The sequence below is a fragment of the Peromyscus maniculatus genome, chromosome 10 (assembly GCF_049852395.1).
Source record: "Peromyscus maniculatus bairdii isolate BWxNUB_F1_BW_parent chromosome 10, HU_Pman_BW_mat_3.1, whole genome shotgun sequence".
Lineage (NCBI taxonomy): Eukaryota > Metazoa > Chordata > Mammalia > Rodentia > Cricetidae > Peromyscus > Peromyscus maniculatus.
The window spans coordinates 57,982,105-58,255,646 of NC_134861.1; the positions used below are offsets into that span (position 1 = coordinate 57,982,105).

The 273,542-nt window shown below is 37.6% G+C and overlaps 1 protein-coding gene and 1 pseudogene across 2 annotated transcripts; one reads left to right on the forward strand and one right to left on the reverse strand.

Moving 5' to 3' along the window:
* Positions 1 to 51,321: 51,321 nt before the first annotated feature.
* Positions 51,322 to 234,387, reverse strand: Arap2 (ArfGAP with RhoGAP domain, ankyrin repeat and PH domain 2). Of its 2 annotated transcripts, XM_076546320.1 has the most exons (33): positions 234,099 to 234,387; positions 217,875 to 218,790; positions 203,533 to 203,591; positions 202,229 to 202,305; positions 201,283 to 201,374; positions 199,353 to 199,703; positions 181,590 to 181,659; positions 173,020 to 173,140; positions 161,706 to 161,884; positions 147,305 to 147,420; positions 145,074 to 145,273; positions 141,399 to 141,484; positions 139,855 to 140,037; positions 139,213 to 139,387; positions 138,653 to 138,787; positions 130,467 to 130,611; positions 128,068 to 128,170; positions 127,225 to 127,423; positions 126,987 to 127,050; positions 113,560 to 113,723; positions 109,792 to 110,004; positions 105,868 to 105,973; positions 102,547 to 102,694; positions 99,622 to 99,690; positions 97,180 to 97,254; positions 94,263 to 94,380; positions 87,429 to 87,557; positions 76,693 to 76,820; positions 69,481 to 69,563; positions 68,494 to 68,529; positions 66,743 to 66,806; positions 60,575 to 60,709; positions 51,322 to 53,606 (listed from the first exon to the last, which is right to left on the reverse strand). In XM_076546320.1, exons 2-33 carry the CDS (start codon positions 218,768 to 218,770, stop codon positions 53,223 to 53,225), a joined length of 5,103 nt encoding a protein of 1,700 aa, XP_076402435.1. In that variant the 5' UTR covers positions 218,771 to 218,790; positions 234,099 to 234,387; the 3' UTR covers positions 51,322 to 53,222. The 2 variants fall into 2 exon arrangements, with proteins under 2 accessions (XP_076402435.1, XP_076402436.1); XM_076546321.1 differs by lacking the exon at positions 99,622 to 99,690 and having other exon boundaries at positions 234,099 to 234,386.
* Positions 206,799 to 207,166, forward strand: LOC102916584 (protein transport protein Sec61 subunit gamma pseudogene; annotated as a pseudogene).
* Positions 234,388 to 273,542: the final 39,155 nt, after the last annotated feature.

Sequence of the window (273,542 nt, forward strand, 5' to 3'; positions counted from 1 at the left end):
GCGCGGTACATGACCACTACATAGTTCAACTACAGTCAGACTGCTGCCTCTTCCAAAGCCGCCCCATAGTCATGAATCCATCCCTTCCGTGGGGCTGAAAGAGGACTATGAAGCTGGTGCTGCTTATCTCATTGGTGAAAATATCAAGAAATAGGAAGAGAATCATGAGGTTTTAAATCATAACACTAATTTTAAGATAAAAAATGAAAGCTGGTAGGCTTTTATTTTCTGTTGTTCTGTTAGCCTGTTCTTTTATGGCATTTGCATTTTCCCTCATTCTAATAATCCTTCCATTAAGAAATTTGACTTATCGCTTTCTAATAACAAGCTTAATTTTCCAGTTAGACTTTAGGTGAATAATATTTTGTCCAATATGGTACTGTCTCTTTATTCTTTTAAATGTAGCTTTCTATCTGCCTAAAGTACAGAGTAGACAGCAGAGCAAGAGCTAAGATTTGTACATACAAAGGGCTAGAGTTTTTATAAGTGTACTAGGAACTGTGACAGTTAATATTGGTTGCCAGCTTTATAAGAACTAGAGTCACTTTTGAAACATACTCTGGGATATCTGTGAGGACTTGCCTAAATTAAATTACCTGAAATGAGAAATGTGCACTTGAAGTATGTGGAGTACCATTCCACGAACGGTCCTGAACTCTATCACAAGAAGCAAGTGGGCCAAGCAGAGCCATCCATACTTCTAAGGTTCATCATTGCCTATGCAACGGGAACAGCTAGCCTTCTGTTCATGCCACCATGCTTTCCCTGCCATGATAGAATATAACTGTAAGCCAGAATAAACCCTTCCTTCCTTAAAAATAAATAAACATACAAATAAATTAAAAAGGCAAATATCAGCAAGATCTGTTGAAAATCTAATTTAAATCTAAAGATCAAATAACTGTCTGAAGAGATGATATTTTAATTGGTTGTAACATTGAAAGAGGCAAGTGAGATACAGAATCTCAATGTAGAACATTCTAGACAGGAAGAACAGCTTATACAAAGGCATAAAAACTGAGACTTGGCATATTAGAGAAATATGAATAGGTCCAGCATGCCTTGAACTAGGCTAAGAAGCTTTGGAGAGAGAAGACTGAATGGGTGGTGACTAGGAGATAATGGCAGGGGAGATATCCTTATTACTAATGTGGCCTCTATTCTGAAAGAATCTTTCAATGCTATATAACAATGAATTACATAATGGAATCTCAATCATTTTTATGTTTTAAAGTTTAAAAATCATTTGAACATATAATCCCTACCAATGTACCACATTTGGATAAATTATTACAAGTATCCACATTTTGCCACATGTTCTCAGAGGGCATTATGTCAGGACACTAAGGTATGGCAATGAATAGTTCTCAAAAAATCTCTTGGATATTCACAATAGGCAACTGTTGTCTCATATTTGTTTGTTCTAGAATACCTATGCCTGGGGGTCTTACATATTTTTCTTAGAATGAGTTTTCACACCAAGTTGATTACCATTACAATACTTGTGTTTGGCAAAACAGTGGTGAAATCCATAGACTATTAGAATTATAAAGAATTGCACCTTGTGATTTTGTTATTACTATTTTGCATCATTATAAATAGTGACTATAAGGGCTATTGAGAAAAAGAAATTGAGAATATAGTTAACAGAAGAATAAGAAATTCAAAAACTGTAAGCAGACAAACCCCAAAAGAAAAACATATGTTCATTGAATTTGCATTGATTATTTTATCCTTAATGGTAACAATTTAATAAAGTTTTTTTTTCAAAATGGGAAAGAGCAAACCAAATAATTTCTATTAATTGGGCTTTACTGTCATCATGAAAGATTTAGTGATTAATTTTAAAGGGTGAATTTTTGCAGAAGAAATTCAATCCACAGGATAGATGAAATACTATGTGTTTCAGACTCATGGTTTAACTGGTAAATTAATAAAATGAAGATGCAGAAACCCTGTTAGATTGCTCCACTGCACAGGGACCTGGATTCCAGGAGAAGGGGAAAGCTAGACCATGCATCTTGTGTAATATTCCCTCTCGGGTAAGATTTGCTGATAACACAAGAGAATTTTCCCTGGCTTTACCTGACAGGAACTTGATCCATCTTTCAGCCACAGCAATTTTTCTACCATATTCAGCAATAGTGGCTTCGGAGGGGCTTTCTTAGCTCATTTCTTATTCATCAATCTCGAAAAGACATGTTGGAAACAGCAAAATGCAAATCTCTTTATAACGGAATTAATCCAGTTCTTTCCATTTGTCTTTTACAAAACGCACCTTCGTTGTCGACAGAACATGGGTAACAAATGCTTGTCATTTTGGAGTGCTCAAAGGGCAAGATCTACAAGAGAGATGGTTTCTTTTGACAAAAATATATCAACATAAGAAACTACATCTTTCTCTCACTTGCTTGTCATAATTTTTAAAAATTAATACTTTCCCATAACATAAAGAGGAAGATTGTATCATTATTTCAGGTAAATGTTGTTTTGAAGGGGCATATATCTTTGAATTTCTTAATTTAGTGTTTTGTCAAAATGGGTAAGAAATGTTATACAATTGTATAGTCTCAGTTTTCCCATAAAATCTCCCTATTAATATGCAAATTTTAGCCTTTCACCTGATATTAACTCAAAATCCTGTACCATAAAATTTAATTAAAGAAACATACTTTATGAAAGAAGAGCAGTTTTCTAGTAGATTATGTTTGATTTGCCTCACCTATTTTTATCATTTGACATTTAGAATTTTTCCTAAGAAAACTATAGGAAAAAATATGTTCAGCTGTATGTTTAAAGTGTATGTAGCCTGAAGAAACAAAATTTTATCAAAGTAAAATTCCAGTGTGATTAATATATGTTTTCTTTCCCCCTATATTCCAAAGCATTTTAACATGTTTATTCAAAATTTTTATCATTCAGTGCATATTAAAATTATCATGATAATAAAAAAGTGTTATGTTTATATTTTATGATATAACTAATGAGTTAGAATTGCATTATTCCCCAACATCCCTTAAAATTTCTCTCTCTCGTCAGCTTAATACTTTTATGTGAGTCATTAACTATTTTTCTGTCTTATATGATGGTGTTTAATGACTATTACAACACTATAAATCGGTCTTATTCTTGGCTATCAATAGCACATAGTTATTCATTAATAAGTGAATTGGTCATCCCAAAATTTCAAATAATTTTCAAAAAATATAGTAAAATATAAAATATAAGTTGAACAAAATGATTACAAGACATGTATAAATACCAAAATCAAGTAAAAAATTAAGTCAATAAAAATATCACCCCATAGAGTTACAGAAATTTGCCACAGTTTGAATATAATGTCAACTACCAACTCTTTAATATAGAACAAAGGCAGGAATCCCAGGCAATCTATATTTGAAATCTCCATTAAGATAGACACCAAGCCAACTACCTAGAAAAATAAAAAATAATTTTAAATATTATCAGTATAATAATATCTCCTAAGATTCTCCAGGAAAAGCAACAACAAGAAGTATGTGTGCAAGCCAGGCGGTGGTGGCACACGCCTTTAATCCCAGCACTCGGAGGCTGAGGCAGGAGGATCTTTGTGAGTTTGAGGCCAGCCTGGTCTATAGAGCAAGATCCAGGAAAGGCGCAAAGCTACACAGAGAAACCCTGTCTTGAAAAACCAAAAAAAAAAAAAAAAAGTGTGTGTGTGCTAGAATGGGCACATTCAGTTCTCCAGGATTTCTTTCCTCCTGTTACATAAGAGCATTTATAAAAACAAATCAAAGTCCAAGCAAACGAAAGAGCCAACATTGGCAGAGCAGACTTCCCTGCAACAGGTGACACTTGCTGAGTTGTTCTGATGACCTTTTGAGGACAAGAATATACCAGGAAGTAAAAATGCATTCCCAAGTGAAATTTAGAAACAAAACACTCCTGTTGGCTGTTAAGAGCAAATGTTAGCTGACAGATGAAAAGAGTTAGCGAGCCGAGGAGCAAGTGTGGGTGTGATCTGAGGGGAGGACCGTACTCATCCACCTGACAGGGTGATTTACCTTACATTGGGATTCAGATTCATTACACAAGAACTTGAATCTAACTTAACAGAGAAATGGACTGTCTGAACTCTAAACTATAGATGAAAAGAGGAAGTTTATACTGTCTTGCTTCTTATGAAATACCATCTTTAATAACAGTGATGGTCATTATGATGACATTTAATGAGAAACTTTTAGCATGTCACACCTTCCTGAACACATGAGGGGCACCTACTCTTGGATTGACAGTGTTATGGAATTTTACAGGTTGAAGATGAAGATATTGGCCAGACATTGTGTTGCACACTGTTAACTCTGGAGTTCAGGAGACAGGGCAGGTGGATCTCTGTGCATTTGAGGCCAGTCTGGTTCACATAGTAAAGTTGAGGCCAGCCAAGGTTATATAGTCTTGCCAAAGGAAAACAAAGAAAGGAGTCCAAAGTCATATGGCTAGTAAGTACTGAGACCAACAATGAAATTCAGAATTCTTGGCTGCAAATTCTGAATGGGATTCAGAGTCCAGTGCTCTCTGTATAAAAATAGAGTATTGTAAAGTGATTCTTAGAATTCACAAAATGAACATATTTGCAAATGCATAAAAAAAGGATAATTTAGAATTATTTTTATATGCCTGAGAAAAGTTGACCTATATAGAGGAGAATATTTGAGCAGTCATATAACCTATCACTTGCAAGGAAACAGAATTCTTTAGCAAGTAGAAAAGAAAGTGGCTTTGACTATTTAACAATAACAAAATATAGTAAGCATACAGATGTACTCTATTAACTGATTTTTACATGTATATCATAATGTTCATTATTAAAATTCAGAGTCATAAAAATTTAAATTATTGAATAATATAAAAATAAAATTGGTGTTATGTGGTAATATTTTATTTGTGCTCTAACAAATAAAGCTTGCCTGAAAATCAGAAGGAGGAGCTAGCCACTAATTAACCATAGAGATCTGGAGGTCTGTACAGACAGACAGGAAGTGATAGAGCTGGGTGGTGAGAGGAAGTGATAAGGTGGAGTGGAGAGAGGAGCTTGCTCTCTTTTGGTGGAGGATTTCGTAGGGATAAGAATTAGTGGCTTGCTGCTCCGCTTCTCTGATCTTTCAGCTTTTACCCCAATGTCTGGCTCTGAGTTTTTTATTAATGAGATCATTTAGCAATTCATGTTACAGTGTTATATCAATAGGAATTGAATAAACTATCTAAATATAAAGGGACAATGTCAAAGTACAGTGGAGATAATTGGTGTCTATAGTGGCAATAGTTGGGCTCCAAGTGAATAAATAGTCCACTTCGAACACAGTTATACGTGACTTGACTCAAGCAAAGAGATGTTAAGAATATCGATTTAGAATTACTTACTTTGAGTAACTTGAGACTCAATTATCCTGGATTGTGTAGATGGTCCTTTAATCCAAAGAAAATTGTCCTCCTAGGAAAAGAAGGCAAGACAGGAAGAGCGAAAGTTCCCACACAATGAGGTCAGAAATCAGCATTTTATTCATCTCCACAAGCTAATCCTGTCAACTACTAGAAAATGAGAAGAACAATGAAAAATGTCTCTTGGTTCCTTGGAGAGAGGGGGCAAAGTCTTGCCAATTTTGACTTAGGGCCTCTGGCCTCCAGAAGCATGATAGAATGAATTTCTGTTGTTTAAAACTATCAAGTTTAAGGTTAATTTGTTTGAGCAGCCCTAGGCTAACATAGTACTTGTCTACACAGATATTTCAATATTCTGATAAAAGGTCAATTTCAACTCACAAGTGAATCTCAATAAAAAATGAAATTGTATTAGAGGTCAGAAATACTCTGTTCACTTAGTAAGCAGGAAAAAAAAGGCTGAAATGAGAAAAAGTAATGTTTGTATGTAAGAACATTATGGATAAAGTACTATCATTATTTAATTGAAAATGTAATAATGAAAGTATAGAAGTTAACTTACTGGGAATAATAACTTTAAAGAGGATTATCTTAAGGCAGATAATTTTCTACTTACTGAGAGTATCGCACAATACTCTCATGGATCCAAAAGAGAGATGGCATATTAGGAACAGAATCAATACAAGAAGCTAGATATCTCAGCCATGAAGTTAAGTGCTGAAGATCTACCAGAACCCTAGGAAGCAATGGCAATGGTCACAGACATGAAAAGAAAATGGAGCTTTCATGCATGTGCACACTGTCTTCCTTCAACTTTCTTAAATCCCAGCATTCCATTGGAAGTATCAGCCACATTCAGGCCAGGTCCCTCCAGCTACACATATCACCTTCCCTGAGGTCAGTCTTTCCTAGAGATACTTCATGGACACAACAGTACCCATCAGCCGTCCTGCACATCTCTTAGCACAATCAAATAGAGAACCAAAATGTGCAATAGTAGCTGTAGTGACCCTGTAGAGGTAATAACATACAAAAGTTCTATTATTATCATTATTGTTAATTACTGTTATTATCATTGCTATTATTTTTATTCATAAATGGTTCTGGATTGTCCCTTTACTATATTTTTATACTTTGAGACTTGTTTATCCTTTTCTATCAACTTGACATCTGTCATCCAATCAGTTTTCTTGTGTGCATCATCCTTAAGTCTCCTTGCTCCCTTTCCAAAGGTTGACAGGGTCTTATATCTTAGCTTTAAAGAAGGGACACTTTTCAGAGAAAAAAATTTTCTCTATGTAATGTGGATTTGTCAAATATACATGGTGTACATTATACACAAATAACACATTTTAATAACTGAGCTATGTTATCACTTTCCAGAGGAAATGTTATATACAATAATGTATGTTATATATACACCTCATACATATTGTATGTACATTTTACATGTGTTGTATATATATTTATATAAACATGTGTTGTATATATATTTATATAAACATGCATTATATGGAATCTTAACATAAAAAATAAAGTATAAGATTTTATAGAAATATCAAGATGTTCATAATACAGTGGTCTATCCCTACTGTTACTTAGGATTCTTGTCAGAAATGTCCTGTTGAGACAGCCAATTTTAAAAACACATTGTTCTAGCCGGGCGGTGGTGGCGCACGCCTTTAATCCCAGCACTCGGGAGGCAGAGCCAGGCGGATCTCTGTGAGTTCGAGGCCAGCCTGGGCTACCAAGTGAGCTCCAGGAAAGGCGCAAAGCTACGCAGAGAAACCCTGTCTCGAAAAACCAAAAAAAAAAAAAAAAACATTGTTCTTACCCTGTTGCTATCTTGGTTTTCTCTCATTGGATTCATGGGAGACTTAAGACTCTTTCATCTTGAACAATGTAATGATTGCTCTTAAATTTCAAGGAAACCCATTCCCTTATATAGACTAGTAGCTTGTCTTTCAGCTTCTGAAAATAATCTTTAATTCCATTCTCCAAATGTTTCCAGCTTGCTGTTTACTAGGGTACACAATACACTTTTTTTTTGTAAAGGCAGAACCATTACACAATTTCTACCATGTGACTAGAATATAACAGACTCCTGATAGGCAATTATGACAGAAATGGCTCAGAGTGAGGGACACTCAGAGCTAAGGCAATGCAGTAGGGTCTAAAGCAAAGGTGAGTCACGACTTCTGATGTGTCCTGCACAGGTGATATTTACATTATGATTCATAACAGTAGCAAACTTACACTTATTAAGTAGTGATGAAATAATTTTGTGGTTGGGGTCACCACAATATGGGAAACTACTAAGGGGTTGCAGCATTAGGAAAGTTGAGAACCATTGGTCTAGAGGGTTCTCTAGAGGAACAAAACTGATAGAATGAATATATATATATATTCATTCTATCAGTTTTGTTCCTCAGTAGATGCTGGAATCCAGAGGAAACAGACTCTAATACCAGTAAAGGAATGAACTTGCCGGTGAGAGTGAGCACAAGCAAACAAGAGGGAAAGCTCCCTTCTTCCATGTTCTTTGCATAGGCTGCCACCAGAATGTGTGGCCCAGATTAAAGGTGGATCTTCCCACTTCAAATAATTCAATTAAGAAAATCCCTCACAGGTGCATCCAGAAGCTTGAATTTTAGTTAATTCCAGATGTAGTCAAGTTGACAACCAAGAAAAGCCATTACAATTAATTAGCAAACCTATGATGGACATATATTATATGTAGAAATGAATGTATGTTTCTGCTTGTTACTTAGATTTAATTTGTTAGTGAGACATCACCTTGCTCTTATACCTATGCTCAGTCAACACTAAAGATCCCTCATGCCCTATGCAGATACCTGTGTTCATCTGATTTTTGGTTCATTATCAGTTATGCGAAAATTTGATAAATTACCTAGTTCAATATTCCTAAAATGTGTTTCATTGTATGATTATTGAAAATAAGATTGCATGTAGACACAAATGCCTGCACAGCAAAACTCTGTGAATTGCCTCAGCAAGTAGTCTCTGCCTTAAAACCTAGTTTCCAAATTCAGTTTCCCAGTCCCATCTTACCATGGAACACACTTAGACACATCCACAGAGCCCCCTATTGTTAGGATCTTAATGTCAGGTGCCAGGAATCATTTCAGGAAGGGAGGGAATGTAGTACAATTAGGAAGATATGGGATCTTCAACTATATAGTTACTGTCTGTCTTATACTGGGAACTACTGAACAGATATTACTATAATATACTTTGAACTGTATCATAACTTCACACATCTTTTAGACTGAATGACATTGTTTCAGAGTTTTAAAAAATTATAACTATGATACGTTGGTGGAATGGGACAATATTAAGTAAGCATAAGGGAACTGAATTTCTCCATTTCTAAGAGAAAAAGAAATGGGCAGCAAGTTTATAATATCTCCCAAAATAAACTAAACAAATGAAATTTAATACACTGTTGATTTTATCAATTAAACAAATATATTATATTTTCCATGACTTACAGAAATTCTATATTATGTGTCTCAGTCACTCTGAAATATCCAAATGATGGTAGAGTGATTCTATGTGAAATATGCCTGGAGTAAATTTTCAGGATACTTATCATTATTGAACAGTTTATGTACAGGGCATGAGTTTCCAACTTTAGAATGTAGGAATTACAATTATATGGTTCAAATATTGGGAATTGCTCTATTTAAGGTTATTTTTTAGTAGAAACTGTCGATGTTTTTATTTGAGAATTTTCTGCAGATTGAGAGGTAAAATGGTACTAATCATATGATCTCAAGGAATTCCATTTTTAGCAGGTGAAACTTGTGTCTTGGACTGCTGCGATCCTTTTTTCCATAGCTAAGTCTGTTGTCTCAAGCACACCATTTACACAGCTGTCTTCATTGCTGTCTTTCTGAAGCTGATCATTTTTCATCTTTTACTGGTGTTTAATAACCCTTGCTTTGTCCATATGCAATTAAATGAGCCTATATATTTCCGTTTGAACATACGGGACAAACTTTCTGCCTGGTTTTTCCCGTGTACCTTGATTAGACGGATATGAACCCACAAAATTTGTAGTTCAAGGACAGGAGGTCCACACTAAGTTCTCTCTCTTTTTAATTTTTTAAATTTTATAATTTAATTTAATTTTACCTATCAGCCACGGATTCCCCTGTCTTCCCTCCTCCTGCCCTCCCCCCACCTTCCCCCACAATCCACCCCCCATTCCCATCTCTTCCAGGGCAAGGACTCCCCTGGGGATTCAGCTCAGCCTGGTAGATTCAGTCCAGACAGGTCCAATTCTCTTTAACTCATTTTTTTTTTCAAAGTACCCAGCTCCAGAGATCAGAGACCCATTTCAAAGGATGTCTTCCCCTGTACCCTTATCAGTTTCAACGGGTATGCTTCCTTATGCTACTCACCCGGTGCCCTCCAGATAGAGGAGATTCCAGGCCTGCATAACAGAGAAGGTGCCAAATAACTCATGTCTGAGATGCTCACAGCTCTTTGGAGATTTTCTTTTTCTCATTACGATCTTAGCACTGTGTTGTGGGGAACACAGAGAGTTCTGTCATGTTATATATACCAAGCTTTGATATATCACTAGTGCGCTACAGTAATGCCTTGCTTTACCAAATTTTATGCAAGATCTCTGTAAAAAATTAAAATATAGAATAAATATATACTATAGTTTTGTGAGTATAAAGCATTTTAAAGCAATGAAATGTGTAGATCCATGTTAGAATTGAAAAGTATCAGTACCTATATATTGTATTATGCATTAGAAACATTTGTGGTTTAATGACACTTTCTCCACAAATGATATTATTAGTTCTTTTTTTTCTGAGATTATTATATCATCACAGCATTTCTTTTTTCTCTCTCCTCCCTCCAAACCATATTATTTTAATTACCTACCAGTATTAGACTTTGAAGGGACCGAAAAATATTTTAAGTGGAAATTATCTGTGACAGTTTTCTTAAGCCAAAATTAACATTTTTGTAATAAAAATTCACTCAAAATAATAATTCTATATATGAAAATGCTGGAGAAATCAGTTCATCAGTTCATTTTTACAGATCTTGAAAGGATTGCCATGAAATATTTCCTAGGGCCTCTATACTTCACTTTTTTTTGTTTTGTTTTTTTTTGTTTTTTTTTTTGTTTTGTTTTTGTTTTTCAAGACAGGGTTTCTTTGTGTAGCTTTGCGCCTTTCCTGGAACTCACTTGGTAGACCAGGCTGGCCTCGAACTCACAGAGATCCGCCTGCCTCTGCCTCCCGAGTGCTGGGATTAAAGGCGTGCGCCACCACCGCCCGGCTCTATACTTCACATTTTAAAGGGGGGAAATTGTGTGTGTGTGTGTGTTTAAGGTTATAATGGCATTATTAGCTATGCTAGCTCCATTTGTATACATATATCAAAAATGCTTGATGAAATGCTTCAATGTGCGGATTGAAGTTCATGATTTCAGAAGGTTCAGTCCATGATCAGTTGGTCCCACTGTTTCTGAGCCTATATGTGGCAGTAGATCATGACAGTAGGAGCGGATAGTAGAGGGTGCTGGCTCATGGCACACAAGTAGCAGAAGAAAGCTGTCATAGTAAAAGATTTAAAAATAAATAAATAAAAGACATAGACCTCAAGGACACATTCCTAGTAACATACTCCTTTCGCATCAGACTGATCTTCTATAGTTCCACCACTTCCTATTAGTGTGTTCTATTTAGTCCATCAATAAAACATATTATTAATTTGATAGAAAAATCCCATTTATATATATGAATGATAAGAACTAACCAAAATGAGCCAAAACTATATTTATTAGATTTACTGATTAACCTTTGTAAACTCAATAATTCAAATATTAGTAAACTGAATAATAAAAGGTACCTTGTGCTTTGGAGAAATTGCTGTTTATTTTTCTATCTTTTTTCTTCTTTTACAATTTTATTTCCATACAATATATTTTGATATGTTTTCCCTGTCCCCAACTCCTCCCAAATCTCCCCACCTCCCTTCCTTTGAATATTTATATTTTCTCTATCTCATTTTCAAAATAAGTAAAACCCACAAAAATGAAAATCAAAACAAACAAAAAGTAAATAAGCCAAAATTCCCAGCCAAAATAAAATACACCCCAACAAAAAAAATACAAAAAAATCCTCTAAAAACAATATATATATATATATATATATATATATATATATATATATATACCCTAAACAAACAAAAGGCAACAAGAAACAAAGACATAAAACATGGTGTTCGTTTGTGCTGGCTAACTACTCCTGGGCATGAGGCCTGCCTTGGTGTGTGAGTGATATATCCAATGTTACTTCATTGGAGAAACTAATTTCCCATTACGGCAGATATCAGTTACGAATAGATTCTTGTTTAGGGGTGGGACCCCGTGTCTAACTGCCCCTCTCGGTGCACTGATTGGTTCTGGTTTGAACCCAATGTACCCAAGGAATTTTGTTCAAATATTAACCATATTCATCAAATACATAAATTTCATCCATAGTTCTATTGTAATTCTTACTGACTTGAAATTCTTTGCCATTATAAAAAGTTAAATGAAATATTACTCAGATTATATCTGTATTGACTATCTCTGGAAGTGTATAAAATCTAATTAATTTCAAGTGATAATTTTGAGAAAGGGAATTAGAGAGTTAAGGAGAATACACGATAAAGAATTTTGTTTTTGTCCTGCCATTTGATATCTTTTGAATTTTTATAAGATGATCACGTGTTGCCTTTCAAAATATATTATTTCTACTTAATGATCATGCCTTGCTTAAAATGTGCGATAAATCAGATAACCTCTTGGTCACTGTTCAGTTTGAATGACTTAGATGATCCTCATTATGTATTCTCTGAGAGACCTCTGCCTGTCACCCTCATTCAATAAAAAACTTTCAGCTGCCTCTTCATTCCATTTATGGTACACTTTTTTTGACCTTCTCTGGGGCTGCTAGAAATTTCTATTCTCATAAGAGTCTGACAAGGCCACATCCATTCTGCCATTTCGCTCTCATTGTCATTTAAAGGTCAGGCTGTGTCAATGCCATGCTCATTTGTTTTACCATGTGTGATTCGAAATCACAGAAGTCTGAAATGCCTTAAGCCCAGGACAGAAAGCAACAGTTGAAAACTTGGAGGAAAAAAATTGCATAATTTTATGAAACTTATGTTCTAATATATATTTAATGTCATGTTGCAGTTAGCAAGAAAACTTGATGCTTATTTCTTATGGAATCCTTGGTGCATCTTAAATGAGATGAATCATTCATTTACACAGCTAACAAATACTACAGGAACTTCCTGTTTGCCAAGTGCACTTCTTGGCATTTGTGAGCCTTGGTTGAACAAAACAAAGATCTTTCCTTTATTTCTGCATCTTATACACTATTAGCAGAGACAGTCACTACAGCATACGATGTGTCAGATTGTGATGAACAATACAGAGAACATGAAGCCAGGATGGGGAAGGTGAGGGCATTAGGGGGTGTACTGCCTTGCAGAGAGTGGGTCTTGGGATGTCTAATTTATATGCTTACATTTAAACAGAGGTCTAAGAAACAAAAAGTGTATTCTACTCAGTGTTCCAGGTACAATAATATGCATAGTGATCTTCAGGGGAAATATGCCTTGCTGTACCCAAGGAATAGTGAATCACATAATTATAGAGTATTAAGTTAAGGAAGAATTTGAACAAGAAGTCATATACTGGGACTTTGAGAAATGTTTTTTTAAGATCAGTGTTTTACACTTTGAATAGTATGGAAAGTTTGAGTGTGATCATACAAACATTCAGTTTATCTTAAGACATTTGGCTTTCTTTTATTTAAGAAAATGTGAAGACATTTTTTGTTCATTAGATGTTTAAAGGAGATGTCTCATTGTGTAGCCCAGGCTGGCCTGTAATTTGCTATGCAGAACAGGCTATCTTTGAGCTGGCTGTGATCCCCCTGTCTCCATCTCGCTTGTGCTAAGATTTCAGGGCGCACTACTTAACCCTTTAAGGGATTTGATGATCATTTTGAGTAAGACTTTCAGAGACAAAGTAAGTAAAAGGTCAAATGAAAACATTATTGATGAGGCAACAGATGATAAAGCTGGGGAAAAAAAGGGAGTTGGAGGTAGAAGAAAAGGTAAAAACAATAATAAGCAAACAAAAAAGTGCTGTGGGACGGTCTGTATGTCAAATTACTCTGATTGGTCAATAAATAAAACACTGATTGACCAGTGGCCAGGCAGGAAGTATAGGCGGGACTAACAGAGAGGAGAAAAGAAAGAACAGGAAGGCAGAAGGAGTCACTGCCAGCCGTTATGACAAGCAGCATGTGAAGATGCTGGTAAGCCACAAGCCACATGGCAAGGTATAGATTTATGGAAATGGATTAATTTAAGCTATAAGAACAGTTAGCAAGAAGCCTGCCATGGCCATACAGTTTGTAAGCAATATAAGTCTCTGTGTTTATTTGATTGGGTCTGAGTGGCTGTGGGACTGGTGGGTGACAAAGATTTGTCCTGACTGTGGGCAAGGCAGGAAAACTCTAGTTACAAAAAAAGTATAATAACTTTTCTAATATGATGTTTTAAATAAAGTCACTTTTGATAAAACTAATGGTTTTGGGCCAGAATCCACAGTTGAGAGAACATGTGGTATATGTCTTTCAGGACTTCAGTTGTCTCACACAGTATAAGATTTTCCAGTTCCATTCATTTACTTTTCAAATTTCATGATTACATTTTAAAGCTAAATATTGTGCTAAATTTTCATTATTCATCTGTTGATGGGTATCTAGGTAGGTTCCATTTCCTAGCTACTAGGGATAGAACAGCAATGAACATTGATAAGCACCTATCTCTGTGGTAGGTTATAGAGTCCTTTTGGTATATGCCCATGACTGGTATATATAGCTCAGTCATATTCCATCCTATTTCTAGCTTTTTGAAGAGCCGCCACATTGATTCCATCATGACTGCACAAGTTTATACTCCCACTAACAATGAGAAAGAATTCCTCTTTTCCCAAAATCATGCTAATATCTATTTTATTGGATCATTTTTATAACAAGAAATCTGATTGGGTGAGAAGGATTCTCAAGTGGTTTTACTTTGCTTTTGGATGAAGGTTAAGGATGTCAAACAGGTTTTTAAAAAGTGTTTATTAGCAATTAATATATTTTGTTTTGAGAAATCTCTGTTCAGTTTCACACACATATAATGTACACATATACATACATGCATGCATATATATGTGTGTGTGTATTAGTATTTTAGTGAGGTGACAAAATCCCAGGGAGATAAACGCAGCACATTTGCAGCCTTCAAAGCTTTAGTTTTATGTATTTACTTTGAGCATCTGTAGAAGCTTGGAAACCAGAAAGGGACCAATGCTAGGGGATGTCTTAAGGGAAGGGACATAGTACAACACTGGTAAATAGAAGTAGAAATAGGGAACATTCGGGATAGAAAGGTTCAAGCAGGGATGATGAAAAAAGGGATGAAAGAGAAGGGGAAAGGAAAAAGTGAACCAAAATGAAGCATATATGAAAAAGCTATATCAAAACTCATTATTTTGCAAGCTCATAAAAATATATGTTTAAAAATTAAAAGGAAGATATCTTGCATGACTGAATAATGGTACTCCTGGAAGACACTGTTTATCAAACAAAACTCCCAATACAAGATGAGGAGTACTTCCTTGTGAGTGTTTGGTCAGGGAAGCCCCATAGGCCCTCCAAAGGGCAGCCACTATTTTTTCTTGGTCATTCTGGAACTAGACGATGAAGCGCTATTTGTGAAGGTACCAAATATCATGTCTTCAAGACAGAGAATGAAAGTTAGAATGATAAGGAAGCCATCTCCCCACTAGCTAGCTTTGTAATGACAAAAGGTGCTACACAAGCTGCTGGGAAGATACAACATCAATAATCTCAACCAGCTGGAACCTTGGAAACTACAATGCCAGCCTGTCGGGCAGAGAGTGCCCACTGCTAAAATAGTGGTACGACTGTTATGGAAGTAACTGACTGCTCTGTGATTGAAATTCAGGCCTGATATACATCAGAGAATATGTGATTGGTTCTGTAAACATGGTCAAAACCCCATGAATGGGAGGTTATAGACCCTTGCAGGGACATCACTACTATGATTTAGCTAAATCGGTATGGCACCAAATTACATCCTCATTGCTTATGTTTATACTCACAAACAAAAGCTACTCTTGGTGTTTAGTAGAGAAATTTCTTTTTGCAGTGAAAAGTAGTGATTGCAGAAACTTACAGATACTCAGAGACTCATGAGCACTCTGCCATCAGCAAGACATTTATAATATCACCTCTAATGCTTGAGGAACACTGCAAAAAAATTCAATGAAATTTGAGAGTCAAAAAATATGGAGAAGGGGTGTTGAATGCTATGTCCAGAGAATGACATTGCCATTGAAAACATAATCTCAAAGCAACTGCAGTTGTTTCTTTTTGACTTGTGAAGGAGTGGACCTGTCAACAGCCAATCACAGATCAGAGAGGTGATTTAAGGGAATCATTTCTCCTTGCTGAACTACTGGCAACTGATGGACTGCTTTCAGTAGTATACCAGATAGTGAGCCTGCCAGATCCGGTGGATAGTTCTGAACTCAAAGCTACATGGATGGTTCTGATTAAAAGGAGAGGAGCATAACATGAAACAAAAAAGCATGAATGCATGAAAGGGAACCTGATATGGACTCAAAGCAACAAATACACTCACAAGAAAGTAGAGGCAACACAATTTAGATTAAATATGAGAATCACAAAGCCACCTAGTAAACATCCCAAAATGTACTGTAGAAAGATGCCATTTCTCAAGAAAGCTGTAGAAAGAACTATCTCCCAAGGAGAGTCACTACCTTCTTCCCTGCTAGGCCTCTTTTTTCACAGTTGTTTTGGATTGCATTTAACACAGTGCCCTAGGTTCCGGTACTCCCTGATTTTTTCTGGAGAGTTCCTATAGTACTCCCCTTTTTTGTTTATAGTTTCTTCTTAATCTGCTCAAATGCAATGTCACTCATTGACTAGACAAAAGAAAAAGTTAAGTATCATAGTTAAGTCATCCATGATCAAGCCAAGGAGTTTTCCATCTGTCATGAAATGCTGAAAAGCAAGGCCAGGGAAAATAAAATGTCATTGGGGTACCCTTCTGTGTTATGAAATGGGTGAGCAGAATCATTTATTTAGTTAGCAGTGGTAATTACAGATATTTGTTAACAGTGTATAACAATGAGGATTTCTATCATGCCCTATCAACTGCTGGGTCTTGCAAAGAAAAAATATCATCAGCATCTTGTTCGTATACAGGGGGTTGATGCTCACGCAGCTCCTCAGATGTTGAGAGCATCTGTAGCAAAAGCAGCCGGCAAGATAGAAGACCATAGAGAAGTGCACTAGAATTTATTTCTACCCATGTGAAAGAGAGATTCCAACCAAATGTTTGTTATGAATATATATTAGCTGATTTGCATCTTACTATACCACATGCTAGTGTTTTTCTCAAATGACAATGCCTGATCAGGATAATTTTATATTTACATAATATTGACAGTAAATATTACAATGTGCAAAACATAATGATGTATTGTAGAGTTCATCAGCACAGACCTTAGTGTCCAAAATTAAGCAGGACAGTATGACAAAGGTGAATGTAGAAATTAATTATAAAGTATTATTTTATTATCCTAAGATGAATTCTCAGAACCAATATTAAAACATGGAAATATAACAATTTAATGTAGTTAAAGTTTAAAAATAAATAGTCAAGGCTGAGAGGTCTTAGTTGAACCTGGATTCAATCCTCAGAACCCATGTAAAAAGCCAGTCATCATGTCACATGCTCAAAACTCAGTGCCTGGGAAATGGAGACAAGCAGATTCTCAGGTTCCCACTGCTTAATCAATAGGAGGTAGTAAACACTGTCTCAAGAGAGTAGGTGAAGAGCACATGACTCCTTGCATCCACACTACAAATGTATAAGCATATGTATATGTATGTACAAATCAATAAGCATACATAGTCATACCTGCATATACATGAATATATATGAATACACATGTACACTTACACACACCTAAATAATAAACAAGTTTCTAATTCTTTCAGGAGAGAAGGCATGCTGTCCTAAGGAAGTCACATAAGTAGTGGGGATAGGTATGACTACTATTCTTTTCATGAAATACCTATACAGCAACACAGTATAAAGGGAAAGACTTAGATAGAAATGCATGTAAGAATGCTTTCTCTTTATGGAATTAGAATCATTGGAAGAATATTGGGTAAGTAACTATCCTATTGAAAAATTCATTTATGTAAGTATCTCACTTAAAGGTAAATATCATAGACATTAGATAGTCATTACTTCAAACAATTGTCCAAGTCTCCAGGATTCATGAACAAATAACATATTTGTTTATTTATTAAGAATAGTGATGTATGCGAGCATTAGTTATTAATACTATGCTATAAAGGCACAATATATAATCAATAGCTGATTTTCCCAGACAAACTACATCACTGACAGTCTACTGAAATAGGTATAAAAAGCAAATACTGAATTAGTGACTCACTGAAGAAGTCATACTGGTTGTTTTTCAGCACTCACAACAACATTCATGTGTTGGATTTTATTGTTATTATCTAATAAAAGAAAGCATTGAACAAAAGTGAGTTAAAGCATATTAGGCTAGTAAAAACAGAGCTTTTATTTGGCTTCTATCCTGCTAACACCAAAACTCATGCATTTTCTACCACTCCCAAATCAAAACATGGAGAAGTAAATGCTTCTTAGAATGGTTTTGGATCTATGGGGCACTAGCTTTTTCACGTGGGAGGTATACCTCTATATATCCATGTCTACACGGATATGGATATATCTCTATAATTTGCTCACTCTCCTCTCTATATGTATCTATCATTTATCTCTATTTAGAATTTCGTGGCCTATTTCATGTATCGACTTGTTTACCACAATAAGATGTATCAAAAATTTATAAAACTTTATCTTAAACTCATTCATGGCAAAATGGATTTCCTGAAATTACAGATAAAATTAACTTCTTGCTACTCTTTAAAAGGAGATAATGTACAAGGGCAATTTTCCTCTCATCTGCAAGGTAACAGATATTCTCAGTAGTGTCTTTGTATTTATGACAAATCAAGTCAGAGAATTCGGTAAGCCTTTCAATAATGAAGTCTGTTGAAAGACTTACTTAGCAATCACATATTCTGTCTGGAGGGGGTATTAGAGATCATTTCATAATCAAAAATTATTAAATGGCAAGTAGGTTCTTGTTTTTCACTATTGCATTCTGGGAATATTTTGAGATTTTTACATTTGCATGTGTTATATTTTTAAATATAAGTGGTATAGGAATATTTTAAAACTTATTAGGCAAACAGCTATTGACAAGTGAGGATAAGCTCTCACCATATGGATTCTAACATTTTAATTATTTTGTTCTTTTTCTTTTTAAAGCAACTCTTAGTGGTAATAATTTTTCAACTAATTAAAGACCAGCTGCTACTTAGCAAGCTAGACACCCAATTAGGAATCTGAAACCTGTTAAGCAACCTTTACTGCCAGCCAGCTAACTGAATCACCTCCTGTCACTGGAATGGATCTGATTAATTTTTGTTTTGTTAAATGCATGTTGTTGACACACAAACTGGATCTTCAAAATGTTTTTCTTTCTGAGGAGTCAAATAAGCTGACACTTCGTTCAATTTAGTTCTTGGATGGCGCTGGGATTCTAGCAGGACCCTTCATCTATCTTTTGTAAACATAAAGTAGCTACGGAGAATTATATTTTACAGAAAAAAAAATAAAACTCAAGATGCAGAAGGTAACCACCCACAACAGCTCAGTATTATTTAGTAACTGACAGTAAGAAAATGATACATGAAATGGCTTTGAGAGACACAGGGAAAATTACAATAAAGATAATGGTGAAGATTGTTTCTAAGTGTTTAGGACATTTATTTCTTTTTTTCCTCTAAATATAACTTAAATGATGAAAAAGAGGTTCCAAGAAAATTATATTAAAATAAACTTTCCAACTGTACTTTTATGCTACACATGCTTTTATAATTTTTCCCTCTGTGAAAATTCAAAATGGTTTCTGTTCAGAACACAAGCAAAATAGTTCAAGCTTCTGGAGAAAATAATATATTATGCATTGATTCTTTTTTTTTTTTTTTTTTTTTTTTTGGTTTTTCAAGACAGGGTTTCTCTGTGTAGCTTTGCGCCTTTCCTGGAGCTCACTTGGTAGCCCAGGCTGGCCTCGAACTCACAGAGATCCGCCTGCCTCCGCCTCCCGAGTGCTGGGATTAAAGGCGTGCGCCACCAACGCCCGGCTATGCATTGATTCTTAAATGAAGTATAATACCTGAGAAACTATTTCTCAAGTATTTTAAGTAGTATTTGCCTTGACACTGACTCCAGTGAGTAAATTAATATAATTGATCATGCATGAAAAATTAAGAGTTTATTTACAAAGACAATTCAAAATTTTCTGATAGAGTTGTTCAATGCCTAGGGAGTTCTTGTCTCTCAGACACTCTAGAAACTAGCAGAGAGGAAAACTGTCACATTTCTGGTGGTATTGAGCAATCTGTAATGGCCTGGAAAAGCTGATGTTATTGACAGGAATGTCAGGTACTACATAAGAAGTGTGTACACATTCTCCTATCCCTTTGCTTGTCATGGAAGTTTTCTATAGCCTTATTCATGTGCTCCGAGCACAGTAGGGTTTCAATAAACATTGTTGATTGACTGTTATTACATCTGCTGTGAATGACAATGAGTCTGACAGGTCTGCATCCAGAGACACCCTGGCGGGTCTCAGAAAGGATAAGGGCATCACTGTGAGTGAGCTCCTTGGGAGATTAGCTGTGGCTTCACAAGACTGGAGTTTGTTTGGGAAAGAAATGATGAAAGGTGTCAGTCTAGAGTATATGTCCACTGTTAGTGCATGTGGAAGCCCTGTTTGTGATGGGAATTATGCCCAAGCCTCACTGGAGTACAGTTCTGGGAAAGAGGCTCTGACCAGAAGGTGCTTTCTTGAGCTAAATATTATCTGCTTTGCGCTGAGTACTGCTCACAGTGGAAACTGAAATTGTCTTGTCAGGTGTGCCATGGGGTAGATGACAGCAATGGGAAGTCAGCCTTTAGTTCACAATTCTTCATGTCTCTCTAACACTGTCATAATAATTTTCTAGAAAGCAGGTCATATTGTGTCACAATTCTGCCTGAATACTTTTAATGGTCTTCCACTGGGCATCATGGGCAGGGCTTTCAGCACAGGAGATTCAGAGGATGGATCCCTGTCCACTTTTTATAAATCTTTATCTGACATGGTTTTACAGAAAATAATATATCACTTATTTGTCATTTGCATTCTGTTAAGTAGTTTTCCATATACTTCATGCACATGAATTTATTTTGCAGCTAAAGTAACTATGTAGGAGGTAGGCACAGTTGGTGCATTCTCAAAACTTCAAACAGTCAAACTTTATGAGTACCAATGACACCATATACAGACCCCCCACACACACACACACAACCTCATGTGAGGGCTTGCCATGAAAACACAGGTGCACAATAACTGTGTAAAATTATTCTCATGCTACACATTTGTGTATATATGAAACACAAATTAGCTTCATATCTAGACTTAGGTCCCATCCCCATAATTTGCTCATTATATATAGGCAAATATTTCAAAAGCATAAAAAAAATTGAAATCTGAATCACTAGTAAAGATACACAAACTTTTTAACATATCACCATGTCTGGTTGTGTTGTTGGTTAGTTTTGTTTTTAGACAGGGTCTCTTCTATCTCAGGCTGACCTCAGTCTCACTATGTAGGCACATATAACATTAAAATTCTTATCTTCCTGTCTCTAACTCCTGAGAATTGAGTTTATCTTACCCGATGATTCAGTCTTTGACATCAGACACAGGGCTTTGCACAAGATAGTCAAGCATTCTACCAACCAACACACCCCAGCACATTTCAACTTTTTAAAGATGAAAAATTTTTAAAAGAAGAATCATAACAATGGGAGAAGACTGTTTTGTTGTTGTTGTTTTGTTCAGAATTTTTTTTTTGGGGGGGGGGGCACTATGTAGCTCTTGATGTGAGACTCTAACTGGAGCCCATCTGAACTACTGCATCTGACCTCCATGCTTGCTCCTGAAAATCCACAGGCAACTGCAGGTCTCCCTCCATGTCTCTTCATCTGCCATTTCTTCCACCCTCAAGATACTTCTTCACAGTTAACTGGACTCAGACTTCAAGATTTCATTGAAAATAGTATTTTCTTACAAAGCAACCTCTAACAGTAAAAAAGTCAGACTTGCCCAATCCTCCTTTCCACAAATACCATACCATAAATACCATAGCTATGGGGAAAAAATAGCAGATATGCACTCTACCAACAACATCACTACAGCAGTAATGATAGACACCTTATTTAATTATTTACCATGTCACATAAAATGTGTTTGGCCTTGTCACAGGCTAATTTCAACCTCCGGAGTGTGCTTCACAAATCCCAGCATAGTACTTTCAGAGGATTCTATTGTACATACGTTGAGTCCAACTTACCTACTTGTTCACTAACAGCAATTTTTATTTTCTCTGTCTATATGATAATAATGTTCTTAATATGTCCTGTAGTTTTATCACTTATATTTACAGAGACTTACTAAGATTGTGGGGATGGGGTGGACAGTTTGACTCAAACCACCTATCAACCATCCTTTTCTAATACTATTAATATTGGTTTTATTACATCAGATGACAAACCTTTGGAAGTCCAGTTTTGAACTGTGCACTCCATTTGTTTGTTATTCTTCTCAGGTTAGAATACCACATTACCTTAAGCACACTATCTTTATAAGTCCTTCATCTTTAGGCTTATCTTTAAAATTGAACTATTAAATTTTGCTTTTTGAGATTCCAAAAGTTCAAGAACTTGACCCGACCATACACATGCACATTGGTCCATAATTAATCGTCAGATAAGGGGGTCTTATGTACAGTTCAAGGGACGCTCAGTAATTTTGAGAAAATTGGTGTCTTCACTATTTTGACTTTTGCAATCTATGAAACTGGTATATTCTTTTCTTATTTCACTCCTCACTAATTTCCTAGGTTTTATTGTTTTCTATGTGATAGTGTTATTTTTTCTATAATTTCCTGTAGATTTATTCCCAGCTACCTGGAGGTTTTTTTTTTTCATGTTATGGTTGCAGCTTATTCAAATTCATCAGTTCATATAAAATATTTAAAACTAATTCTCATGAATAATATATTAAATATTCTAATTATTTAAAATTTAATTTATCAGTTTTATTTATAAGAATAGAAGTGAGCAATTGTGAGATTGTAGGAAACAAAATTTTTTAAATTTATTATTCATTTATTTATTTTACATTCCAACCACAGTTTCCCCTCCCTCCTCTCCCCCTACTCCCTTCCCCAACTCCACCCCTGCCTCCTCTGCCACAGATTCACTCCTACCCTGTTTCTATTCAAAAAAGGGCAGGCCTCCCATGATGTAAAGAAAACATAGCATATCAAGTTGTAGTAAGACTAAGCACCTTGTCTTGTATTAAAGCTGGGCAAGGCAAGCCAGTATGAGGGATAGGGTCCCAAAAGCCAGCAAAAGAGTCAGAGACAGCCCCTGCTCCCACTGTTGAGTCCCACAAGAAGACCAAGCTACACAACTGTCACAAACATGCAGAGTGCCTAGGTCAGTTCCATGCAGGCTCCCTGGTTGTCAGTTCAGTCTCTGCAAGCCCCTATGAGCCCAGGTTAGTTGATTCTGTGAGTTTTCTTGTGGTGTCCTTGACACTTCTGGCCCCTGCAATCCCTCCTCCCTCTCTTCAGCAAGATTCCCTGAGCTCAGCCTAATAAACAGTTTTAAAGTAAGAAGAATATTATTTTTTATGTATCTAAATATTCTTAACAATATCTTTTCAATATCTATAACAAGTTGTTGAAACGTAGCTTGGCTAGAATGACAAAAATCCAGAAAATTAATTTGCTCTTGTACAGACCAAAGAGAAGCACTCTCTGTTAAAGATTAATAATGATCCACAAATTTCTCTCCGTCGATAACTGGTACTTTGACTTTTATTTTTAGCTAATACCCATACAGAACCGATTCATATCTTTCCTATATGATAAGTACATGGATTATAAAAGCAGATCTATTGTCCTTATTTACTTCTACCTCTTGTCTCTGGGTTCAGTGTCTTCCCCTGTGTTCCATTAAAAGTGGTTCCTGGCCATTCAGCATATAGATCACATCCCCTAAATGTGCACCAAGAGTTTCACATGCAGTTCACAACCAATAAGGTACTTCCTGTGGTTTGGGGTTCAGGTTGGTTTTATTTTCCTACCCCCATCAATACAAAGGGGGAGCCTCAGTTAGTCATCATCATTTATGTGCTGGGTCGGCATAGAGCAGCTTTCCAACTGTTGTTTGCCTTGTTGATTTCACCACTGTAATTCTTTAATTTTTTTCCAGGATTGTGGCTTGACTTTGGCAGCAATGGAGACACACAATTTTAGGTGTGTAATCAGACTAACTAAGCTTGAAGGAGAAGATTAGCCCTACATGCTCTCTACCTGGTTTGATTTCCCTGAAGGAAAGCTTACTCTAGCAAATTAAAATTAGTCTCATAAAATTGAATGGTTAGCATAGAATTAGGAAAAGGAGAATTAGTTCAGCATTTTAATATTTAATTCATTCTGGATTTTAACAGATACTTTGCCAACAAGTATATATATATATATATATATATATATATATATATATCATAAGAAATAAACAGACAAAATCTCTCTACTAATGCACATACTCTTTCCCTAGAAATGTATGGAGGAAGGAAGTTTCTCACTGGTTGCCTAATAGTCGATGCTGTTTCCCTCCCACGTTGTATTATATGATTCTCAATTTCTTAATCTTACAAACCATTCTGGTTAGATTCACAAATATTGTGCTCTAAAAAGAGATCTTTGTTCAACTTTTAGAGAATAATCATATCTATTTGGTTTGCAAACTTTGAGAGAGCTTCTCTTTACCACCCCATGAATTTATGTGGCCAGTGACAATGAAACTTGGGACAATATGATCATATTCATATGCTCCACCTTTGCAGTGAACTTTCTTACTTCGTTCTCTGTCATCATTTAAGGAAGACATGATAGATTCTAGAAACTTGGATAGTAGGAGTCAAGTGGATTACTTTAACCTTTTGGCTGACCTGGCATTCCACAGAGAGCCACTGAGATCTCAGATGGGACCCTTCCTGCCCACAAATCTTTATAGCTAAGACAAAATGGTCTTATCTCTCTAAATTCCTATTTTCTAAGATATAATCCATTATAATTAAAGCATTTGTCTCTAAAGACTATGAAGAACCAAGGATTAATGGAGGGCAGAGCAGTACTTTAAAAGTCTCATATTTTCTGCAAATATTGAAAGAAAAATTTCTCTGAACATTCTCCATTGGTGTAAACTAACACCTACATTTCTAAAGTTTCTTTGGAAACTTAAAATAATGACAATATGACTTGACCTTACATAGTGGTTAAATTGTGCCTTCCATAACTCACTTGGGCAACAGTTATGTGTATTATAACGTCTCTACAGATTTTCTTGATAGAACAATATAAGGAGATACAGAAGGAGCAATCTTTTTAATGCAGCCATTTTCAATATATGAATACAAATTGTAGAGGAAGGTGAAGATGAGTAGCAACACTATAAGGAAAATGTGTATCATTTTAAAAGCTAATTGTGATGATAATTACATTCTGCTTTGGAAGTACAGGGATGATGTTGGCTCTTACAATGGGTTTGTTCAAAGAAATAAAGTAGATTGGGCTATTCAACAGTGACTGAATTGTTCATTATGTTAAGAATGGAAAGCAATCTTGTAAAATGTCATCTTTTGCATTTATTTTAATTTTCTGGGAACATTTATGCCAACTAAATGTAAAATTTCCCTGATATCACTCCTACCTCATTAAAGAGGAAAATTACTATGTGTAAATGCCTTTGACAAATAGTCATGTTATTTAAATAATTATCACTCTGTCTTTTTCAGTAGAGATACAAAAAAGGAAACATCAAGTATAGAAGAAAAAGAGTGATTCAAGACATTTGTCAAGGACAGAGAAATAAGGGAGAAAAAAATTCTGAAGATTCCCTTCACTGTTGCAAAAAGTTCAACTACGTTCACAGCACTGCCTTCTCCTGGAAGAATCATGACCTACCATGTGTTACTCACACACTTAATAGACAAAACAAAACACAACCTGGTTGTGATGACAAGAATGAGTACATCCCTGCTGCAGAGTTTCTGTCCCATGTAGTTTGTGTAACTCCACACATTGCCTCCATATTCTGTTCATCTATTATAGTCATCTGGATAACAGCTACCTGCATTGTAGGCATATCTTGAACACTGGATTAGTTCCCATGGACTTGGCAAGTCCCTGCCGAGAACTTCATTTTCAGTTGGGCTACTGGTGCAACCATGGTCTACATAGTCCTCCCCTGCTACTGCTTGCATGCCCTGTTTGGCTTGGGCTTTTGGAAGTCATCTCTGGCCTGAACACTGAGCCTGAAAAAAAAAATCTTACTCATGTTTCCAAGCTGGACTCTCAACACACTTTCTTCTGCTTCATTCCATGCTTCATAATAACCTCCTTTTCTTGAGCCGGTGTATAATGAATCTATGCCTGGGGCCTTTAGACTAAAGTTATGCTAAGCATGCTTAACTTGGCTGCTCATGACCATGAAGAAAACTATCAAGCTCATATGAGGAATCTTCTTCAAGAAAGGCAGCAAGTCTAAGTCCAGATAAGAATGGAGGAGACCAGAGGAGAAATAGCACATTCTAAAATTCACTCATTTCCTAGTTTAACAGGAGAAGTCTGTGTAGGAGGAATAATACCTAGCCAGGAGATGAAAGCCAGGAGAGAAAATGAAGTTATGAAGGAAATTTTCTTCAGTTTATGGTAAGTTGTTTAAAAAGAAAGCCATTTTCAAAGACATTATAGATAACAGAGGTATTTCATTTGAGAAGGAAGATATTTCATTTGAGAAGGAAGATAAGAATATATGTATATATGTCATACACACACACACACACACACACACACACACACACATATATAATATTTCTGTGATTACCCAGTACAAAGAAAAAATAATGTTATATAGGTAACCCTGGTGATTTTTAACATTTTCAAGTTAAAATATATTATTTTCATAGATTGGATTTTCATTCTGTTTGCTTTGTTTATCCTTTCAATGATATAAATGAACAACAGGCTTGGATGTGGATTGAGATACCCAGGAGAAAATAATTAGAATTTGAAAATCTGTCGATGCAGATAGAGAACACATATGTTACCCATATCAATAAAATAAAACACCAAATGAGTTCTTGGGTGATTCCAAATAATGGTGCTTTTATTTCCAACATATAGTACATAAAAATAAACCATTTAAAGGCCTCCTTACATACATATTAATTATGTATAATTGAATGCACTAAGAGTGGGTTATTAAGTGATGATTAGACTACGATATTTGGTGTTCTAGTAGCACTGGTAAGAGGGAACTACATTTCCTTCCAAAGGGAGAAAAGATCATTAAAATTTTAATTTGTTTCTCAACAGTTCAATTATAACATGTTTAATCTACTGGACATTAACCTTGAGGGATTTAACACAATTATGGGACTGCTCCAATCTACTTTGTACTTTTGCATTCATTTTCTTATGAGATTGGGTGTTTGAACTGCTTTAAGTTCGTTCTGGCTTATTAAACGCACTGCAATGTCTTGTTATCACTCCTTACATTCTTTCTGTTGCTCAGATGCTTGGTGAAAGTACTTAAAATTAAACAGAACTGTTTTTCTTGCTAGAGTACTTTTCCCACACAGTTTAGTAGACACCTACTTACTCATTTTGGCTTATTCTAGTCTACAGTGTGTTGGCCATTCATGTGTACAGTCACGGATGCATTGCCTTCAGTGAAACCTTTCGATCACAATGTTTTATGGATTCCCAGATGCTGATATCTCCTTTCTGATCTTGAAATCTAACCAGACAAAGAGATATGCAGCCCCTTTATGTTGACATGTCCCAAAGGGATCTCTGCATATCAATGAAATAATCATTATTGGGATCTACTTCTTGTTGCTAATATGAAACATGTAAAAGAACACTTAGAAAATTTCATTTTCAACTGCACATTTCATTTTTTATTTATCTTTTTATTTTATAATTTAATTTAATTTTGCATATCAGCCACGGATTCCCTTGTTCTTCCTCCCTCCCGCCCCCCCACCGGCCTTCCCCCAAGCCCACCACCCATTCCCATCTCCTCCAAGGTAAAGACTCCCCTGGGGATTGAGTTCAACCTGGTAGATTCAGTCCAGGCAGGTCCTGTCCCCTTCTTCTAGGCTGAGCCAAGTGTCCCTGGTTCCAAACATCCAGCTCATGCACTGAGGACAGGTCCCAGTCCCACTGTCTGGATGCCTCCCAAACAGATCAAGCTAATCAACTGTCTCACTTATCCAGAGGGCCTGATCCAGTTGGGGGCTCCTCAGCTATTGGTTCATAGTTCATGTGTTTCCATTCGTTTGGCTAATTGTCCTTGTGCTTTTTCCAATCTTGGTCTCAACAATTCTTGCTCATACAAACCCTCCCCTTTCTCACCAATTGAATTCCTGGAGCTCCACTTGGGGCCTGGCCGTGGATCTCTGCATCTGGGTTCCCACTGTTGTTGGATGACAATTAGGGTGTTTGGCCATCCTATCACCAGAGTAGGTCAGTTCGGGCTTGCAGGCAAATGGATAGATCTAGAAAAAATTATCCTGAGTGAGGTAACCCAGACTCAGAAAGACAAACATGGTATGTACTCACTCATAGGAGGATACTAGATGTAAAACAAAGATGACTAGACTGCTACTCACAACACCAGGGAGGCTACCTAGAAAACAGAACCCCAAGAAAGACACAGGGATCATCCAATGACAGAGAAATGGATGAGATCTACATGAACAACCTGGACGTGAGTTGGGGAAATGAAGGGCAAGGGTTGAGGGAAAGAGAGCTTAGGGGATTAGGAGATCCCCGCTGGATCAAGAACAGAGAGGGAGAACAAGGAATAAGAGACCATGATAAATGAAGACCGCATGAGAATAGGAAGAAGCAAAGTGCTAGAGAGGTCCACAGAAATCCACAAAAATATCTCCACAATAGACTACTGGCAATGGTCGCACATTTCATTTATACATATTAATTATTGGGTTTTCATTAAAACTGATTTTTTTATGTTTCAATACTCTATTAAAGCCCATTAGGCCAGCATGCTTGGACTTTGAAGTTTACACTAACAGAAACTATCTTATAAAGCAAAAATGTGGGTAGATATAATGTTCTTAGAAGCTAAATAAAAATTATATTTGAAGATGAATAAACATAGGAGATACAACAATGGACTAATTAGCAAATAAGCAGTATGGTTAAGGTATTTATACTGGATGAAATAACTCAAGAAATTCATATAAGAGTCTAGAAGAGTGATCAAATATGCATTTATTGGTTAATGTTTACATTTAAGTAGCATACAAGGCCTCATTTAGTAAGAGGGACAGAGTTCGGAAAGGAAATAATCATATGCTACATTGACAAATTTATGTCCAGCCAATTTGTTATCAGAGGTGTGTAATTCCTGACCTTGCTTAGACTCAGTTAAGTTATGTGTGGAAAATCTGACTGAAGTCAATCCAAGGGAAAGTTCAGTAAACAGGGTACAGAAAAGCAAAGTTTCTGAAGACTTTGCTCTTGCTACATCGGGAGAACAAGAGGACTGTGAAGTATTAATAGTGTGCTTTCAATATTTGACTATTAGTTTGTAAAGACAGAAGCTTCCATAACATATCTGTACTGTGGCGACAACTGACTGTCCTCTTACAGAAGACTATATAGACATTATTCATAATCCACATAAAAAGTTGACATAAAATGTATTGAATCTTTACCTTAAACATCAAAAACTAAAATTACTTGATGACAACAGAGGGAAAGGCTTATAAATATTTCACAGTAATGACTCCAAAGCCACAGGCAACAAAACCAAAAATAGATAATTGAGTTTTCACCAGACTAGAAAGTTTCACACATAAGAAATGGTTAATAGCTGACTAGAAGAAAATATTTGGAATTAAATTAAAATATTAGGAATTAAAACTTCTCAATAAAAAATTCTCCTACTTTTAAAATTGGGCAAAGGAACTGAATAGCCATTTCTCAAAAGAAGACATAGAAACCACCAACTGTTCCATGATAAAAAAAAAATACCCATCACTGCCAATCACTCAAGAAATGCAAATCAATTCCATAATAAGATGATGCATCTTATGAATTCTGAAGGGTGTTATGGAAAAGATGAAAGATGGAAGACATTGACAAGGATATAGAGAAAAGGGGCACCTTGTTATCTAATAGTTAGAACAGAAATTACTGAAGCTATAATGGGATGGAGTGTACAGGCTCCTCAGAAAAGTTGCCAAAGAATTACAAAATGTTCCAGAAACACCCCAAAAGGATATTGAAATCTCTATTTTGAAGAGTAATTTGCATGTTTATAGTTATTGCAACAATTTGACATTAGCCAACATATGGAAGTGATATAAAAGGTTTCCACCATATATATACACTGTCATTTATTTAATCACTGAAATCAGCCAGGCACAGAAAGACAAATAGTGCAAAACATTACTTATATACAAAGCATAAAAAAGTGTCATTACAGAAATACAGAACAGATTTTATCTAGGAGAGTCTGGCAGCCAGAAGAAGAACAAGGGAAGGAGAGATGTTAGCAATGTTTGCAGGAAAATATGTTTCAGTTGGTGAGAGAAGTAAATTCTAGCCACTTGGTACACAAAATAGTGACTATTTTCAATAACAATGCAGTATATATTTTGAATTGCTAAATAACAAATTTTAAATATTCCCTCTCAAAAGGGGAGATAAGCATACAAAGACTGACCTAGCAATCAGTCTAATTGAAGCATTCTAATTAAAATAAAAAAATATATGAAAGTAACATATAATCTAGTGTACATTAGGAACTCAATAAACATAGAACAAAAAAAATTTTGTTGTAGAAAAGTACACTAAAAGCCTAAGAATAGAGAATATAATTATTGATATTTCATTTGAGTATATACAAACATATGAATATCCTGATTTCAATTATTTCATGGTTATCTTGCTCTTGTTAAAATTCATTATGCATTATTAAAACATTATTAATGGAAAGCAAATTATAGCACATTGAGCTCGCAATTGAATATATGAAATATTTGTGCATTAATGTAACTTATTCAGTGCATATTTTAAAAGTGACTCTACAGAAAATTTTCTAGCTGTATGGAAGTAAACCTATATATACACAGGAAGGAGTCTCTTATGCTTAGCTCTTTATACTAATAAACCTTTTTTATTTTAGAGATCCTTTATATAAAACCTTTAACTACCACAAAGATGTACTTATGCAACCATTGGCTTTGAGCTCTGAACACAGAATTGATGTTCTCATACTGACTGAAGCCAGAATCTAGGTAAAGGACTGAAACCCAAACCTCAAGACCTTCATCTCCTGACACTCTCAACCGGTGATGCTTACCTTTCACCCTCACGATAGGTGTACAGTCTATATTATGTAACTCTTTAGTAATGTCTTTGATATCTTCAACGAAAGAAGAACTTTTGTCAATGAAGCTAATCTGGGGAAATCCTGACCCTGAATGTCAACAAAATGACTCCACAGAGTCAGCTCTAAAACTAGAACTCTCTCTCTGCTTCTGTCAAATCAGAATTCAAGAGCGGTTGATTTAAACAAGTCTGAAGTCAATGCTGATTTTGTTGAAGAAGTTATTGAAAATCTACTTTCTCCTAACATTTTTATGAGACACATCAAGATAGCTCTGATATGGAAGTAAGAAAATGTCATAAATTGGGACTTGCTTAGGTACTCTCATCAGATGGATATGACACTTTCTGCAAAGCACTTCATCCTTCACACTTTTTCCAGCAGTACCTTGTGTCTTTCTGAGAAATTCAGTCTTCTTATACATTTTATGCAAGAATAAGCCTTTACACAATTTTTTTTATTTTCATGACTGTAACTCAAAATTAATTTTTAAGTACTATTTATTTGGGTTAAAATTGCATGGATTAGAATATTATCTATAAGTTTAGGTTTTTACTTTCACATGGAAGATATGTCTTAATTTCTTGATGCTTTTAAAATTTATCATTGGCCATGAAGAATTTATTTTCACCACTATGAGAAAAGGCTAATGAATAAAATTTCAATTAATTTTGATGAGTCTGATTTTAGGTGAGTATTTTGAGAGCATCATTTCAGAAAATCATTGTTTTGAAGAGACAACAAGACTCAAAGGCTTTAAACTTTTGTGATCAGGAGTAAATCCTATTTTGTAATTTCCTTGTTCTCTATGTTCCCATCCTTATGACTCATTGAACTCTGTCTGTCTTTCTTTTTTTTTTTTTTTTGGTTTTTCAAGACAGGGTTTCTCTGTGTAGCTTTGCACCTCTCCTGGCCTCGAACTCACAGAGATCTGCCTGGCTCTGCCTCCCAAGTGCTGGGATTAAAGGCGTGCGCCACTACTGCCCGGCCTTTCTTTTTTTCTTCCTTCTCTTCTTCCTTCATTTTGTTCTCCTTTCTCTTCTTGTCTAATCTTTGAACCTCTTTTAAATGAAGTACTTTTTTGAGAGTTAATTAAAATAAATATTTATAAATCTATGTCTCAAGACATGAACTTAGAAGCATAAAACTAAATCAAATAGTTTCATTTTCTAGGAGTTAAAACTCAAAACTACCTATAAATCTTAGTCAAGAAAATAATATATTTATTATAATAGAACATAGTGTAATATAAAATAATGTATAGGATATTTTTTAACACAATACCACTGCAAAACTACCACTATTACTTTCAGAAAGTCAATTGTCTGTGTAAAATATGACTAATAAAAACTACCTGATGAGGCCTGCCTGGTCTACAGAGTGAGTTCCAGAAAAGGCTCCAAAGCTACACAGAGAAACCCTGTCTCAAAGTAGGAAATAGTCTTGAACGCCTTGGCATAGGAGATCACTTCCTAAATATAACACCAGTAGCGCAGACACTGAGACAAACAATCAATCAATGGGACCTCTTGAAACTGAGAAGCTTTTGTAGAGCAAAGGATACGGTCAACAAGGCAAAGCGACAGCCTACAGAATGGGAAAAGATCTTCACCAACCCCACATCTGACAGAGGACTGATATCCAGAATATATAAGGAACTCAAGAAATTAGACATCAAAAGGACCAACAGTCCAATTGAGAAATGGGCTCTAGAACTAAACAGAGAATTCTCAACAGAGGAATCCCAAATGGCTGAAAGACATTTAAGGAATTGCTCAACTTCCCTAATCATCAGGGAAATGCAAATCAAGACAACTCTGAGATACCACCTTACGCCTGTCAGAGTGGCTAAGATCAAAAACACTGAAGACACTTTATGCTGGAGAGGATGTGGAACTAGGGGAACTCTCCTCCACTGCTGGTGGGAATGCAAGCTTGTACAACCACTTTGGAAATCAATATGGCGCTTTCTTAGAAAATTGGGAATCAATCTCCCCCAAGATCCAGCTATACCACTCCTGGGCATATACCCAAGAAATGCTCAATCATACCACAAGAGCACTTGCTCAGCTATGTTCATATCAGCATTGTTTGTAATAGCCAAAACCTGGAAACAACCTAGATGCCCTTCAACTGAAGAATGGATAAATAAATTGTGGCACATATACACAATGGAATACTACTCAGCAGAGAAAAACAACGACATCACACGGTTTGCAGGCAAATGGATGGATCTAGAAAAAATCATCCTGAGTGAGGTAACCCAGACTCAGAAAGACAAATATGGTATGTACTCACTCATAGGAAGATGCTAGATGTGGAACAAGGATGACTAGACTGCTACTCACATCACCAGTGAGGCTACCTGGAAAACGGGACCCCAAAAAAAGACACGGAGAAATGGACGAGATCTACATGAATAGCCTGGTCATGAGTGGGAACAATGAAGGGCGACAGTCAAGGGAAAGAGTGGGAGATCCTAGCTGGATCAAGAAAAGAGAGGGAGAACAAGGAATAGGAGACCATGGTAAATGAAGACCACATGAGAAGGTGAGAAGGGGAGGAAGCAGAGAGCTAGGGAGGCCCACGGAGATCCACAAAGATACCCCCTCAAAAGACTGCTGGCAATGGTTGCGAGACGGCAGGAACTGACCTACTCTGGTGATGGGATGGCCAGACACCCAGATAGTGGTGCCATAAACCCCATCCAAGGACTGAGGAATCTGAAGGCAGACATCCACGGCTGGGCCCCTGGTGGAGCACTGGGAGTCTAATTAGTGAGTAAGAAGAGGGTTTATATGAGCGAGAATTGTTGAAGCCAAGGTTGGATAAAGCACCGGGACAAATAACCAAATGAATGGAAGCACAGGATCTATGAACCAAAGGCTGAGGGGCCCCCAACTGGATCAGGCCACCTGAACGGGTGAGACAGTCATTTGGCTTGATCTGTTTGGGAGGCAGCTGTGCATTGGTGCCAGGTCCTGGGCTCGTTGCATGAGTTGGCTGTTTGAATCCTGGGACTTATGCAGGGACACTTGGCTCGGTCTGGGAGGGGGGAATGGACCTGCCTGGACTGAGTCTACCAGGTCAACCCCGGTCCTCGGGGGAGACCTTGATCTGGAGGAGGTGGGAATGGGGGGTGGGCTGGGGGGAGGGGTGGGCGAGAGGGGGAGAACAGGGGATTCTGTGGCTATTATGTTGAACTGAATGGTGTTGTAAAATAATAATAATAATAATAATAATAATAATAATAAAAACCAAAAAAAATAAATAAAATAATAATAATAATAATAATAATAAAACAAACATTAAATAATAAAAAAATACTACCCAAAAATGTTTTCATAAATCTGTGCTAAATATTTATAAAAATAAAGTATATGTAGATAGTATTTATTTATCCTTATGATATTTTTGTTGAATCCGAGCAGTTTCTGGACCCCTACTCCGCTGTTTACCACTAAAGTACTGAAAAGAGTGCATGTTAAATGTGTGAAGCATAATAAAATTTTTTGGAAGTTAAATGTTGTACATCCAAGCATGGTCATTAAACTCTTAAACAGAAATAACAAACAATAAAATGTGACATTTATTAGGAAAAAATATGCATATCAGTAATGTAGTAATTTAAATATGAATATTGAAACAATATTGCCAGGAAACACAGACATTAATAGCTTTTAATTAGAGCACATCAACAAGAAAAAAGAATCGAAGACAGCAAGTTATTGAACTTATTCAAAAAGAGCAAACACTAATTTATTCTACGTTGTTACTGTTAATGCAATTTGCAGCAGTGGACAAATCAAGTTAATTGAATTATAAAAGAAACACACGGAAAAAACAACTTGTCCTGTTATGAACAGTGAGGACATGTGAAAAGGCAGCTGTAAAGTACATAATGTAATTTAGTGCCGAATACATCTACTGACACAAAATAGAATAAATTAGGCATGCCCTTAATGCTTTATTCTTCTTCCCCAATTTTTATTCTGTAAACAATTCAAGATGCAGCCAAGTTGAATGAAACTTTTAGTTAATCAGCCAGAGTCCACCACTCAGATTCTAGCAATGTCATTTTACTGTGCTAGCTCCATCATGCTCTTCCTCCTATCCTGTCTCTCTGTCAGCGAATTCACTTTGTTTCTACCCATTTAAGGTGCAATGCAAATATCCTCAAAATGTCCCCAATACTTCAGAATGCAGTTCTTTGGAAATAAAATTTACATAAAATGAAATATATACATCATGGTCGTGTCCACCTCAAATTATCATATATTCATATGTCTGTACAGCATAAAATTTGATCAAAGTACTGAATACAAATATCCACTCCAGAGACCTATGTCATTATCCTACCAGTTAATATCCTTGTTTTACTTAGGGTTACTATTGTTGTAATAAATACGAGGACCATAAGCAGCTTGAGGATGAAAGGATTTATTTTACTTATGGTTCCACATGATAGTCCATCACTGTGAGAGGCCAGGTCAGGCCATTGGTGATGGTGCAGTCTCGAAGGCAGTGTAAGTCCCAAAATGGAAGGAGTTAAGAAGAGAGGCTGAGCCTTGGCATCATGCTTCAGGGTCAGTGAAGGGAGCCCAGGAGAGGCTAAGGTTCAAGTTGCAGTAGAGATATGAGCATTTTGGAGGTTCCAGTCCTATGTGCTGATTTCCAAGGGCATCTGTGGACTAAAGTTGGCCTGACTCTAGGAGAAAAGCTACATTTGCTGTGGGTGACTATCCAAGCACTTTGGTGGAACCCAGAAAATTGTGGGTGAACCCTAAATAGTAGACACTGAGTTATTTACACTGTTGAATTTTGGTTTTGCTTTGATTTGATTGTGACTTTGTACTGGTTTTTCCCTCTTGGAATAAAAAAGGACTTAATAATTTTGATTTTATAGGATCACACAGATAAGAGACTTTGCATAGTTTAGAGAGCCTGAAAGATGTTAAAGAGACTGAACTTTTGAGGTGTTTGAATTTTTGAAGACTATAGGACTTTTAAAGTTTGTAAGATATTGTATATTCTGCCACATTCTTTATTAGTCAGGTTTCTCTATAGAATCAGAACTGATTAAATGAATCTACATACATTAAAATGGATTCATTAAAGTAGCTTACAGACTGTGGCCTGGCTAGTTCAACAATAGCTGTTTCCTCACAGAAAAGGCAAGATGGATGTTTTAGCCGGTCTTTAGTCTAGGTTGGAATCCCAAAGCAGTAGGATAATGCTTCAGCAGCAACATGCATGAACTTGGCAAAGAGAGCAAAGGCAAGCAGGCAGAAAGCAAAAGTTTCCTTCAGAAGCTCCCCATTGTTTGCACTGATCTCAGTGTTATATTCTAAGATCCCACAGAACAGCCTGCTGATCTCTGGATTGTCTATGGATTTCCAGCCCAAAGTTCAAAAGTACATTCACAATTTCTCCCAAAACATGGCCTGGTCGGTCAGGGCAATAGCCCACCCCTGGTGCCAATTTCTACGTTAGAGTTTCTAATTCTGTGTTAATATTGTGTCCATTAACAGCACAGGGAGCAAGGGTATTATTTTACTTACACTTCCACATCACATTCTACCACTGAACTTAGAGTAGTAACTCATGTCAAGAACCCGGAGAGAGCAGCTGATGCAGAGACTATGAAGGAATGCTGCTTATGGGCTTGCTCCCCAGGGCTTGTTCAGCCTCCTTTCTTGTTGTGCCCAGGACCTATGGGAGTCCTCACCCACAAGGGGCTGGGCCATTTCACATCACTCACCAGTCAAAAATATGTGGTAAGGCTTGCCTGCCTATAGCCGAATCTTATGGAGGCATTGTCTCAATAGAGATTCCCTTCCCTGCTCTGTGTCAAGTTGATATGAAATCTGAGCAGCACATCTCATCTTCACTAGAAAATTTCTCTTTTGATGTTTCCAGTCACAATGCTGCACTTCTCCAAAACTGGTGATTTAAGGAAAAGGCATTCCTTGCATATTCAGCTACTAGGCATACTAGTTTCCAAAGACATTCATAATGATATGTTAATCATTAAAGAAAAAAAATATTTCAAATTGTCCATGAAAAGTACTTATACACCTTTGAAACAGCTGAATAAGATCTGAGCACTTTTAAAATAAAAATTTATTAAAAGGAAGGTCTATTTACTTGGGCACTGGATTATGAAACTTTTAATCAGAACTACATGTTGGCAAATTATTTACATTTTGAATGTAATCTTGAATTGGTCGATAATCCTACAAATTTAGATACAATTATAAAATATCTTAGTAGATCAATACCAGCTATATAGTAGATACACAACAAAAGATGTGTTACTTGGAATAAAGAGAAAATGAAAGAACAATAGAGGGAAGAAAGAAATTAACATTTTCTATGTACTTAGAACCCAATAATACTATTAAAATTCTATATGTTACATTAATTATCTTTTCCAATGTATTGCATTCTTTGGTAAAAACTGAACACTGTAAGTGTTCAATACATTATTACAACCACTGAAGTGTATTATGCACTGTAAATATCAAGCTTTAATATTTTCATCATCAGGCACAGTACAACAAAAATTGGCTTAATCACCTGACATAGGCTTAGGCATCTTACATCCTCCAATTGTATCAGCCTTTTCTACAAAGGAATAGCTTAAGAAAACTCTAGCCATCCTATTCTTACACACACACACACACACCCACACCCACACACACACACACACACACACGAGAGAGAGAGAGAGAGAGAGAGAGAGAGAGAGAGAGAGAGAGAGAGAGAGAGAGAGAGATGGAAACAGAGAGAGAGATGAAACAGGGACAGAGAGATAGGAACAGAGAAACAGGGACAGAGGCAGACAGTGTGTGTGTGTGTGTGTGTGTGTGTGTGTGTGTGTGTGTGTGTGTGTGTGTGTGAGAGAGAGAGAGAGAGAGAGAGAGAGAAAGAGAGAGAGAGAGAAAGGGAGGGAAAGATGAAGGGAGGGGGGAGAAAGAAGATCTCAACATCCTAGATTGGCTTTGAGCACATTATGTAGCTGAGGAATACTTTGAACTGCCTCTACTTCTTGAGCATTGATTTACAGATATGAATCACCACACCTGCAATATGTGGTTCTAAGGGTTGAACTTAGGCCCTCAAATATGCTAGGCAAGCATTGTATCAACTGAGTCACATCTATGGTTTAGCATTTCTTTCTTTCTTTTTTTGAAAATAGTTTTGTTCTTCATACAATATATTCTGATTAAGGTTTCTCCTTCCAACTTGTCGCAAATCTTCCCCAACCACCAGAATTTATATCTTTTTTTGCCCTCTCCCTTTAGAAAACAGGTAGAAAATGAAGAAACAAAATAAAATAAAATAAAACAACCCTGAATAAGACTAAACAAACAAATGTACAGAAAAAAACAAGTAAAGGAATGAACCAAAGCAGAAGAAACACATACAGATGTAGAAACAGACACATTTGCACACACAGAAAACCACAAAAAACAAAGTTTGAATCCATAACATACAAGTAAAAAGAAACTGTAGGTGGAAAAACAAACAAAAGTGTCCAGACAAAGCATTATGAGACCAAATAAATAAATAATAAATAAACTCCCCAAATAGCACTGAGTTTGTTTATTTATGCCCATTTACTGCTGTGCATGTTGCCCTTAAATATGATTGGTATAATCAGTGGGACTCCTTCAGAATAACTAATTTTCCTTCATCAGAATTCATCAATTGGAGATAGCTTCTAGATTATGGATGGGGCCTTGTGTCCACATCCACTCTCAACACTGGGACCCTGTCTGACTTAGACCTATGCAAACCCTGTGCATGTTACCATAGCCTCTATATGAGTTCAAATGTACATCAGCTCTGCTGTGTCTTAAAGATTTTTTTTCTTGCTGTTTTATATCCCCATTGGCTTTTTGCAATATTTTTACCTTCTCTCCCAAAGAGTTCCCTGAGTCTAGAGTGGTAGGGTTGGTGGGGATTGATGGAGACATCCCATTTAAGATTTAGTTTTCCAAGATCTCTCATTTTTTTTTATATAGTCCAGTTGTGGGTCCCTGTATTTCCCATTTACTGCAGGAAGAAACTTCTCTGTGTTTTCACAGAAACTTCTTAAGTGTTTTCAGAAGAAAAAAAATTTAGTATGTTACCTAAAGATCATTCTTGAGATATTTTGGTGAAGAATATAGCTTCTTTTTTGCCATTGTCAGAAGAGTCTGCTTGAGGATAAGTGAAGAGATTTGGATTAATTCTATTGGTAGAGAAAATCTCAAAAAGCCTAGTCTGTTTTGTCATGTGGTTTTTAGTGTTAACACTAATAAGCATATATATTGAAAAGGAGCAAGCCACAGAGAAAAATATATAATGTATAATTTGAGGGAAAAAGGAGCACCAGGAAATTGAATGGAGTTAAGTCCTGTGTTCAAGGAAATTATGAATTGAAATAGAGGGACTAGTGAATTCAGGGCAAGATCACACCCATCTAAGTTTCCAAATTGTGAAAAGTAATTAAAGAAAAGCTTAGAGCCAAACAGAGACAGGCAGATCTCTAAATTTGAAGACATCCTGGTATTCAGATCCAGTTTCAGGACAGTCAAGCTTAGGCAGTGAAGGAAACCATGGAAAACAGAAAGCTGGTGAAGATGTCATTGAATGAGGGGGTCATGTTCTAGCCCCAGCAAGCCACAGAACTTGGCATCTTTGGCCAGGTAGTTCTAGCCTTATGGTCAAAGATAGAAGAAAGGGCATATGGAATCTCCCTTCATGACTAAGGAAAGTCATTGAAGCCAGGCAAGTGTCAAAGGTGTTTCTGAATGGAGGCTTAGAAAGGCCACTATGTGAAGTTGGGAAGATGAAGCCTTGATTGCCTTGGAAATCCCAGGATGTTGGATATGCCAGAGTCATGAGATACCTGCCAATAGAGAGCTGCCAACAGGGAGTGGAACCAGCCCAAGACTAAGAAGCATGTTGCATCCAACAAAGCTGAAAGGAGTTGGAGATCTGAAATGCACTTTTGACATCAGACATGGAGATAGAGTTTGGGGTTCGTCCAGCTAATTTTCAGTCTTGCCTTGGTCCAGTATTTCCTCACTATGCTCTCTTCCCTTTGTTTTAGAATGGTAATGTATATCCTGTGCCATTATATATTGAAAGTATGTGATCTACTTTTTGATTTTACGGGAGATTACAGTTAACATATCACATGATTCCTAGAAGAGACTTTGAACTTTTTAGACTTTTAAATAAGTTTGAGACTGCTATAGATTATGGAGACTTTTGAAATTATACTGAATGCATTTTTTTCATTATGATATGGCTACAAGCCTGTGTGTGTTGGTTTGAAAGAAAATGGCCCCCATAGGGAGTGGCACTATTAAGAGTTGTGGCTTTGTTGGAGTAGATATGGCCTTGTTAGAGGAAGTGTGTTACTGTGGAGTTGGGCTTTGAGGTCTCCTACAGTCAGGCAATGCCCAGTGACACATTCACTTCCTGTTGCCTACAGATCAAGATGTAGAACTCTCAGCTCCTTCTCCAGCACTATGTCTGTCTGCATGTCACCATGTCCCACCATGATGGTAAGGGACTAAATCTTGAAACTGTAAGCCACCCCATATAATTGTTTCCCTTTTTAAGAGTTGTTGTGTCATGGTGTCGCTTCACAACAATAGAAATCCTAAGACAGGACCTTAAATCCAATCAGATAGTCATTGGTTATTTCCACAACTTTTGGGGCACTTATTGCACTTGTGTGTCTTATAGGCAGGTCACATCATTGATCAAAGTTTTTTTTCTGGATTAGTGTCATCTTTCTCCTCTGGTAGTAAGCAGAGAATCTTCTAATACCATGAACACTATTCTGTAGGGGTGACAGCTCTATGTAGGCACCAGCTCACTTTCTCTATTTTTAATGAATTATGTAGATGTTGTCTTCAGATATAAGGAGATACCTGAAGATGTCAGAAGCTGTCTTCATTAGCTTGTAAAGAGCAACTAATAGCCTGGCTTATTTGGGGGTTTCCATTGGGCCCCTCTGTTCAACCACTCAAATAGATGCAACGCATTCCCAGTAGTGAAGATTTCTTTTGGTGTTGAGAGATGTCTAGTTGTAGCTATATCTGCTCAATTATTTGGTGTTTCTATTTAGATTTCTATCATATGTGTATATATTTTAAGACTCTTCTGTAAGAGGTTTATACATGACCCCTCAAATGTCCTCAAATTAAGCCGTCCCTCCCTTTGTTCACTCCCTTATCCCCTCATCCCTCCATGTCCTTATTTCATCCTCCCATTTCAGTTCCTCACCTACTCCATACATCTATAAAAATCTATTCTAATTCCCTTCCTAAGAGGTTCTTTCCTCCATACTAGTCCCTTCTTTATATCTAGCTTTCATAGCTATATGTAGTCTTCTTATCAAAGACTTAACAGCTAACATTCACATACAAGTAAATGCGTACTACATTTGTCTTTTTGAGGTCTGGTTTACCTCGCTCAGGATGGATTTTTCTAGCTTTATCCATTTACCTGCAAATTTTATATTTCTTAATAACTAGAGTATTTATGCTTTTGAGTATAAACAGCTAGTTCTTGACATTGTTTTGCAAGTTTTTCTAAAGTTATTTAGTGCCTCGCTTGAGGTTTTTCTTTTTTTTTTTTTTACTAATTGGTGCTGTCCTTTCTTGTTAGAATGGACCCAAAGATCCTCTAAAGTCTAGTACCACATGAAAACAGAGTTGCCTCTTTCTTATGTAATATAGTTACTTTGTTATAGTATAGTTTCTCAATTCACAACTAAATCAGTTTTATATTTAAAACTTATATGAGATGGTGAGAGCAATAAGACTTCAATACATTCCTGTATGAAAATGAGAAAGAAAAATAGTCATTAAAATGTCCATACTAAAGTAACTTTATTGATATTAAATGGAGGAAGGAAATATGAAAAAAAGCACAAAGCTGTAAAATTTAAAAGTAAACCATTAAAATGTATTTTATAACTGTATACCATTGTGGTTTGCTGGTCAGTTAGTACCAAATGAGTTCTCAACTACAAATATTCCAACTTTATTTCAGGATGATTTTTTTTCTACCAATATTGGTAAGTAGAAAGGCGACCAGTACTCCTAAGTGAAATATAGGTATTTCTAGTGCTGCTCATTAAGGCATTTGTATTTAATCAATTTCAGAAATGACATGTAGAATTTATAAAAAATACACATCTCCAAAATCAAGCTGAAAAAGTGAGTACCAGTCTGAATGGAAAGATACCAGATCTGGAATCCAGGATAAAACGACATATACATAGAGAAACTAAGAAAGACTTTCCCAATCTTTTACTTAAATATTATGGGAAAAGGGAACAAAAAAAAAGCCACACCAAGAACATAAAAACACATACAACAACATCTGGACAAGAGGTGAGTGCCTGGGCTCAGCCTAGATCCCATCCCTGGGCACCAGCCATTCCAGGGAAGACCTGCCCAACTTGGCCCCAGGTTCTGGCCATCGGGCAGGATCCCTTCTACCCCCACTGGGAAGGCTCCCCTTCTTCAAGACCCCCGGCAGACCCTGCAATCTCCACACCCTGCCCCCACGCCCATCCACCTGAGACCCCAGCCATTTCCTGAGACTTAGAGACCGGCCCCCAGCTCACATCCTGCCCAGACTTCCCATCTGGATAAAAGGTGAGTGCCTGGGCTCAGCCTAGATCCCATCCCAGGGCACCAGCCACTCAGGGGAAGACCTGTCCAATTAGGCTCCAGGTTCTGGCCATCGGGCAGGATCTCTTCTACCCCCACCCCCACTGGGAAGGCTCCCCTTCTCCAAGACCCCCGGCAGACCCTGCAATCTCCAAGCCCTACCACCACACCCATCATTGCCCAAGACCCCAGCCACTTCCTGAGACTTAGAGACCGGCCGAAAATGAAGACACCACATACCCAAACTTATGGGACACTATGAAAGCAGTGCTAAGAAGGAAATTCATAGCACTAAATGCTCACATAAAGAAGTTGGAGAAATCTCATACTAGTAACTTAACAGTACACCTGAAAGCTCTAGAACAAGAAGAAGCAAAGTCTCCCAGGAAGAATAGATGCCAGAAAATTATCAAAGTGAGAGCTGAAAACAATAAAATAGAAACAAAGAGAACAATACAAAAAATTAATGAAACAAAGAGTTGGTTCTTTGAGAAAATCAACAAGATAGACAAGCCCTTATCCAAACTAACCAAAAGACAGAGAGAGAGAGCATCCAAATTAACAAAATCAGAAATGAAAAGGGGGACATAACAACAGACATTGAGGAAATCCAGAGAATCATCAGGTCATACTTCAAAAATCTCTACTCCACAAAACTGGAAAATCTAAAAGAAATGGATATTTTTCTGGATAGGTACCACATACCTAAGTTAAATCAAGACCAGATAAACTATTTAAATAGTCCAATAAATCCTAAGGAAATAAAAACAGTCATTAAAAGTCTCCCAACCAAAAAAAGCCCAGGACCAGATGGTTTCAGGGCAGAATTCTACCAGATCTTCAAAGAAGAGTTAATACCAATACTCTTTAAATTGTTCCACACAATAGAAACAGAAGGAACATTACCAAAATCCTTCTATGAGGCTACAATTACCCTGATTTCTAAACCAAACAAAAATACAACAAAGAAAGAGAACTACAGACCGATCTCCCTCATGAACATTGATGCAAAAATGCTCAATAAAATACTGACAAACAGACTCCAAGAACACATCAAAACAATTATCCACCATGATCAAGTAGGCTTCATCCCAGGGATGCAAGGGTGGTTCAACATACGAAAGTCCATCAATGTAATATACCATAAAACAAACTCAAAGAAAAAAAACACATGATCATCTCACTAGATGCAGAAAAGGCATTTGACAAAATCCAACACCCCTTCATGATAAAGGTCCTGGAGTGATCAGGAATACAGGGAATATACCTAAACATAATAAAGGCAATTTACAGCAAGCCAACAGCCAACATCAAATTAAATGGAGAGAAACTCAAAGCAATTCCACTAAAATCAGGAACGAGGCAAGGCTGTCCGCTCTCCCCATACTTATTCAATATAGTACTTGAAGTTCTAGCCAAAGCAATAAGACAATGTAAGGAGATTAAGGGGATAAAATTTGGAAAGGAAGAAGTCAAGCTTTCCCTATTTGCAGATGACATGATAGTATACTTGAGTGACCCCAAAGATTCAACCAAGGAACTGATACAGCTTATAAACACCTTCAGCAACATAGCAGGATACAAGATCAACTCAAAAAAATCAGTAGCCCTCCTATATACAATTGACAAAAAAGCTGAGAAGGCAATCAGAGATACATCACCCTTTACAATAGCCACAAATGATATAAAATACCTTGGGGTAACACTAACCAAGCAAGTGAAGGACCTATATGACAAGAACTTTAAGTCCCTGAAAAAAGAAATTGAAGAAGATGTCAAAAAATGGAAAGATCTCCCATGCTCATGGATAGGCAGGATTAACATAGTAAAAATGGCAATTTTACAAAAAGCAATCTACAGATTCAATGAAATCCCCATCAAAATACCAACACAATTCTTCACAGACCTGGAAAGAACAATACTCAACTTCATATGGAAAAACAAAAAACCCAGGATAACCAAAAGAATCCTGTACAATAAAACAACCTCTGGAGGCATCACGATCCCTGACTTCAAGCTCTACTATAGAGCTACAGTAATAAAAACAGCTTGGTACTGGCATAAAAACTGACACGTGGACAAATGGAATCGAATTGAAGGCCCTGACATTAATCCGCACACCTATGAACATATAATTTTTGACAAAGAAACCAAAAGTGTACAATGGAAAAAAGAAAGCATTTTCAACAAATGGTGCTGGCATAACTGGATATCAACGTGTAGAAGGCTGCAAATAGATCCATATCTGTCACCGTGCACAAAACTTAAGTCCAAGTAGATCAAAGACCTCAACGTAAATCCAGCTACTCTGAACCTGCTAGAAGAGAAAGTAGGAAGTAGTCTTGAACACATTGGCATGGGAGATCACTTCCTAAATATAACACCAGTAGCTCAGATACTGAAAGAAATAATCAATCAATGGGACCTCGTGAAACTGAGAAGCTTTTGTAGAGCAAAGGATACGGTCAACAAGGCAAAGTGACAGCCTATAGGAAGGGGAAAAGATCTTCACCAACCCCACATCTGACAGAGGACTGATATCCAGAATATATAAGGAACTCAAGAAATTAGACATCAAAATGCCCAACAGTCCAATTAAGAAATGGGATATAGAACTAAACAGAGAATTCTCAACAGGGGAAACTCAAATGCCTGAAAGATATTTAAGGAATTGCTCAACATCCCTAATTATCAGGGAAATGCAAATCAAAACAACTCTGAGATACCACCTTATGCCTGTCAGAATGGCTAAGATCAAAAACACTGATGACATCTTATGCTGGAGAAGATGTGAAACTAGGGGAACTCTCCTCCACTGCTGGTGGGAATGCAAGCTGTACAACCACTTTGGAAATCAATATAGCGCTTTCTTAGAAAACTGGGAATCAATCTCCCCCAGGATCCAGCTATAGCACTCTCGGGCATATACCCAAGGAATGCTCAATCATACCACAAGAGCACTTGCTAAGCTATGTTCATATCAGCATTGTTTGTAATAGCCAGAACCTAGAAACAACCTAGATGTCCTTCAACTGAAGAATGGATAAATAAATTGTGGCACATATACACAATAGAATACTACTCAGAAGAGAAAAACAATGACATCATGAGGTTTGCAGGCAAATGGATGGGTCTAGAAAAAATCATCCTGAGTGAGGTAACCCAGACTAAGAAAAACAAATATGGTATGTACTCACTCATAGGAGGATACTAGAGGTAGAACAAGGATGACTGGACTGCTACTCACAACACCAGGGAGGCTACCTGGAAAACAGGACCCCAGAAAGACACGAATATCGCCCAATGACAGAGAAATGGCTGAGATCTACATGAACAGCCTGGACATGAGTGGGAGTAATGAAGGGCGAGGGTCGAAGGAAAGAGAGCCTGTGGGAGCGGGAGATCCCAGCTGGATCAAGAACAGAGAGGGAGAACAAGGAATAGGAGATCATGGTAAATGAAGACCACATGAGAAAAGGAAGAAACAACGTGCTAAAGAGGCCCACAGAAATCCACAAAGATACCTCCACAATAGACTGCTGGCAATGGTCAAGAGACAGCGAGAACTGACCTACTCTGGTGATGGGATGGCCAAACACCCTAATAGTGCCACAAACCCCATCCAAGGACTGAGGAATCTGGATGCAGAGATCCACGGCCAGTCCCCGGGTGGAGCTCCAGGAGTCCAATTAGCGAGAAAGAGGAGTGTTTATATGAGCGAGAATTGTTGAAACTAAGGTTTGATAAAGCACAGGGACAAATAAATAGCCAAATGAATGGAAACACATGAACTATGAACCAATGGCTGAGGACCCCCCAACTGGATCAGGCCCTCTGAATAGGTGAGACAGTTGATTGGCTTGATCTGTTTGGGAGGCATCCAGGCAGTGGGACCGGGTCCTGTGCTCAGTGCATGAGTTGGCTATTTGAAACCTGGGGCTTATGCAGGGATGCTTGGCTCAGCCTGGGAGGAGGGCACTGGACCTGCCTGGACTGAGTCTACCAGGTTGATCTCAATCCTCGGGGGAGTCTTTGCCCTGGAGGAGATGGGAAAGAGGGGTGGGCTGGGGGGAAGGTGAGGGGTGGCAGGAGGGGGAAGAACAAGGGAATCTGTGACTGATATGTAGAATTAAATTATATTGTAAAATAAAATAAGCCGGGCAGTGGTGGCACACGCCTTTAATCCCAGCACTCGGGAGGCAGAGCCAGGCGGATATCTGTGAGTTCGAGGCCAGCCTGGGCTACCAAGTGAATTCCAGGAAAGGCACAAAGCTACACAGAGAAACCCTGTCTCGAAAAACCAAAATAAATAAATAAATAAATAAATAAATAAATAAATAAAATAAAGAAAACACATACAACATTAAACAAAAGTGCCATTCTACTACCACAGAGTAGCATATAAACAAGCATTTATGAAAATATAGAAGTATTATCCCACTATGTGTAAAACTGGTAGTTGCTTATGTCTATACTGTTACGGAAGAAATATTTATGTACTATATCCCGAGACCAAAAAAAAAAAAAAAAAAAAAAAAAAAAAAAAAAACAAGAACAACCAAAAAAAAAAACCAAAACAAAACAAAAAAACCCCACAAAACTCTGAAGGCCTGTAGCCTGCCTATAACACATTTAAAATGACTAAATGACTGGTTACAGGAGTTGGTTTGCAGTAGTAATTTGAAATATATATTAATAGAAATAGACTGTTTCGGTTTATAGAAATTAAGTGATTATAGATCACATTTTTAACATGTAATAACTCCTGGTTTTGAATGTCATTTGAACAGTTAACTATACTAAAAATTATTTAAGCATTTCTAGTGTTTGAATTATATTGTTTGAAATATTTTATAATATTTTTAATATTACTGAAGCCTTCTGGAGTCATGGGCACCTCATGTATCACTGACTGAGGCTTAGTCTAATATGTAATGATTTAAAAATCTGGAATAATTTCTTATTTACCTGTCGGGTGTATGTGACATGAATTGTTAAATGGTCTTATTAATAAAAAGCCCAGAGCCAGATATTGGGGTTAAAGCTGAAAGATTAGAGAGAGAGAACAAGCCATGGCCAATCTCACCTCACCAACTCCTCAGCTGATTCTGTTTCCTCAGACTGAAAGCCTCTGAATCCTCACCTGGAAGGGATCTCAGCTGAACTGCTTAAAAGCTTCTAGTTTTTTAAAAGCTAGATAAATTTATTAGGGTACACAATATTTTGGGGAACACAATACCACCACATTTCCCCTTTTTGTCTAAAATTTAAAAAACACTTATAACTAATACAAGAAAAATTATATCCAATAAGTATATACAATATACAGTCAAGATTACATTAACGATGTCTAGTCCATCAACATTTGACAGATTCAGATAAAAACTCCATTACATATATATATATATATATATATATATATATATATATATATATATATATATATATATTTACAATGCCCAGTCCAGTAATGTCTGATAAACTCAGATCAAAAATTTTTCATTACTTATCTTATTTAAAACAAGTAGTTCCTTTTTAAAAGTAGATTCCCGGTCCTCAGCCTTATATACCTTTTTGCTTCCTGCTATTACTTCCTGGGGTTAAAGGCCTGTGTCCTTCCCAAGAAAAGACATGAGATTAAAGTGCTGGGATTAATATATGTGCCACCATGTCTGGCTCTGTTACCACTGTGGCCTTGAACTCACAGAGATCCAGACAGGTCTCTGCCTCCTGAGTGATAGGATTAAAGGTGTGTGCCACCACTGTCTAGCCTCAAAGTCTAATGGACTGGCTGGCTCTTTCCTGATCCCCAGATAAGTTTTATTTGTTAGAGCACAGATAAAATATAACCACGGGTGTGTATACATTGCTTTTAAATATATGCAACTTTCATGGTTATGTATAACCTATACCAACACATTCTGCAAAACCATATTGTAATTCCACACTTTTATTTCAGAGAAAGAGAAAAGTTTTTAATTTAGCACACGATTCCTTGAGACCAGAGCCTAAATACACTAATTAGAGAAGAAATATTTCTTTAAAGGTAGCTCACTGTTTTTATATGGCAATAGAGTAGCTGGGAAAAAAAAAAAAACTTTAAGAAACAGGATTGATTCAAACTTATTCAAGTATAGTGGTTATGTCCATTGTCCTTGTAGGATTATGTACATGAATATAAAAACCATTTCATCAGGATAGTCATTTATAAAAACTGTCGGGTGGTCCATAGTGTGCTGTGGCATATTTGTAAATTTGGTTTATGTTTTTCAGCATCTCCACCTGTCCAGGGTGACATTTTCCCCTATGATTGCAAACTTGGGTTTGGCATCATGAAGCTTATAATTATTTATATTGGAGATAAAAGAGCTTATTCATTTATATCTCCCTGCAGGACTGACCTCTCTCATAGAAAAAAAAAATGTGTTTGTCTGAAATAAAGCTTCTGGCTGTACAGAGTGTTGTATTATGGGAGTTTGGTGATACCAGCTTTGTTGTGAATTAGTGTCTCGATAGCATGCGTATATTCACTTCAAGTCCTTAAACCCCCATTTTAAACTAAAAGCATATGTCTAAAGTGCAGAAAAATCGGTGTTGAACTCAGTGTTTATTTTATACTTGAAGGGGTTACTGATATATTGGGCCTTTTATTTACCACCTTACTGTTGTTTACACTTTCATCTGTTTTAATGTTTATTTTATATAAATATATAACATGTTAATATGCTAACATGTAATATGTATATATAATACTAACATAACATATGTATGTATATAATATATACATATACACACACGACATATATATATATATATGTATATGTATTTTTATAAGCAGGTGCTGTGTAGATAATATATGCATCCTTGCTTTACAACAGTGTCTTACAAGTTTTACACTGATTTTTTTCCTCTGCTAATTGCAACTTCAGAAGCGATAGCATTCTTGTGATAGAATGAAAGGATGAAGAAAGTATGTCACTCATGAGCTAACTGACTCTCTTAATCTTTCTCCCCTAAGTTTTTGACATGGTAAGCAATAAGAAGAGGTGGCGTGAAAAGAACAAGAAACAGGGTGTTTGAGATCTACTGGAGTTGTCAATGGGGCATGGATGGGAGGGAGACACAGTGGTCCTCCGTTGGCCATGAATCCACACTATTTTTTTGTATGCCCTAGTGTCCTCCTAGGGCACTTCTCAGAACAGCTCACTCTCATGGTCTCCTATTAACACAAACAACCCTTAAAAGGACATATCTCAGAGTAAGCCACTTTTTGAAAATTTGAAGGTTAAAGCTAAGTGTGAGCTGTTAGGACAAATCAATCAATACAGTGTGGAAACTGATTTCATTAGTATGTAATTTAGCATAAAAGGAAAGAAAACTGCTAAAAGCACTTTGAAAGCCAGCAATATCTATTTAGATTAAATGAGAACTACACAAACACATTAATAACTAATATTGATTTATCCACATTCTATTAATATTATTTACCAATTTGTCTCATATACTTGACTCATAATGCCTGTATATGCATGGATAAATTTTATATGTATAGAATAGCAATCACAAAATGACTATGTACAAAGTAGTTATTACTGTGACTTAAATAAAGATATTTTAATCAAATAATTTTAAAGTTTTTAACTTGGAGACAACCATGAGCTATTAAAAGTTGACATTCTACATATGCAGTCATTGTAGAGAATATGAAGGCAATGTAGTTATGATCACTTTAAAGTTTACTAAACTAAAATAACCGTATGCTTTAAAAAGACACACTTTAGTAATCTGTAGGACTCATTAGTGTGTGGTTTCCAATTAGAGATAAATATAGATGCACGTGATGGTAAAATCTTCACATTTTAAGCCTAAGTCTCACTTCTGTTGAGTGATCTATCCTGAGGGAAATTCGGATAAGCTGGTAAGAGTATGAGTCATCTCCGTACATGATAATCAGATGTTAAAGAGCAACCCCCATTTTCCAAAGCATCCCCTTCTGCAATATGCAATTTTGGAGTACTTTAGAATTAAAATTTGTCTTCGGAGCAGTGCCAATCAGCAGCCAATCTGTACACAAGTCAGAGCTTTGCCTCCACTGCTCGTGCTTGTTGTTCTTAGAACCATTTTGATGAACCACCAGGTAATGTTGTTATAGATGGTGGATGATAACTGAGTTTATGGGAGCAGAGGTGAAACTGAGTGCCGTCAGTCCTTTTAGGAAATACCTGCCTGTATTCAGCCTTTGGCATAAGGTAAGATTTATTTTGATGTGATTTTACCGAAAGGACAGTTAGATGCATCGTATTTGATTTTTTTAAACAGAAAAAAAAAATAACTAAAGCACCTGATCCATTTCACAGGAATAACTTTAAACTTCTGAGAGTCATGAAAAAAGAAAAGAGTCATGTTCTGGTGGACTTGTAAAACTATTTTAATTTTTACTGAAAATCGGTGAGATGTAACCATTAGCCCTTATGTTACATTTTAAAAATGGAGACAATTATTCATGAAAAAAAAAAAAGAAGAAAAACAGAAGTGATCAGATTTAATTTCAACTTTCAGGGGAAATTCCAGTAAGGAAGGTCCAACAGCGTGACACTTCCTCAACAAGGCCATATATCTCTTTATTTCATAAAAAATATAAATATCATTACTTATCAGAAATAAGTTTACTAAAATTAATTTTTTCTTCTGAAACAACACAATATCTTGCTTTGAAGGGAGCGTCTTCAATAGTGCCACCAACTCATAAAACTGCCCTGCAGTTTTACTTATTATTTCAGTTAACATTTTACTTGGATTTAAAGACTAAATGCCACTTACTCCTAATCAACTCTGCTCTCTTCAGCAAATGTAACTAGTTAGCATATCTGAGTGAAGACAGCCCTCGTATTTCACAGCATGTTGCTTACCTGTGAAAGAGTGATTGGAACAAGGGTTTTAGTACATGGACTTGTCTTAAATAGAAAAGACCCCAAATACAGGAGAGGACAAAAAAACATTGGGAATAAAGATCTGCTATATAATTTCCAGTTGTAAGACACATCAACCCAACTTATCTTGGAAAACAATTAATAAAAAGCACTGTCCTTGACACGAACGATTTATAAGCTAGTCTAGTCTGACTAATGAAAAACTGTCAAATCTGTACGTGATCCTTATGTGGCAACAAAAATACAGAGATATGTCACTTCGACAGGTAGAAAGAAAGATTAAATGGAATGTGACGTGCCCGCTTGCAAATGTGTTGTACAAGGAGCCATTGGCTCCTTCAAGTGGCCACATATTGCATACTTCCAGTTGATAATGATGATACAGAAGTAATCATTACAATGTTACATTAGTAATCATTATAATGTTACATTAAAAATGGAAACAACAACAGCAACAAAAACAGAATAAAGGGAAAAAATAGCAAAAGATCCCGTGGTGTTGAATTTTGTTCGTACCAGAAATACAGTTGGGAGCCCTAAAGAATTGCCTGCTTACAGTAACAGTGCAAATGACATCCATGCTGGGTCCATGCACACACTCTTCAGTGCAATGTAAGTTCCTCTGAGCAGACACTGACAGACAGTTCTGGTGTACTAATATGTCTTGGGGCTTGTCTACTGACACCATAAATGACAGTGGCCAGTGCCACCACTGACGTGGGCTGGCTGTATATAGTTATTGGAAACACTCCAGACACCGACAACTTTTTCAAAACAGGCAGTTTCTCCATAACACGCTTTGTTTCTTGGTGAATTAGAATGAATGCTGGGTCACCTCCATGAGTAGTGGAATATTTTTTAACTTCTTGCCTTTCTTCCCAATGTTGGTTGAACAGCTACTGCAATGTCTTTCCCCTTTTGAACTCACTTCCCTTTCTTTTCCTTAAGATGGACCTTATGTAAACCTAAAAACACATGGCAACTTAATATACAAGCCTTCTCAAAGTGCAAAATATGATACAATTTCATAGGTTTCATGTACACACAGCATTTTATACAATACAGTACAGATTTCTGCTCATAAATTACCCCCACTTATACATCTACTTTCAAAGATCTGGCCACTTATAGTAACCCAAAAATTTATTACAGTTAATACAATTGAACTTTACAAGTTTCCAGACCAAAATAAAGTTGATCTTACACTTAATCACATATATACATATTTTAAAATGTTCTTAAATGCTTAGATATAGATAAACAAATTTCTTAAATACAGACAAATTTGTCTAGATAGAGGAACTCAAGAATTACAGCTTGATTTCTGGTTTGCACACATTGTATACAATGTTAAAAAAATAACTTGTGGGATGATTTATTTTATTTCTTTCTGTAATGTCTGTTCATCCTGTAACTCTTTGGGAAGGGTTCTTGACCTCTGGAGAACCACACTAAGTTCCTCGATGACTTTTGATGGCAGCTTGTGATCAGGGTCTAATGTAGTCTTGCTGTTCCTTTCTTCAGTCTTCTTCAGTGTCTTTGGACCTTTAAAGCCCTTGGGTAGGCTGTGTGGGACCTCTGCTTCCGTGTCCTCCAAGCAGTTGAAACTGCGATGTTTTCTGGCACGGTTTCGAAGTTTATCATCTTTGTGCTCCAAGCAGTGGGCTATGATGGAGGCTCTGTCTTTTAAGCTGGAATCCATGAAGTCTCGATCCTGCTTTTCACCCAGCCGCAGCCTTTCAAGTTCTGCTCTTGCACTCTAAAAGTAGTGGAAAACAGAATATGTCAGAGTAAAACAATACTTAAGACAATTGATATTTAGAAAATACACTAAGCAAACAGTTGATGCTTCCTATTCTATAGTTCACTTTTTATCTATGATGCATGCTCTAATTTTACTTTGCATTAAGCAGCTTGCATGTCTGAATTTTTCTTTTTAACACTCTTTGTAATTTTTATTATATAAAACCATTTTTAAAATTTAAACATATTTTATTCATATTCTTCTCCTTCCCCAAGTTCATGCAGATTAAATTTTAAGTTTTTTCTCAAAAAGCAAACCAAAAATACAATATAACAATAAAACATCCAAAACCTAGAAAACTAAGTACATTACCCAATGATTAAAAACAAACACCATATTATAAACAAATAACCACACATATATAAAAACTGTGTAGTCTATCATTTGTTGGTCAACTACTCCTGAGCATGAGATCTGCCCCAGAGTGGTTGATATACACAGTGCCATTCTATTGGAGAAAAGAGATTTCTCCCTCTCCTAGCAGGTAGAAATGGCAGTCCCATTGTTGACCTTTGCATGCCTGGATGTATGTCCATGTCTCAGAGCTATAGCCCCTGATTTTAGAGTCACAGTGTAAGTCAGTATAATCAAGAAATTGAGAGGAAGTATTGCACAAAAATCTGTTAAACTTGTTTTCCTGGTTGACTTTTCTCCCAGCATATTTAACCAGTGGAAGTTTTCCCCATATAATACTTGCTCTGATTTCCTAGTCAACTTTTAAAGTCACTGGACTATGGTGTATGTGTGTGTATTAATACCCACTTTTGTATCAATGGGTTAGAGTATACATTTCTTAGTGTACAGAAAGGTCTGACAGGTCCTGAAAGCAGACTGTAAATCACCTGCAATGAATAAAGGATGGATTCCTAAAGGTGGACTTCATGATCTCTATTGGCTGGCAATATCTATCTGACGGAAACTGCCTCAGATTCTCAGAGTATTGCAACTCAATAAGTATAGGATACAGCTCTATCTATCTATCTATCTATCTATCTATCTATCTATCTATCTATCTATCTATCTATCTATCTCCATCTATATCACTATCATCTATCTCTCTATCATCTATATCTCTGTCATCTATATCTCTATCATCTATCCTTTATTATCTATCCATCTATCGCTCCATCTATCATCTATATCTCTATTATCGATCTTCTATCATCTATCTTTTTCTATTATCTACCCATCTATCATCTCTCTATCATCAATCAATAAATCAATCTATCTATCTCTCCACCTATCTCTCCATCTATCATCTATATCTCTATTATCTATCTTCTATCATCTATCTCTTTTGCTATTATCTATCCATCATCTTTCTATCATCTATCTATCAATATCTATTGTCTAATATTTATCTATCCATCCAACCATCATCTATCTTACAGTGATCATTCATACTACCTTTCAACTATCAAACAGTAAAAACACCAAAACAAAATAAACAGACAAAAACTTTGGCTCTCTTAGATGCATAATTTAAGGGCAAAGTATTCAAACCTGTGACAGCATTAGTGATTTATCATTGTTTATGAAGACAGGAACATGGGGTGGAAGGAACATGTTCAAAGTCAAAGAAAGGGAAAGCAAGAACAGTAGCTCACATGTGCTTTACATAACTCATAGGGCATGTACTATATGCCCTGCATGCTGCATGCTGTGAAGAAAGAAAGACATGAGGAAAAGGGGGGTGGTGTGCTGGTGGTAAATGATGAGGTCATTATTTCAAAAAAGAGACAAAGGAGGCAAAGGTAAACAGGAGGTAGCGTGTCACCGGCAGGGCAGTCTGTGTCACCTTAGCTTAACAGAAATGGAGCTCTTCCCCCAGCTTCAGACAGCAGCTCCGACTGTCACAGCCAGAGCAACAGATGGGGAACAGATTCTCAGAGCAAATCTTTAACCTGGTGCTCATAGATTTCACCCTGAAGTAAAACATGGGGGTTCTAGACATGGGGCTCACTGACATGGTCTAATGATGCCAAAAAAATCAAGTGATCAACACGTACAAATAGGATTGTGGGAAACTTCTAAGTGACTTCCCTGCTGAACCCCCACATTAATGAATACTATCCACATTATAAAATGGATAGTCACACCATGAAGTTTAAGTCCTGAAATAATGTTTGAGCTTCTATGATTGAGTTTCTGTGATTACTCACTGTTTATTTTCTAAGGTACACAAACAAAAACTTAAGAATCAAGTGACTTGCACAGGAACACTTAGGTGAGGGGAACAGGATGTTAGGATGGCCTGTGTGTTCTCTTCCATCACATCAAAGGACTACAGGGTAACTACAGGGAGACAGTCTGGGATTCTAATTTACCACTCATTTTGCTGTTTACTATTTGTCTAAATAATAAAAGAAGCTTATAACTAGTATAAAGTATATACAATAAAAATATACAATATATACAGTCAAGAATTACATTAACAATGTCTATTCCATTAACATTTGACAGATTCAGACAAAAAAAAAACCCCTCCTGCTGTGGGATGTTCTGTAGGTCCTGTGGGAGCCCATTCTCAGGTTCTTTGTGGCGTTACCCAGCAGGTCCGTATAGAGGATGATTAGGACCATGGGCCTGAGTGCAGGTGTTTGAGATGGTCTGCACTTGGCTGTGCTGGGGGATGGTCTGTATGTCAAGTTGCTCTGATTGGTTAATAAATAAAACCTGATCGGCCGTGGCTAGGCAGGATAAAAGGACAGAAAGGCAGAAGGAGACGCTGCAGCCGTCGCCATGACCAGAGAGGCTGCAGCCGTCGCCATGACCAGAGAGGCTGCAGCCGCCGCCATGACCAGCAGCATGTGAAGACGCCAGTAAGCCACCAGCCACATGGCAAGGTATAGATGTATGGAAATGGATCAATTTAAGATAAAAGCACAGTTAGCAAGATAAGGACAGTTGGCAAGAGGCCTGCCACGGCCATACAGTTTGCAAGCAATATAAGTGTCTGTGTTTATTTGGTTGGGTCTGAGCAGCTGTGGGACTGGCGGGTGACAGAGATTTGTCCTGACTGTGGGCAAGGCGGAAAAATCAAGCTACATTTGGCGCCCGAACTTGGGGCTAAAGAAAAAAAGGGTTAAAGAAAAAAAGGGAAGAAAAAAAAAAGGGACTAAAGAAAAAGGACAAATGAACAGGGATAAAGGCCGGTGTTATGAAAAAAAAAAAAATACTAAAGACAAAGTCCCTTAACCAAGAGGCGCTCCAATAAAGTGTGATCTGAGAAGAATCCTCGTGTGGTGGTAAAGAGGATTCAGAACTCAACACACGGAGCGGTGACGTCGGTAAGTTCTCCAGGAACGGTGACGTCGGTAAACGCCCCACAGTTCCTAATTCTCTCTCTCAAATGAGTGGCAGCCGCCGGTTTGAGTTACTGGCGGGTTCCTGGTGTGTGTGCTTAACCTGCAGTAAGGCGGAAATGAGGCCTCTGCAAATGGAACATTAAGCTGCGTGGTGGATTTAGCCTTTGCTAGTAAAAAAAATAAATAAATAAATAAATAAAAGAGGTTTCTGGGCTACACGCTGCTTGGATAAAAGTGTAGACCCACTATTTCTGAGACTTGATAAGCCATGTAAAAATGGATATCACACAGAGAGTTTGGATTATATTGTCTTTGGGATTTTTAACTGCAGAAAAACATTTGATCGTAAAAGATGTTGAGTTAAACCAATATGTATATATTAAAGATATCTTGACTTTAAAATTTGGATATAAGGATGTGTTACTTTGGAAAGGAAACTCTGCTTTTGTCTCTACAGAAAGCCAGAGGCTATGGATTTGTTCCAGATTAAGATACATCAGGTTTGACCAGCCAAGACCACCTGAAAGGTCTCCGATGACAACATGGCCCAGATGATCCAACATCCAGAATCGTTTCAAGGCAACTGGCTCAGACGATACGGTCTCACGGACTACTCCATGATCCTAAAATTTTCTTTGCATCCCCATAAGATACAGCGCCCCCCTCCAGCAGGAAGTAGTTAAGAGAAGCTACGCCCAAATTCCCAAATATACCAAGCTGGCTTTGGAGATGTGTAAAAGTTAAAACCTTCCTTTTTTAAAAAAAAACAGAAAGGGGAAGTGCTGTGGGATGTTCTGTAGGTCCTGTGGGAGCCCATTCTCAGGTTCTTTGTGGCGTTACCCAGCAGGTCCGTATAGAGGATGATTAGGACCATGGGCCTGAGTGCAGGTGTTTGAGATGGTCTGCACTTGGCTGTGCTGGGGGATGGTCTGTATGTCAAGTTGCTCTGATTGGTTAATAAATAAAACCTGATCGGCCGTGGCTAGGCAGGATAAAAGGACAGAAAGGCAGAAGGAGACGCTGCAGCCGCCGCAATGACCAGAGAGGCTGCAGCCGCCGCCATGACTAGCAGCATGTGAAGACGCCAGTAAGCCACCAGCCACATGGCAAGGTATAGATGTATGGAAATGGATCAATTTAAGATAAAAGCACAGTTAGCAAGATAAGGACAGTTGGCAAGAGGCCTGCCACGGCCATACAGTTTGCAAGCAATATAAGTGTCTGTGTTTATTTGGTTGGGTCTGAGCGGCTGTGGGACTGGCGGGTGACAGAGATTTGTCCTGACTGTGGGCAAGGCGAAAAAATTCAATCTACACCCTCCATTATAAGTGAGTAATTTTTCTTTGTTATTTTTATTTTACAGATGTGATTCAAAGATCTTTTTTTCTTTTGAGACAAGATCTTGCTAAGCTGCCCAGATTGGCCTATACGTCTTGGCTCAAGTCTCCTCCTATACACCCCTTTGAATAGCTGGAAATACAGGTCTACACTACCATGCCCAGCTATGAATGCAATATTGGGAATGAATGAATTGTCTCACTGTGCTCTCCACACTCCTTGTGACATTGTCTTCATGTGTATTAGCTGCAAGGCAGACATCACCCTAATAAATTCTGATGTGCAGTAGAACTTAGTCACCATTGATAACCCTGCAAAGAAGGGACTACTAGTTCCATACAGGGAAAGGAATTGAGGACACAATGTTGAGAAAGGAGTTCACAATCTATTGGAAGTGGGTGTGCCACAGGTAGTATTGAGCTTATAAAATCCTAAGTATTACATGTGCCTCTTCCTGGGAAGTTTCCATTGCCAACAATTTTCATTTCTAGGTTTCTTCAGTTGTCTTACCACTAATTTACCAATTTAACATTAGAAGGTTCCTGGAAGCCTTCCCTGCCCAGATCAGGCACTCATACAGCTTCCTTCCAAGAGAACATAAAAAAAATCAAGTCAGCATATCCCAGAATGCCAACTACTTTGCAAAGCAATGTTTCCTGACCATGTGTCATGGTATGATTGCATTATTTCTCAACAAAACATCCTACATGGTAATTTTAAATTGTTTTCATTTTTAAACCAAAAGTAAGAAATGTTTAGGCATTTTATAATTATTCTCTTATATAATTAGGTTACTCTAATTCTATAGTAAAATTCTTAATGATGTATATGAAAAACTTTATTTTTAATTATTATTGCCTTTTTTACCCTTTAAAGTCAGTTTTAGTATTCTTTAAAGCATTGGAACATTTAAAAATCCCTTTGCCAAATTTATTGAATGGTATTATCTTTACAAAAAATGTTTGGTTTATTTTAATTACTCATATATTTTCTAGCAATTAATATTTCTTAGAATCATGATAAGAGCCTTTAACACTTCTTCCCAGTTTTAGTTCATCTGGTTTTTGTTTGCTTGTTTACTTTTTATCTTAGGCATGTTAAAAATCATATTAAAATTGTGGTTTGGGGACTAGGAAACATATTGTAGGTTTATTTATCTATAGCTGATATGGGTTAATGTATTTTATCTTCAAATTTTATCTTTTGTTGTTCCTCTGTTGGTACAAGGCAGTGTTAGGGGATGCTGTGGTCACTGAAAGGCAAATGTTCACTCTAGAATTAGTTCATTGGATCAAGCTGTAATTTCCTGGCCCAAGTGCCTATGAGATACAACTTTGGAATTTTAACATTCTTGATTGGCTAAGTTATCCACAGCCCTACAAAGTGGGCTTCTGTCAAAAGCTATAGGGGCAGAATGAACAGAGTTGGGGTGATAGTTTCTTAGAGACTTAACTTTTCCTCTTATTACATCAGTTAGGCAATATCATGTAGGCCAATATTCAAGTACACTCTAACACAAGAAAAATGTTATATAAGATATGCTCACTACAATGTTTATAAAGAATGATTCTAACATCTTAGTCCAAATTAAAGTCCAAAGAATATGTAATCTATATCATCTTTTATGAAGGTTTTATTTTCTTTTAATTTTTGTTTTTGAAAAATTCAGTTAAGGTACTATGCCAAGGGTCATTCCAAAGTGAGTTTTGAGAGTAAGCCGCCATATTTTTTCCTAAGAGACTCAACTTCATGTCAAGATTGATGGCAAAGGGAAAAAAAAAAAAACAGTCATTTTTTTGAAAAATGTCAAATCACTCATATTAATATTCAGAGGTTACCTTGTGGTTCCTCTAAAATCTCTCAGGTTTCGAAGCCTGGATTGTGATTGTGACACTAGAGGTGGGTATCTGTGACATGATCTGGGCATTTATTTTTTATTCCATATTCACTCAGAGGACATTATGAGTAACCTTGTGAAATTGATTTGAGACCAGCTTTGCAACCAGGGTGTCTATATAAATAACGTAAAATTGCTTGGCTCCTTGAGAGACTGTGAATGGTGTCGTGCATATGTAACATGTGGTCAATGGTTCTCACACTAGCAACAAAGGGCTACAGACATGGTTCTCTTCATGTATTATGGGCATCATTGAGCTGTGTGAAGTAATTACTGCTATGCAGTTGAAGCCAGTGAGGTAATTCATTTACTCAGCCATGTTAAGTGGTAGGAAAATAAATGGTGGAGGTTACCATAAGAACAATGAAATCATAACCAACCTCAATATTCTTCCGGGCCAGGGTTGCATTTCTCTCGTGTTGGATGGGAATCAGAGGTAAACCCCCAATCTTGGGATTCTTGGTTATTGAACGTTTTCTTTCTTTTCCAGCTGGTGGCCATATATCATTCTCATGCTGAGGAAACACAGTTTAGTGCCATTGGTGTGTGATTTCATTATGCGCTACACCACATTAGTCACTTGGCTCCCCCACATATCCACACCAAATAAGCTACTTTCTGTGAGAATGCCATTTGTAATTACTTAGACATTGACTCTGGCAGGCACATGGCTCCAGGATGTGAAATGCTTAAGTGAACCGAGCTTTGAGGTCTCAGTTCAATTTCTAAGTTTGAAACACATGCCTTCTGTACTGCTTATCAAACCAAATGGTAGAAAATATTGGAGGAAAATGGCAAGTCTCTCTGTAAAACAAAAATAATGTACTTGTCTATATTTTCTAGGCTCTGTAATCATGGTAACTAAACATTTATTTCTTGTTTATATTGAAGGTGATTTTTAATATGAAAATAATTTAATCATATATATATTTCCCAAATTGGCCTAAGGCATGGATATCTGGAAAAAAAAAAAGCCCTATTTTGTGACCTTTTGAAAAATAAAACTTTTTCATCTAATTTAATTTCAAAGACATGTTACCCTTTTACACACACATTTATAGTGAAAATGACTCTATAACAGAAAGAGTGGTGCATTTTCCGTCAAATTATTGGCTGAATTCTAGTCCACCAAACCATCATAGCCATGCCCAGAAAAAAAAAAGAAAAGGAACAAGTTAATTTTGCAATGGGGGATAAGTGCCCACAGGTAAAAATGTAAGCTCTAAGTGCTTAATCCTCGGAATACACATATATAAAAGTTATTTAAAGAATTCTATTTCCTAGGGTAGATTAACATTTTAGAAGTAGGGAAAGGCAAATTGATTTTCAGACGGCAATCTATCAAAGAAACAAACAGTGAATACCAAACTAAAATGAGTTCACATATGTTGGATGAAATAAAAACAAATGGTAATTATATATAACTAAAACACCACTCTTTATTTTGTTCAAATTTTAAGATACATCAGCAAAATTTTATGGGTAGTTAGTATTTTAATATATTGTTTTATTGCAAATAATTCATTTCCAGAAGTATTGACCCTGTGACTATAATGTACTGCTAATTTATAATGAGGGGCATATTTTGTTTTTACTAATATATACATATATATATGTATGTATACATATATATATATATATATACTCACTTAATCCTCAAGAATTCTACAGTAAAAGTGCAGTTATTATCAGATTTGATAAATATCCCTTAAAATTATAGAAGGATTTATCTCAATTAATAAAAGCTGTAATGATAAATTACATAATATTTAAACACTGAAAAAGTTCCAAACACAGTCAAAGTACCTTTGATGTTTTATAATTGGAATATTCTCAACAAGTAAAGTCGAGAGAAAACAGGCTGAGCAGGAACTCAGTAATTTTTGTAAATTATGCTTGCAAATTCTTGAGATAAATGGATATATATATATATATATATATATATATATATATATATATATATATAATACAAGGTTATAAGTGAGAGGTGTTTGAGTTCTAAGTGAGTGTTTTCATTTACCATTGATAAGGTATTGGTAAGTGATTTCAGAAATCATATAACAGGGATTATCTAACTGGGCATTGTACTATGGGCATCATGGCCAATGATCACACTGCCAATCTTCAATTCTGCCTCTCACTTTCTTATCTAATCCATTCTATCTTTTCTGCTGACTTCATTTCACCTACTGTAGATATGTTTTTGACTTTTGAATCTTGAGTTATTCACCCTCATCATTCTTCTAAGTTTTCCTTTTTCCTGTTCTTCAAACCCTGGCTTAGATTTCATGGTGAATTAGCAAATTTACTTCCTTATAATTCTCAAGACCTGTGCTTCTTTTCCTTCTATTACATTTTTTTTTCTTCGAGGCCCTGGACTTCATTATAATTTGCCTGTTTCAATAGACCCTACTAATTGGTGGATTAAAAATACAGAGGATTTTTCTGTAGATCCATTTCACTTTAAAGTTAACTTTAAACTTAATAGTGATTAGCAAACACTGCCGCAGGACAACTTGTTTCCTCATTATTTGAGTATTATTTCTCACTTACTTCTTCATCCTAAAACTTCTAACAGCCTTTCCTGCCTCACAAGTGCTAAACCCACTGATTTAAATCACTAATCACTTAAATACATAATTTTACATAGTAAGAGATACTAATTTCCCTATATCCATAGCCATGTAACTGCATTTTTCTTTTTCTTTGCTATCAGCATTTGTTCTGATTGCAAGCAACCGTTCTCCATGATATCTTAAATTGCCCAGCAGGCTGCAGCCAATCATCTGAGGAAAAGAAAAATGTACAACTCTCTCTGATGTATCATGACTTCAAGCAATGATGAACAACAGTGCTTCCTTGTGTCTGGCCATGACCTCGGTTATCTCCATTGGCATATTTGAAAAAAAAATATATGCTATCCTGCCTTACAGTCAATCCAACTGAAACCACAAAATCTGTGTTGGCCTCATACCCCTAACTAATCACACTAGTCACAAACTCATTATCTCTACCTGTGTTTTCTCCTGTCATTCCTTCTTACATCTTCTATTTTTTCAAGTCTGCTTGACCTCAAAATATAGAACACCTTAGTGATACTACACAGTTCTCTGTTTCTCTCTGTTTTTATTTTAACATCCCATACACTTCTACAGCATTCAATGATATCCAAATGCCAACTTGTACCACATACACATTTGAACCTCAAACTTTTACCTTAATTTTTAAAGTCTGATTTGCAACTCAGAATGTTCACTTATCTATATCATAGATCTAACAGAACTCCTGGCTTCCTTCTATAGCTCTGGTAACATTCTGTACAATCATTCATTGCCTAGGTCTTTAACATTAATTTAAATAAAGGTTAAAAAAAGAGAAAAAACCCAAAAGAAACACACACTGAAAAACAGGTTATCTGCAAAAGGCACACCTAATCTTGTGTTTATTTACACCCTCAAGTTTTGTAGGAAGTGTTAAAATATCACTTACTTAAAAATATGAACCTATAATATCACTATTCCAAATGCAGCAAATTTTTGTAATTATTGAAACTGAAACCATGAAGTATTCAGATTTTAAAATATAACAAAATTATAATTTACTAATATTGGACTTAAAGATTGAGCTATTCTGACCCACTAGGAGGCTCTCCAGTGAACTTAATAGAAGGTAGACAGACATCTCTATGGACATACATCAAAGAGAAGCCAATTTCATGGACATGGTACCTCATACACAATACTTATCTTTAGTATAAAACAAGACATCTCAGAAAATGAGAAGTTTGCTTCAGATATATGCTTTAGAAAGAAACTCAAATGAAAATGAAAAAAAAAAACAATAAAGCCTACTTCAACAGAAGAAATAAAATTCTTGTTACAAACAAACACAAGAATCGGGGTCTTCTTTAATTTCTACTCCCTCTTTCAAACTAAATAGCCCATGAATTAAAAAAAAAAAAACCCTTCATTTTATCTCAAAAATATTCCTCAGTCTTTCTGTTCTGCACATTGCCTCTGCCCAAGCCTGGGTAGATATCTGCCACACAGCTGTTCTTCCTGCTTCCTCCTTTGACTCTATAGTGCTGTCTCCATAATTGTTTTCCAGTTAAAAACACTACAGTTATATCCTTCCTTGTTCCAAGCTCTCAACAGGGCTCTCACACCTTGTCTCCTATCTTCCCACTGAGAGCTTTAGGATACTTGGGAAATTAATGGATTGTGGTGCCCCCTCAAGTCTTGGAACTGTGGGTCCCATCCACAGAACCCCACCCTCGAATACCTGGAACATCCCCGTCCCCTCTTCACACAGACTTCAGCTCACCTATCACCTTCTCAGAAATCCATTCCCTGAGAACTACTCTCAACCTATGTCCTCCCTTGCCTCCTGTATTCCACCTCCTTTCCCAATTCCTGACATTTGCTTCATTTTTATCACACTTTTCATTTCAGCTCTGATCCAATTACCTGTTTATTTTAGTCATTGTTTTCATATTTTGGAAACACTCAGTACATATTTTGGGAAGCACAATAGCCTCCAGGAGGCAGATGTACATGAGAGCCAAATAAGGAAAAGTCGTTCATACTGAGTTTACACTATAGCAGAAAAGGCACAAACAAAACAACTAATTATACATATGCTTTTAATTAGTGCTACAATGGAGAAGTGCTATTCATTCCCTGACTGTCAACATGAAGGTCTATTGACTCCAAATCTGAAAATAAAAACATCAGTTTAATTGAGCTGTAAACAGATATTGTAGTAGCTTTTGACCGTATGCTCCCAACTATAAACAAAGCACTTCATGTCTAGAGTTTTGGTTTTTAAGTACAGTATGGGTATCTGATTTTTCAAAATGAAGAAAGGACTCAAATGTTAGCAATTCACCATTTTTTCCCTCCCTACAATGTATTACAGAGCAAGAGACTGGTGATAAAGTGAAAGAGGTTAAAAGTTGCATCTATGTTTATCTGTGGAAAATTAGGAAACTAAATCACACAGAAATGCCTTTCAAAACAAACACGGTCTAAATTTGGGAGTGAGGGAGTGAGTTAACATTTCCATTGTAAGACATATGAACGGATCTGAACAGCAATAGTGACAACTTATTCATTAGCCATGAATTCCAATGCTCTGTGAGAAGCAGTATTGCTAATTCAGCTAGAAAGGGTTGAAAAAATTCAATTAATAGGCTTATTAACCCTTTGTCAAAAGAACTTGTCTTCAAGTGAAAGACTGAGTAAGAAGCTGGGTCTATGGGTCTCAGTGAACTGAGAAGTGTACACTATGTTAATGAACAGTTTCAAGAAAACTCGGGCTCTACTGTGCATCTAAAGGATACAAAACTTGACTCTTACAAAATATTTACCATAGATGAGGTATCAAAGAAATGTACTTTCCTAGCCTTCCTTCTGCAACGACAGAGGAAGAAGAATGTGAGGAGTAGACAGAGTGTACACTTCTGTATGAAGATCTGCGTGCTCACCACTATACCACAGAGTGGGAGGGCAAGGAGGAAGATACCATGATAGATGAGGACATCATGGGAATAGGAAGAGGCAGGGTGCTGGGAAGGCTCTCAGGAATCCACAAGTTTGACCCCACCTTGGTCTGCTGTCAGTGGTCCAGAGGGTGCCTGGACCAGTTTACTCTAGTGACCATCCTAGCAAATAACCTAGCTGTCATCATAGAGCCTTTGTCCAGTGACTGATGGAGGCAGATACAGAGATCCACGGCCAGGCACCAGGCTGAGCTCTGGGAATCTAATTGATGAGAGAGAGGAGAGATAACTGCAGGTGAGGGATGTCAAGATCATGATGGGAAGACATGCAGAGATGACCGGCCACACTAGTGGAAGCCCATGAACTGTGGACTGGTGGCTGTGGAGCCCCCATGGGACTGGACTAGGCCCTCTGGATACAGAAGGTGGTTGTTTGGCTCTAACTGTTTGGGGGGCACCCAGGCAGGGGGAATGGGATCTGTCCTCGGTCTATGGCCAGGCTTCTGGAACCCGGTGCCTGTGGTGCAACAACTTGCACAGCCTTGGTGCAGTGGGAGGGGCTTGGACCTGCCTAGACTCAGTGTGCTGGGCTCTGCTGACTCCCCATGGGAGACCTCAATTTTGGGGATGTGGGGATGCGGGGTGGCTTGGGAAAGAGGGCTGGGGGGTGGGAGGAGGGAGGAGGGGGGATCTGTGGATAGTATGTGGAGTGAGTAGAAAATTCCTTAATCAAGAAAAATGAAAAATAAAAGAATAAGATCTTCATGCTATTGCAGAGCAGTGAGAACCCAGGCAAGGCTATTATCTGGACCAGCATGTCCCCCTAAGCTTAAGGGCCACTATGCTGGCGGGAACAAGAAGCCTAGACAGTCACCACAATCTCCTCTTTCAAAGAGCAATGGAAAATTTGGATTTCCGTATATGTAAAAATACGTCCAAGTGCAAACATGCCAATTGTGTACACTACAAACAAAAATTCAATGAAAATTACAAGCATGCTAGCATTTCCTTTAAACAGTAGATTAGATGGTTATAACAGATATCATACCTGGGCAATAAAGATACTGGCCATCCACTCCATCTGGGCTTGTAAACTGTCACAACACAAGTGCCTAGAAAACAAGGTTTATATAATAAATACTTGTAAAAGACAGTCGCTCTTCCACACTGTGGGCAGTGATATTAATAGTAAGAAATATTTCTGAATTCTTCTAAACTTATGCTTTAATGAAATCAAACTCAGACTATGTTAGTAGAAGTGGTTTCAATCTTCTGGGAAGTAAACCTCAAATTGGCCTGAGGCCAATGATCAGCAATATTTTGGGAAGGCAAAGTCAGTGTCATTTTGGTGATTTCATGCATATGGCAGTAACACAAATTTTCTCCAGAGACTTTGATTGGAACATATGTGTGCATTCATGGGGTGGAGACTTTTTTTTTAAAAGGGCTTAGACATGGTCTTGTCAGATAAATATCACTATGAGTCTATTGGCAGCCACTCACTGTTTTACTAACATCATAAATAAAGCAGCTCTTGCTCTCAAGCTTTGCACAGGACACTAGGGAAGCTGGCCATGCAAACAAATAAATAGCACAGTAAGAGAACCAAGAGACCTGCTATAGAAAACACAGAAATAGAAGATGCACGTATAAGGAGTCTGGAGAGAGTGAGAAGAGTTCAGTGTTAAAGAGGTAGATTTTGTACCTGGTGTTAGAATGAAATAATGGACATTTCAATGAACTTATACTCTTCATATTCTTGGACTTATAAATAAGTAAAAACAATTTATTTGAAAAAATTGGAAAAAAAGACATTTCTTTTTTTATAATTAATTTAATTTTACATATTAGCCACGGATTCCCCTGTCCTCCCTCCTCCCACCCCCCAGCCTTCCCTTCAATCCTCCCTCGATTCCCACCTCCTCCAAGGCAAGGTCTCCCCTGGGGATTCAGCTTGGCCTGGTAGATTCAGCTGAGGCAGGTCTAGTCCCCTGTTCCCTACACCAAGGCTGAGCAAAATGTCTCAGCATAGGCCCTAGGTTCCAGAAAGCCAGTTCATGCACTAAGGACAGGTCTGGAGAGATGGTTCAGCCATTAAAGGCTAGGCTTACAACTAAAACATAAAAAAAACGACATTTCTAAAGCTTGTTTTCTTTTTCATTAGTCTTGTTAAGACATTGTCTTTTTTCTTCTCCAGGCAAAGGTGAAATCATCTTATGTGGTCACTTGAGGGACGTCAGCAGTGTGTGAGTAGAGAGCACAGCAGAAAAGCAGAGTCACAAGTGTAAGAGTAAATGCACTCCCCATAAACCAGGCAGATTAAGAAGCCCTGGCCCCTAGGAGTGGGGTGAAGAAAGGATGAGGAAGTGTCCAACCTTCCACAACCTGGGGACTAGCTAGATACAGAAGGTTAAGGAGGAGGAGGCTTCGATATGATCTGGGAGACAAGCAGGAGAAGGGAGACAATGGAAAAAATACAAGAAGAAAACAGGTTTGAAAACAGGCTATGGATTTTTTTTTTTAAGTTTCAACTTAGATTTTTATCTTAAAAAAATGAGAACCTTAACTTTGTCTATTTATTTCCTAAAAGCTTGATTCCAATACTATCTACTGTCTATGAAAGAAATCTGATGTAGTTTCTTGAAAGAGACATTGGCAAGTATGTGACATTATATTTAACTGAACTTAATACAAGTTTACTTCCTTTTTCTTATCTGTAGTTCTGCCTATGCCATGATGTCATTCTTTACTCAAAGTTGTCAATATTCTATAAAATCAAAAAGCTGCCAGTTAACTTACCAATGGTGTTTTTCAGAATATGCGGTCAATCCCCAACTGCATCAGAGAAACACAAACAATATGTTAAACGCATCCCTGCCATTGCCATAAGTCATGATGTGAGACATCTAGAAAAGGCCCATTAACAGAACTCAGCCAATAAGGTACCACCATCTTGAGCCTCTGAAACTTAATCTTTAATGCTTTTATTTGGTGCACTAACAAATTTTGTGCTATCATAAGTAGTCTGTCTCAGGTATTTTTAATCATCATATAGCAACACATATATGATGAATATACTAAGGACAAATATCTATACAAATAGCTGAAGTCAGCTGTGTGTATGTGTGCATGTGTAATACATGTATATGTCTTAAGCTTAATAATTAATTATGGAGGGAAAAGTAAGAAAAAATTTCAGTAATGGAATCTGAGAACCACAGGTCATTAAAGAGTTTTCTGGAATAATATAATAGTATTACTTAGATAATCAAAGTGTCTGTGATAACAAGTTACAATATGAATGAATGCTGTGTTCATCAAATATTAAAGGATGCAATATTTAAGAGGGCCCATGTTTGTGGAACTAAGAAAAGTTACAGAGCCAGGATCAGAACATTCTAAAGGTGAAGCATCAGAAAGCTGGATGGACAGTGTGAGATTTTTTATTTAGTGTGTTTGGAGCATTCCTCCTTATACCCCAGACACTGCTGTGTGCTGTCAAGGAATGGGAGGCCAAGGAATCCTGTTCTGGAATTTGCTGACATCTCCTGAGGATTTCCTGACTCATCCAAGGCAGAGGGCAGTCTGTAAGGAGCTTAACCTTTTCCCACAGTGGGAACATCCCCTCTCTCATATACTCACAAAGCCACTCAGTCCACCCAAGGATCCCAGGTACAGATGAAGGATTCATGATTTACAGGTGTTAAACTAATGCCACGTATCCCTAAGCCCTCCAACAGACTTAATTCCTGCTTTGTTTTGCGTCCCTCTTACCCCTTTCTTTACCTGGTTGGGGGCTTCATTTTCTTCTTCACACCAAGATAAAACTTCATCAAGTTGAGAGAAAACATCTTCTCATGCTTGCTGCTCTGAAAGGGAAGAAAGTATAACCTGGAATTAAGTAGATTTTACATATTCTTAACATTTCTGTAGAAATGAATAAATGCATTCAGAATTCTTTATTGTGTCCCACATTTATGACCATTCTACAAGGCTTAGCAAATAAAGACTGATTTGAGTGTAATATGATCAAATAAATAAACTTAAGTAGAAACTGTATAACATCGTAATTGGCACAAATATCTGTCTAGATGTCAGATTGCCTTGGTTCAGATTTTATCACTGAAGGAAAAAAGAATTTTATAAATTATTAATTTTACAATTAGGGAAAACAGACCATGTACACTCAGGGATTCATATTAAATGATTCTAAGTAGTTACATTGAAGAAAATGATCAATAATGACTTGTTAAAATACATTCTGAAAGGCATTTATGCTTTCTCTGGATCCTTGGCATGTTCTCCACACCCCATTGAAAGTAAGCATCTGTGCTTCAGTAAGGGACCAAAGGATGCTAAACGTTGCCTGCAGAACAGGAGTGATAGCAAAAGCGAGAGGTAGTGGAGGACTAAAGGGAACAGCATCTCCTAGATCCAACAGGACGGATGCAGGCATGCACTCCCAGACTGGGGCAGCACAAGGGAGACCTGCATAGGTACAAACCAGACAAATGCCTAGCCTTCAGACACAGGAGCCAACCTCTCACCAAGAATCTATTTGCAACTGATACCTGCTGGGAAAGGAATATTATTTTTTCCAATGATATCCTATTTTTGTTTTCTTTTTTCCTCTAGAGATTTCATCCCCTCCCCACTTTTTTTTTTTTCCCCGAGACAGGGTTTCTCTGCATAGTGTTGGTGCCCGTCCTGGATCTTGCTCTGTAGACGACACTGGCCTCGAACTCAGAGATCCACCTGGTTCTTTAATCCCAGCCTCCTGAGTGCTGGGATTAAAGGTGTGCCGCCACTGTCACCAGGCCCCCGCCCTACTTTTAAGTGAGTTTTTCTGTTTAATTTAGGGCTTTCTTTGCATGCTATTTTTCCCAGCTTTATTTATTTATTTATTGAGAGAGAAATGAACATGAAGTTGGGTCAATAGGAAGTGGAGAGGAAAAATGTAATCAAAATAATATATAAAAATTTTAAATAAAAAAAAGATACTTTCAAAATAAAAAAAAAGAACCCCATGGCTGCTTACATATATTTTTCACATGTCATTTGTTTGGCCGGGCTAAGATTGTATCATGTTCTAATTTAAACTTGATTTAAAAATCATATATATCCTATTCTTTATCCATGGATACCAACACTTTTATAAAAATAATTTTATAAAAATTTTAAATTTTAAAAATTTTATAAAAATAATAACTATTGAAATAATTTATCATGAACTATCCTCCATATCCTAAAAATTCTCAAAGAAATGGTTTTAAACTGATAGGAAGATAGGATTCATAAATAAGAACAAGGAGTTTGAGGTCAGAAAGACATAGTATAGATCTGTTTTGCTTCTTGTAGTTTTGTGATTTTGCACTATTTCTCTTTGTAAGTTGAGAAAATAAAATTACTCACCATCTGGATTGTGTAGGGAGAAAAGGGAATGTGTAGCCAGAGTGTTATTGTGAAAGGTTATTGTAATGGTTCAATAACAACAAAAATGCCTATCAAGCTTAGTCTAGGGATTGGCATAAAATGAACTCACAGGAAGTAGCTACTTCTGTAAACATAGAACATACAGTCTCGTGCAAATTCCAGTACAGCGATTTGCTAGGATGTAAGGAAATGCATCAAATCTCAAATGCCTAGCTCGACTATGTGTTACATATTAAAATGTCACTGTGATGTCATTTCTTTATCACCAATCAAACTTGCAAAGTAAAAGGTGGAAGCTATGGCTATGTTTATAAAGTTAAAAGCTAATTTCAGAAGAATTCAGAGGAGATACTTATAGGAAAAGTAACAAAGAGGGAAGCAAGAAATCAATGCCTTGCTGACAAGTGGCCTCTGGCAGTGACTGAGCCCTACAATTTACATAGGGAACTTCCATCTACACAGTATTAGCACTGTTTCTCATTATCATTGAAGACATATGCAGACACATTTCATTAATTAATTGGCCATGATGGGTCAGTAACAGTAACAGAAGCACAGATTACGAATACGTTGTCTTTACTAATCAAAGACAAAACTTTGATCTCAAACAATGTACAACTTTGTCTTTGCTTATTTCTTTTTATTAGCACTTAAAATATTGATGTGAAAATAAGGTCTTTTTTAAATAGAATGTTCAATTTCAGTGTGCCTTAATTTTGCTCTTTTATGAGGTCAAACAAATTTTTTTTTTCAATAAAGCTCTCAGGTGGACTCAAACTCCAAACTCACTATGTAGCTGAGTATAACCATATCCATATGCTTCCATTTCTCAAGTGCTATGATTACAAAAATGGACCACAACACTGGGTTTAGTCATCCTTAACATTTGTTAATTCAAAATATTCCAGTACAGTTGACTTGTTTTCTTGGTCTTGTGAATTTTGATGGTTGTTATTTTAAAATATCCAATTATTTTATCAACCTGAAATATTCTAGATTTTAATATAAGTGAAAATTTAAATTAAATAATTATTTCATTCCAATTTATTTAACAAAGGTCCACAGTTAATACATGCAATTTTTATGACATAGTTTTAAAAATTAAATATGGGTAAATAATTCTTTTCCTGGACTTTACAGTGTCATTCCTCTATGCTCACTTTTATTTTAAGTTGTATTATTTGAGGTTTCTCTGATGTATTGCACATATTAATAGTTGGAAAAATACTTCAAGACTATTTCTTTTTTTATCACCAAAAGTATTTGCTAGTTTCCTTATCTATTTTCCTTTGGAGGTAAACTGTTATTTTTCACACAGTTCTAAAAATATAACTCTGAACATTTGAGAATTACAATAGAGTTAGAAATCAATATCAGTGAGGTTAAATCAGTTTTTATCAGTGAAGTTCTATAGTTTCCTTTTTAGCTCCTATTTCTTGTTAAGGGCCTTTAAAAATACTTGATATATTTTCTCTTCTAAATCCAACTGGGGATTGATTTTTTATATTGATCTTATGACTTGCTAACTTGTTGAATTTCAAGGAACAAACATTTTTTTAAAAATTGAAAGTCTTTTGTGTGATCATGAAGTATGGCAGTTAAGGAACCCTCTATAGGCTTTACTGAAGAAGCTGGCCATTAAGCCTTCATGCTATAAGGTGATTCCTGGTTACCTTTGTAGGAGGTTAAATCATACTGCAACTGAGTCTAACATCCTCCCCAGCAGATTAGTTGGCTAATGCCTGTTACACAATACCATGCTTGCTACAAAGTAGAGTGAAAGGCAGCAATCCCAATGCCATAGGAATAAGGGCATTTGCATGTCTTAGAATCCCCATGCCCAATATTGCTGGTCTTTACATGTCCAGGATATTGGTAAGTCCAATACCGCTTGCATTTCAAAGACTTTCTGCTTGCAGATAAAGAGTATAAAGTAATGAAATTCCCTACAACACTCCTGGTATGTGAGTTTATCACTTCATACCACCCTACAGTCACAAGTAGAGAGGCAACTCCGAAGCAAGGAAAAGAAATCTCTTGTGCATTTTGACATTTTAACTGAACATGCATAACAAGGAACTGCAAAAGTCCCAGTGGAAAGTTCTATAAATGTAAATATCAGTTGGCATGATCTCGATCTCTCTCTCTCTCTCTCTCTCTCTCTCTCTCTCTCTCTCTCTCTCTCTCTCTCTCTCTCTCTCTCTCTCTTCTCACTGGTTTGCCTAATTCCTAGTGAATGCCTCCAAAAATTCAACAAACTAAACTTTTATGAAATCTATAATGTGTTGCTTGAGTTACTACATTTCAAAGAGAAGTTATTAACTAAGTCAATTAAATAAGTGAGCTTCAAAATTATTCCTGAGGCTAAAAGGAGTCTTCTTATTAGTTCAGGCAACTGTTAAGGACACCTCTCCCCTTACTCATTTGCCTTTCTACCCTTTCTTACTCAGTTTTTCACACTATTAACAGTCTAATGGCAATATTCTTTGAAACCTCTCACCTTTTATGTAAATCAGTTCTGAACATATTTTAATTAACATTTTCTGTGCTTGGAAAAATCTGTGAAAACAAAATCTATCTTCCCTTGTGTATTACCCTAATTTGTTGTTAATGAACATTCATAAATTATTTCTAATTAACAGTTACTTTAAATATACTTCTCAGTTTATAATTTCTACTTCCTTTTCAGGAAATAATTTTCCAAATGTATACAGGGAACATACATTAGTGAAAGCTGTCCCAGAGCCAAATCTTTATTCAAACAAATATAAGGATTTTACTATTGATTATTTAATGTGAAATCATTTGAAAAGTTAGCATTGGCAATGGCATAATAATACTAATAGGCCTGAAGTATGAAAAAAAATAAGGAGCAAAATAAAATAATGGGGTGAAAACAATAAAAGTTTGGGTTTAGAGAAAAGAATCTCTCATCTGCTGTCCTTGATGACAAGGCATGAGCTGGATGGATTTATTTTGGTGGGATAAATGGATTTTAAACATCAGACTATATTCTAAAACTGTGGTCCTTATGGTTTAAAATCGTGGGTGCTTATGAGATATTGCAGATGATCCTACATGTATGTCTATCTACCATGTGAGTGCCTGGCACCAACCTACACCAGATGAGGGTGTCTGATCGTCTAGGACTGGAGATATAGGTGTTTGTGAACTTCCATGTTGATGCTGGAAATAAAATCTCAGTCCAATGTAAAAGTCGTCAGTGCTCTTAACTGTTAAGCCCTCTCTCCAACCCTTGCATAACCACATTTAAGCACACTTGGTAATATCTGGATGAAAAGGTCAAATCATCTTCAAATAAATTGTCAGCCAAAATACCGAGCTACAGTAATATTAATTAATTGTCCTTAGGTAATACTTTCATAGAGCCTTTGCAACCTGACATCTGGGAGGAATTGATTCTGTCTACATTGCTTATTAGATATAAATTTTCTAGACTTTTATGTAAAGTCTTTGTGGCTCAATTTCTTCATGTATCAAGAAGGAATAGTAACAGTCCCTATTCCAGGGAGCTTTTAGAAAATGCCATGAAGCCAGCCAGTCCACATATTCTGCTGCCATACAATAGCCACACTATTGTTATTTTGGGATAGTGTGGCCACATTACTGTTCCTTCATGAAATTAATACTAAAAAATAATTTGTTTTATGGGCCTTCTGTTGGTATATAGTAGAAAGAGTCTGGGCCTTGAATGGACAAAAATATTCAATTTGATTATTAAAAGCCCTAGGGTGATATCCAATTGAAAACACGATACTTCACCAACATGTTACAAGTATAAAAGATCAACGATCAAGTAGATCATAACAAGGTGGATGGCTCATTATGGAAAAGTAGACAAGGCTAACCAAGTTATATTTTAGATCACTAAAATAGTCAACTGTAAAGTTTAGATTTGAGTTTCACAAGTGCAAATCTAAGGTTCAAGAACCTTAAGATCTGTTCACATAACACAAAACATGTAGGTGGTTTATTTCTAAAAAGCCTAGTTTTCTTCTGCAGAGAGAATAGAATCACAGCACCAAAGAGCAACCATACGATACTCAGTCAGGCTCCCTTTTGAGTGTGTCAGATGGAATGAGGAGATGGACAATGCTTCTCCCTAGCTACTACTCCATCTTCTTCCTGCCCCCTAGGAAGTCTATGGCTATTTTTCTCCCCAGGCCAAGCAGACCCTTTCTCAGTTCTTTCCCCTTAGAGTGGACAAAATGGTTTGGCAAATCGTTCTATACTGATTGCTGTGTTTCTGTTGTTCATCCGTGTTATGGCATTTACTAGAAAACTCATAAGGAGTATTCTATTGATAAATATATTATTCTCCTATTTATAGACACATCTGTGAATAAAGCTGCCAAAGAACATTCATTTACAAGTGCTTGGGGATTATAATTGAAACTCTTAAAGAGTCCTACATAATACTGGGGTTTTACCTTTCTACTAACTGTTTATTAGACCCCCCAGTTACTCTACATCCTTCTCCAAACTGGAGTTGTAACTCATGATTTTCATCAAAACAACTGGTTTGTAAAATGGTATACTAATGATGACTAATGATGTTGAACACTTGGTTTAGTGGCTCATGAGTAATTTCTATAGCTTCCTTCATGTACTATCTGCTCAACCCTATTATCAAATGTCTACTGGGATGTCTTTCCTATTGATATGGAATGGCTTATAATATTCTGGATGAATCTATTTTTTGTTTCAGACATAGATTTTTGAATATATTTATTCATTCTGCAACTTACCTAATCCTATTCTTATGGGTATCTTTGTAAACACACTGTTATGATGATATATATTTATAAGTGTTTCACATTTCAAAAAATACTCATACATACTCTTGTTTAAACATTAATGTGACTGCTCTATAGGAATCACATTATAATCATCACATTCATAAGAGAGGCAGAGATGTTAAGTTACTTACTCAATCAGTAACTCTTAACAGAGATGAGATTTTCTGATGTCAAATTCAGCATTTTATAGCTACATCATTTATCTAACTCTGGCTTTATAATATCTAGTTCTCCGTGCCACTTGACATTTCTTTAATAAATTCAAATTTTACAGGGAATAGAGGCTAATAAATATGATATGGTGGTGAATTTATTTAAGTGTATAGGGAAGATGTTAACATTCGTTATAGAATCTGACTTTTGTTTTTCATACACTCCTCTTCATTAAATCTCCACTAGCTCACCCAAAGCCTCTTTTTGCCTTTAGAATACAACACACTCTCTCTTAATTCTACTAGCCATGATGCTGATTTATGCAATAGTTTATGTTAACACACTTAAAGTCTCTTCAGGGATGAAGTAATTTTCTTCCAACAACAACAAAACTTGAAGTTCACAGAAAAGCCACAGGAAGTTCTAGGTTAAGTTACTGAATGTTTTGGTGTTAGTTCTCAGAGGCTGAAGGAAGTTATCACTTTACTTCAAGCATTGTTTTGAAGAGAGATGACCAGGACCTGTGTCAGAAAAAGACAAATATCTAGACAAAATAATAATGCACATGCTCAAATCCCACTTATTCAATTACCTTTGGATCCTTGTAAAGAAAGAGATGTCCATCTCGCAAAACAACATATCGGTCTTGAAACTTATTTCCTGATAGTATTTTAGATGGCTCTTCTTTGAGTTTTAAGGCACCTTCTTTGATACTTTTCTCTGTAAGACAGAACAGACTTCTGGAAATTGAGTCCATTTTCACTTATTGGGGACACAATATAAACCATTTGTATTTTCATTCTTCAAAGACTTATTTTTATTTTTCATGTGCATGTGCCTATGCATACATTTGTCTGAATGTATGGCATATGAGTATGGGTGCCATTGGAGGCCAGCAGTGGTCATTAGTGCTCCTACAGCAGGAGTTACAGATGGCTGTCAGCTGCCTACTGTGGATGCTAGGACATGAAATCCAAAAGTTTTAAGTGTTCTAAACCATGGAAGTATCTCTCTAGTCTCATATATTTTAAAATCTTAACCATTTTGTTTAAAAAAGGGAAAATGTCATTTCTTTTTAAAATTTACATTTATTGATATTGGGGACATGGAACATACACGGAGGTCAGAGGAAAAATTTCAGAAACTGTTCTCTCCTTCTTTGTGTGCATTCTAGAGATCAAACTTGGACCCTTAGGTTTAGAGATGAGAGTTTAAGTTCCTGGGCCATTGTGGTAGCCTCAAGATCATATTTCTAAATGTTGGCTGCATGCTGAAATAATTATATTTTGAATACATGATGTTAAATAAAATATACTAACACAATAGTGAAATTAAATCCACCCATTCATATTTTTTTTTTCAATGTGGGCTCTCTAGACTCGGTCTGTGATCCTTAGATTCCTTTATAGCATAATGACTCTTGATGCTAATCACTTCCAGGCACTAAAGTTTCTAATGATACATAGAGGATCAGGGTCACCACACCCCTCACTGGATAATCATTCAATTTTCATTGGATTCTGTTTACCTAATCAGAAGTTGGATTTCACAGCTAATGTGACCAAGGATATCAATATGCAGACAGCATGATGCTCTGTAAATGTCTAAGTATAGAAAGTGTTACATGAAAGAGGAACAGGGGAAAGGGCCTTAGAAAGAAAGAAGTATTATCTACATATCTACTTTCAACTGGGAAAAAGGAGCTCTTTTGCAGAATTGCTCTAATGGAGGAAATTGTTTAGAGGTAAACTTGGGAAATCATCTAACTCACCTTTGTTAGTGTAACAGGTCGAAAGAGACAAAGCACTCTCCAAGACATTAAGTCTGCCAAGGAACGATCCAGACCTTACACTAACAGCCACTACTTTATTTAGTATCGGTTTTCCTCTAATCAAATCCCAACACCTGATTACCTTCCCTGCCACTCAAGCATGGCTATTTGTAGCTTAGTGAAAGTTGTTTGGTGTAGCACTTCAGATAAGAAAACAAATGTGTTCCCCTAATTCTATTGAGCTACTACTTTACAATTAGAAAAACACTTTTTCCCCCCAACATAGTATTTTTATTGACTATTTCATATCATGCATCCTGATCACATGGACTTTCCAGGCCTCCCAAATCTGATCTCCACCCTTATGAGCCCCCCAAAAGAAAACAAACAAACAAACAAACAAACAGTCTAATTTGTGTTGCCTATGTACTCACTCACTGGAGCATGTTCAAACTCGTAGTTGCCAGCCCCTTAAAGAAAACTGAGTCCTTCCCCACATGCACCCCTACCAGAAGCCCTTAATCGTGGAGAGCTACAGTTCAGCATCCTTATCACAATTTTTAAGACTTCTCTTTGATGGCTTCCTTTCTAGGCTGTTACTTTTGGAGGGTGGATTGGGAGGGGGTGAGAATCATATGTATAAAAGCAGAGGCAGAACTTCTGTTCTGAAGGCAGAGTTGCTCACTGCTGTAGAAACAAGCGTGTGTGTGTGTGTGTGTGTGTGTGTGTGTGTGTGTGTGTGTAACAAAACAGAGTAGATGATATACTCAAGTAGAACAGATATTTCATGAAGCTGAACATGCATTCAAACACAAGATTTACAAACCATTTGATTCATGGTTTTATATAAAAATATGAATCCCTAACTAGCGCTCCTTAAAACTAATAAAATATGTTCTGTATGGTGGGACAGCAGGTGTAAGGAGAAAGCAAATCTGATGACTTAGAGATGGTATCTATGCCTGAAAAACTACTGTCTCATCCACTCTTGATTTCAGGGCTATAAGGGTTAAAGAGAGGCTAGAAGCTGGGCTGGGTCAGCAGAAGTCTGGAGTCTATAGCTCCCCCATTTACCAGCACATTCCCTGATGGAGTTATATAATGTCTTCATGCTCCAGTTTCTCTTTGGATTAAGTCTAGTAACTACTAGTGATGGACTCTCAAACTCAGTAGGAGGAACAAATGAAATGTTACACACAATAATATCATTCTCAAATTCAAGTGGAAAAAAGGGGAGAGGGAAAGAATAGAGATGACCATGTGTAGTTAGTAAATGCAGTGTCTAGGACACACAGTCCCATATATATGACCTATAAGTGGCAAATGAAGTCATTCATTACAATGTGTAGTTAAGAAAATGAACTGGTATAACCCCGATTTCACTGATCTATTCATTTGTGGGTAATTAGATTATTAAAACAAGTATACACCTCTGTTCTTGTTGAAAAAGACCATTTCTTCAAGCCAGGATATAATTTGAAAAAAAAAATCCTTTGCTGAAGCTTTCCATCCCCAATAAATGTTGAAAGACATAAACAGGCAGCACCTATGAGTGATCCCTCACTGAAAATAAGCTATGGCCAAGTCATTTGCCTAACATTTGCAGGCAATGTCCCAAACACCTTCCCACTTCAAACTTAATCATTTTTCCCTTGGTTGAAACTAAGTTACACAATACATGTGTATTTCTTACAATGTACAGAAATTAGAATTGGTGATTTATTCCAGTTATTGTGTGGCATTCCTTCAAAGTGTATTTTACTAAAACATAGTTCTATAAGTGAAGAGAAATTAAGCTGGGTGTAGTTACTAACTACATGTAGTCTCTCTTTCTACTCCCTTCATTTTTTTTTTCATTAAGCTATGAAGACTTACTTCTCTCTAAAAAAGAGAAAAGGTGTTTTTTTCTTATTTTTATAGTGGATAATAAAAATTAAAAGTAACATATGTAAATATTTTGATATTCCATAAAAATAAACTGTATCTTAGGATATCTTCACGTTTGAATTATTTTGAGACAAGGTCTCACTCCTCTAGTCAGTTCTGAAGCCTATGACACTCCTGCATAAATCTTAAAGACCTGTAACAGCAGGAACATGCTGCCATGCCTAGAATCTATTCTCCTACCTGCTAATTGCCTGGAAATGGTATTACTCTATAATGACATTATATATAAATACCTAAATTATAAATAAAACAGTACTGTAATGTAAGTGGTTAGGCTATTTTTACCAGAGAGATTTTTCCAATTTATACTAGAAGTTATGACTGTAGAAAGCAAGTAATTTCTGTTCTATGCTGTGTTTATTATTACAGAATCACAATAAACTCTTTCCAAAATATACCTAGCATGGTAAGAGATGCATTTTTTAATATTAAATCAGGATATAGTTTTCAACACACTCTTAACAAGCATAAAGGTATAAATAGTCCTTTAGCATTTTGAAAGTGTTATATATTGTACCTCCTGTGAGTCTCAAGCTCCTTTCTAAACAGAAACAAAGGAGGAGTGTGTGGGGAAAGGCAGGGGGGAGACAGGGAGGGAACAGGAGGATGGGAGGAAGGAAAAACTGCAGTTGGGATGTAAAATAAATGAAAATTTTTAATTAATATAAAAGTGGATATAATGTTATCAAATTCATAAATGAGAAAGTTGTGGCATACTATGGTTCTCTGACAAGTTAAAACAAATAAACCTACAATTAGAATTTAGATATGTTAGCATCTAACATATAATTCTATTTTCTATGTGGAGACAAAAATAAGCAAAGGGGAATGACATTTTTCTCACTAGAAGGTATTCTTTGTTAGAGTAGATGTCAATGGTGATACAGTAAGACTATTTTATGTGCTTGAAAGCACTACATAAGCATTTTGACCCACAATAGTCATTCAATGCACTCTGTATTTGTAGTTCTCTATTAAATAGGTTTTGGACATTTAGGTTTTTTTCTTCCCTCTGGGTAAAGATGATGCTTGACAATCCTTTAAATTTCCTGTTATAGATTCCTGCATGAAACAGAAAGCTAATCAAACTTACCAATTGGTTTCCTCCCTACAGAATTAGTCTATCAGAAAATATCTGGACACTCACAGTCTACAGTGACAACTAAGGACCATTATCATACATCTTCAAGACAATACTTCCCCTGGAAGTGGACTAGGTCAAACTTTCAAACTTTTGTACATATGTGGATTCAGTAAGACTCTGTGGAGAGTGGAATACAAATAATTTCAACTATATTATGATCCATACTCCTAATTTTGCTTTGATTTGCTTAAGTCTACTAAAAGTAAAGTTTTTAAGTGTCCAAATGTGAATTTTCCAAAAGTTATTGCACTTGGACTGATTAGTTTTAAGATGAATTGAAACTAAAGCATGTGCCATATACAGCAATATAAATTGACACACACAGATCTGCAGTTGAGCTACATGTTACATGTTTAAAGTATTTCTTCTCTGTTCATATAATTAAGATTTGATTCTATGAGTAAAATTTTATTGGGGCAATTTGAAATAATTTTTATTAAAATATGATTCAGCAATATAAAATTATTTAATCTGGAAGGTTACAGAGGGATAAATTTAAAATTTACCTGTGATACAGATGTAGAAACTTAGTACAAATGAAATGAAATAAAAGATAGTCTTAGAATAGTAGCTATGATAAAGTCTAAATAGCAACTTAAATGACGTTTCATTTTCTTTATCTCAGTGTTTCAACTTTTAACCCATAGGGGAGAAATGAAATCTAAGGACTATTATTATCTTTCTTTTCAAGTTAATTAACTCATAACAACAAAGCCCATGACACTAAATGATTCTCAGAAATGAAATGCTGTTTCTGAACAAACGCACGCTGAGTTTTATGTAATGACAAGAACTATTTATTCCATGTATAAAAGTAAACCACATTATCTCATATCTTTAAATGAATGAGCAGTAATTAAATGCTGCACGATTCTAAAATCTATTCCTACTGATGATATCTACATTTTAAATGGTTTGGGTAAAGTAGGACAGCTGAGGATATTAAAATCCTTATAACAGAGCAAATATTGTACAATAGGGTCTAAACTTAGGAAGCAATGGAAGCATGATTTCAAACATATTTGTATGCTTATTCCACATGAGAAAAAAATTACTATCAAATCAATAAAATGCAAGGCAAATGCATACATACATTTAGGAATGAATGAACGTTACAGAAGAGATAAACAGTGACATCAACACAGGTCAAATACTTAGGGAAGAGGAGACAGTCAGCAAAGGATGCTTTAGTGCAACCCCTTAAAACTGCTGTAGACTGAAGCCAGAATCTCCCACTTGCTAAGCATGCACTGTGGCAACTTTGTCTTAATGAGATGTTAAAGGAGTTACTTAGAGAAAATGTGGTCACATCTAATTCATCTTGTTCATAAAGCACTGCTATCAGCTTCGTCATTAGAATTTTTAAAATATTAGGAATGGGGGAAAGATTTTTAATATCATTCCTTTACTGCTTTTAAGATTTTTTCTTAAATGAAATTTTTCTATTAATAAATTATTAGTGAACTCACATCAGCTATGCTTATACTTTTTATATGAAAATTGTAGGGTGTAATGGATATCACAAATGGAACAATAATTCTAGAACAGGCCGCCACTCTGACTAAAAATGCATTTGCTAGTAGACACAAATAAGATGAATACCTAACACATCCAAAATCTATCACAATATATAAAAGACATTAAGAAAGTTAAGATTACAGAAAAACATACTCATTGGTGAAAATCATTATTTAGGACACTGATTTTTTTTTATATGTATTACTTTTAGCATGTTAAAAACAATCACATCCAAAAGTATACAGATAAAAAAATGCCATAGATGACAAAAGAATATTATATATATATATAATTCTCTACACTATTCACCACTATGATATGTACTTTCTGGAGAGGCATAGATGATGCCATCATAAATTAAATTGTACAGCTTGGTTCCTTATAAGCCACAGAGTCATACTTTAAGAACTGTAATTAATATCTTCAATTATATTTCTTTATACTTTTATTTCTTACCTTCCACATGATCTAAATCAGGAGCTGGAGTTTCAGTGTGGCATTCAAATATATATAATAGCTAATTTAAAAAGACAATCTCAACTTGTAATACATGTAAAAATAACTATAACAAAATAGCCTATTGTGCTTTTACAATCTGAGTATCAATTAAACTCTTCTAAAACATTAATGGAAAATTCATGGAATATAGAGTTAAAGTTTTTAATCAAGTTATAATTCCTATTTGGGGCCCAAAATAAAAACTACTACTACCAGAAAAATGTTTCAATCAAAACATTTACTGCTGGTACTTTTCTAGGGTCTCACTCACTTTGTGGGATATATATTAATTCCTGGAAGAATGAGCTATACGTAGAATAATCATGGACAGCTGCAGTCATACTGACAAATGAACTAGGGACAGTACAGAAGTAGAAACTTGTTTTGTGGCTTCTATCCTTATAAGATGAGTATAGGAAATAAAAGATGAACACCAAAGTTTGCTAACATTTTACTGTGAAAGAATGTCTCAGCCAATTGTTTGGAAAAATTATGAATTTTTTTAAAATTTTATTTTATTTTACGATTCAGTTCTATATTTCAGCCACGGATTCCCTTGTTCTCCATGCTCCCGCTTAGCTCCATTCTCCACTCATTTATAATTTTTAGTAATAAAAAATGTATTGACAAGCAAAAAAACAAAAAAGAATTATGAATTAATGAAAACTTAGCTACTGGGGTAAAAGTTAATAACTGAACTGTCACCTGCATTGGCTGGCAGGGGGAAAATCTTTTTCCTCAATGTAGTGACACTGGGTGTATCTATCAAGCAAGCCAGGACAAGTCTCATGTTCAAGAGTAGTTGACCATATGGACACCACAGGTTTTGGTTTTGTTTTTGTTTTTGTTTTTGTTGTTTTGTTGTTGTTGTTGTTGTTGTTGTGTGTGTGTGTGTGTGTGTGTGTGTGTGTGTGTGTGTCCTTTTATTTGGTCACAGTTTACTATAGGTTTTGAGGGGAGTGGTGGTGGCGTTTTATTTTGTTTTCTTGGTTTGGGAGGGTCATTTTTGTATTGAGATTTGTTTGTTTTTTGAGAGAATTTAACGTTGGGTGGGTAGAGAAGGGGAGAGGACCTGAAAGACTTAGGGAAGAGGAAGAATAAGATCAAAATATATTTAAATTAAAAAATTGTTTTAAATAATAAAAAAATGCCACCTCGGGGATGCTTTCTTTGCTTTGCTTGAGTGCTGCAGTGATTGCGGAGGATGCATACAGAGACCTTTACACAAGCACTGATTCACATACTTCAGGAGGATGCTGTGGAATAGCTAGGGCACTAAGTCAATAGCCAGTTTGCTACCAGTGCTGTAAGAGCAGACCACAACAGTTTCTCCCATTTCTCTTAAATTTATAATTTATGATTAAATAAATCTGTATCTTCCTGTTTTGTTTTGCACAATTGAACAACCATTAAAGGTATTCCTGTTTGGGAGACCCATCCCTGTGTGCTTAAAAGCTTGCTTCCTATCATAACCATTTATGTTTCAATGCCTTTTATTTTTTAACCACACTGTCATGACACAAGAGTCAATCAACAGCTAAGATATTGTACGTAGGTGTAAATTTTAAATGTGTATAATTAGACAATATTAGAATAATATTATCACCGAAAGGACAACACTGGATACAAAAGAAATTTTATTTCTATGTAAAACACGAAGTGATCAGGTATATTCCATGATATTAAAAGGAAATGGTTCATAAGGAAAATACTTCTTATTTGATACTTATATTTGGGTGGAAAAGGAAATAGAATGCATGGCCTTGCAAATGCCTGCTTTTAATGTTAAAGCTAACCCAAGCATTTCCTAACATATTTTCTTTATTCCATGTTTAAGAAGAAAGATATACAAACAGCTAAAAGATAGATATTCCAGAGAGCATCTAAATTGGCACCCCTGCCATTTGCTCTGGAAAATCAACTCTACAGACAGACCTGCTCTGTGCTTTTCAGAAACATTAGCAGAACCTGGCATCTAAATATTAGGAACTCTCAGTTCCCCACACTTCCCCATGTTGTGATGCTCACAAAGATCTACAGATGTCCCCACATATTCCTAGGGGGCACACCCTCCTCTAGTTTAGAACAGTGATCTATGACATGGATGCCTGGTGCATGTACATGATCAGATGTGAGAAGGATGTCATTAAACGGAACATGGGGGTAGTAAAGAGATTTGCAGAAAGGTGGAGCTTGTGGAAGGCCAAGTTTCTATACCAAGAATAGTACATATCTGTTTATTTAGATGATTGAAAATACAAAATGTATTTGATAAAAAAAATAAGAGATTGAGATAATATCAAATATAAAGACAGTACTATGAAATTAGAAACTATCGTATTAAATTTTGGTGAAATTAAGAGCTAACTCACTGATGAGCAAGTTTGAGGTTACAATCCAAATGAGAACATCCACAACATTTTAGAGCTCTTCCACTACCACCCCTTATAATTTTAATTTGTAAAATGATTAAATAATAGAACAATTTGTTTTCAAAACTAGCATTTACTAACTGTGGGATGTAAGAAAAATTACTTTCCCTAATTTTCACCTGTAAAATAAATTAATATGAAAATTGACAAGGAGTTCTAAAAAACTTTTTTTAAAGGCCCTAGAGCTGAACCTAGTACTATTATGATGTTAAATGGACATAGGAATAAATGGCACTTGAGTTCTTATCTTTATGCCCATAGAGCAGTGCATCTCTCAATGCTCATCAGAGGAGCTTCTTTCTGCAGTAAAGCCAATCAACACAGAGATCTAAAAACAGGTGGCTGTACAGAGAATAAGATCTGTGGAGGGTGCAACTCTACATAAGGGTGTCAAGGCACGTTCCCTCCTCGCGGGGATCAGGGATCAGGGAACAGTGGTCGACTGGAGCAGAAAGAAAATAAGTGGACGTCAGCAACAAAATGTTTTCTGGACATGACAACATATTTGCACACATGGGCTCACAATGGCTGGGACAGAATAATTGCACAAGATCAAACCAGACAAAATCCCAGTATAGGTGAGGGAGGAGTTCTGTCATGGCTGCTGGCAGAGGAGAGCTGGTTTTCTTCAGGGATGCAGGCCCTGAGAGGCTACCTATGATTTAATAAATGGTGCTATGTCTACATACATACATGCAGTCACTAAATGGACTTAGTTAGTATTGAGAGAGAGAGAGAGAGACAGAGACAGAGAGAAAGAGAGTCAGACAGATGGAGAGCATATAAAGCTAGAAGGGAAAAGCACTGTCTTAATTACTTTTCAATTTCTGTGAAGAGACACCATGATCAAGGCAGCTATACAAGAAAGCACATAACTGGGGGCTTGCTTATGGTTTCAAAGGGCTAGTCCATCATCATTATGGCAGGGAGTATGGTGTCAGACAGGCAGGCATGTTGTTGTAGAAGTGAGTATCTTTGAGCTACATTCTGCATATACATTCTACATATGCAGCAGGCAGAAAGAGACTTTGCCTGACATGGGCTTTTGAAACCTCAAAACCTACTCTCAGTGACACACCTCCTCCAAGGCTACTCAACATAATCCTTTCCAAACAGTTCATCATCAACTGGGACCAAGCATTCAAAAAACAAAATTCTCATTCAAACTACCATAAGTGGTAAATGAGAAAGGAGAGACACTGAAGGAGATGAAATGGTAGATGGACTTGAGCCAAACATACTCATACTTCAATGATAAATAAAATATATTTAGAAGTTTAAATGACCTATGGCCTATGGTATCTCTAGTGCCTGGTTAATTGTATACCAATAATAAGTAATAATGGTTATTATTGACATTGCTTATCAAAGTAACATACAACTTTATATTAACAGTCCTTAATGCCCAGCTCTGAAGATTGCTTTACAGATAAGCCCAGATGAAATGTTGTTCTAAATTGTCAGTGGATGACAACACAATCGGAGAGAAGTTTCAAGATCAAGCTTCTGACTTCTCATATGTGTTGAGAGACCATGTTCTGTGGTTTGCTAACCTAACTGACTTCCTGTTGAACATTGCAGTGTTTTTCCAGTCCTTCCAGTTAAATGTTGTCTCTTTGCATTTGTGCCTATTTTATTTCTAAACATCATCAAAAGAACAGGGAGATTTATACTACACACTCAGTCTCAGAGGCTAGATGTTTGTGGTTGTCAAATGGCCAGAAATGAATGTCAACCTAATTAAAGAAGACACCATGAAATGAAAACTAGAAGATGCCTGTGCACAAACCACCCTTAGAAACACAATCCCTTACTTCCAGAACATTAACGTGCACCATCAAAGGAGCCAGCTATCGCCACAGTGAAGCACACTAAACTTCTTCACAATACTCTGGAATCAGATTCTGTATTTTTCAATCCCTGTTTCCCCATTTTCAGACACCACTTGTGTCTTAATAACAACTCTTCAGCTACTTGAACTTTTAACCACCTCTGCAACGTGAAGGAAGCGCGCCTACCTCTGCAGTGTTTAATTGTGTCAATGGTTAAGAATCTCTTCACCACGAGATAAGCAGAACCGGGTTCGGCTAATGAACTCCACTGAAGCACCTGCTCCAACACATTCTCTGTGTAGTGAAGAGGACGCTCTGCAAACAAAAACCAAAGTTAAACTGAACCAAATGGAGGAATGTGTTTAATGATTACAGGTTTTAAAACATCCCATGGAAAGACATGTATGTAATGGCATGAACATTTTTCATTAAACAGCAATAGTACTAGGATTCCAAACAAGAGACCAAAATACACAGACAGGTAACACACTCAGTCAAAATTATTATATAAAGTAATCTATCTAACTACTGTTTCAAAATTTAGATGTACTCCCTTTAAGATAAGATCTCATTTACAACAATGACCATGTGTCTTAGTCTGTTTTTAATTTAGATAGCATTCCTATTAGCATATGCAAGTAAATAACTTTAAGAGGACTAGCAGATTAATCTTCTTCAATACTAATAGGCACAAATTAATCCTTTGTTTATCACAATAAGATTACAATCTTATAATTTCCAATCAATAATAGTGAATAATTTATAGGTAGTGTTCTCATAGCGAATCAATATCAAATCATAAAATATGGTTGCAGAGAATCTTTGAAAATGAGAATATTAGATTTCTTATTCTACTTTAGAATATGAAATATATGAACCTTGTAGCAATATTATAAATTAATCTATATTAGAAGCCTATAAGTGAGGAATTATATGATGTCTGAAGCAAATCTCTTTGATGACTCTTAATCCATATATATTTTGCTTTAGAAAACTGAATTATATATTCTTTATATATGGCATTTCACACAAAAAATTCAACAATAATTGAAATTTCATAAGAAAGTTCCATTTGTGGATTAAAATATGTCAATTGGTTAATAAAGATATGTGCACAAAAGCATATTCTGGGGATATGTAAACTTTTTCATAGTGGACTAGTGGCAAAAAAAAGAAGCAGATGGAACAGAAGGTCTGATATGAAGATGCCACAGCTCTTTCCCAACTCTGCAGCTGTGTATTCAGTCAGTTATTTCAGTCCCCAAATGCACAGACCATAGCACCCTGGAATATGTTTGTAGTTAAAGTACTAATGCTAACAACAAATGAAGAAGAGAATGCCAAGGGTACCTACCTATCTGTTACTCCTCCTTCTGACACTGATGATAGAATCATGAGCACACTGTTCAATAAAGACATCAACCCCTCTTCTGCTATGACTACATTATTTAAGAAGAGAGAGGTCATCAGTAAACTAAGGTCCGCAAAAGAGCAATTAATATTTTGGCTTCCTATCCATACATGAAAATGCTTCCTTCCTTCTGTGCCCATTAAAGCATGCCTACTTATTATCATAATGGCTATTAACTATGTAACATAAAGATATACATGTACACAGCACAATGCTGACTACATATTAGATTCTCAATAACTATCCCAGGACTGACTTCCATTGTGAGTTTATTTCATAATCCATAAATTAACAGAAAATACTTATCACATAAACAAAGCGTTTGTCTTTGTAAAACCAGACAAAGCATAGAAAAGTGAAGATTGTTTGAATTAATTTTGCTTCTTACAATTGTTTTTCTGAAAATATGGACAAAGGTCTAAATTGATCATAACTTGTCTACGTCATAATTCAATTACTAATTAAAGAGATGGACTCACAAGGAAATCCTCATATAGTTGAAAATAGATACATCCAAATATAAAACTAATTATAGTAAGTACTCTGTTTACACAACTGTTGATTCAACCACATGCAGGCTGATAGTACTGATCCCATTAGAAGTTGTCAATTTCCAGAATAAGCACTGTGCAGCTAGTGTATATATAATGTACAATATATCAATTATTGCCTACATCCTCCCAACTGCACTCTTCAAGTATGTAGTAGAATATTATTTTAAGGTGTGTTACTTTTGCTTATGTTGCATTTGTTTAACTCTGTGAAGCTGTGTTACTGTGCCTGTATAAAACACCTGATGGTCTAATACAGAACTGGCTAATAGCAAGGCAAGAGAGTATATATATAGGAGAAAATTGGGAGGAGAGAGCTAAGAGCTAGAGAAGGAGGACTCCAGGGCCAGCCACCCAGCTACACAACCAGCTAGCCATGAAGTAAGAGTAAGATTTATGGAAGTAACAGAACAGGAAAAGCCCAGAGGCAAAAGGTAGATGGAATAAGATAAGGAAAACTCTCTGGACACTAAGCCAAGCTAAAGCTAGGCATTCATAAGTAATAATAAACCTCCCTGTGTGCTTATTTGGGAGCTAGGAGGAGGGTCCCCCTTAAAAAAAAAAACCAAAGACCAACCAACAACATCAGTATCCATTATTAATCTTCTAAGTTTATTTGTAAAATGACTTTTCACAGAACTTCCTCCTTTTGCCTAGTCATTTAAGGAGTTAAGGTGAGAACCAGAGATTTGAATCCTAAACCTACTGCACTTTCAGTCCTGATATTTTAAGTTCAATCTTTAGGTTGATTTCCATCAATTATGTAAATCTCCCATGATAGTTTGTCATATGTAATTTTTGGGTGGGAAGCAGAAATAAAGATGTTTTTGAGTCCAAAATAATGCAATATAAGCATAAAAAAATTTTCCTTCTTCCTTTCACTGGTAAAGAAATAGCAGCAGTAGTTTCAATATTACATCCAAGGAAAATGACAATTAAGCAGTAGGCATGACAAGGCAGGTATAACACAGTTACTAGACTAGGGGATGAGCCCTGGAATAAAACTGGTAATGAGATTACAATTTTCAGAAGACTTATACTAAAGAGGGTTACTAGTACACTCAATTATAAGCAGATTCCATATTGATGGAACTGTGTTCTCACTATACTGAAATGTGTTACAGCAGACACATAGGCTTGTTAATGGGTAGATAATTAATTCTTGTCACAAAATTTAAGTGTATTTTTTCTGATCAAGATCACTGTATGAAATAATTGAGGAGGAGGATAACCTTGCAAATTCATTTCTAGATAAAAAACAGAGTTGTAAATGAAGAGATAAATATTACAGATCATCAAACACTACAATTGTAAAGTGACACTAATTTCCAATTTAAGAAAGGGATGAAAAGCATCAAAAATGGATTGAGGTATCAAACACTGTTGAAATATAAATGTTACAAATATATGTAACTGATACTTGCAGCCTTATGTCATGGCAGATGACATAGGATAGGGCATGTATCACATGGAAGCAGGTCATTATCTAGAAACAGCACTTCATACTGTCTACTTCCTGCATATTGACAAAAATTTGGTGTAAAAAGAGAATGGGTAAGGAAGGAAGTAAAAATTAAAATGTCATCAACTGTTTAAAATCATGTACAAAAAATGAACCTCATCTACTTATTTCAATAGGAAAGCTAGTGAATTTTCACTGGAAGTAACAGCTGCTATCATTAAATATTTGCCTTTGGTAGCACAGGTTTCCACAAATTATTATGGCATTTCCACTCTAACTCTTTGGGACAAACTTTAGGAAGGCAAAAGCCTCTCTTCATCCCAATCTGTATTTTATTAGCATTTTACATATAGGTGAGGCAAAGAGCTTGAAATCATATTAATAAAACCACATAGATCTTCCATACCATATTTATTTATTTACAAGGGAAAAGGAAATATTTTGCTATCATATTGCTGCACAGGAAGTACTTGCTTCATAAAACCAAAATCTCCAGTGAAGTCTACTTAAATGAGCTCCTCAAGCAGATAATTCTTTGAGAATTACAGAACAAGCAGAGATGGTAAGATCAGTTTGTGGTGAAGTACTGAAACCACAGCATTGTTTAAAACAGAGCAGTTGCTGATGGAGACAAAACAAAAACAAACAAACAAAAAACCTCTCTGGTACAGTTTAGGTTCTGAATGCTCTCCAAAGTTCATATGTGGAAGAGTTGGTCAGGGCCTATGGTGCCCTGCGGGTACAGTGGGACCTGTGTCCAGTGTTCTGTAAGGGAAGGATGCTAGCTCATTGGGGCATGTTCTTGAAGGGGAGATTGAGACCTAGACTTTATCTCTTTGCTTCCTCATTATCAAATGACAGCTTTTCCCTGCTTCACACTCCCCACCGGGATGTTTTACCCCACACAGGACCACAGGTCAACAAAGCACACACTGAAACTTCTGAGTGGTGAGACAAAAGAACTCTCTTCTCCATTTAGATGGTTTATCACAGACATTTGTTACAATGCCAGGAAGCTGATGAATGGAAATTCAACAGGGGAAAAAAATGGGTCATATGCATGAACACAGCTCACACATGAGTCAGAAGCCTGCGGAATAGATTTGTGGGGGGAATTTGGAAATGTCTGGAGAAGGATAATAGAGACCTATAATGGAATAAACAGAAATTAACAGGCATTTTTTGGTCTCTATCACACAAGAGTAGAATATATATTAAAATGTCGATAATATAGGTCAAGGTTGTGAGTTCAGCATAGAAATGAGGACTCCATTGATAACAGTAACAGGGAGTATTAATATTTCATCCTGGCAAAGAACTTGTGCATACTTTATCCATGTCTGGAAATGTCGTGGAAGGTCAAAACGATGGGATAATCAGGGAATGAGGAAGCGATAAAAAGATGATTTTAACAATAGAACAATACAACCCTGTTTGTGATTTATCTAGTTAATCTTGTCAGTAGTGTCAATAGACATCTTTTATCCAAAAACATAATGAGGATGGGAATCAAAGTGATTTCTTTAAGAAAGAAAAAAAGAATCTAGTCATAGTAGAATATTATTGTAAGGTGTGTTACTTTTGTTTATGTTGCATTTAACTCTGTGGAGCTGTGTTACTGTGCCTGTCTAAAACACCTGATGGTCTCATAAAGAACGGGCCAATAGCAAGGCAGGAGAAAGGATAGGTGGGGCAGGCAGGCAGGGAGTATACATAGAAGGAGAAAATTGGGATGAGATCTATGATACAGCAGTCAGAGAAGGAGGAGGATTTTAGGGGCCAGCCACCCAGCTACACAGCAAGCCACAGAGTAAGACTAAGATTTACAGAGGTAAGAGAACAGGAAAAGCCCAGAGAAGAAAGGTGGTCGGCATAATTTAAGATTAAGAAAGCTGGGCTAGAAACTAAGCCAAGCTAAGGCCAGGTATTCATAATTAATAATACGCCTCCATGTGTGGTTTACATGGGAGCTGGGTGGCAGGTCCCTCCTCCCCCCCCCCAAAAAATAGACCAAAGACCAACCAGCAATATATAGATCACATGGTTATATACTATGCTTTATTTAGTCAAGATTTTAAATTTAGATTTTAAGTTTAAAATTAAGGCTATTATTTTTTAATGCACAATGTTGGAAAATAGAGGCAAAGCCAAATTAAACCAAAGATGTATTATCTACCTCTCCCATAAAACACTTATTAAGCCAGGTAGTGTTAGCATCAGTGTAGAGACTCTCCAGATCTAGACTTTAAAGGACACCATCAGGAGGCCGATGGTGGACTGAGGTAGACAAGAACAAAGATGCTAGTCAAGCACAAAGAATATGTAAAAATAGGATAACAAAAGGAAATTCATAACAACAAATACAATTTGTAACAACTGACAGAAGAGAAAGAAAGTATAAATTTGATGGAACAATTGAAGAACCAAGAAGAACATGGAAGCGGCACCGAAAATAGACTGAGTATCACAACAGGCAAAAGGAAAGGTCATTAGCAATCAATGGCACAGAATGTCAGCGAGAGTGAAGCGGAAAGCAGGTCTGAAAGTAAGTCTCATAGTTGGGGGTTACAGGAGTCACTTGCCAGAGCAGTTCTGTCCAATGGGGACAGAGTCTAAGGAAGGGAGATACTGAGAACTGACACCCAAACACTAGGGAATACGGTATCTTGACATGACATATTGACAATATCACATTGTAAGTCCCATTAATTTTTAAGGAATTATGCATGAAAAAATCAGATGAATAAAAATATCAAGATGGAGTGATGAAGGGGTGCATACTAATCCCCTTCCATTTTAATGCTGACTTCAATATTCCAAACAATGCACCCTGGGGTAGTTCAACATTGAATTTTAATTTTTATCTTGAGCTTGTGGGTGGCAAGGTTTCCCTTTTGGCAGTTTGACAGCTATACTTGAAAGGGTCCCAAGACCTTAATAGGTATCAGCTAGACAGATGGTCAAGGTACAATGAAATTCTGCATCTTATTTTGTCTCCTAGAGGTCTTTAAAACCAAAAGGGTGTCATTAGAATGTTAGGCTTATTCAGCATTTTGCAACCAGGGAGTCAAGGTGTTTGAAATGGTCTCTTCACTCTTCAGCTTATTTGGGAGGAAAGATGGCAAAGTGATACAGTGATGACAGAAAAGAGTGAAACAGCCAAAAGAGAGGTTTCTGCTAGAGCTAAAAGTTTTGCTTTGGAGTGAGCAATCATCTTTTAAATATGTATCCTTTGTTCTTACTAAATATAGACCATAGAGAGATGAGGTTCTGGGGAGGTGACATGTAGGATATTGTTATTAATCAAACTGCTTGTCCTTATGAACAAAACCATTATTTGATAAGGCAGCAACAAAGATACCTAAGGCTTTACACTGATTTATATAATTAATGGAAGAATTAATTATTCTGATGAACAACATCATAGGATGTCAACCTCAAGTGGTGATAACATATGTCAACGGGCACAGAGGTAGAAAGGAATTCACAACGCGATACGGATCTTTAGGAAAACAGCAAATGTGAGTAATGGCTTGTCACGAAGTGTACTTCGTTCTGTAAGGAAGTGAAGAATCTCTAGTATGAAAGCCACTCACCTAGCTCTTCATTTTCAATGACTTCAAATGTAGCCCAAATATCACCTTTAGTAGGAACAATGTTTTTTATTGCTAATATATCATTAGTTAACTCTTCAGCTTCCATTACAGGAGATATCTGTAAGACAAGGAATATGTCTTCAAAGGTGATATTTTTTCTCCACAAAACGCATTTTAATGTCAATTCAAAGACATATTTAATATAGAAACATTGGGGAGAATTATTTTTTTTTAGTAAGCAACTAGGCCACTCAAACAAGATATACATAGTCTCTCTCTCTCTCTCTCTCTCTCTCTCTCTCTCTCTCTCTCTCTCTCTCTCTCTCTCTCTCTCTCTCTCCACACACACACACACACACACATACACACACACACACACACATACATTTACACATACACAAACACCTCATCACATAAGTCTGATAATTTTCTCACAGGAAAACTTTTCATTTTTCTTTCTATAATCAAAAGTGTATAGTTACTTGTTTTATCCTGCCTGAACCCTAAATAAGATGAAGATGATTAAATAGTATCTGCCATGCCAAAAAGCCCAGGGGTTTTAGTGTCTGTGGTGTTCACTGCAATGCCAAGTGACAGATGGTGCCATACCAACATACAGAGTATATTCAAGCTAGTATTTCAGGATTCAGTAGAATCTGCAGTGCCAGCCTGGGGCACAGATCCACAAGCATCTCAAAGTTAGAGGCCACTGCATGAGCATATCACCTTTTCAGGGACTCTAGGATTTCTGGGGACTTGCCAATCTTGACTGTATATTATTAAAAAACATCAGGGGTTTCTTTAGTTAGAATTTAGAGATAATGTTAAGCAGCAGACATATTAATAATTAGAACATTGCAACTGTAACTCCGTTTGGATGAATATCCTAACTTAAAAATTTCTTAGATTTGCTCATCAGTCCATATTTTGTGTGTGTGTGCGCGCACACAGGCACCATTATTGGTAACTCATTCTATCTTCATGAAATTTGGGGGTTAATTTATGAACTATGTTAATTACACAATGAAGCATATTTCTTTTCTATTTGAAGGTTCACAAAGAATTGTCAACTTCCATTGGATCTCAGCATCCAGTACAAGTGGAGAACATGTAGCAATGGAAATAGCAGGGGAATAATTCCATGATGCTTCCATTCTGCCTTGCTCTAAAACATTGTTACATGTGATTTTATTATGTTATGGGTTTGGATGCTTTTCCTGCATGTATGCTTGCATACCACTGGAACGTCTGATGCCCTCTGAGGTAAGAAGAGTGTTTTCTGATTCCCCTGAACTGGAGTTATAGATGGTATGAGTCACCATGTGGGTTCTGGAACTCCAACTAGGGTCTTAAAGAAGAACAGTCACTTCTCCTAACTGATGAGCCATTTCTTCAGCCTTGAAAAGATTTTCTTAAAGAAATATAGCCCTTTCTTCAAGGACTAAAAGTGAGTGAAAAATGAAATGTGTGAAATAAGCAGCAGGAAGTGCCTTGAACTCCACACTCAGGAAAGCACTGATTTATAGAATGCAAACAGCAGTGTAATGAACATCAGGGTTAGCTTATGCTGATCCAAGTCTGCACTGTGCCCTTGACGTCTTTCAATTCCCATTTTTCTATTCCCCAGAACTTGGTATATCATTAGCCTCCAGGACTTGAGGTCAAAATCAAGGGTATAAATACAGCAATGTGGCTTTTCGCTCAAAGTTATATGCAAATGGTACTGATTATTTGATTATTGTGTAGTTAGTTACTGCTGTTCTGCTTTTTGAGATTGTTTGAAATTACATAGTTTTTCATTATAAGACAGTGAGGAAATATGGGAGAACTTTGCACAACTGTAATAATTAATACAACTTCATTAGAAAGACAAAATTAAAACATGTTTTTAAAGAGTATATATATATATTCTTATAATATATATGCAGAGTTAAATCATGTATTCTATCTCTTCTAGCATTAAACAACAGACTTTTGCTGAGTGATTCAGTCTGTAATTTAATTTGTAGTAGTTTTTAATACCCATTATTATGACAGTCACACATTCAGCATAAGAACTATGATGTGACTAATGGAGAGAAAATGCCTCCCTCGAGATCTGATCATAGACTCTATGATCATGTACCAGCTCCATGTCCTATACAAGGCAGCTAATGACATATGGTCACAATACACAAGCACTGGAATTACCTAAGTTAGTAGTTCCAGTATATTTAACATCTTAGATTTTAAAAGAGATAATAAAGTGCATTTCTGTTACACAGAAGAATGTGCACTCTTTACAGAGGAAAAATCATCTTAGCAAGAAAGCACATGAAAAAGTACTTCTCCTGTCCCTAAAGAAGAAATATTGTCATGGATGACAATACTATGAAAAATATCTATTTTTAGTTTAGCTCAAAGAAAAGGAAGAATTACCTAATATTTAAGTTTAAATGTTGGAGTAATGGAAATGAGACTGGGCATTAATAATACTAAAATAGGTACTTATTAAACAGTAATTTGGAAAATATTTTGCTATGTGTTTACATACTTTTATATTAATGAGTTGCTCTATCAATAATATAATATTAATACTGTAATTTTTCCTCATTTTATAGTTAAGAAGATGAAGGCTAAATCAGGGTAAATAATTTGCTTCATGTTAAAATTTTAGAAAGGGCAGAAGCAAGTACTTGAGCTCAGTTTCTTTTCTGGCATCTATAGAAAAATCTTAACTAATGCACAGGCGATGCTCTCTTCCAAATAATTAAAATACCGAATTCCTAGAGGATACTGCTAGGAAAGATCAATCTTGTTGTCAGTCACTGTTTAAACTGAAGAGAACCTAAAAATCAAAATATGCTGGAAAATTTTTCAGTGAACACCAGCTCTTAGGATTCCAACAGAACCCTTTATATGGTTCCTTAGGACTCACCCGAATTATAATACTACAGTCAGGTTCCTTCCTTTCTACAAATACTTCGATTAACAAGTCTCCAGCCTGGGACACCTAGAAAAGGGCAGATGTGAAGATAGCACATGTAAGTAAGTCACAAAATCACAGACACAGCACCCAAGAGTTACAAAATGCCTGTCACACTTCTCAAAAAAGTGTACAGCATTGAAATTGGCTCAGTTCCTCTGTTCACCATTATTAGGTACTTATTTCAAAATGTGTTTGATCACAGACAAGAGTTTCTAGATTAGACTCTAAACAGATGACATAGCTATGAACAACATTCACAGTGTGAGTTTTTATGCCACGGCCAAGGCCTTAGTGGCTTCAAATACTGAAGCCATGACTCTAGGAAGCATACAGGCTGCATTTGACAACAAACATCAAGGAGCCACAGAATGTGCAAGGCTCTTAATCCATGTGGACATCATCTCAAAAGACAAAATAAGCCTAGGTAAATTTTCATGCAGCTGACACATTCAAACACTGAAATGGTGAGGTACGTTATCTCAAAGCTGCACGGAAATTATAAACAGGGAAAGTAATTTAGCAATAAAAGTAAAAGTATAATAATAGAATAAGGTAGACACGCGAGATAAGCCTTAGTTTTTATTATCCTCGCAGAAGCATTGAAGGACATATTTTGGGGGTCATTACATGCCCAAACAGAGACTAAGTGAAGTTAGAACTAAAAAAGAAAAGGACAAGACAGCACAGTGTAGGCCAACGGAATAAAATAGAGCTAAATAATCAAATCAACATATAAAAAATAATTTGTATAGACTGTTTTTTTCAGAATGCCACTGTATAACCACTAAAACATCTATCACCAATAATTTAAAAATATTCTGAGACATAATCATTCTGATGTTAAATTTTCCTTAGCATAAAAATCTAAAATCTAATGAGTAAGAAAGATTAAAATGTACTGAGAGAGAAAGATTAAAATGTACTTTAAAGGAATACTCTTGCTTATTTTGTCACTATATGCATAGAAAAGCTTATTTTCAATTTTTCTTTCTCAGTTTTGATTCTATATAAAATTTCAAGGGAAAAAAGAAACAGCTGACATTTTGCTTTTCACTGTTTTTATAATCATCACAGCAAGAAGAAAATATTTTAAAAATTAAAAAGGCAAACACACAGAACATACAAAGTGGACCAACCAGTAGCTAAGTACTTAAGTAGTTAAGTAGCTAAGAATTAAAATAAGAGGAAGACAGAAGCATTCAGCAAAGAGCTCCAAGCAGGGCTTGAAATAGACTGAAGCAAGACACACAGAAATAACCATTTTCCACATTATTCTTATTGTCTTTCTCAATTAACTTATTTTCTATATGGTTGTTTTACTTATGGCAATGCCAAGACATCCAAGATTTTTTCTTTGTTGTAAAGTACAAGCAGATACTCAGGCAATAAAAATATAGATTAGATTGTCAAAGATTTACTTTCAGGCTCAAAATCCTTCATTTCAGGACCGAATTACATCCACACCAAGTGAGTGCTATAAGCACTGATAATAAGGCAGAATATTTTTAGTTTAGTGTTATACCTAACTCCTCTGGAAGTTTCATTAACTACTTTCAGCCAAAATGGAGGGAATCATTTGTTAATTAATTAATATCACAGTATTAGTTTGAAGGGAATCTAAGCATGTGCTCATCTGCTTCATGTAGAACGATAGCTGCAATGATTCCTTTAATTAGAAGCAGACGTTTCAGGACTGAAGCAAACTTTGGGTCTGACTAATAAGCAGGAATTTGCCTCATTATCTGAGTGTAATTATGAACAGAGTACATTTGACCCATTTCTATTATTTACAGTGAAACCCTGAATCCATTATCATTCCTAGTTACCAGAAGATGATTAATGATCAACCTTAAGACGTTCCAGGGAATTCATCAAACAAGGTAAGGTACACAGAAAAAGCCTGGTGCATCCTGAACAGACAAATCCAAAGTAATATAACTAGGAAAGCAAGACAGGATTTAGAAAAGCAGACTTAAGACAAAAGTTAGTATGCATTGCACAGGTCACCTTAGAAACGGTCTCATTAATACAATCATCGGAGAGCATGCAGAGCAGAAGCATGTGAGAAATCATTTATATTTCCCTAATCATAAGGGAGAAAACCATTATGCTGTAGGATTTTGCAATTTAGTCTAGTATTACTTTGGCTTTAAATGCTTCTTTTGAAAGCCACTGGCATAGCCAATAGTGTTTTGTTTTTAGTAAATATTAACCGTTGCTTCCTCCATATCTAAGGTTATATGAATGCGTTCTGTATGTATGCATCAGGACTTGCCCCCATCTTCCCTCAGTCTCTGTTACTTTGCTTGCATAGGAACTTGAACACACACCACAAATGTATTTACGAACGTTTTGTTTTCAAGTCTTTAGAGACTAACTCTTTCTACTCACTTGAGTGTCTTTCCACTTGGTTATAAAGCTATTTTCTATGTCCATTTGTTTGACTTGGTCTTCTTTAACCTGTTTAAAATATAATTTGGGATATTCTAATAATGTAGAGTACACAGAGCGAGGGTGCTCTTTCTCACCTAGCTCCTCAGGAATGTAAATAAAGAACAAACTGCAAAAAGACCAGGATGGCCATCATTATCATCATCTTGATCACATGAGCTCCACAATTTGGGCAACATGGAGCCAACTGGGCAGAGCCTCATAGGGCTCAGAACATGCTTTGAAAATGTCCCATCAGACTGTAGAGTTTACTCATGGAAAACCATAGAGATTTACAGGCACAGGTTCCCATGTACAGTTTCTGAAATTGCTTGCAGGTGAGAAACAAGACTCATCACTCAAATATCAATATTCCTTAAGGGCTTATTAAACTTCCAGTAAAAACTTAAGTTGAACAACACTATGAAGGTAACCGCTTAGCTTTATTAACATAATAAAGAGAGCATGTAAAGCCACATTTATTTTTGTTTATCTCAGCATCAGATCATTTCAAAGAAGCTGCTGTTGATCAAAAAAACAAAAACAATAGACAAACAGCAAGAAATGAAAAAGAGACCAAAGAGCAATGAAAAGACAATTCTGATGTGAACTCTCCTAGAAATTACAGTAAAACTGTTATATTAGTAAAAATCATTCGTCTTCCTGTAATAAGGAAAACCGTCTCATTTCTGGGCATATACCCCAAGAACACTCCACCCTACCACACTGACATACTATGCTCATAGCAGCTTTATTCATAATAGCCAGAAGCTGGGAACAACCTAGATGCACCTCAACTGAAGATTTGATAAAAAAATAAAGTGATACATTTACCCAATTGAGTATTATTCAGCTGTTAAAAAAAGATATGAAATTTGCAGGTGAATGAAAGGTACAAACATGTTATGTACTCACTTATAAGTGTCTATGTAAAGTAAATTTATAATCATGTTGTAATCCCCAGACCCAGACAGGCTAGGTAACAAGGAGGGCTCAAGGGGGCTGCATGAATCTCCCTGGGAAGGGGAAAGAGAATAAATTTCATGGGTGGACTTGGGGCAGGTGGGGATGGAAACTAGTGGGATCAGGTGTCAGGGGAGATAGAAAAAGAGAGAATACTAGGATTTATAACCAGAACTGGGGGGTGGTGGAGTATCTTGGGGACGATGTATAAATCTCGTGCAATGGAAACTTAATGGAATATATGAAAGTGCCCCCAGGAAGATGCCTAGTAATAGGGGATATCGAGCCTGAACCTTGCCTGAATAGACAAGGGTTCCAGTGGAGGGACTGGGATACCAAGCCAGCCACAAAACCTTCAACCTACAATTTGTCCTGCCTGCAGGTTGTGCTGGGGTAAAAGTGGCACAGAAATTGTTGGAGTGGATAACCACTGACGGGTCCAACTTGAGACCCATGGCTAACATTGCCTGAAGGGCCACAAACCAGAGGCTGGATAGCCCAGAGGCCTAGGATAAAACCAAACATGACTGGTGGGGGGGAAAATTCAATGAAATAATTCCTGTTGATATTCTGCTATATCAGTGGACTGGAACCTAGCATAATCATCATCAGAGAGACTTCATTCAGCAACTGATGAGGCAGATGTAGAGACCCACAGCAAAATATTAGACAGAACTCAGGAGATTCTACAGAAAAGGGAGAGAAGAATTATAGGAGCCAGAGGGGTCCAGGACATCACAAGAATATGGCTCAGAAAATCAACTATCCAGAGCTCATAGGCATACATTGAGACTGAAGCCAGAATCAGGGAGCCCATATGGGTCTGACCTAGGTCCTCTGCATATTTGCTATGGTTGTGGAGTTTGTTCTTGTGGGACTCCCACAAGGGAGTAGGGCTGTCTTTGGCTCTTCTGCCTATGCTTGGGAACCTTTTCCTCCCACTGGATTGCCTCGTCCAGCATGGGTATAAGGGTATATGCCTAGACTTATTGTATCTTGTTCTGCCATGTTCAGTTGATAGCCATGGGAAGCCTGTTCTTTTCTTAAGGGAAATAGAGGAGGGGTGGGTCTGAAGGAGAGGAGGGAGGGGAAACTGTGGCCAGGATGTAATATGTGAGAGAAGAATAAATTAATTAAAAAATAGTAACAAAAATACAAATTCTTAAGATTATTAAATGGCCACTCCAACTCATCTGGTTTCATCTGGCACATCTGTACCCACAGAATACAAGAAAATATCATTTGAGCAAGCTCTGAACCACTCTAGACCAAAGAGGGGTGTGAGTGTTATTTATACAATGGAAGGGACTCTTACCTTCCATTAATTACTAAATTACTAAAGCCTATCCTTATTTCCCATACTTTATCTTCCTTAAACTATAAAAACATTTCTATTCTAATAATTTACTAAAAAAAAATATAAGAATACTCACTCCAGAGAACTGCAAACTGAAAAGTGAAATAAATACAAGTGAGGACTCAGTAAAAGCTGTAAGATAATGCGTCATAATTGTCCTCCAATTGGAGCACATTAAAAAGAAAAAAAAAAACAGTGATTTCAATAGCAGCATTTAACAGGCTTTTGTTGATGACTGAATTTGTTAAACTTATAACTTCACACCTCTCAGTAGACATACTTAATGCATATACACAGTGAAAAGAAAACACACACACAAGCCCTGTAAATAGTATGCTGTCCAACAGACAACAGATGGTGAAAATATTGAAAAGCTGCTACATTTAAATAAATGGTTACTGTTTTAAAATTCAGTTATATCTAAAACCTTCAAACCAAACTATCCTTCAAGGTCCCTATTTTTTAAATATTCACAAGGACCTGAGTAATGTTCTGAAATAGATACCATGTTCGGCAAACTGTGATGCCTAACCCATTGTAACAGGGGGAGGGTTTAGAATTCTTACCTCAAATATTTCAACGTAATTATTAATTAGATCTTCAATTACATTGACTTCTTCGCTAGTTTGTCCCTTAGTTTGAAATAAGCAGGACGAAAAGACCAATGCCAAGTTATGGGCATTCATGTGATTGATTTCTGAGCATTTCTGAACCCTGTTATGGGAAAGTACATCTCATTATGATATACTTGTATTCAAGAACTTCATAGAAATATAAGCTAAAATCCTCAGTTATCATTTTTAAAAGCACACGCACGCACACGCACACACACACACACACACACACACACACACACACACAGTATAAAGCTCTTTGAAATAAAAGGTGCAGTGGGGATTAAAAGACATCTACAGCCTAGTTAAGAACACAAGCAAAATTACTGTTAAAAGGAGCAGTGCCCGGTGCTCAGAGACTGACTGACTGTATACAAACAGTTGCAACCAATGAACAACCCATGCCCAGAGCACAAACATGTGCAAGTCCCGGTTTGAAACGATGTACGCGGCTGCATCATAAACGAGAGAAGAGGAAGGGCAGGAAGTCAGGATAATACTGGCTCTACAGGGACTTGCTGGACTTGTAATGACAGTTTCCAGTTCACAGGGAAAGGCTACGTTTTTTTCACAAAGTTCACCATCAGCTAGGTACATATACTCTTTAGCTTCACATCAGAGCCAAAGAAACCATATCCTGGTTATTGATTTGTCATTAACCAGTGAATCCCATCAGAGGGGCTGCTATGCAAAACTGGACTTGATGAGACCACAACGTTCCCTTTAACAGAGTAAAATCTAAATGGTTCTTTGCGACTTCTCAAGTTATCCTTATCTTAGAAACTAATAAGCATGCCTTTATTATTTATTAATGTGTTTTACTTTATGGGTGTTTGCCTACATGTATCTATGTGTACCATTCATGTGTCTGGTGCCCACACAGAGCAGAGGAGGAATTGAATCTCCAGGAACTGGAGTTACAGATGATTTTGAGCTGTCATATGTGTGCTGGTAATGGAACCCGAGTCATCTGAATGATCCATAAGTGATTTTAATTGCTGAGCTATCTCTTCAGCCCCCAAAAATGCCTTTCTAAAATAAATAAATATTGACAAAATAATTAATTCTTCTAATCAGTCAGCTACAACCTTTGGGTACTGGAGAGGGCATTTTAAATATTCACCCATATCAGTTAAAAGTGCTTCACAACAGCAGTAACCTCCACAAGGGACAGTTACAAGGATAAAAATGTCGAGGAGAAATACAAGTACAAGTGCCTGTTCATGATCTCTATTGAATTTTCACTAACTGAATATAGAGCAGCTGTATGACTCTGGACTTAATTACATTGGACATGGATGGACACACACACACACACCAAGAAAGAGCAAACTATTCCTGATTGAGAGAGGTGCTCCTGTGTATATAGACTATAGACTCTACTAGATGCATGCAAAATGGAGTAAGCATGGTAGTAATATATATGATAATGTCAGAAATCCATAATAAAATGCAAAACTTCATAGCAGAGATTGGATAAAGAAACTGCAGTCATCACAGATGATTTACAAGATGGAAAAGGAACTGGAATTTAATAAAGGAAGAGATAACAATTGCAAGCGCTCCTCCACACCACTTCTGCACTTTTATCACACTAGACTGTAAATATCTAGAAAATTTATCCCTGTTCCTAGAACACCAGCATCTCAGGAAGAGACTCTTGCTTTAATCACTCCATGGCGCATAATGAATACACGGTGAGCAGAATTAAGTGGCTGCTACCCATGGCAGAAGTGAGTTGTTATCTTGGGAAGGTATTGAACTGTATCCAAGGTGACTCACATTTTTGATGACATTACCCAATTCCTGACATTCTTGAGCCTTCTTCAGTAATACCATCCCTCTGTGGACCTCTTTAGCTATCAACACACTTAGTTTCTCTGATTACCTTAATGTCTGGAATAAACTGTGCACATGGCAGATTGTTTTCTTTACTTCTTGACACTGAGACGTTGTTGTTACCCGGTATTTCATAACCACCCTTCTCAAAGTCTTACCCTGACCTTCTCATCAGAGCCCAGGGAAATGTTTCCAAATTAGACTTCTCTGTCTCTTCCCAGGTGCTCCCTTCCCAGGAGATACTGTGCTAAGCCAGATAATATCAGTCATTTCTTATAAAATCCAAACAGTATATACAACTACAAAGCCCTTCATAACTTCCCCACCAGAAAACTGTTCTGGTCACCTAGTACTCCTATGTCTCGGAAGATACATTCCACCCATGTATTAGGTTTCTCTTTAGTATTTTGTTTGCTTGCTTGTTTATACAATGTCTCCAGTGCTCAGGATATCCCTGAACTCCTGGGCACAAGCAATTCTTCTTTACAAGCTCCCTAGTAGCTGTGACCTCTTTGTTTTATATCCAGTTCATATGTCTCTTTAATGCTGAAGAATTGACTGAACTGCTGACATTCCTTGGATTTGGGCACTTATTGACTCCTTCATTTTCTCTTCCTTAATTCTAAAATTATATATTAAATTTTATCTGAGCATCTCATATAGTTATGTGTGTGATACAATACGAATATACGCTTTATAGATTTTGCCTATAGCTCAATATGGAATCATGCTTAACATTCACAATCCCAACCACCAAATAAAAAAAAAAAACAAAATTGGGAGCTAAACAAAAACCCTAAAAATCATTTTTATAGTAATAGTTTACATGTCTTAAGAGAATATCTTGCTGGCAAAGAGAAAACATTGTGGAATATTTCTAAATCTTATGTGTATATCACCTTTTACTAAAAAAAAAAGCTAAATCACAAGTTTATAAAATTCACAAATAAAAATATTGTATTCTCAGAATTCTCCCTACTGTAGGACTCCAGTCCTTCAGTATGAAGTCACTCAATCTCTCCTCTGTAGTTCCCTGCATCATGTTACAAAATTCTGTATTTAAACATTTGTCCCCACATAATATAGACAGAAACAGGTCTGTGTAATTTATCTACGTTTATAGAGTATCACGAAAAAAATCAATTTCTTCTCCAATATCGGGCTCAAAAAAGTTTTAAATGTCCTGCTTATTAACAGAATGTCGAGGAGTGCTTGTATACAATCATTTCTTACCTATTTAAGAATATCCCCAACATACTCAACTGTAAATATACCTTAATTATAAAAATGTAGGGTAAAGTAACAGTTCCTTGGATTTGTAAGTTTCCACGTGAGACATGGAAGTTCAGCGACACAAGTTCAAGTTTCAAAGAAACTGACATCTTGACAGTGGTCATGCTTTAGAATGCTCCAAAGTTTCAGGAGTCCACCTACCTGTAAAGGTGCTCAATTATAGCCGCCAGGGTCACTCGGTTGACCCCTGGAAGAGTGCGGATGAATGCTCTGTATTTTTCAGTTCTTTCCTTTTCGTCTTGTGTATCTAGGGAGAAATTCTTTACATTTAAACCAGCCTTTCAATATTATTTTTTAATTAATAGTTACAAGCATATAAAGGATACAATCGGGTTTCAAGAGAAAACATTCAAGTTTTTAACACAATTGCCTGTAATTCTAAAAATAAAAAAAGCAACTATTTACACAACATCACAGTCATATATTATAGTTCTTATAATCTGTAATTATAAATTAAGCACTATCAAAATGGTAGGAAAGGAGGACTTTTTTCCCTTTATATAGCCTATTGTATAGACTTTTACATCTTAACAGGAATACAGTCAATAAATCATTCAAACTTCATTATACATTGAAAAATCTAAGCCAAAGGTGTATTATATTCAGCTATAGAGGAACTTCATCAATTTCATTTGAAAATGATATTTCTGACCCCCTTTCCTTATGAAATCCTAAATATCTGTCCTAAGCTATGAGACATCCCAGAACTATAAACTGTACTATTTCTTTGATCTACATAAGTGACTTTTTACCAGCTAGGCTGTGTTCAAATCTCAGAAAAAGAAAAAGGACAATATGGAAGAGGTGATGAAAAGGTCTTAATACCATAATTCAGATTTAGAAGATCATAGGCCTTGTGCTTTTGTCATGAAAAGAAATTAATTGGTCCATCAAAAGACAAATGAGAAAGGACCACCCTCTCTCCTCTTAATCCCAGAAGACAAGCCTCTGGAGTAGCTAAGAACTGAGAACTTTGCCACATGGTAGAATTCAGGTGGATTACATTGACAGTGCAATCCAAACTATGAGCTGATGTGGGAAGTACCAACCACTCTTCATAGCAACAACTTTTGCTGGCTTTGCACTTACTCTTCTGGTTCAATCCCCAGGGACATTTGGAAGCAAGGCATTTCCATTTCTTGCCAGGCCTACCTAGCTACTACACAAGAAGAGCCAGGGACATTCCAAAGAGTCTCTAAATGTATACAGTCCCTTGAAAAGTGCTGTAAGACTCCCCAGGGATGTGGGAACTGTGACATATTTTCCAAGCATGTCCCTGTTCAAAATCTCAAGTGTTGTCTCTGTGCTCATTTCAGCTGCACCTGAGGTCTAGAAAAGGAAGTGTGGTACCCAGATAGGACTCTAGAAAAGCAGGAAGGGAAAATATCCAAATCACCCCAAGAATTTAGAATTATTTATTATCCCAGGATAATCCAAATATAACCTTCCCATGTCATCTAGTTTATGATTTTAGAAGCAATCTCATGCATTCAATAAAATCTAATTAACATTATAACACTTAGATCAAGCAATAAATCTAGTAGAGCACATTTCATGTACTTTATAAAAATAAACAATAAAGCAATTAGAAAGAAAAATTGGGGAAAATTTCAAGTCATATAGAAAATACGATGAGTTGGCAGAGGAGATGTCTTGGTGGGTAGAAGGCCTGTTATGCAAACATGAATACCTGAGTTTAGATTCTCAGCATTTAAGTTAAAAAAAAAAAAAAAAAAAAAAACAACTAGGCATGGTAGTGTATGCCTGTAATTCCAGAATGGGCAGCCAGAGATACAAGATCCCTGGGGATTTCTGGGTACTCAATATAGTCAATTAGAAAGCTTCAAGTTCAGTAAGAGACAATGTCCCAAACCAATAAGGTGAAAAGTGATTGGAAAAGTAACCTGACACCAACTTCTGGTATGCACACCCTCTCAGACACATGCATAAGCATACATATATCACATACACATACACGCACAAGGGGCAGAAGTATACAATAAGCAATTTAGTTGTGACCTCCCCTGGATTTTGGTTGATACAGCCAGTGACACTCTATTGGAGAAAGTCTATATTCCCTTTCCCTTTCCCTTTCCCTTTCCCAAAAGGTATCAATTACAAACAGTTCTAGGTTAGGGGTGGGACCTTTTGTGTACTACCCTATCTCGGTGCTGGGAATTTGTCTGGTTTGAACATGTGCAAGTATTATGCATGCTATCACAGTCCACAGTGTCTGTGAATTACTCTGTGTATCAGGTTTGTTGTTGTTTCCATTGAGACAGAGAAAGAGCCAAAGACAGAACACATGAAGTTGGGTGAGTAGGGAGATAGAGAGGACCTGGGAGGAATTGGGAGAGGGGAAAGCTGATCAAAATACAATGTCTAAATCATTCAATTATCAATAGTAAGGAAATCTTGGGATTATAATGTTTGTGTAGTACCTAAGCCCAAGGTGACTATCAACACATGGGCAAGAGTGTTTGGCAGAGTTGCCAGCTCCTTTGTATTATGTGGTAACATTCATGCATTTTATAAATAATTGGTGTGCTCCTACAAGAATTCTTTGGGTTTTTCTGCTGTTTTCTGTTTGTTTGTTTATTTGTTTTTCATGACAGGGTTTCTCTGTGTAGCCCTAGCAGTCCTGGAACTCTCTTTGTAGGCTGGCCTCAAATCCATAGAGTGTCACCTGCCTCTCCCTCCAGAGTACTGGGATTAAAGGCCTGCACCACCATGCCCGGCTTACTACAAGAATCCTTAGCTTCAGTTGAGCCAGATGTTAGGAGATCACACAAAGTCATGATTTAAGGTGATATCCAACAGTATGCATTCAGAAATGGCTAGAAGAGGCATATTGCATCTAAAAGTAAAAGACCTAAGGGTTTTTCAAAGAAGTCGCCAAGAAAATTCTCAAATATTCATCCCCTAGTCAAAATTGAAAACGTTACCTTCTGAAACAGGCTTGATACTTTTTAAACACCTCATCTGGGAAAACTGACAACAGTAAAGACTTCTCTGTCACTTAACAATTTTAGCAAAAAAATTATTGACTGTCTATTTTTTGATGAATAATTTCACATGAAGACAAATTTTATTTATTCATAAACTATACATATTAAAATTTCACCATTATTTGTACTAAAACCCTTCCCTAACAAGTATCACAGAAAACTGGCCTTAGGAAACATATTATGTAATGACATAGTTTACATCCCAGGAAATTATATTCTCATCTCTCCTTGGGATTAGAGTAAAACCCTCTTAGTTAGAGAAACACTTGGAAGCAAATCAAAGACTACCTTCTGAATTAGATAGTTAAATTACCATATACTACATTTTTAGTGACAATTCTATTCTCTTCTTGCTAATATTATTAAGAGCTACTGGGGAAAATTTAAAAACTACCATTATTTTGTGATACGATTTCAAAGTCAACCCCTTAAAAAGTATTAGTGCAGTTTAAGACTGAACAAGATAGTCAAATTCAAGAACCATTTTCCAAAAATTTTTCAAAATAGATTGTATATATAGGAAATATATTTATTATTACAGGATATGAAGAACTTAAAGTAAAAAAAGAACTGAAACTATGAAGATTGAAGATAGGCATTCTGAAAACACTTTAGACACAGGAGAAATGTTAGTAGATTATGAAAAATATTACACTTATATTTCTTACAAGTGTGAAATAAAAACTATAAACAGAAAAAGGTGAAAATATTAAAATGTTCTTATTGTTGTGCTGTTCAGCAAAGGAGCTACTTCTAATTAATGTGTGTAAAACAACTTTTAGTAAAAGTAACATGACCTAATAAAGATTTTAATTAACCATTGATCTATTAATAGATTCAAACTCTAAGTTTCCATGTGGTGTAACATAACTTTCTCTTATTACATGAAATCTTTAGAAAATGAATAAAAATTTTGTTAGTTATATTAGAAACAGGTAGGATAATGACGAGAGAAACAAAAGCTGTTTAGTAATTTTCAGATGACCAAAAACTTAAAAGAAAACCCTAAGTATTAAATTAGATAGACAGGCATAATGGCTTGGCCCAAGGGCATTACCTAGTGCAGAGACCCAGTATGGATAGAGCTCCTTCGTGAGAAGTGCATCATCAATGTCAGACAGAAAACTCTTCAGCACGCTTGTCACATCTTCAAGTTGGTGTTTCCCAGCTCGCAATTTAACACTCCTCGCATCCTTTTTGAAACTCTCCAGGAGTTCACTTATGTGCGAAGGATCACCATCTTTTTGATAAATGTATTTGCATCCTAACCCTGTGATAAAAATGTAGAAAGTGATGAGAAGTATTGATAATCTATTTTGATATGTTAGGAACAGAACAGATTCTTCTGTGGGAATCGTGAACAAAATAAGTCATCAGATGAGAGGTTAAAGATCTTGCACCCCTTGATTTTAAATTCCACCCCTGTGAATAAGCCACCTGATCCTCAGCATCAGCTAACCTCGCCCAGATCTCTCTCCAGTTCTAAATACTAACATCTCTGAAGGTATTTTTACCTCAAGAGGAATTTCCCCATATTCTCAGAAAACAACTTGCCTAAATTTATACCAAATAGTAAAAAATTTTGCTATATATTTCTCATATTCTTAACATATATTTGCCTATTATTTTTGCTGTGTCTATCTATACCTTTGCCCAAAGTTTCCAACTCAATGTGTCATCAGGTACCTCATAAAAGTCAAACTAGTGATTAGTGGCAGAATGGGGGTGGAAAACGGTGTTGATGATACAACCACACAAATTCTTTGGTTCCTCCCCAGATCTTTTTCCTTGTGAAACCAAACTAAATTCACTGTCCTTTTCCTATGTGCTCACATTCCTGTACAGTCTCCCCAGAGTTTGGAGTCCTGTCGGTAAGCATATCAAACGGTATTATCTAGACGTCCTTCAGTCTTGGGATAATGACAACTGTTGGCAGCATTTGACATGCCCCCAGACGCAGCCGCCAATATTCTGTTAATCTCATGGCTTTTCATGTATTGTGATCTTGTGTCCATTTCTCTCTCCTTCCAGAATGACTCACCAGTGTTCTGTTTCTTCCGCTCTTCCAGCCTCACTTCTATTCTCTTTTTGATGCATTAGAAAATTCCCTGGGTGAACCCATCCATCCTTATCATTCCATATAGGGTACCTGTTTTCATCTGGATTTTGTCTTAAAATTTCATTCACCACATACGTGCGCATGCGCACACACATACACACACACACACACATACACACAGACCATACATATATATATATATATATGATCATATGTACACAGAGACAGACATATATACCACTCATAACCTAGTAGGGAATCATGAATTCCTAAAGGAAATGATTCTCTGCTCCTTTTATCAGCTTACCTTCCCATCACATTTTAAGACCTCTCTCCAATCTCAATAGATGGCTTTACTTTTACCTTACCTTATGCCAAGTCAGAAGATATGTTACTCATTTCATTTAAAAAAATACGCCAAAAATTCACTCTTTTTTCTGTTGATATGCTATTATCTGTGTCCATGGGAAAACTCAAAAGGCTCTTGGACAACATTCCTTTGCTGAGGGTATTTCTAATGCCTGGTAAGTAAACAACCTTAGCCGCTTCTTGCTCCCAAGCTTGCAACTTTGAATTTGATCCCAAGGACCCACAGGCAGAAGAGAACTGAATCTTATGAATTATCCTCTGACCTACACACACATGCTGTGGCACTCATATACACACATACACAATAATGTTTAAAATTATTGAATATATTTTTAAATAAATTGAAATAACTTTCCTCCAAGAATTAATTACTATACTTAATTTAAAGATTAAATCCATCATACAACTTGAACTTGGTAAGGTTCAAAACATTGACATGAGGAGCACAGAAAACTGGCCTTTACATTTTAATACAGAGGCTAAGACATTCAAAATAATTGCTGCTGTAGAGACTCTGAGTCAAACACTTGCATCCTATGAACTGTGTGTAGTACGCAAGTTCTTATCAACTCTTTATGTTAGTGCATAGAACATAAAGGTTTTATTCTATAGTCTACTAAAAATATAAACAATCATTAATTGGCTTTATTACTTTAAAGCAGAAGTTGATACACTTTGTGTTAGTTGTAAAGTTCTTAAAGTATACCAGATATAGTTGAAACAATCTAGTGCTTAATGGTTTGAAATTCAAATAAACACCACAGGAAATTTGTGATTTCCCCAGAGAAACATTCAATTGGTTACATTGGAACTACCTGTGTTATTTTAATCATTTGTCACTTTAAAAAGATGCGATGCCACTATGAAACTAATGTGATGTGAAAGTTTCTTGTGAGCTTATGCCCTTGCTAACACAGTATGTGCCCCTCACATCCCTGTGAAATGCAGTCAAGTTAACGTGGATGAGCACAGTACATGAAGCCAATCATTTCTAGCTCTCAAATAAAGAGGACTACAGCTGACAAGAAACATTTTAGTGCACTATAGTAGTAAAAAAAAAATCCCATAGTAAGGCCCACACATATGATTATATTAATAGTCTCAGTATACATATACATACAACAAAAACACAATGAATTCAAAATTTAAAAAAACATACTTGGATTGCATTTGAAGTAAAATAATTAAGATAACACTCTTGCCAAAAGAGCTTACTGTAAATAAGTTATGAATAAATATAAAACATTATAGATTTAACTTCTGAAAACAACTTTTTATCAGAGTGCTGATTTCTGACATACTGTCATCTATCATGTCATCAGCTTCATATATAGAATATGAGATCCACGGAGAACTGCTCACTCTGGCTGCACGCTTCTTAACAACACAATATTTTACTATGTTTTTCTCACTATTTATTTATTTTCAAGTAAGTACCTATCATACTAAGAGGATAAAAAGCTATTACAGCTTTAGAAATGCTATCATTTTATTCTTTCCTATATCTTTTTTTGCATAAATGAAATTTTCCATCTGTTAAAAGGTCAAAAATATATTATATTCACAATGCATGTCAAGGTCTATGAGCAGTAGAGTACTAGCCTGGCATGCACAAGGCCCTGGATTTGAACCAAAAGCCACATAAAAATGTGAATACATACATACATATACACATACATACATACATACATACATACATACATACTTTCTATGTTTTAGACATAAGAATTATATATGAGTCATTTGTGGATCCATAATAATTTGAAAATAAACATGAAGATAAAGATTACTTTCTAGGTAAACTTTGAAAAACCTACCCTATCACATGAAATTAAAATGAGTCTTGACAAAGTAGGTATAGATCAAATCATTTTTGTCCTCTAATTGTTCATAAAAGTATCTGTTGTCAATAATCCAATCAGTAAAATGAATGATCATAAAATAAACGTCTGACTATTGCATGATGCATGAAATAAACACACACATATTTTTTGCTTGCTAACAGAAAGGACATCATTTTGTATATTATTCCGTGGTTTTATTATTTCTAGAAACCACTTAAGCATGGTGAATTATCCTTGGCTTTGTTCTCACAGTCTTACCACTAAAAACAGTCTTTACTATTTTTATGTACATTTTATGCTATTTTATTTAATGGGTTACATAGCATTTTCATAGACATAAGGATTAAGGTCGCTGTGGGAAAGCATTGCCCAGTGTCAGTGAGTGTTGCTGGGAGGAGTGGGAAGAGGCTGAGCAGCGACTGTGCTTTTTGTTTTCACTGACGCACTTGCAGAGGGAAAAGGCACTAATTCGTTCCAATGATGGTACCACTTAGAAGATGTAAGAATGATACCCTAGGTTCTAGGAGTTGAATAAACATCCTGTGATACGTACCATACTGTGTAACAAATGCTATGCAGCTGTTCACAATAATGGGGACGTCATTTTTGCAGAGCTGCTGATCTTGTAATGCGTTACCATCTGTACCTGCTGCTTTTTCAATTGCAGTATGCCAGACTGTGAAATCCAACTTGGTATGCCCATGGATGTATAGCGTTCTGTGAAGTTTAAAAAGCACTCCATATTATAATTTTACTTTACTTAAAATTACTTTCAACACAGATTGCCCTAAAATTCCCATAAATGTGATCTTGTCTCACACATTAAAAAAACCAACCGATCAAACAAAAAAAGATCCTTTATTTTACCCTCCACCCACCAGGTGTCTCTCAGTCCCTCTTTTGTCTGTTAAGGTCACAGAGCACAGAGGAAGCTCTACCAATTCAGTCTTCCTCTTCCAACTCCCTAGCTCTCCAATTCGATCACTATAAATACCGCAATGAAAACCCCGGTGGCAAACATCACTCGTGCCTCTAAATAATCATTTCTGGCTAACAAAAAAAAAAGATTTTATAGTTGTTAATTTATAGTTGAAAAAAACAAAACAAACATATGATTTGCCTTTCCTTTTCAGATTTCCATTCTTTGAAGTCAGTCATTCCCACCCCAATCCCCTTCCTCTTTCTGAATAGCCTTTGTGTAGTCTCAGGACATCTACAGACTCTAGGGATGATCCAGAGTCCTGTCATCAGGGTACTGCCTTTATCTCCTCCACAATATTCCAGATCTCTAGGCTAGAACTGGCCTTCACAAATGACACCTTGCTAAGATCAAGGGCAACTGGAGAGCTAGGTCTGGTGGCACATGTCTGTATCCCCAGCCTTGGGGCATGGGGAGGGAAAGGCAGGGGGACCACAAGTTCAAGATAAGCTAATAGTACATTTGGGAGTTCCTGACAGGCAGCAACTATGTAGCAAGATAATGCTCCAAGGAATCAAAACAAAATATGGTGTGGGATTGCAAACAGATGTACCCAACTCAATACCCAACTACATCACTTACTTCCTTTGTAACTTAGATGAGTTCTCATTTTCACTGCTGGGGAAATGATGATAACACAGCTCAGCACATAGCTGAGCACCTCACAGGTATCATAACTATGCCCTCAAGCATGCTGCTAAGAAACACTGGTTTTTGGATACCTCCACCATAGAACAATAATGTGAAAGTTTTCTCTCTTGTGATAGCCAACTTCTCTAGCAACCCAAGTCTCAACTTATCCTACTCCTTGTGATTCTTCTGAAATTTAGGATTCACTATTGTATCTTAAGATCTCCTGCCAATCACTTCCACAAAAATAGAATGCTTTCTTTCTTTCTTTCTTTCTTTTTTTTTTTTTTTTTGGTTCCTGATTTCTGAAATATTCACTTTGTCTGCAGTTCTTCTGTGTTTCTTCAGAACTTTCCATCTCCCTTTGAGGTCACTAAGACCCCTGGCAGAATTCTTTTCCTGATGCCCTATTTTAAGTCTCTACTCCTCACTACTACCAGAATATTATTCAACAGAATATTATTTCATCAAGATAAAGCTGATGACACCAGTTTTATATCAATGTCATGTCTTTAAAGCTTTTGTATTCTCAATAGAAGGGTCTTCATGACTTGGCATGTGTTTTCCACTGTGACTCTGTAACATCTCATCTTTGGCCACACAGATACCTGCTCCTGGCCAATGATGTAACCCAGGTGAGGATCCCAGATGCTCTCTGATGTGTCTCCAGGCTATGGGCCACAGGTTCCCATCTTAATCAATAGTCACTCCACCTTCTATTTTACCATTTGCTGTTTCTGTGCAACTTACTGATCAGGTACCAAACTTTGCACAGACAAGCAAAAAAGACACTTTGGTCTCTGCCCAAGACTGGTCTCTGGCATTTACTGGTATGTATCTTCAAATGTTATCCTCAGTACAAAATTTAAAGCATTAAATGCCAATGCATCTCAAGTATATTTATTCTAAAGGTACAGTACTCAAATCTTGATTTTTTTTATTTTCCTTTTTTTATTAAGGAATTTTTTTATTCATTTTACATACCAATCACAGATCCTCCCCTCTCCTCCCTCAATCTTGTTTTTTAAGTATGAGTTGGATACTTTGGATTCAGCAACAGTAAGAGAAGAACAATCTGATGAAACCTTGGGGCTTCTGTGGGGAATCAGGGAGAAGAATGAAATCTTTCACATTTCTGAACATCACTGACTGTGACTTTAAAAGAAAAAGAAAATCTGCCAGCCTTTCCTATTTTATGTTTCTTTCTCTTCTTGCAATGCTTTTCCAAGAAGACAAAGCTAACAACAGCACTCTTACACCATTCTCCATTTGCTGTAATTACTTTTTACCAACCCTTGTGCTTGTAATCCTTGGCTCTTGCTTTCTGACATCTTCATCTCTTGTTTCATTTCCACTCTACCACAACTGCCTGGACCCACAGATTCAGTAATTTTATCTTTGAAGAATTGTGACAAGTGGTCCAATAGTTCTATAGTGCTTTAACTTTTCCATTTATTGTACATCATCCAAAGCATCCTACCTGGGAGTTTGTGTCTATATGAAATAGCACAACAAACTGCCTTCTGCCTTCAAAAACAGCAAACCCTTTCATATATACTCCTAGTTAAAATTCTGTTCTTTTCTAAAGACAGTAATAACATTTTCTTGGTTTTAATTTTAATAGATTTTACGTCACAATTTCATTGCCAATATGACTTCAAATCCTTGAAAATCCAAAGGGTACGTACTCTAGTAGCCAGTGAAATGAAACAGATCCAAAATGTAGCAGTGGTCCTTTAAGACCAGTATAGCCCTGTCACTAACTGTGAATATCTCAAACTCTGAATTTTCCTTCTAGTCAGAAGAAATCCCACAACGGAAGGTTAGCTGTCTGCTTGTGAACTAGTGAGGGCTAGAACAAGTAATGACAAGTCAACTCCTGTGTCAACTTGTCAAACAGTGAATCTTAAAATATATCATCTACTACAGCCCATGGGAGGGCTGACATTTAACCAAATCAGTTCAACCACCTTCGATTTGGTTGCTTATTTAAACTCTAGACACACCGCGTAAAGCATCATAAGATATTTTCAATGTAAATGCTGACCAACATTGTATCTTCCAGCGTTACTAGATTTCACGTTTTGAATAAGAATTTCAAGCAAAAATTCAAGTGTGTACTCAATATTTGAAAAAGTTCTTTTGATGAACTCTAATCATAGCAGATTTATCTATTGTAATTGACACTTTCCTAACAATAAATCTCAGTCACAAAAAAAGACATTTAATTAGTTATTATTAATTAGGGCAGTTTGATAAAATCTAGAAGCCAAGCCCAAGGGCTAATGCATAAAAATTTCTTAAAATTGAACCATATCAATGAATTATTGTTTATAATGGTTTGAGTCTAGTCACCTGAATAAACCTGAAATCTTTTGAATTAAGCAATCAATAATCAGACTGTATGAAAATAAATTTAATTTATAAATAACTAAAGCTGAGAAGCAAATATAATATACCATAAATATGACTTAAAAACAGAATAGCCTAAGCATTTATACAACAAGGAAAATTTTTATATCCTCAGTAGAAATCTGGTCATCAATCATTAAAGAATAATACATGTTAAAAAATGCAAAGAGACAATATGAATAAACTAGTCTAACAATAATAAAGAGATATATGTATATGTGATGTTTGTATATATGTGTATATATATATGAAAACAGCAATGTCAGAAGTTTTCCAAACATTTAAGATGCAACTAAAGAATATATAACAAGACATATAAAGTATTTTATAGACTGCACAAATATTCTGAAAAGGCATTTGCCAATATGTACACAGAAACTTAACGTATATATGTAAAATTTTTGACAATTCTGCACAAGACTCTGCAACAAGCAAATAATTTGAAGTGAAGGCAAAAAAAATCTGTTTCTGTCCCTCTGCCACACACGAGTGCTTAGCAATAAGCATATTTACTAGAGCATCTGAAAATGGCCATAAGATTAGAGCTGCCAAATTTGGGAAAGGTGAGCTGAATACATTATCCTATACATCTGGATAACATGTATACAGAACAGAGAATATATCATTATACCCATGTATAAATTCATATTTTCCAAAACATCAAACTGTCTCTAGTTAGAAAACTCATGAACATTTTGTCTCTTTCTTCCTATATATACCTGTTTTAAAAAAAAGCTATAAGAAACAAACAATATAAATCTACAAAGTAGTCACTCATCCCTTGCAGTCAAGGCATGTGGGCAGACTTGGAAAGCATGTCACCTGTGTTCTGCACTGAGCTTTGAATCAGAGAAAGGGAAATCTGTCTAACAAAGCCTTCATTTTTGAAAAGCAAACTAAAGCATAGAAGATATTTGTTTGAGGCCCAAGGATAAGGAAGGGCTGGGAAGCTAGGGGTTTTTATTTATTTTTATTTTTCACAATTTTATACATGCATATCATGTGTTTTGATCAAATTGGTTTCTTTTTCTCTCCTACAATTTCTCCCCTACCCACTCCTGCCACCACTGTTCACTTCCAACTTCATCTGCTCTTTCATTGAAACCCAGAGTCCACTTAGTGCTGCCCATATGTGCATGGATATAGAGCCATCTACTGGAGATGGTTAGCCTCTCAGGAGCCAAGTCTCAGAAAAAATTGACTCCTTTTCCCTTAGCAGCCACCCACTTTCAAGAACTCTTATCTAAGTCTGCCAACTATCACCTACTCCATGATCCTATACTCAAATACATATGTATTTGAGTATATATATATATACTCATACATATACATATATACTCATACATATATATATATATATATATATATATATATATATATATATATATATATATCTTAGTCTTCTTATGACAGAGTCACAAAACATGGTTTTCTGAAGAAGCTGGATCAAAGACCTTACTGGAAGGAGCCTGGGCGTTGGTCTATTGCAACACATTAAGATCTACATCACTTCTTTTAAAAGGAGAATCAAAACTGGATGTGGTTGTGTAAGCATTTAATCCCAGAATTCAGGAAACAGAAGCAGACAGAACTCTGTGAGCTCAAAGTTGCACTCATCTACATAGAGAATATCATGTCTTCAAGTAAGAGAGACAGAGACAGGCAGAAAGAGGGAGACAGAGAGACAGAGACAGGCAGACAGAAACAGAGACAGGCAGACAGACAGAGACAAAGGAAGCATACAGTCCACTTTGGAAAGTGTTCTATATCTGCAAAAGATATAGCTCTAAGCTAACTGGAAAGGCTCACTGTGGTTTTCTTTCTACTTCCTAAGAAAGCTCTCGAAGAAGAGCATGTTAATCACCACAGTAGGCTTTTTGTTTCTAATGGGAAAAGATGAAACATTTTACTGCTGTGAGTGACATTTGCTCATTAGATTTATAAGGCACTCATTTTAATTGTGTGGTCAAAACATTTTTACAAATGCCTTTCCCATGAGACTCCTATCAAAATCAATACAAAACATATTTCCATCACTTACAAAACTCCTACATAATTCTTTGCAGCGAATCCTTTCTTCTATCCATCACCCACGAAAAGAATCTGGTCAGTTCTCTGTCATTATATATTAGGCTCTTAGCTGATCATTTCCTATAAGTGAAAGGCCATGCTGTTATGCTTTTGCATCTGGTTTCCTTTATTCAGCACAATATTCTTAAGGTTTGGTTATATTGTAAATACAGATACCTTAAGAATAGCAAGTAATTAGTATTCTATGCATAAGTGTCCAACATACTTTGTTTATACATTCACTCACTAGGGAATACCTAGTCTCTTCCCATTTCTTAGTTTTGGAAACTGAGCTGACTTGGACCTTTGTACTGTTATGGCTGTATATTACATTTTGTGTAAATTTGATAAAGCTCACTCACTAGAATACAGAGTAAGTATACTTGAACTTTATTTTAAAAATGAATCTATCACTAGGGAGATGGCTCAGTGTTTAAAGTGTTTGCCACACAAGTGTGAGGACCAAGTTCAGCATCCATACAAAAGCCAGTAGGTATGGTGGCCTACCTGATACTAAAGAGGTAGCTATGTTGTATCCCATGGCAAGTTGGTTAGATAAGCTCGACAAATCTTAGAGTCCCAGGCTCAGCCCGAGAACCTGCCTCAGTACATAAAGTCAAGAGGGATAAAGAAAGACATCCAAAGCCAATTTTTGTCCTACACACACACCAACAAACACATGTATGTGTATTGCTCACACAAACACACATGTATACCAAATATACAAACACAAAAATAATCTGGCTAAATTATTTTCCAAACAGACTATTGTATTTTATGATAATATTACCATATTTAACCAACCCTCTCATTGCTATTTTATAATCTTAATTTTTCAAGCTTCCAACAATTGATTTTTTTCCTCTTTTTTAATAAGCTTATTTGTGGAACAAAATTTCTAACTTGGGGGCTTGATAGGGTTGAGACAAGGATTGCCTAGAACTTTATAACCCAGATTAGCCTCTAACTCACAGTCTTTCTGCCTCAGTCTTTGAAGAGCTGGCTAACAGAGGTAAGCCATCAATTCATAATTGAAGTTTCTAAATTTGAACAACAACAACAAAGATTATAGATTTTATTTTCACTCTAGTTCCAAGATTTGCAACTCTATTTCAGTTATCATTCCAATATTGGTACTTCTTATCAAGTTTATTTATCATACTGATCAACAAATAAAATGCTGAATAAAACATGTGAACATGACTACCTAGTTCAAGTATCTTAAAGGTTCGATTGTATCTTAAGTGTTAAAGTGATTGACATAAAATTGTTTATTTATTTTATTTTATTTTATTTTATTTTATTGATTTTTCGAGGCAGGGTTTCTCTGTGTAGCTTTGCGTCTTTCCTGGAACTCGCTTTGGAGACCAGGCTGGCCTTGAACTCACAGTGATCCGCCTGCCTCTGCCTCCTGAGTGCTGGGATTAAAGGCGTGTGCCACCACCACATGACTCATAAAATTGTTTATAAAAATTACATTTTATTTTAAACTGTAAGATAACCCACAATAAAGTTTCTTCTTGCCATTGCCACTTGTAACATGCATTTGCTGTCCCTGCTGCTACTTTATAGAGTTTATTAATTTTCTTTCCATTTTGGTATGGTGGGTCAGGCACACGACTGTAGACATGTTAGGCAATTTCCAATAATCCAGAATTGTACCGAATATGACTTTTGAAATTATTGTTTCAAATATTGTGTTCTTGAGCTCTGGAAGTTGTATTTGACCCGTGTGTGCTTATAACATATGGTACACCTACAGTCTCAACACTCAGCAGGCAGAGGATAAGAATAGTAAGTTTAAGACTGAACTGTGCTACACTGAAACCCCACCTCCCAAAATAAGAATTTAATTTGTTTTTTTCTCTCAATTAGACATATTTGTAAATATGTATATGTTTTCTTTGATATCTTTTTTGTTTTGTTTTCTTTGATCTCTTACAATGTATTTATAATAAAGTTTTTTGATGTACCTTTACTACATCACTCATACTTTTATCTTAATGTTAAATACCATGGACACTGAATTATTGAGAGGGATCGTGATGCCTTCCCACAGAGACTCTTTTTTTTCTTATTCTTCTTTTTATTAAGAATTTTTTTCATTCATTTTATATACCAATGACAGATCCCCCTCTCTTTCTTCCTCCTTCCCTCTCCTAGCCTCCACCCCCTGCAACCCATCCTCCATCCCCTCCTCCTCCAAGGTGAGGCTTCCCATGAGGAGTCAGCAGAGCCTGGTACATTCAGTTGAGGCAGGTCCAGGCACCTCCCCCTGCATCAAGGCTGTGTAAGATGACCCATCATAGGTAATAGGCTCCAAAAGCCAGCTCACGCACCAGGGATGGATCCTGATCCTACTGCCGGGGGGGGGGGGGGGGGAGCTTAAGCAGATGAAGCTATACACCTGCCTCTTTTTTTTTTTTTTTTTTTTTTTTTTTTTTTTTTTTTTTTTTTTGGTTTTTCGAGACAGGGTTTCTCTGCGTAGCTTTGCGCCTTACCTGGAGCTCACTTGGTAGCCCAGGCTGGCCTCGAACTCACGGAGATCCGCCTGGCTCTGCCTCCCGAGTGCTGGGATTAAAGGCGTGTGCCACCACCGCCCGGCTACACCTGCCTCTTAATGCTGGTTTGCACATCACTTTCCTGTTCAACCCAGAGAACTAAAGTATCTATGAAGCCACTGGTCTTTTGAAGATCTATTTCAGCTTAAAATAAAAATAGAGCACCCATTAGTCTAAAGCTGAGTTAGGCACTACACTAGGATGCTGTCTTTTGTGGATCCTCACTAAATGTCCTGTATATATAACATCATTGGAATCCAGGTGATCAGAGGAGTAGACATACTCCAATTCTATCTGTGCCTTAAAGCTTATTGGTTAGTGACTTTCCAAGAAGTGTGCCTGAGCTCTTAAATGTCCATAGCACAAGTGTACAGCTAAGTACAGAAGAAAGGACACAAAGAAAACTTCTACAAAGACATCAGAGCTTTACATATTTCCCCCTGCTTTGACACTCCTGTGAAGCCAAGATCATGGGACGCCTATCTCTGAAATCTGCCACATTGGGCCCAGGTTTCCCATTCTCTGTGCCATGAGTGTCTGAGAAAGCCAAGACCACCTAAAGGCTCACCTCATTTGATTCTTTTCTTTCTGTAATCACATTCCAGAAATACCAACTGTTACAAAATCTGAAAACAGTTGCTTCCTCTATCCTGTCAAGCTTTCTAGTTATTTAAAGAGGAACAGCATGCGCCATGTGAGTGATCCCATGATGCCAGAAACAGGTGTCTGTCTTACTGTATTTAGCAGTGTGACCCTAACATCTACATTTTACCTCAGAGATTTTTATTTCTAACACTTCAGATAAGAAATTGGGACACAGAGATGGAATTTTAGTAAGAAAAATGAAAAATGCTAATTATTAAGAAAATACGCAGATGTAGAGGTGGTGTTGACAAGAATAATGAATTAAAAATATTATTATAAGTAGATTGCGTTTTTGGAAGCCTAGATCTCAGTAAAGAGCCTCCAGCCACCTGATTCCTCATGGAGGATTCAGCTAGTTTTCCACTCTCATCCCCTCCCCACTATCAGAAAACACTTGTATATGGAATGTCAGAAAAAAAAATGTTGCAAGTCTGCTCAAAGCATTGTTGATATTTCACTGACTACAGAATGAATCCACGTCCTCACATTTAACAATAACTTGTAAAATGTTCTTTTAAGGATGCTTTCTGCATTCTTAAAAAGGTCCTTCAATACGTAGGAATTAATTTAACTGGAAATGCAATATGCCATCTGCCTATCTCCCCAAACCACTGGCTCAGAATTTGTCTTCAGATTCTCCAGGGTAAGTCCTACTTGGACTGCCTCTGTTCCTAGTCCACACAAATTCTCTAGGCCTGTAGTGTCTAACTCTTCAAAACCTTGACCTCTCAGTTCCATCACTATATTTCCACTGGAATCAAGAACTAGTAAAAATGTATTCTTCCTTGTGGGGGAGATTATCCTGCTCACATATGCCATGAAAAGAGAGAGACTCATTATTTTCTACTCTTTCCTCATCAATTATTTATTTATTAATACATTTATTAATTTATTTAAGCTTATATAGGTCTCACTATGTTGCCCAGTCTGGCCTTAAATTCACTCTAATCCCCCTGTCTCATCCTTTCATGTATTGAGAGTACAGCCATGTACCAATACAGCCAGATTTTCTCCATAACCTTACATAATGGTGTATTGAAATACTTCTGAATGAAAACAAATTTTGAAGCAAACACAATATATACTCAAAAATCCATCTCTTATAACAACACACTCCATTCATCTAAATTTTCTTTACTATAAAATCATTTTAAATGTACAATAGAATAGTCCTTTTCCAAATAATAATAATAATAAAAACTATAGGTATAGTAAGAGGAAAAAAAATCTCATCTTTTTCCTGGGCAAAATTCCCATGAACTCATTGCTGAGAATTAAATCACAAATTTTGTAAAAGCAGTCAAGCTGATATTGTGGGCAATGGGCTACTGTTTAATTTGCAATTACATGCACAATTTAGAAACCACTTTAAGATAATTTACCCTCAGGAGAATCACTACCATAACCTCTCCCATAAAGCACAATTCCAGGGGGAAAGGAAGCACATACAGAATAATTTAATAGAAAATAAGGATCTTAAATTTAGGGTACTAATCTCCCAGACTGAACAAAGTCCTCCATTCCAAAATTGTGGAACATGTTGACATGACGTTTATTCCCCAGTGTTAGATTCATTATGTCTGAGATTTGCAATTAAAACTGAAATGCAGTCAGCCTTGGGAGCCATTAAGTACAATGTGCTTTCCTATAGGTCATTCAGGGGACTAAAAACAAACACACACATAAAACATACCACTTTCACTCCTGTTTCTGATAATACAGCTGCATTATTTCCTTTGTTTAATATAATCCAAAGCCTCCCAGCACAGGCTCAGTGATAGGTGTCTTTGGAAAGTGTGCACACAGCTCTGGGACACAAAGGCAGCAAAGAAAGTGCCTTATTTAAAAGACACGCACAGAATGTGGAGGTTAGAGAGCACAGACAGTTTCTAATTTTGAGGAAAAGGTGTTATAATCCACCGAGTATTTCAATCAAGTGGAGACAGGATCAACTGTCTAGGAAAATGCCTTCTGACCCCTTGGTCTGTATGTTCACTAACTTACAAAATCTACTCAAATCACAGTTATGTTTTTATACAAAGAAATTCCAACAAGGCATTGCAAAGGACATAGATTCTGTGTCCCGGGGACAGCCCCAACTAGCACACTAGAAACCCTTAAGTGTGATCACGAAAGCTTTATTTTCCAAAATAGTAATTTTTAAAAAACACAAAGAATACACATTAAAGGGAGGCCATCTGGTATACCTTCTGCTGAGAGCTTTTTAGAGCAAAATTGCTCTGTGTGTAGAAAATATTATTGCAATATTCCTCTCTCTAAACACACTCATGATATGCATATAGAGATAATTATCAAAAAGACTGAGATATGCATTTCAATGGGGACTATATGTAGTGGGGGATTATCAACTTATGAAGTTTTTTGGTTCAGAGAATTATTCTTCCATCCTGCCATTAAGAAATATTCATCGATTAATACACTTTATTTTAACCAAGAAACACAGGGATGGGGAATATGTGAAACTAATTCATTATTTATGATTCATGTCTCTGGTTGAAGTTGTTAATAGAAAAACAACAGAAATAAAAAAAAAAAACTAAAGGTTAAAACTTGCAGTTGCTTGGCTTCCCTGAATCTGACTATCTATACTATCTCTATATCAACATGAGTAATTGGAAGTTGTTTTATTTCCAAAGCAATGATTTTTATCAGACAATCAAAGTCTACTTTAGCTTACAGTCATTACTTACCAAAGATCTAACAGACCAAAGGAGTCAAAAAAAAGTTTATAATGTGACAAAGTTCTCTTATTGAAGCAGAGCATTGAAATAGCATTTCCACATTCACAGCAATAATTAACAAGTCAAGTGTGAGACAGTGGAATATGTATACATTCTTCATGCAATCACCCAGACTCAAAGCCCAGGCAGGATTCAGCCTTACCTCCAGTTCACAAAGCAACACCCCAATATCAAGGAGCCTGTGCTCAATGTCCCACATCGTCTACCTGCTCTCCTCAGAGACGGTCCCAATTGGGAATAACTGTTTCATGTTTGCCCCTTTATAGCTTTAATCCCTCCCTTTTCTGGTCTCTTTTATTCTTTGAATTTATTCAAGTCCAGGCCATCATAAAAAAAAAAAAAACTGTGCACATATTGAATTCCTAGGTAAAATATCCTATCTGTCTAATCTCATTGTCCTCTAGACATCTTTGAAAGTTTGTCCTCACTAAGATGTAGGCTGTAATAAAAGCAGCTTCTTTTAAATTGTTTATGTTATCAATGGTAACTTCTTACGGAGAGTCAAGGAAAATGAGTTAGCTTTGAATGTATCACCATATTTTGTTTACTCTAATTCTTCCATATTTCTTACTTTTCAACTTGCTATCTAAGAGATATCTCCATAATACTATTTCCTTAGATGAATTCTTAATCAGTTATTCCAATCTTACTAAAATCCTATCTCTACTCTGAATGTATTATTATCTCAAAAACAGTACCATAATCCAGGTAATTGTTACAGTCAAAACTCGAGAGCTATCCTTGAGAAGAACACTGATCTAATTTATATCAACACATCATATTTTTTGCTGATTCATCCAAGCATTTGTCAACACTTAGGTTCTCAGGTAACCTATCTCTTGCTTGACTCGGTGACAAAACTCTAACTGGACACAAAAATTGACTCCTGTTCTGTCCCCCAAAGTCATTCATCAGGAGTCAGAATAGAAGATTTCTTTAAAAGAAAATAAATGAGATAATTCCACTTTCCAGTTTGAGTCATTTATCATCATACTTACAATAAAAAACAATATTTTTTCTTTGCATACTGTGACCTGCAATGTTCTATATGATCAGGCCCTAGGGATATGTCTGAAATAATTTCTTCCCATTTTCTTCCCTTTTACCTTCCCCCATGAACTACCACACCCCTTTTGCATAACAAGCTCAGACTTCTAACTGGATTTTCAATTATCAGTGCCTGCATGTCTGGAATACAGTATCTAATGTCCTAGATCACAGGACTCCTCACTTTATGCAGACATTTATTTCATCACAATATCTCTGCTCTCACACTCACTAACACAGTGTTCTCATTCACTCTCTCATAAACTTGATTATTTTTCTTCAGAGGATTTATAATTGGTAGGCAATGATGAAGAGTAGGGTTTTGTTTGTTTGTTTGTTTTGTGTGTGTGTGTGTTTCCTTTGGGGTTCTGTTATCAATTTGTATCATTTCCCCAACTACAATACTTGCTTTATGAGGGCATACTTATGAGGACAGGGATCTTGTTTATTTTCTCATCACTCTAGCCCTAACAAGTCAAGTATCCTGATGCATAGGAGATGCTTAATTAATAGTTTTTGAAAAACTAACTCAAGAAATCAAGTTCTAGCTATGAATGACTCACATGCACAGGCCATTCCTAGTCTTACAGACTCTAAAAGTACACCGATAATCATCAAATTCCTATCATATACCTAAATGAGAATGTCCCAGGTCTACAGGAAACTGTAAAAATCCATCATGTTCCTTTGTCCTAAGACATGAAAAATTATACCTTTTTTTTGCTATACTCTGTCCATGATGAAAGCCTAACACAGTTTATATATAAATAAGAGTTTTTCAAATTTTAAGATAATAGTTTTTCTCTTAAGAGCTTTACCAAAATATCCTACTAACTGAGAAATAGAAAAGAAAAAAATACCAAAAGGTACTTACCTCCCTTTTTCTACTAAGAGTAACACATCTAATTTTTCTCCATTTTGAATCATTGTGCTGATTGCTGGAGAGATAAAAGGATGAATATTTCTTTTAATGTTAAAATGTGCTTAAATACACAATTAATACAATTTAGTCACAAGTTTGGGGTTAAGGCTTCCAAATTCCATGTGAAGTTGCCATTATCACATGCAATCAGGAGGTGCGTCCCAACATCAAGGTGTGGGGGTCCTCTTACTTAGCTCCTGAAGTCTTCTGAGGTGCATTCTCTCTTCCTGAGCTTCTTGCGTTTGAAGGCAAAAACACAAACTAGACTTGTCCATAGCAAACCAGCCTTTTCTCCACTGGTCCAGGGCATGGCAGTCTTTGTAGAAGAGTTGACCAATCAAATCATAGTCAGCTTCTGTTAAGTTTTCAGCAACAAAGGGAACAAAATGCTGTTAAAACAAATACAGAAAAGTAAGAAAGACAGTGAAAATAGGAAAGCCCTTCCCTATCTACAGATAGAGGGGAAAATGGAAAACTTATCTTCGTTTTCCTATTTTAAAGGCTCTTACGTAAATGCCAAATTCAAAATAATCAGTTAAAAAATGCTACAAAACACAAAGTAAACAGGTAATATATATTTTTAAATAGCAGCACCATATGCCTTGTTTCTTATTATATATGCAAAATAGTAACTATTCTTTCTTGGTTTGTGGAATCTTGGAAAAGGTCAGGTTCCCACAAGTGCTCCATTTATATCATTTGCTAAATCTGTTCCTTTCATCATGTACATTGGGGTAAGTAATATACCCATGAGAAGGTACAGGAAAAAATGTCTTTGCAATAGGAATTACTCCATCTTAATCATCAAAAATACAGTTAACTCATAAGAATGTTTTTTATCAATGTTCTACGTGAACTTGTTTTTTGCAGGGCCTGGAAGTCTGCTTTTAACCTTTTTTGATGGCCATCTTTGAAAATATGAAAAAATTTCTTCCTAGAATTGTAGTTAAAATGTCCATGGATTTTGAAACTCAACCATAGACCTCGAGTTAAGGATCTTTCCTGGACCTAGCAAATATAAAAATTTAAATACCTTGGCTATTGTCTCTGTCCATTTTCTTTGAATCTGAGATGTCTCAGCTCCAAACAAAAAGACACGTTCTGAGGGTAAGTAGATCTCAAAGACAAAGATGGGCCTACAACAAGCATAAATAAAAAGACACCACCACACAGAATTAATGAATATCATTTAAAACTTTAAAAATCAAAAGAAAAGCAAATTAGTTAATAATCAGTTTTTATGACATTGACAAATATTTAATAGAAAAATAGCACCTTCAACTGACTCTCAAGTAGGATAGATTGGTCATTATGTAATAATGACAACAGAGGTCTTGCAATTTAATATAAATAACATCATTGCAAAATCTCTTTTATCATAAAAATTACTAAAATCTCTGTTCACAAAACTGTTTTTTTTTAAATGTGTATACATTTTCATTAACTATACTGCAAAACAAACACAGTAAGAAGCTTTCACATCAGTGTGTCTCAGGTTCATTCAAGTTTTTAAATAAGTAAAATAGGTTATATAAATAATTCTTAATCCTGTAATTTCAACATTTTGAGACCACGAAAGTACTCAAATATATCTCAAAATTTATCTTTTAATATGATATTTAATATGTTTAAGGGTTGTGGATGTTGATCAGTGGTCGTGTTCATCTGATACTTTGTTTATTTTAACATGAGCCAATAATCACTTTTCTTTTTTCTCATCTTTCTTATTCTTTTCTTTTTTTATCTGTTTTATTTTTTTAATTTTTTTTAACATTTTTCTCTTTATTTTACATATTGACTATAGATTCCCCTACCTCATCTCCTCCAATTTCCTCCTCCTGACTCTCATCTACTCCTCTCCCAATCCCTCACTCCTCCATCTCCATTCAGAAAGGGGCAGGCCTCCCATATGCTTGAACACAGCATGGCACATCAAATTGTGGTAGGACTGAGCTTTTCCCCCTGCATAAAGCTGGGCCAGGTAATCCAGCATGGGCAACAGGTTCCCAAAAGTCAGCTAAGTGCCAGGGACAGGTGGTGATCTCACTGCTAGGAGCCTTACAAACAGACCAAGCTACAGGACTATCCCACACATGCAGGCTCCGTAACTGTTCATAGCAGCATTATTTGTAATAGCCAGAACTTGGAAACAACCTAGATGCCCCTCAACCAAAGAATGGATACGGAAAATGTGCTACATTTACACAACGGGCTATTACTCAGCTGTAAAAATCAGTGACCTCATAGGATTTGCAGGCAAATGGATGGAACTAGAAAAAATAATCCTGAGTGAGGTAATCTAGATCCAGAAAGACAAACATAGTATGTACTCACTCATAAGTGGATATCAGAAGTAAAGTACAGGATAAGCAACCTACAGTCCATAGCCCCAAGGAGGCTAGATAGCAAAGAAGGCCCAAAGAGGAATACATGGATTTCCCTGGGAAGGGGAAATAGAAGAGATCTCCTGGGTAAACTGGGGGTGGGAGTCGGGTTGGGGGGGAAGGAAACTTGAGAAGTTAATTGGGTGGGCTGGGTGCAGGAGGCAATTTGGGGGTAGAATGGAGGGCTAGGGAGAAACCTGATGCCAGGGAAACTCACAAGAATCCACAATAATGATCCCAGCTAAGACTCCTAGCAACAGTGGAGAAGGTGCCTAACCTGGCCATCTACTGTAATCAGATTGATAACTACCCTAATTGTCATCAGAGAGCCTTTATCCAGTAACTGATGGAGTCAAATGCAGAGATCCATGGCCAAGCACTGGGCAGAGCTCTGGGAGCCGTCCTGAGGAAAGGGAAGAGGGATCCTAAGAGCCAGGGGAGTCAAGGTCATGACATAGGAACCCACAGGGACAGCTGACCTGAGCTTCTGGGAGTACACTGACTCTGGACCAACAGTTAGGGAGCTTGCATGGGACCAACCTAGGTGCCTTCTGCATATGTGTGACAGTTTTCTTCTGTTTTGTTGTTGTTGTTTTCTTTTCGAGATAGGGTTTCTCTGTGTAGCTTTGCGCCTTTCCTGGATCTCACTTTGTAGACCAGGCTGGCTTTGAACTCACAGAGATCTGCCTGCCTCTGCCTCCTGAGTGCTGGGATTGAAGGCGTGCACCACCACCGCCTGGCAGTTTTCTTCTGTTTTATATATGATATCGTTTAAACAAATATATGATTCCTGCTTTTAGTCTACTATTTATATTTATCAGAGAAACAAAAGTATTTCAATGATCAACAATGTGGTGTTATAGTATTAACTACTTTTTAGAGAATTTCATATAGAGGTTTCAGTTGAAATGAACTGGCTGGAAGATATCATAGAATCTTTTTACAGGAAGCAAAGGAAGAACATGAAAGATAACTAAATCCTCATCACCTGGTACAAGGACTACCAATCCCTTTCACCTCCCAGATAGATGTTCAAGGGTAGACATACCCAGTATTCAAATAGAAGTCCTCTTTATGGACAGCCAGGCAGATAACTTCACTGATGTTAATGGTACCATTAGGTGTGGTACACTTGTCATTTTCGTAGTAACTCAAGAAGCCGCCTTCCAAAACACACCACTTTTTATTTATCTCTAAGAATATAAAACAAAGTAAATAATAAATGGAACCATAATATAAACTTTTTAAAAATAAATCATGACTGTATTCCAATAAAGAAATGGAAAAAATCCCTATTTTAGAAAAGAAACATCAGACTACTTCATAGGATATAAAGTTGATACTTTTGCTTGCAAATAAATTCTCATCTAATAGTAAAGGATATACCAGACAAAAATGAATATGACATTGATGACCAGAGAAGCAGGCCAATTCATAAAGTGAAAAGCTGCAACACAACCATGGAACCACAAAGACTGTGGTCTTCACAGAGGATATGGAGAGAAAAAAACGAGCAAAAACTAAAAGCACATCTACTGAGTCAGATGGATGTAAAAAAAATGTTCCAAATCCACAATGTCCGTAGTATCTTATTTAGGGGTCAGCACATCATGGATAGGGTCCAAATTCGACCACCATCACCTGATACAATAAAATTTTTTTGTTACAGTGATATTTGTTCCTTATGGATGGCCTGTGCCCCATTTGCCACTTCAAGGACTAAGCTAACACAGAAATTATCTGACCCCCAAAGTTTAAAATATTGCTACGAGTCCCTTTTAAGAAAAGGTTACTATAATCCCAGCACACGGGAGGCAGAGCCAGGCAGATCTCTGTGAGTTCGAGGCCAGCCTGGGCTACCAAGTGAGCTCCAGGAAAGGCGCAAAGCTACGCAGAGAAACCTTGTCTCGAAAAACCAAAAAAAAAAAAAAAAGGTTACTAATCCTTGATTATGTCTATAGAGAAGAGCCACAGAAATGGTTTTAGTTGTGGAAGATACTCAGGTATGAGTTTTGTGCATTTTTATTACTTTAATAATTATATTTGAGAGAGTAAAGATAAGCAAAAAAGGAAGACAGGGAAAATTAATTCAACGTGAAAGTGTAAAGGAACCCTTTACTCCTCTGGATCCAATTTATGTCTCTTGTTACCTGACAGTGACCCAATTCAGTACAGCTGACTGAACCTCCACAAGAGGAATATGTACCCAGAGATTGAGACCTGAGACAGACCTTGAGTCACAATATTAAAACAGTAGATGAACTATGCTTAGGATCAAAACATATAAGCTTAATGTGCACTAAGAATTTCTTTCATAGTTTTTTGTTCCATGTTTTTGTCTTCACAGCCCACCTTTATCAGATGGAAAGCTGCACTGTACCCATCAAAAATCACTTTGTAACGTGATTTACAAAGGAAAAACATTTTGATAGGAGGAAAGTATATTAAATACTAATCCATTCCCATTCCCTCCCCTAACCCCCAAGCCGATGGTACTGTAGGACACAAGATCTAATTTCAAAGGGAGCGCGCGCGCACGCGCACGCACGCACACACACACACACACACACACACACACACACACACACACACGCACACTCAGAAAAAAGAACCTACACTTCATTTTAAAAAAAACAAACAAACAAAAAGAATTCTTCTGAAAGATGACAGATGGTACATTCAAATGAAAGCAATCACAAAGAATTAAGCAATGTCCTGCAAGGGTCCAGAAAGGGTCGATGGGCTCACACTTCATGAGTATAGAATGAGAAGAGAAGAAATTATATTTGGATTTGTCCAGGTAGGGCCACTCCCAAGCCCTACCTCCCCAACCCGCATCCTTACCACCCATACCCACCTCCAAGCCCCATTCCCATCCCCCATTCTCACTCCCACCTCATGCTAAGTTGCTAAGCAACATCATTCCTAAGCTACAAGAAAACTGGGTCTCTTACTCTAAAAAGAGTAAACAGGTCAAATTCTAAACTATGACTTAAGCGCTGCCTGAAGTCACAGTAAAGCTTACTATAGGAACAAAGTAGCTACATGACAGTCTGCTCACGAGACAGAGTAGCTGTCAATTATCTTGCCACATTTAGTAAAAGATTAGAGCCAGGACTTACTCACGACTCATTTAATACTCTGCAAGAGGCTGGGTTCAGCCTTCTGACTGACTATTTAAAAAAAGACTAGAAAGAGGGTAGTTCTCCCAGAGCCCTCAGGACAGCCTTGGGGACACCTGGATTTTAACCCAGTGATGCAGATGTAACAATTGATGCCAGAAGTATAAAGGGCTATACTTCTGTTGTTGGATGCCAATTGTGTGATAATTGGTGAACATGTAAGTTCAGAGTAGCATGATAATCACATAATCAATAAATGTTAATATTATTTTTAAAATTTTAAACTTGACAGAAAGTATCCAGTCTAAAATACTTTGAGGGGAAAAAAAAAGAAGCCTAGACATCAGTAGACTTTCAACATTTGATTTGGAAGTTTAAGTTGACCTTTGTAAAGAAATACACACTGAGGTAATTCAAATAAAGGAAACTTCTGAAAATAATAATGCTGTAGGATGTTCTGTATGGTGAATGTGTTGCTCTGACTGGCCAGGAGTCAGGCAGGAGGAAGTATAGGTGGAACAAGGAGGAGAAGAATTCTGGGAAGTGGAAGGCTGAGTCAGAGACACTGCCAGCTGTCATCATGAGAAGCAGCATGTGAAGATGCCAGTATGCCACGAGCCACGTGGCAAGGTATAGATTTATAGAAATGGATTAATTTGAGATATAAGAACAGTTAGCAAGAAGCCTGCCATGGCCATACAGTTTGTAAGCAATACAAGTCTCTGTATTTACTTGGTTGGGTCTGAGCAGCTGTGGGACTGGCGGGTGAGAGAGATTTGTCCTGACTGTGGGCCAGGCAGGAAAACTCTAGCTACATAATAAGAAAATAAAAAGCATGAGTGAGAGAAAGACAGAGAGAAAGAAAAAAACACAAATATGAGGATAAAACACTAATATTTGTATCGTATGAGCTATATACACATGGACATTCTTCATACAATCTTCTAAGTTTCCATAAGTCTCAAATTAAGTCAAAACTATGAGAGAAAAAGTCCATTGACTTGATTCTTGAACCTTCTTTTATCCCTTCATTGGACTCATTTTTTTTTTTTTTGAGACAGGGTTTCTCTGTGTAGCTTTGCGCCTTTCCTGGAGCTCACTTGGTAGCCCAGGCTGGCCTCGAACTCACAGAGATCCGCCTGGCTCTGCCTCCCAAGTGCTGGGATTAAAGGCGAGCACCACCACCGCCCGGCTTCATTGGACTCTTAAGAAAGAACATTAATAAGAAGCTAAGAAAAAGATGATACAACATTTGGAAAAACAGCAGCCAGAAACCCTGAGGCTGGCAGGACTGACATACTCAGAAAACCTGAAAAGGAGACTTAGGAACAACCAGCAGAATAAGCCCTCTATGGCCCCCGGAAAAGAGAGTTAACAGAGGCATGGTCAGTGCTCAGAGGAAGGCGATATGTTATTCCAGGGACTCAAAATTCTGAGTCACAGTATATATCCTGTGCCATCACAGAGTAAAAAAATGTCCTGAAAGACCAGCAATTTTTAGATGAAAATTATTTTCCCTAAAAGTATTTTTAAAAAGAAAGCCTATATATTAACAAAAGCAGTTCATGAACTAATTTGAAAAGACAGATGACCGGAATAACCTTCCTAAAAGAAGAAAACGAGGATGACACAATGTCTGTCACAAAGGCACACAGTGCCAGAGATTCCTATTCTATACCAAGTCTTCACTGCAGTTTACAATCCCCTTAATGGGAAATGTGTTTGAAATGAAAGTCACGTAGCTGCCCTTTCCCCCCATTAGGAGCCATGGAGGAGCAGGCCATTCCCAGAAGTGAGCAATGAGAGAAAATTCCATGCTTCCCCAAGCTTCTACAAAATAGTTCTTCATGTTTGGGGAGCAGGTTTCTATTGTAGCACACAGATTCAGAGCTACAACCACCCAGGCTCCTCAGACACAACAGGAGGAGGCAGCCACAGAAATGGATACTGGGGATATACTACCTGGCCAGGTGATCAGGTTAAACAGGATGCAGGAAATGGAAAACAAAACTACCATACCCTGCAGAGGTCAGCCCCTCCTAGTCCTTCAGGACTCATGAGATTGTTCCTCTCTCAGAAGACAACTGGCAACCATTCAAAGGCCTTAAACACACAGTGCCCAAAGGAATGATGCACAGAACAAATGTGAATGCAGAAGCTAATTAGGTAATTTCTAATGGGAAACAAATGACAGGTCTCTTTAAAGAGGGGGCTCCAGAGAAGTGTGGGCTTAAATGGAATCAGTGCTGTAGATCTGTCGTGTCTATAACATCACTTACTTTGGAAATGGGTCAGAGGTCAGACAAGCTAGGCATGGTTCTTGTCTTCGAAAGTCATAGAATAACAAAGGTGAGATAGGAAATCTTGACATTCCTGTTGATTTGGGAAGCTACTCTTTAACCACTGAGCAAAACACCTGTATGCATATTACATGATCAGACCATATGACCACTTTTAAAGTGTCATAGTAGAGAAGTCCTATATTCTAATATGTGTGTGCACAACGAGTCTGAGATGGTTAAGGCAAAGCTATTACTTTCCAAAACCATGAAGTCATTTCCTAAAGTGATGATATTCAGCTCCCACTTATGAGAGGAATATGCACCAGTAATTTTTCTCATTTAAGTAAATATGCTTCAGCCTTGGAAACATATTTTTTAAAGAAATGTAAACAACTTAGGCTTTTCCTAGAATAAAGGACTTTAAAAATTCCTCATTAATGTATGAAATTAAGTATAAACAGAACAGAATAGGAGTCTCTAGAAAACCCTATCAACCACTTTCTTTTTAAAACCCAAAGGCTGCACAAACTAATCAAAGCCAGATACCAGGGGAAACACACAGGGTTGAGGAAGGGAGACGGAAAACAAAACCAGGATGCTATTATTCAGCTCTGTGCGGAGGTATAACAAGGCTATCAATCTTTCTTTTCATGAACACTAAACTGAGAAAAGAAAAAGCAAAATACAGATCTGTCTTCATAAGCAAGAGCTACAAGAACTTGAGATCTGGAAAAGCCACTTTGACAATGTGAAACCTCTGTGACTCTGAAGAATGCATGCATTTCATTCCCAGACTCCTGTCTTCATGTTTAATCACTTTGTTTTCTGCCTGGGCTGACAAGGGCTGATGGAGTGGTACTGTCCAGCGCTTGCCTCTCAGAGGCAAAGGTGACAGCCACACTTTAATCTCTACATCTTTCCAAACAATTCATTTTCTTCCCATAAAGCTGACATCCAACAATAGCAGCAGCACTGCCGAATCTTGAGAGGGCCAATAACAGGCCCAGAAACACACGCTTATTCAGAGTTCTGCTTCCACTTCTTGGAGGAGCTTTTTCTTAACAACATATGCTTTATGCCAGCAACTGTACCTTTTAATGTGAAAGTTTCCCCATTTCTGTGCAGGAGTGGTGATATCCATGACAAGACTCTCAATGCCTGCCTGAAACTTAGAGGATACTGGACCCTACATATCATATTTTCCAAAGAATACATAAAGTTTAAATTATAAATTAGGTATTGTGGGAAATTAACAATACATAATAATATAACTATAAAATACTTCAATAAAAAATTTAAATCTATAAATTTTTCTGGAATTTTATTCAGTTAACTTTTTTTTCATCTTAGTTGACTACTGACAGTTAAACTGAAATCACTGGTTAACAATCAAACCACACATACAATCAACGACTACTAACAAGTGACTTTGACATTTTTAAGCAGCTAATAACATTCTTAAAGATACAGTTGTTCATTCCATAAACATTTCTCATGTGGTAACTAAGTATTAACATTGATTTGGACACCAAATATTTAATGAACCTGAACAAAACAGAATCAATGCACAACTGATCCCTCGCTCCTCAGGGAAGGAGAAACAAACAAATGACGAAGGGGTTGTCTTAGACATGGTAAGCGCCACATTAGAACTGCACAGCATCCTCAGAAGGTGATGACCTAACAGGGTAGAGGACATTTGCATAAAGTGACAGAGAGACCTTACTATGTAGCAATGAGCCAACCCCTGAAAAATAAGATAGTATCACACTGGAGACAGGACTTCCAGATGTGGCGGGAGGAAAGAATACAGCCTTTTAAGAAATAAGAGCTATGGAGCCAGTCATGGGCATGTAGAAGGAACGCCCACAAATGAAGAGTGCAGCCAAAGACAACTTCCAGGTCTTAAACACAAGTACCAGGGCACATCGGCAGTGGGAGCCTACTGTCTTCCCTTGGGCAATGGATGAACGGGACCTGAGTTCTATTCTGAAAGGAATTAAGTCTGTTTTGGTTGTTTTTAAAAAGATCACAGTGAAGCTAAGGTAAATATAAGGGGACCAAAAGGCAGTTCTGTGGCATAGGCAGGGCCTGGGATAAGCAGAGCTGGGCTGCTGTCAGTAGATTCGGTTTGAGCGTGAATCTATAAACTGTGCCAATAAATTAGATAGAAAAAGACATTCAAAGAATATCTTACCAGGAGGGAATTTTTAAATGAAATAATTTCTAGTGCACTATGTAACTAAATCTTAGATATCTGCTTGAAATTACATTTACAAAAACATTTCAGATGAAAAAAATAAAAAAAAAACCTAATTAACTTCCATGTATCGTCAGCCAGCTCTGCATATCCATGGGTGCCGAACCCATAGATCCAAACCAATTACTAATGAAAAATACCCCAAATGTTTTACATCTTTACTAAATGTACACATATTTCTTTTCTTGTCAGTATCTCCTACCAATATTAGGTAGTAACTTCTTTCAATGCATTCCTATCATGTAATATAAAAAAATCTACAGATGATTAGAAACATATGGGAGAAAAAAATGTTAAGTAACATGAGAACATTGTTCCACTTTATGCAGGGGACATAAGTATGAGTAGTCAGTTTAGTATCTACAAAGGTCTTGAACCCAACACTCTGTAAAAAGCTAATCACATGGACCAAGACAAACTTCTTTCACTTTTGATGTAAAATGTACTTCAAAATATTTAAAGTTAACTCCTGAAATCTAAAGGGGAAAATCCATAATAAATTTTTAGAGCATCAAATGTGCATTACTCAATTCCAGGGTATTTTTTTAAGCATGTTTGAAAAAAGACCTTAAAGAGATCTGATGAGTCTATTATTAGTCTAGACAATAGTTTATTATATTGAAAAACTGAAAGGAAAATTTCTGTTTCATGTTCTTGCCTTGACCTCTACTAAATTCAAGACTGAAGAATGGCTCTAGAACACTCTAGAAATCAGGAAGGGCATTGGCAGGTACTTTGGTTTTTTTGTTTGTTTGTTTGTTTGTTTGTTTTGTATTATGCAGAGTTTAGTAATTGTTAGATTTGATGCATGGTTTACCCTCACAAACCTTTGGTGAAGCTTGTCATTTATTATCTCTTGGTCAAATAAAAGAAAACAATAAAAATCACTGCATTGTTTAAAAAGAATAACAACCATTAAATAGCTTAAAGCAGAAAATGGCGTTCATTCCTTCTGTCCCCATCAGAAGGCAGTCACAGTGAAGAGGCTGTAACCCAGCCAGGATTGAAATACTGAATCAGGACTGGCTCCTTCCTCCTTCCTGGGAAAACTAACGAACATCAGTTTGGTCTAGACTCTATGTGGCCAATTACTGAGCACAAAGTCCTTAAAGCAGAGTGTGACAGGATAGATTTTTTTGTTTTGAAGAATCTAATGATACACCGTTTAACCTAATTTCTACTTTGAGATATATAACTTAAAAAAAAAAAGCTTAAGCACACTTAATAAATCTGAAATTAAAAATGCTCCAAACATCTGGAAAAAATTCGATTCAAGAATCAATAGCCCCCAAATTTATAATTTCTTAGATTTAAGATTCTTTTCTTCCTTTTTGTATTAGGAACATATAATTAGTAAAGCCTATGAAAATATTCCCAAGTCCAAACAACAACAAACAAACAAAAACAAAAACAAAAAACCTAAAACCTGAAATCTGAAATAATTCTGGTCTGAAGCATTTCTGATGAGAGATATTGCAAAGAACTTATAGTGAATAGTCACTACAAACGAGCAAACATCAGGTAAAAGGGTTAGCCAGAGAAAAAAATCCAAGAGGAGCAGGAAGGATACCTTCAAGTAGCTTTTTCTCTGTAGAGACTCTGGAAGCAGGAGCAGGGGCCTGGTATAAGAAGTCACAGAGGAAGGTGGACTGGGCAGCCTCCTGACTTGAACCTCCCTCAGAATGAACATCATGCTGAGGAAAGTCTAGAAAAGGCAAAAAAAATTTACATTTAAACCCCAAACATAATAAAGTTCCTTTTGTTTAGGAATTTGTGATGGAGTTTTGAACTAAAAGAAAAATAATTCCTGATTTATGACCAAATAAATACAGAGAGATTTATTTTGCTTTGTATAAAATTTGCAAATAAGCACTTAAGCCATACTCACTATTCAAATATGAAAACAGGATTTAATTTTGGAAGAAATGATTATGTCAGATTAACTATTTTAATCTCCCATTTATAAGATTAAAGCTCATAAAAGATATACAAATCCTATACTTTTTCTCCTGTAAAGAAGTACATTAGTAATTATGTCATTTTTCTTGTTTGAAAAATTAATATATTTGTGCTTCATTTTTTTCAGGTATATATCTGAAGAGAGCAGTCAGTATAGGGTGAAGGACAAACCTGAGAACTTGTTATGGTAGAGAAATTCCATCTGCAGACTCTGCCCAGCCTTTTTGGCCAGCAGGTAGGGGGTACTGTGCACAGGATCTCCTGTCGCACACATGACATCTGCTCCACTGAACAGCAGGGCCATTGTTTCCAGAACATCTGGCTTTACCACCGCAGCACACAGAGCCTGGCCATTGAAAAAAAACATACACCATTTATGGGAAGTGAATGCGAGTCTAGCTCTTAAAAGGAATGCAAGTTCGACAATGTATTTATGAAGCCTGTATTTCTTTTTTCCTATACTAATGAAAACAATGACCTGAATCAGTGAGTGGGCATCAAAGGTCTACACTGCATGGGTTAAAGTCATAAGTTAATGCTTCAAAGTCTCGGTCCACTCTCTTGGTTCTAGGATATGCTCTTTCTGAACCTTCCAATCCATCATGGATGCTCCGGAAGATTTGTTCTGCTATTATTCTGTAATGGCTGGGGCTAAGAAATTTAATACATTTCAAATGTAATAAAGTGTCCACTAAAAAATGATCTACACTAAGAGTGTTGAGAAATATATATATATTTATATATATATATATATATATATATATATATATATATATATATTACAATTTGTGCATAATGTTATATTTAATTCACCTTATTTAACTCTTCTTTGGTCAGAGATGCTAAAAGCGTCTTTCTAAATTTTCCTTCTTTGTATTTCTGGGTAATAAAGATTTTTCTCTTTTCAACTGGTGAATCCATGTGTAATTCTTCTTCTTTTTGCAGGTTACCAGCCCAAAAGTCATTAGCTCTCTTGTTTCCGATGACAATAAATAGCTGAAATGGAAAAGGCAAAAAGAAAATGTATTTCATTAAATGTGTTTGAACCTTCAAATTTGATTCGCATCCTAAACTAAAACCCAGTTCAATATAAAATACAAGAGAGAGCATGAAAGCCTGTGTTCTTTGGTTTTTTTGGGTTTTTTTTTTTTTTTTTTTTTTTTTTTTTTTTTTTTTTTTTCGAGACAGGGTTTCTCTGCGTAGCTTTGCGCCTTTCCTGGAGCTCACTTGGTAGCCCAGGCTGGCCTCGAACTCACAGAGATCCGCCTGGCTCTGCCTCCCGAGTGCTGGGATTAAAGGCGTGCGCCACCACCGCCCGGCCGAAAGCCTGTGTTCTTAAGGCATATGATGAGAGACAGTAGGCAGCAGACATTATTTCTACTGCAGCAACAGCTGGGAAACTAAGCACACACCACACAAATGCAACAAGAGCAGCCTTAATGAACACATATTGAGACAGATTCATTTAAATGATTGTGTAGCTAGTCTGTCTCAAGGAGAGACAGTGGAACAGGAGAGGAAATAGAGACAGAAACAGTGAGATAGAACCTGTGGGTTAATGACAAAGCTCAGCACAGATACAGAATGATAAATTCTGCCAAACTGCTTCATTTCCTTTTCTCATACTTTTCCATATGAGTTAAAAAAAGAAATAGAGTTCTCACTTTCATCAGAGTTGCCACATCTTTACCTCCTGAGTATCATTAAAGTTCTTTGTAGTCTTTATTTTAAAAATAACTATCTAATTTGAGAAGCTAAGTGTCATTTTTATACCATGGTGGGAATTTCATCTATGAACTTTGTAGCAGGAATCTTAAAGAGTCTTATTAATAAAAATCAAACCTGAGCCAGGTATTGGGGTGAATTGGGAGATCAGAGAACCAGAATAAGCCACAGCTACCTCTCCTTGCTGGATGCTCAGCTGGTCTTGTTTCCTCAGACTGGAGGCCTCTGAGTCCTCATCCAGAATGGGTCTCAGCTGAACTGTGCTGCTAGAAGCCTGAAAGCTTAACCGGCCAAATGTTTAACCAGCCAAATCCTGCTAGTTTCTGATCCTCACCCCCTTTCTGCTTTCTACCACCACTCCCTGGGATTAAAGGCGTGAGTCACTGTGCTTGGCTGTATCCTTGAACACATGGATTTCTGCTTCTGGAATGCTAGGATTAAAGGCATGTGCTATCACTGCCTATCTTAAGTATCTAGTGGCTTTTCCGTTCTCTGACCCCAGATAAGTTTATTAAGGTACACAATATTTTGGGGAACACAATACCACCACAGAATTTCTTTATAAAAGCAATCACTGCCTATTGCCAATCTCATCCAGTCTTTGTTCACATGGCCCAGCAAACAGGACTTACCTCAATGAGCTCATTACTCCAAATACTAGCATCCATTTTCAGACTTCTAACCTTAGAGTCTTTAGGGCCCAATGATCTATGTTGTCCTAAAGGAAGATACAATTACATTTCCATTTTAATTTGAATGTGAATTTATTTTGCTTTGTTTTTTAAAATGTGTATTGGAGGGCTGAAAATATAGTTCAGTGGTTAAGAGCTTGCCCACCTGTGTGAGACCCTATCTTCAATTCCCAGCAATGCCCTCCTTTCCCAGCCCATACACATATGAGTGCATGTGAGGGATGTTAAGTTAGGAAAGTACTTGCCTTGCATGTAAAGACCTAAATTCAATCCCCAGAAACCACATAAAAATATCTAGGCATGGTGGTCTGTACTTGTAATCCCAATGTTGGGATCCTTTGGGTTTGATGGCCAACCAGCCTAGATAATTTCTATGTTAGTGAGATAACTTTTCTGACAAAATTAACTAGCTAACAAACTAACTAAATAAGTAAATAAATAAATGTGGATGCTACCTGAGGAACAACACTGAAGGTTGTCCCCCAACATCCACATGAATGTGTGTACCTGCTTAAATATAAGCACACACAAAATGTGTATAGGTATGTATGCATGTATATATGTGTACACATAACATCAATTTAAAGCATCCCAGTACCTACTCTCCTAACTGCCCAAAACACTAAGAGTATTTATGGTGGTAATACAAAATCAAAAGCATACCAACCAAAATGGGTAACAATTATTAGCTTTTCAATAATCATGTATTTCCATAAAACTATACTTCAAAAATAATATACATGTATGTATATACATATGTAAGTACATAGTCCTGTGTGTGTGTGTGTGTGTGTGTGTGTGTGTGTGTGTGTGTGTGTGTGTGTGTGTGTGTGTGTAAATAGCCTGGGATTACCAAACTATTTTTTCCCCTTGGCAGTATGGGGATGAGCATATGCCTTTGTACCTGCTAGAAATGTTCTAATTTTGAGCTATTTTTATAAAAAGGTAAAACCTTTATGTTCAGTTAAATCTCATGCATGTAAATATAGCTACCAACACCAGACAAGTGTAGTAAAAATGAGCATAGAGACCCAATATTGACATCCTATGCTACTGCTTCCTCTGAAGAAAGGAAGCGGAGAATTAAGTACAGTATAAATCCACTCTCAGACACAATTGATACACAAGTAAATGTCTCAAGTAAGCTAAAATGAAAAACATTTATATAAGAACTTTCATTGATCTTAAGGACAGACACTTTGCCTAGGAACAGTCAAGATTCTGCACTTTGTAGTATACTAAATCAGAGGCTCTTTTCCTTCTTTATTGAAGAGGTAAAGATACTTTAGGGCACAAAGTCCTGTAGCAGGAGTTCACATTGCTTTGCACTTTTAATTATAACCTAAAAGCAACATTAGCAGCCTGTGAGTTGCAGAAGGAGATGCTAAAGCAGTCTATGTAAGAATAGATAAGCTCAGAGAACCAAAGATATGGCTTAGCAGTTAAGAGAACTGGTTGCTCTTACAGAGGACCAGGGTTCAATTCCCAGAACCCATAGTGTAGCTGACAATCATCTATAATTATAGTTTCAAGGGACCCTATGGCCTTTTCTGGCCTACATGGGTACAAGACACTCACATGGCCACAGATATGATTGCAGGCAAAATACTAATACTGATAAAAATTTAAAAATGGAATATATGAGCTCTAATGGAGAAAGGGGACAGTGCAGAAATAGAAGTGTCAGTGAGATGACATGGGCTTTAAAGAAAGCATATAGCTTAAGAGTGTCTCTTTCATTTTAGATCTTAGTGTAAGGTAGGCAGTACAACTTCTTACTAATAAGGACAAGGATGACAATATGCAGGCTTACACACTGGGCTAGAGGCAGCAATGATGGCTCTACTTCTGGTGTGCTATTTTTCAAGTGTCTTTGGAAAACTGAACTGAGATTCTCACAGGGTAGAAAAAATCATCTTCTTAATGAGCACTCAATACAAATGATAAGTAACATTGATGCAAAGAATGAGGATTGAAAACAGAGCCCAAGGCACACATGTACTTCAGCCACATGAAGTGGTGAGGTCACCTAAGCGTGGATGACAGCTACTAAGAAAGCAAGACAGCATGGCTTACTGAAGTGAAGGGGCGCCGACATCAAAGACAGACATACTAACACAGATCTCAAATATTACAGAGAAAACAAACAGTATGAATGGAGACTGATAGGCAAAATACACTGGTAAGAATACTGTAAATACTTGTACTGAATGGAGAGAAACGAAGGCTGCTTACAAAATGTTGAAGGAAAAGGAAGTTAAAGAAATGAAGAAAACCCATGCTGGTGACTGTGTAGTCACAAAGACACTCAAGTTTGAAAGGGGAAAGCGAATAGAGAGCAATGCAAAGAAGGAACTGAAGAGCTTGGGAGGATCAGTGTTAAGAAGGTAGACTGAGGCAAGTTTACATGATGAAACAAGAAACCAGTTTAAAGACTCAAGAGACTAAGTAAGTGATGAACTGACGCTAGGGAGGGAGGAAAGAAACGGAACACAAGAGGAATAGGAAGAAGCAAAATAAAAAAAGCTCTCTCTCTCTCTCTCCTAATGAGATGGGACAGAAGAGAAAGAAAAAAAAACTATGTAGAGAATCACAGGTGACTGATGTTTTCTGCTACTATGATGTTAATTAAGTGGTCAAGAAAGCTAATAAATGCCATGGGACAGAGCTCCAGAAAGTGCCGAAACTTCTCGACAATTGCTGGAGTGGTGTTGCTCATTGTCTCTTCTTGACTGAGTCAGAAGCTCTTTTCCTGTCCTGTCTCTGGGCCTAATAGTCAACTCTAATCTTGTCCTTATCCTCTATTGTAATAACAATTTCTGTGCCTGTCTAAAGAACTTTATGTCATATAGGTTTCTACCTCTGTAAACCCGCATCAGAACAGCTGGTACTATTGGTAAATTCTGTCTTCTTAATTTGGAGTCAGGGTATCTGTAGAGTAGAAGGCAAGGCGGGCAGAGAGTCTGGGAGACTAAAGTTGGCTAAGCTTCTCCAAGTGCTCCATAAAGCATTTCATAGATAAAAGTTCACTTCTATCCACTCCCTTGGATATGGATCAGGGCTCATAGATACACTGAGATGCCAGACAACCAAGTCTAAGGTCACAAGAAGGAAGGCATTTGTGGCACTAGCTCTTTTCATAAGCATCAGTTCTGTTGGGAAACATTCCAGTTCAAATTCATACTATAGGAGATGTCAGATCCAGCATACAAGGATAGAGCCTGAACATCTTCAATATATATATATAAAAAAATACACTTTAAAGAAATGATTAGACCACTACTGAAAGTATTCATGCAAGCATGCAAACTTATTCTGGTTGTATTCTAAAATCATCCCCCAAAATTTAAACATGTTATTTTTTTAAAAAAAAAAATCTATGCATGGACTAGTAAACTCAAAATATTATTACATACTTAAAAATTAATTTTTATCAAATGCACATAGAACTGAATATAGAATTATATGATATTTCTAAATGGTCTTCTATTTAATAAGGTTTATCTCATTTCACTTTTCACAACCATTACCGAGGACACAGTATGTTTGATGACAAAGAACAGCCAGTGCCAATTTGCAACCAAGCAGGGATGAGCAAAGCGCATCACTAATTACCTGCACACTTCTTACAAATGACAACACAGAGATTGATGGATGCCCAGTCAGGATCTGGGGCTTTACAATCCGCACAGCTTCTGTTGGATTCATTGAACCAAATCTTCTCAGCTACTTCATAATCAGAGAGAGTTTCTGCTATCGACTGCTGCACAGCTTCAATCCAGTCCTGTTTCTCCTTCTCAGACTCTGCTGTGAAGCTGGAACAATTAACATTTCTGCATTATTGATCTCCCTTATACAGGCCAATTAAGCAGGGTGTTCAGTTTGCATATTCATTTCAGCCACAAATTAAATAGTAGCTAAAATGAACCCTGCTGGGTGGTATTGGATTGTCTTTTTCTATTAAAAGTTATCTAATTTAACAAATCAGTTTCTTTTTCTTCTGATTTTCCATACTGCTGATGGCTCTGCTCACAGATCTTTAACCAAAATCAGCACATTTATTATTTCTGATCAAGACATACAGGAATTGCCTTGGTAGGTCAAAGCAAATGAGAGTCATGTCTCTAAAGCAGTGGATTATATAATAATCCAAAAAAGACTGGCAGTGTTTCATGACTGCTGGAATATTTTGCCAGGAAAGTATGTCATCATAGTCTAAAACTAAAATTATCAAAAAGAAAAAAAAAAACACCCACCAGAAATTGTGATTTTTTTTCAGATTTAAAAATGGAAATTTTTAATTAGAAGACTCTCCAGATGGCATTAAGAGACTGAGAAACAAGAAAAGTTTTAAATGGTTACTATTTTAAAGGATTTCTAACTCAATTTTAGCCAGCTCTGACACAATCTGATTTCTTAGTACTGGATAGATGTCTCACAAAAAAGTGACAAAATATTAAACAGCAATGTTGCCCTTCAAAAAAGATTTATTGATTGTTTATTATAGGTAATATCCACATATGCCATAAATGACTCACAACAAAACCCACTGTAAGTTATTGCCACATTATAATTTTTGTTCTATGAACTATAATGACTTGAAGTATAATGAAAATAATTGGTAGTTTACCATTCTAAGCAGTCCATAAAATAAGTGGCTTATAGAAATTGTACTTTCTGAAGAACTCTTTGATTACATCATTCCTACAATACTAACTGATTCTTATTGATTTCAAGTTCTCCTAGAGGTCCTAGAGGTTAGTTACAGCCAGGATTACTGTTCAGTGGAGGCTAAAATCTCTCTCTCTCTCTCTCTCTCTCTCTCTCTCTCTCTCTCTCTCTCTGTGTGTGTGTGTGTGTGTGTGTGTGTGTGTAATGTGTATGTGTGTATGTGTGTATGTGTGATATGCAATATGCTGAGGGTGGAAACCAAGGGTTTGTGCATGCTAGACAAACGCAATGCCACTTATCTACAATCTAAGCTCTAGATCTGCAAGTGTGAAAAATAAAGCTTATTATTCTTTATTTGTTAATTTTAATCAAAATTGGAGCCCACAGACATATTTTGAGAAGCAAAGTATGAGATACTCAAGAGTACCTCAGCAATAATTATATCATCCAAAACCTAGAACAATTGCCTCTGACTCACAAACAACCTGACCTGTGTCATTTGGGACAAATGTATTAATGTAGTTGCACTCAACAAATTGCCTATGTCTATACTACACATATGGAATCATTATACATGATTAAAATATGTTAAGTACATTAAGTATTTATTATTCATTGTCATAGTGATGCAATTCCTCAAGTATCATAATACATTTTATTATACATAATATATATATACATATATATAATCAAAATGATAAGATATTTGAATTAATAACTTTATGTGAGGCATTAAACCCAGAAAGATTCTAAGCTGAGTCACTGGAAGAAATCACATTCAGCAACTGTAATTAAAAGCCAGTCATAAAGGATTCATTCTGTTAGGCTTAAAGAAAATAAACACAACCTGAAGTCAATGCAACACTATTTTATTTCTTCTATATGTGAAAGAGTTAACAGATTCATTATGATCAGTTTATAAACAAAGTACTGCAAAAAGAAGTAATCCAAGACTCATGAAGAAAATATCTTGGTTACTTACATAGTTCTCCAAGCCACTTTCACAGTGACTTCCTACATGCCTAGTAAGTTGTGGACAAGAACAGATGATTTTTACCATTCTATACAATGTAACACAACTGCCAGCATTATGAAATGAATTTTCCAGGCCTTTTCGAAGTCATAAAAACGAATACTCACACACACACACACACAAAATGTTTTAAATAGCTTACCTGAAACTCCTGTAGGGAGTGATTATCTCAAAAGACTGTTTCACAGCTCGATCTACTTGCTTTACATTTGCAACATTCATAGGAATTACAGTAATACCAAGTCCACTCTTAAAATCCTAGTATGGAGCAAAAATACAAAATCACTTTTGAAAACACAACTATAATGTCTTTCTTAATTCAGAAACTCCTAGAAACATTGCTACATATGGGTATGGAGTCAAACAGAGTTAACTAGAAAAGGAAAAGGCCAGCACTTCTTGCAGTAGGCAGTCCTTTCCAGTATATGCTAACACTATGCTAGCCTAAGCATCACTGAGCAACAGAGCTAAGTTGACAAGACCATGGATATATATGCCTTGCTTTGAACAGTGGGCACTATATTTACATGTATCAAATCAACTAAAGAAACTAACAAATCAAGAACCTTTGTCATGTGCCAAACATTTATTTGCTAGGAAATCCAAAAGAGCATTATGAAGTCAGCACAAATACCCTCAAAGAGATAGTTACAAGTAATATGCAACTAGCATTGCATGATGGAAAGGAACTAAATATGTAACTGTTGGCTTTTGCTTAATCTCGTTACATTGTCCCTGCTGTGGAAATGAGTTCCTCCTCGTTTACATTCAAAGACATTGCTGTTTTATCAATTGTACAGGTTTACATTGCCAATATTCCAATCAGACTCTTAAACACCTCCTCCAGTGCCACTGTGATATGAAAACTACCCTTTGTTCACCACTGATAGGAACTGAGTTCACAGTGTCCCATTGAAAATTAAAAAATAGGAGAGCCCATCCTAAAAGCAACAATGTTGACAATATGCTGCATAATCTTATGGGCCTGGTAACTTAGCAATAAATATGCTCAATATTCTGCATCATCGCCACCTCAAGAAAGGAATGATCTGTGTAAATAGATTCAGATTAAATGATCCTGGAGCTACTAAATTATGATAATAAAAACACATCCATACTAAAGGAAAATCCAAAAATACTGTGCCATTTTCAATAAGTACACTTAACAAAGACAATTTAGAAAAACTAATAAGAGGAAAAAATAATTCAAATGCCCTTTTCTATTGTGACTGTTGCACACGGAGGGTGAGTACTATGCATTTCTGTTACACATTGGATATAGATATATATATATATATATCCCATTTTTGATCTATACGATATAAAATGCTACATATGAAGACATACAGATACCTATTATAAGAAAACCTTTCACCCCTTACCTTTTAATATTGTCTAGCCATGTCATCTAGAAATAAAGAGGTTGTTACAGAACATGGGGGAGAAGACACCTGGTCCTGTCCACATCAGTGCTTCTCTGCTCTCACCAGAGTCCAGCTCTAAGAAGTAACTGTGTCTTAACTTTCCTGTGGGTCTTTGTGGTTACAACTAATGCATTCTTAGTTGATAAAATTACAACAAAACAATTTTAGAACCAAATTTCCCATCTGTATGAATGTATGTATGATGTATGTACATATGTAGGTATTAAGAGCCATCAGGAATAATTGCGTAAAGGCATTTATTATTGATATCATTCATATGGGTTGATATTTTTTGGACGTATTTATTTGTGGTCTGGGCATGCATGTTTTTATGCATGGAGGGAGGTCAGAGAAGGTTGCCAGGTGATCTGCTCTATCACTCTCCACCTTATTCTCTCCAGACAGGGTCTCTCACTGAACCAATAGACAAGCTGGTGTCATTGAAGCCCCAGCAATTTCCCTGTTGCCATTCTCCATGGTGCTGGAGCTACATTCACATGTGCGGACATGCCTGGCTGGCGTCACAGGCACATGTGTGGGCATGCCTGGTTATCATATGAGCCCTATGGAGCTAACACAGTAAGTGCTCCTACGCACTGAGCCATCTCTCCAGCCCTATTTGTTATTTTTCAATGTGAAGGTTTATAGATAAAATCAGAAAAATGATGTATTTAGAAAATAAATCAATAAAATATTACATTTTCTGGTAGGATAATAAATGACTCACAGTGTTAGCGTAGAAAGGCAGAATTTGAGAATAAAGAATATAACATTATACTATAATCTCAAAAGAATTAAAAATAATGTAAAAGCAAAAACACAATCAAATATTGACTACTGTGGAATGATTAGAATGGGAGTTGATCCATTTCCGTTTTGTATAGTTAGCTTCGGATGACAAGGAGCATATCAAGTGAAAAGGGACATCAAACTATTCTAAGCAGACATGTTTTAACACTTTTCCACATATCAGCACAGGGCTGACTTTATTTTGTAAATTAAAATACCAACTCCTAATTATCCATATAAATGTCCCTGTTGGATAATGCAGCTGCTGGATAAACTCCCAAAGTTGTGTGCCTCAAAACTTAAGCCTTCTTTTATAAATGAGGAAGTAAGATGAGAATAGCAAAAATGAGGCACCTGTCTAAACTTGATCGGGGGATAAACTCTAGATAAAACAGTATGCCTGCACTGAATGGCCTTCTAACAATCTTCCACAATGAGGCTTGTGACAAGAGAAGGATGTCAGGCCACTCCACAGCATTCTGTGGGGTGCGTGGCCTGCAAGTATTGTGTGATGCTAAGGGCAGAGACTCATCATGCTTTGACCATCAGACTAGCAGATGGTGGTGAGAATGACAACCTGTTATGGAAACTGATGAGACTCATCATAGTTCCCGCCTGGATGGATGGCCCCTCATATCTACACATGAGTCATAAAATCGCTACATCTAAAGCTGTAACTCCTGGTAAAGTGAGGGTCAGCTCAACACTCCAAATTTCTCCCCAGCAAGACAAAGATGATATTTTCTTATCCTGGAAAATTGTAACCCATTTATCAACTGTCTGCCATGGCCATATGGTTCTGAGTAATTAGAGGATGCACACAGCTCACTAGCACCAATTGACTGTAAAATACAGAGCATAGTCACAAAATAAATGTCAGTGCTCTTGAGAGTGATTAAATGTGAAACAACTGCATTTCTTATTAAGAACACTTTGGTGATATTTAGCCATCCTTCAGACTATTAGAACACATCCAGACTATGTCTCATTTCTGGGTATTTGACAAAATTTTTTGTGTCCATCTTGCACATCCTGAGAATTAACAGCATGAAAAAAAAGTGCAAAACCATAAAAGTCTTTGAGAAAGAAAATTCTAACCTAAGATTCTCAAAGTGCCACTGAATCTCAGAGCGAAACTGCTAACAGAATTTAGACAGCATTGAGTCTAGACTGTCTAGACACCAGGACCCAAACACTTCCCTCTGCCTTCTGTAGAGTGAAATACAGAGTACAATCCAAGTATACCAAATTCCATTAAGACCACTAGCTACAAATGAGCATAAGAACACAATAGAATTGAGTTACTATTTGCCCTGCGCTCTGGTCCTGTGTAGAGCTGAAAAAAACATCTTGCTGCAGCCATGCTTATTTAAATCACTATCTAGGGTTCAGGAGTTTACAAATGGCTATGCGCTGCAATTGTCTGAAAAAATTTTGAAGTTGGTAGCATGCATCTTACTATATTTTCAAAGCAGGGAAACTCATCCTGGAAAAAAGCTGTATTCATTTAGGACCTGAAGTATGCAAGAAATTTTACTAGGACTTATATACTAGGACTTACAAATGTATTAGACTACAAGGTACATGAAGCATATGGTCTAAGGAAAGATGACAGCAAGTTGTAACATGCAGTGAAAGAGTGCTTGGTTGTAGGTTAAGTACCTCTACCAACTTACAATCAGACAGAAAATATGAGATTCGTGTTTATAAAAAGTTTTTTTTTTTCGAAAGAGGTGTTATCAGTCAAATGACACCACCAAGATGAACCAATGTTCAGACACATCTTCTTCAGCATCATTTTGAAGAGGAGCAAGTTCACATGGTTAAAAGAGGCTCAGAAGAATGTTCAGTTGCACTGAGTGGCATACAAGTCTAGTTACCTATCATTAATCCCATCTCTTTTATCTATCACTTCCATCTGAAGCCAATGAAATGCAATACTAAAGTTAATTGCAAGAAAGTACATATTCTAAAGTAACAAGCTGACATGATTTTTTTTAAGTAAAATAAAATGTGAGTGTTAAATGTCCAAAGAGGAGTGGATGGGGGTGGGTTGGGGACAAGTTGGGGGGTAAGTGGGAGAAGGGGAGGGAGGGGGAATTGTGGTTGGTATGTAAAATGGAAAAAAAATAAATAAAAAAAAAGAAAGAAAGAAATTAAATTATATTACTCAATGTAGGAGGACCAGCCCTGACCTGTCAAAGGGTTCTTGAATGGAAGAGTGAGGAGTTGGAAATAATAGGAAGAAATATACATTTAGATGAAGAAAAAGAGGTAAGAGACACAGGATAGCTTTGAAAGGGCTCTGGATTAAGACCACAGACATCCGGAATTTATTCCTGATGAGCATTTTATACATCAGCAAGGGGAGGAGCAAAAGACCTCCCCTTTTCAAGGTCAAGGTATAAAGTACCAACAAGTGTAGAACCTTCAAAACACGTGGTAACCAAGCCTTTGGCCAAATCATTCTATTATGCAGCCCTACTGGGCAAAGTAAGCTCAGACTTTCTGACCTTGAGTAAGGCCTTACTGAGGAGCCTCTGGGGGCCCCCACAACCCAGTGACTACAGTATGATTGTGAGTTTTATTTCAGTATGAAAAATAAGTGAAAAGCAAAAGAAGCCAAACTTTCAATCCTTAAAAGGCTGTCAACGGAATAAAACTGGTAGAGGTGCTATACTATGAAAGGTAAAGGGCTAGGGAGGGCTTGTAGAGTAAGCAATGTTCTATATTTAATTTCTGTGGCCAACACAGAATTTCAGAAAGCAGGAAATTACCACTAGCAACAAGGATCACATGTGTTGCTTAGCAGATTCCAGATACTGCAACTATATAAATACCTTGGCACTGGCAGACTCAAGGAAGAAACCTGGCTAGATAAGCACTAGCAAGCTGCCTATCTAGACCTTAACCACATCATTTGTAAATAGAGTAACTCTACCTTAAAGTATTGTTATAAGAATTAAATGAAATAATATATATTCAGACAACTCTTTCACTTAAAAGTTTTACAGGCAGAATTTGTTATTCATAAAATATTCCATTTCTGTAATCACAGAATTACTCTGTACTAAAAATTCAGAAAGAATTTATCACAAATATTGACCAAGATACTGAAATGAGTCATTTATACAAATTTATTCAATGAGAGTAATTCTGAATTGCTAAAACCATACGGTGTCAGAGCAAAATAAAATGCTGATCCCTAAAGAGAGAAATTAAAGCAGAGTTTGTTAACCCCAAATCTGCTGAAATCTCAACCTATTTTTAGAAATAGTGAATATTAGGTTTTCCCTGCCAGGAATTTAAGAACTTGGGGCTTAAACATTTGTTGAAAACAGATGTGGCATTGTATGACATTGGCACCAGACTTCTAGGAAACACCAGATGCAGAGCTTGGCCAGAGAGAGAACCCAGAGAATGTGAGGTCACCACCTACATCCTGTGGCTTCATTCTGTGCCATACAAACCAAGCCTTCAGAGGCCTATTTAAATTCTATTAGTAGTCCATCCCCATGCCAAAGCATCAAGGGACTTTACATTAGGAGGAAGAGGCTCTTGTTATACTCTGATTTGAAGACATTTAATCAAATGAGTTTATGTAGTTAAAACCCCAGTGCCACAATCAGCATTAAATGGATGCCCAAAACCACCAAGCAAGACATCTGGTTGTAATGAACAGGCTAATATTAGCATGATATTTTAAAAACTCATCAGAAAGAGATGGGAGACTATCAGGGAATCATAACAAATGGAAGCCAAGACCAGTTTTCTTAAATCTGTTTCATGACCATGTGCTGAAATTCTAATCAACAAAAATACCAGGAGCAAATACAATACAATACACCTATTTCAAAGTATGACTATACTTGATTATTGCACTAGGTGTGGTGGTGTGCACCTCCCAGTACATGGGAGGCTGAAGCAGGAGGACTGCCACAAGTTTAAGGCCAGGCTGGGATACACAATGAGTTTGAGATGAACCAAAACTACTTAGTAAGGCCTTGTCTCAAAAGACCACACACAGAGACAGAAAAATGTATGACATTTAGACATACTGGGTTGTTATCTACATTTTTCCAGGTAAATGGTTTAGAAAATAATAATTTATCAAGAAAACAGAGGACCTGTGTACTTTAAGCTTATTAAAAATGTTTTAGTTACATTATGCACAAAATTTCTACATAATAACATTAACAAGAAATGAAATGTAACCAAATGATGAAAATAAGTCATGAAGTTTAATTTCTTAATTATATAAAGGGCTCAAAGGAATTGGGGAAAAAGATAATATAATACCAAAGAAGACAGAAAAATACAATGAGATTAATTCGAGCAATATGTAAATTTAAAAGAAAAACTTTTTATAAAAAGACAAACTCTCAAGCAGAGGAGACAACTATAAATAAATGACAATTAATTCAATGATGTGATTCTAATTCAACAACTTGATTCTACATGCTAACAGAGTAGAAGCTTCTCGCCTGGAACTCGCAGTGAGAAATGAAACAATGCAAACAATATGCATCCTCAGGAAGGCTTAGTAATACAAAAGCTCACAGCTCTTTGAAGGCTAAGGGGCTGGAGAGATGGCTCAGTGGCTGAAGGCACTTGCAGCTCTTGCTTTGGACCTACTCAGGTTTGATTCCCTGCACCCATGTAGTGGAGCTCACAAGTGTCTATAACACCAGTTCTAGGGGATCCAACATCCTCTTCTGGCTTCTTCCCTGGTATATGCACATATACAAACTTACACACACACACACACACACACACACACACACACACACACTAAATAAATAAATAAATAAATAAATAAATAAATACTTTAGAAATTACTTTTCAGGAAAAATGTTAGTGATACCTATTACCCTCTAGGCCAGAGGTTTTCAACCTGTGGATCATGACCCCACTGGCAAATCTCTATCTCCAAAAATATTTACACTTTGATTCATAACAGTAGCAAAATTGTAGTAACAACAAAATTTTTATGGTTGAGGGGCACTAGAAATTGGGGAACTACATTAAAGGGTCACAGTATTAAGAATGTTGAGAACCACTGCAGTAGACAGTATTTCATTTTTTAAAGATTTGTTTTATTTATGTGTGTGTGAGAGAGAAGTGTGGAGGGACAGAGAGACAGACAGAGAGAAAGAGGTGGTTGGTGGGAAGAGTATCACATGAATGTAGGCCAGAAGAGGGCACTGTATCCCCCTGGAGCTGGAGTTGTGCACTACCAGACTTGGCTTCTGGAAACCATCTCAGTCTCTCTAGAGCACATGGTCTTCTCGAAGAGGAAGCACTTGCACTTAACTGCTGAACCATCCTTCCAAACCCCGGGAGGCAGCATTTTAAATGTAAAGGGCCCTTGATGAGAAGTGTCAGAGGAATTCTGGGTTTGTCGTCATGTCTATCTCACTGTATGTATGTGTGACTGTGAATGCAGGGCTGCTCACCCCACAATGAAGATGTGGAAGCAAGGGGCCAACCTTGGCTGCCGGCCTTCCACTTTCTCCTGGTTTGAGACAAGGTCTCTTTACTGCATTTATGTTCCATCCCAGGCTACTTATCTCACAGGTTTCTGAGGATTCTCCTGTCTTCATGTCCCATCTCCTTGTAGGAAAACTAGAATATTGATGCTCAGATTAAGTATTTCATTCTTACACATGTTCCGGGGTTTCAAACTACAGTTTTTTCTTGATTGCTTAACAAGAAGCTCTTTTGCCTACTGATTCATTTCCTCAGTTCTTAAAAAGACTGTAGGATTAAGTATTGAATTTACATCTACCCATGGGTTTGGGCAGACAGAAAGAGGGAGATAGAGATGGAGAGAGATGGGGGCGGAGAGAAAGAGAACAAATTGACTTGAATTGATTGAGGCTAGAGTAAGAACCGCCTCAGTGGTTAAAAGTACCTGATATTCTGAGATGATGAAAAACCCCAGAACACATGTAAATGCTAGCCTGCCTGTAACCCTAGTGCTGGGAATATAGAGATGGGAGCTCCCCAGAGCAAGCTGGCTTGTGAGACAAGCCAAACTGGTAAGGTCTTGGCTCAACTAAGAAACCCTATCTCAATTCATAAAGTCGAAAGGAATAAGGAAGACTCTTGATGTCAACCTCAGGTCTCCTCATGCATTCCACACACCTTTACACACACACACACACACACACACACACACACACACACACACACACAGCCACACACCACCCATGTATGAACATATACACACCACACACATGAGAAAAAAAAATGAAGGATATCAATGTTGCAAGACTCTCAGAAATTTCCTGAGGATATATGTTGCAGTGCTATTCCCACTACAAACTAAAGTTTCCAGATAGCAGAGGTCAGTCAGCTTTCCACAAGGAGCAGAGCATGCCTCCACAAACCAGCCAGAAATGAAAAAGTGCCTGCTAAGTACTTCCTAAATAGACAGGTGGATCTAGAAACATAATAATGACTACAGTATAACCTATAAACATCTAATTACAGAAGTCCTTTAACACAGAGTGGAAATGACAATTTGAAAATGCTGTCACTATTATAATACACTGAAAGTATATAACACACAAGCAGGTGGAAAGAGAAGAAAATGTGCAAAAATTGCCACAGAAAGGGCATTTGAGATGGAACTAAATATGGAAGGGGTGACATTTAATTTATGTGATGGGGGCAATGCACTGTTTTGCAACAGAGTATTTAGGCAAAGAATTTTAATGTTGTTATCCAAGATGTTGTTTGCCTCTCTAACAAAGGTCCTCTCTAATTCTTCATCTCTTCCCCCTTTACTTCTCCATAGAGCCTAGCTGGAAAAAGAAAAAACTAAAAGCGCCTCAGGCTATATTTAATTTAAGTCCTTACCAATCTTTCTGCTAGGCAGACTGAGAGCCCCTCTGGGTTTCAGCTCCAACAGTGAACTAATGAAGTAAAAGTACACAAAGCAAAGGAAGAAGGGAGCCTTTGAACCGAGCAGCCGGGAAACCAGGAGCCCATGTTCAACACAGGCTGATGTCTATTATTCACTGTGTTAATACCAGTCAGAGAACACAATGCAGATGAACAGGAAGTCTGCCAGCCGGCTCACACCTACAGATGAACAGCAAGACTGCCAGAAGGCTCACACCACTGCTCTGAAGAATGAGAGGGAATTTCAAAAGTCATAAGAGTTTGTGGCAAAGGTGAGTTCACGGAGAATTTAAGTGAGAAAATGTCTCAGTACTAGAGACAGGTTCAGGAACTAAAGAAAAGGATTGCCGATAATGTGCCTGCAGGCAGGCTGGCACTGTGAGAGCATCTTTGGGGACTGGAAGGAAAGCTCTGGAAACAACAATCTTCAAAGCAGAGTAACTTCTGGTCATACACAGTGAAAGAAACCCATGGGATCAAGCAAATGAAAACAATCTCGAATGGCTTTCCCGGTTTCTAAATTCTAATGATGCAACTGAAATTTTTTTAAACCCTTAGAAGAAGTCATTCTGTTAATACAACTCTCTATTAAGTGAAAAGAATGCAGTAAAGCAAAATTTCAAGAAAGGCTGAACATTTTAAACCCTTACACAAATTACTGACACTTCAGAAAGGGTGCAGTAATAACAAAGCACAGGCTGCAGACTCTTTCAGAATTGTGTACAATGTTCTATGAAGAATCCTTCAAATTCTGGAACTATACTACAATAATGATTTTCTTAATTTTTACTAAATGTTTGTTGATTCCTACATCACTGTATCACTGTTCAAAATGTTCAACTGAGCAAAGGTTATTCTAAAATAAGATTAATAATAAGAAAAAAAAAGATATCATACAGTGGTGAATAAGTGAATGAAAGGCACGTGGGTGAAGGAAGTTTTACACATTTTCCAGGATTTTCATTCCCCCTTTCGCTGGATGCCTATCACTTTGGAAGAAGAGAAAAAAGAAGAAAAATTCTGAGCAGCATTTCAGAGTGTGTGGCTTGGGATTCACATACTACTGAACCAAATGTGGTACTTTCATGAATGCTTATCTAACACACATCCCAAAGGGTAAGTCAACTCATCTGGAATAGGCACAAAAATCTGAAATTTCAACAAAGTAATGACTGCCTTGGAGACAGCGATCTTCCTCCCTGCATGATGGTGACAGTTAAAGGGAATAACTGCATTGCCAGAGATGGTTAGTTCCAGCCGAACAGGAATAAAAACCCCATGCTGCAACCTCCCAGGCCCATCACATGTGGTTAGGATAAATGCCATTTCTCTATAATGGCCCACCCTCACCTCTTTCCATTGTGTTTACTCTCACTGGAATAATCAACAAATTAGTGAAACTATGCATTTATTGTTGGATAGAAAGTAGAAGATAATTCTTGGGTTAGAGTGATGATATACGTAGATTTCTTTTTTTAAGAAATGTGCTATGAGATTGCATGTGCAATGAATTCACTGCTTATAAATAATAAAAACAATTATGTTTTGATATATAGCTATTATATAAAAATTATGATATAAAAGTTCAAATATAAAAATCTCATACTTTTAAATGAATATGTTTGTTGTATAACCTTTGAAAATTAGTGATTGTGTGTATGTATGTGTGTTTGTGTGCACATGCACATGTGTGTATGAAAGTATCAAACTTATAGGATTTTTGTTGTTGTTGTTTTTGTTTTTGTTTTTTTTGTTTTTCGAGACAGCATTTCTCTGTGTAGACCTGACTGTCCTAGAACCTGCTCTGTAGATCAGGCTGACCTCAAACTCAGAGATCCTCTTGCCTCTACCTCTGCCTCCCAAGTGCTGAGACTAAAGGTATGTGTAACCACCACCTGGCTCAAATGTTTAGATTTTACCTTAAAATATATCCCCATCATTCAGTGCTTTCCTAAAACAGGCCAATGCCCTCATTTGGGTGAAACCCTTTGTGTTGAGGAAAAAGATAATCCTATTTCAGCAGGCCACAAGATTCTTCCCATCACCTGCTTCCCTATGAGATCAGCAGTAAACAGCTTTCCTTGGGAGAATAAGGAACTCACCAAAGTGGAGAGGCAACAAGAGCTGGAATGGCACTACTGGGACCAAAGCATGTATGGCTTGCTCAACTTATCTACTAGTCAAGTTGATCCTATGTAATATGATGCAAACACCACATACTCATACATGTGCATGTGTGTACACAACACACACACACACACACACACACACACACACATACTCTAAATAATATCTTAAAGATAAAGTACAAGCACCTCAATGTATAGGAGGAAAAAACTGAATAAACGCACATTAAAAATACGCTTACTTATCTAAAGATGATATGTACTCCAGCTTTACTGCTTTTAAAAAGTAACAATAATAATTTAGTCATTACTTGTGTAAATGGAAGTATTTATAGTTTGCTAATTTATTTGATGCCCTGTGTTTTGAACCTGTCCATATGCCTACCCATGGAATGCAGCATTGAGACAGATACAGTGGCACACAACTGTAATTTCAACACTTGGGAGGTAGAGGCAGGAGGACCAAGAGTTCAAGATCATCGGCTACAAGAGATGCTGTCTCAAAAAAAGCAAAGCAAACAAATAATCAGGCAGCAAAAGCACTGAGCTTATTACCTGTAATTGCTCTTGACTGGCATTTCACCCTTGCAAACAAAACTGCTCTGCTAGATAAGCACACACCTTTGAGAGTGCACAGCCTGATACAACATTAACTGGGTACATGCCCTGAGACCCCTAGGCAATGAAATTAGTCACAAAACTAATTCTTGCCTATTTCTAAAAGATAAGAACTCAGAAAAGATACTAACCAAGCCTTTAATAAGAAGACAAGCATAGTGTTAGAAAATTCTAGTTTTAAATTAAGCTTGGCATGATGAAACTCTTAGCCCTGTACAAACTATGTAAACCTCATTTTACTCATCTTTAACTCACAGATGAGAGGATCTTCTTCTTATAATTATAGGAGAGATTAAAAATGAGTATTTATAAATTAATTAGCATAGCACCTGACACTCAACCAGTGGCAAGCATTTTAGATTTTGCTTTTAAAAATCCATTACTGAAGCAATGATTTTATATTAAAAAAAAAAAGTATTTCTCCCAAAGGTCAAAAAACATATTACTGCTAGAAAAATAACACAAACTCAGATAATCTAGCTAATGTGAGCAATGAAACAAATAATAGGAATTGTATTGGGTCTGTGCAAGTAAAAAATGAATTCCTGAATTTGGCAGAGTAACTGCAATGCAGATACATGCAAATTATGAATTTTTAGCCTGAATTCCAATGAGAAAAGTTTTAATCACCTAACTTCAGAGACTTCATATACATTGTTAAGCTGTATGTCACTACTTTTTAGGAATATGCTAAACATTCACATTAGTATTTTGCCCATGTTACTCAATGATGTCTTCCACAACTAATTGGCTAAGTTATCCTCCCCCAAAAAATAATAATGAATATATTTATACTGAAGTTTGAGACTGCCTCGCCTAAGTGATAGAGTTTCAGTTTGTAACTATTGCTTGTTTTGAGTTGATGACTGTCTTTGATAGGAAAAGAGCCCATGACTATATCTTATTATAGTTCATTATAAAATGAATTCATGTTAGATATTCAAAACATACTCTTTCATCCTCAAGTAAGCATTAATCACCTAAGGAGGGAGAATTTTTTTAAACATATAAAAGTCTAAAATAGTAAAGAAAAGTAAGTGTATAACTACAAAATCAAGTGTAAAGCTTATAAGACATAAAAAAAAAACAGTTTAATTATCCACAAGCCTCCACAAAAATTTAAACAATCACTTTAGTGTTTTCCTATTAACCAAATTCAATAACCTAACAGTTAAAGCCCATATACGTATGTATATGTGACATGTGTATACAGGTAGATGTTTGTGTCTGGTTGTAAATATATATATATATATATATGTATGTGTATATATATATATATATATATGTATGTATGTATATGTATATATATATATACAACTCTCTTTAAATGTGGCTCTACTACCGAAGCAGTTTCATGACAAATAGAATATATGTTCAAAGAAAAATAAAGACAATAAAACCTGGTGTGGTGGACTCAAAGAGATATGTCCCCCACAGGCTCAGATTCTTGAATATTTGGTCTTCAGTTAGCAGCATTGCTTGGGAGAGGTGTAGGAGGTGTGGCATTTATGGAGGAAGTATGTCATTGTGGTTGGGGGTTTGAGACCCTTCATCCTTGTAACTTTTAATTCACTCTCTCTAATTGGTGCTTATGGTTATGATTCAAGATGCGTGCTGTCAGCTTCCTATTATCACTGCTATGCCTCCCCGCCATGATGGATTCTTGTGGTGATATTTTGTTTGTGCTCTAACAAATAAAGCTTACCTGCAGATCAGAGTATGGGGCTAGCCACTAGTTAACCAGAGGACCCAGGTAGTGGTGGCACACACCTTTAATCCTAGCACTTGGGATCTCATACCTTTGATCCTAGTACTTGGGAGGCACACACCTTTAATCCCAGCACTAGGGAGGTAGAGACAGGAAGTGATATGCCTGGGCAGAGAGAGTAATATAAGGTGGGAGGACATAGAAGCTCACCTCTTTCAGGCTGAGGAGTTAGTGAGGCAAGAGGAAGCTGCGGCTTGCTCCTTTGTCTCTCTGAATTTTCAGCATTTACCCCAATATCTGGCTCTGGGTTTTTATTATTAAGACCAATTAGGATTCCTGCTAAAGATTCTTATTTATTCTAGAACCTTAAGATAAAATTAATTCCCTCTTCCATAGGCTGCCTTGTTCATGGTGTTTTTATGTCAACAGAAAAGTAACTAGTACACCTGGTTACTTGTTAGTGTCTTCTAATTTTCTATCACAAAGAATTAGTCAGAATTGGTCCCATTCAACACTATCTGTACTTATTCTTAATTATTCTCTGGCAGCTATATTTTCTTCAACTAAGGTATGCATTTCAACAATTCTTTCCAACAATGCTGCTTCCTCAGCATTGAAAAAAGGTGGCTGAGCTAAATCCCCAGGGGAGTCCTTGCCATGGAGGAGATGGGAATGGGGAGTGGATTGGGGGGGGGGGGAGGCAACGGTAGGAGGGAGGATGGGAATCTGTGGCTGATAAGTAAAAATACATTAATTATAAAATTTTTTTAAAAAGGTGGCATGCAAGCTCTGGTCTGATGGAAATACTTTTCTGAAACAGAGCATTCAACCAGATTTTTTTTTGTTATTGTTAGTGGAGTATTTAAAGCAACAGCAAGACTAAAAATAAAAACTCAAGTAGCTCTCAAAAGCTAAACACAGTGGCTATCACCAAAGAACAGTAATTACAATTAATGTAACAAGGCTCACCTGCTCATTTTTACAAAGCCACACACTGTTTCCCTTTAAAACAGTAAAGATTTTTGATTTGTAGCCTCTCAATTCAAGATATCCACATTTCTCGGGTGCTGTGGCTGCTTGCAACTGTGAAGTAAGGGATGGTGACTTCAGCGCACTTAGTAATATGCCGACCCAGTCATTTCTCTCTTCTGAAATTGGAGGAGAAACATATAAGACATATGGACATAGAAACATCAACATGAGGTCCTCTTGTTTTAAAGTAAATAACATACAAATTCTTTACCACAACCACAGGCTAAATTCCATTGCCAGCAAAGGCAAGATTTCAAATTTAACAGAACCAAAAGACTATGTAGGTGCTCTGGAGCCAGCACAATGAGTTTCTTCTAGGATCATACAAGAAATGCCACAGCTCTGGCTCTATTCCAACCCCCAAGAAGGCTCAGCATTTTTCAAAGAACTCCAGGAGACTGATAACTTTATCCATGTCTAAGAAGCACTTTTAGATGATTAAGGAGATTGGGGTTTCTCTTTGCCTTAGTTTTGCAATGAAGTATTTCTATTAAGGTTCTGTTTTGAGCTTGTGGCCCTACAGGTCGTGGTACTATTTTGGGAAGTTATGGAAAGTGAATGAGAGGGTCAGAGCTGGAAGAAGTAGCTATACAAAGAGTACTTCTTTTGAAGGCTATACCCATGGGAAAGTGCATTTATTCCTCTCAGCTTTTTCTCTGTGGGTAGGTAAAGAAACTTCTATTTTACATACTCTTCTAGCAAGATCTTCCCAAGAACCAGAGGCTAAGTTGCCAGGTAATGTGTTCTCTGAAACCATGAGCCAATATAACTCTTTTTACCTTAAGTTGTCTGTCAGGTTACTTTCTCAGAGCTTCATAAAAATAATGAGCACAGAAGAAAACACCATCAGTACTCAACCGGTGGATGAAATAGGGAAATAGTCAGAAAATAATGCTTTATAACTCAACGGGGAAAGTAAAACATGGTCTTCACAGTCCCTCCATACAAGCCAAGTGACCTTCAATTATGTACCACATACTATATTGCGGACATAGAAATGTGATGTAGTCTCCAAAGAGCAATCAAGACAATAAGTCAAGTTAGATTTGAACAGATAATGGAGCACAGACTAGAATAAATGTCATACAAATGGTATCAAATAATATATGAGTCCATTCAACTGAGGTAAGTGATTTGCTGAAGGTCACTGAGAAAGGTAGTACTAAAATTATAATAAAAATTATTTCAACTCCTACACAACTGCATTTGGCACCATAAAAAGGAGGGACATATGATAGATCTTCAGAATGAGGAACAATGTGAAAAACCAAACTGAAGTCTGAAGGTCAGAGCAGGATTCTGAGCAAGGACAACACAAGAAAAAAGTATCAGGAACAAACATTGGTTCAGAGACTTCAAAAGTAGCATAGTGATACTTTTGAACTCAGAAGGAAATTATGAGAAATCTAGACAGCCACTAGCTGCTTTGGATTATAGAAACAAAAGAAAAGCACTTCAGGATAATTAGCAAGGAGGAGACAGAATTGAGATGCCTATGTTTATGACCGGTAGGCCAACCTGGGAGCATGAAGTTCAGGAATAGGAATATAGAGATCAAGTGTAATAAAAGGAAAATACATGAACATTCAAAGTGTCAGTGTATTAAAAAGAGTAAGACATAGTTTACTCATGAATATTAACCCAAAAATAAGCCACCTGGAATAAAAAGGAATTTGATGTTATAAAATGACCATGAAAGATGGCAGGACAATCTAGTTCACAGAACACTGCTCATTTTCAGGACACTGGCATACCTCAGCAGACTAACAAAAACATGTGAGCAAAGACAACCTCTACAAGAAAAGACCCATATATGTAGATAAATGTTAAATGTCCAATGAGAAAAAAAATGCACAAACCAGGAGTCAAACTATTGTTATAGCTCTCAAACCAAACAGGGGATGGATTATCACAAACAAAAAAATAAATGAATAAAACAGACTAAATCTCAAGTAGCAAAATTTTCCACAGAAAGGATAACCAGAGCCAAACCATCGGATATAGGACTCCCTATTAGAGAATCCACAACTTCACTGTGGATTACAGTAAGTCCCCTTATGTGATACATTCATATTGAATTAAGGATGCAAAATTACTTCACAATAAATCTTAATTTCTAAATTATCATCGTTTGCACTCAACTGCTGAAGCACTAAAAAGAGTTCTATCAAAGATCAAAGCTAATATTTTTTGTGGTATTACATGATCCCCAAAGACATGTGTTTTCATACAAATCTGGATGAAGTATTTTCAAACACCCCAGTGCTGTTATACATCAAAAGCATTTCAGAATCTTTAATGTCAACAAGCAACAACTCCTCTAGTGTGACATCTTCAGCAACAGGTCCAGCCTACACTAGAGAAATGCGCTATTATTTTGGTAAGCATTTCCACCTTACTGTGGTTATTACTTGTGAATGTTGGTTTCACACAAAATGTTTCTGCCAAGTAAGGTAAAGGATGGTTGCTTCTCTGAATATTCATAAAATAGTTTCAAATGTAAATATAATATAATGAAGTAAATCAAAGCACTGTGGCTTTTAGGTCACAGTTAGCATATATCTCAGTTTCTCAGCAATTAATTTACAATTGGCAATTGCACCTTTGCATTATTAGAGCAGTGCTGAAACAAATTTATCTATCCCTAGAATTATTTGGCTCCTGAGTCTTCAAATAGTAATGGGAAATAAAGAATAAGAGATGAATGCCCTCTTTGGGGCTGAGAACTCATCTGTTATTTATTCTAAGCACCTTGAGGATTCATGTGTTTCCACATCACTACCATTCACTGCAAAGACAAGTTTCTTTAATGATAAAAAATAGTTTCTATGGATATATACATAAATATGTAGACTATAGTTTAGTGCTATTTAACTATACAACTGTAGTGAGGGTATATGACCTTCCCAGACATGGTGTTTGGACCAGTTTTACATTACCAGGCATTCCTTAATATGGAGCAGCCATCAGTTTCATAAAGCTCAAAGAACATTTCAGAAAAATGATAAGAATTTAAGAGGCAAAAAGCAGGGAGTGGGGGACTTGAAATGTTATCTTCTACACAAGACAGCCATTGTAAATGTGATCTCATTACACCTACAGTTACCTGAACTTGTCTGAACATGACTGTCAATAGACTGAGGAAGGGCTCATGGAGCCCTACCCTTGACTGCTGAATTCTTGAAACTCTGGGAGAGAGACAGTCATCTTCAGTTGTACACAAAACTGTTAGTCCACCATGCTCCAATGGATGTTTGGATACACATGGACACACAGATTGTCATGATTAAAATCAGTGTGTCATAAAACAACACAGTGAAGACATGGATCTGGAAAGGAAACTTGTAGGAGGAGGGCGTAGTAACAGGGGTGGAGGAAACTAAGAAGAGCGGGGAGTGAGAGTATGGAGAGTGCAATGTATGTGTGTATTCTTTTTATTCATGAAATTTGTTTGTTGACAATTTCATATATATTGTCAACAAACAAATCATTCATTTAAAAAAAACACAAGAAATAATGGGAACATCCAGTTCACTAAACAGAGAGAAGCACTGAACAGATAATGCAAACAGAATAAAACAGATTGTAAGAGTTATTTGTCTTAGGCTGTTCAATATGTGCATCCTTAGATGAGGGAAACATGCTTTGACACTTCCCAAACCAAATAATTATTTTCCATTTGATAAATGGTTTGAGACATGCTAGGTGCTATTGTAGCTGAGCCCGTGAACTACAGTTTTAAAACACATGTTAAATTCTAGAAATAAACAATTCATAAGCTTTAAATTACATGCCATTCTTAGTGTGCTAAAACCTTAAGCCATCCCACCCACCCTGTTCTACTTCAAGACACAATCCTATCCCAGTGTATACAAGCCATTTGTACGAAATATTCTTCCACAAAGCATGAAGTACCCATCTCAGGTAACAAGTAAAACATCATGGCTGTGCAGTACCTGTATTCCCTAAGCTTTTATACTACTTAGTAATGGGTTAAAGTGAGGTCACATTGATACAGGGCAATTTGAAAGATGCCCAAGAAGGTCTGTGTAGTACTTCCAGTGAAAAAGCTATTTTTTTGAATAGAGTGATTGCATTAGTATAACTTGTACAAAAATATTTTGTCATAACTGTTCTGCTTGATAAGCTACTGCTGATCATCTTTTACTGTGTCTGACTTAAGAATTAAATTTTATCACATGCATGCGTATATAGAAAAGAATTAGTGCATATGTTATTTGATACTATACACAGATTCAGACATTCCCTGGGTATTGGGGGTATATACCTCTTGTGGCTAATGGGACAGATTATCATGTTGACTCCTTCAAAAAATAAAGATCTGATTGTACCTCAATAGTAGCACTTTACTAAGTATCATTCCTTCTGAAATGTTCTCTATTATGGCTTCTCTCCATGAATGGCACCCCAAATTGGGGGTGGGGTGGGGGTAAAAGTGGGAAAAATAAAAGAATAAGTGGTTTTGCTATAATGTAGACAAAATAAAACAGCAATCTCTTCAACCATTCTTAAAATAGTTTTTGTGGTTTTCAGAAACACCAAAGAATCAGAAAAATTCAAAATGTCAACAAGAAGATCACATTCTCTGAGTTCAAAATTTAGCACAGATAACTCATTAGTTACAAAGGATACCAGAGAATGTCATGCAGGGACATGCAAACAAGTACCACCAAAATAACCATAAACTAACTCAACCTTCCCTATTCGGTTCATTTTTGTTCCTTTTCTTTTTTCTCTTTAGACAGATCTTTCACTCTGTAGCCTAGACTCACCTCTAACTTACAGTAGTCACCTTTCTCTGCCTCCTGAGTGCTAGACTTTCAAGCGCCCATCATACCCAGTCAGGAACTTTACTTTTAATATGATCTGATCTACGAACGCCCCTTCAGTGTAATCAGTCATCAACGTGAGAGCCATAAGTGTTGCCAAATTGATAGCCACTACCAGTGCTAATACTAACTGCTATATTACAGGGCTTATTCTGCACACCAGGAGCAGGAACATTCTCTCCCGGAGATTATACTCTACTGAAAGGAAGAAGGCATACAAACACAGACATTCACTGGAGTGCACTACACAGTGACAAGTGAATTGGGACAGCATAATGCATAGGATGAGGGGCAACAGGAGAGTTACCTTAAATATAGTAATAGAAAAAGCCTCAAAAGAAAAGGACTGGTCAAGCAATGCCTAAAGAAATGGAGCAAGCAGAAGGATGCCTGGAAGAAAACACTGCAGGATGGAGACCAGTGCATGCCGTGGTCCCAGGGCAACTGAGACTTTCAGATCCAGGTCCAAGAACCCCTTGATGTTGAAATGTAGCAAAGAAAGGTAGGCATGGAAGGAAGGAATGGAAAAAGACCAAGACCAGATCAAGAGTCTAGAAGGCTTTGGGACATTATACACACTATGCTTTGCTCTAGGTAAGAAAGGAAGACCATGGGACCTTAGAAATGAGTTGATATGATCAGATTTCCCTATTAAATGGTTTTGCTGACTAAAGGAATGATGACAGGATTGTAGTGAATCAATGAAATCACTATTCCAGATGAAAGCAATTGCTTTGAACTAATAGGTGACACTGTAGGCATTAAAAACTAGTCATCATCTAGTCTTAATTTCAAAGTCAAAATGACCAAGTGACAGGATTCAATAACCAATTAGATGATATGTAATAAAAGAAGGAAAAGACTTAAGAAAAACAAGAAGAGCTCATGGCTTGAGCACAGGAGTCTTCCAATTCTGGTGATGAGGAAGATTAGAAGAGAAGAAAGTTTAGTGGGAAGAGTAGAAAGAGGAATTTGGACATCTAACATCTGAGATACTATTGAAGATCATGCTGAGATATCAAGTAGCAGGCTGAATATATGATTCTAAGATGCATGAAGAGAACTCAGATGGTAATACACATTACAATCAGTCACTCCAACCCATAAGTTCTTCAAACCAAATCTGTGGCCTATAGTATTTTTGTTTTGTTAAAAAAAAATCACTTTATTCTAATAAACTCACCAATAAAAGAATATCGCACAGCTACAGAAGCCACTCAATTGCTTCAGAATGGCCATTCAAACTATAGAAAACTCCATAGAGATATAGAGTTTAAAACTGGGCAAAGGTCTGAGTAGTAGACACCTTTATATTGAGAGTGTGTGTGTGTGTGTGTGTGTGTGTGTGTGTGTGTGTGTGTGTGTGTACGTGCGCGCGCATGTGATATGCCTGCCATGGTCTGAGTGTGGAGATCAGAGTACAATCTGAGTGCCAGTGTTTGCCTTTTATTTTGTTTGTGACAGACTCATATTCACTGACAGAGTAGGTGCTCTGTGAATATTTGGGGGTTCTCCTTTTTCTGCTCCCCATTTTGCTGTAGCAGCACTGGAATTACAAACATGTGCCTCTACTCGGGATGGAACTCAGGTTCTCACCCTTGCACAGCAAGCGTTTTACCACTGAGCTATTTCCACAACCCCAGTAGTATAATATGGTGATATTTTATTTGTACTGAAATGTAATTTTATTTGTATGTTAATAAATAAAGTTGCCTGGGGGTCAGAGCTGATAGCAAGCCATAGCAGAAGTCTGGCAGTGGTAGCATAGGCCTTTAATCCCGATCACATGACAGGCAGATCTCTGTGTGTTCAAGGATACAGCCAGCTTGCAAACACAGGCCTTTAATCTCAATACCAACCATAGAAGACCTGGAGGTCTGTATAGATGGGCAGTGATGAGGAGGTCATGTGGTTGGACTTATAACCAATGAGAAGGTAGAACAGAAAGTCTATAAAAAGACAGATACACAAGAAGTAGCGTTCTTGCTGAGAGGAAGAACAGCAGTGGCAGTGAAGGGTAAGCTCAGCTCTCAGCTACTGCTCTGACCTCTTGGTCTTTTAACTCTGCAATTGGCTCTGTGTTTCTTATTTAATAAGACTATTCATCTACAGTATAACATTAATATTATTGGAAAGTCTCACCATAGCTATGGTGAAAAGTAGATACATATTTATGTACTCCTTTGTTTAATGTTTACAAAAGACATTATTTGTAGTACAATATTTTTTAAAAGGAATTTGGAATCATAGCGTGATCCTAAAACATCTTTAAGAGGTTTCAGTAACACTATGAAGCAATCAATGAAGCAGATAGACACCATGAATGAGAATGAGGAGGGTGAAAAATGAAGAGTTAGGAAACATTTCATAATTTGCTTCAGACCATGTTGTAACTCCCCAAAGCAACTGGGGTATATTTCATATGGTAGGTCTAACAAGCTGCTTTAAATTTAAGAACATCTTGGGTATCAGACTCAAAACTACCTTGGAGAATTTTCTAGTGCCTAGAATTGAGTGAGTGACTAGTCTATTTCCCATGGTCTACAATGTGCTCAGATAAACAGAAACATAGCACCTACAATTGACAACCAGGTTCTGAGAACAGTATTGGACAGGGAATGCCCCCATCAGAATCATTAAGCTCTGTGCTAACCCTGAGAAGCAGGACCCCATAGCATCACCTGTCTGTAAATTTCTGACGCCAGCTATGGCTGGAGACCATAATGCCATAAACTACACACCCATTCCAGTGTTTCTGCCCCAAAACAAGAGGAGTCAATATGAAATTTCACTCTGAGGAAGACAATTTTCAAAGCAATACTATTTTAATATATTTCTCATATATTTAAGAAAAGGGCAATATTTTTTATGAAGCCCAGAACAATCAAAACATTAGATAGTGGGAATGTGAAAGATGCCAAACTGTAATGGTATTTTAGTTATGATTTGCAGAAGTGGCTATTTACACACAATGTTCTACAAACACTCCACAGTAGAGGCTAGCAAACACCTTGGGCTGATATATAAATGAATGAGAGTGACTGTGGGCCACCAAAACTTCTGTGGTCAGATTTAGGCTGTAGGCCAGGTTAATGATCTCTGTTCCGGTGTTGTTTTCTTGTAATTGCCAACTCAAATAACCTGAGTCCTGTGTCCTAAGTGCACAGTTTATTCAGCAACCTGAGCTTACCCTTAACCTCTGAGAGTGAACTAGGCATAACAGCCATAGTCTATATTGTTTTGGGAGGTATCACCCTGCAGTATAGTTTCCATAGTACCATAAAAATACTATGCAGACTGTTAAAGGAGGGAAGCGATTAATGACCCCTACTCAGCTGTGACATCTATAAACCACAGCAAGTGGTTCTTTCTGTGGTTTCTTACCACAGAAAGTGGTAAGATACCCATAATGGTATGTATAGCAAATGGCAGTCACATGTTGATGGTAGTAACCAAGAGCCATAGAATCACACTTAAGATCAGCTCAACAGAAGGGGCTAATGCTTGGTACTAGAAGGGTAGCCAGTTTTCCAGTGCTAATAATGTCATGGGTCTTAAGAGAATTCTTACTACATCCTAAATTCTATCCTTATATCCACCCATAAGTGCAGTTATCACCCTTCATCAAGAAGCTTCTCTTTATAGCAAATGGAGACCATCACAAAAACAAAACAAAAAAAAAAAAACTCTCAGCTAGAAACAATCTAGAGAGCTCAATGGAAGATGAAGAACCCAGCCATAGTGGATACAACTACATAACAGCTCCTGTGTCTATGGCTCCAGTAACATGGTGGAAGAGGGGGTAGGGAAGATTTTGAAGAGCCATAATACCAGGACATCTGTTGCTCTGACACTGTCTCTCCTAGAATTGTCTGCATAAACAATATCTGAACAATAGCAATACCAACAGACATATTACGTGGAAGGGAGAAAATTCTTACAGGTCCATACCGCTGGACAGGAACGACAGGCAACAGATGATTGATAAGAAAGAAAATATTAGCCTCTTCCAGGGATCAGCACTGTAATTGGTTATCCAGTAAAGAATTGTTATCCCTGAAACCATATACACACAAACAATAAAAATTCAGCAGGTTGTATTTATAAATTGCTGAATTTATGGTGTTTGTGTGTGTGTGTGTGTGTGTGTGTGTGTGTGTGTGTGTGTGTGTGTGTGTGTGTGTAACAATACTATTTGGGGAAAAGGAGGCTATCTTGAGCTTGAGGGGAGAATGTGAAAGGGGCTGGAGGGTAAGAAGGGCAGAGGAAACAGAATGAAGAAAGCGTTGTGATAAACTTTTAGTTTAAAATGTATTTAAAATTTAAAATAAAATATAGCAATAGAAATATGAAATGTTTTCTATATCAGCCACATGCAACATCTACATTGATTTGTTACACAGTATAACATGCCCTCTAAGCACTGCTCTTCGGTATTTTTTATGCTGTTTAGGAAGGCTTAGCGTGGTGTTTTTGTTTTCAGCAGCAACACAAGCTTCTAGTTTGATTTCATAAATCATCAGTAATCAAAGTCTGGAACACATTGTTCCCTGACAGGGAGCTGGGTACACTCACTACTGATTACCTTCAGTAATAATGAGAACGTTCTAGAAATACATATTTTTTTTTTTTTTTTTTTTTTTTTTTTGGTTTTTCGAGACAGGGTTTCTCTGCGTAGCTTTGCGCCTTTCCTGGAGCTCACTTGGTAGCCCAGGCTGGCCTCGAACTCACAGAGATCCGCCTAGCTCTGCCTCCCGAGTGCTGGGATTAAAGGCGTGCGCCACCACCGCCCGGCTTAGAAATACATATTTATTGAACAGTTTCTTTGTGCCATAGGCTAACCCATGTTCTGGGAGCAGAGTAGTTTAAAGGGCAATGGTACAGCACAATGCTTAACATTACAGTAGTTTCTATCTACAGCTAGATGCTCTTGTGTATAAAGTAGGACAACAATCATGTAAACTGCCTTAAAAGGTTGTTATGATGCTGAATTTGGCAAAAATGTCTGGTATATACACAATATTAAGTAAGTTCCTTTGCAATTATTATTGAAATAGGGCACACTAAGATGACACTTCATTAAAAATTGGGTCAATTATAAATCTACCCCCAATAGATCCTAAAGTAAGGTCATTCTCTTAATATTTAATCAAGTAGCTGGCCTTACCTGTATTATTTGAACCTAGAGAAGGTTATTGCCATGACATATCCTGAGAATCAATCAAATGCACAATACAGAACTTGCAATTCCTATTACCTCTCCCTCCTGTGCTATCAAATTCAGAGAATACTCTCCTGTACACTTTTAGCCTAATCCAAACAGTACATCACATTTCTCCTTTGTGTTCACATCTCTCTCTCTCTCTCTCTCTCTCTCTCTCTCTCTCTCTCTCTCTCTCTCTCTCTCTCTCTCTCTCTCCACTCCTCTCTGTGTGTGTGTGCGCGCGCATGTGTTTGCATGCTAGCATATACATAGGAGTGCATCTCACAAACACAGGCACTTAGGAGTGGAGGTGCACCTGTGTTTTGTGTGTTGGAAGTCTGCAGACAACGTGCAAGAATCGATTCTCTCCTTCCACAATATGGTTCCCCGGGATAACCTCGAGTTATCTTTCCCAGCAGCATGCATCATTCTCTGCTGAACCATCTCTTCACCCTACCTGTCACCCTTGCATCAGGAGACCCACAGTAGATGATTCCCATGAAAATAACTCGGTGAGTCTAGTCAGTACAGAGTCTCTAACCCAAAGATTACTGTGTCAGTTCATTTAGCTAAGAACTTCCTTGCGTCAGCTTTTTGAAAAACAACCTGTTTACAATCAGGACCATTGCCTTTTAACATTTAAGTGCCTATTTTGCATTATCAAAACCACAAACTAAAGTGGTCTCTGTGAGAGAATATTTTTGTCCATTTTACACTGTTTTATAGCTACAGCTTAAAGATATATCTTATACTTAATAGCTCCTGAAAAAATGTGTTTTATATATAATAGTAACCACACAAGGAGCAACTTGTTAATTTACTTAGGCTTTACCACTGTACATTCAAAAACTATTTTTAAAATGTAGATTATTTGAAAATAATCGACTTATAAGTGGCCTTATATTTTTCTTAAGTGGCCTTATATTTTTCTTTACCCGTTTCATTAACCTGATTTGTGAGAAATGAAGGGCTCTGAATATCTTGATAGCAATAACACAAGTATGTTACACACAGGTAAGGTAGTGCATGCTTGAATTCTTGGGGCTTGAGGAAATAAGGACAAAGGTTTCAGAGTTCAAGGCCTGCCCATCCTGTGGACTGAATAGTGAGTTCTGTACCACACTGAGTAACACAGCCAGGTCTTAGAAGAAAGAGGAGGGAGGAGAATAAGGGGGTGGGTAGCAGAAAATAATCTTACCTTCTTTTTCTACTCTAAAAACAAAAGTTCTTTGTGTTGTAACAATTTCAAATTTGTTGTCTCCTTGAGCCCGTACTGTGGATATCGCAGTGAGGAGGATTATTCCTTTGGAGTACATCTCCTGTATTAGTTAGAGAAAAAGATGAAGACAAATGAACATGAATTTCTGAAGATCCTGTAAGAATGGTGCAGGATTCACAACTGTTTTTCTCTCATGATTTCTATGTAAAATGTAAAAAGTGACAAGCAAATACACTGATTTTCAATGCTGCAAAAGAAAACTATGAAGTGTCAGAAGCTTTTAAGAGACATGAACTTTTCAATTTTCTGGTCGCCTGGATTTAAAAGGCAGAGCACCAAATAAAATAAAAAAATAACACTAAGAGGCCAGCAATATCCACTTCCTAAGCCCAGAATCACAGTCTCTAAATCGGTCCGCTCACAAAGATTCCACGGTGTTTGCAGGCATCTGCTGGTCACAACAGGAACTGTCAGGGAAGCATCTCGAAATACTGCTGCATTACAGAGAGAGCAAGCACACCAAAGGAGCCTGCCAGATTCACTAATTCACCTTATTCCCCATGGTCTGATGAGGAGAACCTTGATTTCACACCGAGTCACTTTTTTTTTCCCATTCTCTAATGAATAATAGGTAAGAAAAAAAAAAACAGGTATGGTCATTTGTAGCTCTAATCGCCAAATTGGAGAAGCTGAGATGGGAGGTTAGAGGCCACCCTGTGCTACAGGGTAAGACTGTGTCCCTGAAAAAGAGCAAGAAATGAAGAAAGGTGCATCTGCTGTTAGCAATCGGCATTCACACGCATATTATCGTTTTGCTTTCAAGGACATCAAGAGTCTAACCACTTTCTCTCAATCTTCAGTTTGCTTAGAACTCCTGAACCCTTTGGTAGATGACCTCAAATGATTGATGGAAAGTGGAATATTTCTTGGGTCCAGTGTGAGAAAGAAACTTCAGACTCACTATACACTTAAAAACCAGGCAATTTGAGGTCAGAAGTGAATTCAAACTTCAGGACACATAAGTAAAAAGATGCCGAACCTCAGTTCCTTTTAAAGTGTTAACAAGCTTTTCATAAACATGGTGAGGTTTGATCCTGACTTTAAGAAAACTTAACTTTCCCCAAATTGCTAAGTGGAAAGGCAGAATTCTGACAAGACAGATCAAATAAAAATAACAGAAGCTGGAAAATGAGGAATAGATGTCTGCCCGCCCCCCCCCAAAAAAAAAGTAAATAATAAAGAATGCAGAGTTGTCAAGAAATATGAGGCTGTAATACACACATCCCACATCTGAATATCAGAAGTTTTCCCACAGGCTCTCCTTAATGGCTTTTTCTTCTATTCCCTCCCATGGTAGTATCTACATTTGATGGTTTGAGTAGGAAAGTCTTCTTACAAGGTCATGTGTCAAGCACTTGGGACCCCACTGGTAACAATATTGTAGAAGGTGGTAGGAATTTTAAGAAGTACAGCCTAATTGGGGAACATGGGTATCATCACTAGGGTGTGGTTTTTTATTTTAATTTTATTTTATTTAGTTAATATTTTTTCATTTACTTTACATACCAGCCATAGTTTCTCTTTCCTCCTCCCGTCCTGTTCCCTCCCCCCTTCAACTCCCATCTGCCCCCTTCCCCATCCACTCCTCCTCAAAGGAGCAGGTCTCCCATGGGCTTGAAGAAGGTTTAGCACATCAAGTTGAGGTAGAACTGAGCTCCTCCCCCTGTATAAAGGCTGGGCTGGATAATACAGCATGGGGACAGGTCCTGATCTCACTGCTAGGAGCCTTACCAACAGACCAAGCTATATAAGTGTTACACACATGCAGAGATTTTACCCAATAAGTGATGGAAGCAGATGCAGAGATTCATAGCCAAGCACTGGGTTAAGCACTGGGAGTCCTCCTTAAGAAAAGGGGGAGGTATTGTAAGAGCCAGGGGGTAGTCAAGTCATTTGGGAGGAACCCACAGAGACAGCTGACCTGAGCTCCTGGAAGCACATAGAATCTAGACCAACAGTTAAGGAGCTTTCATGGGACTTACGTAGGCCCTCTGCATGTGTGTGACTAGGATATTTTAAAGGTATCTGGCCTTCAGTCCTTTCTTGATTTCTGCTCGTTGGCCACTGTGAAATAGGTTCTGCTACATATGCCTGCCACCATGCTGTTCTGCATTACCTTCGAATCAATGGAACCAAATACTTGGAAACCATGGCCCAAAATAAATCTCATCCCATTTATGCCAAATAGTTTGCCACATAAACACAGCGTCTAAAGTAACATACCATAGAAACTCCAGTTAGGAGCAGAAACTCGTAGTCAAAATAACGGCTTAAGAGAAAGATATGCTAAACCATTCCACCCAGGGAGCATTCCTCCCTTAATAGTCTTCTACCCTTACAGACAGGAGAGGAACAGCTGTCAGCAACACCATGCTCTTCAGGAAAGATGGCCCCCCTCTGACTGTCCCCATACACCTTATCTACCTGGCATCTTCTTTGGTTTCAATAACAATTTCTCCTCCACTCATCTAAACCTCTCATCCCTGAATTGCCAAAATCCTATTCACACTCTAATAACATTCCAAATATATACACATGTATGCTTCCTTTCTTACATCCTCTCATATAGCCAAATATGAACATGCCATTTACATGTGATTTAGGAAAGTAAATGGATAACCTCAACAGGAAGAATATCAGAGGAAAAAATATTCAAGAAATAACTGAGGTTTTTTTCCTTCTTGTTGTTTTTCTTTCTTGTTTTTATCCTTCTTCCTTAAGAAAAGAGATCCCGTCTCACATTTCAGCTACCAACTTTGTGTGAACAAACCTAAAATTGTTCTCTTTCACTTGACCTGCCAACCCTCCTTCCTTCCCTCCCTCCTTCTGTCCCTCCTCATTTATACATTTCACGCAACCAGACTCCAATATTTTGAGTCATCAGTAGTCTGCTTAATTTTGCCTAGGTTCCTCAAATTACAAATTAATTCATCAATAGCTGAAGAAGTATCTGTAAACAGATGATTCTCTTTACAGTGTACAAGAGGATTATTCCACAGCATTTATCCTCACTCCATACTTGTTCACTGAGATATCACTCTTCTGAAAGCTGGAGAGATGGCTCAGTGGATAAGAGCACTGGGTACTCTTCTAGAGGAGCCAGGTTCAATAACTAGCACCTGAATGGTGGTTCCTAACTATCTGCAGCTCCAGTTACAGAGAACTCGATGTCCTCTTTTGGATTCCATGTGTACTGCATGCACGTGTGTGTGTGTGTGTGTGTGTGTGTGTGTGTGTGTGTGTGTGTGTGTGTGTGTGTATGTGTGTGTGTAGTGGGCAAAGCACTCATATACATATAATGAAAAATAAAATAAAAAGATAAAAATAATAAAATATCACTTTTCCAGTCCTTCTCTCTGAAATAGGGTCGAATAGTCCTTGACCCGAGTAGATCCTTTCCACAAACAAACTATGAATTCTCCCTACATCTATAGTGTCAATATGCTCCCATCCCTACCCCTAAATGCCCAATGGTCTTTGCATTTATAGTTAATCCTTCACAGTTCAGCACAAATACACTCTACTCTACTGAATAAATTCTTCCTGCTGGGACTTTTCTTTGGAACCTTGATCCTCATTATGGGAACATGGCCCAGGAATGGAATCAGTTGAAGAGAATTCTGAGTGCTTGTGAGAACACTCCAAGAAAAAAGACAAGAGTCTTACAACCTCAGTTTCCTTGAAACACAGAATTGTCCTTGGAATGTTTTTGTGCTCCCAGGTGTAGTGGGTAGGAGTGAGTTCACTTCAGATTGCTCATTATTGCCTGTTGATGTTATTCAATTAAATGTTTAAACTGTTCTTTATATGCTTCTATGGGAAAACACTTTTTTCCATGTGTGACTTGTCCTTATGGTTGTACACAGCTTGAACTCATTAGAACTTTACTCGAGTGATCTTTCTTAATCCTCAGAGTATATAACTGTCTGAGGCTCTGAATGGCCTTGTTTCTCAGCTCCACTCACTTCTAGAGTACTGACACTCATCAGTGCAAGTACTCCAATTTAACAGCAACTTGTATATATGCTTTGTAATAATTATACATCGGAATTTAGATATGATCTACAGGGTCATGGAATGTGATAATCTGATTAATGATGTCTTCCCATGTAGATGTTAGATCATTCATCTCTTTCCCTTACCAACTTTCTTAGAGTTATTGCTATAGAAATATTTTTGAATGATTGAATCCCATGTCCAATCAATCACAATTATACCAAACTCTGACAGCTCATTTTTAATATTTTTGAAATTTGTTTTTATCACATCTACTGAACCTAAATATTACTATACACCTTCATAATTCATAGTGCCTCATTTATTACCACCCTCTCCTAATTTGCCACCCTCCTTTCAATTTGTTTTCCTTATAGACTTCTTGACACATTTATAGTCCAACTGTCATCTAGCTGGAGAAAATAAAGCAAAGCTTTATGGACACAATACTAAGATGGTTGAAATTTACATGTGGTTTAAATTTTTTAATTTTTTTTTTTACTTTTTTATTTATGTATATGCTTGTGGGCATGTATGTGCAGGTCAGAGCAAAACTTGCTGAAGTTGGTTCTATCCTTCTACTGTGTGGGCCCCAGGAATTGAACTCAGGTCCTCAGACTGGTGTGCAATTACCTTTACCTGGTGAGTCATCCTACAGGTCCTCCTGTAGGTTTCAATGGCTAACAGTAGTTTCAATGGCTAACAATAGCTAAAGAAGTTCAAATAGAAGAAAAGAAAGAATATAATGAAGAGTAAAAATATGGCAGAGAAATGGTACTCAAGTTGCCCAAAGTATGCACCCAAATGTTAATAAAGGTCATTACAAAGAAATACATAATTTGATTGGTTTACCAAAGAAAACTCTGTAAATGAAGGTAAGTTAAAATAAAAATATACGGTCAAATCAAGAGACTATGAAGAAAGAGAATACATCTTCCCACTGCTAGGCAACCTACAGAGGTGGAAGAAGCAGGGCATCTTTATGGATGGCTTCTGAGTGTATCTGTTATACATATGTCATGACTAATGCCAGACAGTGGGAAATTTTAAATATCTAAAAACATTTACACATTGTTACCTAGGTGACCTTCTCCAGAACTTTAGTTTACTAAGAATTATAATAGCTTTGGGGGGAAAAAAACTCCCTAATGAGATAATTAACAGTTTGTTCTGTGCTACCTTTAACCCATCTGTCAATGAAGAAAATCCAAACAGCACTGAGGAGTTAGAAAAAAGAGAAAGAGAGAGAAAAAAACTATATGCCTATAAATAACAATGATATTATGTTTAACAGGTAATGACTTCTGGAAGAGAAATGTAGAAAGCAACAAAGTGATCAAAATGTACTTTGCAAACTGACTACTGTGCCACTTCAACTTCAGGAAGTCAGAGGTTATCTAATTATTCATTTATAACCCACTGTGAGATCTCAGAGTAAAACTGGGGGTTCTTTCTGTAGAGTTGATTTTACATTTTTTTCTTGTAACAACAATATAAAGACAATACGAAGTAAAAATAAAAAATCCTCAATGGATAGTAGGCTCGAAATGCTTGTTTTCCAAAGTGTGAAATGTTATTTAAAGAAATTTTAAAGCATCCCTGGAGGTTGTACCACACAGATATCTAGGTCAGCTCTGTCATTTATCTGCCACTTTCAGACGATGAAACAACCACAGGGCAATTCTTCCCACAGATGAGTGGGAATCAGGGTGAGTTAGATTTACTAGCAGGGGATCAGATATCAAGGCTGTGTGAATGACACTGTTTCTGTAATAAAATGAAGAAGTCCTCTTGGAGGTATCATTGGGCGACACTGAGGAACACAGAAGAAAACCAGAAAATCGGAACCTCTGCACACCACCTCCTGATGCCCAACCATACACTTAGGGGAACGTCGAGGTATTCAATGACTCGGAGGCACCATCCACACAGCTGCGAAACTGCACAGCCAGCCAGAGCACTAGCTGTGATCCGTAAGTGCATGTCTTTTCAGAAGGGCCCCACTACAATCTTTTAAGAAACAACGCTCAAATGGTAGAAGGTTTTGGCAAAATGGAATCAATCATCTGGATTCAAGGGTATGAAATGTTTGGATATATATATATATCTCCACCTGGAGTATTTTTAAAGAATGATGCTTGATTAAATGATTTCTAGGAAATCACATGACTATAAACTTTTAATAATGAATTTTGTGGCATACATATCTGAAATGACAATAGGCTCACTCCACTGCAGGTGTGATGGGCTCTGAGATGATACAGAGGAAACTCGTCCGCTTGGAAAGAAAGTAGAAATTCCTTCTTAAATGGGAGTAGAGAAAATCCTGCCAACAAAGAAGCCAGGCAAGGAAGTCTTCCTCATACCTGAGTACATTTCTTCTGTAGTTCAATAGAAACCACAGAAAAGACCCAGATGGTGAAGGAAACTAGCAATTAGTTTCTCTGACATCATTTTGTCATTTTGGTTATGATTCTAATCTTTAACAGCTATACATTTTCTTTGTGCGTTTTTGTGTTTCATTTTGGCATTTTTTGTCTTACTGTTTTGTTGTTGTTGTTCATTTTAACTTACTTTTGAAAAAGAGAGAATGAACACCAAATTAGGTAGTAAGGGAGGTGTGAGGGATCTGTGAGGAATTGGGAAAGCAGCAAACAAACATGATTCATGTATAGTATGTAAAAAAAATAATAAAGAGAAAAATACTGACAAAAAAAAAAGTTATCTTCAGGTCTAGGGACACTGAATTCCCTGTGTACATCATGGACACGGATGAAACATCAAGATGGTCAAACATATAAACAAACTAGAAATAGCTGATTAGCAAATAATGATGAAAAAAACCTTTGTCCCACTACTTTGCAAACCATGTGGATATTTGTTTAAACAAAGTGGCTACTCTATCTAGGTCACTATCAAAACCAAACCACTTACAGCCTCCTACTGTTCTCAGCATGGCGGCAAGTGTTTGCTGCAGCCCAGGTTATTGTCTGCCTAGGAGTACACATACTCTTCTGCCTTGCAGCAGTGAGAGACACCTCTCCCCAAGCCAAAAATAACACAAATACTATGCAGTATAAACTTTTAATAAGATAACAATGTTAAGTGGGTATATAAATAAAAGAATGTGGTTATGTCTTAAAATTAAAACTTTAAAGATAAAATATAATGAGGAGTAAAAGGGTCTAATTTTAGTAAGTTAAAACACGGTATGTTTATCAGTCTCACCTTTACACTGAGAAAATGGCCAGACAAAAGTCAAAAGGGTGATACAGATGTTACTCATGTAATTTCTAAGTTTAACAGCCGATCACACTGTCCCTCAGTATCTGAGAGGGATTAATTCCAGAAACTCCTCAGACACCAAGACCCACAAACACTCGAGCTCTTAACCAAAATGGTAACATGCATATAAGTTCTACACATCCTCCTGCATTCCTGATCACTTAATTACTTATAATATCTTAATATAGAAAATCTATGTAAACTATTATTTATTGTATCATTTAGAGAATAACAAGAAAAATGATGAACACATTCAATACAGATAGAACATTTTACGTATTTCTGATGCAGAGAAGGTTCAGCCCAAACCCATGCACAAGCTAAGACGCAGGGGGTTGATTATGTACCATGTAACTATATAAGACACAGAATTTGCTATTTTTAACTGTGCATGCTTATAAACATATGTACACATTGAAAAATATAAATACGTACACAGGAAATTTCTTTTACTGTTTTCAGATATAATAACATGGTCCCCACAGATATTTCATCCGATGTCTCCTTAGAAGGACATCCTCAAAGCTTAAGAAGACATTCCTAGAACTCTGCCATGCATTAAGACTCAATTGCCCAAGGAATATCCCTCTGCTACTTTCACCAACAGACAAGATTTTCAGTAGTCTCTACACAACCCTGTTAGCATCATCTCCCACATCTCCCATTCACAAAGCTCATTCACAAAATAACCAGAAAACACTACATGTTTTGTGAAATGGCCAATGCTTTCTCATGGGAGCTTCTTGCATATTTTTTCTGTAAATGATTCCTGTTCTCTCTCATTTCTGCACATGCAAACTTCTTTTCTTCCAAACTCATAGCAAATGGGATTTACCCAAACACTTCTCACTCTCAAAGAATGAGGCAACTCCTCCTTGCTTCTCGATTTTCTATTTATAATGTGATTTATTTACCTCCCTTGATGTTCTACTGGATGAAAGCAACTTTGCATTCACATTTACATTGCTCATAGCATTTCCTACAGTTTATCGATGATCCATAAATAGCTATTAGATATATGAGCTAAGAATTTATTGTACATGTCTATGAAAAGTTAAATTATTAAAGGAGTGATTTTGTCATATTCCAGTTCTTTTCATGTTGATAATCTATTTTCTGTTCTTTAAAATGCTAAACAATTAACTCATATTTCCCAAAGTGCACTCAGCATATGTAAAATAATCTTTGAAGACTGTAAATATACTTACTCTTTCATTGTTGTAGTAAGAAATGCTAAAGCCATCAAATTTCACCCATCTCTTCTGAAACATGCGTTTTCTGTAAAACATATGAAACTGTCATTTTAACAGAAAGCAGATTTGAAATGTATCTGTAATGTCATTATGTTGAGTACATTGCCATTGTTCTGTTAGACAACAGAGGTAACGAGAGGCTACAACAGATCCCAAGTCTAGCTTTCTACCCACAGCACACAGGGAAATGTGTATAACAACATTTTCTAGTTATGCAAAGCATGTACTTGAAAAATAATGTGAACATGGCTACCACACACAGCAGTGAGTGCCACCACTAAACAAGGTGGGTCCATGTACCATCGCTGAACCCACATTCCAGCGAGAAGATAATCCTTCGCTGAACATATGACACAATGCTTCCACCCCTCATTAAGCATATGTATGGATCCTAGTTTGCTTTGATCTTTGGTGAATGAATACAATGTTGCTGAGCTAATAAGGCCTTGTTAATTGAATTTATACATATAAATTATTGGTTGCAAGTAAATATGCTGAAAAATCCTTGCTAAATTAGAGAGCCATTTACAACCTTTTTAAATAGGAGACAGTTGAAAGAGGATCATATAAAAGGCAAATAAAATTTGGACACAAAAATCAAAGACAAAATAAAATAATCCCATTTGACATTTAGACTTTAAAGAAGACTCTTTCTGGCTGAAGAAGCTTTGTTCACACACTTGGTTTCTGTATTACTTTGGTCACCTCTCCCAACACACTCACACACTCAAGCCCATGAGATTTTGAATAACCTCTCCTCTGCACACTTTCGGTCTGTACTGATGCCACCGAAATATCATCTGTTTTTAATAGATACCCAAACTAACTCCTTACTTCAGAAAGTGAAACAGGTCAGCATCAAGCATTTCTCCCTCCCTCCTCCTTTGCAGTTTTTAAACACATTTAAGGAGTTGGTATCACTTCCTGTGGTTTTCAGAAGAGTTAAAGATAGAAAAAGAACTTTCCGGCCCTGGGAGAGTTTTTCTTCTTACTGTTTCCCAGCCAAAGGTCTATTACTTGTGGAAAATATAAAAAGACTCTCACATTAATCATTAACAAATGTATGCATCTGGACAGCCAACCAGTGCTAATAACCAAACAGGAAAAAAATTGAAGTTCACCAGTGTGTACAACAATTTCACATATAAACACTGAATGAATTAATGATTAATAAGAACACGCAGAGACTTAACCTCATAAAACCACTTTGACTACCGGCCTTTTTCCATCTGATCTCCTCATCTATGGGCTCCTTCCTAAAGTTCCTTGGCTTGTTTTATCTCTTCTCTTCTCACAGCAAGGCCCTGCAGAGTTAGTCATCTGGCTTTTCCCTTCCAGCAATGCAAGGATCCCCAGATTCCCGACACTAACACTTGGAAGGAAAGGCAAAAATCAGTCAAGACCCGAGTTCTTTACTCCTTGAATAGCCTGGCCTCTCTGCATCCATTGTTTTCTTCCTCCTTTCTCCCATTCTCACAAGGCTAGCAAATGAGTTTCTTCCTTCTCAGTCCCAACACAGTCCCAACAGTCATTAGGGAACTCGAGAGGTCTGTGGGGAGCCCACCTGCCTTACACTGAAAGAGAATATAAGAGCTCAGTAGAACATGTCATTTTCCATTTTAAAATATAAATAATCAATATCTTTGGGGAAAACAGTACTTAAAGTCCTTTTCCATCCTATCTTTCTTCCCTTACTAATTTTCAGAATTATCCTTAAGGCACCTTCATAAAAATTCCTTCCCTGTTGAACCAGTACAAAGCCAACCAGAGAGTTTTCCTCCCAAAGTGAACTCTATTTTCCCGACAGCAGTGACCGCAATCTCTCTCATGTATTTGTTCACTTACCTCCCAAACCCCACCTCTGCTTTACGGGGACAAAGTCCAAAAATGTCTCACTCTCTACTTATGATTAACTATGAACACTAAGACCCAAGTAAAACCACACACACACACACACACACACACACACACACACACACACACACACACATACACACACACACTAAAATGGTTGAAAGAACAATATGACTAAGCACAGTCCTTTTAAAGCACAGCAGGAAGACAGAAAAAGAAAACATCCACACCCCACTCATATGCAGTCACCTTCCTTTATAAAATAACAGTTGCGGAAGGGCAGCTACATTTCTGAAAACTCAGCGTTAAATCGCAGCCCACATGAGCAGCAAGTGAAAATGCCTCAAGAACTATGTGAATACTCCTTAATTCGGATCATTTAGCTGCAGCTATTTGGACCCATAAGCTTTCATTCTGTTTTTACGTGTGGAGGTTTATAGAGAGTTTGCTTATGTGTGCACATGTGTATGTGTGCATACATATACATGTGTCCAGGCCTGTAAAGTCCAGAAGTCAATCTCAAGTATCTTCCATTGTTCTTCATCTCTCTTTCTCTCTCTCTCTCTGTTTTTTTTTTTTTTTTTGAGACAGGGTCTCTGACTGAGGCAGAATTGACTGTGGGCTATGGAGCCTCTGTGACCTGCCTGTTTTTATTCTCAGATCTGGGCTTACAGATGTGAATGGCCATGTCCAACCTTTCACATGGGTGCTTATGAGTCTCAATGCAAGCTCTTCACAGTCTAAGCCACTTCCCCAGCCTGGATTCTGTCAAAAGCCAGGAGTATCCAACTGTTTGTTTGACCATGTATGCTGTCAGCTACACAATTCAAGCTCCAGCACAATGAATGCCCTTGGGTTACAAACAAAAATAAACCTTTCCTAATTTTAAAGTCAGCTTAGGGTTCTGTGTTGGACTGAATTCACAGCTGACCTCCGCTGCACTGCAGGCCAGCTGCCTGTGTGGGGTGCCAGAGGCATCATGCAAGAGCCTAATGGAACCACTGCCTAGATGCCTCCCAAACAGATCAAGCCAATCAACTGTCTCACCTATTCAGAAGGCCTGATCCAGTTGGGGGCCCATCAGCCTTTGGTTCATAGATCATGTGTTTCCATTCATTTGGTTATTTGTCCCTGTGCTTTATCCAACCTTGGTTTCAACAATTCTCACTCATATAAACCCTCCTCTTTCTCACTAATTAGACTCCCAGCGCTCACCCGGGGCCTAGCCATGGATGTCTGCATCCAGATTCCTCAGTCCTTGGATGGGGTTTATGGCACAACTATTAGGGTGTTTGATCATCCCATCACCAGAGTAGGTCAGTCCCGGCTGTCTCTCGACCATTGCCAGCAGTCTATTGTGGGGGTATCTTTGTGGATTTCTGTGGGCCTCTTTAGCTCTTTGTTTCTTCCTTTTCTCATGTGGTCTTCATTTACCATGGTCTCCTATTCCTTGTTCTCCCTCTCTTTTCTTGATCCAGCTGGGATCTCCTCCTCTCTTTCCCTCGACCCTCGCCGTTCATTGCTCCCACTCATGTCCAGGCTGTTCATGTAGATCTCATCCATTTCTCCGTGTCTTTCTTGGGGTCCCATTTTCCAGGTCCTGGGCTCGTTGCATGAGTTAGCTGTTTGAAACCTGGGACTTATGCAGGGATGCTTGGCTCAATCTGGGAGGAGGGGACTGGATCTGCCTGGACTGAGTCTATCAGGTCGATCTCAGTCCTCCAGGGAGACCTTGATCTGGAGGAGGTGGGAATGGGAGGTGTGCTGGGGGGAAGGGGAGGAGGGCAGGAAGGGAGAGAACAAGGGAATCTGTGGCTATTATGTAGAACTGAATAGTATTGTAAAATAAATAATAATAAAAAATTTAATAATAATAATAATAATAATAATTTTTTAAAAAAAAGAGCCTAATGGAGGAAAATGTGGAGGGCAGCGGGCTGTTGGGGGCAGGCTGAGAGCTCAGTGGCCAGGAGGCTAAGGGCTTTGCTTTGAGGAAAGAAAAAGAAAACTTTAGTCTTATAATAGCCTTAATGTGTGACAGAGTCTCTCAGCAACTATAATCCTCTCAACAGCAGGTAACTACTTCATGTGCTCATCAGTTTTAAATCAAGCTTTTTAAAGACTGCTAAATCTAAGAATATATGGAGTAGAAGTTGTCCTGGTCCTGTACAGAATAGAATGAGAATCATATGGTATGTAAACAAAAGGACACCCTTCTAGAGCAGAAATGGGGGCATTTTGCTATCTTATTACAAAAATGTCACTTCTGTCATGGAGTAAGTCTTTGGGTGCTGACTCTGTGGACCGTTCATTCTCAGTCCTATGACCTCCATCTAGCCCCAGAATCTTCCCTGCTCCTTGGCCTTCCTGTAACACACATTCAGTGCTTAGAAACTTCCACCTGGCTCCTTACATGGCTCATTCCTTTTGTGCTCAAGTTCTCAGCTTAAAAGTCATTCCAGCCAAATGTCAATCTGGCCCATCTCAGGGGTCCTTCACCCTCCTCACTTGTTCTCCTCTTCAATTTACTAATGATAACACTCAGCAAAATATTTAATTACATTTTTTGCATCATTCATTTCCCATATTATATTTGAGATCTTTAAATACAAAATCATTTCAGTTCCATTTGTCCATGGAAATCCAGTGATTACAGGATTCCCTAGTACCCAAAATATACTCATCAAATGTTTACTGAGTAAATGTGTACTGCACACACAAAAAAAAGTATACTCAAATTTGCATTGTATAAACATGACTCACTAAACTTCTATAATTTTATTTTTAATACTAAGGATCAGTTTGATTATATGAACAAAAATCTTTATAAGACTACCCTGTAATTAAAGGGAAAAGAGGAAAGCTTACAGGAAACTCTAAAAGCTCATTATTAAGTCGAAGTAACTACAGGTACAGTTTAGAATTAAGTATTTTCTTTAACCAAAATCTCCCTATACCTCCTGTTTTCATCCTGCAGTAATCACTTTTGGACTTTCTGTTTACATAGATTCAACTATTTAGTTTCCACACATAAATTGACAACTTTGCAATGTTAAGAAGAATAAGTTCTTGGTACCTAACATACAGAGTGGTGATTATAGTTAATGATATATTTTTACACAAAGTTGGATAAAATAATAACTCTGATGTATGTCAAAACTGGATAAAAGATTAGGTCTTAATTGTGTGAGATGACAGACATGTAAATAATTCTTGTTATGGTGAATGGTCCACAATGTATACATGTGCCAAATTGTCCTGTTATGTATATTATGTGTCATGTTTATCAATTATACTTTTAAAAAGCTAGGAAAAATTAAATATGGTTAGTTATATGATATATTTATTGATATTTTTATTTAAAATTAAAATAATCAATATAAGATATATCTCTAAGATGTATGTTAACTTAACATTGAATAATCTACATTGCTGACTAAATGTGTCAATACCCAATGATATATTTTTTGCATGTAAACGTCAATACTGAATTCTAATAATAATATAAGACAAGACAAAATAATAAAAGGAAATTACATCCTCTTTTATACTTTTAGGCTACTTTGTAGTAAATATAAACTTGAATTTAATATCACAATACTACAAACTCAAATGTCAACTAAATAAAAAAGAAAGCTCTTGAGGAGTATTTTACTTCTAAATTCCAATGTAAAATTTTTATTTCTAAATTTAATTTAATTTAATTTAATTATGGCTGGGCATAACAGTGCATAGTAAGTAAATATAGCACTAAGGAGGCTGAGGCAGGAGATTTATCAGTTGGAGGATAGCCTAGTAAGACACACCCCGTTGGTTTTTTTCTTTTTTTATTTTAAGTACTTTAAGGATTTCTGTGTGGTAACATCTGTCCTTTGAACTTCATTTAACAGAGACTAGAGAGATGGCTCAGGGGATGGTATCTGGCCTTCAAGCATGAATACTGGAAGTCAGGTTAACAGCATCCACATAAATGGCACAAGTATGGAAGCTTGCCTGTAATCCTTGCACCGGGAAGTACAGGCAGGAGGATTCCAGAGCAAGATGGATAGATAGAATAGACAAATCACTGATGTCTGGGTTCATGGGAGAAACATTGACTCAATATAATAGAAAGAGTGATCAAGGAAGATTCTCAATGTCAATCCCTGGCCTCCACACAAACTCCCACAAGCATGCATGTGCACCTATACACACATGCAATATACACATGCATTTCACACACACACACACACACACACACACACACACACACACACACAAGCATAACTATGCATTCAACAGCTTAGTTGGCTTCATGGAATTCTAAAATCAATAAAAAGGAATCATGAACAGCAATGCCCTGTTATCAGTGTTCCTGGTGTGATGCAATGCAAGTTAAATCAGACATAATAATGTATTACAGGGAAGAAATATTCAAGTTCCAGTCAGTAACACACATAATGCTTTGTTCCAGGCACTCTGCCAAACCACTTACAAACATTAACACATTTAATCCTCCAAACAACCAAAGGAGAAAAGTAATATTAGCCTTACCTTACAGACTGAGGCACAAAGCCACAGGCTAGTTATGTAATCCCTCCTCATCATGCTACAAATACAGATACTCTCTTCCTGGACTGCTTTCTTAACAGACACCCACAGCAGTCTCCAGGACATCTAACAGTCAAACAGCCCAGCCATGCCAGGAGTTAGTAGTAAGTGATAGCATTTGACCTCCACATGGTTTACACATAAGCTCAATTTTGAAAACTGTTTCAGAGTCCCTTCAGGAATAAAAGTAACACAGACAAGAGGTATATTAGCCTGGGTCTTAGCTTCTTTCATTTTTAGTGTTCTGAAGGGAAACACTTCTTGAAGAAGCCTTTTCAGAATAATTTATAAGGCTTGTGAAGTATCACCAAACAGTTTTCTATAAACTCTTCCCTTGAGCTCTGGTAGGGCAGGTGTTTTGAAGCTTCAATTGCTTTCATAAAAACAGATTCAACTCCTACTGTCAGGTTTTGTCTCAAAATGTAGATCTTAGAAAGCTTTCTTTCAAAACAGTGTAAATACATGCAATTAAATCTCCATTCATGAGGGAGTCACACAGAGGCACTCTCCTCTAAATTCATTCTTAAGGGCAGCAGGGTTTTGGATTTTTTTGTTGCTGTTTGTGGTGGTGGTGGTGGTGGTGGTGGTGGTGGTGGTGGTGGTTTTGTTTCATTGTGTTTTGTTTTGTCTTTGATACATAGTCTCATCATGTAATCTTTTGATACATGGTCTCATCCTATGTGGCTTGCCTGCAACTCACTATGTGGACCAGCCTGGTCTGGAACTTATGAAGATCTACCTCCTTCTGACTCCCAAGAGCTGGGACAAAAGATGTGAGCCACCACACCTGGCTTTGCTTTAATTTCTTTAAAGATTACATATTTAAGTTTTTTTTTAAAAGAGTTTTAACCTAATAAACATGCTAAGCAACAACATTTACAAAATGAGAGGTACCAAACTGTTGCCTTTAAAATCCACAACAGGAATGACCCTGAAGCCATCTGGTCAAATGTATGTCTTCTATTAGTCATGGCATTTATACTCAGAATGCATTTTACATTTACTCTAAATAATATCAAAGGGAAAAAAAGACAACATCAGCATCTGTTGAGGTCATCTGCCTCCTTTGCATAATACTAAAAATACGCACTATCCTCTCTTCGCCACTGCTCTGACACTATGCAGGCTCAGTCTGTCTGGAACACTACAGTCTCGACATCTACATTTTTATTTACCTAATTACTCATCTTAGTTTGCTATTCATGTCTCTAATTCCTCTCTACGAAGCTTTTAAATGACTCAGTATTAAGAATGAAGTAATTTCAACAGAAGTAGATGCAAAATAATTCTCCAGTATTTCTATAAAATGTCAGCAGTTTTCCAAAGTGCATTTCCTCACTTTTAAGCAAATCCAAGCACTAGTTTCTGAGAGTATCTCACCAGATGCTTTGGAAACAAAATAAACACAGACTCCTCTTCAGTCTCAACTTCCAGTTCTTATATTTAAGTCACACTGGAAAAAATAATAGTGTTTAGCAAAATATTCCAAAAACTCAATTAAGTTTTTGAACTTTATTTTTATTGGTATACTATTATGTGTACATATGTATAAGGTAGAAAATGGATGTTTTCATTCGTGTATATATTTCATTAAATAACTCAAGGTGATTAGTGTATCTATTATCTTAGACATTTATCATTTTATGGTGAGTCCCTAAAATTCCTCTCCTCGAGCTATATAATGGATCATTGCTGATTTAATTCACAATGCTGAGACATGGAGCACTAGACCTTACTCCGATCTAAGTGTAACTCTGTACTGCTTAAGTAACCTTGAGCCACCTCTCCTGCTCCCCCTCTGGAAGAGCCACTGTTCTACACTCAGCATCTATGAGATTGACTCTCGATTCCACATCTAATCATGCTGCCCCATTTCACTGCACACAGTGCCTTCCAGGTAGACCCATGTTGTCACAAATGTCATAACTTCATGTGAAGCCCAAGTTGTATGTGTATGTACATGTGTGTAGACACATGTCCACAATTGTATACCCGTGTAGACCAGAGGTCAAAGTCAGGGGGTCTTCCTCAGTTTCATTCCATCTTATTTTTGAAACAGGGTCTCTCACTGACCATGAATTGTTAATCTGACTAGGCTGTCTGGCCAGAAAGCCTCAGGAGCTCTCCTGTCTGTTTTCCTATGCACTGTTGCAATAGGTTCACACCACTGCCACAGCTTTTTATGTGGGTACTGGGACTAAACTCAGGTCCTCAAGTTTGTGCAGTAAACACTACACCAATTGGCACTCTCCCAGCCCCATGAAACCTGAATTTTCATACTAGTAGTTATTGGATAGAATACATGAAAATCTATGTTAAAATCCACATTGCTTTCTGGGTCATCCATATAAGACCCCAACATATACAATGGGGATGAAGTAAGTGCTCAGTGGTTGAGTGTATTGGAGTGTATTGCCTGGTCTTCCAAAGTACCCACATTTAATTCCCAGCACCCACATAGAGGCTAAAAGCTGTCTATAATCCCAGTCCCAGATACTCTAATGGATATAAATAGAAAAAAAATACAGAATACATAGGGTTCTGTTCTTTCCAAGGTTTAGGGCATCCACTGAGGGTCATAGTATCCTCAGTGACTGGAAGAAGGGATACTATATCTCAAAAAAGGGTTATGAAGGGGAAGGCAAGGGACTGACAATGGACCTGGAATATATAAGATCCAGTTTCAAATAAATAGCAGCTTCATTCGAAATAAAAAATATTGATATTATCCTACATAACTCAAACATGAATAGCTTTGATAGTCAAGGATTCAATTAAATTATAGATACAATTTTTAGATAACCATATTAAAAGAATGACAGCAATTGTGTTTATATTGGAAGAGAGGATAGTGATAAAAATAATAAACAGATCTTTCTCAATGTCATACCAAAATTTAACTACTAATAACAAAAAGGCCAAGCACATCAGAACACAGTACTATCAACACACACAGCAGAGGGGACAATGAATGTCAAAACAAGCCACTGAAAAGTTGCTGAGTGACATTTCAGAGTACAGGTAACTGCAACCTGACAGAGGCACTACAGTATGTACATGCGTGTGGAAAAACAATACTATCATTAATTCATTTGTTATGTCTCTGTGTGTCCATTTGAAAATTAGGCTACGGTTGTAACTCAGTGAATCAGCACATGATCAACATGTGCAAAGCCCTGGGTTCAAGAAAACTCAGTGGATTTTCCAGCTCCGAGAAAATTCAATACATAGAGTTCCTAAAGAAACAAATACATGAAAAAGTTGAAGGAGGCCTGTGAGCAAATCGTAGAGAAAGAGGGGTTGCCATGCATTTCTGCCTGTGCATTTGCTTGTTTAGAAAACTTTCTGACTTAAATAATATGCTTTCAGAGCAGTCCGTCAAAGGGACCGCGTGCAGTGGGATGTCTTTCTGTACGCCGTGAATATATGTTGCTCTGACTGTTTGATAAATAAAGCTGCATTGGCCTATGGCAAGGCAGCTTGGAGGCTGGCAGGAAATCCAAGCAGATATATAGGAGAGGAGAGAGAGAGAGAGAGAGAGAGAGACGCCAGCCTTCACCTAAGGAGCAGCAAGATGTCAGCAGACCGGTAATGCCATGGCCATGTATCAACTTATGGATTAATAGGAATGGGTTACGTTATAAGAGCTAGCTAGCAAGAAACTTCAGCCATAGGCTATACAGTTTGTAAATAATATTAAGCCTCTGAGTGATTGTTTTATAAGCAGCTGCAGGGCCACAGGGCTGGGCAGGACTGTTGGGCTGGGTGGGATCAGAGAAACCTTATTGCTATAGCTGGGCTCTCAAAGTTCAAGGTGAACAGATGATTTCTTGGCCTTATGTCTGTCAAGGTAAGAAAATGACTAGGACTCCCTGCCAGTAAAGGGACCAAAGGTCATATGCAATAAAAGCGTTGTGAAGGGAAGGGAACTGAGTTTTACTGAGCACCAATTAAGAGTCAGCTCTAAGGATCCTACACAGCTGATCTTGCTCTTGACCTTACACCAGTATGTGGCAAACACAAGTGTTGAGTCCTATGCAGGTTTGAGTGACATTTTGGAAGAACGGCATCTTGGCAGTTCTAATTCAGCCGGTCTGGCTCCCATGCATGACCTTATGTATTTTTCTGCAGCCAGACCGACTGAATTAGTCAGTTTACTTTAATGGAAACCAAAAGTAATTCTCCCCCCACCCCTGTCAGACTGCAAATAAAGTGTGTTGTTTTCTTGTCATAGCCTTTACAGGTAATAAGTGATTTGTAAAATGCACAGTTGTTCCACTACTATAAAAAGATAATAATAACCAAAGATTTTGATTCAATTCTCGGTTTAACCAAGTAATTGCTACTTAACATTTTGGTCAGAAAAATAAACGTGCCAGATTCCCACAATCGCTTGCCACTACATTACAAGGACATCTGAGATAGCCACATTCCTGCATCGGGGTGGGGACCTGCCCTACGAAAACAGTCCAGGTGACTGGACGTGGGCTGAGAAGTCATTCACAGACAAAGGCATAACATCATGCATTCTAAACTCCCAAGAAATCACAGGCTGGCCTTACCCAAGGCTTGTTTGATCTGGCCTTCCCTTGACATCTGACCTCTGATTTTTGTTTGTTTGTTTTTTTCTTTTTGTTTTACATTTCCCTGTCTAACAGGAAGTCTAATTTCACTGACCACTTCTCCCCACCAGTCCTGGGGCAGTTTCTTTTTCCATCTATAATAAAGCGGTATCAACAACCACTTCAGTCTTCGTCCGTCCCACTCTGCCGCATTTCCTCACATCACCCGCCCCAGGGCATTTTCCCCTCCTGGCAACCACAGCAGTGCTTCTCCTGAAATGCCACTCCAAAGTTTTATCCGAGTCCAACACAAATGGCGTTCCCTCCCTCTCAGGCATCTCTGAAGAAGCATTACTCAATGCCCCGCAACCTCACAACTGTGCTCTCTGACCCTTTCTCTACCAACGGTCTAACATTTTATATATATTTTTCTGCCCTTTGTGGAGACTACAGAAATGCCAAGGAGGCATCTTGATCCCGTGTGTACACCTCCACTGATTCCTAGGCAATCATATTTGCAGAATGCTTGCTATGCTATCCTCGAATGCTCAGTCCTCATCATCCCAGGCTCTTAACGCCATGTCAGGCAGTCCTACGATTTGAAAAGCAGTTTTGAAAACAGTCATCAGAGTTAAAAAAAAAAAAAAAAAATCTTAAAAGATCCTGTCAAATGAAATGTGAATCCCTTCATATACAATCTCTGTTTTTATAAATACACTCAAATTATCATTCTATACACACAAACACTCAGAAAAGAGTATGTTTAAAAGTTAGAAGGTATTTCTCTGTTATGGATGGTCTTCAAGGTTTCAATATGCATCTCCTAGAAACTGCATAGAATATTCAGCCATGTTCTCTGACCTTTATAATTCTCAGGATTCCTCCTCTAAGTTAAATGTTGGAGAAATGGCAGGATAAAAGATATGCAGTCTTTCAGACCTGTACCTATACAGGTATGAAAAGGTTGAGATGATTAATTACAAGTGGGGGACCTGTTGATCCTCACAGCCCAATTGGATATTTTTAACCAAGTATCACCAAATACGTTTTTTTTTTTTCATGTTTTGTCTCACTTGAAACACTGTTATTAGCTCAGTACTTTTATTTCTTTCTCGAAGAATTAATATATAAATACTGTATTTACATTATTTTCAACCCTTGTTCTCCCTCAATTCCTCCTGTCTCCTCCTCTCCCTTTCAAACTCACGATCCCTTCTGCAATCATTGTATTTTTTTTTTAGTGGGAGGTAAAAGAAATGGACATTTTTCCTTTTATTTATGGAATCTGGTGACTGTGATGTGACACCTTGCACAGCCTGGTGCAGTGGGAAGGGGCTTGGACCTGCCTAGGTTCAGTATGCCGGGCTCTGCTGACTCCCCATGGGAGACCTCGATTTGGGGGATGTGGGGATGCGTGGTGGCTTGGGGAAGAGGGCTGGGGAGTTGGAGGAGGGAGGGGGGTCTGTGGATAGCATGAGGAGTGAGTAGAAAATTTCTTAATAGAGAAAAATAAAATAAAAAAATAAAACTGGAATCATTGTTGAATGTGTGTGTGTGCGTGCGTGCGTGAATGAGTGCATGTGTGTTGTGTGTGTGGGGGGGGTGTGGGTGGGTGTGGGTGTGTAGGTGTGTGTGGGTGTGGGTGTGTGTTAAGGGCTGACCACTTAGGATTGGATAACGAGGAGACAGTCTCTAGACAAGATTGATTTTCCCTCTCTCGGCAGCCATTAATATCATATAACTCTTCTTCTATGTATGAGGATGTCTGAGATTTCCCTCATCCATGTTGGAATATCAACTGGTGTCTCACTGTGCTGCTCTTATTTAGGTAATCACATTTTTGAGATTGTATCATTGCAACTCACCTGTCATATAGAGAAGATCCCACCTTGCAATAGATATTCTGGGTTGAAGCTATTACAATCTTTCTAGCTCCTTTTTTTTCCAGTGTTCTCTGTGCCTTAGGTACAGAAGCTAGGCACCAATGATTAGTTATTTACATTTTAACCAGTCATGGCTTTCTGTAATGGTCTCTTTCTTTCTGCTTAATAAAGTAACTTCTTTGTTAATGGGTGAAAGCTGGATTTAGCTATGGATATAAATTCAGAATAGTTAGAAATTATGCTGGTTTAGGAATATGCAGTTGAAGTGGGTAGCCATTCCAGCTTTGGTCTGGAAGTTCCAACTCCCACTGAGGCTTCAGTAACTATCACGCCTACAAGGCAGGGCCAAGGGAGGGCCCTGAAGACCCGAGATCGGGACACACCAAGCACTCTTGCTGCTGGGAGCCTGGACACTAGAAGTGGACCGAGGAGAGTTCTCCAGAGAACACCACCCGGACTGCGCTGCATCTTTTCCAGAACCTGCCACCTACCTATCCCTTCATTTGTAAGTTACCCACTAAATAAATCTCCCTTTTAACTATGTGGAGTGGCCTTAATAATTTCAACAATAGCAGCAGTAGGCACTCCTCTATGGTACGTGACCTCCTAGCCACAGGTAGCTAGGGATACAGACAAACATGAATTGCCTTCAATTGAACAGGCAGAAAGTCCAAGTGGACACCTGTTGGTTACCTGTGCCCTGTGCCCACCTCCAAAATGTAAGTGGCATTATTGTACCTTCGGGGAAATCTTGCCATGCTAGTCATTGTTGTGGTACACAGGGTTTAAGGCTGAGTAGGACTATTGATGTTTTTTTTTCCCTTGACAGCTTGTAAAGCACCTTCAGATACTATGAGAACCAGTTCTCAGAAAGGAAACTTCCAGGTCAGTTCATGCTCTAATCATCCAAGTCCTGTCCCTGAAGTGTGTGGTATCTTCAGCAATAAGGACTTACCATCAATCAAGGGCAAAAGGGCAACAGCCAGCAATGTTTTATGAGTCTCTTAGATTCCTGTTTCTAAAGCTCCTTCCAAATGTTTTTTGTTTTGTTTTGTTTTATTTTATTTTATTTTGTTTTGTTTTATTTTCCTGCAGTGTTGGGGAATTGAAGCCAAGACTGTGTATGCTAGGCAGACAGTCTACCAAAAAGATACATACCCAAATCAGCTTGCAACATAATTTCCTAAACCAATAGTCTTAGGTGCACTGTATTTAAGCCACTCAAACTCAAAGCTTGTTGTATAGACAAATCTGACCTCAAAACTGGATTGAACCATTTGCCTCTTCCTCCAGAGTACTGGGATTGCAGATGTATACCACCATGCCTGCCCAACTTCTTATAATTTCAATTCAACTGGAAGTGTCTCATTGTTTCTTCTGCTATGTAATAACAATAAATTATTTTCTTTATAAAATTGTGGATGGTTTTTACACTGGGATTACAAAACTGCTGTTTCCATTTATAAAGGAAGTATGTACTCAATCACATAAAGTAAGTCCATGTTCTATATTTTATTATCTTCTCAAAAGTCACCCCTGAATGAGGACACTTGCAAATCCTATTTGGAAAAGTATTAACTATTATCTTATTAATACTGTATTTTGATCATTCACATACACGGCTTTAAGGGAAACCAATTACAAAAGCACCAGGGGGTCGCTGCCCTGCTAATGTATACCCATTGTTTTCAAGGCCAAGGCCACCTGCACATTTTCATATACTAACACAGCACTGAATTCATCTGCTTGTATTACAAAATCCCTGTAGATTTAAAACATTCCTGTCCTTGAGAAATTAAAAGAAAATGATGTTTAACACTAAGCTTCTCAGGGGCTCATCCAGTGACAAATACTAAGCATGTATGTAGTGGTAGGTAATTACTGAGAAGGAAATGTGGTGAGCCAAAGGAATGTAGACGACTTTTGCTGAGGAGGTAATAAAGAGATTATAGTATATGAACCCTTCAGAAGAAAATTAAGTGATCAAGGTCAATATGCAAGAAATACTGTTGTAATGTAAAATACAAATGAGACATTAAAGAAAGAACATAGGTGAAGGGTGTGAGCATGATGCTTTCTGAGAGTACATTTTGGGTAGAAAAGAGCTAGTAGAGGCCTCCAATGAAATCTCATACTTTTTAGTATTTCTATCTTCAGTAGAACATAAAGTAGCTTTCCTACTTTGCTATTTTCCTTTTTTTCTGGTTTTTTTTTTTTCTATCTGGAATACAGTGAAGTAGAGTACAATGGATATATGAGATATGAGCCAACTATCTCTCTGGTTTATGCTTTTAAGGGTCTTGAAGGAAATCTGGCCCCGCAAATGAATTTGCAAATAAGTTTTGTTGTAATGTAGCCTCCTATACTGCATTACATCTTCATGATATCTATGTTTATGCTGTAGCAACTGTGTTGAACAGTTGAACAGTTGTAATAGAAAGGGCTTAAAATAGTTACCATTTGGCCCTGTATGGAAAGTTTGCTGGTTGCTGTTATGGAATTCAGAATGTCATGTCAATTAGTACAATATGAACCAGAGTCAACTAGTCATGAGTCAAAGTTCAGCAAGTTCTGTGTAAGAAATGAGGAAGGTCACCTTGTAAGATCAGTGAGCATCATGAACAGCCTCAAAGAACCCACAAAGTCCAACCAGGAAAGGGCAAGTTTCAGATTCCACTTAGACATGTCTTCTGGCCAGCTACAAATATCTCTTTTAAGTCAAAGAAATATTATCATGTACAAGAGTTTTTAAAGCAGTGCATAAAAAAAAAAACATTTTGTTTCTCTTAATTATCTTCATTCATACTGGTAACCAAGTGATAATGATTAAGCCAGAAAAAAACTCAATTATATTCCCCAAAATAGAAAAATGTAAGTCTAAAATCATATCATCTTCCTGTAGGCATGTTCTCACAGAATGGAAAAAAAAATGTAAAAGGAAAATGTTCTAATTATCCTAGGTGGCCAAAAATGGTCACCTTTCTAAATGTGCCTAGAGCATAAACATATCAAGCCTATAAAATGAAACAGCATTGTGGTCCACCCAGGAAAGAGCTGCAGAGTGTTCCACACCAAGCATCCTCCAACTTTTCCTGTGGCAATTTGCAATCACACCTACATTTACACTTTACAGAAATGAAACATTAGAAAATATTCTAGCTCACTTTTCTTTCTACTGCTTTATTATATGTATATGTATATATATATATATATATATATATGAATACTGGCCTTCGCTTTTGATATTTAAATATGCATTTGCCAATAATGCTGATTATTGACAAGGAAAGGAAAAAATACACACAGGGAACTAGTTTGTCATCACAATGTCAAAAGAAAGGAATGGCATAAATAACAGTGAGACATACATTACTGCACTTCACTCAAAATGTTCTTTTCCAAGGACACATTTCATGGCTAGTAATTACCTGACCAATGCCGAAATTATGTTCAGCTTTACTTTTTAAGAAACATGATTCCATCAGGCGGCAGTGGCACATGCCTTTAATCCCAGCACTTGGGAGGCAGAGGCAGGTGGATCTTTGTGAGTTCAAGGCCAACCTGATCTACAAAGCAAGTTCCAGGACAGCCAGGACTGTTAACACAGAGAAACTCTGTCTCGGGGGGGGGGGGAACTGAAAGAAATATGATTCTTACTCCTTCTATGCATCAGCTTTTTGCTTCTAAATTATCTTTATTTATCCTAATAGATCTATCCTAATAGAACTTTGCTCCTAAAATTATTTTGGATTAAACTAAGGCTTTGCAGAAAAGTCACAGGGGAACAGTAGAGAAAAACAGCACATCGCCAGATCTCGCATTAGCTGCTTAAACATAAGAGATTGGACCCTAAACTAATGTAATAATTCTTAAAGAATAGTACAAATAAATATTTTTAAATCAAAAAGTTGGGATAGCAAAAAATAATTCTAATTAAAAATGCCATTTATCCCCAAAGATTTCTCTGTACTATACAATACAAAAGGGAAAGAATTTTCTTTGTAAATATTTGAAATGATATATCTGTTTTAAGATTATATTTAAGGGTTCTGATATTCTGAGCAACATATAAAAACTAAATCTGTGCAATTGAAATATAAAAAGGTCATAGTAAAGCTATATTAGTAATATGTGTTCAAATATAAAATAGACATTAACATGCTTTAAGTAAAACATGTTTCCTTGACTTATCATTTACTCACATTAAGAAAAAAATATCCAGTATTTGTGTACATCCTACTTCACAAATGAGTCTGTCAGATACGCTAAGCCTATAGGCTGAAGATGATGCCCCAACACTGCGGAGAAACCTCAGATGACTGTCCAGGCAGCTGGCTGTTTCTGTCAACTCACAATTTTTTTTTCTTAATACTGGATACTGGATCAATAAAAGCAAAGACCTAAATTTTAAACAATGATGTTCTTTTCCCTAACTACAATAAGCACTGTATTCTCAAACAAAACACTGCTCTGATATGAGCAAAATCCAAACAGTGTGGGCTGAGTAATGATAACTCTGTGCTGTTTTGCTTTGCTGTGAAGTGGGACACTGGAAAGTACACTTTATTATCAAGTTAGAAACTAATATTATGAATCTAGAGATGAACTTGTAACTTGAAGTTCTGTTATTCCAAACCTTCCTGCAGCACTGCACTTCATATACCCTCGAGGCCTAGAACACGGTATTTGCCAATATGTGCTGGAAATCGCTTTAAAAACATTTAACTTGGGGAATGTGGGATGGGTACAGAAAGCTGGCAGATTTAGACATGACGAAGCTTGAATTTATCAAAACTGCTACGGAGGAAATAAAGTGTATCAACGCATACCCTTGAGGAGACAGTTTGTCCAGCCAGCCTGATTTATCTTTTGCTGCAGAAGATCCATAGAAGCAGGCATAGGGAGAGATGGCATTTGAGATGGTCGACGACTCAGTGTTCCCACTCGTGGAGCTTAAAGGGTAACTGTGCCTATTAAAAGGGTCCAAGTAGAAGGCTTTTTGAGTCCTAGACTTAGATGCCTTTGAATTTTTTCTTCTTAAGCTCTGGAAGCACTCTTCTACTGTTGAATATTCTGACTCAGAAGCAGAGTCCTTTGGAAGATTATTTTTATCCTCTCGGGGTATCCAAATATCTTCCACTTTCTCTTCATTCACTTTTTCCTTGCTGTTATCATATATGCTAGACAGAGAACAAAAGGTAATCAAATTTAAAACGATGTGATAAATTTAAGCTGTCAGTTAAATCTTTAAAATGTATAAACTAACCAACCACAGAAAGTTAAGGCAAAAAAGACCTCAATGTTCAACTACCCAATCTGGTGATTTAAAAAACTCTTTTAGGGACTTGCCACCCAACTCTGAGGATCTGAGTTTAGACACATTGAACCCCTATAAAAGTCAGAAATGATGATGTATGTCTATAATCCCAGTGCCAGAGAGGCCGAGACAGGGCTTGTTGGCCAGATGGATTAGCCAATCAGAGAGCACTAGGTTACAATGCAAGAGGGCAAACACTGCACCACATTGCTAGCCAACACACAAGTGAGGGGTTGTTTGTATCACAAGGTAAAAGCTGAGTCGGGTGTAATAGTTACTGGAATGCACTTTTAATTGCTCAGCATATTTCCATGGATTTCAGAAATGGCAAAATAAGTTCAATAATTTATAGGAAATAAATCTCATCATAAAGAAGTTTTTTGCTAATCGATGAGACGGACTATAGGTCATATACATCTCTCTGTTACAATGCTCTAAAACTGTTTTGTAAATAGTCGTTGCAACTGAGCCCTGGCCCATTTTGTATCATAAAAGATTCTTATCACTTACTGAGGATGCATTATTTATTTTTAACTCAAGTAAATCCACAACAGTATTAGCTTTGGAAAATGAAGGTAGAAAGTAAAGTAAATATGAATAATAATCCAGCATACTAAGTCCAACTAAAACTCAGAGAAATATGAAATGTAAGTTTGAGTCTTCATTTTTATATATTACCAGAATAACTGAGTCATCTATTCTTCTCAACAGTGAATTTCTAACGCAAGGAACCTAATACATTTGTACAGTTCTAAGCTCAATGTGGTTTTTGCACTGTCTCTCTTTCCTTTGTACCAACATACAGCCCATCTTAGAGAACAATGACCTAATGGAGAATAAATTATTACATGCTTACAAGATTGTCCCATGTCTGCAATGCATATAATACGTATTTGGTAGTACTCAGATTACAGAAACTTTATAGTCAAATATCACTTAATGTATATTTTTAAGCAAATTCATTGCAGTTAAAATACTTGGATATTTTATTTCAATCTGTATAAATAAAATATCCTATTTTAATATGCATAAATTTTTTAACCTTACTATGTCTTTAAGATGCTTTGTTTAATGCCCAGTCAGAGCTAAAGAAACTAAGTTTAATAAATAGCAAATCAATTTTCTATGGGGAAAAAAAGTGAATACAGTCACCAAATACCACATTACACAAGGTTGAATGAATACAGTTAGTATGAGACAAAAATAACCTGCTATGGAATATCAACTCAGTTTCTAGGAATAAAGCAGCTACTCCATTTACACATGACAGGTCAGGTATTAAAATGAATACTGTCCAGAAAACATCCAGGGAAGAAAGGAAAGTTTCAAACTTAACCAGATAACCTACTTTCTTAGAACTGCAACATTACACAATGAGCAAAACATCTACCTCTTAAAGCCTTTTATTCTATAAAGAGACTCATCCTCACTCACAGGCATACCTGGACTTGCTTAAGATGGAGTTCCTTGTAGTGGCTGCTTCCTCTTTGACTGAGTCCTCATGGGCCCAAAACTCATTCTTTATAGATCTCTTCTGTTAAAAAATAAATACATTCATTGTTTGGCATGTTTAGTTTAGGTAATTATTTATGCTGTAACCCCACTTTACCAAGACCTACAATATTTGACTTTTTTATTAAACAAATTTAGTTGCTTAGATCATTTTTCAGTTCAAAACAATTTAAAGGAAAACATCAAACAATTTCTGATGTCCTCATTATTTAATTTAAATCAATTCATTATATTAACTAAGAATAAGCAATGTTAACTAACAGTAGAACTCACACTTTTACTCCCCTGTATGATTTGTTTGGTTGTAAATATTAGCTGTTTCTGTTTTATCTTATGGAGAGCAGCTATGGATCAGAATCAAGGCCTTGTACATGCCAGGCAAGTGCATTGCCATTGAGTTGTTTCTGATATGTACCTTTCTCCCATGTTTCTTTTTATCAAGTCTAAGAAATAAAATAGTAAGTGAGGAGAAGTACTAGAAACAAAACTCGAGTTATTAACCTGAACAAAATGTACAAAGGCAACCTTCCAGACTCAGGAAAACTGCCTCTTTGAATAAGGCCAAGAAAAGTCTGAGGAGGTTTATGCTTTTTCGATGTTGCATCATTTTATTGTAGTAAGCTACATTGTGGGAAGTTCTTCTTTGCACTATTCTAGACTGCTGAAGTCAAAGTGAAAATGTGTCTTCATGGCCCATAGATTTAGATCCATGTCTAAAGGCATAGATTATCCCAACTGACCAAGCTCAAGTTTTACTGCTGGCAAATCTCATAGTAAAGCATCATTACAGTAGTTTATAGGAAAATGAAAAAGCATGAATAAGCTACGGAACAAATAACTGCTCATGGAACATAAAATAAAATGAATGAGACTAACCTTGGAACTCTCTAGCCTCTGGAAGAGAAATGTCTCTCCATAAGGAAAGATGGAAGTTGGATTTTCCTCATTTGAATCTTTTGGGGGAATTACAGAATGACAATGGAAAAGATGAATAAGGTGGAATAGTGCAAAAAATAAATATAAGAGCATTGTTTAATCACTTTATAGCAATATCACAACTTAAAGATTATTCTACAAAAGTCCAAAATGATATGCCCAATTCTTACCTCCCAAATCAACTCTTCTCATGGTCTTAATACATATCACTCCCCTGACAATGAGGTCACTAACGTCAGAATCAGTTACATACGGCCCTGTTAGCCTCCAAAATCCACATGAATATAACCAAGAACACTGCCTATGTGCAACAGAAATGACCACAGTGCCATTTAAGCTAGTTCAAGAAACCAAGAATATTTTTAAAAGACGGTTCTAACACTCAATAAACAAATGTAAACAGTTCAATAATATAGTATCTATGTATCACTTAAAACCTTAGACCTCATTTGATATAAGCCCTCTCAACTACAGCTACAGCTACTAACACAACTATAGAGGAGGAGCAATTTCAAGAATATGTCCTATATCTTCAAACTGCATTGATCTACAGAAGAGAATCCTCAATACTTGCATTTCTTCTAGGGAAACTTTTTCTAAAAGTACCAATAGCCAGTCATTTGCTAGCTTCTCTCTCTCTCTCTCTCTCTCTCTCTCTCTCTCTCTCTCTCTCTCTCTGTGTGTGTGTGTGTGTGTGTGTGTGTATACACACATATACGTGTATATATGTATATACATATGTGTGTGCATATATACATACACACACACACACACACACACACACACACACACATATATATATATATATATATATATATATTGTTCTGGAGCTTGTATAAGCAGATTTTCAAATAGCAAATAGGAAGGTCCAATAAATGATCAATTCACCAAAGCAAGTGTGTCAAACTTTTCACTGTAGCAAAATATTTTTAGACATAATTATTCTGCAGCTCGGATCACCACAAAACTTTTAATTTTGCTAAATGCCTTTGACCAATAATAAATGAAGATTGTATTTAAAACATATTTTGATGTGAGCATGTGCAAATTCCCAGGAGTCTCAATGCTCAATTCTTTTGTATTCACTTATCTTTAAGGTTCTAAAATAGTATGGAAGTGAGGACAGTCATCCACATTATTCCCTGTTCCACAAGCAAGCTGCTGTCATGTACAACTCTAACTTGACTGTAAGATGATCACATGAGGCTAAACTAATTGATGGAGAGTTTAACACAGACACTCACTTTTCAGTGTCAAAGATTTTCCAGCTGAGGTAGTAGCACTTCTTCTGTCACGGAAATAGCTTAAAACAAAAGGAAAAGTTTGGCTATTATTCCACATTGAATTTAGGATGTATATTGAAGATACATAACCTTCTAAGACTTAGAATTTAAGTAGAAACATCAATACTCAAATGTAGAGCTGACTTGAATTATACATCAAGGACATATCCCACCCATATGATTTTTTTTACTAAGAAAAAATTTTTTATTCATTTTATATACCAATGATTCCCCTCTTCCCTCCTCTCACTCTCCCCCAGCTTCCCCCTCCCAACCTAACCCCCATCCCCTCCTACAAGAATATAAGGCCTACCATGGGAAGGTACATTTAGTAGAGGCAGGTCCAAGCCCCTCCCCCTGTCCCAAGGCTGTGCAAGGTGTCCCATCATACAAGTGCACTCCAAAAGGCCTCTTCATGCACCAGGGATGGACTGTGTTCAATTTGTTTTGTATTTAGCATTCAAGGGAGAGACTTCACCAGACATTACAAGTCACTTAAATCCCTTCCCTGTAATACTCAAAATTTCTAAAAATGTATTCGTCCTTGTTCATATGCATTTGATTTCAAAATTGTTATCATGTGTCAAAAACAAACGAATAGAATAGATGTATTTATGTAGCTATTTTGACATGACCTTTATTACATTTTATCAAAAACATATGTTCCAAGAACATATTATGAAAATATTTCTTCTAATGGCTCACAGTTTGCAAGTCAGTATGACATGTATACAATGAGAGAAAAGCATGAAAACAGCAATGATGAGGCAGACAGTATACAAAAGATGTATGAAGTATCTGCTGCTCCATGAAAGCTTGGTTGAAGCGTCTAAAGGAAGGATCGAGGCATATTTAATTTCTCTTAGATAAACATTTGCCCAAGGAGTTAGAGGCCAAGAAATAACAAAAGAACAGAATCAATGAAATACATATCGACAAAATTTAAAACTTGCTATTACAAAAATTGGCTTTTATATGATCAATAAAATGGATACATTTCAGTGAAAGAAAATATGGAGAGATAGAGGATAAAAATGAACAATATCAGAAGTGAAAAGAGAAGTTCTTACTATAGAACCTGAGAACATTAGAGAGAAAAGTTTTATGCCCAAAGCATTAGCGAACTGGACATTATCCATATATTCAAATGATTACATCTGCAATGGTTAAACAAAAACTTAACAGGTGTATATCTTCCAAAAAAATTAAACTTAGTAATGAATCATCCACTCACAAAACCTCCAGGCCCAAATATTTCAATAGTAAATTCCAACACACAATTAAAAAAAAATATCAATCCTGAAAATATATTGGGAAGCAGATGACAAATTTTTGTTCCTCAATTTACCCTGCCAATGTGAATGATAACTAATTAATTAAAAACATTTATATAAATATTGCTCAAGACATAAATGTAAAATATTAGTAAATCAAGTCAATCAATACATAAAAAGAATAATATAAGCAAGTAAAATTTACAACTAAGATATTAATGTTTATTTGACAGTGGAAAAAATCTTAAAAAAACCAATATATTGATATAACAAGACACAACCATTTGTAATAAAAAAAAAAAAAACTGTCAACACCTAGAAGCAAGTCTCTTTAACCTAGAAAGGGCTTTTATAAAAGAGATACTAAAAGAAGTAACTAAAAACTAAGTGTTTTCCTGGACAGAAGGGGATCTGCTCCAGTCATTTATGTTCATAGTATTACAGTGGTTTTAGCCTAAGTAACAAGATGAGCAAAATAATATTAAATGCCTGAAGCCTGCAGATGTGAAAATGAAAAAAATCATCCCGCATATGTTTGGTTGGCTTGTTTGCTGTTGTTTTATTTTGTTTTACTTTGTTTTTAACTTTTATTCTTCTCTCATCTATTAAATCCTGACCACAATTTCTCCTCCCGTTCACACCTCTCAGTCCTTCCTCCCACCTCTGTCTCCTCCATATCACTTTTTCCTCTGTTCCATTTTACACCTGTCAGAATGGCTAAGATCAAAAACACAAGCAACAGCTCACGCAAGCAAGGATGTGGAGCAAGGGGGACACTCCTCCATTGCTGGTGGGAGTGAAAACTAGTCCAGCCACTATGGAAATTAGCTGTTGCTTTAAGGTAGAGTTTTATTACATAGCTCAAATCAGTCTTGAGTTCACACTGTATCCCAGTCAGGTCTTGAACTAGTGGCCCTGATGATACCCTTTAGGCCTTTGGATAATAGGTAGGGGCCAGCACAGGTTCTTCTCAAACTATTCAATATAACAGAATCTCAGGAGAAAGAGTTAATATTAAGAACTCTGATAGTTCAACATATTAGCAATGAATAACTGGGAAAATAACTTTTAAAATTCAATTCTTCTTATAATAGTACATATTAACATGAAACAACACTAAATTAATTTTTGTAATATATAAATCCTGGGCAATAAAACTGAAGGATTACTGAGGAAAAAAATAAAAAAGAATTCTTAAACAGATATATCACATTTGTAAATTGGAAGACTCAATGTTATTAAAATGAAATTCTCCCCATAATGGTACGTGTGTGTGTGTGTGTGTGTGTGTGTGTGTGTGTGTGTAAATTCTAAAAGAGAACCCCAAATAATATTCCAATGGGCTTTAAAATCCAGCAGGATTTAAAAATATATGTTAGCAAGATGACTTGAAAGTTTACATGTCAATACAAATAAGCTAGAATGGTCAACATAAATTTTCAAAGAACAGTAGGATTAGAACACACATATTCTGTAATGTCAATATTTAGTCTAAAACTACATTAATCAAGTCAGCAAACCAATAATAAATACTAGACATACACCAAATGAATGAAACAGTCCAGATACAGTTCCACAATCTATGGTCCAATTATTTGTTTAAAATATATACAAATTCTTACCATGAGCTGGAAAGAAAAAGGAAGTCATGAATTTTGCAGGTAAGCAGATGGAACTAGAAAACATCATACTGAACAAGGTAACCCAGACCCAGAAGGACAAACATTCCATGTTCTCTCTCTGAGGTTTCTGGCTCCTAATATCCAGATATGAGTAAGCAACTTTAAAGAACTATAGAAATCTAGAAAGTAAAAAGGGACCGCTGTAGAGGATGGAGGGGTGAAGGAGCAATAGAGAGAGGAATAGCAGAACACAAGAGATCTGGAACCAGCTTCCGGTTCCGTTGAGCTAAATCCTCTCCTAAGCTACGTGTCTCTGCCTTCTCAAACCACCATCCCACAATCAGCCATGGATCAGGTAATGCGGTTTGTTGAGTCAAGTCGGCAGTTTGTGAAGGACTCAATTCGGCTGGTTAGAGATGCACCAAACCAATAGAAAAGAACTCTAGAAGATTGCCATGGCCACAGCCATAGGATTTGCTATCATGGGATTCATTGGCTTCTTTGTGAAACTGATCCACATCCCTATTTATAACATTATTGTGGGTGGCTGAGTGCTTTCTCTTCGTGGGAACTAGTGAACAAATGAGAGTGTGAGCTCATGAAGTAAAAAGTTGCCTGTATACTTTGTGTTTTTCTTTCCTTCTCCCTAAGAGGTTTTCTATTTCTAAATTAAAATAATTGCAAAATAAACATTTTTTTTCTGAGAGAGAGAGAGAGAGAGAGAGAGAGAGAGAGAGAGAGAGAGAGAGAGAGAGAGAGAGAGAGAGAGATCTGAGGGGGATAATGAGAAAAAATGGGAGGGCTCTATATTGGGAAGGGGAGATAAATATAGAAGGAGGGGGAGAGTAAAATGTCTGAAAAAGTCATAAGGAATCAAACTATTAACTATGTACCTAAAAATATCTAACACACACACACACACACACACACACACACACACACACACGTCAATGTATAAATATACAAATGTAGTTTAAATGAAATTATCTGATCTGGACTGACAATGCTCCACCAAGAGCCATAGACTAACAAAAATCCCATCACCAGGCATGAGAAGTCCTCTTTTAAGTTGTTGGTCATGGTTGTCCAAGAGACTACTAAAACTTTATAGGCTATTCCCATTACCTTGTTTGTCTTTCATAAGTCCCTATTGCTGAAGACACCACAATACTTCAGATACAGGGCCCAAAGGATCTATGATAGATCTAACCTGAAAGCTTCCTCTCTGAGGACTAGCTTTCATGGTACCAGAAGGCATAGTTATCCAAGTTTTCAAAAGAAGGAAACAACCTACCCAGCTATGGCACCTATGAATCATAACAACAACCAGAGTCACATGACCCTAAGGGTTCAATATGGGTATGTATACCTTGACACTAGCCAACAACTCTCTAGTTGGTCTTAACACAATAAGAAGGAAATCGTGTCTCATACTGGAAACTTAAGCAACTACCCAGGGTAAGTAAGGCCATGTACCTGGGAGGGGAACCTACAATCTTCCTTTTACTAAACCAGTACAATCCCTAACTACATTCTATGTGTCCTTATACCACAAACACAAGTGGTTCTCCCTGCTCATCAAGGAAACTACTCTCTGTAAGAGACATAGACCATTACAAACAACTACAACTGATCACAGCACAGAGTGTGGAACTCAGTCCCAAATGATACATCTATAAAACAATTCCGGCACATAAGGCTGAGGGATCATTGTGGAAGAGAGGATATAAATACTGTAAGAGCCAGAGGAACACCAAGTTCTCTATGGAATTGTGTCTCCTAGAAATGTCAGCAAAGCTATACCCATGAAGTCTCTAGAGCATGGCTGCCTAAAGATGACCTAAACAAGGAAGACAGCAGTAACAATGCTAATAACCCAAACAAAGAACTATGGGCAATTAAACAATGCTGAGAGCAGGAGAAATAGTATTATCTGGGAAGAGCATACTAACTGGTTATCCAATAGCACTTGGTCATTCCTGAAAACATGTCCATACAAGTAAGATATGGACGGAGTAGGTTGTTTTCTATACTTAGAGGGTTAACAGAATAATGGAATACATGTGATATGAAATTGAAAAGTGGGACAGAGAGGTGGCTCAGTGGTTAAAGCACTTTGCAGAGGTCCAGGGTTCAGTTCCCAGTACCCAGTCAGTTGTGGTTCACAACTACCTCTACCCTAACTCCTGATATCCAACATTCTCTTCTGGTCTCTGAGGACATGTGAACTCACAAGCATACACACACATACACACACACACACACACACACACACACGCACACGCACATGCACACATGCACAAATGCAGACACAATACATAATTAAAAATAAAATGTCTTTTTCATAAATTAGTAGACCTGAGAACTAGAGATGAAGGCAACCTGCTAGAGATGGAAGGGGCAAGGGAGATGGTATTAGCAGAGGGAAGGAGATGAGAATGAAGTATGATATATATGAAGATTTCATGAGGAAACATCTTGCTTGGTATGTTAACATTAAAAAACTGAAAATTTATTTAGAAACAATTAAAACCCTCAATTGAAAAAAATAACAAAATGGCTTATCCTTGAAGTACCAGAATGTCTTAACAATGCTCATGTGATCAACACTGGACCTTCAACCGTCTCATAAAGGAGTGACATATGATGTCACTCAAAAAAACTCTTATCCTGCCAGCTGTCTCCTCTTCTGATGGTCAGGAATACCCCATTCTAGTTAACTGTCCTTGAGGCTCACAGCAGGTGTCAATATATTCGACATAAAATACCAGACCATTTCCCTGTGCACACGTGCTACTGCTGGATCTGGGTCTGCAGTCTCAGAGTCTGCCTTTACTGTAATATCCTCACCATCACGCTCACCACCTTTGGGGGCTTTTCATGTTGATTATAGGATGAAACACCTTACGAGGAAAATCAGGTCTACCATAATTGGGAAGGAAAAAAAAATGGTCACCTTCCTCTCACAAATACACCATCCACTTCGTAGATGTTCATAAAATATTTAAAATCTAAAACACAGAAGCTACTGGGCTCATAGCCCTTCCTTGAGAAAACCTCAGTCTCCTTCTGGAGTGTTTGCTTGCTTTGCCACATAAACTCTGGCCTTGCCCTTTGTGTCTCTCAACTAAGTTTATTCCATCTAGAAGCTAAGAACTAAGAGATCCCCATAACAAAAGCCTTTGTTTTCCTTGTTCTGAGAGATGGCACTTTGAGAGTTGTCCCCAATGCTCACCTGACCTGTATAAAGTAATGAGTCCTCCTTCACCCTTTTATTTCCATGCTGTGCTTACTGCTCTGCACTCATCAAGGGGTGACTCATTGTTATCAGAGCTCCTGGCCCAGCCTCAAGCCTGGCTCTGCCTGGCTCCTCCAGCTGTCTGCTTAGATCAAGAGAAAATGATAAAATACATAAAATGAAAAGATGACTATATTACAGTTTGGCCAAAACTGGGGAGTAAGGCCAAACTTAGCAGGGTCCCCTCTTCCCTACACCATATTATATAATTCATAGAAAAGGCACATTAAAAGATAGGAAATATGCATGTGTAGAGGCGGCTGGGGGACTCTGTTATCTCAGCTCTCAGAGATAAGTTCTCTTGGCTCCAGAAGCCAGGGCCTCTGCTGATTGGCCTTCTCCGCCCTCAATTATTTTGTGGAGTTAAAAAAAAAGCAATTCAAAAAGATACTTCATGAGTCCATTCACCATTGTGTTTGGTTATGTAAGAGCTCAGGAAAAAAAAAAAAAAAACGAGTCAACTGTCACTATATTTATTAGGGAAAAGAATGGTTTGTTCTTTCAGTAAATCTACGATGTTCATTTGCTTTGGAAAGTCTTTAAAAGGAACTCTCAACATATGTAATAGTGAAAACATTTCAACAACGACTTAGGAAAATAAATTATCTTTTAATAAAATATTATATAGAAGCTATTATATACAATACATACCAACATGCTAAGGTCTTCATTTTAGTACCGAGACACCAAGCTACAGAAGAACACCACATTCAAACATCTGCAATAGTCAGGAGCGGTGGCAGCCTCAAGTGTCTGGCACTGAAGAAACTATGGTAGGACTACTGGGAGTCACAGGCCAGACATGTTACACAGGGAGACAGACCGTGCCCCAAACCGAAAAGGTCTATAGTCAGGCTACTGCATCTGTGGCAAAGGCTGAAAACCATGCAGCGAAGAATGAACACAAACTTCAGAGTACAGATGACTTCAGACATGGCAGGAAGAACCAGGCAGGCTGACATGATGATTTCTCAACCAACTGAAGTTTGGGTCTACTATGAAAGGATGTGATTTTTTTTTTTTTTTGGCATGGTGTTTTGTGGTAACTCTGTTTTACATAGATTTGGGATGCTTGTTATTTTCTAACTTATGAATAATTTTGTTGATTATGAAAGTCTTAGATTAAAAAAGAAAAGGAAAAAGAATAGCTTAATTAAGTGAATATTCAGTATACCCTAGAGGTTATTTTTACATGGTGGTGGTGGTGGTGTGTGTGTGTGTGTGTGTGTGTGTGTGTGTGTGTGTGTGTGTGCAGCATGAACATGAATGTTCAGGTGTTCCTACCCACGATGTACATGTGAAGGCAAAGAAAAACTAGCTGAAAAACCAACAAGCTCTTGGGATCCACCTATCTCAGCTAGGTCTACAGTGCCATGCCTAGCTTGTATAGGGGTAGGTGGAATTCAAACTCAGTTCTTCAGACTTGTACAGCAAATGATCTCCCCCATCTTTCCAGCCCCTTTTCCACAGAATTTTTAATCAGGATAATTGCTGAGAAATGCACTGATACACATACTATTTGGGCAAGGCAGTCAAACCCCAGACATAATCAATCATGTACCCTGTATGGATCTTCATTTCAAAGAATGTTTTTAAAACTGCAGTTACTACAATGATAACCAATGATCAGTGCACACTTGAAGCCAAGAGGGGAACAACCACATTCCTTAGACAGCAGTTTCAAGTTGCCCTGAGGTTACATAATATCTATCTAACACAGGCAAATCTATGTTCAGAAAACTATGCTTACCTACAGCATAGACCAGTAATGTAAAATTCATAATGCACAAGTCAATCTCTACCTGTGAGCATCTCAGAAATGCCCGTAGACTAGAAACAAGTTGTCATTATGAAGGGCTGCTGCACCCTAGTCTACTACATTATCATGGAAACTTAAATTGACTAGCTCAGCTTGTGATTTAGTATATACTTATTTTAAGCAAAATGCTTTTTGTTTACAGGAAAATATAAATTAATGATCTTCTAATTTAATGAAGTCCTAAGCATATGTATACACATTCTTACCCTCTAAGGATAAATCTATTATTTAAATTTGAATTATGTGTTCAATTCAGAAATTTGTAGCTCTTGAAATATTTTTCAGATTTTGTTTCATTTTATTTTATTTTTCACAAGGCTAATAAGGCTCAGCAGTTAAGGTGCTTTCTGCCAAGCCTGAGGTCCTGAGTTTGATTCCCAGGACCCACAGGATGAAAAGAGAGAAGAAATTCTTACAAGCTGTCCTCTGGTCTCTACATATAAAACAAACCAAAATAATTTTTGAAAGAATACATTGTTTTAAATAAAGCACTAAAAAGAACAAAAGCTGAGTTTTGGGACTCATCAGAATTTTTCTGCTGTTCTGTAAAATGCAGAGCTTTCCTTCAACATGAAATATGACGTTGATTTTTCTTGCTCCAAGGCTGTCTAGATTTCCCCTACAGATGTTATTGCCTGGGTCCAAACACTATTTAGACTACAGTCAAAGTGATTTTACCCACTCTACCCCATTCCTGACACCATTCTTAGGACCCCTTGGGAGCCATTATCAACAAACTGAAAACTTACACTTGATCCCTGCATTTTAACCTTCTAATAGTTGTGTTTTCCTGGCTTCAACAGCCTATGCTAGAAAGATACTACTCCAATATCCGCAGCCCCTCATAACTCTAGGGTTGCTGGCGGTGGCTCTGACACCCACAGGTCAGTCAGAAATGTCTTTTCCTTCCACAGCAAGGTCAACATCCTGGGGTCAGCTGGAGTAGTTATGGGAAATAGATCTCCTTCACTTTTCAGTTTCCCTAATATGAAAATCTCTGAGTAGGAAAATGAAGTAGCCTAGATCTAGACAAGCCTGGGGCAGCACAGGGGTGTGGGGGTGCAAATCACCCGGGGCTGAAGACTGACACAATCCTAGAGTTGTGTTGCAGCAAAACTACCTCCACTCTCCTAGGGCCAATGGGACCTACCAAAGATGACTGCCAACTTTCCTATCCTTCAGGGCGGTGACACTTCCATTGTCATTAGCCTGTCCCTCCCCTGTATATGATGGCAGGGCACATCTGTAAAACTTCATTTAAGACCAAAAATGAGGATTACCTATTCTGGGACAGTCTGGACCCATTCCTAGAATCCCCAAATTCCTTGTCCTTCCCCCTTACCTTTTACCTAACCAATACCTAACCCCTTCCATTAAGGTTGGTTTATCAACCACACTTGCTGGTGTGCCACGGGTTGGTTATATCACCTGCTCAGGAGGGTGAAGCTGGGGGTGGGGGGTTGTGGATCCTAAATCCAAGGACTCCTGGGCTGTAGAGTGAGATCAAAGCCAGGCTGGGCAACTTGGTGTCTGTCTCTCAAAATAAAAAGGTATAAATAAAGGATGGTTCTGTGGCAGAGCCTTTACAGAGCCTACAGTGGGCCCTAGACTCAGTCCTCAACACCAACTAAACAAAACACACATGAATGCATACACATGAGCACACACACACACACACACACACACACACACACACACACACACAACCACGTACCAGTGTGCACAGAGGCCGGTTTGATTCTCTCTCTCTCTGAAATACCTGCATATTTACCTTTAGGTAGGTGTGTGTGTGTGTGTGTGTGTGTGTGTGTGTGTGTGTGTGTGTGTATTTCTTTTAGTGGCTTAAGACACATGTTCTTCCTCTACTAGGACTACCCTGCGTAGGATCACAGGACACTCCCAGAATTCGTAAAGAAAACAGTGAGAGGCTAGTTACTTTCTGTTCTAGGATCCAAAGAAACAGCACCAACTCAAAGTAGAGACAGTAAAGGAAGAAGCTATCCTGACATTCACTGCCCTCCCCTACCACACTAGACCTGCTCCCCAGAGAAAAGGAACAGGTGTGAATTCAGAACAAGTCAAGGCAAGAAGAGAAACAATCCATTCAACTAGAATGTTAACCATGTCTGATAAGTTAGGAGCGAGAACAGAAAGAGGAGACAAAGAAATATTGTTATCCTGTACAAAAAAAAAGCATGCAATATCTTTTGTAGATGTTATTATTTGACCAAAGAGAAACTCTCATTCTGTAATCCACAGATGTATTTGAAGGGTGATATTATAGCACGATGAAATTGTGCATGTGCTATCTGTAATGCAGAGGACCACAAGGAAAAACAGACAGTGGCCTTCAGGAAATATTTTTATTTGCTTGCTCCTTTTATGATCTGAGTACCTCCCGAGAGCTCAGATAACAAGCATGCACCACCACACCTGATTTATTCAATGCTGATGTTCATCCAATCTAGGGCCACCTGCATGCTAGGAAAACATGCCCAACTGGGCTACATCCCCAGTTTCCCCCATTCCTAAGGCATGTGGATATTTCTCTTTACTCCAAGATAGAAAAAAAGAAGAGATTTCAATAACCAAGTCTAAAAACCACACTGTGAACAATGCACAGACAGCCAGGATTAGATTATTTATAACTAATCTTAATGTTATTTTACTTCTAAATGTTAAAGGTTCATAGTTTTAATATCAATAGGCTTTCATGTGATATGGAGATTGTTTCCCTCCAAAGGAGTCAAAACTATACCACTCTGGCATTTGAACTATTTTAAATTAAAGGCACTTCATGTAAGTGTTTAAAAACAGCATGTGGGAGGGCACTGCTTTAACCTTGGCACTATTTCTTAAAAGCAAAAGATGAAATTTCCCAGTGAAAAGAATAGCATCCTTACCATCAAGGACAGAGTAATCTGTACGGACTTCATTAAAAAAAAAGAAAAGAAAAAAGAAAAGAAGAACCCTTAGCTTTTGTTTACATTTTACACAGAATTAGTTTACTTTTTACAACTGGCTACCCTTTGCCCCATTAAATTTGTAAGGGTGCTCATTGTTTCTTATCCTTTTCTTCTCTATGAGGGTTCCTTTGCCAGCAATTCCTATACTTGTTAGTGATGCTGTCTCCTCTTATTCCTGCATCCATCTAATTCTAAACCCCGTTTGGACTCTCAGAGAATGAAGGTGCAGCACCACAGGTCCTGTGCAGCTACATATGAGCATCAATAGTTTCTAAAACTTGCAAAAAGTAGCACATGCCACCTGACTTACACCTAGGGTTTCTCATCTCACAGTATCTGCCGGGGCTACCAAGGGATTTGGTTTTGCTGTATACACTCATGGTAGACCCCTCTCACACAGAGAAAGCTTCTGACATAGGAAGACTCTAGGCTTTTCCATTCATTTAACTCTTCAAATTTAGCAAGTATTTTAAAGCTAGAAGGTTACACAATAATGAGTGGTCTACATTCTGGAGTCAAATCATATATATGCAATAATTGTTTTTGAAAAATCAATATTAAGTTGAGTTCCACTACACCAGCATGCCATGATAACCCTAGGGGTACAGTAGAGGCATGGATACCATGGGGATAACCAACAACTTTTTAATTAGACTCAAGACCCTTTCAACAAAGGGAAATCATATTTTGTACTAGAAACCTAGCCAGCTACCCAAGACTAGTGAAGTCATGAATCTTGAATGAGAACCTACAACTGTCACTTTACTAAACTAGCATAATCCCTGAATAGTGCTATATTTACCCTTATACCCAGATATGTGTAGTCTTCACCCCTCATCCAAGAAAAGTCTCAGTTCAACAGACAGAGACTATTACAGAAAACTATAACCAATCAAAATGTAGAGTTGTGGATCCAATGCCTGGATACATCTACAAAACCAATTCCATACCTAAGGCTCAAGGAATATTGCAGAAGAGGAGCCCGAAAGATTAGAAGAGTCGAGGGTCAGGACTCTTTGCTGAGAGACTGTAATTTCAGAATGGATACTGCTAAAGTCTCACTGATTTGACTGCCTAAACATGATCTGAACAAGGAAAACGACAGCAGACATGACAAAGTCAGCCGGAGAAGGGGGACATTCCACAAGGCCCCAGTCTACACAAAGAACTATACAGGCAACTAAGGAATGCTGGGAGTAGGACAAATAGACTTCCCAAGGAAAGAGCTCATCAATTTGTTATCCAACACCAAACAGTCAGCCTGAAAAAATATATACATTAACAGTATACAGACCGAGCAGGTTGTATTTAGGAATACATATACATTTATGCATGTAGCAACAATTAATGAAAAAAGAGGGCATGAATTTGAAAAAAAAAAAAAGCAAGGAGGGATACGTAGGTTTAGGAGAGAGCAAAGGGAAGAGATAAATGATGTAACTCTACTAGAGTCGTTACTTTGGAAATTATGGGGAGCATAGCTCTATAATTACATTCCATCACACTAGCATCCAGTGTCCCAGTCATGATCCCAAATCGACCCAGCAATGTAACCAAGCAGACCCAACCAGTGTCACCAGTGTAAACCAGCACTTTCTTTATTGAAATTATTTAATATTTTAATACTATTATACTTTTGTTTTGCAATATATTGTTTTTTGACCCATATACTAACATCTTCCTTTATGATCTCAAGATATATTTCATAAGCTAAATTTTCAGGTAACATATTCCAGTAATTGTATATAAGGAGGAACGTGCTGTTTGCTCAGTTTTTTTTTTTTTTCTTCTACAGCAGTCATATTCCTCAGGTATCTAGTTATGGAGATTTTTAAACTCAAGTTACTTTGGGTGTGTTACCTAGTATTTCTAAAAATAAATGCTGAAAGGCGAAAAAGAAGGGGAAAAGAAGTTGGGTTCTAGGCATTATAGAGCAAGCTAAGCACTTGCTTGTGACATTATTACCACTGATTTCTGGTAAACACCAGGTTTTTTCCTGTCTGATATCACTAGTTCTCTGCCCCTGAGATCCGGAGAAAATTAACCTCAGATTGCTACTTAATGAGTAATACACAATCCCTCCTTCTAGTAGTGCCTCTGTGACGAATGGACAACAGACTGGAAATCATGGAGCAAGCTAGGGCCTGCATATTTTATCCATGCTATTTTACTGCTGATTCCCAGGAAACACCAGACTTTGCCATTGATATCAGGCCCATCATGACAAGGAGAAATGAATTAGGGTCTCTGCCTTCAAAGACTTTATGTTCTAATATATTAGAAATACTTAAATTCAACCAAGTCATACATTGCTACACTTTACAATGATGTCTTGTTACCTCTTCTCTCGCAAATACAATTTCAATTACTAAGGGTCCCACAGGGCACAGCAGCCACAGATTCAGGCTGCAAAAGAGCCTCTGCAGAAATCGTGCTGGCCTGTGTGCAGGAAGCCTCAAGACTCTACAGTAGCCATCAGCCTGAATCTCATCTGAATGCCCAGTAGAGACCTGTGTTATCTATCAGTGGAAAGATGGGTGAGTCATACCTAATCCATCCCTGGAGAAAACCCCAACTACTTAAGGTATAACTGATAAATGGTGAAAGGTTCTCTTTGTTGTAAGTCAGCTTCTCTGACATTGCCTAGCTATCTCAGAATATTCACAACCCATTTGTATTTGGTAGGGCCCCTCTCATTGGGCTTCCAGAGGTCTCTGGCCCATGAACATGGCTTCATACTGTAGTTCCGACATCTTTTTACTCTTGTCTTCTGCACTAGACTGCAACCTTTTTTTTGTTGTTGTTGTTTTTTTGTTTTTTGTTTTGTTTTGTTTTCTATATCCACTTGCCTAGCACATGTACTTCCAAGTTCAACAGATTTGTGTTGAATTATTGATCGGTGCCAAGAACTGTGCCAGGCAACGAGAAACTGGCATTAAAAGTACATTCCCTGCCAAAGAGTAAATAATGAAGTAGAGAGATGGAGTCAGCAATTCAAACATGTGATCTATGCTAATGGAACACAGTACTGGATGAGGAGAGAGGATAAAGGCAGGAATATGGGTGGTGGGGGGAATGGATGTTGCCCCATTGAAACAGGGAAAGGCTACATTCCCCAGTGGCTATGAAATAGACTCTGGGGAGTTACAGGTAGTACAAATAACATGGGGTAAAACATCTGGGGGAAAAAAAAGAACAACAGAAAGGCTGGTTCAAATATCCAGAGGTCAAATACACAGAGATTAGCCTTTGGAAGGAACTTTGAAAATACTGTTGTTAAACATGAATAAAGTCTCCCACATTGAATACAGAAACACTTCTTACCTCCCTGAAATTGCTTTTGTTGGCCCTGGGATCTCTGGTACAGGTCGATGTCTCAGCAGAAACGATCTAGAAGGTCTGGAGACCAGCTTGCTCCGGCTTCTCATGGGTGTGTGGACTGGTGATGATGGAACATACAGATCATTCACAACCATCTCTCCTTGAAACTGAAAGAACGAGGCTGGAGGGGAGCTTCCTAATGAGCCATTGGTACCATTTCCAGAATGTGTTTCTGATGTTGGATAGTCCACAGAGGGAAGGCATTCAGGGTTTGTGCTAAGAGCCTTGCTGGAATTTTCTGATATCAAGCTGACTTTTCCTGTTTGTTCTTCTCCAGCTATACAGTCCACAGCCTTCTGGGTAATCAAAGAATCTATTTTAACATTTACACCACTAAATAAAGAATCTTGCGAAGAATCTACAGTCTGGTGTTGCTCTTCTTCTGGAAAGGGCAGGTCTTGTGGAGAAAGGGATAGCTTATCTTGTGATTTAGGAGACTGGCAATTTCCCACACCAAAGGTACTCATTGTAACCGTCTCCAACCGTGTGAGGCCTGGTCTAGGAATACTAACGGAATCAGAAAATTCTATACAGGTGTTGTTGCTGGAAGATGGAGGATTGTCAGGCTCTTCTGGGGTGTTGCCATTCTTTGTTTTATGAACATTTGCATATATTGGGATGTCTTGCATTTTTGAAAAGATCATTTGTAACTGTTTAAGTATCCTCCTACGGTGTCCTGTTGGTGAGATTCCAATCTGGTGTAGCACACTATCATTTACTGATGTACAGTCCTTCACAGTATAAAAGCCAAATTCATGGAAATGTAAGAGGTACTGCTCCAAATTGATGCTCATTAGGAAATCTCTGATGTCCACATTTACTTCACTGACTGAGGACATAATGGTGGCTTCATTACTACCTGAGTTTTAAAAAGCAGCACAATGAGACACACACAAGCATGTACTTCTTATGTTTTTTTTTCTTCTATCACTTTTTGTGTTTTCAGAATGTTATTTTCTGGTTTTAGAATGTTATTCCTGTTCATATGCTGAAGCCTGAAAAAATAATTAGGATATTTTCATTACTATGAAATATAATATATATATTTATATATAAATTAAATAGTTTCTTTCAGTGGTGCTAGGAACCAAGCCAAAATATTCAGACATGCTAAGCAAGCACCTTACCCCCAAACTCCATTCTCAGCCCAGGATCCTTCAATTAGTAAAGCCTAGTTTTGCACTACACTTACCCTGTGAAAACAAAATAGACATTAAGGGTACATTTGCTATCTGCTGAGATTGGATTCTTTGGCGCATCGAAAGCCAATCCCTAGGCTTAACACAAAGTTGCAGACCAGAAATGCTATGATAATACCAAAAGATTTTAGAAAAAGAAAAAAAAAATGAGTCTCACAAATATAATGTGAAATGTATATACATGTGAAAACAAGTTTATTTATATCATTAACTGATAAAAGCACAAGTAAAATGATAAGAAAGACCAATTCTCAAAGCATTTGTGAAACAGTTTTATACTGGTCACCAAAAAAATTAAAAAAAAATAATAAGCATTCAAAAAGATAGAATCACGCAGCTGGGTAAGATAAAGACCTACATACAGGGCAATCCAATAATATCTGAAGATAGTAATTCCCTGAAGAAAATTCCAGGTGCTACTAGGAACTTCCCAAGGCTTACTTTCCAGTCAAATAGTAAGCAGCCAGTCAGACACAAGACTTAGAATTAACATTAAATATTCACAGGGTGGTGTATTCGACAAGAGTCCCCAGGACACTGGCAGTCTTGAGGTCTAAGTTCCTGGTAATTTTTCTTCACTAACTTCTGTTAGTTTCTGGCCCTTAAGAAGCAGGCCGACCCTCTTGCACCTTACATTTCAAAAGAGCAGGTGGCATTATGTGTTAACAATCAATATTGACATGCAAGACAACACCAGCTGAAAGATAATTTAGGTAATTCTTAAGTACATTACTTAACAGGAAATATAGTTATACGAGGGTGAGATGTAAAAGTTTAAAGGTCATGTTTTCCTTCAATGTGTTCATTGCAAGTACATTTTTCTCCCAAACAAAGCTTTATGCTTTTTTCTAACCTTACTTGAATTTTCTTTTTCTTTCTTTCTTCCTTCCCTCCCCTCCCCTCCCTTCCCTTCCTTTCCCTTCCCTTTCTTTCTTTCTTTTTCAGTGGTAAAGATGGAGACAAGGACCCTATTCATGCTGTGTGAGCACTCTTATCACGGAGTGACACTCCCTACCCTTTCTACTTTTTAAATAAAGCTTAAAGTGATCTCACTGGTCTTGAACTGATTCTTTAGGCAAATCTATGAAGCACTAAACTCACCCAAGAGTAGCAAATCATTACAGGTGTGTGCCAACTGATATCAGCGCTAGATATATGGGTGCGTTGAGTATGTGCACCTATCTATACCTCATGCTTCAAGGGAAAAAAAACTGCATAAAAGCTATAACACAACATAAAACAAACAAGATAAAATTCCCTAAGCCATTTCCTTTCTGCAGTCTGTCTGGAAACCACAACTGCTGTTGCCCTCCAAAGGGCGCTGGGTAGACTCAGCATGTTCCAGGGGACAAATGTTACAAGCTATTGCCTTGACTATTTAAAAAGATCAGCAAACACTGTCAAAAGATAGAACTTCAGAGAACACCCACCTTCGTCAGGCCTTACAGCAGAAGCAGAGAAGTTCAGATGCCAGAGAGGAAAGCAGGAAACGCCTGTGTCAGGGCGGGTGTGGGGGAGGGAGCTAACCCACGCCACCAATATGGCTGATTGTGCAAACTTTCTTCTTTATTTGGTTTTTCGTTTTGTTTTTGTTTTTCAGGACACTAGCTGGAACTAACTGCTACAACGTATAAAATAAGTGAGTTTAGATCCAGCGCGTTGTAAGTTATAAACACAATGAATTGCTTAATAATTTAAAAGCCTCAGAAGCACTGTCCCTTTGGGAAAAATAAATTCCAAATGGCACGGTCATGGTTACCAGCCCTCAAAAATAAACCTATTAGCACAAAAAAAAAAAAAAAAAAAAAAAAAAAAAAAATTTAACAAAACATATACATATCCAAAGAAAATATCAGATCTCTCCATAAGTGTCATCCATCTACCACCCAGTCACCCAAATCTGAGACCCACATTTGAAAACCCCAGCATACCCTTGTCTCACTAAGTACATACAAGGAACCGGAAAACTACTGATTTTATTCTTTGCTAGAGACTAAGTTGTGGCCTCCACCCTAAAATCCCTATGCTAAAGCCTTAGCCTTCAATGGGACTAGATTTGGAGACAGTGATTTCTGGGAACTAATTACTTAAATGATGCTGTTCTGATACAATAGGATTAGATCCTTATAAGAAAAACCACAGAGCTTGTTATGTCCCTGCCCAGGTCATAACAGCTCCACCCAGCTGAGGACATGGCAAGAAGAGAGCTCTCACAAGAACAGAATCAGAATCTGCAGGCCAGCAGCTTGACTCGGCCTCCAGAACTATGAAAAATGTGTTTCTGTTCTCTAAGCCACACAGACTGTGGTATTTTGTTGTATCAACTGGTCTCACTCACTACTCTTCCATTCTTGCTGCCTGTGCTATGGCCCAGAACCTGCTAATACCCTTTGCCTGAAAAAACCTGCAACCGTTTCTGAATAAAACCCTCATTCCATGTATCAGTGAATTATCAAAAATCATGGTCTCAAAATTGTCAAATTGAACTTTCTTATACTGCCATGTCACATGCTAGCCTCTTATGCAATAATAATAATAAATAATAATAATAATAATAATAGCAGCAGATTCTACTGATGCAAACAGTAAGCATAAGCCAAGTATCATGCCTTGTAAATGTTCTCTTATAGGAAGTCAATCCTGTTAAGAACGCTACTATTATATTCAAACTATTTCAAACAGTCTGATAGCATCCCTTATTCACTTCACCTCATTGTTAACTGTTTTTTCCTCTGAGGCAGGAAGCTCGTTATTTTTGTTCCTTTAGCATATGCTGCATCTGCTTGTCTATGCACCATGTATAGTTCTGAGGAGGCAGGTATTACCTCCTCTAAGTAGGTAACAGTTGGACCCCTAAAATAGAACAGCATGCCCTTTTCTCCATATGTACCTATAACTAGTGCTTAGAATATGAGTTATGGAACTGGACTGGTCAGGGAGAGACGTGGTTGAAGAACTTGTATTGCTAGATTTGTTTGTTGTGTGTGCATCTGTGTTGTTCTTGTACACAGTCTTTCCTTTCACAGTACATACTTCGTTTCCTGGGTGTCTGAACCAAGGACAGATACATCAGTGTTCTACTCATAACCATCTCTCTGCTGCCATTCACCACGCTAAGTATAACTACAAGACAAGTTTGGAGACATGGAAGAGGCTCTCTACCCATAGACCTTGAAGTTCTTTACACTTTAATACTAGATCTGTATTCCAGTGACCTGACTTTTTAACAGCCTGACTTCAAGGGCTGAGCAACCAGTGGTGTTCACATATCTATCTTTTCCTAGGAGACTTTAGCTCCAAAGAAAGAAATGAGATACAAAGAGACAGGACCACTCTTAAATATGAGACGGCAGCAGCCCTCTGTGCTTTGACTTCCCAGGGTTTACTGGGAGGCATGGTATGACTCAGTGGCTCTCCAGAGACTGGTGTAGGAATCTGCTAGACAGCAACACCTACGGATCGCAGGACTAGAAATGCCTCTTACCACCATCCAAACGTGATTGGGTTGTGTACTGAAACTTGGTAATTAAGAGTTCCAAATCCTCTACAGTTCTCAAGTCTGCTCTAGCACACCTTATCACTCATTTCGCTTGAGTGGAAAACCTTCTTAACACACTGCACACAATACAATGCACACAAATCTGGGGTCAAACTATGTTCAGGTCTTGCCTCCTTCACTTCCTAGAAGCATGAACTCAAATACAGGTCCAAAGCGATGAGTCAGTTTCGTTTTCTGTAAAATGTAAATACTCAGATGTACTAGAGCCTTGGTATAGGTCAAGTGGCAGAAGCCATTCCACTAACACACTGCCGAGTGGTCACCCATACTGTACATTCAACTCCATTACAGGATTTATGTTCACTATTTGTAAGTTCCCACTGCTGATTCCTTTCTATTCTTGGAGAAAGTACAGGGCCAGAGCTAAAAATTGTAGAGAGGAGTTTAGGGTCCATGGAAGGAGATCTTATTCCATGTCATGAAAAAGAACCAGGCTCTTTAACCCTACTCAGTATGATAAACTGCACAGAGGGAGTTTCGAGTATAGACTTTGGCCTGCTTTCCTTGATTCAGCCACCCACAAGAATATATGCATATGACAAAGAAAGGTAAAAACTAGGCATTAAAACACAACACAAGCCTGTGTGTGTACATGTACACACACACACACACACACACACACACACACACACACACACACCTATTTCTTTTTTTATTCTGGCTTTGAAACCATCTCTACCACCCCTACCAACTTCTCTCCACCCTTTTAATGTGTTCCACACCATTTATAAAGTTCTGGGGTGATAGATATAGATGTATGTGGAGAAAGGAACATTTCAGTCTCCATTTGAAGGTTATCCTGATCTTTTAATACCTTAAAGCAATGGTTCTCAACCTTCCAAATGCTGAGACTCTTTCATATAGTTTCTCATGCTGTGGTGACTACCAACCATAAAATTATTTTGCCACTACTTCATAACTGTAATATTGCTACTGTTATGAATCCTAATGTAAATATCTGTGTTTTCTGTTGGTCTTAGGCACCCCCTATGAAAGGGTTTTTGGACAACCAAAGGGGTCTCAATCCACATGTTGACAATCACTGCCCTAAAGGGTAATTGAAGGAACATGGAGAAGGAAATGTGTTTGTTGTGTTGTAGAGAAAAGAAGCAAGAAAGCTATGTTTCTGTTAGATCACAAAGACTAAGAGAGTTTTGTTTTGTTTTGTTTTGTTTTGTTTTGTTTTGTTTTGTTTTGTTTTGTTTTGTTTTTCATACTAGTTAGACTGTTGGGACAAAATACCTTAGACTGGATAATTTATAAACAATAGATAGCATTGCTCTCAGTTCTGGAACACAATCAATCCAAGAGGAAGGGACCTGGAGTTCCAGTGTCTGGGGAGGGTATGCTCCTCCCAGATATGCTCTTACATTTGGCAGAAGAGCAAAAGCGATAAAAAGCTCCCTCTTTCAACTTTATAAACTCACTAATCTCATCCACGAATGTTAACCACTTCCCAAAGGTCCCACATTTAAAGACTGCTACTCTAGAGGATCCTGGTTTTACACATGATCTGAGAGGATGAACACATTCAGACCAGTCTTAGCCATATTCTGCACATTCCATGGGTATAAAAGCAGAAAGTCTAAACCAAAATGACCTGGATCAAATAATAGGTCCCCACCTACAAACCTTGTGCATGTGGGTATTTAGTCTCTCTATACTTCAGTTTCCTCAACACGAAAATGGGTACAAGCAGTTCCTATACCTCCCCCATCAGGCTGTTGTGAGAAGAATACATTTGAAGTATTTATAACACCCAACTAAGAGACATAATGCTAAGTCAGGGTATCCCATTATTATTTATTATTTCCCATTATTATTTTACCATAATACATTCTGTCAAGATGTTGATCACCTTCTAAGGCTTCCCAATAAATGCCAGTCAAAGTATATGTTTATAGACGTCTTACGGCATATGTTGAGGGATGGTACAAATGATGGGCATTACAAACATGACTGTGCACATGACCAGCCTATCCTGATGCACTTCAATGAGGAAGCACACAGAAGGGGAACACCACTGAGACTCATATGATATAAGCCTGACCTATGTGTCACTTAATAAACAGTTTTATCATCTTACCAAGCTCCACCCTGAATTCAGTTACATAGCCTCAATTCCCTGCTGCCACAGGCTGCTACCACTCAATCTAGCTTCTTATTTACCTTAGACCACTACAGTAGATTCCTGAACCAATATCCCTAACTCTGTGTTGGCACCCTCCCTGCACACACCAGATTCTTAATACCTGAAGCATTATGGTTAATTTTATAACAAAAGCCACATCATAAACACTCCCCACAGTTTCCCAAATTCACTATCCCTGGCTTTCTGGCTCCACTGACAACTACCAACTGGCCTCAGCCTGTTCCTAACATAGACCCTTTCTCTCTTGAGCTTCCATCTCTCTCAATCTCCAGTGTGTTGTGGACTATTAGTTGAAGATGTGTTACATTTGTTTAGGTAGTGGAACATTTGTTCAATGATGCAAAGATGTGCTTCATTCTTTTATGTTGCATTTGTTTAACTGTAAAGCTGTGTTACTGTGCCTGTCTAAACACCTGATTGGTCTAATAAACAGCTAAATAGCCAATAGCTAGGCAGAAAAAAGGATGGGTGTGGCTGGCAGGCAGAGAGAATAAATAGGAAGAGGAAGTAGAGAAGAGAGATGGGGAGTAAGAAAAGGTAGAGAGAGGACACCAGGGGCCAGCCACCCAGCTAGATTGCCAGCCACAGAGTAAGAAATAAAGAAAGGTATATAGAATAGAGAAAGATAAAAGCCCAGAGGCAAAAAGGTAGATAGCATAATTTGAGAAAAGCTGGCTAGAAATAAGCCAAGCTAAGGCTGGCCATTTATAAATAAGAATAAGACACCATGTATTTATTTTGGAGCTGGGTGGTGGGCCCCCAAATACCAAAGAGTGAAACAACAAACTACACCAGTGTATACTTCACATTCCCATGGTTCATTGCTCACTCCATAAGTTGCGTGGTCTCATCAAATGTCCCTTTTTCTGGGAGGGTTTCCTCCACCTGCTACACTGGTAAGCATGCCTTGCTACTCACCACTCTGTACTTAACTGTGCCCAATCCACTTTTTTTTTTTTTTTTAACTACCTGACACCTCTTATCTATTCAGGATGACAGATAGGAAGTATTCATTGTTTTAAAATTCAGTCTTTCTAAGTTAGGAAGCTAGTAAGGACCAGAGAGAGAATGGATTCCTCCCATCCATCGAATTATTAAGAGGGCTTCAGGGTATGAGCCAAATATGGCAGAAAATCAGTGGGAGCCACTCCAAATCATCTGCTGGGTACCTACAACCTCTCCTCCTGCCTCATGTAAGAAAAACCAGGCCACTTCACCTGTCTGTACCTTTCCCAGTAGAATTTGGTATATGTCTTTGAACCAGGAAAGGAAACAAGTGACAACTTTGGTTGATACCTCAGCCACTTCATTAAATAAAGGGCACTGCTTGCTCAGTCAGGCAAGTTCTGAAATCACCTTTATGGATTCTAATTCCTTATGGGAGGAAAAAAGGGCATTTGCAAAACTGAATTTCAGTATATATTTAATCCATTAAGAAAACACATCACCTTAACTTTAGGTGAATTAGAAGCTGCAATTTTAATGAAATAATAAGCTTAATAATCATAAAGTCACATGATTAAGAGGAACTTTCGAAAATAGCAATAAAAGGGGGAGGAGGTGAACTGCTAAGTGAATAATGTAACTTTCAATTTTCTACAATGCATGTCTTACAGAGTCTAATAACAATGGAAGATTATTGTGTTCCAGAACAGTAGTTCCCAGTAGATTGGTACTGTCTCTTGGGGTTAGAGCCAAAGGATACTAGAAACTGTTTCTACTCATCTCAATGACTGAGTAGCACAGACAAGAGAGGTGATGTAATATATCCTACCATGGTACCAATTTTCACTCCCTACAACAAATCAGTTCCCTATATGTTGTGGGAACTATAGATGGTTAAAGAGAAAACTGTTTCTGCCTTCAACTTTCCAGCAAATGTTTAGACGACATGCAGCTTATTCCTTGGAAGATTAAAAGGCATCATGTCAATAGGATGCTGCACAAACTAATTTATGCCACAGAGTGTAAGGAAGTTCACCTCTGCTTTGGTGAAGAATATAGTCTTAAGAAATGGGTATCATGATAGTTGTGCAAAAAACAAGTCTATTGTTTCATACTGAGATATTAACTCCAATTAACCATAAAGACAACACATTCAACATCTTGTTCCACACAACCAAGCAGAACAGAAAGTGATGCTGAGAAAATGTGTTTTTTCCCCATTTTACTCAATTCCATTGTGTAAAGCAGACTAGAAAGTTGAAGTTCTAAACTAACTCCCTTACTGTCATGGCTTTGTGTATTTAGCCCCAAGATAAAAGTTGACTGTTCGATATCCCTCCCCACTGCCATTTCTTTACCGACTCTATTGATTATGTGGCAAAATTAAACTCCTTCTAGGAAGACAAGTTCCTCAACCTGGTCATCTTTCTTAAGTGTGATCACCCACCGGCTATATCTTCTCAACCCTCATGTTCTTAATTTAAACCACTAGCCCATCCCCATTTCTTGAGACACACTTATTCTCTTCCCTTTTTCCTAGGACTTACATTGTTAACAGCAGCCCATTGTTGTGAACCATCTGTGTAGGGACTCCTGTTATTCTTGCAGCTCTCTCTTGGGAAACAGGTCCTAGACCCAAAGGCTTTTAAAACAGGAGATAACAGTGAAGCCAAAATTCTAGAGGTGGGATTCCACAACTCATGCTTTTGGCCTTAATGCTTCATTTTAGCTGCCCAATTAATCAAATGGTAGAAAGGTGATCGTGTCATGTTCTTCCTCTCATTTGTGTCCTGTGCTTGAACACTCAAGGTTCACCAGTGGTTCTCAACCTTCCTAGTGCTGAGATCCTTTAATACACTTCCTCCTGTGGTGGTGTTAAGACCCCTTAACCATAAAATCATTTCATTGCCACTTCATAATTGTAATTTTGCTACTGTTATGCATCATAATGTAAATACCTGATATGCAATCCCAAAGGGGGCGGCGACCCACAGGTTGAAGACCACTGTATTAAAGAGTGCTGCTTATATTATTATATTCCATAGTTGGCATGCTCAAGTCTTATACAACTCTTAGGTTGACCATGGGTGTGGGTGTCCACATAGATCATTAAATATAAAAGCCTCAGTTCATTTACATGTTAATTGCCCCAGATTTAACAGCCAATAACAAGTTAATGGAAAACATCTTTGATGTCATTTTATATAGCAACGAGAACCATTTAGTAACATTTATTTTGCACCTACCATTGCAGAAAGATAGTTTATGTGTAACTGTGGTAGAATTCCCCCGGCAAAATATTAAGCCAAAGTCAATCAATTAAGAACAAAACCATCTCCACTGATTAAACAAGCAGGCAGTGGTGAGAGCAAGAATATATCTGGACTGCAAGAGAAAGAGTTGACACAAAAAGACTTAACTTCCATTGAGAACAAATGGAGCAACCCAATGTATGTAGACAGATGAATGGAATAATCCAAATGTGTACACAAGCAATGGGAGAGGTAGTCTTTTTTTTTTTAAAGAAATGAAAGCTGGAGAGCTGGCTGTCAGCAAAATACATGCTGTGCAAGCATAAGGACTTGAGTTCTGGTCTCCAATATCCATGTAAATGACTAGGTGGGCGCGGCAGCCTTCCCATAATCTCAGCACTCAGTAGACAAAAGACAGGAGATTCTGAGTTCAGACTGGCTAGCTAGAACAGCAGGAGGTGTGAGCTCTGGGTTCAAAGGAAAGACCCTACATGAATAAGTAAGACAGAAAGTGACTTAGGTCCTTTCTGGTTACCCTGAGATCCCCACATGCATGTGCACCCACACACCTGCACGCACACAAGCAGGTACGCACACAAGGATGCATAACACATACAGATGCTGACAGAAAGAGAAAGAAAATTCTATTGCAATGTTGAATTGTTACCACTTTCTGCTAAGTAAAATAAACCAGTCCTAGAAAGGAAAGCACCATATGAACACACTTGAAGAATTATCTGAAGTGACCAAATTCATAGGAATCAAGAGTAAACTGGTGACCGTCAAGGAGGGATAGAGAAGTGAGGAGCAGTTTAATGGGCATAAGGATTCAGTTTTGTCAGAGGAAAAAGTCCTGGAAATCTGTTCTACAAGAATGTAAACATGCGTAACACTATTCAACTGTACACTTCCAAAATGGTTGAGATGGTAATTTGATAAAGCAGAGAGGAGAGGGGAAATAGAATGAACTCTGTGTACATTTTCTTCCCCTCCTTTGACAGTTCCATCTTGAAAGTGCAGTACTATCAGTCTGTGAGATTTTCCCATTCCATCTGCCCTTAATCCCTTATTAATTCCACCAACACTAGATACCATAATGCCTGAATTCCAATCCAGGCTTCTCTACATTTTTATTTATTTTATTTATCCTCTCCCTCCCTCCCCCTCCATTCCTCCTCCTTTTATTACCCTTATCACTGGGGTGCACACACAGGTGCAACTGTGTGTGTGTGTGTGTAAATATGTATATGCATATACATACATACATGCACACGTACACAAACCCACCACACATATACACATTACACACACACACACACACACACACCGATCTAACATGAACTACAAGCAAATGATGAGTGCTGGTTATTATTAATTCATCTATTTTAATCAATATTGCACTTAATTATATCATATGATATGAATGCTCTGGGTTTGAGTGTTACTCTTTGGCCTACATGGTAATATCACCTTTCTTTAAAAGAAGACTGTAATGTTTTTTCTAATAAACTGCAAAGCACTTAACAAGAAGTAAGCACAGCATTCTTAACCTAGTGAGATACAGACATGATTAGTGTCTTGAGATTGGAAAACTTTAGACTTAGGACACAGACCACAATGATTACAAAAGCTCCCAGCTCTGTTGCACACAATCTTTGTGGACTTCAACAATGTCTTTCCCTCTTGAGTCTCACTATAGTCTTCTGATAAGCAGGGAACATAATAATGCATACAACTCAAGGCTGTATTTAAGGGGGAAATGTTTGAATATGCACAGGGCCCTTTCAATGGTTTCTGGCAAACAGCAAATATTTAGTCATTAGCTAGCTGCTAGATGCAAAATAAGTGAAACTTGATCTTAAAATAGCCAGATTCTAAGCAAAATCATTTGGCTTTTGGATCAAGGGGAAAAATTACTCTGAGACATTTTTATTTTACTTCCTGTGCAATCAGAAAAACACAACTCTGCAATCTAGAATTCAGTACCTCTGTCAAAACCAGGAAAGTTAACTCCTTTACTGAGCATGAGGGGTTATTGCACTGTGCCATGTCGAATGCCTACATTAGTGTGTTTTAGATATCATCTTAATAGTTAAGTGCTTGATAATCTTCTTGGCCACAATACATCTCTCTAAGTTCCCATCTACATTTAAGTTAATTAGTTGAGGTTTGAAATTTCTCTTAAATTATAATGGAGAAATCTTTGAAGTAAAGCCATGGTTTGGGAACAACCAAAGAAAGAGTTTATCTTCCACAGTTTCCATGAGGAATGACAAGCAGAAACCCGCATTGCTATGGTTGATGCCCACCCATGTGCTCCAATATCTAGAAATGCTTCTATTGGGAAAAGGCCCTTTCCTGGCCCTAACTAGTCAGGAGCAATTCTGTAACTGAACCTGATGCTTTCGAAACCTTGAACTGAGAGGCAGGCTGGTTTAACCTCAGCTTTAAAGTTCAATTAACCCAGGCAAAAACTGAAACAATACTACAGTTCAGTACAAAGTCCTTTAAATGTAGAGTTATGATATAAACATACTTTTTTATGTGTATTACATCTCAATGTTGTAGTACAAATATCTATTCACCATCTCTCTGAATTTAAGAGCCACATTTTTAGACCAACAACCAGATGTTTCAAAATAGCCTACTGTGAATGTTTCCTCTCTGCATTTATAAATAGCACCCTGACCTCTTTTCCAACTGAATTCAAGAGCTTCCTCTTGATGCTGTGATTCCTAAAGTCTCTTGTTCTTATGAAAAGACAAGTACTCCAACTGTCTCTGAACTCATATGCCCCTCTGTTTACATTTTTGCCTTCAGTAAATATTTAAGGAACACTGCTCTATCCAAGAGAATAGTGGGAAATATTTTCAGTTCAAGATAACAGTACTTCTTATCTTACTTTCGAACAGTGTCAAGGGCTACAAAGTGAAGATACAATGTCTTCCCTCCAGTAGTTTAAAAAAAGATCAGGCTTAGACATGACAATACGCAAAGGAAATGGCATGGGTACAAACTATCGGCCCTGGGACAAATTGCTCAGTACAAGTGAAGAAGGACTAGGGAGACAGAACAATGTTCTCTGGAGAAGATGCATGCAAAATAACACTTACTCTGAGGCAATGGGAAAACTCAGAGTTTGTGACCTTGGCTTTTAGAGGGTTTGCAATATAATGCTTTATGTAAGTCACAGAGATCTGGCACCATCCTTTAAGATGAATGAGGGATTCTAAAAGTCTCCCATCAACTTGAGGAGTATGCTTAAAGTCTATAGTAAGTCAGAGCTTTCCAAATACTGCAATGAGAGTACGTGCTATTGAATAAGGAAGGTTTCAAGAAGAAAGGCCACAGGTGGAGACAACAAGGGCCAGCACCTGAAAGCAGACCAAAGGCCATGAAGGAGGCACAGCAAGAGAAGATAAACATCAGGCCACAGCAAGAAGACAGAGTAGGTGCAATGGACCTAGAGTTCAACAAGTTGTGATATCAGGTGGTGCTAGCCAAAGACCTGGAAAACTGAAGAGTCTGCACTTCTTGAGAATGCCATGAAAAGCTCTGCGCAGCCCTCTGACGATCTCCAGCCCTGTAGTCCAAGTCATCTAACAACCAGGAAAAGACCAGTTCCCTTTGTTGGCGCACAGACCCAGTCTTACTCTCCTCCTATTCGGCTACACAGCATAGCCAGTGGAGGTTTTCTGTTTGTTTGCTTTTGTTTTTGTTTTACATTCTGTTTTTTGAGAACCTTCAGGAATGGTAAGCAATTTAAACAACCCATCCCAGATTAGTCCCTCTTCATACGTCTAAGTCAGAAAAGAATTCTCTCCACCTCTCACCAATGCTTTTCCACAAAATGCTTCCCTTCCCCATATCAGAACACCGTTGTTCTCATTTGAGCATGGGTAGAAAAGTCTGCTCTGCTGAGTCAAAACTTCAAGACAGACAGAACAATTGGAATACCACTGCTATTGCAATCAAGAAAAAAAAAAGTGAGCCAAATGACTTCACAACTATTACATATTTGATTAGGGTGACATTTTACCTACTTTATTTATTTATTTATTTATTTATTTATTTATTTATTTATTTATTTTGTGTGTGTGTGTGTGTACATGTGTGGGATGACACAGCATCTGTATGGCAGTCAGGTGACAACTTGCTAGAGTCTGTTCTCTCCTTCCACCATAAAGCCCTGGGTCTTGGGCATCAAACCCAGGTCATTAGGCTTGGTGGAAAGCATCTTCACTGGCTGAGCCATCAAGCCAGCCCCTGACCAGTATTTTTTGAAATCTAATACAATACACTCTAAGGTAGAAATGATTTAAGATGGCATCCCATACCCTCTACTTTTATAGTCACCGTGTTTGGTTCAAGTAAAGGCATATTTCCAGCAGTAAAGAGAAGTAATCCACCTGATGAGTGTTTTACAAAGAATCCAAAACACTCCACTGTCCAGCATGCACAAAAGCAAAGGCCAATACTCAAATCAATAAACAAATCTGAAGAGGTGGCGGGATATGTGAGAACAGGAGCTATTAAAGCATCTGCTGCCATTCATACTTCGAATTTTACATCACTTTCACCAGACTGAGTTAGCTGCAAGGAAGTGTGTTACAAAGTAACAAAACAAAAGGCAAAGTCTCCTTGGACCTCGGGAAGTCTGTAGCCCAGAATCCCCAGAAGCAGGTTTTCAAAACTGTAATTCATTATAACCTGAGTTCTACTTAACCATGGTAACTAAAAGCAGTTTAATCTGAAAAGCATTCATTGAGTGCCCATGAGCCTCACAGCTGGGAACTTGAGATGGATGTCAGGAAAACAAGAATTTGTTTTTAAGTGGACCATCAGCCTCTCCTTTCACAGACAACCCATAAAACCCATCTGAGAGGCTAAAGGAGGAAGGAGAAAATACAAGACAGCAGATCCACATAAATCAGTTTTAACAAGCCATTTGACTTGCCCTCTAGGTACATTTTATTTTTTTTTTAAAAAATCTTTGGCTCTGACACACAAAGGCAATATAACACCTTCTTGGTGTGAAGACCCACCTTAAATGTGTGTTCAGTCTCTCCTTGGATGGGAGCCAAGGGATATTTCCATTTTAGGATGTAGCCTACTTGCACGACCCACTTTTTTTCTCTTTTAAACATTGTTAAATGGTGGGATACCAAGTGCCTTCACCCTCCGCACTTCTCTTGTAAGTGTATAAAAGTCATAAATAACACTCTTCTAGAGATTCCTGTTCTTCAAAAAGTTACTGCAATCATAACCACTTGCACACAGGCAATGCTCCCTACACTTCTGGTGCAGAGCGCTTAAGTGAGGAGAATCAATACTGGGCTCCTAAGTACAATGCTATTATTGGTAATAACAATGACATCCGATTAAATGTACTTTTAAAAATAGCTTATTTCAATACTTTAAAAAACAACTTATATGCCCCTAAGCCTCCTATACTTCAAGGACAAACTTGGTATCACTCTATCAACTTCCAAGAGCCTGAGAGAGTTTTGCACACAGTGTAGCTCGTCACTTCTTTCGTATTTTTCCTCTAATTATCAAAGGTTCACAAGACAACTCCACAAACCTTCTTCCAAATCAAAGTAACTCCAGATCACCACAAAGAAACCCAAGACTGATTTAAAAGGAAAAAAGACAGAATGAAGTAAAATAAAACTTACTTTAATTAATAGATGGACACCAAGTCTCCCACGAGAACTGTTTCCCACACCAAAGAAGAAAGAGCTGCCTGGTAAATGCACTCTGGAGAGGTCCCCGGGTACAGTGCTGGGTTCAGGCAGGTGGAGGCCGAATGATTGTAATTAAAGTTAATTAACAGGGCTGCCGTCTTAAGTGTGTAACCAGCAGGGTGCGGGGGAGCACGGAGCCCCAAGTCATTACCTCTACCAAGAAAATAAGTCGGTGCCTGGAACTCGCCCAGGCTGCCTTTTGGTCGGGGGCGTGGGGCGGTGGGGGGGAGGGATGAGGCCGAGTCTGGTGGACTGGATTGTCACCCGGGCGGGTCAAATCCCAGAAGCAAAGTGCAGCCTTCAGATCACTTACCGGCTCTGGTTTCTCTTCCGACGCCCACTCGCGGGGGAGCGCGATCCAAGCGGTGCAATCCAGAAGAGCCCGAGCCCTGTGCTAGCGAGCCCCGAAAGCGCGGCGCGCGGCGAGGCGTTCTCTCCACCCGCCACCCCCCCCCGGGGACTGTACCCGCGGCCGGCAGCCCACCCCGGGGACTCGCCTCGCGCGCGGCCGCCGAGCCCGGGCAGCGCAGCGCCGGCTTGTCCCCGTGGGGCGCTGTCACCGGCGGGCGGACCCCGCGCCGCACCTGGAGGCGGGAGCGCGGCTGGGCTCGGCGAGCGCGCAGCCCCGGAAACGGCGCCCGCCCGGGCCGCCCAGGTGCTCGGCGCCGCGCCCGGGTGCTTCCTCCCGGGCCCCGGGGGCGGGGATCCGCGGCCGGCGGGGGCGGCCCGAGCTCAGCGGCGGGGGTGGCAGGGCAGGCCGTCCCGGTTCCGCAGCATTGCTGCGCGGCTGAGTCAGCCTGCCACCGCTTGGCCGCGCCTGCCGCCCAGGCCACCTGGAGCGCCTTCGCCCAGTGGGGACCAGGGGAGGGTGCGTCTCGGGGTGTGGGGTCGGAGCTGCCACCCTCCGGTAGGGACCCTTGCTGGGCTCTTACTGCCGGGTGCCCGGGGTTGGGCGTGCTGATCTAGGCTGGTGGCCGCCGAAGGGACAGAACCTTGCCGCCGCCTCTGATTGCAGAAGCTTACCCCACCGAGAACTTTCCCTGTTGCCTCAGCGTTTCCCAAACTTCATACTCATCTAAGACACCGGTTTTACCAGGTTCTCGGAATCAGCGTATTGGCCAACCCTTCAGTAGGATTCTCCCAGTCTCCGCTGTGGCCAGAGACTAAGATCCCCTTTTCTAGATGAATCTGAGGAGCAACCTAACGTCAGTGTCCAGAGGAACATGTATACCTGGGCAAAGGTCTCAGACTTTGGGGTTGTTAGAACCTGGAAGGACTTTCTCTTCTCTGAGCCAGTCCTTGCCTGATCTTGTCCATAAGATGAAAAGAGAGGATCCCAGAAACCTACCTGAGAGCAAGTAGGGTCATCCCTAATCTGCTTTGCTTTGCTGTTTAAGGCTTTGTTTGTTTGCTTGTTTTTAATAGATTACCTACCTGAATTTCTCTCTCTCTTAAAACATGAAAGTCCTTATCTTTGCGCTCTATCTGTTGACGAAAGTGATGCAATTACAGTGAAGCACAGACCTTATTATGAAAATAAGATAATGGCTGAAGCTCTCAGTGTGGAGCCCAGGCCTCTGTGAATCCACATCACCAAGAGCTTTCAGACTACAGCCCCAGCCAAAAGCGCCCCCATCCTCGTGAGGGCGGTTCTGGTGGCAAAGGCAAGCCCCAGAACTTCAGTTTCTTTCTGCACTAAACGCTTCACCCCATTTCCTAAGCACATTTCCTTGGCTTTGTCCAAAGTCCGCAGAATTGTTTTTGTTTGTTTGTCTGTTTTTTTTCCTTTTGCTTTCCACTGTGTTTACAACAAATTTTCTGTGCGTGACTCTTTCCTGGATTCATCTTAGTCCTGTATTCTTAGTGTCTCTTTCTTTCTTTCCCAACAGTTCTTACATATTTTCCCCCTAATCTTCATTAGCCTTCTTAAATCCTTCCCTGAACAAGACAGGTTATAAATATACAAGTGTTCTTACATCAGTTATGGTGTCTCAGGAGGTCAAGTTTAACTTGTCTTCAATTTATTTTTCGTGATTGGTTTTACGAAATAATTAGGGTCTGGGGCCTCCTTACAATATCTTAGTTCCTTGGTTCTGTTATTTGGGTATTTGGAGTTTGCTGACATTGTTCTGGTTGGTAATTTGAACAGAGAACACTGAAGATACAACGGTAAACAACTACCAAACAGTCTCTAGGTGCTGCCCTCTCCCTGGGGAAGGATTTCAGTGCTGCAAGGCACACTTGTTTCCTAGCGGGAGTGGGAAGGAAAACTGTCCTCCACCACGGCCTGCATACCCTGCTTATAAATGCCAAGTCGGCATGATGAACCCTCATATACCAAGGGAAAGAAAAGATGGCTCCAGAAAGATGGTAAAAGCTACCTCTTATTAATTGCTTGTTAATCACCAGTCTCTAGCCAAACACCCAATACATATTTTATATGCCGCAATTCTGAGTTGAAATAATTCTTCCAGTTTTATAAATGCAGGCTTAATTGAAGCTGATAGAGGCTAAGTGGTAAATAGCAGATAAATTGAGCACATCTAGGCTGTATTAGTACTACATCAATTATTTAAGTGAGGCATTAAGAGGACCGAGTAGACAAAGAAATTGACTTTCTATAAGAATTAAGATATGGAGATCTGTGGACTGCCAAGAATATATATCTGTTCCCAGTATTTTCCACGGAGGCTGGAGTTATTCCAAGGTGACCTGCCCCTACCCCTGCTTCCTAGGTTTTTTGATAACAGAGCAAATGGAACTGCTTAACCTGTTCTTCTGCCCCTGTCCCTTTTTGACCCTTGATGCACTGGCGTGAAAGAGGCGATAATGGAAAACCCTCTCCTTCCCAGCTCTCTTCTCTCTCTTTCCCTTTTCTCTAACCTCGCAACAGCCCCTAGCATCCACTGACCACTTGCATGACCTCTGCCGCTCCAGGCACTTTACTTGACATGTAATGACGTCATCAGCTCTTTGAAGAAGGAAGATATAGTGGTGTTACCCACCAACAAGAAATCGAAAGAAAACAGGAGGCGAGTCACTTACACAATCACATTGGACCTTAAGAGGGGACAGTTCCAAACCAGTCTTCTCCAGGAATTGTCTCTGATGAAGACAATGGGGCTGGGCCTCAAAAGGCTGATCTTTGGGAGGGGGCTGAATGTACCATGTGGGCTGAGGCAGTTTGAGTACATTCTCTTAACAGTTTGGGCTCTGGTTTCTCCACCAGTAAAAAGAGTGACTGTTAGAACACAGTGTGATTGTACAGCTAAGGCACCTGGGAAATAGTAACTATTCAGTGCCTCTAGTTCTGTTGTTTTTTTGGGTTTTTTTTTTCTCCCAGGGTTCTCCAAGACCTAAGTTACAGTTTCATTTTCTTCTCAAGATATTTGCAAAAATCTCTGGTAGCCAGGATTGCTTACACAAGAAATTTAAAGTAATCTTTCATCTTGTATAAAATATCCAATGTCATTTTGCCAGATAGAAAACTTAGAGTTCTAGATGCAGCAGGCAAATATTTCACAATATTTGAGAGTAAACAAAATAACATATTCATTTACAAATACTATGCTTTCCACTACGATTTTATGAAGTAATATTATTGAACATGCCATTTAAAAACAAAAATTTACCTGGAGAATTGTACGTAAATCATCTTATATTTGCCCCTCCTCCCTAACTCCACCCCCTGGTGCTCTGCTATTACACAGTGCTATGAACTTTGGTTTTATATTATACAATGAACCTATTTGTTCATTTTTACCTACTTGAAACTTTGTATCCTTTGAGTAACATCTCACCAACCCTTCTTACCCCCCAGCCTCTCCAGTAACCATTGGTCTACACTGTACTTCTGTGAATTCTCTTTCTCTCTCTCTCTCTCTCTCTCTCCCCCTTTCTTTCAGAAAAGGGTCTCTGCTGATTGAGTTAGTCCGTCTGTCTGTCCAACTATTTTTTTTTCCTTTTGACACAAGCTGAAGTCAAACTGGGAAGAAGGAGCCTCAGTTGGAATCGTCTCCATCTGGTTGGCCTATGGCAGGCCTGTGGAACTTTTCTTTGTAGGTTGATGTGGGAGGGCCCTGCCTTCTATGGGTGGTACCATCCCTGGGCACATGATGCTGGGTTATATAAGAAAGAACGTGGAACAGCCAGAAGGAGCAAGCCCCCAAGCAGTCCTCCTCCATGGTCTCTGCTTCAGTTCCTCAGTTCCTGTCCTGGCTTCCCTCAATGATGGACTGTGATAGATGATCAAACCCTTTTTTCCCCAAAGTATTCTCAGACTCTGAAAACACCATGTCATCCCTATTTTTTTTTTTTTTTTTAGATTTCATGTATAAGAACGATCATGCAGTACTGTTTTTCTGCATATAGATTATTTCACTCCCTGTCTCCCAGCAGTTCAAGGTCACTCTGGAAAATACATTAAGGTGATATTCTAATTCACTTTCTTCTGCTGTGATAAAGATGATGACCAAAGTTTCTGACACCTCCCCAAATCATACTACTAGCTGGGGTCCAACTATTCAACATGTGAGTCTGTGACAGAAACTTCAAATTCAAACCACAGCGAGTTCTGTGTTGCATACTAAGTCTGACGGGAGATATTGTGGGCCATACTTGCCACCTTGGGCCTTGGAAGTGATCAGGTTAATTAACTGAAGGAAACAAAGAGGTGCTGTGCTATTTATGGGGTTTTTGTTTTTGTTTTGTTTTGTTATGTTTAAAATGACTTCTTTATTGAATCTTTGGGAATTTCACATTATGCACCCCAGTTCTGCTTACCTCCCAGTTCCTCCATATCCTCGGCTCCCCACTGCAATGGCTTCCCAAAAGAATTTTTTTTTTAATCAAAATGAAACAAAACAAGCAAACAAACAAACACAAAAAGAAAACCAAGAACAAAAAGAACCTCTGCTCCTCCATCTTTCTGGCCTCTCTAACACTCCTTCATTCATCCTGGTGGCATTAGAAGCCACAATGTGTCACACAGTTTACCCTTTTGTCCAAACAGCTTTACTTGCAAATAATCATTGCAGTGAGTCACTGGTCTGGTTCAAAGCTTCTGGTTTCTGGTACACCATCATCACTGGATCTTCACTGAAATTCTTCTTAGAACTGACCCAGAGTCATAGAGATCCTTTGGGTATTATTCCACAGGACCAGTCCCTTTACAAGCTCCAGCAGGTCCTAGACGGAATAGACGTTTAAGGTGGGCCTGGGTGATACCTGAGCTGGTCTGACCAGGCCACTGTGGGCACCCTCCTCAGGTGAGGGGTGGAGCCAGCACCGCTATGCCCATGCCACCAGGTCAGCGCTCATCTGCCCATGGTGAGGGGTGAGGCCAGTTCTCCTGAGTGCTGGGGGCCAGGTCTCCCATGAGAACTGATGCCAGCTCTTTTCCTGCAGCATCCAGCAAAGGAAAGGACCTGCTTAGCATGGCCCTCTGATTCCATCACTCATGGTTCTCATGGCTCCATGAAGTGACACAGGCCACAGACATCAACACAGACCTCAGCTGCACCAGGACCATGGCCCCAGACATGACTCTTGGTGGCAGCCTGGACCTAGACTGTAGTTGGAGATTTCTCCAGTCCTGCCAGGGCCCGCAGCCACTCAGATCCAAGTAAACACACAGAGACTTATATTACTTATAAACTGTATGGTAACATCAGGCTTCTTGTTATCTAGCTCTTACATCTTAAATTAACCCATTTCTATTAATCTATACATTGCCACATGGCTTGTGGCTTACTGGTACTTTGCATCTTACTTCTCATGGTGGCAGCAGCTGGCAGCGTTTCCTGACTCAGCCTTCCACTTCCTAGAATTCTCCTCTCTGCTTATCCTGCCTATACTATACTTCCTGCCTGGCTCCTGGCCAATCAGCATTTTATTTATCAGTCAATCAGAGCAACACATTTACAGCATGCAGAAAGACATCCCCAGCATCAGACAACATACTGGCTCCTGGTGGGATATTAATGGTTGTGATCCAAGTATTTTGACATACTAACTTTTTTAGCCCTCTCAATTGGACTGAGAATAGGTTCTACAATTATGCCCTCTTTAATCCTTTAGAAACCAAAAGTTATTTCAGCTAAGAATGCACAATCTGTATATAACAGAGCTAGGATTCAAAAGCATGTCATGATATGAGTTCAAAGCCTGTGCCTTGCACATCACATTCTGTGATGATATAGAAAGTTCTTTAAAAGTATTCAGCCATAAAGAAAAGTAAAACCATGACGAAAGAAGACAACAGAATGAATGCGACCTATAAGCTGAGAAGGAGTTCCTTGGGGAAAGGAAGCAAGGGGAGGGGACAGAACAGGAGAGGGGAGCAGGAGGGGATGACCACCTAGAGCGAAGTATGTACGAAAACACCCCAAAGAAACCCATTGGTTGGCATGCTAATTTTTAAAATCTTAAAAAAAAAAATAGTTCAACCATACAGACTTCTCTTCTGAGGCTAATATTTTCTGGAGGAAATGATCTGCCTGGTGCCGAGTCATTGGCAGTATTCTCTCATGATTCCCTCTGTAGTCTTTAACTGAGTGGAAAATCCTAGTCAGTCAGCTGTGCACTTTAGCTACAGAGACACTCCTCTTCTTGCTGTTCATAATTCCTGAAGTACCCATCCTGGGGCCTTGGGTAAATGTTTGCTTTATTAAGTTGACACCATAAGTAGAATTCTTGTGGCTCTTGGTTATTGTAAGAGTTGCTTTGAAAGCATCATTTAACTCCTCACCACAAGAAAACAGTAAGTGGTCGGTACCGCCAGACCACAATAGACATGGCAGCTGCGGAAAATGTTCAGCTAATTCAGCTACTCACCAAAGGGTGATGGTGTTGTGGAAACAACATATTTTAAAGAAAACCATTGAATATCAAGAAAATGGGTAATGAATGTTTTCCCATAAAAGTAATACTTTAGAAGCTCACTGAGGCCCAAGAGCTGGGAGTTTTATACAATATACATATTTCTAGACTCTCCTGCTTTGGAAGCGAGACTTCCTCTTAAAATGGAATTGCTATTGTTTACGTTCGAATGAACTAGAACATCGATACTGACATTGTCAGCACTTCCTGTGAATTATTGACACCTACAGTTCTACTGATACCGAGCTTGTCAGTTAAGACGTTTTCAGACAGTTTACAGCAGGTTTCAGCAGAAAACAAGGAAACAGGACAGTGAGATATTGATATGCATCTGTGTCTAGACAACCTCAAAAGAGTTTTCTTATATATAATGAAAAGATTAAATAATTGTTAAAGCTACATGTCATAGTTTAGGACACAGTTATTTTTTGCTGAGGAATATGTTGAAGATAGGAAAGAAAAAAAAAAGACCACATTTTAAAATTGTTAACATGCTCTAATTTTTAATGGCTAACAAAAATAAAATCTGACTTTACTGTTTTCTGGTATAGCATCTCTTAAGAAAAGTCACGGCTAAGAGAAATTTCACAATACCTTACTGTTGGCCCAAGGATGTGTAGATGAGATGCATTACTGGTCAGACAATTATTACATCATTTTGATGTGTCAGTTCTTTTCTCTGTATCTTCAAAGCTGAATTTACCATATATATATATATATTTAAATCTGGTCTTCTGCATGAGAGCTTGAAAATGCTGTTTGGCTCCATTTTTTCCTCTTTTTGCTAATCAGTATCCTTATAAAAGCTTTGAAAGCTTCAAATAAACTAGGATTTTAGCAAAACAAAAGATAAGGGATGTGACACAAAATCCGTGGCTAGAAATAGACTCCTTATGAACCAATGAAACTGCACTGCCTAGTACCAGTGTAAGGAGTAAATGAAATGCAAGAAAAGGGCTGATAAGAGAGTGCACCACAGGGCATCTTTAATGAAGGCTGAGGTCACAAAGTAGGCGCCTGGGGGTAGCCAGAAAGCAGGAAGTCCTCCCTAAGTGTTGGACCACAGAGTTCACCAAATTTTAATCGGTTCCAAAACGAGGCTTTCCACTAAAAAAATATAGATTTTTTTTTTAACTTCTCATGTAGAACCCAAAGGCCTGCTGACCTTACTTTAATAAGAAGCAAATCAACATGGCAAAACCGACTGCCCATATTTGGTCAGGACATTCTTTCTTTGGCTGTTTTCTCCACAAACATAGGTCCTCCCTGAGCTGATGACTCAGGAGCTGTGGCGATTACAAATGTCATTTTTTTTCTCTGAAATTATCAGTGAAAGATAAGCTTCCAGTGAGGTAAGCTTGAGGGTTGCTAAAATGGAAATCTTAGAAAAACACAGTCCAGACGATAATTTTTAATACCAATCATTTTATCATGAGCAGCAGTACAATTCATGACTTCCACTTCAACTATTATTGAGTCTTAAATCAAATCACACAGTAAATATTTTGAGCATTTCACTTATTTTAATGGGTATTTTGGGATGTGAAGGGTCCCAAATGCAGAACATGAGAAAGTAGACAATCTTTATTATACTCTTGGGCCCTACAATATGATTACAGAGACAGACAGCACCAAATAATAAAAGTATTTAATATGTATACAGGTACGTGTGTGACATCTGTATGTGCACTATGTGTAAACCCATATGGCGCATATACTATACATATAACATATTAATAAATAAATATATGATACTTCTTCCACAGCACATTCATGCATACATATTGATGTGTTTCTTTTGTTTATAACATATACATGCATTGTGATATTTGAAACATATGAACTTGCTGATAACTTATCTCTAAAGTCTAAAATAGACATTCCTTGTGCCTAGCTTAAATTATTAAATTTGAATTGGAAATGGGAAAAAAATGCTTTTCTGCTACACTCCAATCTTATGTGCTCATGTGGTAGGAGACTATAACCTTCCTGCCCCTACCCACCCACCCATTTCACACTGTCTGACCAGTGATTGGGGGTAATTTATCTGGTGCACAAGTCATTGGCCTCAGGGGCCCTGCTCCTTCATCTCTGCTTTCTCTTCTTGTGGGCTGCCCTTTAGGAATAAGAGTTCTATGCAGCTCCTCCTAGCTGAGAAACCCTGGGAAATCTCAATCTGTCCACAATTTCCCAAGTCTGACATGTTGTCTAAAATAATAAAAACGTAGTATTTGTCATCATGTTGCCTGATCCCTTTCAATCTGCCCATTCATTTCAAACCAAGTAATGCATTTATGGTATTGGAACAAACAATATTTTATGCTAGAGAAAAGTCAGGAAAAGGAACAGTTTTGATTGGTAACTCAAAAAAGTCTTTTTTTAAACAAGTGACATTTAAGCCGAGAAATGAAGGAGTGGGTGGGAGATTTGTACTGTGTGTGCATGGGGGAGGCAAAGGCATGTTTCAGGCAAAGAAGAACATTTGGAAAACCTTAGATGGAGCAAAAAGCAGGAACCTTAGAGGAACTGAAAAAAACAAAAAGGTCTCTCCCAGTGAAGTAGGGAATACAAACCATAACAAGGTGGAAGAGAAGGTTGCTGCAATAAATAGGTTCTTGCAGGCCACATACAGGGTGTGGGGTTTCTAAGAAGGAAATGGAAAGCTATTGGAGGGATTTAAGAGGGAAAATCTTAGTTACTTTAGTTTTTGCACTGTATATAATTTTCAATTCCTGGTAGTATTTCAGGGGGATGAATTTCAATACATGGAGGTCGGATTGCAAATGTATTAATAATAGCTACAGTATGGACATGAGTCTGTGGGCTATTTCATGTGTACAGAAGTCTGAGGTCTATGCAGAAATCGAAGGACACTTGTGAATTTACAGGTTGTAACTTAGAAACAAGGTTTATGTATGAACAAGTCAGAGGCACTTCAGCCTTTTGAAAAAAGATTTTATATTTGATATTCCTGTAGAGATTCCAGCAAGTGTATATATACTTCCAGTTTCTGCAGTAAAATTCTAATAAATATTTATGTGTTAAGTCTGAGGTGCTTTTTTTGTGTGTGTGATTTGTAGAAATAAATTCAACTGCTATCCCCAAACCTAAATGGATAAAAATGTCCCAGTCGTTCATGAAAGTTTTGGTTGATCTGGGAATAGAGATGCTAAGTCAGTTAATTTCTTTATAGCTAAGAGTTCCAAAAATTGGAACATGGGTTGAGAAGTTCTTCAGTCACCAACTTAGTACGTTAGTTGCTGTCACTCACACACCAGCCTTTCCTGTGTTCTTACTTTCGGAAACAGATGCCCATGTAAGAGTGTTTCTCTGTCTGGAGAGGTAGTAGTCTTATTTTCCTAAAAACCACGTGGTACCACTCCTGTGTGAGAGAAGTCTGACACACCATCTTAAGTCATCTAAGAGCAGGTGCAGACCTTCAAAGGCCTAACTCATGGGCTTTCATTTCCTCCACTCCACATGGTTTCCGTAGCATCCGGTGTGATGGTTTTATATTTTTTCCTGTGGAAGTGCTTATACACTCCCACAACTGCAGCTTCCGTCTGGTTTAGCACTCAAAACACAACATCTGCCCAGTAGGTTTTGCAAGCCTTTTAAGAAAACCATTGTCGTCCTGCCTATTGAGCTATCCCTTCTATCCACAAAAGGAACTACTACTTATACATTCACTGAGCTGTAAATGCCTGGATTTTCTCAATGCAGTTTCTAGGGCACCAGAAATGTTTTTTGTTTTTCATTGATTTACCCAAGGTATAGACAGCAAAATGAAGCAGCATTGGAACTCGTTCCTTCTCTCTGGGCCCTGGATTAAGACAGTTTTTAACTAAGCAATATGTTTTAAAACCACCAGTTTAATTCATCCTATCATCTTCATGAAGTACACAGGACACATAAGAAGCAGTGCAACCCAAATGTCATCAGATGGGCAAATGCTTCATCAGTATTTGATCCAGTCCCACTTCCAGTTTGCCTTTGAACTAACTCCTGCCCCTGTTTCAGAATATATGTGTCCCCCCGACTTTCCATTTTGTGCCCATGATGAAAATATCCTAACCCATGTGATAGAAATATTTAGTCTGAACTAGCATACAAGACCAGCATCAGTTGATTGTGCATGAAACTCATTGGTCCCCTGTCAGCATCCTTTTCCCACAAGCCTGCTTCCGTGCTGAAGCCAGCCATAGGATAATGGGTAGGACAGGAAGAGCAACGTATTTTCTTTCCCTCTGCTTAGGTCAAGGGGAGGAGAAGATTGAGTTGGGTTGTGAGTGCAGTTGTGATTCTTTGGTACTTTCACTTTCAACTCTCCATACCATCTCCCCACACTCACCTTTTAACTCCTGCTGTAATGTGGAGATGCTGAGAATACTCTGTCCGCAGCTTTTGACATCCCTTTTAAATGTTCTTTGTTTAATAAATCCACTGTCTCCAGAGGTCTCCCCAAGCTACTCTCACATTCTCCATAGCCCTAGCAAAGTTCTGCATACAAGACTGGTTTTTACTTTAGGGGGTGAACTGTCCCTCTTACTTTCTTTGGAGTTGAGCCTTAAACCTCCCAAGACTACCTAGATAGCATGATTAAGAATAACAGATAAGATCTGTTGTAGAATATTTATTTAACTATACAAAGATGTGTTGCATTTGTTTAACTATGTAAAGATGGGTTGCATTTGTTCAATTTTGTAAGGATGTGTTGCTGTTTTACCTTGCCTGCCTGAGGCACCTGATTGGCCTAATAAAAAGCTGAATGGCCAATAGTGAGGGAGGAGGTATAGGTGGGGCTTCTGGACAGGGAGAGCAAGTAGGAGGAAGAATTTACCCTAGGGGTAATAAGAAAAGGAAACGGAGACACCAGGGGCCATCCTACACAGAGGAAGTAGGAAAGTGGGACATACAGAATGAAAGAAAGGTAAAAAGCCGCAGGCGAAAACATAGATTAATAAAAACAGGTTAAATTAAGTTAAAAGAGCTAGGGGTCAAGCCTAAGATAAGGCCAAGTATTCATAATTAATAATAAGTTTCTCTGTGTTTATTTAGGAGCTGGTTGGTGGCCCAAAGAAAACGCCAACTACAAAGATCTTTTAGCTAAATGTACTATTTGATATATATGAATGTAGGCATGTGTGCATGTGTGTTTTTGTAGGAAGTCTTATTTTCTAAAGTCTACCCAATCCTCAACCCAGTAGACAAACTATGTCTTTGATCCTCAGCTTTATGGATTGCACTGTACTACTGGTCTCATTTTCTAGCTGGTGGTTCCTAAAGGGATAAGAGTTTAAGTAACTTAGGCAAAGTCACCTGACTTGTAAATAGTAGAGCTGCAACTGAAGATGAGTAGGACTGTGAATACAGAATCTAGTTCACTATAATTACTACATCAGCCTATCTCCCTGTAGATAGAGTGTTATTAGCTTAACTAGTGACTGGAACTGGCTATTAAATTTTATTTTATTTTATTTTATTTTTGCATCTATTACCAATGTTGCCCAGATAACAAACTTTAACTGCAGCTTTGATCTCTTTTATTGATAGACATCTCCCACTGAGTGAAACATGTCCTTTGTACAGGCCTAAACATGACTATCATCTTCTTATTAAATAATAGGAAACAATGACAAGAGCCAAGTCTTCAAAGTATTCTGGTCTTCAAAGGATTCTAGTCAGCACATTATACAAATTTTCACATATTGTATCCATAATACAGTTAAGCACATCCTGATTGAAATTCCTGTTGATCATACTTTATTTAGCTATGATTTCTTTGAGTCAAGCTACAAATTTTGAATGCTAGTTTACAGATTCCTTTCTGTGAGCATTAGAAATAACATCATTACTCACATTATCTTATGAGAAAGAAAATAGAATGAGTCAATTCCATTACCAGGAAGGTCATCCACAAACCACATTGGTATTGTGGTAACTTCAAAGTAAATATACTTGCTAAGTAAGCAAGATAGCATGTCCAGGCATTGAACATACAAAGTTCCTTAGCTACCAGGGTGTCAGGAACAGTAGAGAAAAAGAGAACTTGGATCAAGGACAGACTCTGGTAATAGCTGTTATTATTTATGTAGAATACTGAGATAAGTTTAAGGAGCAAGAGAGGCCGAGTCATGAAAGCATTGTATTAACAATTTAAGAGAATAAGACAACTATGTTAACAGAGAGCCACAGAACTCCTTCTCCTGACACTGCTGGCAACATCAAGTAGCATTTCCAAACCAGAGTCTCATTTCAGATCTGTGTGTGAGGCTTTAGGAAGAGAGGAGCTACTTGGTTAAATAATCCTTGAAAATTCTTCAATTAAAACTCTCTCCTGGCCGGGCGGTGGTGGCGCACGCCTTTAATCCCAGCACTCGGGAGGCAGAGGCAGGCGGATCTCTGTGAGTTCGAGGCCAGCCTGAACTACCAAGTGAGTCCCAGGAAAGGCGCAAAGCTACACAGAGAAACCCTGTCTTGAAAAACCAAAAAAAAAAAAAAAAAAAACTCTCTCCTGAAGGTTTAATGACACATGCTGTATGAAAGTCTTTGAGGGAACCATGCAGAGAACAATCCTGCTGGAATCCCACTTAATTTAGCGCTCCCTAGATTCATTTCATCAAGATACCAAACTTACAGTACCGAACCACACACTCAAAACTGCTGATTCTCTGTCAAGAACACTTACTACTTTTGCAGAGGATCAGAGTTCAGTTCCCAAGACCTACACAGACCCTCACCACCATCTATAGCTCTAGTTCCAGAGGATCTATCACCCTCTTTTGCCTTCCATAGGTACCAGGCATGCATGTGGTACCTACTGAAGGCAAGAAAGAAAAAAAAAAAAAACACTCACACACTTTAATTTTCTTTGTTTCAGATGTCAAGTTTTGACATACCAGGAAACACTACAGCAATATCACTTCTAAAGAGTTGATTCTAAATGGGTGATGGATGTAAAGATATATGTATCTCATGTAAATGCTGATCAAAGGTGACTTCGTACAGGAAAATCTACAGCAATATCACTTCTTTTTTTTTTTTTTTTTTTGGTTTTTCGAGACAGGGTTTCTCTGTGTAGCTTTGCGCCTTTCCTGGAGCTCACTTGGTAGCCCAGGCTGGCCTTGAACTCACAGAGATCCGCCTGCCTCTGCCTCCCGAGTGCTGGGATTAAAGGCGTGCGCCACCAACGCCCGGCTGCAATATCACTTCTAAAGAGCTGGTTCTAAATGGGTGATGGATGTAAAGATATGTGCATCTCATGTAAATGCTGATCCAAAGTGACTTCATAAACAGAGGAGTTCAGAAATCAAGACCTGTTCTAAGGAAAGTCAGTCCCTTTCCACAGCCATCCTTGTCATCGCCCAGTGGATCCATGAACAAAATAGCCATGATGGAAGATTATGGGAGGACTCAACAACATGGATTTACACTCACCAAGGCTGCTCAGTGCCAGATTTGCTAACAGCGGAGACCAACATTAACCCCAAAAATGATGCCATTCTTTGGGGGTGACCACCCAGCAACCTGGTGGCAGATTGACTGAACCACTTCCTCTATGGAAAGGAGAAAACTTTGCCCTTACTGGAGTAGATACTTATTCTGGTTATGGATTTGCCTTTGCAGAACCTAATGCTTCTGCCAAAACCACCATCTGTGGACCTACAGAATGTCATATCCACCATCATGGTATGCCACACAGTATTGCTTCTGACCAAGTAATTCGCTTCACAGCTAGAGGTGTGCAACAATGAGCACACAATTATGAAATCCACTAGTCTTACCATGTTTCCCATCATCCTGAAGCAGCTGGATGGACAGAAAGATGGAATGGCCTTTTGAAGACAGTGTTACAGCACCAAGTAGGTGGCAGCAGCTTGAAGGGCTGGGACAGCGTTCTACAGAAGGTGCTATATGCTTTGAATCATCATCCAATATATGATATGGTTTCTCCCATAGCCAGGATCCACAGGTCCAGGAATCACCCCTAGTGACCCACCAGGAAAATATTTGCTTCCCGTTCCCATGCACTTAAGCTCTGCGGGCCTAGAAGTTTTGGTTCCAGAGAGGAGTGCCCCTGACAGGAGCCACAATAAATATGCCATTGAACTAGAAGGCCAGACTCCAACCTGCCCACTCTGGACTTCTGATGCCCATAAGCCACCAGGCTAAGAAAGAAATAGCAGTGTTAGGAGGGGTGATTGATCCAGATTACCAGGAACAACTGGATTGCTTCTCCACAATGGAAATAAGGAAGATTATGCCTGGAGTAGAAGAGATCTTTTAGGATCTTGGTGCTACCATGTCCTGTGGTTAAAGTCAATGGAAAAAAAAAAACAACTAAATCTAGGCAGGATGACAAAGGGCACAGTCCCTTCAGAAATGAGTGTATGGATCACTCCCTTAAGAAAAGAAACACAACTGGCTGAGGTTGGAGGAAATACAGACTAGATAGTAGAGAAAGGTAGTTATAAATACCAGCTACTGCCACATGACCAGTTGCATAAATAATGATTAAAATTGACATAAGGGTTTCTGTCATGTGTTGTTAAGAATGTATTTGTACAGATATTTGTATTTTCTTTCTGTGATTTCTTTATCATGTAATGTAACATCAGTTAAAAGAATATCATTGGTTATCATATTTAAGTTTAAAATAGTAAAAGAATGTCCCCTGTCACCTATTCTAAAATAGGTAATACATTTGTGGTTGTGTGGGAGTAGTTATATCATGTTAGGTGTAATTACCATCTGGTTGAATATATAATTTGTCTATGATAGTATTTGTGATAGTTATATCATGTTAGTTATAATGATGACCAGCTTATTGTTATATCTGGAAATTAAGCATATCATAGAGAGATATGATTGTGTGTCAATTTGATAGGAGGTGGACTTGTGATGGCTATTCTTGTTTATCAACTAGACTATATCTGCAATTAAGTAAAACCCAAGCAGATGGGTATACCTGTGAGGGATTTTTCCTCAATTAAATCATTTGAAGTGGGAATGCCTACCTTTCATCAGGATTCTTTAAAGTGGGAAGGTCCACCTTTAATTCACATTTTTTGAGGTGGGAAATATCACGTTTGATCTGGGCCACACCATCTGTTGGCAGCCTTTATAAAAGATGCAGAAAAGGAAGCTAGCTCTCCTTGCTTGTTGTTGCTCTCACTGGCAAGTCTGAATATTCACTAGCATAAGAGCCTGCTTTTTGGGGATTCTGGAATACACTGAAGACAAGCTGAGACATCCAGCCTTGTGGACTGAACAACTACCAGATTCTTAGACTTTCTATTAGTAAACAACTGCTCTAGTCAATCTCCTTCTCTCTCTCTCTCTCTCTCTCTCTCTCTCTCTCTCTCTCTCTCTCTCTCTCTCTCTCTCTCTCACACACACACACACACACACACACACAGAAACAGACAGGCAGACAGAGAGATGGAGAGAGGGAGAGAGAGATTCTCTCAGTTTTGTTCCTCTAGAGAGCCCTGACTAATCAGCCAAACAGTATCTCCTTTGACTTTAAGGCCCATTTCACAAGTTGGAGCCCATACCCAACACAGCTCTGGTGAGCAAGGACCTGAGACTAAATAGCTCAGGGACCTAGGGTGACTAAACACTACTGTTCTACAAGAGGAATGTAGAAATAAAATGACTCCTAATGATATTCTGCTCCACTCATAGGTCAGTGTCTTGCTCAGCCATCATCAGAGAAACTTCTTCCTGCAACAGATAGAAACAAATAGAGATCCACAGCCAAACAATATTCAGAGAGTGAGAGATCTTGAAACATTCAGACTTAAAAGGAATGTCTCCATCAAATTCCCCCTCCTCTCAGGGCTCAGGGAAAACTACAGAACAAGAGATAGAGTGTAAGATCCAGAAGGTATGGAGGGCACCAGAAGAAAGAGGCCTTCTGAATACAACAGGACTGAGGCATATTTGAACTCACAGAGACTGAGATAACATGCACAGATCCTGCATGAGTCTGCACCAGATGCGGTCTTATACATGAAAGGAGAAGTGGGTCCATGCCCCCACCCTTAACTAAGGAGCTATTTCCAATTGATAACCACCTGCATATGAAAAATTAGATTTTCCCAAGGGAGCATTATTAGGGAAACAAACTGTTCTTAAGGATAGGCTACATGCCCAGCAGGAGAGGCCTGACAGAAAATGACTAAAAGGCATCTTGGGAGGTTCCTTGTCTCAAGGAACCTGTCAGGGTATTGTGTGTGTGTGTGTGTGTGTGTGTGTGTGTGTGTGTGTGTGTGTGTGTTATAATTTTATCTTATTTTTAATTTTTTATTTATATATTTCCTCTCTTTTTTACCCTACAGGTCCTTTGCATATACATTATGGTTTCCAATTTAGTGTTCTTATGGAATTCCTGAGTAAACAAAGAAGTGTGTCCTGCATCTATATCTGTGTGTTTTTATTTTGGTTGTTCTTTTGTTTGTTTGTTTGTGTGTGTGTGTCTATGTATGTCTTTCATTATGCTCTTTTCATTCTCTTTGTTTGTTCTGTCCTATTCCTATGTGTTCATTTTTGTTTTATTAACTTATTTTATTATTATCCCTTAGAAGGCTGTTTGTTTTCTAATGAGAGACAGAAAGGGGCTTGGATCCAAATGGGAGGGGAGGAGGAACTGGGAGGAGTAGAGGGAAGGGAAACTGTAATCAGGATATATCACATGAGAAAAAAATATTTTTAGTTAAAGGGCAATGGGGGTGGGGTGGATATTCTAAAGAACTGTCATCAGACCAAGTGTAACTTACCAGAAACACTTGAGATTATTATTTGCTAAGAGTTTATCTACACAATAGAAAGAGTTGACATATAGCTTTAATTATAACACTAGTGAATGGTGGTGCGTGCCTTTAATCCCAGCACTCGGGAGGCAGAGGCAGGGGGATCTCTGTGAGTTTGAGGCCAGCCTGGTCTACAAAGTGAGTTCCAGGAAAGGTGCAAAGCTAGCAAAGCTACACAGAGAAATCTTGTCTCGAAAAAAAAAACAACAACAAAAAAAAACCTTTTGAAGGCTTTTTTTTTTTTTTTTTTTTTTTTTTTTTTTTTTTTTTTTTGTCAAGTACAGAGGCAAGCACATATGTGGGTTAACTATCTCCTCCTTACAGCAAACCACATTTTACACTGGGGAAAGGAATTGAATTTATCCAATTTTATAAATTCAATATATATAATATAATATAATATATTATATATTTTAATTAATTTGTTTAAATTCAGACAGCAAGTAAACAAGTGAGTCAGAATCATCCACTGTATTAAATAGCTCAGCAAAGGACTTGCGTATATGTTGATTGTATGAGTCAGGATTCTCGTTTGGATACAGTAGAGAAAGTCAAAATTTTGGTCATCTAAATAGATAGAATGTTGCCCTCTTAATTCCTATATGTATAGCCCAGGATAGCATCAAACTCATCACATCTGTTAGAGATTAACTATGCCCCTTGCCAAAACTAACGTGTTGAATCTATCACAAGAAGTATGATAGGATTGAATGTGAAGTGGGACTTTTGAAAGTGAGTAAGGCTAAGGGGCTTAGGAATGAGCTATTGTCTTCCTCAAATAGAGCCCAGAGAGCTCTCTAACACGGAATCTACCATCTAAAGGATGGGGTGAGCAATCTTCTCACCAGATGTTAACTTTGCTGCCATGGTGATTTTAAACTTCCAGCTCCAGACTATGAGACATTTCTGTTGTTTAGCCCCCACCCCCACCCCAGTCTATGATAACTTTTTATAGCAACCAAGTAACCAAAACAAAGGCACTGTCTTTATCAGCATGAGGTAAACCTCACAAATGTGGCTGCTCTTCCTCTCACCATCACCTCCACATCCTCACTGGTATACCAAAAAGAAAACAAAGAGGGAGCAGTCTACAGGTCCATAGACTAGACCAAGAAGGGGCCTCTTACTTTTACCCATAGTCTTCATATTAGAACTTAATTGAGCAGCTGCATCTACCTTCAATTGTTTTGTACAGTGAGATCTTAATTCTGGGTCTTCAGGTTTTATGTTAACATCTCAGGTTCTGTTACTTGTAAGGGGTTCTCTATGTGCAACAACTAGAAGTTTTAGTTACATACACATGAACTACAGGTTAGTTACGAAAATCTATACCAAATATTTTAATTCAGAGTCAGAAAAGTTAAGTTAGAGATTTAATGAGCAATACCAGTCAAGTTGAAGAGCATGAAGTCTGTGTCAACACAAATTTGTTCATTCTAAGGATGATGGGAGAGAATAAAAACTTTATAGAGACTTGGAAATTATTATGTGATTCATTTAAAGATCACAAACATCCGTGGTATTACTATAGTGATATTAAATTGTAGATTGTATTTAATTACAAAGGATCTACATTAAACCAAAACCCATTCAGATATATTCTTGGTTGTCTATCTATAAAGCTGAGAAGATTGTCACTAAACTTGTTGACATCCCTGTCAATCTGAACAACGTATGTGTGAGAAAAATCTGTTAGAGCAATTCTTTCTTAATCCAAGAAGATACAGCACATCAAGTAGATTCTGTAGATATACTTGCATACCCATGTTCACAGAGCTTTATTCATGAAATTTAGGAAGTCAAACTAACCTATATATCTATCAACTATTGAATGATTAAGAAAAAATACATACTCACACTATAATTTTATTTAGGGCTTAAAAAATAAAACAAATGTCACATTTTCTTTGTTATGTGTGGTTCCTAGCTCAAGTTTTTTTTGTATCTTGCATTAGATGTAGAGTATATATGGGGGGCAACAAACTAGAAATGAGCCATTGGTGATGGTTCACTGAAGCAGGAAGGAGTGTAGAATGTAGATGAAGTGAAAGTGGAGATGGGGAATGTTGGGACCAGATAGGGGATGTGTGGATGGGGGGAAAGAAGGCAGGAGGAAAAGTTAACAAAAGTGATGGGTGTGTAAAAAAAAGCCACATGGAAAGATACATCTTACAACCCAATTAAAAAGTATAATTAAAAGGGTTTTTAGAACACAAATGACATGAAAGAAGGAAAGGGTAGAAACACTGTAGATTAAAAGTTTAAGTGAGTATTGGGGTAAGGGGACAGAGGAGAGGAGAAGACAGGAACTGGGCTCCTTAAAACTAAGATATGAAAAAACCATATGGAAACCACACTTTTGTAAGAGAAATTTAAATGATAGCTTAAAATGAAAAATAATTTTGAACAGAGGAGCCCTGCATAGGTGAACAAGGCTGTTATAAGACATGGATTATTAAACAAAACTCAGGATCAGGCCTGGGCTACTACTCTACAAGTTATTGGTCAAGGATGCCCCAGAGTCCATCAATACAATATAACCTATTGGCTTCCCTTTCTGTTACACACAGTAACTAGATGGCAAAACTCTATTGAAGACACCAGTCACATTGAATGTAAGGCATAGTAGAAATCCCTCTTGAATTGACTGGGAAACTTCCTTCCTGCTGGTAGCTTTCAAATTGCCAGAAAGTGCTATTCAGTTAGATGGGAGATAAAAGCCATCTATGGTCTTACATAGCACTGAAGCCTGCATCCTACAAGACCAACCTGTTAGGCAAGATGTACAACGTGGTGCAATAATGGTGTTCTTGTTACAGGGGTAATCAAATGCTTTCTGACTGTGTTTGTGGCCTGCAACACAAGAGGGAATTCAAAGTTGGTACTAGAAATCTGCTCAAAATCCCATGACTAGAGAGTTGTAGATCCTAGGACAGAACACACTATTACCACTATTATAATTTTACCAAATATTCATGTTGCCAAATTGCCATCTAAATTTTATGCTTATATCCTTAGATTTGTACTGCTCTCACCCTTGCTCAGAGAAATTGCCTTTTGCAGTAGGAAGTGGTTAACACAAAGACTTATAACAAGTCAAAGAGCTGAGAATCGGGTGTTGACTGTTTAGCCCTAAATTGGGCATCTATATCATTGTCCCTCAGGAAACACTACAGAAAGGGAGGGGGGAAATGTAGGATCTGGAGGATTCGAAGGAATGCTGCAAAAAATGTTGCCTTATGGACATTACATGAGCATTTCTCTCGTGAATTTACAGTAGCTGTTGATACCTTCACAACAACCTAAAAAGATCAAGGCAGTCAGAATTCCCACAAGCGTGAAGTAGAGCCTTATGAGCCTCCACCCTTAACTGAGGGCTATTGGTTGTTGATGATTGCTGGGGTGGGGGAGAATTGCTTTAGTGGTATGGTCACGGTAGGTTGCCCATGCTACAATGGATGGCCCCATATCCATGTGTGCTATTTGAACTCAGGGAGTTGCTAAGAACAAAGAAAGTTGACATGACGTTGTGGCAGTGGGGGGTAATCTAAGGGGAACTGAAGAGGGGAGTGAGAGGGTGGTGGATATGATCAAAATACATTGCATACATGTAATAAATTATCAAAGAGTGAATAAAATATCTTAAGATAATAAAGGATATTGTAGAAATTTATACTTTTGAATAAAGGAACATATATATTAAATGTAATACTATGAGAAAGTATTACAAACATAATATGCTCAAAGAATAATGCTCTTACATTTGCTTATCTTAACTAATAAACAGTAATATGAATTTGCCACTTTGAGACTGGTAAGTGAATTGAAACCTGTTTTTAAATGGTTTCCACTCATTTTCAGTGTTGTTTCTACATTGTAATTCACTCTCTTGCATTTTTACATTTTTCAGATTTTTTTTCCTGAGGAATTCACTCTTATTGAGAAGACAGCTTCAAATATATGCATTTCATTCCTTTTAATACTTTATAACTTTCAAATCCTTTCATATATAATTTTCATTTACTCCTTGGAACTAATACATATTAATGTAAAATGTAATGACTTAGAATCTTGGGAGCTCAATATGTCTCTTAATTTATTCTTGTTTGGCTAATTAAATCCAGGGAATTAAACATATCATTTTTTATAGTGAAGAAGTTATCTTGTACTCTGGCGTTATGAAGTTTTGCTGAATGTACCTTTTTAAATAAATCATTTGAAACCACAAGGGCAATGTCAAGGAATATAGACTTTGAATTTCTGTGTACTTAACTGGCAAATAGCAATACTCTTAAATACATAAAGGGGAAATAGTTTTCTTTTCAAAATATTGTAACACCTGAGAGAAAATTGTATACTGAATTTTGAGTTATGGGTCATGTAGCATTTTATATATTTTTAAAGAATGCCTCTCCTTAAAATGCAGACATTTTATCTTTGGATTCAGAGGAAACCTCTGCACATGTGGAGGAGAATTTATGCTACTAGTTTTTAATGTATTTTGTGTCAGAAGAGTTCTTTGTACAAATAAAGTCTTCCGATAAAGTGGAAGTGAAGAGAGATTGATAATCTAGCAGAAGAAGAGGATGGTAGGCTGGCGTCTCACACCTTCTTGTCGTGTGAGTAAAGCAAAACACTAAGGTCTGTCAGATACAGTTTGTCCTCCAGGGTATCCCCGTGACTCAGGTCTTTGTAATAGAATAAGAACGTCAATTAAGTAGATTGCAAAGGAGAAATGGGTCCCCTACATGCCTGAAAGATACAAAACCTCAACAGAAACATAATTTGCGAAGTCTATTGAATAAAACAGCCCAGGATGGAGAGATGATATCACAAAGGATACTTTCAGAGCCGGGAAAGGACAGCAAAGTGAGCAACTGGACCCGTGTAGAATATCTTTGATGTCTATCTGTCAGGAAATTCTGACAGTACTTGCAGAGTCAGCAGGAAGAAGCCGTACACACAGAAGTTTCATGGCTTTTTAGTTCTTGACAGCTGAAAGGAAGCTTCTCAAGAACAATTAAAACAGATCACAGATGCACTAAAAAGTATTTGGAAAGAAGAACAAGATGTGTAAATAGATCTAAGACTCTTTTCATATTGTAGAAATCATAAAATGCTGGATGTATTAGACAGGATGTATAGAGGAAAACTATCCTATTGAGGTCTTTGACAGCGAAGAGTTTATGTAAGAAATGGTGAAATAGGTATTGGAGTCTGTGGGTGAAAATTGAGTCAACCCAGAGTGACTAAGAGCAGAACCAGTTATCCCCAGGACTGTGAGGACAAAGGGTAAGAGATTCCATCTCTTATCAGAGCAGCATCTGGAGGAAAAGGCCTCATCCCACATGCCTGATGCTTGTGTGTTCAGTACTATCTAACTCAAGTGTTCTGCAGATACCACAGTGAATAAGGATAAATGGGCAATCCTACAGTAAAAGTATCACCACCTCACCCTCCCTCACTTCTAGACCTACTCTCTTTCTGTTTCTCTTTATAAAAGAACAGGCTTCTGAGAGATAACAGCCAAAGATGGCAAGATAAAATATATTAAGATGGAGGAGCTGGGCAGAGTAGAGGAATGGGGAGCTATAATCAGGAGAATGTATGAGAAGGAATCTATTTTCAATAAAAGGAAAAAAGATTTTTAAATAGTTTTCAGGATGAATATAGAAACAAGCAAATGGGAGAATGGACTCTTTCCTGCTTGCTTGAGAGTGATTTCAAAATCATTTTACCTAGTATGTACACAATGGGAGGGGGATTCTATCCCCCCCCTAAATGATGCAACCTAACTTGCTTAAAGCTAGCTATAGAGACACGTAAGTGAGATTTGTGTATTTAGCACTGCTTACCCAAAATCTTAAACATCTAGCCCTTTACAAACTTGAAAATCAAATTGCTTTATGGTGTGAGGAGATTTAATACAGCATGGCCAGTTTAAAATTAACATTTTGAATGGCAGCATGTTATATTTCAATTAGGACAAGATACTTCTCTGTAATAAAAGATAGCAATAATATGCACATAAAGTCAATAAACAGAATTTTCAAAGTGTGAAAAAAAATACCATTACTGTGTAGCACAGATCAGACAGGAGAATGGTGTTATGCCTTCTGTAACCTCTAGACTCTTTGGTGTCCTTATAGCAAAACCCAGTGGAACATCATATGGCTAAACATACCACACAGAGGCACACAGAGGATGGATTTAAAGTTTCACTTATAAACAGAGTGAATCCTCACAGATAAGTTACATGTATTGTGGGAGCCCACAGAGGTTTCCTAGTGAAATCTGAGCTTGCTTTACCCAGCAGGATTGCAAAAGAGGATGATTGGACCACGGGCCTGGGTACCAGGTATTTGGAAGGGTCTGCACTTGGCTGTATCTTGCAAAGGGGAGGTCTTTTGCCTCGCCCCTTGGCATTGTTATAAAAAAGCCCTTTTGAATAAAGTTCTGGGTCGTTGGGTATTGACCCAGGTCCTCCAGAAAGCTATCCTCTGTTTCTTTCTTCTTCTTGGCTAGGCCTATCATTCTACCTACAAGTTCCTTATTCCTCTCTCTTCCTCATAGGAACCCTGTAAAAGGTGGGGGCTGGCCCCTCAAAGTGTATGACTTTCAGTATGGCCCTAAAATTTTTCACCCAGATGCCGTTAGTAATATTTTTCTATCCCTAATTCTGTATTCAAATTTTAAAGTATGAAAGCAGAAGATTTAAATGAGTTACACAATTACTCTCAGGAAAAAAAATACACAAACTGTAGCCATTCCATCTTTTCAGAAACTGTTTTTCAATATATGGTTTTATATACCAACATATTCAGTATCTACACTTAAAATCCAGAAGTATTATGCTTGACTGATAGAGTTTACTCCTACAATTTACTGGGAATAAGATGCGATTACATTTCTTGGGCATGAAAACAGACTTCTAGTACATGTGAGGAAGGTCTTACTCTGTTTTGACAAAATTCTGGTGTGCGCCATGCACTATGAAATGACAGAAAGAACAGTTGTGCTAAAAATTATGAGTGAAACACTTTGTATATCAAAAGAGGGACTGAAATTTCAGTAAGAGCTGGCCAAGTTTTCTTCTCATATTTGATATTATTATTTGTGCTTGGTTTAAAAAAAGTCAAAACAGGGTTTTCAACTCTGAAGCCAACCCGCACAGGTCTCATTCACCAGATAATTGGACTGACTCAGGGACTAGACAGGGGAGAAGAGTTACCACATGCTTAAGACAACAGAACAGACAGGACTCACAAGTGGAAAAGGACAGCATTGAGAAGAGACTTAAAAGTTAGAACAGAAACAAGTAATCCAGGTGCCAAATTGGATCCATAAAGGAGAAGTCATGGGCGCTTGTTCCCTTTGAGGAGGCAAGTATCTAATGAAAGTCTGAGACTACCATGGACCATGACAACCAATAGACTGGAAGAAGACCTGATGTGCAAGCAAGGGAGAACAAAGTTACTGTGGAAATCAACTGAGTGACACATCTTTCCATCCCTTCACTTGCCTGCCAATCAACTTTTAGAGATGACTATCTGCAGCATCCCTTCTGTGGTGCTTTGAATGAGAAACGTCCCTGATAGCTACATGTATTTGAACACATTATCCCCAACTGGTCTTACGATTCGGGAAGGTTATAGAACCTTTGGAAGATAGAGCCTTGGTGCGGGTAGAACATCACTCTGGGTGGGTTCTGAAGGTTAAGAGCATTGCTGAACTTCCTGTTTTAGCTCTGTTGTTTCATGTGTGTGTGTGTGTGTGTGTGTGTGTGTGTGTGTGTGTGTGTGTGTGTGTGTGTGTGTTTTGCAATGTGACCAGCCACCATCCAGCCCCTGAAGCTCTGCTTTCCCTAACTGCTTCCATGCCTTCCTTGTCACGATGGACTCTATCTCGTTTTGATGATAAGTCAAAATAAACCCTTTCTTCCTTCAGCTGCATTTTCAGTGGAGTTTTTCACAGCAACAAAAAAAGCAGCTGATATAATTTCCAAATCCCTTGGACATTCTTTTTTCTATTCACCACAAGTAAAGGAACCACTGTTCTTAGCTTAATCAAGGTAACTAAGTATCCTGTCACAGACTGTAAGAGGTATTGGACTACGTAAATTTTAAGATGTGAATCATAATGGGGCAGTGCTGTGGGATAATGCTTTTGTACACGGGTTTAATAAAACACTGATTGGCCAGTAGCCAGGCAGGAAGTATAGGAGGGATAAGCAGATGAGGAGAATTCTAGGAAGAGGAAGGCTGACATCCAGGGAGCAGCATGTAATGGCACACGGGTAAAGCCACAGAACACAAGGCAACATATAGATTAACAGAAATGAGCTGAGTTTAAGTGTAAAAGCTAGTCGATACAAAGCCTGAACTAAGGGTCAAGCAGTTATAATTAATACAAGTCTCTGTGTGCTTACTTGGGGGGACGCGAGTAGGAGAGATTTGTCCCAACTGCTGGCCAGCCCGACACAGGAAAACTTCCAGCTACAGGGCAGTGGCAGAATAATAAAATACTTGTAAACCTGTAAAGCTTTTAACAGTGTAGGCTACCTAATATATCAGATTAAAGAGGGAAAATTTATAATTAATTCTCCTCAAGACAGATCACAGCTATAATGTGTAAATGCCACAAGGCTTTACCTCTTAGGTTTCTGACTACTGAGAGAAAAACTAACCAAGGGTCCCAGTCCCTAAACTCTGGAATCCACTGCCACAATTGTGTCAGAACTCCTTCTTCAGCTCGGTGCCCAGGTCAAGGTCTGGGTATTGTGGTGAAACTTTGGCAAGTGTGTTCCTGAGCACAAATACTCATGTGGAAACAGTTCTAAAACCGAAAGGCCTACCATTAGCACTAACCTCCAAGCCAAACAACAGCCTTCTTCCAAAGAGCAGCTATGTCTACTTGTAAAAATCACAACTTGGCTTCTTGACTGCTGAGATCCCCTCAGAAAAGGACAGGAGGGTGAGTAGCATTGGATGTCATCTGAATATCCAGCCAGTTCCTTCCCAAACAGTAGTGTGCCATTCTGCCCTCACTACATGTGGCCGCTTGGTTTCCAGGAGATACTGCTGTGCATGGAATGGGGGAAATTAACTGAGAAGAGGGCTCATTCTGTACAGCCATGGAGGAATCAGCAGCCATGCTGGGTGAAAATTTTCCACTGTGGCTGCTTACCCATACTCTGTAAGCCAGCCCAATAAACTCATCGATTGCACAGGGTGAACTATGGTGGAATTGAACCTTGGTTTGTCATTATGACCTTACAAGTAGGTATGTAGACTTTGCCTAGTCTTCCCAGGAAGAAACTTCTGGCAGTACCTGTATATCATGATTCTATACCTTTGTTCCTTCAACATCTATCTTCTTGCTTTTTCTTCATCTAACAGCAGGCCAAGTTTCTTCCTACTCCCTCCCCTTTCTCCCACTTGTAATTCACCTACTATATTTAACCTGGTATAGGTGTTTGTTTCTCGGAGTATACAAATAAACACATTTGCAAAGAAAATGGTTATTGCCTAAGAAAATACAGTAGAGAGGCGGCATTGGAACACAATTGTCAGTCTAGCATGTGAAAGACAATTTGAAGCCACCCTGGGCTACCTGAGACCTTACCTCAAAAACAAAAACAACTAAAAAGGAAAAGGGAAAGAAGACCAGAAACCAAGACGAGAAGCAAAATGCTATTAAAGGGAAAATTAATAAACATGAAACTAATGAAACACTGCCCTTAGTCTACCAACAATGGATTCTTTATTGTAGACTTCATTCTTTATGCAGAATTTAAATTATAGGTTTTTTTTTTTTTTTTTGGAAATTCAGTTTACACTTCTAGTTCGCACATCCTGTTCTCCCTCACAGATGCCAGTCTAGCCAGTTAGTTCTATACTTAGGAGAGGAACATCCTGCTGTTTTGAGCCCATGCTGATAGAGCCCTGTAGAAACTTTCAAGCTTCCTCACTGCACTGCATCTTTGGAGAGATGATATCACTGGGAGAATATCCAAGGAGGTGTGTCGACTTTAACCAAATTCAACTGAATTAAATTGAATCTGGTTAATTAAATGAATTAATAAAATAAATAATTAAATAAAAATAAATTTCAATTTAGTGGAAATCTGCCTCAGCCCACTATTTTCAAGAGAACAATGAATGGACCACATCAGATCTATTCTGGCCTCAGGCGTAGATCTTCTAATATTTAAGTAGAACTGTAAGGAATCAGTAACCATTCATTCTTCAATTGTACTACTCCTATCCCTGCATTAGTTGACATTATCATAATATATCTCAATTAATAGTGCTTTCAGTTGAAATTCTCCCCCGCAGGAATATAATATAAAGTTCAAATGCTTTTACTTAAATCAGTACAAGGAACATGCAAAAATTATGATACATTTCATACCTTCTTTTGGTGACCATTATATTAATATTTTTTGATACAGATCTAGAAGGTAAAATTATCACTACCAAAAAAATTAACATCTTCTGCCTTATTGGCCAAAAAAACTCAGGGCCAATTTCCATGTCTAAAAACGTTATTTTCTCAATTCCAGTATTATCCTTCCCTTTGTTATGTATGATTTCTGATCTTTGTCATTTTATTTCTAATAGTCAAATTGTTTGTGAGTTTAAACATACTTAGGTATTTGGATTGTTTGGAAATGCAGGGTAAGAGGTAGACTATAAACTTTTAAGTAAATTACATAGGGGCATTATAATAATGTTTATTCTGTACAAACCACAATTAGGTACCACTAAAAAATGTTTTACAATGAATTAATACTTGCCTGAGATTGTAGCTCATTGGCAGAGCCCTTGCTAACAGACATCCACAAGGCCCCAAGTTCCATTCTCAGCACCATAAACAGATACACAAATGTAAAGAAACAACTCAAGGCAGTGGTAAGTAAGTCAATAGTTTCAGTTTAACTAACCTTGTGAGTTTACACCACAGATTTTTTTTTAACAATGAACAGCCACTCTTTGACTAGCACAGGCACATGGAACTGATTGGCTATGATGAGGTCTGCAGTGAGTCCTCATTCAGAAAAGGCATCATTTTGTCTTCAGCATCATCATTCATAAAACAAGGAAGCAGCACTAGGGAGCCCTAAAGGATTATTTCTAGTTTTGGAACTGTGTGATTCCTTCTAAATTTAGGCTTTTTTGATCTTGCCATCGAAACACCTAATTATCCCGGGAGAGCACAGCCAGGAAGGGCAATAAGACATGGTGTTGCCATGCGCGAGTTTCAAAAAGTCCTATGTATTTACAAAGACATTCTCAGGAAATAGACTGGACTAAAGCATTTCCTTCCAAAATAAATTAGAATGTTATTTCACACAATAATGTTTTTGAGTTCTAAGAACTCAAATTTCCATTCAAGTATCTGGTATTATGAATATAAACCCTTAAGCAGTCAAAAGAGCTAATACATTACGGGAGAACATGAACAAGAATATCTACTATTTTTTCACAATAATTTCATGACACTATTACTAGTTTAAAATCATGCCTTTTGTGTGTCCTGTAGAAAACTCATATTAAGCTTGTTAATAAGAGAAAAACAGTCTTAGTAACTATTTAATCATAGTTACTGTATAGCAATTCACATTGTTTCCGGCATAATTGTCTGTGATTATTCTAACAGTCAAGATAAACAAAACTACTACGCATGAAAGAATTCACTATTAACTTCGTTGTGAAATACAGAATTATCTTTAAACATGCCCCTACAGGCTAAGAACTACTTATTTGCCAGTAGTATAAAAGGCCTCTAAAGACAAGCATATATACACAGGCAGCTTATATAACATTTGAAATCTGTTTAAGTCAGTCTTGCATTGTTAGTTAGCTAGCTCTTCCTTGTAGACTAAACACAAACAGGATATGTGACGCATATAATAGAGCACACATGAGGAATGGGCGTTTTATTCAGTGCCTAAACAAGTAAGTCAAAGTAAACAAAAGGCTAATTTTTAGTAAAATGTGTTAAAGGAATAAAAATGCCTTATGTTCTTTTGCTCAATTTAGTGTCAAAAATTGGATTTATCAGCTCTCATCAAAGTGGAACGACTTTCCACAATACATGGAGGACATGTGAGCATGTTATATAAATATGCACACATATTTAAGTGCACTAATTTTAATTCCTTTTTCTGGTGTATTGCACAACTGTTTGATGTGGTTACTGATGTTTTATCTGAAACCTTATAAAGGGAATTCTTTAATTGTGGGAAGTACATTTTGCCTGAACTTCTATAAACTCCACTGTATATCTTGATGCTTAGGTTTTCCTAAATATATGTTCCTCAGACCTGTGAAGAAAAGGGTATTTTATGTAATAGAAACAGGCACAATACTTGACTGAAGGCTTATAAAGACATCCCAATACTATGAATTTCAGCATTTGTCTCAAAAGGTATGCAGGTGATTATCTGATAATATTGCTTTTGCATTTCTGTATCACACCAAATCACTACAGGGTGAACATGGGAAGAAAAGTCACATGAGCACTAAACAGGAGAGAAATAGAAATTCTAGTAGAATCTACAGATGGAACACGTATGAGTGAGAAAAAAACTCTGAATGTCTGACGTGTTGTAGGTCACAGAAAATGTGATTAGAATTTTGTTCAAACTCATATCCATAAAACATGTTCTGGACCAAGCAAACTGAATGATGTCTAATAAGCTGAGTTTCAGGATCAAGCAGAAGAATATTGTCATAAAAAGTTAAGTTGGCAGATAACCTGGAGGACTCCTTTGTCTTAAGTTTAAGATGTAGCTGCCTCATGGCTATGGTTCCCATGGAAACAGGGTGTGTTTCTTTTAAGCTGTAACATATGGGGAGGGACTCAGCTCCTCCACAGTTCATTCATGGGAGCTGAATCCCAAGGGGAGGGCGGAGGCTGTTCTACTGTAGGGCTTTTCCTCAGAGTTACATAGTTACTTCATCTGTGGTTTCACTGTTCTTTCCATAAATCTGGGACTTCCTTATAGGTTGAAGCTGCTGGTCAGAATGTATTAGGTTGTTTATATTTCAACATCTGTTACTGTACTCAGTGGCCCTATCATTAAATGTGCCCTTTCCTTTATTGTCCTTGCTTAATCTATTCTAGGTATTGCTTCGAAACTAACATGTGACTACTTTCTGGGTTTTTTTTTTTTGTTGTTGTTGTTGTTGTTGTTGTTTTAAATGCCAATATTTTGGTTTCTTCTGTTCTTTAAAAAATGCAGTTTTAGTCACTCAAAATGTCCCACTTCAGGAGGCCTGTTCTCTATATATGTGTAGGTATACAGGACAGTTTTTCCTTAGTTTTTAATGACAGAAATTTGGTGATAAGCACCTGCTTTCTCTGGAGCGGGTGATTCTCAATAATCTTGTCTTGCTGCTTGTGCACTTAGTGGCTCACAGGAGATGCCCCTTAGAGTTGTTCTTAGATGAGTTATAATATCTGCCATTGGCCCAGATCTCACAGCTAAACTGCAGGTGAGTTCTTACCATTATCCCAACCAACAGACTATCATGTAAGGAGACTGGAGGCGTACACTCTGAAACATGGAACTAATTGGTCTGATTCTGTGTTGTTTCTTTGTATATCATACAAAAGGGCATTGACACAGCTGTTGGATCAAGTAATAGCTCTAAGTATCTGTCTTCAAGGTCATGGAAACATACTCTGTCTCTTTGGACAAAGATAAGGAATCCAACTCTCATTTTAAAAACCACAAGAGTAGTCCTATTTGTGAATATCTTTCCCATAGGTCATCGATTCCCAGAAAATCTTATCAGATATTGGAGTGGATGTGTGTTACATCTCAGGCATTTTCCTTGGCATGTATCCTTGTGTCTCACTCTCTCAGTCCTTATGAATGTTGAAATTGTTTTCCGAATGTTAAGTTTAAAACTGTTGTTTAAGAGAGAATGTGTGAAGTGCCATAAAGGATACAGGAATCCATTTCCCTCCTTTAAATATCAATTTTCTTATTGAAAATATTTTAAGTATGTTAAATGCATCTTTTAAAGGTTCTATAGCACTTTCCAACTCATTGGTTAGTAATTGTCAATTCTTTAGAAATTACTCTGTTGGACAGCTTTAAACTGCACCACTCAAATTCAGAAGACTTGAACTCAATTGTGATTTTTAAAAGTAAAGAAATATAGGAGACAGTTTTCCCCATGGGTGAACATAACAATTCTCCTGAACATTAGAAATAGACAAAAGAGTTCTAGAACTGAAAACTCATACATAAAAGTGCACGTGCATACTCTCTCTCTCTCAGACATACACATACATGCTCACACACACACATAACATACACATTTACACACATACATGAGCACACACGTGCATGCATATTGATGCTCATATGCACATTCATGTTTACATGTACACATACTTGCACATAGGTATGCATATATGTACGAATGTATGTACATATGTATATCTTAGTACTATCAGTCCCTTTTACAATAAAAATTAAGCACTTGAGAAATTAAAGTCCCTCAGAGCTTAAGAAGGCCACTTCCTGTACACAGGCACCAACTTGTGTACCAGTCTGTAGACATGAATAGATATCTATGTCAATATTACTGAAATACAGTTTAATCATTAATTCACAAATACCTTGCTAATTTTCTGGGGTTGGTTTTAAATATTAGAAGAATAAAAAGCAGCTGAAGAAGACAACTTGAACTATGGGATTTAAATGAATCTTCATACCCTCACGCACATCTGGATGGCACAGCTTCTACAGCTCACGGCGCATTGGAGAGTTTCCTTTTCAAACTAAATTACTGTCATTTAGAATTGACAATATGAATACAAAGGAAAAGTTTTTCCATGTGACGTGCAGGCCTAATTTGAAGGCCTGGATTTCAAATGAGACTCTTCAGTCTTTTGAAGCTAGCATCCAGGAATTAAAAAGGACCCCATCTTATGTGGTTAGATAATACTACAGAGAGTATTTCCAACCTCAGCGTCTGCTCCTATCGACTGACTAGACCTACTTAAATTGACTAACCTCTTTAATGAGCTCCAAAAATAAATGCACATTATAGAGGGAAACTAATGCGCACCCACTATTTACAATGAAATGACACAGAGAGGACACTTCTTTGCTCTGCGACCCAAATAGCCCAGATCGGATTTAATTCAATATGGGAATCTGGGATTACACTGGGACTGTTATCTGGGTCTACAGTTAAATGCAAATATATCATTAAAAACGTACTGGATTGCCTCCGTCCAAAGAGTCATTCCTTCCAGAGAATAAAATTAATTCATTCTTGTTCTCATTTTCATCCTGAGGAGTTAAAGGAGAAATTATTTAAATTAAATGCAGTTTCCTTGGAATTTTTATAGCTGATTCTGAAATATGAAATGGGTGGGTAAGTAAGCGTGTTATTTCTGAAAGTTCTCAGGAGTAAAAAACAAACCGCAAAGAAAAGTATCTTATGAGAGCACAGCGCTGTGCAGACCTAACGCACAGGCTGACAGGTATCTGAACAGGCAGAGCGTAGAAGCCTCAGGAGCTGCCCTTGCGGATTCGTTCTTTAAAAATTCAAATAATGCCTCCGAAGAATCTTGGACCTGCCAAGGTTCTAGTACAAATGGGTTTATGTAGGTGATTTTGGCAGCTGATGCTAGACAGTGAGGGAAGGAGCAACATGGAAAGTGTGTTGAAATGGAAAAGTAAGTAGAAAACAGGGCCAGAAAGGACATGCCAATGATGAGAAGTTTGGATAAGAAAAGTCTTGCCTAAGGTCAAAATGGCTCCTCTTTCCCCACATTGCTCCTCACTGAGATCTTCCAAGTAGTCCTGAACATGGTAGTGAGAACAAGGGAAAAGAGTCACGTGAAAACAAAGATTAACAGCATGTTCTTTTCTGATTTTGGGTACAGCCAATAATTAGATATAGATTACATAAGACGGTAGTTGACTGACCAAATATGTTATGATAAGGCTGGTGTAAGAAGGGATAAATTGCAGCTCTGAGGAGCCTAGTTTTCCACTTTCAATGAACTTTATTTCTGAGAGACACGATCTCTGAGCTATGTATGTACAGCATAACTCTCCTGGTCATGATGAATACGATGGGATGTTGAGGGGACCCTAACTCATTCAAATGGAGTTGAATAATTTCAACTATGTCTGACAAGCATGGTATTGGGCATCACATTCCTTTCTTGTTTGCCTCAAGACAGTTTCTTGAGTGTGCACTTCATGCTTATGAACTAGCTTGTTGCAAAGGTAATTCTTTTTCTGTTTTCTTTTTTGTTTTTTGTTTTTGTTTTCGAAACAGGGTTTCTCTGTGTAGTAGACCAGGCTGGCCTTGAGCTCACAGAGGTAAGTCTGGCTCTGCCTCCCGAGTCCTGGGATTAAAGGCATGTGCCACCCGGCCTGGCTTACAAAGGTAATTTTTTTTAGCAGTATGAGGAAATCTTATGTTCATATTTCGCAGTGTAAGGAATCAGATTTCTGATGACAGTTCAGCTTTCAAGGGAGGAGTCTTTGTGTATGTCTGGGATTAAGGTTTCTAGGATGTCAAGGAGTACGTAAAAGAGAAGTTTTGTTTTGATAAGACCAGAGGCAAAGATCACATAGAGGGAATATGGCAGAATAAGTGAAGTATATTCAAGTTAAAACATACAGAGCACTTTCTTCCTCTCTTTTGTAGAAAACATCCTTTATTCGCTCATTTGTGTCTTTCTTTTTTGTGTGTATGTGGATTTGTTGCTCTGACCTATAATCATAGCCTGACAAACTTCAAGCCATAAAGAAGGTGGAGTAAGCACTAGAAACACTGAGACAGCAAAGGATACTGTGGTAATGCACTGGACACACCCTCTTGTGAAAATCTGTTTTGTTCACACACATATATATATATATATGCACACACATACATATACTGCGGTAATGCATTGGATACACCCTCTTGTGAAAATCTGTTATATACATAGATAGATAGGTAGATAGATAGATAGATAGATAGATAGATAGATAGATAGATAGATAGATAGATAGATAGTGGTAATGTATTGGACACACCCTCTTATGAAAGTCTGTCTTATTCATATATATGTATATATATGCACACACATATACATAAACTGCGGTAATGCACTGGACACACACTCCTGTGAAAATCTGCTTCAGAAAACTTTGGCAGAGGAGAAAGCCATCTAGTTTTCAGTTCACATGAAAGTTATTTCTTTGGTTTCATGTGATAGGCCCATGACTGTATAAAGAGTCAGAATCTTTACAAACACAACAATGACTCAATGGAGAAGTGTTGCAAGGCTGTAATCTGAAGCACTGGCATTGCTTTGGAGGCCATTAATGCTATTGAAAAGGGGACTTGCCACTCACATCATAGAACACATACATAATTGCTTCTCAAGTCAAGGATAGCTTCTGACATGTAGAATAGAAGAGACCATTTGCTTTTTGTTATGACTAAGGAACTTGCCCAAGGAGAATGAAGTTTCAACACTGAACATCTATATGTAAGAAACCATCTCAGAATCACTCACAGTTATAATTGAATGGTAAATGTTCATGAATTTGCTTAATTGGATGGTAAACGTTCACGCATTTGCTTACATACAAAGGAATGAAAACATCTCTGTCAACGTGTCTCCTGTTATTTTCCAAATCCAAATTCTTTTACTTCTGTGCCTCATTAGCATATACAAAATGACAAAAATGAAAGATGTTTGAAATCTATCATTAAACTGTTCCATTACCATTTCTTTTGGCATGTACACTTGTGAAAATGAGTTTTCTGTTGTTTTCATTTGTTTTAAAACCACTAACAAGGAGTCAATCACCTTCATAAATCTTAGGATATAATTTTAGGAATTGTATAAGAAGATTCTGATATTTATGAAGTAATTCAAAATACTTGATAATATTTATGACAGTAAAAGAGATTTTTGTTTGTATTGTTTTTAAGATGGTAAAAGGTATGATAATATTTTAAAAAGAGTATGTGGGATGTTTACGACATTTCATCTTTGTCTGAATCACCAAACAATTGTTGATTTTGGCTGTGTTTGGAACTCTGTTCAGATAAAGCACTTCACTCCAGGTTATATCCAGTTGGAGATCATTCCACCTCTGAAAATCTTGCCCAGCCAATTAGGTTTTTGCTTACTATTAAACATTTGACAATGAATTCTAAGCATTTCCAAGTGATACTTTTTTCCTTTATAAAGTTAACAGAGTCTCCACTGACTACTTTGAAGTAATTCCATAGATGTGATTTATTATGCCAGCTTTAATACTTTGCCAGAGATCTGTAGTGAAGATAACACTTGAATCAAGCCCTTCTACAAAATATGCATACACCTTATACCTAGGGAATGTAGCCACATTGTGAGCCATATAGTATTATGATTCCAAAGAAAAACAATAGATCACTCAACCTTGTACTCCTTCCACCCCAAATTCCCAAACACTTATCAATGTCTTCCTGCCAAAGACTACCATGGACACCTGAAATTGGTCAAGTAGGATCAAACAATTCTTTTTGTTTCAGTGAGGGAAAACTTGCCACGGAGAGCTGTGAGGCAGTCTCATCTGATGATCTGACTTGTACTTTGATTGGGTGTTTTGGAGATGGTGTTCTATTTTTGAATTTGAATAATATGTAAAACGGGATAATGCTGGTTTTTACTGAGTGTATCAATATCTCAATACTTTCTCTCTCTCTCTCTCTTTTTTTTTTTTTTTTTTGGTGCTGAGGGTGGAAGTTAAGGCCTTAGAAGTACTGACAAATGCTTGACCCCTGACCTACATGCCAAGCCCTCACTGAATCTCCATAAGAAGAGCAGACTATAATGAGACTAAAGATGCAGAGGCTCCTAAGCAACTAGTGCAGAGACTGGGAGAAGGACACAAGTGGTATTTCATGGATGAGACAAGGCTCATACACCACCTGTGTTGACATGTGATGATAGGGGGATCTTTGTTTTCTCTTGTTCCTACGTGATATTGAGGTTCTATAAGACGTTTTATTTTCCAATGTGAGAATTCGAACTTCTAGCTGTGAAGTCCAGAGCAGCCCCTAGCAAACACCAGGGCAATAGTAGACCAGTCTCAAGAAGTCAGAGGTTGCTTTTCTCTTTGTAGCCTTCTTTCCAGAGGCCATCACATTAAAGAGTCCTTTTTAAAGCAAAGGACAAAAAAAAACCAAAAAAAAAAAAAATAACCTAGGTTCTTAAACCGGGCGGTGGTGGCACACAAAAACCTAGATTATTAAACATTAATTTTTACCTTTTGTTGCATTTAGTTATAAATAGCTTCTTCTTTGAGTAATAAACACTTTTGCTCTCACATATCCCTCCCTGTATATATTCATCAGATATACACTTCTTGGGCCCTTCTTAGTAACAGAACTATAATATTTATTTGAAGCAATGGTCGATCTTTTTGTTGTTTTGGCTGTGTAAATATTAGTCACAGCAGTGCAACACAGTAGACCATAAGTGCACGTCCTCCTCGAAAGTTTGATTTTATTCTGGCTTTATCATTGTTCTGTACTATATGGGAGGTTACCAATAATTATTCTAGGACACATTTATATTTGTTCCTTTTTCTCTTTCTAGAATTCATATTAATTGGACTACTTCATTAAATCTTTAATATCACTAGCCTCCTTTCCCCCTACCTTTCACTGTGAATCTCTGCATTTTTCTTTGATCTTTCCAAGGTCTTTTTGACTGTTTTTTTTCCTGACCATGTACTAGTTTGAAATTTTTCTGTTAATATATTTTAATTTCTGAGTTCCTTCTCAAGAGGCAAATTTCTCATTTTTGTAAGGAAATTTTTTTTCTGGTTTGATGGGAGGAGATGTACATTTTCTTGTCTTATCCCAGAGTCTGGTAAATTTAAGCCCCTGTGTGGTTGGTATTCTCTTCTCTTCCCTGTGTTGGCTTTATTTCTTTTAAATGCTTTGTTTGACTTTGCAGAGTTCAGCCCCTAGCTTTCCACTAGAGGCTTTTGTAGATGCCTGACCTCACTGGCTATTTCCCCATATTTAAACATGCGGTATTAAATGCACGGTTTGCAAGCTTGACCTTCATAGATAGGGCTTAAGACTAAGAGCCTCATTGTTGGTTGGACAATCCAGTGAAGTCTGGGCAGGTTCTGAAGGGCTGGGAGTGGGGGAGGGGCACTGAATGCTTCAATCCCAGATATTTATCTCTTACAGTGCACAGATGCTATGGCATTCTGTCTAGGGGGTTATAATCGTCCATCCATGCTCTCAGAGGTGAGAAGCTGAAATAAGGCCTTCAGCTTCTCTGCTGATGTCTTTTCTGGAAAGACTCTCAAGCTTTCTGTGAAACTGATGGTGGGCCATAGACATCTACCTGCTTCCAACCCAGTTACAACAAAAACTACTTACTATGTGAAGTTCCTTCTCAAGTCCAGGAGCACCAGGCCTTTCCAAGTGCTGGGATTTTGTGAGCATCTCTGGTGCCTGCCAGCCCCGCCCCATTTCACCATTTATATTCTTGAGTTTCAGTTCTCCTCTAGCGTCACACACTTTACTACTTTCAACCTTCTTGGACTTCGTTGACCTCTTTCTCCTATCATAATTTGTTTTCTTTTTCCTAGTGGAATTTATTGCTATTTCTTCTTTTTCTGGGGATTTGAGGAAGAAGCAGAGTAAAAACAAAAAGGAGGAGCATCAAATCTATCTCCAAAAACAGACATGTTGGCTTTGGTTTTTACCATTTGATTTATTTTATTTACTATTTTATTTATTTATTTTTGCATGCACAATAATGGGATACACATAGGTCATTCATTATACTTCCTTCTTATTCAAGCCCCTCCCTTGCCACCCTCCATCAGGTCCCTCCCTCCTCCATCATGTGATCTTTTGAAACATTTTAAAACTGATTAGCACATTGACAATATTTACATTTAGTTTATATTTAAAGTTCTTGTGCTGACATCTGAACTATGAACCATTAACCATCAGGACTCCTATTAAAATACTATACCAAAACATTAAACACTATTGTTTTTATCCCTTGTTTTGAATCAATAATTTATCCAACTACTGTCATTTTACTTCTTTAGAGAAAACACTAGTAACTCTCCTACTCCCCTGTTTTAATATTTGACTGGATACTTTTAAGGACTGTCATCTTTTTAACCATATAATATTTTATATGAATTCAAGACCATGTGCTAATTTGTCTCATGTTAGTGAAGTACAGGATGCTTAGTAGGAAATTGAAAGCAGTCTTTAGACCCTCAACAATGATGGGTCTAAAGAGTAAGAAAACTATCCAGATGAACTTCTGCAGTTGATTTATTTGAGTGTCTCTACTGTAACTGTGAGTTTTACTTGTGGTCAGTGACATCAATTAATCGAAAACAAAACGCAGAAACATGCAGATTCCTGTTTTAACAAGTGCATGCAGCATGGCCTGTGGTAGGTTTTATTTTGCAAACATTGCCTATTCTTTAGAAGCTAGACAGAAAACAAGTGTAGACATGAAATGAGCAAGTGGTATTGGAACTAAGGAGGGAAGTTTCGGGTGTTCCTTCTTATCCTGACAGGAGGGTTTCTCACACATCTATAAGGGAATAAACATAAATGGATCTAGTGATCTTGCATTTAGTATTGTTTCATTCGATATTTAGAATGTGCATGGTATAAGTTCTTCATCTTCTTCTAATACTGGGGATTCATTTACAGAAAATGCTCAAATATTTGCCAATACTCTTCTAACCTATCTGTTACATTTCTAACACAATCTCAATCATTTTCCTGAGCTAACTTGAAAGCTACAATCTAACATCAGTCAAATTCCATTCCAACAAACCTAAAGTCCCTCATATATTTCTTAATACATTTACCATCTAGGAAGTGACCTAAGTAAAATGGCTTAGTTATATTCCATTGCCTATAACAGTTCTTTTATCAGTGACTAACAAAAAAATTGGGCATATATCCAATGCTTTCAGTTTCTTTCAGTCTGTCTATCGTACTCTACTCCAAATTCAATCTGCTTTCAAGATGTCCACT

Bases quoted from the DNA above. Each gene is read 5' to 3' on its own strand.
- Arap2 (XM_076546320.1), bottom strand. From the start codon at position 218,770: ATGTCCTCAGTCAGTGAAGTAAATGTGGACATCAGAGATTTCCTAATG. The intron at 141,485-145,073 runs GTAATTAGTGAT...ATCTTCCTTTAG, and splicing joins CATTTGTAAGAAGTGTGCAG to GACAACATAGATCATTGGGC. The intron at 94,381-97,179 runs GTGAGTCCTAAG...CTTGTCTTACAG, and splicing joins ACTGTAGTATTATAATTCGG to ATATCTCCTGTAATGGAAGC.